The 281,436-nt window shown below is 51.2% G+C and overlaps 1 protein-coding gene across 2 annotated transcripts; it reads right to left on the minus strand.

Moving 5' to 3' along the window:
• Positions 1–40,531: 40,531 nt before the first annotated feature.
• Positions 40,532–241,140, minus strand: GRM4 (glutamate metabotropic receptor 4). Of its 2 annotated transcripts, none has more exons than XM_075910067.1 (10): positions 240,182–241,140; positions 184,339–184,555; positions 117,324–117,459; positions 111,376–111,530; positions 105,979–106,119; positions 87,158–87,358; positions 83,025–83,161; positions 70,172–71,107; positions 50,369–50,615; positions 40,532–41,422 (listed from the first exon to the last, which is right to left on the minus strand). In XM_075910067.1, exons 1-10 carry the CDS (start codon positions 240,707–240,709, stop codon positions 41,373–41,375), a joined length of 2,748 nt encoding a protein of 915 aa, XP_075766182.1. In that variant the 5' UTR covers positions 240,710–241,140; the 3' UTR covers positions 40,532–41,372. The 2 variants fall into 2 exon arrangements, with proteins under 2 accessions (XP_075766182.1, XP_075766181.1); XM_075910066.1 differs by lacking the exon at positions 40,532–41,422 and adding an exon at positions 47,313–47,781.
• Positions 241,141–281,436: the final 40,296 nt, after the last annotated feature.

Here is a 281,436-nt window from a genome sequence, read left to right on the forward strand (position 1 = left end):
TCTGTGCTCTGGGCACCAGCAGATTCCAGTCCAAGGAGAGGGGTGTCAAACTGTTTCTCGGCTTGGACAGGGGAGGGACATGACTCTCTACCACTGGATAAAGTACCAGGTGTGGTAGCTACTCCCTTGCACCCCTTTTCATTGGAGGCTACAAGGAAGGGGCCCAATCACATACAGTGACCTTGCACTGCTCTTGCACCAGAGCAAATTTCCCAGGGGGGCTTTTACGACCCCTGCTTGCTGAAGGGTGCCCAAAATGGGAGCCTGGCTTAGGTATCTGCCTTTCAACTCTGCTCTTCCTTGCAGAAGTTACTCCACTGAAAACCCAGAGCTTTATGTTAGCTTAAGAGCAAGATTGCATACGTGGTGGGTTTTCTTCTGCCGCAATCAACACAAAGTCTCCTTCCCTGGGGTGAAATAGCTCTTTAAAGACACCTGCAGTCCAATGTAACCTAACCCGCTTGCCACCCCATCTAATTACAGAGAGCAGTAAAACAACACGCATCTGACAAAGTGGGTCTTTGCCCACGAAAGCTTATGCTCCGACACTTCAATTAGTCTATAAGGTGCCACAGGACTCCTTGCCGCTTTTGCAGATTCAGACTAACACGGCTACCCCTCGGATACTTGACAACATTTATAAAGTGTCTGAAATATAACAAAGAGAAGAATCTTTGCCAGACAGGAGACAGCTTTCCCACCACCTCATAAGGCAGAGAGGACTAAGGAAATACTAAGAAAAGACCAATTTTCCCCAAACAGCGACAGCTGGGAAACTATCTCCGCAAACACTGAGTGATGAAGGCAGCGACTACAAGCTTAGTCTATGCAAGCGTTTCCCAACCATTTCCAGTCAATGACACTGTTTTAAGTCAAAACACTTTGCAACTCCCTCACATTTGCTATAAAAACTAACAACAAATCAATGCTGAGCCTAGACAAGTGATGTGCGAATGTGTATTTCCAGAGCTTGACAGAATACTGCACTTCGAGGGGTCAGAATGTGGGGAATGAGATTTTCTTTTCCTTTAGATGTCAATAAAATTTTCAAGGCCTCTTAACCCTCCCCCGGTTGTAAAATGCTGCCTTGAACAGACACAGGAACGAGTCCTTTGAAGAAGCAGGCTCTAAAATCCTAGGCTATGTCTACATTGCCAGCTTTTGCCAGCAGAGTATGCTAATGAAGCGCTCATTAGCAACTTCTCATGCTTCATTTGTGTAATATCTGCCCAAGGCTTTTTGCACAAAAACTAGCAGTGCAGATGGATCCGTTTTGTGCAAAAAAAATCCTTTTGAGCAATATCTGTATACCTCCTTTTTTCAGGCATAAGGATCTTGAGCAAAAGGGGTTTTTTGCGCAAAACGCATCTGTCTACACTGCTAGTTTTTGCGCAAAAACCTCTTGTGCAAAAAGCCTCGGGCAGAGATTATGCAAATGAATCACAAGAAGTTGCTAATGGGCGCTTCATTAGCATACTATATCGGCCAAAGCCGGCAGTGTAGACAAAGCCCTAGGGAAAGCGTCTTGGTTTGGTTTGTATCTGGGGATTATGATTTAGGCACACATCCAGGATCACGGTTGCTTCCTTAGTTCACACCACTTCAATTGAGGAACTGGCTTTAGGGGGTGCAACTTTTGTAACTACCCCATTTATGACCATCAGTACAATAGGAATGTATGACCATCACTCCTAAGAGATGAGTCTGAGGCTGTGTCTAGACTGAAGGCTTCTTTCAGAAGCAGCTTTGCCAGAAGAGATCTTCCGAAAAAACGTCTTCTGAAAGAGAGCATCCACACTATGAAAGTGCATCTAAGAAGTGATCTGCTTTTTCAGCAGATAGCGTCCATTCAGCGTGGACACTATCTCGCATGTAAGCCGTGATTACTATGGATGGAATCGCCACCAGGACACCTATACTTTTTCCTCTTCTTGCAAAAGAACTCCCTCTTCCCCATCTACACACAGCGTTTTCCAAAAGAGCTCTTTCGCAAAGGATTCTTCCTTGTAGAAAGGGGATTACCAATGCTGGAAAAACCCCTCTATTCTGTCAATTTACTTTCGAAAGAACACAATTGCAGTGTGGACATTCAGGTTTTGTCAGAAAAATGGCTGTTTTTCTGACAAAACTCTGGAGTGTAGATATATCATGAGTGCTTATGCTAAAGTGAGTACTTCGTTACCTGAGAGCTATAGTACACTCTTATCCTCTTGTATGGACCAGTCTCTGGTGAGATGGAGAATGACCATCCCCTACCTCTTCTTGTGGGAATGTAATTGGCTGAAAGGTCATACATATCTATTAAAACACCATAAAGGGCCAGATTCAGTGGTATGAGACACCTAGGATTCCCTTTCAAAAGGAGATTTTTCAGAGTCAGAGATCAAAGACCCAACTGCCATGAACAGTCCAGCCCATCTGAGGCTTTGAAAACTGCCCCACACCCCTCCTTCCACCCCTGACTGAAAGATCACAACCCCTTCTGGGAGATGGAGTAAAAAAACCTGCTCACCATGAAGCTGTTTTCTTCATCTGCTCTACAAGCACCCAGGGGACCTTGGGAACCAGAAACAAAAAGTTTACCTGGAAGAGGAAGAGACATTCCAATGAAATTAAATAAGCCATGAAGTGTACCTGTAATCTGCACAGCTGCTTACCTGGAAATAGGACCCTGTCATATTTTTTACTGATTGCATCAGTGTTATTTAAAATAGCACTTGGATGAGGGGGAAGTGATCAGGAAGAGTCAGCATGGATTCACCAAGGACAAGTCCTGCCTGACCAATCTGATTAGCTTTTATGATGTGTCAATACAGCCAATTACCACGGGGAAGTCGGTGGATGTGATATACCTTGACTTTAGCAAAGCTTTTGATACGGTCTCCCACAATATTCGTGCCAGAAAGTTAAGGAAGATCATAAGAACGGCCAGACTGTGTCAGACCAAACATCCATCTAGCCCAGTACCCTGTCTGCCGACAGTGCCCAATGCCAGGTGTCCCAGAGGGAATGAATCGAACAGGCAACGATCAAGCGATTTCTCTCCTGCCAGCCATCTCCACCCTCTGACAAACAGAGGCTAGGGACACCATTCCTTACCCCATTTATGGACTTAACCTCCATGAATTTATTTAGTTCTCTTTTAAATCTTGTTATAGTCCTAGCCTTCACAAACTCCTCAGGCAAGGAGTTCCACAGATTGACTATGCGCTGTGTGAAGAAGAACTTCCTTTTATTTGGTTTAAACCTGCTGCCCATTAGTTTCATTTAATGGCCCCTAGTTCTCTTATTATGGGAACAAGTAAATAACTTTTCCTTATTCACTTTCTCCACATCACTCATGAGTTTATATTCCTCTATCATATCCCCTCTTAGTCTCTTTTCCAAGCTGAAAAGTCCCAGTCTCTTTAATCTCTTCTCATATAGGACCCGTTCTAAACCCCTAATCATTTTAGTTGCCCTTCTCTGAACCTTCTCTAATGCCAGTATATCTTTCTTGAAGTATGGATTGGATAAATGGACTGTAAGGTGGATAGAAAGCTGGTTAGTCATCAACCCCTCAATGTCAGGTTGGCAATCAGTTCAAGCAGAGTGCCCCATGGATCGGTTCTAGGGCTGGTTTAGTTCAACATCTTTATTGACATGGATGAGGGGATGGATTTACACCCTCAGCAAGTTCACAGCTGACACTAATCTAGAGGGAGAGCTAGATATGCTGGAGGGCAGGGATAGAGTCTAGAATGACCTAGACAAATTGGAGGATTGGGCCAAAGGAAACCTGATGAGGTTCAAAAAGGACAAGTGCAGAGTCCTGCACTTGGGATGGAAGAATTCCAAGCATTGTTACAGGCTGGGGACCAAATGGCTAAGTAGCAGTTCTGCAGAAAAGGACCTGGGGGTTACAGTGGATGAGAAGCTGGATATGAATTAGTGTGCCCTGACAGGAGGAGCATTGCCAGCAGATCCAGAGACATGATCATTCCCCTTTATTCTGGGCTGTGTCTAGACTGGCAAGTTTTTCCACAAAATCATCTGCTTTTGCAGAAAAACTTGCCAGCTGTCTACACTGGCCGCTTGAATTTCCGCAAGAACACTGACGATCTCATGTAAGATCGTCAGTGTTCTTGCAGAAATTCTATGCTGCTCCCGTTCGGGCAAAAGCCCTCTTGCGCAAGTCATTTGCGCAAGACGGCGTGTGTAGACAGCACAGTACTGTTTTGCACAAAAAAGCCCCAATGGCTAAAATGGCGATCAGGGCTTTTTTGCACAAAAGCGCGTCTAGATTGGCCACGGACGCTTTTCCACAAAAAGTGCTTTTGCAAAAAAGCGTCTGTGCCAATCTAGACGTGCTTTTCCGAAAATGCTTTTAACGGAAAACTGCCAGTGTAGACATAGCCCTGGAGTATTGCATCTAGTTCTGGGCCCCCCACTACAGAAAAGATGTGGACACATTGGAGAGAGTCCAGCGGAGGGCAACCAAAGTGATTAGGGGGCTGGAGCACATGACCTACGAGGAGTGGCTGAGGGATTTGGGCTTATTTAGTCTGCAGAAGAGAAGAGTGAGGGGGGATTTGGTAGCAGCCTTCAACTTCCGGAAGGGAGGTTCCAAAGAGGATGGAGAGGGGCTGTTCTCAGTAGTGACGGATGGCAGAATGAGGAGCAATGGTCTCAAGTTGCAGTGGGGGAGGTCTAGGTTGGACATTAGGAAAAACTATTTCCCTAGGAGGGTGGGGAAGCACTGGGATGGGTTCACTGGGGAGGTGGTGGAATCTCCATCCCTAGAGGTGTTTAGTTCCCAGCTTGAGAAAGCCCTGACTGGGATAATTTAGTTGGGGTTACTCCATGACTTTCTGAGGTCTCTTCCAACCCTCAGATTCAAGTTGTCTTTTTCTTAAAAAAATCTATTTCTTGGGCAGAAAATTCTATTTTCTTCCCAAATCTTTCTCTTTTCAAATATATTGAAAGTTTGCCATAAAAAAGGAGACTAAGCTTTTTAGGGCAGGGATGACCTTTGTTCTGGGTTTGTGCAGCATCTAGTATAATGAGTGTATGAGCCATGAACAGGGCGTTTAGGAAGAGTTCTTGATCAAACAGACCAACGCCCTAAAAGATATACAGTAAAACCTGTGTTATCTGGCACACTCGGGGATTAGGGCATTCCAGTTATCTAAAAATTCCGGTTATCTGAGGGTCCCCATCAACCTAGAAAAAACCAATGGGCAATAATAGCAAAACTCAAGTTTTTAATCGTGGTAGTTTTGTAGTGTGAGGCAGTTGGTCTCATTTGTATTTTGAGTTAAAGAGGATTAGTACTTATTAAATAAAAAATTGTCAAGCCAATCATGGTAAACCCAACCAGGCCTGTGCATCTGAAGATGTGACAGTATTGTGGCTGGGGGGAATGTCAGTTAAAGTTTTCTGGTTAGAGTGCCGATAACAAAGGTTTCACTATTGTAGATTTGGTAGCACCTAAACAGTAAGAGCTAGGACCACCAAATTCAGTACACAGCTTCCTCTTAACCAAACCCTTATGTAGCTTTAATTTAGGGTGAGTCAGGTAAATGGGTTATGCCTGGAATGGAACTGCTTCTCATAAAACCAAACAGAAGAGAGACACAATCACCAAATTTAATATAGCCCTCAAAATGGATATAACTGAGTGAATGTTGAAAGAATAAACCAAGATGAGCCAGAAGATAGGATGAACCTGGGATAGGACTGCTTCTCAATAAACCTTACAGAAAAGGGATGAAATGGAGAAATTTGCAGGAATGCCCTGTTTTGGCACAACTAAATCAATGCTTAAGGTTTGAAAACTAGAAGATAATGTTATTTGAAACCAAATTGATTATAGCTTTTTGGAGTTTATAGGAATCAAGAAAATACACTTGCTGGAATTCCTACTTAAAATTTGCTTAATATTTTTAAATTTACATTTTTTAGTAATCTGAAATCAAAACTTAAAAACAACATTTTTACAAACACAATCATTTAAATAAAGCTTGTACATTTTCCATTTATTTTCCAGCCCCCCTCCCTTTAATTGAGTTAATTTCCCCCTCGATTAACTCTGCTAGTATTAAATAACCTGGAAAATTGTCCACGAAGGGAGGGATGAAATGCAGAAGATCCTTATTTCTTTCAGGCTTTTTTTTGCTTACCATTTTGCAATCAACTCTATTTCCAAGTGCTTATTGCAAGTTTGTATTTGCAGTTGCTCATTCTTCATAGCATGCACGTGCACATGAGAGAACACATGCGAATGAGCAGGTGTTTTAAAGGAGTGAACAATGCATGCATATTTACTCAAAATACACCCACTCACCATACTGTGCGCAGACCAATGAAGTGCATTAATCCTGCCACTGCCCTAAGAAAAATTGATACACAGGGAAAGACTTGTCACAGCACAGCTGTCCTTTCCTGAGCGTTGCTACTATCCGGTAGCTTCTTTCATTTCCTAAGATTGAGTCAAGATATTCCTTCTGCCGGGGGGGGGGGGGGGGAACCACCACATACCTCTTACTGCTCTTGTTGCTATAAATTCTTTCCTACGGCTTTTGTTGTGGTTGCACATTTATTTCTGCAAAAAACCCACACATTCACTTTGCGAGCTGCTAAGTCAAGTTCTCACAAGATCGGCCATGAGGCTGGCAGGAGGGAAGGAGCAGGTGCAAGATTAGTTGAAATGTACACGTCTGTTAGAAGAATGGAGAGAAATGCAGGGAGAAAAGTTAGAGAGACGCCTGCAAGTTCTAGAAAAGGGCAGCACGGTCCAGTGGTTAGGACGTTGCAATGGCCATTAGGAGACAGCTTGTATTCCCAACTCTCAGTGGTTAGACTCTGCTCTGGGATGTGGGGGAGCCAGGGTCATGGTCCCACTTGGTTGGATTTAATTCTAAGGAGGATAAACATCTCTAACGTCCCCTGTTTGGTCCTAGGCAGGTTGGGAGAGCAGGCTGCTTATTATGCTCCCAGCAGCATGGTACTAGTTAGACACACACTTAAAACAGGCTGTCCCACACTGGCTCCAGACACCACTGGGCGCAAGCTAGCAGCAGCGACCAACAGCCAAAGCCCCCTTCGCCCCCCAACCACGCTCTCTCAGATGCGGTCTCCTAGGACCGGCTCTACCCAACGAAATCAACCTCAGAGTCACAGGCACTAGCATTCTCTTCAATAGCTGGGGAAGGTCCATGAATAACAGAAGAGTTGCCTAATTAGAGCCAGGCCAGAGGGGGGAAGCTAAACATGCCGACAGCTAGAGCAACAGAGCAGAGAGGTGGGGGTCAGAAAGCCCCAATGCCACATTTGTCTTCCATGAATTATCACGGTGCCTCCTTTGGTGCTTTTTGCATATGCAAATGAGGCCATCCTCCAGCAATTACATGGCAATCAGAGGCAAATTACACTCTTGCTGTTTACTTTCAGTGTCCTTAATTAATCCGGTTATTAGACGATTAATGAAGCTTGTTTGGTGAAACACTCATAGCATTTCCCGAACGCGAGCTGCACAATGCAGCAATTGACGTGTGTGTGACCGGCTGCATGTCACAGACACGGTGACAATGCAGCAAGCCACCGGACGGGCCTGGATTGGACACACTAGCCAGCCCAGAGCAGCTGCACTGATTTCAATGGAGCGAGTCCAGATTCATGCCAGTGTAACAGATCATTGTTTGCCTCTGTTTCATCGCCTCAGATCAGTGGCTCGAGAGGTCCGGGCCATCTGCAGCAAAAGGAGAGGACGTGGGCTCTGACGCATGGAAGACAGATGGTCCCACTCTGGATTATTCACCCAGTGTAATGCACAAGCCACAAGACTCTCCTCTCCACATAGGGCACACCATTAAAACAAGCTGGACATGCCATTTGGGAGCGCCGTAGAAACTGTCCCACCAAGGGCTATCATGGTCTAAGCATTGCCCCCACCTGGGGAGTGAAGAAAGATCATACCAATCTACTTGAGTTCTTGGAAGAGGTCAAACAAACATTTGAACAAGGTGGGGTCCAGTGGATATAGTGTACTTAGATTTCCAGAAAGCCTTTGACAAGATCCCACATCAAAGGCTCTTAAGTAGAGTAAGTTATCATGGGATAAGAGGGAAGGTCCTTTCATGGATTGATAACTGGTTAAGAAAGGAAACAAAGGATAGGAATAAATGGTCAGTTTTCAGAGTGGAGTAGGTAACTAGTGGGGTCTCCCAAGGGTCTGTCCAGGGACCAATCCTATTTGACTTATAAATGACCTAGAGAAAGGAGTAAACAGTGAGGTGGAAAAATGTGCAGATGATACCAAACTGCTCAAGATAGTTAAGAACAAAGACTGAGAAGAGCTTCAAAAAGATCTCCCCAAACTAAGGGTATGTGTCTGCACTACCACCCTAGTTCGAACTAGGGTGGTTAGTGTAGGCAACCGGAGTTGCAAATGAAGCCCGGGATTTGAATTTCCCGGGCTTCATTTGCATATTGCCGGGCGCCGCCATTCTTAAATGTCCTCTAGTGCGGACTCCGTGCCCCGCGGCTACACGCGGCACGGACTAGGTAGTTCGGATTAGGCTACTGTTACTCCTCCTACTCCTAATCCGAACTACCTAGTCCGTGCCGCATGTAGCCACGGGGCACGGAGTCCGAACTAGCGGACATTTAAAAATGGCGGCGCCCGGCAATATGCAAATGAAGCCTGGGAAATTCAAATCCCGGGCTTCATTTGCCTACATTACCAACCTAGTTCGAATTAGGGTGGTAGTGTAGACATACCCTAAGTGACTGGGCAACCAAAAGGCAAATGAAATTTAAAGTTGATAAATATAAAGTAATGCACATTGGGAAAAATAATCCAAACTCTACGTACAATATGATGGGGACTAATTTAGCTACAACTACTCAAGAGAGATCTTCTGAAAACGTCCACTCAGTGTGCAGCGGCAGTCAAAAAAGCAAATAGAATGTTAGGAATCATTAAAAAGAGGATAGAGAATAAGACAGAGAATCTCTTATTGCCTCTAAATAAAACCATGGTATGCCCACATCTTGAATACTGCGTACAGATGTGGTCGCCTCATCTCAAAGAGGATATATTGGAATTGGAAAAGGTTCAGAAAAGGGAAACAAAAAATTAGGGGGTTGGAATGGGTCCCATATGAAGAGGGATTAAAAAGACTTGGACTTTTCAGCTTAGAAAAGAAGAGACTAAGGGGGAATAGGATAGAGTCTATAAAATCATGACTGGCCTGGAAAACGCGAATAAGGAAAAGTTATTTACGTATTCTCACAATATAAGAATTAGGGGTCACCAAATGAAATCAATAGGCAGCAGGTTTAACACAAACAATGGGAAGTTTTTCTTTACTCAGTGTACAGTCAACCCGTGGAACTCCTTGCCAGGGGATGTTATGAAGACTAGGACACTAACAGGGTTCAAAAAAAAAAAAAAAAAAAAAAAAAAAAAAAAAGAGCTAGATAGATTCATGGAGGTTAGGTCCATTAATGGCTAGTAGCCAGGATGGGTAGGAAAGGTGTCCCCAGCCTCTGTCTGGAAATGGATGACAGGAGAAGGATCAGGTGATGACTACCTGTTGTGTTCCCTCCCTCTGGGGCATCTGGTATTGGCCACTCAGGATACTGGGCTAGATGGACCTTTGGTCTGACCCAGTCTGGCTCTTCTTATTTAAGAGCCATTGTAGCATTGCTTCCCCAGCTGAGTTTCATCCAAGTAGACCAATGTGAGAAACTAGGGTTAATACAAATGTTGAGCAGGTCTGACCCCAAGGATCAGAGACCACAGGGAGCCTCAGCCCCAGCCCCTCTCTGCTGAGATAATGATAACAATACTGACCTGTTATCTCAATAGTAGAGACTCTAGGGCTATGTCTACACTGCCCCTGTTTTGCGCAAAAAATATGCAAATGAGGCAAAGCGTGGAATATCGCCGTGCCTTATTTGCATAATTAATGAGGCTCCAATTTTGCGCAAAACCCCCCCCCCTTGCGCAAGACCCATTCTTCCGCATTTTTTTCCAGGAAGAACGGCTCTTGCGCAAGAGGGGGGGTTTTGCACAAAAACAGAGCCTCATTCATGATGCGAATGAGGCACAGCAATATTCCACGCTTCACCTCATTTGCATATTTTTTGCACAAAATGGGGGCAGTGTAGACATAGCCTAGGTGCTTCCATACTCACAGTACGTGAGCACTTCCACAGAGGAAGGGAATTACCACTCCACTGCCCACTGTACAGGAGAGGAGCTCAGGTACAGAGAGACTCATGCCGGAACTGAAGAGCGCTGAAGACCAATGTTCCCTTCAGCGGGCATGGAATTTTCACATCCATGTGCAGAATAATTTTCACGTGCACTGAGGCATGTGCAAATATGCACCACCAGACCAGTGCCTCAGCCCCTGACACCGTTCCAGCTGCAGCACAGCTGGCACTTCAAACCACAGCCTTCCCGAAAAGCAAAAGTTTTAATGCACACACACAACAGTTCCTGTTCTCCCATCACACACTGCTGTGAGGGGTCACCCTGGCTTGTGTTTGGTTAAGCCGCCGATAATTAAATGGCATGTTCATCTAATGATCAAGTCACCTCACCAGGCATGAAGGAATGAGGAGAAATAATTAAGGAGCTGATTTGCATACTCCACTATTTCCAGCATGGGGGGGTGGCGTTCCCATAGCAACTAGTACCAAAAAAGTGCTCCTGTGTGGTTTTTAGTGCTTTTCCTTTCTTTTGTTCCCATGAAGATAAGGAAGGCTTTGTAATCAAGGAAGACTGGCTGGCACCCAGCAGAAGAGGTGGGAGGTTTGCATGCAGGGGATTTGGGGTCTGATACAGAGCCAGGGTGAGGCTCTCGTAAGCAGATAATCCACTGCAGCACAGGCATACAGCTTGTGTCGTCCTAGCACCTCCTGATTCTGAAGGGCAGAGACCGCTCAGCCCCAAGGAACATGCATTTTGTAGGGTGACACCAGATTACTGGGACCCCCACCCAAAAGACTGGCTTTATTCATCACAGCAAGCCCTACAAAGGCATTTTAATAAACCCCAATCTGAATGCAAGCTCTTGCAGGAGAGATGGGTCCAAACTTGTGTACATCAGCGACCTTAGTAGGCTCCAGTTGAGATCTGGGCCTCATTCTGCAGCGCTAGGCGCTGTACAAACAGAAGGGGGTCCCTGCATTGCAATAGTGCCAGGCGCTGTACAAACAGAAGGGGGTCCCTGCATTGCAATAGTGCTAGGCGCTGTATAAACAGACGGGGGTCCCTGCATTGCAATAGCGCTAGGCGCTGTACAAACAGACGGGGGTCCCTGCATTGCAATAGCGCTAGGCGCTGTACAAACAGACGGGGGTCCCTGCATTGCAATAGCGCTAGGCGCTGTACAAACAGACGGGGGTCCCTGCATTGCAATAGCGCTAGGCGCTGTACAAAGAGAAGAGGATCCCTGCATTGCAATAAGCCGCATGACAGCAGCTCAGCTAGTTTTAATCTAGCTATGCTGGCTAAAGGTAACAGGAGAGATGCGGCAGCATGGATCAGCACGGGTTAACACTGCGACTGCATACCGAGCCTGCTCACAGCCTGGGTAAGTGCTCGCTCAATGGGTCTCTGAAGGCAGTATCAAAATACTCACCTGCTGAAAAAACTTTCAAGCTGAATGCAGCAGCAAGGAAAAAGGGCACCAGGTATACGGAGGTCAAAGATTTAGTCTAGAGTTACCTAGTAGGTCAGTAGCAGGGATGGAATTAGAACCCAGATCTCCTAGTGTCTAGGGCAGTTCCCCTCTCTCTGGACCGTATTGTTTTTCCCCATGCTGTCTGGCTGGCCCAGCTCCCCCCCATACAAGGTATGAATCTGGACACAGTTCTGAATTGCACCGCTCAGAATGCCTCCTTTCATGAATTACAATGAGTGTTTTCCCTTTATCCCTGTAACATTTCCACGGGCACCAGAAGAATTTGTAACAAGCAATTCAGCCGGGTTTTGCATCTTTCTGGCTGTGAATTACCAGTGAGCCAATTACAATTTCCTCAGCTGTATTTGTTACTCCACATTAGTCAGCAGCTGATTGCCAGGCTGTAAATTGTAGGTGAGCAGCTCACTGAAATGGGATTGTTCAGCTCTCACGCACCGTTCCCCACGGGGAGTTGGCGTCCCTCGCGCCGTCACGGAGCAGCGCACGGCAGCAGCTTGGCATCGCACTACAGAAAGGTTCGGGCGGGGTGTGAACGAGTCCATGGCTCCAGAACTAGACAGAGCTGCTTCTCAAACACCCGGTCACGGAGGCTGCAGATGCTACAAGTTCTACAGCTGCTCCGAGACCTACCCGGGTCATTCCCCCCCAAGTATGTACCTTCGGCCTACATGGGGGTGGAGGATACAGCCCTTAAGGCTAAGCTCTGGAGGTGCCAAGCTGATTTTGACTTTCTCCCAAGCCACTTCAAACACACCCTGTATCAAACAAAGGTTATTCTGCACGAACACTGTGCCTCAAGTGTCCAAAGCTTTGCCTCACATCTGGGGAATAAACCTTGTCAAGGGGAGCAATTTTCAGAAGCCTTCAACCTACCTTTCTCTCCCCCCAGGACTCACAAGGAAGGGAAAACAAGTGTGTGCGTCAGCATAGTCACACCAACACAGCAGGTTGTGTGCCAGGGTCTGGAATTAATACGCTAAGACCTAGCATCACAGGGAGGTGATTACTGAGCTGTGTTGGGTAGCTGCAAAGATCTAACTAAGCCCTTAGGGACTCAGCCCCAGACAAGCAATAGCCTCAGGTACAACGTAGGGAGGGTCTGGAGCTGGATCCAGCAAGGAGAACCGCTTCATTGGTTCTATGCAAGTCCCGAAGGTGCCAGAGATAGTAATCTCCCATCACTTCCAGTGAATGCATAGAAACTGGAAATGGAACACAGAAATCATCCACCCTTTTGCCCCAGAACCTAATGAAGCCACAGAGATGGGGCCTCAACCAACTCTTACATGCAGCCACCTTCAGGCACTCGGGGCTTGAAACAATGAAGCCAGGCTGAGTTTTGGAAATAGCTAGTCTTTGTAATAGGCCAGAGAGCCACTCCGTATTCTTAACACCCAGAGCCACTGCCCCAGGACAGATGGACACGTCTTCACCCACCACGGAGTGGGAATTTGACAGAACAGTCCCTTCCAGTGCATAGGCAGCGTTGTTGCGGTGCAGTCTTCACCCTCCAACTCCGAAGCTACAGTGCGGGGGGTCAAGTAAGGATCTTGGAGATAGCATCCAGGCAAATGACATCCATGTTAGGGGGCTACTGCTGGCAAAGCTAAATTCCTCTGGAGGCAAGAGCCACATCTGCAGACAAGCGCCAAGTTGTGGCGGAGTAGCCAAACCGACCCTTGGGAGGTTTCTCCTCCATCACAGATCCTCACCCCATCATCCTCTTGGAAAGACTCCTTGAGTAGCGGAGCCAGGAGAAATGCCCCTTTGGCCACCATGATTCTTCTCCTCCCCTAACATTGTTTTCCTCCCCCCCCTCCATTTTTTTTCCTCTCAATAAAAACATAATTACAGGCTTTTAAAAAAAAAAAGCAAATTATAGTGACATACTTTAATTATCCCCAAGCAATGGAGGACTAAATTACACAGTCAGGAAATCGGAGGTTACCTAAAAATAAAAGCAAGAAGCCTCATTACATGCTAATTGCCGCTTTTGCTGCTGAAGCGAGAGTTTAACACAATCTGCCGTGGACTTGCTCGGCCATACACAAGAACGGTGGGGATTGGGAAAGAGCCTCGCCCATAAGCCACGTGCACTGTTCCAGTGGGCTTAGCCTGCAGGCAATATGGATTCTCCTTTGGAAAGAGGGAACGTGGTGTCCAGCCTACACTGCAAGACCAGTTGATAGACCAGATGTCCCGCTCCCAAACACGGTTACCTTTTGCAACGGAGATGGGACTGAACTTAAATATTTGTATTGTGGGCATCCTGGTGAAACGGATCAGGCCCCCTGGATCAGCCCCACTTCAACCTGGTCTTGCAGGGTTAGGCCCTGTAGCCTCCATGCAAAGCCACCTCCAGCTGCAGATACCGACCCTGAAAACAATTCTGGGGAAGACTCCATTTAAGGGATTTACTCCAACACTCAGATGTTCATTCCCCCACCCCTGAGTACATACTTAGGGTTATATCAAGCTCACATCCTTCCTCATTATTAAGGAAAAATCTACACAGCCTCTTGCCCCCATCCTCCATTATAACATAACCTGGGTTCAACTTTTTTCTGGCTTATAATGAACTAAGAACAGATGTATTTGAAGTGGCCAAAGAGGCAGCCACAAGAACAAAGCAGGTTACTAAGAAAATACAAAGCACAGACTAAGCTAGATTCACTAAAGCAGGTTACAAATCATTATCTAAACCAAGGTATTTCAGGCAAAATCCTTTGCAGGTCACATGTCTCTCCAGGGCCCCGGAAAGCCATTTGTCAGAAGCGGACCCACACACTCACAGGGAGACTAAACCCTTTTACAGTCCGTTGTCTCTTGCTGATGGGCCATCAGCACTGGGAGTGAGCCAAAGCAGCAATTATGGGATACAGATACACAGGTCAATATACATAACTTCCTCTTCAAAAATGCATGCAGATGGGATCATCATATTCAGTAATACATCATCAGATGAGCCATCTCATCTCGGTTAGGACATTCAGGTCATAAGCATAGGACATATTCCCGCACACCTGGGTCCCTGCAAGGATTCAAGAAGGGCCTTTTTGTTAGATTTCCTTCCTTCAGCACTTTGGGAACCTCAGCTAGTGCAGAACACTACGGCCATCTTCTCAGCAACTCAAGGAGTTGCACATCTCATACCTGCCTTCTGCTTCCTACAGGAGGGCGTCAGACTCAAGGCCTCGGTCAGTCTTCATCTTCACGGGGCTCCCAGGGTGTCCCAAAAAGCCTAAAGCTCTGGGATGAAGGCCCGGCTGGGTCAAAAACTCCCCCCTTCAGACACAGCAGCACCATCCTTCACAAGGAGGAAGCACATCTGTGTGGGAGTTCTCATGGGCTGGTCTGAGATGGTGGAATGAGTGGAATTAAGGATTATCCCCAACTTTCCACACTAAAAACAAGGTACATTTTAACATGCTTTCTCTCAGCTACAGACAAAATGAAAACTCACCAAAGCCAGGCAGAACAAGGTCCCTAACATTCCTGGGAAGTGCTCACACAGCAAGACTCTTCTGAGGGTTTCTTGAAGTTGGCCAGGATTGATTTCCAGAGCTTTCATTTTCCTTGCGCCTTGCAACAAAGGCATTTCAAAGCATCAGATGTTCATGAAATGGGGGAGAGGGTGAATTGCTATTTCCTAGCCAGTCCTACTCACAGGGGCCTGTCTGTCAGGTTCTGCACCACTTCTGGGAGCAAACAGTTCAACACCCACAAAGTAAGCAACAGCCAGCCCAGAGCATGATGGGAATGGGACTAAGGACAGAAAACTGAGGACCAGCTGGAGCGAAGGTGAGTCACCAAGTGTCTGAGGCAGTAGGAGAAATGGACCAGGGGAGTGTTACAATATTATAGTAACCAATATTATGGCTTGTCCCAGGAGGGTGGGTCTTGAGTCCTTGGGCTCTGGTGGGGGGGGGGGGATAACTTGGCCACTGCACCACCGGAGGATCCCCCAGCCTCCTTACATTTTGGGCCACCCTTTCCCTTCCTTTGTCCCCAGGGTGCCAGGTCTGTGCATCACCAAGCTTGAGTTGGTGTCCCTGGCTGGGTGGGGGCAGGGTCTCAAACCCTTGACCTCTGGCTCCAGAAGCTGGCTCCAGGATAAATGAAGGTTCCTTGTGCTAGGTGCTGTACAAATACCTAAGAAAAGACCATCCCTGCCCTTTACAGCTTGTAAGAGAGCAGGAGTTTACCCAAGGAGCTGAAGGGAATTTTGGCACCGAAATCTGGGCTTCAGATGCTCCTAGGCACCCTGTAAAGTCTCAGTCTAGCCCCATGTTATGAGTAAGTCCTGGAATACAGCTACAACCACAGTCTGGGCCGCACTACAGGCTGACTGCCCTTGGCCCCACCACACCTTGCCCTAGGTGATGGCTGTTGGCCCTGCTGCCTACAGGTATGTGTCCATCTGTGCCTGTCCTTTCCTCCCATCACCCAGACAGCCACTTCATCTGGGAGCAACAGTTCAGCACCCACACGGTTAGCAACAGCCAGCCCAGAGCATGATGGGAATGGATACTCCCTCCAACCTCCCCCGAGATGCTAGCTCACTAGAACCTGCAGCCTTCCCGCTGCCCTAGGAGCAGGCCAAACAGCTTGTGACTAACCTGACTCCAGTCCAGACACTCTGGTTATGGATGTATAGCACCACCAGCACCTGGCTCCGGCTGGACAGCCAGGGCAGGGCAGGTAGATAAAGAGCGTCAATCCCTCATCATGAGGCAGCTTGTTGGGTTTCCGCACCACTTGAGCTTTGCAGAGGGGAATACCTAGGTTCTCCCCTTTCACTGCCCTCCATCCCCACAGGCACAGGGAAGATATTGCCTTCGATGGAAGAGCAGTCGGAGGATTTCCCACACAACTCCCATTCATTCTCAGTCACAGCAGCATGACTAAACCTCTTTGTCTGCTCCGACTACCTCAACCCGGACCCCTTGTCCCTGGGCCAAAGCAGAGTCAGAAGCAATGTTCCCCAGGAAGCAGGCTTGCCCTAGACCAAATGGCAGCCCAGACAAAAAGCATCTTGGGGCTGCTTCCCCCACATCATTAAAATTTTGGATACCTTGTTTTTTGTTGCATTCGTACCCATTTTGCAATGTTGATGCACAATTTGCCTGTAGGGTTTATTACAATATTGTAGCTGGGCTCTCACTTTGTTTTTTGGTATCTCACTGACTGATGGGTGTCACCCTGCCCCTTACCTATCCGTGAGGACCTGGCTGATAGTTCTAGAAGTTCGAGGAAAAGGGAGGTCTCGAAGGCACCACAAGATTCTACAACACTCCGGAACATTCTAGGTGGTTGCCGACAAATTGACTCCCTGTAAAAAAACATGGAACTTCCAAAACTCTTTTCCCTAAAGAAGTCTCGGATGGGAGGACTGGACCAGCAGCTCTCTGGATCTATGGACAGTCTTGCTAGGACGCAACCTGCACCAGCCACACCTGTCCTGCCTTTCATTCCATCTTCCAACATCTGCCAACTAATGGAATAATGATTTTGCCGTCGCTGTCTCCAACTGTTCCACCACTGCCCCTTGCCAGCGGCTTGTGTCAGCCCTTGTCAGAGAGGAGCAGGAGCTAATTTTGCACTCGTCTGTAGTATTAAAGTGGAGGGGGGAAAGAGGAGGAGGGAGGTAAAGAATTCACAGAGAAATGATTTTGGTTTTTCCATTTCCTATAGCGCTGGCCTAATTGTGTCGCTAAGTCTGTAATTTGCCTCTCACGGAGCAGAGTTAATGATAGGCCCCGCAATGCTGCCTCTCTGCACAAGGTTTGATAGATGAGTGTGCACATAGGCTCTCACACACTACCGTGCCCAGCTCTCTAGCCCTTGGAGAGCTGGACCAGTAACAGCAGAACAGTAAAGGTTATGGCTCTTTTCTCAGTCTGGGTGGAACCCTAGGACAACGGCCTCTTCCTAGACCCTAAAACAAGAAGAACAGAGATTGTGGTGGGTGGGGAAGGCCAGCACTCCCTGGCATAGAGCAGCAGTGGGAGAAGGACGAAGGGTAAGAGAGCTCTGTGTACCTGTGGGTAGGGTATGTGGCAGAGACCTGGCCCTCAGAGTGAGCCAGAAGGGCAGGAAAGGTGAGATATGGGCAGTGGGACTAGGACAGGTAGAGCTAGATTAAGGAGTGAGGAGAGGGTAGGTGAGTGGGGAGGGAGAGACCATAGAGAGACTTGAGATGTGGGGTCAGAAGGAGAAACACACAGAGGGGAGAAAACAGGTAGGATAAGAGAAGGCAGCGAATTGATGAGAGAGCAGAGAGACATTGGACTTTCCAGCCTTAGAGTTGGTTTATTTTACTTAGCTCCCTAGCAGAGGAGGGAGGGGCTGACTGGAGGTGCCCTCGGAGGAGACAGTACCCCATTGTAAGCCCTTGAACTGGGGAGTTTAAGAGCTGAGTGCACCCCTGCTCCCCTAGAATAGTCCTGCTCACACACAGTAAAGCTAATGGCTACCACCATGGGAAACTAGGCAGTGCAGGTTGACAGGGTACTGTGGGGCAGAGGCGAGGTTTCTGATACTAGTTCAGCCCCACACTGGTTTTGCTCAATTTGGGATTTAGGTAAACGCAAAATACTTCACAGGAAAGGTCAGGTTCTGTCCAAGTATCCCCCACCCCAGTGCCACGTCTTACCCCTTCCTCAAAAGAAATCATTCCCTCCTCCTGCCAATGGTTACATCAACTCCCACCCAGCCCTAGAATTCCCTGGCAGCTTTAAGATCATCTCCTTTTGGAGAATCTCGAGCAACATCTTTGTTACAGAATCCCTGGATCTCCCCCACCCCATCCCACTCTTCTGCTGGGAGACACCAATGAAAGCTTGTGTAACCATCCCTGGGCAGATCTGAACCGGAGCGTAGTATAGGAGCTTCTACCCTCTGAGCTAAAAGCCAGCTGGCTCCCAGACCCTGCTGTAGAGATCTCGTGATCTTAGCTGTTGCTGTAGTCTAGGTCCCACTGCAAGAGACAGTGAACCACACTAGGGATGCATCTAGATGGGCAAGTTTTTCTGCAAAAGCAGCCACTTTTGCGGAAAAACTTGCCAGCTGTCTACACTGGCCGCTTGATTTTGTGCAAAGCACTGATGTTCTACTGTCCGAAATCACTGCTACTTGCGCAAATGCTTTGACGTTCCTGTTTGGGCAAAAGCCCTTTTCCAGAAATGCTTTTGCGCAAAAGGGCCAGTGTAGACAGCTGAAAACTGTTTTGCGCAAAAAAGCCCTGATGGCGAAAATGGTGCTTTTGCGGAAAAGCGTCCATGCCAATCTAGATGCTCTTTTCCACAAATGCTTTTAACGGAAACACTTTTCTGTTAAAAGCATTTGTGGAAAATCATGCCAGTCTAGACGTAGCCTAGGTGTGTGGGTTAAACCTGCAGCTTCCTAACACACAGTCAGCCCAATCACAAAACAACCCCCAGCTGTACATCCACTGCCCTCGAGCATCCTTCTAACTTAGGGTCACAACAAAACTCTGCCTCCTATCTCGTGTTTCCCCCTCCCTAAGCTTTCGTGTTTCAAAGACAAATAACGAAACCCAGATGTTTAAGGGACTGGGTTCCCCCCCTCCCTTCAAAGGGTCAGTGAATTAAAACTAAAATAAATGCAAGCAAATGTTGGGCAGTTGCTTGTCAGGGGAAGAAAAAAAAAAAAAGATTTCTCACAACAGTGGGAAATGGTTTAAAAATAAAGTATTCAACCCAGCAATTCCCAGGAGGGGTTTCTTCAGTTCAAAGAAACATTGCATCTCTGATTCTGTTTAACCACCGCTAGCACAACTTAGCTCAAAAGCATTTGGCAGAACAATCTAGCCCTTCATCAACGATAGCCGGGCTCAGAAGTAGCTATACAGAGCTACTCTCTACAGAGCCTGTTAGATCTGTCTCATTCTGCCTCCATCTCGATGCTTGTCAACTTCCCTTTTTCTCAAACCAAAGTAGTGTCTACATTTTGCCAGCATTTTGTCCTGCAAAGCCAAACAAAGCAACAAGTCTTTCTCGGTGGCAAGTGCAGCCTTTCTTGCAATATAGGCTGTTCCAGGTGAAATGCATCTTGACAGCGCAAATATTGAAGGGGAGGATAGGAAGCAGAGCTCTCTCTCTCTCTCTATATATATATATATTTTACAACTTGTTTTAGTTCATTTCAAACTAAAACCTTCATTTTCCAGTTTCTTCACACCATACAAAATGCTTTTCTGAAAGAGCAACAGCCTATTTTAGCTGATGCATTGTTTGGTTCATTTAAGGGTTTGGATAGGGTCTTCATGCCTTTTTAAAATAAATCAAGTCCATCTATTCTTTCTGAACAAAATTCGGAAGAATTCACCAATAGTTTTGTTTTCAGCACATTCACTAGGCAACTGACAAATTGTCTTCAGCTGCAAATGCTACATCCATTTAACAGCACATGGCAACAAAGCAGAAATTTAAAGCCTTATCTAAACATCATAAAAAACAGGCCTGATTTAACTAAATCTGTTTAGAAGCCAATTTAATGATATCTGTACATACCCCTCTGTGGATACACATCTGTTTAGTGTGCCTTCATATCAGTTTTAGCTTAAGTCTGCAAGGAAAAAAAAAAAATCAATCAATATAAAGGATTCTTAAGTCAAAATAAGTTATCACTCACAAGAAGCTGCTGATTTGGTTAAATTAGAGTCACTTTTGGGTTTAGTCAAGGCTTAACACATGGAGATTTGAATCCAATATCCATTTGGAATTACATAGGCAAGCAACTTAGCATTTGGCTAAGAGAAGAGCATCACCTCTGGATAGGACTTCCCACAACACCTAGATTCTCCTTGTTCTCACCTTGCCTTTCCAAATATTCATTTCTCCCACATCTCTGCAGCCTGAGAGAAGTGGATGGGGTGTTTGCAGGAGGCAGTGTGCCGAGATAGGCAACGCAAGCAAACTCAACTCTTGAATAACCCTTTAGTAGCAGCTGGCAATGGTTGAATTACTGCAGCTGTCCTAATGCAAACCTCTGAAGCTTAGCAGGGCTGAAACTACCACTCCCAAGGGCTACAACTACCAATGTCTCTTTCCAAGAAGTTGTGGCGCCAATGATTACATAGGTGGCATATTTCCTTGTGGATCAATAATTTCCAGCCGGATGCTAGGGAGAACTGCCTGTGAAGCAAGTTGGCAGGGTTCTAGTAACACTTAGGCCAGGTCTATACTTAAAGGGGAAGGCTGAATCAAGATTCGCAACTTGACGCCCTCTGAGTTTGATTTAAGGGGTGTTTAGACCCACTAAATCAAATTCCGAAAGATCAATTGCTGCAGTGTCAATCTTCCCCGGAATTAACACATACCAGGGGATCTTGAAGGAGACTAAGGCTATTTTTTGCAACATGCATAAGGGCACTCACTTCAGATTCCAGTTGGGGATAACCCTTTTCTTCCCATCCCCCACAATTCACTTTGACACCAGCTTTGCTCGCTGCCCTATACTGCAGTGACACCAGGGATGGATGCAATACGGTGCCAGGAGATGAGTTTAATACAGAGATGCTTTAGATGGAAACACATTTCAGAGGCGTAGCCAGTCTAACTGCACAAAGAACAAGGAATTTGAGCATAAGCTTCACCTGACAAAGTGGGGTTTTGTCCATGAATGCTGACGCCCAAGTAAATCTGTTAGTCTTTAAGGTGCCACAGGACTCCTTGTGTTGTATGTTTCTATTGGTGGTGCACAGCCGAACATATCTTGGTGCACAAAACATTATTCTGCACATGGATGGAAGAGATTCAATGGAACATTGGCCCCAACTAGCAGTCATGAACGTGGATTCTCTGTCAAGGGCTTTCCAGCATGGGCATGACAACCCCTACCATTAAGGCTGGAAAGAGTGGCTGCTGTTGTACCATGTGGGGTCATAGAGGTCCCCTTGCGACTGTCACCCAGTGTGTTGATCATACCACTAAGCCCACCTGCCTGCCCTCTGGGGTACCCTGCCACCCTGTCTTCCAGGGCCAGATATTCTGGTCTCCCCCAGGAAAGGCACAGAGTTGGAGTAACAGTCCCTCTGCCCCAGTAGAGTAACACAGATGCTGACCACAGCTCAACTCTGGGAGGGCTCAGCAACAGGGACTTGACAGTGCCTAGGAACACAGCCCCCAAAAGGGACCAAACCTCAAAATAAATATTCTTAGTCGATGAGAAAGCTCATGAAGATGTTCGCCCCATATAGCAATGAGAGAGAATGCAAACCTGCAACACCCCCCTCCACAGTAGCAATCATTTACAATGGGCTTGATAATAAAAAGTGTTTTTACTAAGTATAAAAAGTTGGAGTGACAGGATTGCAAGTTATGAGCCAAAAAGCAAACAAATGCTAGTTACATGTAATGCAATAGGAGAAGTTGTTACAAAACATATTCCTCACTGTAGTTCTTATCTCAGAGGCAATCTTTCACAAGCCAGAGTTGCTCTTTTCTCTGGCCTGGGTCTAACAGCTTTGTCCGTATCCTCTTTGGATGGGAAGGCTGTTTGAAAGGCCATCTGAAGACATTCCTTAAACAGGATTTCCCCAGGGTGGAAACCCTTTGTTTTCACTCCCCATCCTCATAGAAAAGATACCAGAATCAAGATGCATCCCAGTACCAATTGGTATGGTCACATGTCTTTCTAAGACCAACCACAGTTTGGGCTGATAAGAAAAACCAAACCATTCAGATTGTTGTCTTGAGCACCGAGCCATTAAGCCAGGTAAGGACCACTAATGATTTTCACTAGAAACATCAGATTAGTAATCAGGTTTACACTTAATATTTCTAACTCCACATAGAAGAATGATACCTGCACACAAGTAGAATATAGGCAGTCAGGGGATTGCAGGGTCTTGAATGACAGGTTACACGACCAGTTTTGCATAAAGCATATTCAAGTTATGCATATTCATATTAAAAACATATTTCCATAAAAACACAAGGGTGCAATAGCCCAGCTGTAATTCAGATGGGCTCAGGCGCTCCTATCACTACTGTAGATGGAAAATTGCAGTAAAAATTGAACCGTGGTAACCACTCAGAACAGTATGAGAAGCAGGATACAGTTTGAGCACCACCTGATCATCCAAAGATGAATGTGGAGAGATTGAGTCATTTTTCCACCCCCACCAGGAAGCTCTTTTGACAAGTGTGATCTTATCAAGATTTCAGGGGTTGTTTTTTTTTAAACTCCTATCTTCCGTTCTGGCTCTATCCTTTCCTCACTAGCAGAGGAACATTTGCTTTTCTGGTACTGATGGATTGCCTTCCCTCTAGCCAGCCTGTCCTTGCATGCAGAGCTAGCAGAACAGAGCTCGCTTTTCTCCTCTACTCAGCCACCCGCTTCTTCACTGCAGCCTGCAAAGCCTCTGCAATGCCTGCCTTGGACAATAATGGGGAAGAGAGGGTTGGTCATCAATACGACGACCTCCACCTCTTCCCAAGCCCTCCTCCCGCCTTGGGAGAAGGGGAGGTAACTAGAGCGCACAGGTGTGTAGGAGCACAGGGAGACAGGAATGGGTGCAGCTAGAGACACTATGCACAAGGCTGGCCTTACCATAAGGCAAACTGAGTGGCTGCCTCAAGTGCCAGACTGTAGGGGGAGAAGCATGCCACTAGGACCCAGAGGTTACATCCGCACTTGTAGCTGCTTGTGCCAGAAATATGCAAATAAGGCTAAGCATGGAACATCACCAAGCCTCATTTGCATACCTAATGAGCCATCATTTTTGCAGAAAAGGCTCTTGCGCCAGAAGGAGCTGTCTACACTGCCCCTTCTTGCACAAGAAAACCCCTCTTGTGCCATGCAGTTACACCAATTATTTTCAGGAATAACGGCATTACGCAAGAGGGGTTTTCTTGCGCAAGAAGGGGCAGTGTAGACAGCTCCTTCTGGCGCAAGAGCCTCTTCTGCAAAAATGACGGCTCATTAGGTATGCAAATGAGGCTCGGCGATAGTCCATGCGTAGCCTCATTTGCATATTTCTGGCACAGGATGCTGCAAGTGTTGACATAGCCTCGGTGTAGAAAATTGTGTCTGCTGCTGGTGCATATGTATTCTCTCTGCTCTAGTGGCACAGAGATGGAGGAGTGCTGTGCTGGAGGAAGGAGGGCACAAGAGACATAACAGGCAGGCAAAAAGGTGGCATAGGGGACGTCATTTGAGCTCCCTGCCTCAGGTGCCAAAATGTTGCGGGCCGGTCCTGCTTGTGCGTATAGGCTGAGGGGTGAGGAGTTTGGTTGCTGTGCACAGACAGCAAAGGGTGGTGGCCAGGGAGGAGCAGTTGAGGGGACCTGAGAGACAATGAACCCCACCACCTAAACCCATTAGGGCTCTAGTTCTCAACCAGGGGCATGTGTGGAGGGAAGTGGAGCATGCCGAGGTCTTTGAGGGTGCAACAACTCACCTGGATACTTGCCTAGTTGTACATCAGGCTACAGCAAAAGCCCAGGCAAAGCCACTACAAACTAACATTTCAGACAGTGACTTGTTTATGCCGCGCTCGATACCACACACTGCAGCGTGAGCACAAGGTTTTATGTTTCAGTCAAACATTTATGGTAAAAACGGCCAAGTCGGCAACTTTCCAGTAGCAGGGTGGCCGTGAGGCTTTGGTATTCTCAGGTCTGATTTTGTAAGCAAGTTGTTCCAGTGCGGTGTAACTTGGGGTACACCAGGGGTGCAGAAGGCTGGGAAGGCTGAGCACCACTGGGGGAAAGGTTGCCAACATGAGTGCACAGCAAGGCAGAAGCCAGACCAGCACAGAAACAGTTTTTGGAAGACGGGGCGGGGGGGGGGGGGGAGGGAGAAGAGCTGAAACGCATCACCCTTACCTCTGCCTGCGCCCCTCACTGCCTCTTACAGCTGGCAACCAGGACTCTGCATGTGGGGCTAGTGGGCAGGATCCTGAGCCTGGCGGCTGGGCATGGCCAGCAGCCTAGCAGGACCCAGGGCCAGCCATAGAGACCTATCGCATTGGGAAGGCAGCCGAGTGAGACCCGGGGCCATAAGTGGAGCCCAGAGGAAGAGCAGGTCTGGCAGCCGGGACCCTAGGGGAGGGGTCGATGGCCAGGAACCCGGGCAGCAGGGGCATATGGCTGGGAAGCCCAACCCCAAGGCCCCTCTGCTTCCCACACCTTTGCAGACAGGCCCCATTCAGCCAGCCAGCATCCCAGGGCCTTCACGCTGCCCCCTCCACAAGCAGCTTCACCCACAGCAGCCCTGCCAGCAGCACGTTTCCCGCCCAGGGACTGGGAGAAGCAGGCATGCAGTGCTCAGACTTCCCACCCCTCCACGCCCAGGCAGTGCCAGCCCCTGGCTGGTCAGTCACCCGGGACCAGGTTTCTTCTTACCCCCTCTTTGGAGCTGCTAGGAGGTTAGGGGGACCCAGGCCCACCCACAACTCTGGGTCCCAGCCCAGGGACCTTGTTAGTAGCAGCTGCCCACTGAGCATCCTTGCTGTCCACTGCTACCTTGCTCCCTGGGCCACTCACACAGGAAGCTGCTCCCACCAGCCCCTCCCTCTCCCAGGGCATTGAGGTCAAGTTTCCACCACACCCTGACCAGGGTTCTGCTATTTGTCATACCTGCTATTTGTCAGGTTTCAGCCAGGTCTGAAGTCCAGCTCTTACTCCAAGCGATCTAAGGAGACACTAAGGAGACACTGTCTTCGCAGTCAATCCTTAGGTCTGACTGGGTGGCGCTCCAGTAACAAACTACCAAGTTCTGGCTCAGCAGCTTCTTTTATACAGCTTGCTGGGCCCTGATTGGCTGCAGCAGAAGCATCCACTCTAGTTTGCCTGGAGGACCTATCTTCTGCTCTTCTCCCTGGGGCAGGAGGCGGCAAGGCCACCAGCCTCCAGCAGGGGGCTTCAAGCCTAGTCCACCCCGTCACAGGTATCAATGGCAAAGCCAGGTCTAATAAACATGCGGTAGCGCCAAACCTGACACCGGCTTCAGAAGAGACAACCCCTCAGCCCAACTGCTAGGGCGGCCAAGACTACCGTGCAGGGAGCTGGCAGCTAGCAATAAGTCTGCACCCTCATTCTGCCCTCACCCCCCTCCTTCAGCTGTCCGCAGGAGCAAGGACTACAGTTAATAGCTCATCCAGGAAGTGTTTCAGCCCTGCATCCGCCTCCCAACTAGGAACACGGCAGAGGCCCACCGAACTCATTGCACATACAGGCCACGCAATCTTCAAAGATCCACGCCATCCTGAGCACAGCCCGTCACACCGGCCAGCCCCAGAGAATAGCCGCGGCCAGCCAGTGTGGCCTCTACCACCCCGGGGAGCTTCTGCCAGGCACACAGCCCAGCCCCTGCTGCTATGGGTGGCCCTGGGGAGTTGGCAGTGGCTGGTCACTGTATCCCAGGGAGCTGCCGCCAGCTGGGCACTGCAGCCCCTGGGAGCTGGGCACCGTGGCCCCTACTGAGCCCCCATCCTCTTCCTCACCCCCTGCCCTGGTGCCTCCAACCCCAGCCCCTGCCTTGAGATCCCCTGCACCCCCCAATCTGCAGCCTTGACTCTTGCACACACACCCTCCCCTACCCTCAGGGCCCGAGAAATGCCGGGTAGATCCTCTAGTGCATCTATATAGGGGCTTGGGGGTTTCTTGGTTTTGGTTTGGGGGGGGAGGGTGTTTGCAGGCTCAATACTGAGTTGTGTGGAACCGGCTCTATTCTGTACTGATCCTAAACAGAATAGAAACACAAATAAGATGCTTTGACTGTTCTTCCTTTTTTCCTTGATGTTTGTTTTTGCTTTTTTGATTGCTTTTCTTTTAGACTTGCTAGCTACTCAGTGTGCTGTGAAAAGTGATATTAACAACCATACAACTATCACTTTTCACAGCAGACTCACTCAGCCTGGGAACTAATTAAGCCCTGGATGGGGAGGGGGGTACAGAGGCACTGGAGCACTGCAGGAGGAGGGTGAGCCTGGGGCCAGAACTTGCCAACACACAGCCAGGGAACGGAGCCCAGGGGACGGGGCCCCGGGATGGAGCCCGATGCCCCATGGCTGCAGCCTGCCACCCAGCACCCCAGGCCTGAGCCCAACCCCACCGGCCCCCGGGGAAGATGGGAACTCACAGGCTGCCTGCTTCACCAGCCTGTGTGTCTCCAGAGGGGCAGGGCCCACACACGGTAGGTGGTTCCCGGCACGGAGGCCATTGCAGGAGGCTGTGGTCCCAGGAGAATCCTGGCGGCCACATTTGAGAATCCCTGGTCTAAGTGCTCACTCTTGCAGGCTGCAGCCTCCGTTCCTATGGCTGCCCCATGGCACGTGACTCCTGAGAGCATTTCAAGGGAGGCAGGATTTGGTCCTGGGCTTAATAAGCAGTGAATTGGAGAGGTCAGAGGTGCCAAGAGCCGCAGCCCTCTGCGTCTGAGCCTATGAGCAGCCTCTGGGAGCAAAACAGGGGCCTGGTGATGGGGCACACCGGGGATGTGTCATGGCTGCCGGTGTCAGGGAGTCACATGTCCAGGGGGTGGGTCGGGTCACACAGAAAGTACAATAGCTGCTCTAATGGTAGTGATGGATCTGCACCCCAAAAAGCACCCACAACCTGAGCTGGATTCACCCCCTCCCCATAGTGTAGACATGCACCAGGTCTGGATCCGCCCCTTCCCACCATGCAGCCGTGCACCCGGGCCCGATCTGGATTTGCCACTCCACGCTACTCAGACACACACTTGGCTCCGATCCAGCGCTCTCCACAGTGCAGCCACGTGCTTGATCTGGATTCCCCACTGCCCCTCCTCCGAGTGCAGACACGCACCAGATCCGGGTCCATCCCTCCCCAAACCGCAAACACCCTCGCCAGAGCCAAATGTGCCCAGACATGTTTGGGTACCTCATGTCCACCTGGAGTGAGCAGGGGCAGCGCTAGTGTCTCAGGCCAGGCTGGAATCCCTGTGGTGCAGATATTCCCAGACACCAGCACTTTTACACCCATCCTCTTTCCCCAGTCTCCCCCCGCTCCCACCACAGACACCTTTCGATGCCCCAGGGTAGCTCTCACCACCAGGAAGCTTGCCATTGGGACCATGTGGATGGCGTGCTCCAAGCTCCAGCGCTGGCAGGTGAGTGGTCCTAAAGTCACCCTAGGTAGCCGGGAGCCCCAAATGAAGGGAAGGACGCTGAAGTGTTTGCTGCAGAAACGTGGTCCCAGGGACTGTACTCAGTTTCTCCCAGCAGGAGGCGCTGTGTGGGAGGCGGTGGCTCTTTGCACTGGTGATTAAAGAACAGCGCAGGGCCCAGGCTGGAGGAGTTGCACGGCTCCGCCTACGGATGCTTTGCAAATCGAAAACTGTTGTCTTGCACCTTTGTGTACACACCGCAGTCAGCCAGGAGGCAGGCAGCCCTCCCGGGGCGAGAACATAATTAAAATGCTAATAAACCTGACGCACAGAAAGGATGCTCGCGCTGCGTGTACCTTTTTGAAATGGTAACAAAGAGGGTTGACTGTAAACAGGGTCTAAAGGCCTCTTTAGAAACAGGCCCTTTGAGAGTACGTGCCGCAGAGGAGGGGATGCGGTCACGTATCTAGCATGCCTTTCTGGCAACACCGGCCAGGCAGAATTCTAATAAGCCAAGGACAATGGTGAAGAAATAACAGTGTGAGAGGGCCAAGGTCTTGCAACAAGCCAGCGGCTGAGCTTTTGTTACATGAGTTTGTGATCAAGTGCAGTGCTCCGGCCTCTGCCACCGACTGCCTCTATGGCCTTGGGCACATCACTGCCGTTATTCCTGAAAATAATCAGCGTAGCGGCATTGTGCAAGAGGGGTTTTCTTGCTCAAGAAGGGGCAGTGTAGACGCGCCTTCTGGCAAAGAGCCTCTTCTGCAAAAATGGCGGCTCAGATATGCAAATGAGGCTCAGCGATATTCCACGCTTAGCCTCATTTGCATATTTCTGGCGCAAGAACCCGCCAGTGTAGACATAGCCTTTCTGTGCCTCACTGTCTCCTTTTGCCTCTGATGGAGTAACAGTTAATTTGACTTAGTTCAAATTGCCATTTCATTGCTGCGTGTAGCCACGGGCAGTTACTTCGGACTAGTGGAATTTCAAAATGGCGACCAAACGGGAAGATACAATAAAGCCCAGGATTTTAAATCCCGGGCTTCATTTGCAACTTTGAATGCCTACATTAGCCTCCCTAATTCGAACTAGGGGGCTAGTGTAGACATACCCTTAGAGACTAACAGATTTATTATTTATTTATAGCTCTCATGGGTTAAAAACCCACTTCATCAGATGGATTGGAGTGGAGTTTACAGTGGCACGTTTGTGTGTATATGGATAAGAACAACAAAAGAAAGAGGGTATTTGTGTAAATGAGGCTAATCAAGTCAGGGTGGAAGTGACTCATTCAAGGCAGTCGATATGGAAAGGTGGCTATCAAGAGAGGGGAACTTGTCTTTGTAACATGTTAACCAGTTAAGATCCTTAGTCAATCCTAAATTGATTGCATTGAATTTGCAAATGCGCTCCAGCTCAGCTGTCTCCCTTTGTAATCGGGTTTTGAAGGTTTTTGGTAGAAGGGCGGCTACTTTTAATTCCATTACCAAATGTCCAGGGAGTTAAAATGTTCCCCTACAGATGTGCGTGTGTGTTACCTTTCCTGATGTCTTATTTGTGTCCTTTTATCCTGTGGCGCAGAGACTGTCCGAGTTGGTCAATATCCACAGCAGAGGGGCATGGCTAGCACATGATGGCATCTCACATTAGAAGATGTGATGAGCCCCCGATGTTGTGACTCATGTAGTTAGGGCCCGGGATGGTGTCACTTGCGACAATATGTGGCACAGTTGGCATAGTGTTGGTTGTCAAGGTGCCACAGGACTCCTCATTGTTTCTGCAGATACCGACTAACCCTCTGCGACTATTCTCCAAGGATCCGACCATGCTGTAAAGAAAACCCTGTGGAATATTGCCAAATATTCAAATATTACCACTGGGAGTCAGGTGCATGATGCTGAAGCAGCAGGGGTAAAATACTGCAGCATAGGTCTTTAGGCTCAGGCTGGAGCGTGGGCTCTGAAACCAAGCAGGGGGTCTCCAAGCCAGGGCTCCACTCCTGAGCCCAAACAGCTACGTTGCTAGTTTTAGCCCCACACAAGACCCCGGCTCAGGCCGACTTATCCATTAGGCACAGTGCCTAGGGCCCACGATACTTTTAGGGGACCATGAAAATGTTTTAATTTCTTTTAAAATCAGAAGAAAGATTTAGGGTCGAAGAAAATGTTTGAATTTTTTTCTCACATCAGAAAAAAAATGAAACTTTTAGGGCCCCCAAAAAGATATTAAATTTTGCCTAAAACAGAAAAATTGTTTTTTAAGTATTTAAAGTTATATCAAAAATAATTTTTAATATTGATATTATTATGTTGGGAGAGGCCCACGAAAGTCATGCTACCAGCTGCTTGAGTTTCATGAGCTACAGATCCTACCACCAGGTTTGAACTGAACACCGATAAGAACAGAGCTGTAGTTGGTCTGGCTGATCGGGCCGTATTGTTAAAATAGGTGAGATGATTATAAGAATGGGTTTAGTCTTTATCCAATGCTTATGAACTGCCACCTGCATCGAGCTCGCTTATAGCAGCCATAGCTCGCAGGTAATATGGGAGCAGCTGTAGTGTGAATCACCCCCCAGTAGGGAGACCTTAACTAGTGTGACATGCTGATCCCCAACAGAAGGGGATACATCCTGCCCAAGGGGCATGGTCCACTGACAGCAGAGGGATTCTTGTTAAACATTAAAAAGGACAAAATACCTCCGTGGTGCCCTTCAGCCCCTAGTGAAGAGGAGCCATGCAAATAGATTCCTTCCATCAGCTGAGTTTGTAGTTCAGGGATAACCACCACCCCCAACAAGAAGGAACTGGGTCTCTGTACTGCTTGGACTTTGTATAGGGGGGCAGGTTTACCAGGCATAAGCAAGAGACCCATTGCTTAACCTGGGTTAGCCCTAAAGGACACACAGAACTTTCTATAATGAGCAAATTCTGTTACGCTCAAGCTTAAAAACGGATTTCATGTGTGGATATGGTTGCCTCCTGTAACCTTGTAACTGACTCTACTTTCCTTTTCCTACTTAATACATCTTTAGCCAGTTTATTCAATTGGCTACAGCTGTTGTCTTTGGTGTGCGAGCGAAGATGCAACTGACATGGGGTAAGTGGCCAGTTCTTTGAGACTGGGAGTAACCCCAATAGTTCTATGATTCTTGGTGTAAGGGATCATCTGTCACAAAGACAGGTTCACCTGGGTGGCAAGTGAGATCGGAGTTCCTATGGGGCCGGACTGTGACTCCATGTGAAGGTGCCTGAGGAGTTTACATTTAACACTTGGTTGGTGAAATCTAAATATAGAACTCACAGTCAGTTTGGGGGTTGTGCCCAGCTCCCTAACAGCCTGCCTTGAGGATCGTCCTCACCCTCTTGAGTCGCTGCAGGCAGCTTTGCAAGCTCACAGTGATTTTTCCTACACCTGAGCAATGTCTACACTGCAGGCTTCTTGCACAAGAACTGTTTTGCACAGGAGTTCTTGTGCAAAAGTTCTTTCACAAGAGCGCATCCACACTGCCATGTGCTTTTGCACAAGAGATGTGCTTTTGCGCAAGAGCATCCATGGCAGTGTGGATGCTCTCTTGCACAAGAGAGCTCTGATGGCCATTTTAGCCACAGGGGTTTCTTGCACAAGAAATTCATGTTGCCTGTCTACACTGCCTTCTTGTGGGAGAGCTCTTGTGCAAGAGGGCTTATTCCTCTTGGGGAGAGGAATAACTCTTCCAGAAGAAGCCCTGTTTTCCGACACTGCACTGTAAATTTACTTGCACAAGAACACAAGTGGAGACATTTTTAGCATTCACCTAGCTTAAACAATTACAACAGTAAACTATTGTCCTTTCACTAAGTTTCCCTAGAGTTGTCGTTTGATTGGGCCCAATCCTTTTTCTTTCCCTTTCTCTTGCTGAACAGTTTCCTTTTTCTAGCTCATGCTACTGCTTTACTTAGAATGTTCTTTCATTTAAAAGACAATACACAACAACGATGTTTGCAATACAGATAAAACAAACTTAGACCACAAAACACACTTATGTCATGACAGTGGAACCATGGTTTTTTCTTCAGCTGGCACCAGCGCTTTCTGAGATTCTGAAAGATAAAAGAACATTTTCCTACCCCCGTGGGGGTGGCACATTATATCTCTTGTAGTCCTTTTTGCTTTTACAAGTATTTTGCTGACTTCTTTATTAGCCTGCATTACTTATGCTTTTATTTTGAAAACCAGCTTCTGAGGGATTGGGTATATTACTTCCCTGCTCAATGATTAAGTTAAAGGCGGTATGCCTTAATTTTCCTCTTATACCACAGAGCAGGTTTTTAGTCCGTCTGTTGTGAAGCGTCACATTTATTTACAAGTAGTAACTGTATATACAGCTATAGTGATTTTCCTTAGCACAAAGGTGTTTACCAGTTACCATTCCAGCAAGCCTAAAAGGCTTTCTCTTTCTCAGAGAGTATCTTGTGCAGCATTAGCACAACATTTATTTCCATGTTAGCTGTAACATTAGTATTAGATTTCTTTCAAGTAGGGACTTATGAACATTTGCTATATATTCCATATCTTTTATTTGGCCAGTTTACTACAGGACACTGTGTGTTATATCCTCTTTAAAATTTTTGAATAACAGGCCCTTTTTATCATTTTAGTATTATTTATAGAAGATTCAAACTGCTCATTAACAGCCAGGCATTCACACACACTTGCCTTCCGATTCAAAGTTAGGAGCAGCCCAAAGACTTAGCCTTGAAAGAGAGACAGTGAAATTTCAGAGTTCTGCTTTTAAAGCACACAGCAAGAACACACACCTATTGTGGCTTCTCTTTGAAGTGTATGAGGTGTTTTATGTAAAATAACAATGTTTCTTAGAACTACCGCAAGGGTTAAATGCCCCAAGACAAGCATTTGTGTCTGGCACAACCAGTCTTATCAATTTGCAATTTTAGGTGAGAGGGCATTATCCAAGACAAAATAAAACTAATTCATGTGAAACCTACCAAAAAGATTTACAAATTTGCAATGCATTCTCTGTCATGCATTTGGCTAATTAAGTTTAATAGAATCCCTTAATTCCCATTTAGCAATTTTTCCCAAAGAAACAAGGTTTTTTCTTCTTTTTTTATAGCAGGGTTTCTTTAACACAGTAGGACAATTGCTTAATTTCTCCAGCACTCCACAGAATCAACTCCTCATACCCTCAATCACTTGATTTCATCCTCAAATGAAAACTATCCTCATTCCCAGTAATTTAACTTTCCAACTCCTGTATTACGGTTTTCCTTATTCTTCTACTCTGCCTACACAGGGCCCAAGTCTGTTATCTCCCCCTCTCTTTTGCATGCTTATTTCCTTTCTATTGTTTATATACCTGAGCCTGCTTTTCTGCTAAATGGCTCCTTTTCAGGGACACAGGTTTTGTCCATTATTAATTTAGTAAGAAGGGTGGGCTTTTTAACTAGCCCCCACACCTTCTGATTCCTTTCACTGGGTAAATCCAAATATTTATTTCTATAGTCAGCTAATAATTATTAAACTTCTTAGTACAGGTTTTTCATAGTCAGACAACAGTAGTATTTATTTTGATTGAAAGTAAGGGTTTTTAAACCAATAAATATTTCATCAATAAGGTCTGCATGGTATTGTCAGACCATGGGCTGTGTTTAAACTCTTGCAATATTTGTTTTAAAAATATAGTATACCTTTTCTTTTTCTTTTCTTTTCATGAGGGGTTTTTCCTGAATCTTTGCACCAATGTGCCCAATTTATTTTTACTAGCAATTTTTAGTATTATATGTTATATGCTTTTAAGACCCTTAAAGGATCTTGAAGGAAAGGAAGAATGGGGCACTAATTTTAGTTCCCTTTTGGCTTGCCCCTCATATGATTTGGTTGCAATGCAGTGAACCCTATTTTATCTTAAACTTGCCAGGGCCACCTTTGTCTATTTCTGCCCCCACTCTTTAGGCATTGTAAAAGTGCTTGCAGTTTGTTGTTTAACAACAGGGAATATTGCTTTATTTTTTCCAGGTTTTTAACAACTTTTCCAATTTCTCATTTTCCTGATTTTACTCGTATGAGCAAACCATATATCTGGACAGCCTTGCTTTTTCTGTTGTTCTAATTTTTATTATTAGTCTTACCTCATTTTTCAGCTATAAGGAGGTATTTTTCTGCTCCTTTAATTTGAGGATCTCTAGCATCACTGTTACTGCTTTGTCTATTTTATTGCCTTCCTGATTATTTCACCATTTGACCACCTCTTCCTTTGCTCCAGCTGTGGCATACTGTGTTTTTAAAATTGCTGCCTGCTGGAGTTTGTGAACTTGTACTCAAAATATTCCTTTTTGGGTCGGTTTTCACCTTCCCCTTGGGCATCAGGGTTCAATCACCCTGACTGCTGACCATATAGTCTTAATCTCCACTTGTGTCAGCCTTATGGGGAAATGCGTTTTCCCCTTCTGTATGCAGCTTGCTGACAGAGGATGTGCGTCTCCCTCTTGGATCTCTTGTTCTCAAGTCCCAAGGATCAGTTGTCAGCCCTTTTGGGGAATGTGCGTCTCCCCCTTCTGTATACAGCTTGTACCACGTTCTTAATTCACACACATAAAACACACTTGCCAGTCTTATTGGGGACGTGCGTCTCCCCCTTCTTGGAACTCCCGTGGTCTCAGTCTCCACAGCTGCTGGACTTATTGGGGATGTGCGTCTCCCCCTTTACCACTGTGGCCTTACACAGTTGCCGGCCTTATTTGGGACTTGTATTATTCAAGGTTATATACATCATGTGCCTGATGGGGGGCTTCCATCAGGACTTGCAATGTCACGTACAATGAGGAATTGGGACCACCAGTTTGCACTGCCTGCCGCCTTGCGTACCCAGCCGATCCTGGGCTTAATGTACAGCTCAATTGCTCCCTGGTGCCTTGTCCAGTGCCTCTGTAACACACTCCTTAGCTTAAACAGTACACAACCGTCTTGTACTGGTTCCCCCTTTCCTATGGGTACCCTTTAAGTCTGACCCTTATGCTTGATTCACACATCCAGGTTTCTCTCTGTCTTAAATTTGGAACAGAACCAGGATGTGTCTGAGAGGAAAAGAGACTTCCATCCCTAGCCTAATGAGGTGGTAAAGAAAACATACTCACCCTTCTTGGAGGTCAGTCTCTGGCCCCGTTCAACTCACAAGCCTGGATCCCGGACAAGCCCGCAACTGAAGGAATAAAATCTGGACATCATATGTGAAGCAAGCAGAAGTTTATTACGCACAGTGCTGGGTGGAGTGTCACGTCACTTGCTTGAGCTCAGTGAACACTGCCAAACACAAGGTTACAGCTAATTATATAGGGTGCTCAATGGGCAGATCAAAGTGATGGGGGAGGGGAGGAGTAAGATCCTGGACCCCTGGATAGGTGCTAATAAGAAGAATAGTATAAAATTATATTGTGTTTCCATTTAAACAAAGCAGACATCATTGTTTCCAATAAAACAAATATTTAAACAAAGCAGACATCAGCTTCAAGAAGGAATCTCTGCAGGATGTGGTCCATCTAGGGATTAAAGCAGAGACATTAGGAGTACTTAACAGTTTCCTAGCACCATTGAATGTGTCATGTCCTGTCTTCCACCCTGAGCTAGGGGTGTGTGGGGGGGGAAGGGGAGGTGTCCATTAAGTACTCTGTGTGTGTGCTAGTCCCAGACTCCAATTTAGAATAGATGTTCTTAACAAAAGATCAGCCTGCCTCAGACATTTTCATCCTACACTAGACCATCCCTGAAAGGTGTTTGTTTAACCTGCTCTTAAATATCCCCAGAGATGGAGATTCCACAACCCCCCGCCTAAGTTTTTCCTAATGTCCAACCTAAACCACCCTTGCTGCAATTTAAACCAATTGCTTCTTGTCCAATCCTCAGAGTTTAAGGAGAATAATTTCTCTCCCTTCCTTGTAACAACTTTTAGGTACTTTAAAGCTATTATTAGCTCCCTTCTTTTCCAAACTAAACAAACCCAATTCTTTCAGTCTTTGCTCACAGGTCACGGTTTCTAGACCTTTAATATTCTTTTTTTTTTGCTCTTCCCTGGACCTTCTCTACATCTTTTCTGAAATGGGATGCCCAGAACTGGACACAATACTCCAACTGAGGCCTAATCAGCATGGAGGAGAGCTGAAGAATGACTTCTCATGTCTTCCTCACAACACCCCTGCTAATGCATCTGTCACAGGGTGGGCGTGCTTGGCCCCCCCTCAAAGGCAGGGTGTTAGTCCTCTAAAGCCTCTTAAAGAGTGCTCAGGGCCAATCACTACACCCCATCCCCAATGAGGTGGTCTTGCCTAGTGGCCATATTCAGTAAACCATCCCCTTCCCTCAGGATAGTGAGGTCCAGTGGCCAGAGTCCCAAAGTCAATACCCACACCCCTTTACACAGGGCACCATGGCCTAGCAGCTCAAGTCACTAACCACAGTTGTAGCATCCCCCATGGGGGTTAGTGAGTGGGGTAGGGAGACCCAGGCCCACCGTCTCCACCAGGTCCCAGCCCAGGGAGCCCACCACTAGCTCATAGAATCATAGAATCCCAGGGCTGGCAGAGACCTCAGGCGTCATCAAGTCCAGCCCCCTGCCCAAAGCAGGACCAATCCCAACTACATCATCACAGCCAGGATTTTGTCAAGCGGGGACTTACAAAGCTCTAGCAGGGAATCCACCCAAAACACACCAAGCTCTCAGGGATCAAACTCTCCACCCTAGGCTATGTCCTCACCTTCCAGACTCACTTTCTTCCAGACAGGGGTCTTCTCCAGCCACTCCCCACTGACTGACCTCCGTGGTACAGTCCATCCCCAGCAATCCCTCTGGAGCTCTGGTGACACTTTCTTCCTCAGCAGCAGTCAGCCCATACTAAGCTGCTCCACCAGCCTTTCTATCTGGCCTCCTGCTGGAACATGCCCAGCAGGGCTATAGGGGCAGGGCTCTCTCGGCCAGTAGCCCTGATTAATCCTGGTAGGTCCGGTGTGGGGTTGGTATACCCTGTCACAGCATCACAGAATGTTTTTCCTTTTTGGGGGGAACAGTGTCACACTGTTGACTCATATTTAGCTTGTGATCCACTCTGACCCCTAGATCCCTTTCTGCAGTACTCCTTCCTAGACAGTCACTTCCTATTCTGTATGGCTGCATGTAGACTGGCAAGTTTTTCTGCAAAAGCAGCTGCTTTTGCGGAAAACCTTGCCAGCTGTCTACACTGGCCACTTAAATTTGCGCAAGATCACTGACGATCTAATGTAAGATTGTCAGTGTTCTTGCGCAAATAGTATGATGCTTCCACTCGGGAAAAAGCCCTCTTGCGCAAATGCTTTTCTGCAAGAGGGTCAGTGTAGACAGGTAAAAACTGTTTTGCGCAAAAAAGCCCCAATGGCGAATATGGCTATCAGGGCTTTCTTGCGCAAAACCGTGTCTAAATTGGCACGGATGCTTTTCCGCAAAAAATGCTTTTGCGCAAAAGCATCCGTGCCAATCTAGACGCTCTTTTCCGCAAATGCTTTTAACGGAAAAACTTTTCCATTAAAAGAATTTGCGGAAAATCATGCCAGTCTAGACGCAGCCTTAGTGTGAAACGGATTGTTCCTTCCTAAGAGGAGTTCTTTGCATTTGTCCTTATTAAAATGCATCCTATTTACCTCAGACCATTTCTCCAGTTTGTCCAGATCATTTTGAATTTTGACCCTTTCCTCCAAAGCAGTTGCAACCCTTCCTAGCTTGGTATCATCTGCAAACTTAATAAGCGTATTCTCTATGTCAATATCTAACTCGTTGATTAAGATATTGAACAGAACCGGTCCTAAATCAGACTCCTGTGGAACCCCACTTGTTATGCCCTTACAGCATGACTGTAAACCATTAATAACTACTCTCTGAGAGCGCTTATTCAGCCAGTTATACACCCACCTTACAGTAGTCCCATCTAGGTTGTATTTCCCTAGTTTATTGATAAGAAGGTTATGTGAGACTGTATCAAAGGCTTTGGTAAAGTCTAAGTATACCACATCTACTGCTTCCCCCTTATCCACAAGGCTTGTTATCCTATCACAGAGAGCTTTCAGGTTGGTTTGACATGATTTGTTCTTTACAACTCCATACTGGCTGTTACTTATCAGCTTATTATCTTCCAGATGTTTGCATAATGGAAGAGCTCCATCAAATTTTCTGACACAGAAGTTAAGCTGACTGATCTGTAATTTCCTGGGTTGTCCTTATTTCCCTTTTTATGGATTGGCACTAGATTTGTCCTTTTCCAGTCTTCTGGAATCTCTTCCAACTTCCATGACTTTTCAAAGATGATCGATAATGACTCAGATACCTCCTCTATCACCCCCTTGAGTATTCATCTCCATGGACACATTATTTTTAGCACACTGGCTTCTCCGAGCTACTGTGAGTATGGCTGCAGAAGCTGGTGATCACACCTCAGCTCAAAGAATAGCTGTGCCCTCGTAAGCATTAGTCCTTTTGAAATTTATGCATCTAAATCACTTGGATACATTGGAAAATCTCTCCTCTGAGCTTGAATTTCACACCCTCACTTGCTGGAGAACGCACTCTATCCTAGGCACCCTGCTCCATTTCCAACGAGTTCTTCCGATTTCCTGTTTTAATGGCTAAACACCAGTAAAATACCCCAGCATAAAAACAAACACAAATCAGTGTTTATCACCAGAACTGGCTTTTTGTAGCTCAGGGCTTGCCTCTACAAAGCAGTAATGCAGACTACAGGGATGTGGTTTCTAGAACTTGCAAACGTGTTGTGCATTAATTGGTTTCTTTGTTTTCCGACTGGTGGTGGACACTAAAAGCTTCCCTAGGGCATTTTAACATAGTGCTGTGTGAAACTACGACGTGACAACACAAAGGGACACTACAAAGAAATCACTCATTACAGCACTGCTACAATGAACAATGTATATAATATACAAGGAGAAAGTCCTGAAACCATTCCCTCCCAGATTTTGGTCATCTACCTAAATCTCCAAATTGTCAGCACCCCCGCTCCCCTAGTGAAATGATCAAACCTTGATGAACAGAGATAGAAATGTAGCCGTGTTAGTCTGTGGTAGCTGACGCAAAATGCAGGCCAAGAAACACTGGAGATATTCCACAGAGATTTCAACAACCTACACCCCACCATCAACCTCAGCCTGGACCATTCTACACGAGAGATCCACTTCCTGGACACCACAGTACAAATCAACAATGGAAAATTAGACACCACTCTCTACAGAAAACCCACCGACTCATACAGTTATCTACATGCTTCCAGCTCCCATCCAGAACACACCACACGATCCATCGTCTATAGCCAAGCCCTTCGATACAACCGCATCTGCTCTAATCCCACTGACAGAGACCAGAAGCTTCAGGATCTCTACCAAGCATTTATAAACCTCAACTACCCACCCGGAGAAATAAAAAAGCAAATTGAAAGAGCCAGACGAATACCTAGAAACCATCTACTTCAAGACAGACCCAAGAAAACCAACAATAGAACACAACTTGTCATCACCTACAACCCCCAACTTAAACCTGTCCAACACATTATCAATAAACTACAGCCTATACTGGAACAGGATACCATACTCCAAGAGGCTCTGGGAGACAGACCCATAATCTCCTATAGACAACCACCTAACCTCAAGATGATTCTTACCAACAACCACAGGACATACCACACTAATACCAACCCTGGTACCTTCCCTTGCAACAAACCCCGTTGCCAGCTTTGTCCACATATTCATTCTGCTGATACCATTATTGGACCTAACCAAGTAAGTTATAAGATCAAGAACACATATTCCTGCACATCCAGAAATATAATTTATGCTATCATGTGCCGAAAGTGTCCGTCTGCTATGTACATTGGACAAACATCTCAGACACTTCGCCAAAGGATTAATGCCCACAAAACAGATATCAGACAAGATCACAAAGAAAAAACAGTTTCTTGCCATTTTAACCAGAAAGGACACTCTCTCAATGACTTAACCACCTGCATTCTGCTACAAAGACCTTTTACATCTGCACTTGAAAGGGAATCTTCTGAACTGTCATTCATGTTAAAATTCGACACTCTCCGGGAAGGAATGAACAAACGCTCAAACTATCTTACCCATTACCAAGATAGCTTCCCCAATTATCACCTCTAATACCATTAGCTCACAGACATCCCACTCTCCCCACCTCTAATATCATCAATTCACAGACACTTACCTTCCTTCCTACCCCCCCCCGCATCCCCCTCCTGTTCTGAAATGTGATTTGTCCTTTTCATATGTGTTCACTTTTTTTTAATTGTATCCTTTGGTATATTGGTTGTGACTATTTTCTTCCACTATTTGATCCAAGGAAGTAGGTCTGGCCCACAGAAGCTCATCATCTAATAAACCATCTTGTTAGTCTTTAAAGTGCTACATTGTCCTGCATTTTGATGAACAGAAGCTCTAGAAATAACCCTCCCTTAAAAATGTGCTCTTTATTTGCAGCCTGAATGTATCTCATTTCAGCTCCCAGTCTCTGGATCCTGTTTCGCTATTGTCTGGAAGATTAAAGAGCCCTTTGATATCCGAGCCCTCTTCCCCACACAGGTATTTATTCACCGTGATCAAGCCACCTCTTCACCTTCTTTTCAAGAAGCCAAAGAGCCTTCCTTAAGCTAGCCACTGACATTCACCAATGAAAGACAAATGTTGAGTGCAAAACCATGGTCTTTTATTAGAAAGATCGTCGTAAAAAAATGATCATGCTCTACACATTTCATCCAATAATTCATAAACATCCAGGCACTGAACTTTGTTGGGTTTTTTTTTTTGTTCTTTTTTGTTTGTTTGTTTTGTTTTTGATTGGTCAGTACATAAAGCAGACAATTCAATCCATATGGTCATCACATACATTAATTGTACCACCTAGAGAAATCAGCACTTTGAACACAGTCTAGGTTTTATGTTAGTTTTTGTTGTGTTTATTTTTTTTTTTAAAAAAACTATTTTTTTTCTTTTCTTTTTTTTTTTGCAACACATAGAATTTGGTAGGAGAGAGAGAGAAAGTGGAAGAGAGGCAGAGGAAGACAAGAACAAAAGAAAAATGGGAAATGAACAAAATAAAGAGAGAGAGAGAGGGAAAGCGAAAGATTCTTCACAACCACAAACGATCTCACAAATTGTGGGAAAGGAAAAAGATATCTGCCATTTATTTTTGTTGTCCAAGATACAGAAAAAAATCCTCCAAAAGATTTATTAAAGTCTGTCACCTCTGCCCCACTGTACGTGCACCCTGCTCGGTTGTTCCTCTTCCTCCTCTGTGTTTTGATGTTGGTTGGTTGGTTGGTTTTTTGCTGACGTTAGTGGCCGTCTTCAGAAGCAGCATCCTCCACCAGCCTAGCCACTAGAATTAGGGACCTCTGATGCCCCCTTCTAATCGGATCCAACTTCCCCACCCCCCATCCTTCCGGTGATGAGCAATTCTACTCAAGCCTCCAGCTTCTCCTCCTCCTTCTCCTCAGCATCCCTGCCCGGGGTGGTTTGGATCAGCTGGAGTTAAATTGCATGGTTGCTGTAGCTGACATAAGTCTGTTTGGTAGCCAGAGCTGCAAAGAGAGAGAAACCACATATGTATCATTAACGAAGCCTTCCCGTACCATGACCTTGAACCATCCTTCACACCACTAGAGCTTGGGTAAGAATATGAGGTAAGGATTGGACTCTGCAGTGGTGCTAAAACAGGTTTTATAGTGGGGGGGGCTGAAGGTGGAAACCACGTAATTGGGTGTAATTGCTACTTGAAGGCATAATATCCTAGGGTTGGAAGAGACCTCAGGAGGTCATCGAGGCCAACTGCCTGCTAAAAGCAGCACCAACCCCAACTAAATCACCCCAGGCAGCGACTTAAACACCTCTAGGGATGGAGATTTCACTCCCTCCCTAGGGAACCCATCCCAGTGCTTCCCCACCCTCCTAGGGAAATAGTTTTTCCTAATATCCAACCGAGGCATCCCCCACTTCAGCTTGAGACCATTGCTCCTTGTTCTGCATCTGTCACTACTGTGAACAGCCTCTCTCCATCCTCTTTGGAACCTCCCTTCAGGGAGCTGAAGGCTGCTCTCAAATCCCCCCTCACTCTTCACTTCTGCAGACTGTGACGTGGCGTCGGGGTTCCCCGACGCCTGCACCCCCATAGTGGCATGAACAGACTCCATCAGCCAGTAGAATGGGGGAAGTTTATTGCTTCTCCAGGATACAGCACAGCACAGATGTAATCTGGGTACAGGGCAGGCCTATGATGCCTCACCCCCCCTTGAGATGGGGGAGACTGGGCCCTTAAATCACCGCCCTCTTGCTCAGGCTGCTTCCTCCATGATTCCAGACAGAAATTGCCCAACTTGCAGCCCTGCCCCCCAGCCATTCCGCCTTCCTTCCTTTGTTCCTCTCCCTGAGAGGTAACCGGTCGAACAGGTTACCTTCCTGACCCATCAGCTACTCGGCTGGGCCGTGGTGGTCACCCACAGCCCAAGCCTAGCAACCAGCAAGGTACCAACACTACATCACACAGACTAAGCAAACCCAGATCCTTCAGTCTCTCCTCACAGGTCATGTGCTCCAGCCCCCTCATCATTTTCGTTGCCCTCCACTGGACTCTCCCCAGCGCATCCACAACCTTCCTGTAATGGGGCCCCAGAACTGGGCACAATACTCCAGATGTGGCCTCACCAGAGCCGAATAAATGGGAATAAGCACCCCGGCTTCCAGCACCCATAAGTTTCTGAGCGCCTCACCTATGAGAGAAACCCTGCTGCACCCGGCATCAGTTCTGCAGCTCCATGAGCCACGGCCTAGAAATGCACTCCCCCCGCTGGACCTGAGACTCTCAGAGGTTCAGCACCTCCTCAAAGCTGACCCCGGCTCTACAAGGCCCAAAATGCTGCAGGAGACCTTCTCCCTCCACCTGCTCCAACAGAATGCAGAGGGCGGAGTCTAGGGATGCCAAAGATAGGGCGAGAACAGAGCACCCAGAACAGGTGCCCGTGTTTGTGGAGGGAGTGAAGGGAAGAGTGGAGGGAGGTTTCATGGTAAACAGGATGAGTGGGGAGCCCTGGACACATTCTAGCTGCCAGCGATAAAGAGAGACGTCCTGACAGTCCAGGGATCTCAAGCCGCAGAGCTCCCAGCAAGCAGCAGCCGGTATTTGACCCTCATCGCACTGTACTGAGAGCAGCGAACAGCATGCTGGAGCCCCACAGAACCACGCCTGCAGCGTGGAGGCCTCCCCTGAACTAGCCCTGGCTACGGAGAGTCAGGTCGTCCCTGGCGGTTCGGGTCTGGCTCGACTGGGGTGGCTGCAGGTGTGGCAATGAGGCTACATCTGTGCTAGCCCCTGTGGCAGGCACATTGCACCCAGGCAACACAGGGCTGGCACCCCGCACTACCCCCTCACCGCAAGCTGTAAGGGACCCCCGGGGCCAGGCGAGCAGGCAGACTCGATGGGCCCCTGGGCGAGGGAGGGGCCCCAGAACTGCTCTTGTGGAGGTGGGGAGGTTTTGGGTGCAAGGGGCGGGGCCGGGTCAGCGCTGCCAGACCATGATGTCACCCTGCTGTTAAACTGGAATAAGTGAAAGCTGCACCAACTAAGCTCCATCGTTCAAACCTGAGGTTTTGGTTCAGAACCAGCTCCAGTGTCCAAGGGAATGAACCTAAAGCCGAATTTCCAAACCTGGGAGGAGTCGATGATTGCAATTCTGGGCCAGGGACAATGAACAATTTCATTGACTTGGACAGAGGGAGGTCAGTTGACCCCAGCCCTCTTGCTCAAAGCCCTTCCTCTAAATGCTAGGGGTATAGGAGGGATTGGAAACACCTCCTTTTATGGAACAAACTGGAGGCTAGTTACTTGTCCCGTGTGGGGAGAGAGTGAAGTGACCTGCTCTGTTTTCAAGAGGGACTCTAATGAGAAGAAGGTCTGTGGAAAAGTTCTCGGATCCAGTGAGATTATTTTCATGTGACTATGCCCTGATACCAGCCCGCAATTGCAGCATTAAGGGGAAATATCTCCACCTGGAGGAAGACAGCGCTGACCTTTCCTTTGAAGAAGATCAGCCTTAGTGAACCAGCCTTCCCCCACCTCCCTCCTGGTCATCAGCCTCCTCCTACCTGCCCCCATCATCCCTCTGATCAACTACTAAGCTATCTCAGAGGTGGGGCTGTGCAGTAACTGATACAGCCAGGAATATGCGCTTGGAAGTGGAGGAGTGCAGAGGACTGAGGGTAGCCGGCTGGTGCTGGAATTAGTCAAATGGAAAGGGGGGGAGGCGCAGAGGGAAAGCAGGGGGTTTATCTCACCACACACAGCTCAAAGGCAGTTCTCTGTGCCCCTGACGCAGGACAAGTAACCTAAATCCAGGGACAGATCTCCACTTGTCACCATCTAGGATCATCGCAATTTCAGTCTCTATCTAGCAGGTGAGTGGGTGCCTGCACATGGTCTGCTTTCCTCCGTGGCTCATCTCCAGGGACTCAGCCCAGGCCTCTAGATTAAATAACCCCAATTAGCTGGCTGGTGCCTCCGCTAAAGGGGCAGGTCTATTAGGATGGAGGACTTGGCACATTAATAAACCTCTTACATGGTCTGGCTGCTAGTGGGGGGCAAAGACACACATGGCCAGGGCGTTAATCTCCACATGCAGACACACGCTGGGCGGCCCAGCAACGTAAACCACCAATGGCCAATGTGTCGCCCACTGGCCATGGGCAGCCCTCGGCTATACTGTGTCCTTCAGTTGCCCTCTCCAGCTAACTCTGGGGGCAGTTCAAAGCGCGAGCTGCTGCTGCTGGTCCCCACTCGCCTGCCAAGAACACAAGTAAACATTAGAGCATGCACATGGACAACAGATTATAAATGCATTTATGTAAATGTCTATGCAAATATGGTGCAGCCCTCCAGCTCCACCAGGCCTCAGTGAATGGGTGCAACCATTCTAAACCAAAGAGGGGGAGAAGACAGACATGCCCTGGGAAAATTTTTAAGCGCTCCAGCCCGTAAAACATGGGGCTCCCCGCACCTCCATGGGGCTGACGTAAAGCCTCCCGGCAGGCGTGAAACCAGGAGAGGATGGTCACAAATTATGAGCTCCATCTTAAACCGCCCCCCCCCCCCCCACTCCCACCACCACCTCCTGCCTTTGTGTAGGTGCAGGTTAGGTCATTCTGATGCAAGATTAGACAGAGCAGAGAGAGAACGCGATTCCCAGGCTACTAACGACAGACAAGCAGATCTGATCGGAAGTGGGTCTGCCCCACGAAAGCTCATCACCGAATAAACTATCTTGTTAGTCTTTACAGTGCTACATGACTGCTTTTGTGTTTTACCTAGAGACCAGAGAGAGACAGGCAGACACTTAGATACCGGAGAGAGACCCCTAGGTACTACAGCCAGCCCAAAGCACCTCCTTTGCCGGCACAGAGAGGCTCTTAGTCACCCCAATTGCACAAACACAGCAGCGTATGCGCCCACACACTGCAAATGCAAGCGACTGTGTTTTTAAAAGCCCACCTTAAATCTTCCTTAGTGATTTCCCAGGGCCTCCCCCCAGCCCACGCATGGTTCGCTCTCCAAGACTGCACTGATATCACTGCCCTGAGCTGGCAGCTGTACTGTGTCTGTGATGTGTACTCGGCCCTCAGCCCCGCAGGGCGCCACCCTCCAGCCCCTCAAGCCCCCTCAGGCGTTGGGTCGCCCTTTCCCTCCAGCAGCCCGAGCCAACTGTGGAAGGCAGAGACTTATTTATTTATTTTCTCTCTCCCTCTCCGACCGGTCGGTGCTGGTGCCTCCTTGACAAATGAACCTTATTGAAGATTTCAGACGCTGTTCTCCTCAGATAACAATTAGATGGGCCATAAGAAATTAGAGCTGACAGCACTATTTGTTAGCTGCAATGTTTTCATAGCCAATCTGCTCGCAATCAAGCCCTGTAAATTATTTATTCTGTTGTTTATTTAAAGATACGTGACCTGCCAGTGACAGAATGAAAAACAGCTCTCCCTTCCTGTGGTTGACAATCCCACAGTTGCTCCCGTCCCTCAAATTAATAATGCAGTTGGTTTCCCGAGACCGGCCCCGCTGTGCGGTATGCTGCCAGGGTCCTACACCGGCTCAGCACCCATATTCCAAATGCAAGACGCATTGGAGCCGGAGAGGCTGCCAACGGCAGCCATGCCTCGCACGGCTGTGTGCTTCCCTCAGACAGCTGATGGATACAGCTGTCAGGCACACCCCGCTGCCTCACAGCATAGGGAGGGAGGATGTTCTGTTGCTTCCTGCAATGGATTGGGACTCAGGAGAAATGGGATTTGTTCCTGGCTCCTGTGTAAATCCTGACACTTCATCACTTTGTGCCTCAGTCCCCCACCTGTAAAATGGGGGTAATAATTCTGTCTGGGCTATTTAGATTGTCTCCTACTAAGGGCCCATGGCAGGTACAAGAGGCTCTGATTTTAGTTGGTTTTCATATTGCAGCCCTGGTCTACACTAGGGAGTTATTTCAAAATAATCCCCCTTATTTCGAAATAACAACTGGACCGTCTACACGACCAAGCCTGTTATTCTGAAATAACAGGCTGGTTATTTCAAAATCTGTGCTCCTGCTTTCCTCGGGGAAGAACACTCATTTCAAAATAGCGGTAATGTGAACGCTCCGCTGCTGCTATTTCGAAAGAACTGCTCCTCAGAGTCATTCAAAATAAATACGCCCCAGTGCTTCCTGGGGATCTAAGTCGAGGTAGTGCATCCACAATAATGGAGCCCTCGGACTATTTTTGAGGCTTCCATGGAGTGGGGACACGCTATATCGATTTTCTTATTTCATGAGTTATTATTTCAAATGTAGTTATTTCAAAATAATTTCCTAGTGTAGACATGCCCTTAAGGTGGAAAAGCTGAGAAGGAGCAGTGCCTAGGAGTGAGCAGGCACAAGGTGTCCAGACTTCCAGGTGTTATTCCTGTTTCTGCTACAAGTGTCCAGACTTCCAAGTGTTATTCCTGTCTTCTGACACAAGATACAGCCTGAGGGAGTCACAACCTCCGGGCGCCTCTGTTAAGCAGGCACCTAATCATGTAAGACAGAGGAGCATGGGGAGGGTTAATTAAGAAGTGAGTCTGAGTGTGTGGGAAGATTCTGGATCCTCTGCTGTGAAAACTGATCTGTGCCCCCAATGGTATTTCACACTTTGAAATTCTGCAGCTTTCACAGTTTTCGACCATTTCTCACTCACAAAAGTTCCTGGTTTTGCAAATTCAACCCGAAAAAGCACGGATCTGGCTTGGCTGCATTCCCCAATCCTCCAGAGCCAGGCTGTGAAACCTTTCCCTCCCACTGGAGAGCAGTTCTTCATGCAAGCCGTTCCACTGAAGACAACGCAATCCCCTTAGTTCCAATGCAGCCCAGGGTGAATAGCCCACCCAGCAGGGAGCAACGTCAGCATTCAACAAAATCACAGCCTCCTGGAGCAACTCCGTCCTAAGTGCCTTACATTAAAATGTGTATAATGGTTATAACTGCCCCTTTGGTGGGCAGTCATTGCCGGCTTTCCCCAACCAGTCTCAGAAGCGATTTACCATGCCTCTTACAAAGCAAGAACATTAGTTAGTTTCTCGCTTATTTCAGAAGTTGTCAGCCACCTGACAACAATTTTTATGGGATAAGGACACAAGAGGGGTCCGCCGGAGGGCTGGAAAGTGCTAAGAGCAGAGTGGATCGGAAAAAAATCAGGAGTGGGGGAAGTCTTTCTTAGCAGGATTGTAATGGTGCAAATGCAGGGTGTTGGGGGGCTCCTTGCATGCCCGCTTGCTGCTGGGGGGCTTTGCCAACAAGTTTCAGGCCAGGTGACCGGCACTTGTAGCCACCTGCTGTATCTCCTGCCAGGAAGAGTAGGAAAGCCCCAGGAATGCTCCAGGATGCTGCAGAAAGAGAACATCTATTATTTACAGTAAGGGAGATGTAAGCTACTCTGTGAACTGAGCTGACTTGAGGGTTACTGTCCAGTCGTGAACTGAGCTGCTCATGACTAGATGGATTTTGACAGTCCTTCTTGAGTTGCCAGCTCTTTTGGCTTCTGTTGGCTGGGATATTGTGAAGCTACAAGGGTTAATGCGGGTTCTTTGCTTTAGAAGTTAGAGAGCTAATTATGAAGGCAAAGGTGGTAAGTTCTATCCCCAGGCTGTACTGTGTGTGGCTCAGCAGACAATAGCAGGATGTGAGTATATGAGACCATAGGTAACTCCAAGGAAATGACACTGGCAATAGTTCCCTTTCCACCAACTTTCCTGCTATTTTTTTTAATACAGCTATGTATGGAATCAATTTTGTTGTTATCTGCACCAAGGCATGTGTGGAGGTGCACCACCAGTAGAAACATGCTGCTGCCTATAGGCGCTCTGCAAATCAGCTGGCACCTGAATCTCCGTGGGGTGGCTGCCCAAGTGCACAGCTTACAGAGAACACTGCTCTCCCCTGAGCTGTCCAGTAGTAACCAACCCACCTGAGTATTGTGTGCAAACAGAAGCAAAGAGAAGTGAAGTGGTTTGTGCAGGTTCACAGAGGGAACTGATGCCAACACTGGGATGACAAGGCTGGCCTCCTTAGCATCCAGGCCTGTGCTCAGACGTCACCTCTGTCTTGTGAGCAGGGTTATGAGCAGCTAGCTCCTGGGGCATGCCCCACACAACAGTAAGAAAGAGAGCCTCCCATGCACCATTCACACCTGTGCAGAGTGTAAAACCTACTTTGCCTTGGTGTTTTCCACACTCTGCACTTGTGCAAATGGTGTCTTGAGCTGCAGCTCCGGGAAGAACCAGATCAGGGAGTCTTCCCGCAGGGAGCCCTGACTTTCAGTAGCATCAAGCACCCACAACCTACCCCCGCGAAGACCAAGAGAGCTGCGACTACTGAGCAGTGCTGCCAATCCGCCCCAGCACTGGGATTAGCCTCAGTTTGTTATTCTTCCCAGCGCTCTGAGGATCCCATCCCAGGGGATAACAGAGGGAGGGTTGCTATGGAAACAAAGTCATACCCATTTTTGGAGCGTGCCTACTTTGCATGTGCATCTTGGGCCTGGCAGCACGGGCTGCATGCACGTTGCACAGGCAGGGCACCTCTCTGGGCACGTACGTGGAAACTTAATTATTTATTGCTTATAGTCAGCCTAGGGCGCCAAGTTAAATGGGGCGCCAAATGGTGGCACAATATCATTGAGGGGTTTGGAGGTGGGGGCGCCGATTGCATGGTTCGCCTAAGGCGCCAGTGGCTGGCAGCTAGTCTAGGGCCATGCCTGCTTATAGTGTGGCCTGCCCCAAGCATGGATTGGGACTCCACTGTGCTCAGCACTGTACAAATGCAGAGCAAAAAGACAGTCCCTGCCCCACAGAGTGACACTCTGTGACATGAGACAACAGGTGAATACACACCGATAGGGCTACATAAGGAAACAATGAAAAGGCACCGATCAGTAGCCTAGCAGTGCTGCACAATCATACCAAATACAACATGACAACTGGCCAGGCTTTAAAACTACCCTATATTACAGCTAGATCAGAATAAAATTCCTGGCTTCTGAAATTTGAGGTGTGTAAAACCCAGATCACCTTTGCAGCCTGGACCCACTCACCATTAGTAATCAAAATAATAAAAATTACTAGATTATTAACATATTTATACTACAGCAGCCACAAGAGGCCCTGGTTAGGATAGACTTCTCATGCATTGTCCATCTTAAATGGCTCCCCCACGATCTCATGATCTTTAACACATTTATCTTCACAACACTGCTGTGAACTAAAGGGATGCTATTTAGGCAGGGAAATGAGCCACAGAAACACTAAGGGTGTGTCTAAACTACACGGCTCCATCGACGGAGCCATGTAGATTAGGCTGATCGGCAAAGGGAAATGAAGCCGCGATTTAAATAATCGCGGCTTCATTTAAATTTAAATGGCTGCCGCGCTGAGCCGACAAACAGCTGATCAGCTGTTTGTCGGCTCAGCGCGCTAGTCTGGACGCTCCCGCGCCGACCTGAAAGCCCTTTATCGACCTCCCCGTTATGCCTCGAAGGATGAGGTTTACCGGGGAGGTCGATAAAGGGCTTTCATGTCGGCTGGGGAGCGTCCAGACTGCCCCGATCTGCCGACAAACAGCTGATTGGCAGAGCGGGGCAGCCATTTAAATTTAAATGAAGCCGTGATTATTTAAATCGCAGCTTCATTTTCCTTTGCCGAACAAACAAATCTACATGGCTCCGTCGACGGAGCCATGTAGTCTAGACGTACCCTAAATGACAAGTCCAGGGGTGGCTGGAGACACATAAGCATTGTGCTGACCCCTCTGGCCAGGGCTGAATGTCGCCCATTACAAAGGAACAAGCTCATCCTTTTCACAGAGTCAAACAGATCAACCATCATCACCCAATGGCAGCCCATGCACCACTGAGGAACCTGGGGCTGGCTTCTTGGACAGCGGGACGGCCGGGCCAGGCAGGTGGACGGGCGTTACCTTGTGTTTCAAGATTTTCACACAGTTCCGATTTGGCTTCTCCGTTGGGTCGGAAACTTCCCTTCTGAGTGAATTTGTTGGACATGGTGGCGGCCGTCACCACCGCCTTGAGGCTGCGTTTGCGCTTGGGGACGTTCTGCTCCGGGTGGAAGAGGATGATGTACACCTTGGGCATGTAGAGCATGCCCAGCGAGACCGAGGCGCTGAGGCTCACCGAGATGGTCAGCGTCGTGGTCTGGATGTACATCTGGAAGACACAAGAGAGCCAACTCAGACCTGCAAAGCCCTTCTCAGATGCATTCCTCCCCCGTCCTCTCCACAAACTGCCTCCACGTAGAGAAACATCCAACTAGGGACCAAGACAACCAAGAGGAAAGAAGGAATGTGGATGAAAAGATGATGGGGCAATAAACAGAGGTCAGAATGAGCAGATGTAGACCTGGAATAAGGCCAAAGGCAGAGACTAAGGAGGGATAGAGATGTGAATGAACAAATGAACAGCGGGTGGATACAAGCATTAAAAATGGTTGTTTGGATGGATGGAAGGGAGGAAGTGGGGTGTAGAGACAGATGGGGCACACAAGGACAAGACAAAGATGGGTTTCCACTCTCTCAAGTAAGGATCTTGCATCTTGCTGGATCTGTTTTCAGTGCATTTCCATAACTACCTCTTAGATGGTAGAGATCTGTCTTCAGGCTGGGGCCTGGCTCCGGTATCAAACGCCCCAGTGGAAACCTTGAGTAACTTAAGTAACTTTCACACAAATGTATAAAATACAGGAAATATCCATGTAAGTTCCCCCCTCCCCCACCTACTTATATGATCACCCCGTTGCAGGACTGCATGTGAGCTTGCATAAAAGTGGCAACCCAGACATGAAAGGCTCTGTTACCCAACTGGTGGCCTCTTCCGGCCTTAAACTCTGTGACTCTCCCTGGCCACATCTCAGAGGCAGCATGGAGGAAAAGGACATGCCACTTTGCACGTTACTGCTGAAGGCATGGCCGGGTAGCTCCTGCAGGCTCTAGGCACCCAGATTCGGGGGGGGGGTTATTCCCATCTCCGCCCTTGACAGGCCGTGTGATTGCAGGCATGCCACTTCCACTCACTGGGCCTCCTTTCCCCCCCCCATCCGAAAAATGAGCTTAGGATCCTGGAACTTGCCCACTCCTCGTTGTCGCTTTGTGGTTGTCGGAGGCATTTGAGTGGCGTGATGCACCACCCGGCAGAAACCACCGCCAGCCCTCCCAGTACTGTGCCAGAAGGAGACGTCACAAGCCAACTTGTCAAAACATCAGGGTCAAACACAAAGTTTTGAAAGCCCTAGAATTGCTCCGGGGAGACGCAGCGTCCTCCCGTGCATCCTCTCATGCACACCCCGCCTCTCGGAACAACTTCCGGACCCACGTATGCCCGGCCCCTTGGCTACGGACAAGGGGTCAGAGCCACTGTGAGGGGCGCTATGGAAACCTAACAGCAGATACACGTTCCCACTCCTCCAGCACCCGCCCGCTCCCTTCTCCCTGTGCGCACAGATGTGCCCTGGATTCCTTCAACAGGTAATTCTCATTCACCGGCTGGCTCCCGGAGCCGTTGGGATGTTAGTCACATAGTACACACCAACGTAGCCTTCCTGCAGTCAAAACTAATTTCACGCTCACTGTCCAGGACTAACGGTGACAGATGTTTTGCAAAATGAAAGCCCATTAATCTGACTAGAATAATCCATTTTTCTATGGAAAGGGCTTGGCAGGCGCCTCGTGAGCGGGGGAGGTGTCAACCGGGGAAGTGTCCACGTCTGGCCCTATCGTAGCAAGGGGGCAGGACCGGGCAGCCCCCTGGTACCCCAGTTACATGTCCTTCCTCCTCGCTCAGGGCTCTGTCTGCCTAGCCCAGCCCCCTCTTAGCACCATCTTCCGCTTTCATCTTCCTGCCCCCGACTACAAGGTCTGGATTTCAGGCCGGCTCTAGATTTGTTCCCAGTTACTAACAAGGGCTCATACGAGGCTCAAGGCGGCTTCTGAACTCCATCCTCTGGATCAGCTGCAGCACAGCGCAACGCTCTACACAGCCTCAAGAACAACTCTAACGTCATAATCAAAGAGGCTGACAGAGGGGGCGCTGTAGTCATCATGGACAGGACAGACTATGAACAGGAGACTGACAGACAACTCACCAAAACCAGATCCTACAGGCTTCTCTCCTCTGATCCCCCTAAAGAATACCAAAAAAACCTTAAAACAACTGACTGCTCATGAAACTCCCTGATACTACCCAGGACCAAATGAACTCAAAGACCCCCCCTAATCTCCAACCCAAGATACACAAACACGGAAATCCTGGATGACCCATCATCTCAAGCACTTGCACACTTACAACAGGATTAACTGGCTATATTGACTCTCTCCTCAGCCCCTATGCTACCAGCCTTCCTAGCTATCTTCAAGACACCACCGACTTCCTGAGGAAACTACTGAGCATCAGTAATCTTCCTGAAACACCATCCTGGCCACCATGGACGTAGAAGCTCTTTACACCAACATTTCACTCAAAGATGGATTACAGGCTGTCAGGACCGCCATCCCCACTGACGGCACTGCACACCTGGTTACAGAGCTCTGTGACTTTGTCCTCACCTGCAACTACTTCTGATTTGGAGACCGTTTGTGTCTTCAAGTCAGTGGCCCAGCCATGGGCACCCGCATGGCCCCACAATATGCCAACATCTTTATGGCTGACCTTGAACAACGTTTCCACAGCTCTCGCCCCCTAGTACTCTTACTCTGCTTATGCTACACTGATGACATCTTCATCATATGGACCCATGGGAAGGAAACCCTGGAAGAATTCCACAGGGTTTTCAACCACTTCCACCCCGCCATCAACCTCAGCCTGGACCAGTCCCACACGAGAAATTCACTTCCTTGACACTACAGTACAATTACATGATGGACATATTTCCACCACCCTATACCGGAAACCTACTGATCACTACACCTACCTTCATGTCTCCAGCTTCCATCCCAGACACATTTCTTAATCTGTTGTTTACAGCCAAGCCCTAAGATACAACCGGATTTGCTCCAATCTCACAGACAGAGACAAACACCTGCAGGATCTATATAGAGCATTCTTAAAACTGAAATACCCACCTGGAGAAGTGAAAAAACAGATCGACAGAGCCAGACGAGTACCCAGATGTCAGCTTCTTCAAGATAGACCCAGCAAACAAAATACCAAGACACCATCTGTCATCACTCAAAGCCCCCAACTTAAACCCCTCCAACGCATTTTCAACAATCTACAACCTATCCTGGAAAATGACCCCTCACTCTCCTGAACCTTGAGGGACAGACCAATCCTCGCCTACAGACAACCCCTTAACCTCAAACAAATTCTTTCCAATAATCCCACAACACACCTCCATCATATTCATCCAGGAACCCATCCCTGCAATCAACCCCGGTACCAACTCCATCCACACATCTGTACCAGAGATATTATCACAGGACCTAACCACATAAACCACCACATCAGAGGCTCATATAACTGCACATCCACTAATGTGATCTATGCCATCAAGTGCCAGCAATGCCCCTCTGCCATGGATATTGGCCAAACTGGACAGTCTCTACGAGAAAGAATCAATGGACACAAATCAGATCTCCGAAAAGGCCACACAGAGAAATCCGTTGGGGGACATTTTAACCTGCCCGGGCCCTCGTTAATGTTACAGACTAACATGGCTACCTTTCTGATGTTTTATAATAATTTGTTACGTGGATTTTAGCCCTGGCAATAGGCGCGGGTTGACAGCACTTAGTGATTGCAGTCCTGACTGGTGGCCCATGGACTAGCCTGGAGACCCAGCTTCCATTCTCTGCCTTGCCACAGATTTCCTGTGAGACTTCAGGAGGCAACTCATCAAGGTACCTAAGTCAGTTCATGGGAATTAGGTGCCGAAATTCCTTTGTGAATCCCACCCTTCACCTGTCCGGGACTTTGTAGGACTCTCAGAGTCAGGACTCCTGGGTTCTATTCTCATTTCTGCCTTTTGCAGGCTGTGTGATTGTGGACAAGTCATTTCTCTGGGTTCTCTGGGCCTCAGTTTCTCCATCTGTAAAACAGGGATAATAACACTTCCCTATCTCACACAGTGGAGAGGAGAAACACATGAAAAACTGGGAGGTGCACAGATACAATAGTAATGGGGCTGCATAAGCACCCGGGAGAGAGAGATTAGCAGTGGCGTGAGCTCACCTGCACTGATTCTTAACACCGTGCTTCAAACTGAGCTGGAGAGAGCCCCATGCCCGAGCCAGAAGGGAGTTTGTTGTCCATAGTTCATTGACTCCTCAGCTTCTTTTTTAGATAGTCCATGCTGGTGGGATTTGCCCATGGCCCTAGCTGCTGGAGGGCACGCAACCATGCAACTGAGCGGGCAAATAATTCCAAAATTGCGAGGCAGTTTAGAGTGCTGTCTGGCAGGCTGGTGTTGGAAAAACCATCCGGTTAGGAAAAATTCTGCTTCTCGCTCGTATTTGCCCTGCCTCTCTTCCCCTCTTTTTGCTTCTATGGACAACTTTGCATCTCCATTCATCTGGTCTCAAGGCCGGTTAGCAGACTGGCTAGGCCAAGACCAACTCTCGCCCTGGTTTGAAGAAAACCACTGGGGCTGCCACCCGTGTGGGCAGCTGCCCTTTTCCAGTAAGTGTGGCTGTTTCACCAGCCCACACTGAGACACCTTGGGTGTGATTTTTGGAGGTGCCGAGACTCCCACTGCCAACCAGATCCAAACATTCTCCCCTAGCTGCGCTTTTTCTAACGTTCCTCCTTTAGGCCCACTCAGCCCACATCCTAGATCCTCCGGGATCATTGATATGCCTCGTAGAATCTCCCCTAAGATCCTGGTATCCTTACTGCCCAATGCCCACTCTCACTACTGGACCCACTCCCTGTGGACAACAGCAGTCGGACAAAAGTCCTGCCACTCTAGCAATGTAGCCTGAAGGAATCTTACCTGCTGCTGAGCAGTGTTACCCCACTACAGGAGGCAGCAGAAGGGACGCTCCCCCACTGCAGGTACCTGGCACAGTTTGCTGAGACGACAGACATGCAGCTCAGCAGCTTTCACTTAGCATCAATGCTCCTGTTAGCTCCCTTGTTCATGACCCTATCAGCAGAGCTTCATTTTTTGCTGTCAAGTCCTAAGACACCCCCGCAGGGCTCCTGAAGCCAGCGTGCAGTAAACCTGCCACTCCACATTCCCAGCAACAGTGTTGCTGCAAATGGACAGCGGCTGCTGCCACTGGGTTTTGTCTCCCTTCATTTCCTCCCCAGGCTCAGACCCGGCACCAGCTTCGCGGCGGAGGCAGCAATTACCATGTTTCCTGCCTAGGCCTATACTCCCCTCCCCCCGAATTGCAAACTCTTGGCGGGTCAGGGCAGATGGATGGCACTGGAGGTTAGAATCAGTCAGGCAGCCTCAGGGCAAGCTTGCCATGAACAATTCTTTTGGTGCATCTCAGCTTTGGTCTGCTCTGCAGCACCGTCCTGGGCTCCCACACGGCTCTGCTAACGCAGCTCAAGGTATGTCCAGACTGCAGAGTGTTTTCGGAAAAACGTCACTTACGCCCACGTGCCAATCGTGTTCTTTCGGAAAACAATCGAAAGAACAGAGGGGTTTTTCCGACATTGGTAAACCTCTTTCTACGAGGAAGAAGCCTTTTTGCGAAAGAGCTCTTTCGGGAAAAGGCGTGTGTGGATGGGGAAGAGGGTGTTCTTTCAAAAGAAGAGGAAAGAGCAAAAAGCACAGATGTCCTGGTGGCTACTCTGTTCATAGTAATCACAGATTAAATGCGAGAGAGCGTCCATTCAGTGTGGACGCTCTCTTTCGAAAAAGCAGATCGCTTTTTCATTGCACTTTTGCTGTGCAGACACTCTCTTTCGGAAGAAGTTTTTACAGAAGATCTCTTCTGGAAAAGCTTCTTCTGAAAGAAGCCTGCAGTCTAGACATAGCCTCAGTCCTGCCCTGCCCTGGCTCCCTGTGAACCTGGCCCTCCCGGAACACCTGGGCTGTGTCTAGACTGGCCAGTTTTTCCGGAAAATCAGCCGCTTTTCCGGAAAAACTTGCCAGCTGTCTACACAGGCCGCTTGAATTTCCACAAAAGCACTGACTTCCTACTGTAAGAAATCAGAGCTTTTTGCGGAAATACTATGCTGCTCCCTTTCAGGCAAAAGTCCCTTTTGCGCAAAATGGCGATCGGGGCTTTTTTGCACGAAAGCGCGTCTAGATTGGCCACGGATGCTTTTCCACAAAAAGTGCTTTTGCGGAAAAGCGTCTGTGCCAATCTAGACGCTCTTTTCCGAAAATGCTTTTAACGAAAAACTTTTCCGTTAAAAGCATTTGCGGAAAATCATGCCAGTCTAGACGTAGCCCCCAGTTTGCCAAGGCACCGCACCTTTGACACCCCCACCTGGGCAGAGCCTGTCCCCAGATCTTTGACCAGAGTGCTGCTTTTTGAAGACTTCTCTGCTGGGGATTAGACTGAGACCCAGCAGATCCATTTTGCTTGTGACTCACAAACACACTTCATGGACCAAACGTTCTGCTCTGAGTTACACAGGTGCTCATCCCGAAGTCATGGAGTTGCTCTGGAGGTATCTAAGTTTAAGTGAGATAAGAACCTGGCTTCAAATCACCAAGCACCCTGACAGGCAGGCAAGTGGGAACCAATCTTCCCTCTAATCTTTTCCATCCACGCACAGAATAAATTTTGTGATGTGTATCAAGGCGTGTGTGAATGTGCAGCAGCAGGGGAAACACAAACCTAGCTGTGGGCGCTCTGCTAATCATCTGGGCAGCGCTGGAATCCCTCCTGAGCGGCCGCACAAGCACACAACTTGCAGGGAACAGCGGTTGCAACCCCCTATCACCCTGAAAGCTGTCCCACCTTTCTCACTCAGCAGTACACACCGGATCCAAACTCCAGTGAGCATAGGCACCGACTTCCCTGCTTGCCAGGGGCGCTTGACTTCCTGCCTCTGCTCCAGACCCACCCTCACTCCATCCCTTCCCCCAAATCTTCACCCTGATCCTTCCTGCCCCTGCTCCATCCCCACCCTGCCTCTTCCCCACCTCCTCCCTGAAGTGCACCCTGCCCCCACTCCTTCCCCGAGCTTGAATGAGGCAAACCAGCTGTTCCCGGCACTCCAGAGGCACTGGGAGGAAGGGGGAGCAGTTGGTCAGAAGGCTGCTGGAAGCAGAGGGAGGAGGTTGGTGTTGGTGGGAGCCACTAATTTTTCCGGGGGGGGGGGGGTGTGTGCTCCAACTCCAAAGCACCCACAGTGTCAGCACCAGGGAGGCAAGTGGAAAGGCTCCAATTAATTTCAACAGGCTGGGAGTCAGGTTCAGGGCAGTGCAATAAAGGAGAGGCCTACTAAGGCAGCCAAGTATGCTGGCTATGAAGAAAGCAAGGAGAGCACATGTACTGTACATCCCCAGATACAAGACCTAAGCCCTGCACTCAAAGCGACAAGGAGTGTGACTGATTTCCAGCCGCTCCGAGAGACCTCCCCAGTGACTGATGAATGCCCACGAGCTCCAGTGGTGCATATAATCCAACCCCCTCTGAATCGCCCTCTCCGACACACACACCACACGGCGCGAAAAAAGGAGGGGTCAATACAAATTGCTGCGTGTCGTGCACAAAAGGGGACCCATGTCGAGAGGACTGGCGCATTATCTCTCCGCGCCAGGCCCATGTTGGCCTGTTAGCAGCAATTAATACAACAGGCAGGGAAAACAAAGAGTTATTTGGATTCACGAATCACAGGGGGCCCCAAGAAAAACAACGGCTTCGCAATTTCGCTGCTGGCCAGTTGGACCACAAAGGTGGCCTTAAAGTGGTGCTGGGCAGCCTGCAGTCTGACTGCCCCAGTGGCCCACAGGGGCTATAGGTGTGGCCCGCACCACATTTGTTCACTGTTGCCCAGACACTGGGCTGCCAGATCCTGCTGGTTTCGGGCTGTGTAGGGTTTTTCCTCCTACCGGTATTACTAAAGGGACATGCACATAAAGCCAGGGCACTGGAAGTGAGGTGCGTCCTGATAACACACAGCACTGATTGTGAGAGCCATGTGCTGCCCCTGTGTCTAATCACAGCACCGCTACGGTTCAATCGGCACCCCCCACCAATTCTAGCTACGCCAGCGCGGAGAGCAAAACTTCCCTCTCTGGGCAGGCTGTCCTGGTTACGACAATCGTGCAGCCCACTGAGATGAAGGAGCCCCTCCCATGGTCCACTCACTAGCCTAGGTTGCCCCTCACTGCCTTACAGGGACGCTGTCAAGAGACAAGTCGCGTTCCACATACCCCGCCGCTATGGGGTCAGCTTGATCTCTAGCTGATCGAAACTGATTTAGTTCCATTGCAGTCCAGGGCACTGATCCCCGGCTGGTATAAATCGATGTCTGTTAGTGACCTGTAGGACACATTCTGCCATGTCACAGAGCAAAGTTGGCCCACTGGGACCAGATTCATGTTTGGTGGCACTTCCCGTTGAGCTCAAAGATTGAATTGGCCCGGCACTGCTGATAACTCCCTAGCCTACCCAACTGGAAGGCTTTTCACGCTCTCACCAAAGAATCCTTTCTGTTCTTGGAATGCGACATCCCGCTCAAGTTCGGGCAGCTACGCTGCTCAGCCACATTTGCACTCAGACTCCTTAGGCCAAATCCTCAACTCGCATAAATCAGAGTAGCTCCGCTGACCTTTTTTGCTGTTGACTTGGAGCGGCCAAGACCAGGCACGCCGTTCTAGGGCCTGCAATTATGGGGTTGTCAGTATTATTTTGTCTCCCGCTCGCCACATCTCCTAAAATTGTGTTTGCTTTTGTGAGCGCCACCGTGCCTTCAGCAGAGGTTGTCATTGCGCTGGCCGCAACGATGCCCTGGTCGTTTTCCCGAGTGGTTCCAGTGAACTTCAGGCGCTCAGCGAAGTGCGGGACTGGTTCAAACGATTCCCTCTAGCACACGTCACCTTGCATTTGTCTCCTCTGAATTTCATCAACTAGCCTGCTGCCCACTCACCGTGCTTTAAAAGATCCCTCTAAAGAGCCCCCCCAGTCTTCTCTAGCCTTGGTCAACATGGGTCTCATCTTCCTGGTCACCTCCTTTTCCAGATCAATGATAAATATATTCAGCATGGAACCTGGAGGCCCCTTGCTGGTAATCTTCTGCTGCACTGGAAATTGACCACTGATTGCTATCCTTTGTTCTGTGTTTCTATCCAGGACACTGCTTTGCTTTCCACTCTGTGACGTCGCTTCCTTAATAGTCTCTGGGGAGGAACTTAGACGCTTTCTCTCTCCCGGTTCTCCCTTGTCCACTGTTTTGCGGGCGCACATGACAAACCCATCTCTGGTACAGGCCTCCTAGACCACAACCAACCCTTTTGAGTGGCACATTGAGTGAACAGAGATCTGGCGCCAGCATCTTGTGCTCGGAGTGGCTCAGCCCACAGAGATGAGCTGCTACTGTTGCTGGAATGAGCCAGCTGAAGCTGACCTGGGCTCTTTTCAAGGTCACAAACTCCATGCTCGCCCCCTTTGTTCAATTGGGAGCATGATCCTGGCCGGCGAGGAGGGGGGGCGGTCTAGAGAAGCCAGGTGTCTAGTGGTCAGAGCCTGGGTTCTGTTCTCAACTCTGTCATCGATTCTGCAGCCCTGCTCTGTGCCTCAGTTTCTTCCTCTGTACAATGGGCCTGCCTCCCAAGGGAAGCACGACCCTGGATCAAAGGCTGCAAAGCGCTTTGAAAAATGTCTTGCGACTCCTTTCTCCCACACCCCAGAGCACTGTGCGGCGTGCGAGCGAGCCATGCGTGAACAGCGGGAAGAGCATGGAGCCAATCAGAGCAAGCACCGTAAAGGTATGACAAATGCCACTAAAGCAGCGGAAAAGCCTCCCGGAATGCTGCTTGGCTCCTACACACCAGTTGCACTTTCCATCCAAGAATCTCACACCCTTCTGCAAAGGGAGGTAAGACGGAGAAACAAGCGAGCCGTAGGTAAATGCCCCCCAGACCGCAGAGGGAGAGCAGGGAATGGCTCCCCAGCTACAGCGACCCCCCAGATCTCCGTGTGGTTTGGAGCTGTCTTCCCTAGCTTGGTCACGTGGCCTGAGAGCCTTTGCTATTCCCGCCTACATCATCCCCAATGTGTCCAGTGGCTGCTAGCATCACCCAAGGAGGTGGGGGAGCAAAGGAGCTTTGTGCGGGCTCTCTGTTCCCTTCCCAGACCATAATGCAGTTTAGAGCAGCCTCGGGGATGCTCTGTATTACACCAGCCTCCACTTCCAAGGGTCATTAATGCAGCCAATGGGTCACAAAGGGACCCAGCCGTGCCCCTTCTTTCCAGCTACTGCCTCCGCGCCAGGGCCTGGGAAGGAGGGAGCCACACCAGCTATGCAGGAATGGCCCCAAAGGGCCGCAGGTGGCCCTGCCCTTGGGAACGTTCCATCTGCCACACCCTGTGGTTTTGCCTAGTGTAATCCCTGCCCTATTCTCTTCTCCCTCCCTCCCCTGAGCTCTCTTTGCTCCGGTGAAGCCCCTGGCTGCTATCCCCTCCCGTTCTGCTCTGCTTCCTTGCCAGCCCCCAGTCCCCTCTCCCTACTGTACTCCCCTTCCCAACGCCCTCTGCCTTACCCAAACCATCCTTTTCCAGGGGGCTTGTAGCTGGGAGCCTCTTAAGCCGTTACACCCAAAACATTAGAAACAAACAGTAACCAAAAGTCGTGGCCTCTCTCAACCGCGAGCACCAGTCTCCTACCCGCTCAGTGACTTGGGTGAGTCTTTCCACTGGCTCCAATGGAGACTAGATCCAAACCTAAGCGGCTGCATAAGCCCCTTGCTCTCCTCTTGCTCAGGGAGTGTTAGATTTCAAAGCCTTGCGTCTGCCCACTCGAAGGATACAAGCCAGGGGCCTTGCCTGAATTACGTCCTGCCTCAGACCCAAAAGCAGGGGTTACACTGAAATAGGGCTTTTAGGGAAACCATCCAATCTGGAATTTAAAACTTCCAGCGATGGCGATCTCCCACAAACTTTGGCAAGTTGTTCCAGTGATTAATTACCCTCCTGGCTAAAAAATTCCACCTTATCTCTAGTCTGAATCAATCTGGCTTCAGCTTCGGCCATTGGCTCAGCTTCGAGCACTCCTATTGCCTGGCCAACTGCACGGTGTCCCTCTCTGTCGATCCTAAATTCACTTTAAAACAGCAGAGTAATCCAATAGCCTCAGATTCAGTGTAAACGGCGCAACAGGTGGGAGATCAAACAGGAACACAGGCAGGGCAGGAGATTCAGCAAGGGGCGCTCAGAAGCGGAACGCAAATAGTTAATTTTCCAATGGCTGCTTTTAAATTGATCCCTCTCCATCAAACCCTTTGTATCACTTCCCCTCTCTACCCATCCCCTAGACATTCAATCCTGTGGTGCTGGCGATATGGACAAGCCACTTCAGAGTCCCTTTCATGATTCATTGTCACCGAGAGCCCTTGCTAAACAAACAAGCGGCCACATTTTATCCTCCTCTCGCAGTCTGTGAAAGCAAATGTGATAACCAGAGAAATTTACAATGGCTCCACTATTCGGCTTCTGCCTTATCAGAACAGGAAATTGTCTCGTTCTTCAGATCCTTTGTTATTGCTATTTCTGTAATCCGCCGGGATCTGCAGGAAGAAGAGGTTCCTTTGAGAAAGGGCTTCGGGGACTTGTTCGAACAACATGCTGCCTCCATCCAAAGTTGTAGACACGGGGTGAGGAAGGGGGGAAAGGTAAAAAAAATATTGAGATCTCATCTGACTCTTTCAGGAAAAAACAATCAGCCAGCCTTGCCTCACAGAAACCTAGAGGGGCCTGGGACAAATGCTTTAAGGAAGCCTCTGGGGTTTAATCTCAGCCACTAGCAGAAAAACATGCACAGACACACACACACACACATACACCCATTAAGCCATTTTAAAGGGTCATCCTTAGATCAGGGGGTGCTAGATTATTTATGTTGTGGTAGCACCTACAGGCCCCCTCGAAGATCAGGGCTCCACTGCGCAAGGTACTGCACGTATACACCATGCAAGAGACAGTCCCTATCCCAATGAGTTTACAATTAGAATAGATGAAGGATTAGCATCCCCAGGGCTACATGGATATTAAGAGACATGACCAAGGTCACAATCTGTGGCAGAGCTGAGACGTGAATCCCCATCTCCCAAGGCTGGAAATGTAATCCCAACGCCAGACTTTGTCAGCTTCCTCCTCTGCTGATAGTAGACTCTAGTTCCGTCATCTGTACCTGAAATAGAGGGCCTAGGTTTGAAATGGCATTCTCCATAAGCCTCAGTTTACCATGCAGAATAGCAGAGGCCTGGATCCCAGATGAATGGACGTAAGACTCAGGTGACATACTGAAGCTGCTGTTATGTAGGAGCACTGACTGCAGCTGGTGAACCCAAAGAGTCAGGCAGCCATGCAACCCAGAGCAGAGAGCTGCGAGGCTCCAGGATCACGTGCTCTTAGACAGAAGCAACGCTAAGAAGGAAAGAAATTCGTCAAACACGAGCACCCATGGAGGAGAACTCGCCGGCCATCACTCAGGGCTGCAGAACTCCACGACTCCGAGGGGGGCCAAAAAAACTTCATTAACATTTTGTGCCCTTGCTCTCGTGGGATCCAGTCAGGTCCAGGAGCAGGCACAAGATGCGTCTATGTGAGTCTTCCACTCCCAGCTGCACAGCAAAGAGATGTAGGGCCCCCGTCTCCTACCTGGGGGTATGTCTGGAGAAAGCTGAGGGTATGTCTACACTAGCTCGTTAATTCAAGCTAGGTAGGCAAATCAGGCAACTGGAGTTGCAAATGAAGCCCGTGATTTAAATATCCCGGCCTTTATTTGCATGTTCCCGTCCGGCCGCCGTTTCTAAATCCTCCTTAGTTCAAACGAACTGCCCGCGCCTACACATGGCAGTTTAAATTTAATCCGAACTAAGTCCTTAGTTCGGATTAACTGTTACTCCTCATTCCAGGAGTCCAGAGGAGTAACAGTTAATCCAAACTAAGGATTAATTCGGATTAACTTTAAACTGCCGCGTGTAGCCGCGGGCAGTTGGTTCGAACTAAGGGGGATTTAAAAATGGCGGCCGGACGGGAACATGCAAATAAAGGTCAGGATATTTAAATCCCGGGCTTTATTTGCAACTCCGGTTGCCTGATTTGCCTACCTAGCTCGAATTAACGAGCTAGTGGAGACATATCCTGAGTGACGGGGGTGGGCCCAGAACAGGACACAATACTCCAGGTGTGGCTTCACCAGAGCCGAATAAAGGGAATAATCACTTCTCTAGATCTGCTGAGAAGTATTTCCACAGGCAATACTAAGTTCATATTTCCACAGGAGCTTAGGTAGGAAAGGGCTCCTAAGGCCCTTAGTTTCCATTCCTAAATCCCAACTGGAAAATTGGCATCTCTTTGACAGTCTCTCTCCCCTCCGTTTTAATTTCACATCTGACCCCCAGCAGGGACCAACACTCACTTTGCTTCCTCAGACGACGCACTTTGAATTTTGGAGGTTTCCCTGAGCATTTCAAAGCCACCGAGGGGCTTGTCGCCCACTTTTCACCAGAGCAGCTTGGCTTGGTAGCACATCTCATCTCTGGCTACTATAGAAAGGATGTGGACGCATTGGAGAGGGTCCAGCGGATGGTGACCAAAATGATGAGGGGGCTGGAGCACATGACCTACAGGTAGCATCTGAGGGATTGGGGCTTATTTAGTCTGCAGAAGAGAAGAGTGAGGGGGGATTTGATAGCAGCCTTCAACTCCCTGAAGGGAGGTTCCAAAGAGGATGGAGAGAGGCTGTTCTCAGTAGTGACAGAACAAGGAGCAATGGTCTCAAGTTGCAGTGGGGGAGGTCCAGGTTGGATATTAGGAAAAACTATTTCCCTAGGAGGGTGGGGAAGCACTGGGATGGGTTCCCTAGGGAGGGGGTGGAATCTCCATCCCTAGAGGTGTTTAAGTCCCGGCTTGACAAAGCCCTGGCTGGGTTGATTTAGTTGGGGTTGGTCCTGCTTTGGGCAGGGGGCGGGACAGGATGACTCCTGAGGTCTCTTCCCAGCTCTATGATTCTCTGATTTAGCCCCCTGCTCCCGCTCCTTCTGGTAGCTGGCGTACAGCTGCTGTAGAACATCCATACCTAACCACGTGAGTGCGTCCCCGAGCCGGCTGTCTCCGGCAGGGGAGCGCATGCACAAAGCAAACTGTTCTCTGACAGGCCAGCAGATGCAAAGCAAGCGGGTACATTTGGATGAGAAGGGCGGCGGAGTTGCCTCCAAAGGGAGATGGCAACAGCACCGCGCTAGCCTCTAATCAGCTTGTTAGCAGCCTGAGAACTAAGGAGCCCTGCACGTTACAAGCCCCTAACGGGAGGCAAGCCTCATTGTCGAATTGCTACTTGACAGCCAGCTTTTGGCAGCCCTAAATTATCCCGTGACAAGCTGCACCGACGAGGTGAGCAACCTTGCGCATAATCTACAATCATTATCATTTCCATCTTTATTACCCACAGTGTGCCAAGCACATTAAGGCAGCTTTAAGGGAGCTTTTGTTTTGCAATAATTTCTTAAGAAACCTGCTTTCTTGTTAGTATCTCCCCTGCCAGCTCATCAAAATGGAAATGCTGCTAAAGGCTCCATTTATTTTCTTTAATTCTCCTTCCCACTTTTCACCAGAGCAGCTTGCCTTGGTAGCACATCTCACCTCTGGCTACCTGAGATGAGGTACGTTGAAATAGCAGGCCGGGGTTTGGGGTCATCGGCACGTTCTAGTTCCCTGGTAGGTGCCATCTCTCTTAATAAAAACAAAAGGAAGTGTTTCTTCCCTCAGCGCACAGTCAACTTGTGGAACTCCTTGCCAGAGGATGTGGTGAAGACGAGGACTTTAACAGGGTTCAAAGAAAGGGCTAGATAGATTCATGGAGGTTAGGTCCATCAATGGCTATTAGCCAGGATGGGTAGGAATGGTGTTCCTAGCCTCTGTTTTTCTGGAAAGGGGTGAGAGGAGAGGGATCACGTGAGGATTACCTGTTGTGTTCCCTCCCTCTGGGATACCTGGCATTGCCTGCTGTCGACAGATAAGATACTGGGCTTGATGGACCTTTGGTCTGACCTTGTGTGGCTGTTCTTATGTTCTCTCCAGGTGAGACATTTAACCACCAAAGAAAAGGATCTCCGTTTAAGAGCTCACAACGGGTTTCAGAAAGACAAGCCCAGGATCCAGAGCCCTCACGATGGAAGGGGTTCTCATGGCCAAGCCGTCAAGAAGCTGCTGCGGAGTTCGGAATGCCACTGCCTCTCCCTACATGAGAGCTACTCCCCCACGACGACTGGGGCGGAGGCAGACTGGAGGGCCTGTTCATGCACTTACCCTGAGGGCAGACACTGGGTCCAGAAAGATTCCTCTGCTGGTCCTTTCTGGGGCAGCAGACACCAGGAACCCCCAGAAAGAGCCTGCAGAAATCTTGGCAGTGGGGGGAGGAAGACCTAGCATGTCACAGAATGTGCAATATCTTCAGAAGAGCACATGGAGGCGGGAGAGCAGAGGACAGAGAGGGGACCAAGAGGATCCAGAGTAAGATCCAGGGAGGGTGGTCCTTATGTGATGGGAAGAGCAGGGCTGAATCTATCACCAGCCACACTCCTGCCTGCCAACTCCCACTCTTCACGCTGTGAAGTGCCTGGAGATCCTGTCAGGTATAAGAGGCACCAAGAAAAGACCAAGCCACCACAGACTGAAACCTTAGACAGACAGGTCCTATATTATACACACACACCCCATCAACAGGTAGATAGATACTTAGATAGCTAGCCCTGCATGTAGATAGCTACTATCAATAGCTACTGTCATTACAGCGAGACCCCTGGAACAGCCAGACAGATGCCATTGACAGACACCATACATTGATGCAGCAGACAGACAAGCACCTGGCTAGACAGATAGCTAATTACCATATCAGTGTTTCATTTCTGATCCGATCTCTCGCCCACCCGGCTCGCACTGTGACACTCCTAGAGGATAATAGGCACCCAGAGTCATACACATCGCTACGGAAAAGGTGACACTCCACTGCAGAGCAGAATTCTAGGTTTCCAAAGGGTATTGTGAAAACTGACCCGTGCCTCCTTTTTTAAGATGCCTCCCTACTGATGAGACCCAGCAGTGCTCGGGGGTGTTAGTAGCCACTGGTTACTGCAGGACCTCACAGGGCTGAGGTTAAAAAGGAGCAACCAGGCTTAGCTAGTCTCCGCAAGCTGAATGGAGCAGAATATCTGCGGCAGCACGCAGTTTTGCAACAAACGGCATTCTCCATCAGCCACGCGCCCTCCCCGCCCCGGTCTGTCTCTATCACAGCGAGGGATCTGGCCCCAACTTGTCCACCCCTGGATCCTGGTAGGATCAGAGTCCAGGCAGAAGGGGTGGGACTGGAGGCTAGCCTCTCCCAGCCAGTCTTCCAGCACCACTGGGGACACAGGGGTGCTCTGGCGAGGATTGAAAGAGCCCGGGGCTCCAGCCACTACTGCTGCCAAGGGGATGGTAGTGGCGGCCAGGAGTAGTGTTCCCTGTAAGCTGGATGCTTGCACAGCTGCTCCGGAGAGATTCAAATGCTCCCTGCTCATCAGCAGCGCACACCCAGCGCTAGGCTTTTGTGTGCACGGGTGCCTCGGTGCACATAACAAAATTTATTCCGCACATGGATGGGAAAAAATCTGCGCATGGATAGAAAAGACATTGGCCAGGCACCTCCATCGGCAGCCCCGGTCTACACTGATGGCGTACTTGCCTTTGACATCATGTTAGTCAGCAGGACTTCCTGGGGACATGCTCTGACACCAGCTAATTTACTGCTGAAGACAAGGCCCAGGATAGCACGCGCCTGGAGCAAGAGGAGTAGGTTTCCCGCTCGCCCTGTTCCCGGCCAGAAGCCGCGCTCGCTCTCGGACTACGCGCGGCACGGACTAGGTAGTTCAGACTAGGCTTCCTAGTGAAACGAGGAGTAACGGTAGTTCGGACTAGGAAGCCTGGTCTGAACTACCTAGTCCGTGCCGCGTGTAGCCGCGCGGCACGGAGTCCGCACTAGTGGACATTTAAAAATGGCGGCGCCCGGCTTTATGCAAATGAAGCCCGGGAAATTCAAATCCCGGGCTTCATTTGCAACTCCGGTTGCCTACATTACCACCCTAGTTCGAACTAGGGTGGTAGTGTAGACATATCCTGTGGGGTTTGTCACGGGAGCATGTGTTGCCAAAACACACATGTGCTTAAATAAAGTCACAGCAGCCCCGTCAGCGAGGGGGAAGCGGCAGAGTTCTGTGAGCGCGGGGAAGCTCCGAGGGGCTGTTTTTCTCTTCCGCTTGGGCTCACTCCCCAGCTCTCACTGGCGGGCGACTTGGAGAGCGTCACTGTCACACAACTTGCCGTGAGTTCACTGCCAGGCAAAGGCGCCCGACTGCCACCCCTGGAGACCTCAGTGTTCACGGAGCACGCAGCACCAGCGGCATGGCAAGGCTCCCCAGCCTTGGCATTGACCCGTGTGTGGATGGGGAAGCTGAGGCCCAGGGCGGGGGAAAGAGGATGAAGGGCAGCGGAAGGCAGAGAGCAAAAGCAGGGCGGTTAAGGGAAAGGCAGGGAACTGAGGAGCGGGGAGAGCCAGGCTCTGCTCCCAATGCTGCCGCTGGCTCCCGCTGTGACCTCGGGCAAGGCACGCAGTGGGTAGCTCCGCTTCCAGCCGGAGACGTTAATCCCAGCGTGGGGAGATCCGCCGGCGCGAGCTCGGATCCCGCCGGCCTGCTACAAACAGAGGCGCAGCCAAGGCGGGGCGAGCGGCGGGGGGGCTAGCCGCCCAAGTGGCGTCCCCTCCGAGAGGCTGGCGCATCTTTGGGGCGGCCCGTCCCTCCTGCCCCAAGGCTACCCTTGTGTTCCTAACACGGCAGCGCAATCGCCTCGAGCCGGAACCAATGCCTCCAGCTCCAAGTGCAGCTGCACCCTAAATGCCCCGCTGCCTCGCCACCAGGACAGTGGTCCTTCCTTGGCCTGTCTTCTCCATTTGCAGCAGGGCCGACAGCTCCCATGGGCCCCGGGCAAGCATGGGGGGGAAGGAGCGGGGCCGGGCCCGCCAGCACTTCGCGCCTCCCAGAGTGCGGCACTGGTCCCTTCCCCCAGCCGACAGAGCCATGCAGAGTGGTGCTCCAGTGGCAATTTAAAGGGCCCAGGGCTCCCAGATGCCACTGGCACTGCAGCAGCAGCAGCAGCCAAAAGCCTTGGACTCACTGGGCCTGGGGCGACTGCTCCTTTGCCCCCTCCCTGTCGGTGGGCCTGTCCATTTATGGTCAGCTCTCACTAGAAGACAGCCCCTGGCCGGGGGGGATGTGCAGCACCCGGCCCAGCGGGGCTAGGCAGCAGCAGGAGGGCAAACCATCACCGACCCTGCCAGAATGCAGAAGAGGAGCTGAGCTCTCGTTGAACAGTGAGGGGCGGCCAGGCTCTGTGGATGGCCAGGCACCACGGTGGGTATTGTACATGGGCCCTTGGCCTTCAGGAGCTGGGCTGGGACTGGGGTGGCTTTGCCCTTGCATGGGAGGGTTACGAGATCCTTTGGGCACGGGAGGTGGCGCGTCATCCAGCCGGAGAGGGGACCTACAATGCACATTTACCAGTAGGTTACATAAGCAGACAAGCACCAAACCATAGGAGGGCTGCTTGTCTCACCACAGGAAACACACGGGCTTTGGTCAGCGTTAGGGCAGCTGGGTACGTTATGGGCACTGCCCATGAAGCACAGCGATGAGCCACCCGGGAGATCTCCCGCCCTCGCCCACGTGGCGCATCCAGGAACAGGGCCAACAGCAGCCCGACGCCAGCTTGGCTGAGATGCTCAGGGTTGTGATGCCCATCGGTCTCGGCAGGACCGCGGGAGCGGGAATCTGTAGATGCCAGAGAGGACACGCATGGCTCTCTCGCTCGGCCAGGCTCTGCCTCCGCCAGACTCCCCAGAGTCCAGTGTGGGACGCCTTTTGCAAGCACCCCTCTGCAAGGCCCACACCCCTCTGCAAGGCCCACACCCCTCTGTAAGGCCCACACCCCTCTGCAAGGCCCACACCCCTCTGTAAGGCCCACACCCCTCTGCAAGGCCCACACCCCTCTGCAAGGCCCACACCCCTCTGCAAGGCCCACACCCCTCTGCAAGGCCCACACCCCTTTGTAAGGCCCACACCCCTTTGTAAGGCCCACACCCCTCTGCAAGGCCCACACCCCTCTGTAAGGCCCACACCCCTCTGCAAGGCCCACACCCCTCTGCAAGGCCTTTCAACATGATCAGGAGGGAGGCAGGTAGCAGGGAGAGAGAAAGACTTGGGGAAGAGAAATTAACAGAGAAATATACCCAGGGAGAAAGAAAAGGGGGGGAAGTGAAAGAAGAGGGCAAGCAAGATGGCGTGAAAGACAGAAAGTGCCAGGAGGAAAGGGAGACAGAGCAAGAAGACACCGCAAAGTCTCAGGCAGGCCCCCCGTGGGTGGGAGAACTCCCTTGCCGACAGGGATTCCTAAAGGTTCGCAGGAACCGTGACACCTCGCTTTGGACTTGCCACTCCCCCACCAGGTGTTATTATGCCGTTACCTTCCAGCAAAGCGGAGGAGATGGGGCATGAGGCTGACCCCCGAGCTTCCCCCCCTCCCTGCCCTACCCCGCCCCTTCCTGCTTACCTTTTCCGCCGACTGTGACGTCCCAAAAAATATGGGGATGAAGGCTAACCAGACGATGCAGGTCGTGTACATGGTGAACCCGATGGGTTTGGCTTCGTTAAAGGTCTCCGGAACCCCCCGGGTCTTAATCGCATACACAGTGCACGTCACCATGAGGAGCATGCTGTACCCGAGCAAACAGATGAGGGACAGGTCGGAAATGTCACACTTGAGGATCCCCCGGGCAAAGAGGGGGTCCGTAGTCCGCTGGTCCTCATAGTCAATGATGGAGTGAGACGGGTCCACGATGAACCAGATGCAGACGCCCATCAGCTGCAGGGAGATGAGGCTGAAGGTGATGACCAGCTGGGAGGCGGGGCTGATGAAGCGGGGGGCGCTGACCGACTTCTTGCCCTGCTCGAAGATGCGGTAGATGCGGTTGGTCTTGGTGAGCAGGGCGGCGTAGCTGATGCTCATGCCCAGCCCCAGGAAGATGCGCCGCAGCGAGCAGGTGCCCATGTCGGGCTCGGCGATCATCAGGAAGGTGGTGGCGTAGCAGAGGAAGATGCCCGTCAGCAGCACGTAGCTGAGCTCCCGCCCCGAGGCCTTGACGATGGGCGTGTCGTTGTAGCGCACGAAGGTCACCACCACGAAGAGGGTGGCGATGATGCCCACGATGGCGATGAAGACGGGCACCACGGCCCAGGGCGAGCTCCACTCCAGCTTGACGATGGGGATGGGCACGCAGCCCGTGTGGTTCTCGTTGGGGCGCTCGTTGAAGCGGCACATCTTGCAGTGGAACTCGTCCAGCTGGTACTGGTAGCCGTCGCAGCGCTCGCAGTGCCAGCAGCATGGGATGCCCTTCACCAGCTTCTTCCTCTCACCCGGCTTGCAGGGCTGGCTGCAGATGGAGCTGGGCAGCTGCTGGCCGTCCCCGGGCCAGAGCATGCGCTCTGTCTGCGGGGAGAGAGAGGAGAGGCCTGGCTGACCAACACAACACTCAGGCGGGGCCTGGGATTCAGGGCACGAGGGGCTGGTAGCACTGGCTGGACTGGGGGAGCTTGCCTCATGCGGCCCCCACGACCCACCTCATCCCTGAGCTGCCGCCCTCTGCTGTTCTCTCCCATAGCTCTACAGGCGGGGTGGGGGGCCTTTGCTGGGTCGGGGGCTGCTGACTCACGGAAAAATCAGTCGTGGACCTCACAAGGGAGAAGCCCGACTGTGGCCCCCGACTGAGAAGGAGCAAGACTCTCCTCACATTCTCCTCCCACATCAGAGCCTAAGGGGGCCCAGCCTAGTAGATTTTGGGTGCTCCAGTCTCACAGCAGGGCAGCAAGGGGGCTGGAGTGCCAGTGTGGGGGGGGGGAGCCTGAGCCTCAGGGCCAGATCCAGGCAAGCCAAGGGCCACATCCGTCCCCCGGGCCTGAGGCTCCCCACCCTGGCTCTACAGTATCCCCCGCTATTCTGGCCCTAAATTCCTTCTCCCCCCCAACTCTTCCAACCCCTCATTTCCCAGCTACTCCATCCTCATCCCCACCCTCACACCCCCCTTCCCCACACACACTACAGCTCTGCCAACACACCTGGTTCCTGCCCTGCCTCCCTTCCTGCTCTCACCCTGCTCTTCCCTCGCCTCTTTTTCCACACAGGCTTCTTTTATGAGGGGGACAAGTATGTGCTGGGGCTTGAAGCTGAGGTTCCCCCAAACTCAAGTCAGTGGTAGCCTAAGGGCTTGTCTGCTTGGGGAGCTGAAACCAGATTAATTCTATTTGATGTGTGCACACACAGGACACTGCATTGTAGCGCCCCGACTCCGCACTGATCACGAACTCTGGGGTTCTTTACAAAAGGAACTAACCTGACTGCAAATGGTGTGATCCGCTCTGCCCTTTGCATGCCCACAATGCCATCGCAAATGACTTTGGCAGTGTCCCACCGGCTACCCCACCCTGCTCTGGTCTAATTGGCCGGATGGTCCCTCCTCGATATATGTGATGGGGTTATGTCATATTTTGCCCATTGGATCCTAGACTCCAACAACAGCTGTGACACGGTCCCAGAAGCCTTACAGCACACCTTGAGTGGCCGTGCGGAGCTATGCAAGACCTTGTAGCTTATCACCTACTGGGGAAAAGCATAAATGTCGGAAGCTCTCGTACCAGCCTCTGTAATAAAGTCCTTTTCTTGTGGACACTGTTGGACAGAGGACGGCAAGGTCTATAACCGGACACTGAGCAGTGCTAGATGAAGCGCACACAGCTCAGGAAAACACATGTTGAAACAAGAGATGACAAGAAAAAGTCCAGCAGGGGACATGTAACAGGTCCAGTTTCTGAAGGGGGGATTTGATAGCAGCCTTCGACTTCCTGAAGGGAGGTTCCAGAGAGGATGGAGAGAGGCTGTTCTCAGTAGTGACGGATGGCAGAACAAGGAGCAATGGTCTCAGGTTGCAGTGGGGGAGGTCTAGGTTGGACATTAGGAAAAACTATTTCACTAAGAGGGTGGGGAAGCTCTGGGATGGGTTCCCTAGGGAGGGGGTGGAATCTCCATCCCTAGAGGTGTTTAAGTGTCCGCTTGACAAAGCCCTGGCTGGGTTGCTTTAGTTGGGGTTGGTCCTGCCTGGGGCAGGGAGCTGGACTCAATGACTCCTGAGGTCTCTTCCAGCTCTGGGGTTCTATGATTCTAGAACGGGGTGGCCAATCTGCAACTCACGAGTCACATGTGGCTCTTCACCCCTGAAAGTGCGGCTCGCGAAGCCTCCCCCAAAGCTCGTGAAACCGCCCCATGCTCCCCTACAAACAGCCCCCAGCTCCCTGTGCTCACCGGGTGCAGGGGAGCCGTCCGGCACGGCAAAATGCACCGGCAAGATAGCGTCAGCCGGCAGGAGCCTGATGTGGCCAAAATGCCTAACCAGCGGTTTTTAAAGAAGCAGCATCCCTTTTTTTCCCCCCCAACAACTCTGGCTGGTGTGGAGCTCTTCCTTATTTTTTTTTCTCAATAATTCTGGTGCAGCTCTTTGCATTTTTTCTGCTGCTGTTTCGGATCTCTTCGTTTAATGGGTTGGCCACCCCTGTTCTAGGACTCTAGGACTCTCATGATTAGGGTGACCACCCAACCCAGATGCACAACAGTACTTCCTGCCCACTGCACTGAAGGCGATCTCCCTGGAAAGCCAGGGTCTCTTTGGAACTTAGTACCCTGACGCCAGCCAGGCAGAAGTCTAGCTCCATTTCTGTCCGGCATCAATCAACTCCAGGCAGCACAGCTGAGACCGGGACAGAGGAGAATCATCCTAGGGAGGGAACCTCAGCATGTACGTTTGTTGTATTATTTTTTGAATAACTAAATATTTTTAAATGAATGTATGATGCTGATGCCGTCCTCCTGTGCTACCTTCGGTTCCAGGTGGCCCAAGAACCCTGCCACTGTGGGCAGAGACGCGCTAGAAGCCTTTTGAGTCTGAGGTCCCCGCTTCCCTCTGTCAGGCCATGCTTTCTGTTCAGGTGCCACAATGGCAGCTGTGGCTGGCTGGGCTATCTGCTAAAGCCCCTAAGACTGACCATTTTTAGAGAGCACAGGCCCAGCCCAAATTTCCTTTCCTCTTTCCTCAGTTGTGCTGCCCAGCAAATGCCTGTCCCCACCCAAACTGTGGTTGCCATCTTACAATGGTAGCCGGCAGCATGGCGCCACCTGCCACAAATTCACACAATGGAAATGTGCCCTTTGTGTGAGACAAGCCAGTGGGTCACAGCAACAGAAGCTTGACCAGTGCCCTCTCTTTACGTGAGGTAGACACGGACACTGCACGCCGGTAAAAGCTCCGGCAAGTACAGCTTGCCGCTGAGGTAGAAATGCCCTGTAACTCGCATTCGTACAGTGAAACAGCTTTGCTGTGGGGATAGAAAAGCTCTTAATGGCTTTTCACAGACTTACATTCAGAAAGACTGGGAACAGTAAATGCTTCAGGCAATCACTGCAAACGCCTGTCTATTTTTCCTCTGCACTTTCCCCCAGTCTGCAGGGGCAGTGAAGCAAAATCGAAGGCTGAAAAAATGCTCATGTTTTTGTCTAGACATTCTGAGGTCCAACGGCACAGCTATTCCTGCCAGAAAACTCCCATCTCTGGTCACTCCTGCAGCGCTGCTGGGGGACCATCTTGGGGTACATCTAGACTACAGGCTTCTGTCGCCTAAGAGTGTCTAGACTACATCCAGTTCTTGCTTTGTCGACATGACAGTGTAGACGCAAAGGAAGCGTAGATGCAATAACACATTCTGTCGACAGAACTCTGTCGACAAAAGGCGTTATTCCTCGTAGAATGAGATTTACAGCCATCAACAAAACTGCTGAGTTCTGTCGACATTATGTCGACAGAACTCAGCGGTAGTGTAGACGCAGGTAGAGTTTTGTCGACAAAAGTCCACTTTTATCGACAAAACCCTGTAGTCTAGACACAGCCTTGGGGAATAACTCCTCAGCATCTCTCATTGGTTAGTCCTCCGTCTTCTTCATTAAGGCCATTCTCTGCCTCATAGGCCTGGTCTACACTACAAAGTTAGTGGACATAAGTGACTCTAGGGATGCTAAATTTTGATTAATCAGCGAATCGAGTAGTCAATGGAATTTCCATAAGCTAATAGATTAATCGATAAGGGGGAGGTGTGATACTCGCTATCCTGGCTGCGCCTCTGCCTTTTAAATGTAGTAAGAGCTGCTTGCGGTTCTTACTGCATTTCAAAGGCAGAAGAGCAGCGGGAAACAGAGGCAAGAAGGGATTCAAGCTGTCCCTGCTCGCCCCGGTTCTCATTGCTGCACTTCTGCCTTTGAAATGCCTTTGCCCCGTGTTTCCCGCTGCGCCTCTGTGGGGCTCTTGCTACATGTCTGAGACAGAAGTGAAGCCGTCGGAACCTGGAGTGAGCTTCAGTCCCCGCTTGCGCTGTTTCCCCGCTGTGCCTCTTCCTCCCCTGCCCCCCCGCAGAGCCGGTGCTGGGGAGAACCGGCTTTTAAGCCAGCTCCCCCCAGCATCAGCTCCTGCTCCCCCGCCGCCATTTGCTGCTCTCTCTCTGGCAGAGGCAGCAAGAGGGGAGGGGAAGTGACTAGTCGAGTTACTATTCAACTATCCAATTAGCATTTGCTTATTGGGTAGTCGACTAGTCGCTTCCATCCCTAGGTGACTCGTGGTAGTGCTCAGGGGGTGCACCGCCCCTCTATGCCTCTACCAACATTTTAATTGCTAAATGAGGTGCTCCCTCATGCTACCTTCCTGTTTTCTGGGTGACCCTCCCTGTACCTCCTCCCCTGCAGGCACCAGGCACCTATGTTGACATACGCGTCTACACTACCAGCTCCCTTTGGCCACCCAAAGTCACCAGTAATGCTGAGTTCTGTGCTCCACCTCTGTGAGAGGTGCAGAGCTTAATTCAATGTCGATGGGTCGACAGAGAGGTTGTGTGGTCACAGTGCTAGTCACATGCTTCACTGTGTCATCCAGAGTCCGCGGATAAACATCTCTGAGGCAAAACCAACCTGGGAACATAATTCCAGCTACAATCCCAGTAGATTCTCCCCCACACCTCACCCCGGCCTCCAAGAAACAAGACAAAGCTGAACAGATTAAGAACTCAATGCATACACCATTTAACAGCTCTGAGGTTCACCTAAACCCGGGAAGAATCTGAGGAAATTAAAGTGAAAAATAGATACCACCCCCTCAAATAAACTGCAACCCACTGTCACAGCCTCTCATAAGAACATAAGAACGGCCAGACTGGGTCAGACCAATGGTCCATCTCACCCAGTATCCTGTCTGCCGACAGTGACCAATGCCAAATACCCCAAAGGGGTATCATCAAATGATCCTTCTCCTGTTATCCATTTCCAGCCTCTGACAAACAGAGGCTGAGGACACCATTCCTACCCATCCTGGCTAGTAAGTACTGATGGTCCCAACCTCCATGAATTTATCTTGTTCTTCTTTGAACTCTGTTAAGTCCAGATCTTCACACTATCCTCTGGCAAGGAGATCCACAGGTTGACTGTGCACTGAGCAAAGAAAAACTTCCTTTTGTTTGTTTTAAACCTACTGCCTGTTAACTTCATTTGGCGACGCCTAGTTCTTACATTGCGGGGACAAGTAAATAACTTTTCCTTATTCACTTTTTCCACACCAGTCCTGATTTTATAGACCTCTGTCCTATCCCCCCCTCGCAAGAATATGAACAATAGCCACTTGTGATTCATTTACTACTCCCTGCACCTGCCCATGGCCAAATCCCAAGGACAGGGGCCATCATTGGCTGAGTGCCTGGCCAACCTCTGGGGAGGGGAATCTCCTGATGAAAAGTTCACAGACATACCTGGGGATGGAGAGGGAAAAAGACAAGGACCTCTCTAGGGAGATCACTGTCTTGGCCAAGGAGAGCATGGCAGTTGCCCGGTACAGCACCGTCATAGCCAAAGGCAGCATGGGAAGAGATGAAGAGAGGCCACTCCTGGCAGGGGCGGCCCATGAGCCTAGGCGCGCTAGGCAGCTGCCTAGGGTGCCGCTGGACCGGGCGCCCGATGATGATGTCACAGGGCGCCAGGGTGCCTTGTGATGACATCACGGCCATTGATGGCCGTTCAGGCAAGGGCGCTGATTGTACCACCCCTACTAGGGCGCCAGCTTCTGCAGCCGGCCTCGGGCTGCTCCTGACTCCTGGACATCTGGACATAATACAAAGCTAACACGCTCAGCTGGTGCATGTGCTGCCAGTACTGTTCACTGCAGTGCTGCGAACCGGCACCCAGCCACGTTACACTGCCCCTGAGCAATATGGGCCATTGACAGCAACAGCGACTTATCCCACTGTGCCACCACGTTGTACTTCCACAGCCCATTCCCTTCACACCCTAGCCCAGGGCATTGAGAACAGTGGGAACCAGGACCCCAGCTCCTTTGAGCCCTCTCTTGGCCCGAGTACTGCCAAGCCTCGCATGCTGCTCCAGAAGGCCCACAAACCAGAAGAGGCAGAGCCAAGGGCGTACATGCATCTGTGACTTTCACCCCTTGCTCCTCCCCACCCATTGTGCTCTGTTCTGTGCTGCTGCGCTGTACTACTCCGTTTCACATCCGGTTTAACGGAACAGTCCCTTGTGGCTAGAGAATAGATTGCTTTTTAATATGGCATTTAATAATTAAAAGCCGTTGTTTTATTATCGCTTCGGTGCAAGGTTCATTTCTCGGTGTTACATAATAGATTGTTTAATAATAAAACCCGTGAAAACATTTTTCATGAGGCCCTGACTGTTCTTTTTCCACAGAAGGGCCGTAAGTGCGCACGAATTCAGAAAGTTTTATAACACTTGGCGGGCCAAGCCACAAGATACCCCAGGGACTGCAGCACCATTGCTCTCCCGCAGCTCAAACACAACTGCTCAGAAAACTTCCAGCTCTTTCCCCACACCTCACCCCCCTGGTTAACAGCTGAATGTTCAGCTGCACAGTCTCCGCTTGAGGCTCAGAATAAAAGCAACAGGCATCTGACAGTATTGCCCCAGCTCCTTGTATTTTGTACTAGATGCCAACTGTCTGCCCCTCAGCCTCTCCCACCCGTTGCTAAGGCTCCACGTCCTATCCTCACCAGTGCTGGGCGGAATGCAATGGATTGCTGTAACCTTGGAACGCTTTGCTTGTTCTGCTGCTTCCAAACCAGTCCACCAACAGCTCAGCCTCCCTTTCCGACAGCCAAATACACACTCCTGCTTGCTACTACGCTGGAGTTGCACAGTTCCTTCCTCCTGTCCAAGCAGCCTGCAGATGGCTTCATTAGCCAGGGCAGCAGAGAGGAAACTGGAAGAAACATCTGTGCCTGTAATGTCTATCCTGTTCCTGGGGCCAACCAGCCCTTTCACCATTAGGGCAAATTAAAATGAGCTCCAACTATCTTCGCATTGCGATCCCTTGCAGAACATCCTGCATTTATGTCCGCAAATCCGCTCTGGTGGGCATCCGGCCTGTGAAGCACCATAGAGACATATCCCTTTGTGGTTTTGATTCTGAACCCTGAGTGGAGGACAGCAAGCAATAGGGCATCTAGGTCTTATCACTACTGTTTGGGAAGCCCATGCGTGCAAAGCCATCAATCAACTCCCGAGCCTTAGCAAGCTTCAAAACCAAGTGCTGCAATACCTTTTCCCCGGCATCGCACGCCTGCAGGACAATAAACCTCACAACCTCCCCATGCCACACTGGTTCACTATGGACTGGCTGCATTTGGGGATGCCAGTGGGGACCCACTTCACTTCAGGTAGGGGGCACCGCATGATGGTATGCAGCCACAGCTGTAGGTAGTTCAGCACCTATCTCCCAACCTTTTCCATCCTACAATTCCCTCCCACTATCTTGTTGGCACAAAACAAACGTTTACTACTGATCGGCACTGGCTTCCCAAGCCCAAAAGCACTGCTGCAAGCTGTCAAGCTGCTCTACGAATCAGCCCTGGACAGTCGCTCGGTGTCCTCCCTTCTTTTTCATCCTCATCCCGGTTCCACCATCACTGAAACCCCTCCTGCTGCTGGAGGCGCTGTTACTGGGACATCAACTGGTTCAGTGGGCGGGGTCCCAAACCAAATGCATGGGGTTTTTCAGCATTCCAAGTGGCCACTGCGTATTCACAGCAGCCAGGACAGAGACATGCAGCATGCTTGGGTCCATGCTGTGCAGCAGAATTCAAAACTGGTTCTAGATTTCCTGGCCCCATCCCCGGAAGCGGGTGAAGACAGATGAATCATGGGTTTTTTTTAGAAATGTGAGCTCACCTAGTTTCCCACCATGCACAGCAAGAAAAATCCCAGAATGCACACTGCTCAGCAGGGAAGCAAAGCACCGTGGGATACCCTCCAAGAAAGCCATACCCGGAGTCTGCAGCAAACTGCTGCCGTGAGTATACAAGGACATGCCTTGACAGAAGGCACACCATCCCTCGTGTATGCCTCTGGTGCAGCATGCGTGTGGCGTGTGGATGGATGCTCATTAAGAAGCTGTGGAATAAATCCCCAAAGTATATGAACCCTAAGATAGGTGAGATTCCAAGCCCCAGAATGGCAATGGTTGTATATTCAACTCCCAGCATGCAGCTCTCTATGCACCATCACAGAAATCTGTGCAAGCGGGTAGAGCTCTGAGACCCATATTCTTTCAGCAATCACAGGGCTAATAGTCTCACATGGGCATAAACACAGGCTCTAGGCAAGCAATAATAGCCACAAGACAGGCGGGGCCTCTTCTAATCTGAGCATTCAGCTTTAGAAGGTCAGAACCCAATACTTCCTACACTTCACGTAGGCTACGTCTACACTGCCGGCTTCTTGCAGAAGAACCGTTTTACACAAGAGTTCTTGTGCAAATGGTCTTTCACAAGAGTGCATTCACACTGCCTTGTGCTTTTGCGCAAGAGATGTGCTTTTGCGCAAGAGCGTCCATGCCAGTGTAGATGCTCTCTTGCGCAAGAAAGCTCTGATGGCCATTTTAGCCATAGGGCTTTCTTGCGCAAGAAACCCCTGTTGCCTGACCTCACTGCCTTCTTGTGGAAGAGCTTTTGCACAAGAGGGCTTATTCCTCATGGAGAGAGGAATAACTCATGCACAAAAAGCCCTGTCTTCTGACACTTTGCTGTAAATTTACTTGCGCAAGAACGCGCGTGCAGTGTAGATGCTCTGCAAGTTTTTGCGCAAGAACAAGTGTTCTTGCGCAAAAAGCCTGCGGTGTAGACATAGCCGTATAGTTTAGTAGAACTGACTACCCCACAGGTATATGTTGACTTCTGTATTTGGAGGGGCAGGTCTAGATCAATGGAGCCACATGTGTATGGGGGGGGGGGTAGGCAAATTCCATGCCTGCTTGAGGCTTGCAGTTTAGGGTCAACTTCCGCTTCCTCAACTACACCCATGGACAATCCACGTTACTCACTTCGGTTACGCATACTCTTCAAGCAGTGTGTGTGATGCCTTGATCAAGCAGACATACCCGCACTAGCTCTGATGGAGTCAACATGCTAAAAATAAACTTAAAAAACAACAAATGGTCTGGTAGCGCTTTATAGACTCACAAAACATGTAGATGGGATCATTGATTGTAGCTGGTGCAGAACAAGCAGCGATAGGTTCTAGCCTTCCTTAGTACAATCCCATCTGAAACTGTAAGGATGTTCTCGGCGCAGCTAGCCCTCCTGCTGTGGCTACAGGCTGTTTTTAGCATGCAGATCAATCAGAGCTAGCACAGGTATGTCTCCTTGCCTTGGGAATCACACACCTGAACAAAGAACACGCAATACCCTAAGACACTTCTTGGGGAACAGATAAGAGGAGCACTGTGATTCAGGAGGCAAGATAACACAAGAGCAAAATAGCCTCTCGACAGACCCGGTCAGGAATTATTTGACAAAGCACCAATTCAGCAAAGCTGAAACTGTGGGGAAGCATCAATTTCAACTAATGTCCTGTTTTGAAAAATGTTAAAGGGCAAAAGTAGATTTGAAATTGTTCAAATGTCTGTTCATACATTCTTGAAAACAAAAAAAAGTTCCATTTTTCCATTTAAAATGATTTGTCCTTTGAAATTATAAGTGAAAGGAAACAAATCAAAATCAAAATCCAATCAAAATGTTTGCATTGACCCAATCCATTTTTTCCTGTATTTGTAGCTGATGAAAATGTTCAGGTTTGTGACTTTTTGTCCAAATATGCAAACGAGATTTTTTTTTTAAATTTCAAACATTTTCCCACCCATAGCATTACCAGAGATACTAGCATTTGAAAAATAGAGGAAAAAAGATTAAGACTGTTTCCTGAAAACCTATTCCTGCCTGCAATGATAGGCTGATGGATTGTATGAATATATCGCCATCCACCCACAATGTCAAAGTACACAAATAACTCTACAGACTGTACTGGGACAATTTCAACACACATTGAATTGCGGCCACCTTTAGGATGAAAGGCAGCAACGACAATAGGCAGAGAATCATTGGTTCCATTAACCCCCATTCAAAGACCCAACACAGACCAAGCTGTGAGAATTTTAAACCCCAATGCCCAGGACAAAACTAGGAAAACACTAAGTTGTGTGGCCCGCTTTAGAAAACTGTGACAACCTTTTCTTTGAAAATTTCTAGCACCTCCCCGCTTTAAAAGACGTAGAGAGATAGCTGATGCATAATAACATAAGAACTAGGGATTACCAAATGAAATTAATAGGTAGCAGGTTTAAAACAAACAAAAGGAAGTTTTTCTTTGCTCAGTGCACAGTCAACCTGTGGAACTCCTTGCCAGAGGATAGTGTGAAGATCTGGACTTTAACAGAGTTCAAAGAAGAACAAGATAAATTCATGGAGGTTGGGTCCATCAATACTTATTAGCCAGGATGGGTAGGAATGGTGTCCCTAGCCTCTGTTGGTCAGAGGCTGGAAATGGATGACAGGAGAGGGATCGCTTGATGACTGTTCTGTTCACTCCCTTTGGGGCACCTGGCATTGGCCACTGTGGGAAGGCAGGATAGTGGGCTAGATAGACTGTTGGTCTGACCCAGTCTGGCTGTTGTGACGGGGTGGTGCAACCCCGCACTAACCACGCCCCCCAGGGGACCAGGGGGATGCAGAGCAGTGGCAGTGGAGGCGGCGGAGACACGCGGCCCGGCTGATGGCTTGGCCGGTGCTTCCCCGGACGCATCAGGGGAGGCTTTCCCCGCGCCAGGGGAGACGGCGGCAGCGGCGGAGGCACACCGCTCTGCCAGCATCAGGGCTGGTGCCCCCGCTGATGCCCCAGGGGAAATCCCGACACCGGGTGACGTTGACCCGCGGGAGGATGCTGGAGGAGGGCAGGGGCAGCGGGGAAGGGGGAGGAGCCGCCCGTGAGACGCTGGCGCAGGTGTCCTGGAAGGGAGGGGTGGCACCCTCCACAAGATAAAGCAGGCAGAGACATTGGGAACAAGGAGGCCAGGGAGAGCGCTGGATGAAGGGACTTAGGGCCTCAAAGAAGCAGTGCGAGAAGCACCCTGGTGAGCGGGGGGGAGGAAGCAGCCCAGGGCGGGGGCAGAGAGCGGCTCGCGGGCTGATGAGTTTCAGCACGTAGCCCCATCAGCCAGGTGAGGGGAGAGAGATTATTCTCCCCTGCCTTAGGGCCCTGGGCTGGGGTCTGGAGAGAGGGAGGGCCCGGACCCCCCCTCACCTCCCTGCTCAGGGGATTGTCGGGACGACCAGGAAGAGTGGTGGAATCTCTCGGTTCGGCCGGACGGGAGGAAAGCCGGAGCAGAAAAAGGGGCTGGGGAACATGACCAGGGAGGTCCGGATCCGAGCCCCGTGACACCGTTCTTATGTTCTTTAGAGGTGTGCCTTTTGCAATCCATGTGAAAATCAGCCTGAATTTGGCAGACCTTTGAAACATAGATAGGAATGGAAAAAGTAATATGGGACCATGCAATTAAACACTATATCATGACGCACACACATGGGGAGGGGATGTGTGTGTTCAGTTAAGGTAGCACAAGCAACTTCAACTCCAGCATTTCCTACATTTGGAGGGCTTATTTTGCAAATGTAATAATGCTCTTTTTATGTAGGGTTTGCTTGTTTGTTGGAGGGTGGACTATATCTTAACAGTGTCTCAAGTACAGGCTGGGAAGGGTTCAGCCTGACTATATTCGAATTAGCTGTTGGAGCTAGTTTCAGAATCCTCAGTCCCTTTAAACAAGCTACTAGGTCTCCTCTCTTCTGAGTGCAAAACAATACTTCTAAAGAAAGCTCTAGGGAGGCAGGAATGAAGCTGTTGGCCCTGTCTCCTTGCTGGGATCATCTCCACTGACTGCACAGCCAAATGCAAGATCAGTCCAAGGTCTTACTTTTAAGTGCAGGTGATCGGTCCATTGCCCAATGACTTTGTACTCCGGGGTGGAGTTTTTGATCTGATATTGGTAGATGTCATAACGGCCAGGTGAATCTCCATTCTCGTTAAATGTCACCGGAGTCCCAGCAATGCCTGCAAGACAGAAAGGTTTTAACATCAGAGAGCTAAGCAACATCCACTCTACTGATGTGCCGTGTGTCTGATCCATCCAGTGCAGTGTCCAATTCACCTCCTGCTAAAGCCAATGGGATCTGTGCTGTTAAGTTCAGTGGGGTTTTTAGGCTATTTTCTTCTTCCCGGATCTCTTCCCAGTGTCATACGGTCTGGTGACATTGGACAAATACAATTAAAAAATAAACCAGCCTTGCAATTTACCAACCTGTAGAGACAGAAGATAAACAGATACTTACTGAGCTATTTGCTTACCATTTATTCACGACTCAGACAAAATACATTTGCCTTCTAAACAAAGATTACACCTGTCCCAATTTTTGTTAATATTAACATTTGGCTAGAAATGCCTGGTTTGATCATTATGTGTACACAGAAGTTTCACTCAATTTACTAAAATCCCCAAAACAACACATTCTGGGGAGTATAAAGGGGTACATTCTGCAATATGCTAATGTAGTGTTTCTCAGCCTTTTTTAAAATAAAGTACCCCTTTTTAAAAAAAAATTATAAGTACCCCCAGTACCTACAGTTTTCAGACACACAAAATTTTTTTCTACCATTGCAACACATTTGTTTAAACAACTTAATCGTATGAAACGCTGTAAAACTTAAAACAAAAATTCAAGTTTCTCCAAATTTCAGTTGTTTTGACACGCCTCCCAGACTTCTCTTGAGTACCTTGTAGCATTGATTGAGAAACATTGCGCTCATGTAACCACCACTAGGGCAGACTTGAACCTGCAATCTCTAGAGCTTAGGGTAGGAGCTTCTACAGCTTGAGCTATAAAGATAACTGGTTCTCAGCTAGGCACACACATTCCTATCTCTCACTGTAAGTGGTCTAAGTGCCAGTATATGGGACATGGGAGTTACACTAATATCCTTTAAACAGAGACTGGATGATTAGACACACATTCTGTAGTAATGGCAACACAAGCTCACTGTTGTACCGCTGATCATAGTGTGACGGAGATCCCGATCCCTGCACAACGTCTGTGCATAAGCCCACCCCTCTTCAGTGGAGCATGGCGCTTCGCTATTAGAAAGCGCTCGAGTCTCATTGCTCGTGGGACAGACGCACGCGCGCAGGTGCTTTGCCCCATCAGGCTGGCCTGTTGAATTGCAGCCTTTGGCCAGCGCATGCTTCCAGATCGGAATTCACCGGTGGTAGGAGCAATTCCCACTCCCTTTGCACAAGTGCAAACAGTTCTAAAAGGTGCCAGGCAGGGAGTCAAGCTGAGACCGTATTAGAGAGCAGGGAGGGGCATACTGAGAGAGAGAAGCGAGAAATGAGGCTACAAAGCCGGCTTCACCGCATCACTCGGGGCTGTGAAAAATGTTATGCCCTGTGCAATCTAATTAAGCCAACCTACGTTCTAATGTGAAGAATTCTTCCCTCCCCCACCTACTGCTTCTCAGGGAGGTGGATTTACTACAGCAATGGAAAAACCCCTTTCCGTGGCGGCAGCTCGTGCCTGCAACACTGTGCTGCAGCTGTCCCACTGTAGCATTTTGGGTGTAGACACAGCCAGAGAGGAGGACTAGAGTAGATGCCAAAAGAACCTGTGTCATTTATGTGATCAATTGCATTTCCTGTGTAGTGTACCCGTGCACCGTGCACCGGGCTCTCTGCTGCTCTCCCTTCTCCCCTCTACCACCATCTGCGGACATCTGGGAGTCTCTCTCCTACAGCCCTGAATAATACATCCATGTTCAGTGTCAGGGCATCCTGATGCTACGTCAGTTATTCAGCTGCCCTGGTGGAAGGCAGAATAAGGGACCCCCTGAAGGTAAGGTGGGGGGGGGGGGTTCTGGCATGGCCTAGGGGGCTGGGCATTCACCAGGGGGGGAAAGGAAGGTGGGCTCAAGTCCAAGTCCCACCTACCCACCCACCCAGGGGCAGAGGAAAATAGCAACACAGCATCCCATAGGCATAGGCCAGCTGGGCAAATGTGGACTGCATGAAATGGAGGGGCTGCAAGCAGACAGATGCCGTGCATCATTTCTCTGCACAGCTCTGCTGATGCACTCAGCCATGACCCTCATCCTCCGTTCCTCTTCCAGCCAGAGGCTCCCCCTTGCAAGCACCCAGCCCTGAGCTGCCAGCCTCCCCCCACTCCCATGCTAGACCTCACAAGCTATTTTTGCAAGAGACACCTCCAGTGCCGACAAGCTGACACTTCCCTCCCCTTGCCCCGAATGCCCCACGCGCTCCGATTCCTGCAGGCTGGGGCTCGGCTCAACCTTCGGCTGCCAAGCAGGCACCGAGCTTGTGATGCAGGCCGACAAGGAGCAGAGATTCCTCATTAGGCGTGTGTAACTTGAGGCAGCCTTTGAATCCAGGCCCTTGGGCCTGCATTAACCCATTGCATGCCTGAGCCTCCCAGATCAAGCAGCAGGGTCTGATTCAGACTCAGACTGAGCCAGGAGCTCTCTGCTGGTGTCAGTGGCCGGAAGAGTGAGGCAGAGGAGCCAGTGAGGAAGACGATGGCTTGCCCTTAGTGGCTGTCATGTTCCCCGCCTATTCCCCCTGGCATGCAGGTCAGGATGGACACTCTCCTCTTACAAATGGCAGCTCAGACGCCCTCCCCTCCTTTCCCCACCTCCACACAGCTCATTACGCTTGAAGAACAGACTGAGTGATTGGCTTTGACATCTCCTGCCAGTCATGGGCAGTGGGGATTGCCCTCGCTCAGCTCTCGGGGATGTAGCCCGGGAGGGAGAGTGGGTGGGAGCCGGGATGCAACACAAACACTGCAAAACAGTCGCGGGCAAGGCACAACCTCGGATTCACACCGGCTGCTCGCTGCACAGAAACATTTCCCGCAGCGCATGGCTGCTGGAAGGGGGAGTTCCGCCTCCTGCGGCTTTGCCACATTTAAAACAAAATTTACTTTCAAGTAAAATCAAGTGAGCTGTGCAAATAAATACGAGCCCAAGACGAGCCCAGAAGAATCAAGCAAGAGGGAAAGAAGGAAAAATAAATAAGGAAGACAGATTGCAGAGGAGATTGCGGAGGAGAGATAAATAGAAGTAATAAGAAGCAAGGGACAGAAAATGTTTATTAAAGAGACAGAGTACAGGGAAGCAATGAGTTTCCAGAAAAGTTATGAGGGAAGACAAAACTACAGCAGAATGGCTCAGACAAGCAGCTTATTTCGACAAAGGAATAGAAGCCAAAGCAGAATGGAAGTGGGTCATGCTCCAGGTTCGAGTCCATGATGCCCTTATGAGCACAAGTTGCATTGGTTTCCTGCAAGTTCTTCTATCACCTTAGTGTTTTTAAAAAAATTCCTGGCCTTAATTTTCAGTACTCAGCTCTTTGGAAAATCTGCCTCTTAGCCACTCCCCCCATTACCACAGGGAGAAGAATAAAACCACAGGGATCTACAGGCCGTACTCCCTAGAAGTCCAAGAAACACGTTCCAAAAAACATGGACTTATAGCGAAACAACTTAAAGTGGGGAATTTTTTTTCCTATGGCTGACTTCCATTTGCGCAAATTGGGGTATGTGTGTGTTGCACGACTTAAGAGCAGGGAATGGGAGGACTTATAATGCATCAGTTCCCACAAACATCAATGACTTTAGTGCGAAACAGATGTATGTCAAGGCGACTTCTAGTGGGAATGCCCTGTATTTAGATTGCAGTCTCTCCAGAGCAGGGCCTGTCTCTCACTAAGTATATGTACAGCGCCTAGCATACTGAGGGCCCTGGCTCGGCTCCAAGTTGCTACCATAATGCACCTAATAAATAGAAAGTCCTGGCTGAGAGCTGAAGAGCTGCTCTCATTCCCAGCTCTGGAGACCTGGAGTAGCTCCCGGGACTTCAGCAGAGTTATTCTGCAGTCACCAAGTGCATAAATAGCCCCTGCTCCTCTCTTGCTACCCCTCTCTCTCTCCTATTGAAGGCCAGATGGCGTGACCCCTCACCCCCCCCCGCGGACAGACAGACCTGAGAAGTTGACGTTGCGGATGTACTTGAGCAGCTCCACGCCGTCCACCGGGTCCATCCTGGGGCAAAGGCCGACCTTGCCGGGACACAAGCTCTTGTGCATGTTGTGCAAGGCGTGGCCCATGGCGTACACGGCGTCGATGACGAACTGCACCTTCCCCTCCTGCTCGTATGAGGAGTCCTGGCCGATCCGCTCGCGATCTGCAAACACACGACATGGGGACGTGGCAGCACCAGCTCGCGCCCTTCCCCCCCCCCAGCCAACCCTGCTGCAGCCAGATCTCCGGACACGCTTCCCACGGTTCCTCCCACCAGGCACGGCAGAGCTGGGAGCTGCCAATAGCCGCCCCCTTTTCCTAGCATGATTACTGCAAAGCCAAGCAGAACTCAAGTTTCCCCAGACCATCTCTTGTCCCTATGGCACCAAGTAGCCTGGGAGCTCACCAAAGCCATGTAGTGCATCAGAGGAACTTAGAACATCCCATGGTCTTCTACCTTACACCATTCCCAATACAGCCAAGCCAGCAGACACTGGCAATGTCAACTTTAAGAGTGGCTCCCATTAGGTTCAATCAAAGGCACAGGTGCTCAGCTGTTCTGAAAACCAGGCCTGATATTAAATAGGCAGGCAGGACAGCTCTGTGGCTTAAAGCCGTGGGCTGGGGATTCACTGGATCCACTCCCAGCTCTGCATCTGACCTGCAGTGTGACCCTAGACCTTGTGGTTTTTTTAACTGCTTGTGACTCCCATGACAGCAACAGGGAGCTGTAGGGTCCCCACAACTCTGAGAATCTGCCCCTTGAAGCTGTCTCTGCGCCCCAATTCTACAACTGCAAAACAGCAATTCCTTTGCCTGCCTAGTGTATTTCAATTTTAAGGTGAGTGCAGCAGGGCCTGCCTCATCATATTAGGCATATGGACAGCACCGAACACCGCTGTTACAATCCTGGATAAGTCCTATCTCAGTTCCTAGATCGAAACATTACTCCCATTCAAATACAGGCAGTCCCCGGGTTACATGGATCCGACTTACATCGGATCCCTACTTACAAACAGGGTGAGGCAACCCCACACTAGCTGCTTCCCCCCAGCAGACTAGGGAGACGCGAAGCTAGCGCCCCCCCCTCCCCCCAGCAGACCAGGGAGACGCAGAGCGGCTTTTCTCAGCAGACACCTCAGCTTGAGAATAAAGGACTGAGGGAAGTGAGGTGTAGGAGAATAAAACTGAGCTCTGGAGAAATGTTTGGCTAGAGTTTCCCCTACAATACGTACCAGTTCCGACTTACATACAAATTCAACTTAAGAACAAACCTACAGTCCCTATCTTGTACGTAACCCGGGGACTACCTGTACTCCCAAACATTGAGGCATATGTAATCCAGCTCTGAATTTTATACTCTGAGCACACCCCTAACACTCACGTATATTTCTCTGGAAGTAGCTGTGGGCTGCTAGACATCTTTTGTGCAAAAATTCCCCTGAGATGCATAGCAGCATCATTTAATCACTTATAGTTGTTTAGCACTTCCATTTTAACACTAATCTCTCCTCCAAACCCCATAAAACTCTTCAGCTAGTTAGAACTCATCTTTCCCAGCCAGGAAGTTTATGGTACATAAAATTTACAGAGTAAACAGCACCAGAATGAAAATACGTTCCGAGTAAGCTCCAAACTCTTCATGCAACTTGAATGAGGCTGCAGGAGACAGGTCTGAAGTGGAAGCAGCCTATAGCCAATGTCCAAAGCTTGATGGAGTAGTGTAGTGTAGACTACCTAGGGCTGGAAGGGAAAGGTGTATCTCACTGCACTGCCTCAGGAAGATACCTCCTCCAGCTCTGCCCAACTTCCCAGCACCGTGATCGATATTTCCAGGAAGTCCCACCTGCAGGAGGTGGGACATCCAGAAGTGGTAGAATAACCTAGTAGAGTTCATTGAAATTCCTTCCTAGTCACTGTGACGATAACTATTATACAGGATTCCAGAAATGCTTCACCTGGAGGCAGGTAACATGTTGACCAGAGCTTATTTGATATAAACAGACATGGCTAGAAAATGTCAAGATTTCAATGGAAAAAATCAAAACCAGAAAATACCAAAATATATCAATTCTAAAATGCCATCACAATACCTAATGGGAGTTGTAGTTCAGGTGCCTCTATAAGCCAGGCTCTCTGACTGGACTACATTTCCCATGATGCACCACAGACTCCCCTATCTCCCCCCCCATGAAGGGAGGTGATGCATCATGGCAGTTGCATGCCCCACTGCAGCCTGGGAGATGAAGTCCAATTGGAGAATGTGGCTCAAATGGGAGAAGGGGATTATGAGGCAACTGAACTACAATTTCCAAGAGTCATCATTTCAGAATCAAATTATTTTCATGTTCAGTGGTTCTGTTTTTAGACAAAAATTGACATTTTCCACAGAAAGCAGAAGCTTTTCATATAAAAACCATTTAGTCAAAACCCCAGTTTTCGGTCTAAAAACAGCTGAGAGAGAACATTTTTGACCAGCTGTGAGCAGAAGACTTCATTCTTGGTTACCCACGCTGTGTCACAGCATTCACAATGGGAAGATGCTCTCTGGATGCTTCTCTTGGATGAGCTCAGGACTGTGCCTCGTCCCTAAATTCAGCCCCTCTTCTGAGCTTTACCTCTACTACACCCGGGGCCTGGCTTAGGGCTTGTTTTATTTCCACGGCACTGGAGCTGTCTACAGTTGGCACTGGGCCACACGGCACATATTCTCTGAGTTCACATACCCCCAGTCACAGCTTGAGCTACATCTTATGCAAATATTATTCATCCTCCAGCATGCTAGGTTCATCAATCTCGCCATCAGCTGCAACAGTATCAGCCTCTCGGGAGCTATCCTCAGTGTCAAGAGACTGTCTGCGCAACATCCATCACAAGCCATGCATCCTCCACCCTGCGCTCGCTGCCCCTCTCCCCGCCCCTCTTTAACGCTCCTCCCGTCCTGCTCCCTCACCCGCTCGCTGCTCCCCCCAGGTGCTGACCCACAGATGGATCCCGCACTTCTCCAGCCAGCCCTAGACTGCGGAATCATTCAAGTGTGCGGCAATTACCAGCGACAGCTGCCTGCCTTTCCCTGTCATAACCGCTCTTAATGGGTCTTGAAACATGTTAATCATTTAGCGAAAGACACCGATTAATGTAACACGCTGTTAATTAGAGCTAAGGAAGATTCCCCCGTGGTGTGGCGCTGCGTCAGAGAGCGGCCGACTGGAGCTTTCCCTCTACTCCTGCCTCGCACCAAGCTTCTCCTGCGGCCCGATAACACCAGTCACAGGGGGCTAATGTCATGGGAGCGCAGCAAAGCAGACAGGGGCTTTAACACAGGGGGAAGGGGCATGGAGCGGGCTCTGTGAAGTGAGGGGATGTGGGGAGCCATTAGAGGGGGCACTCAGCTACCAGGAGTGGTAGGGTTGGTACTGAGGAGTCTGGGGGGACACCGTGTGGATTTTCGGAGTGAACGGGGGTGAATTTTGGAGCGCCAAGCAGTGGGCTGAACGTGTCAGCAATTCCTTCCAGGGTGGCTGATTCCAAGCCGGGACTTCGGGAGACCCGGTGTGATCGTTCCAGTCAGCACAGGGTGTGAGGGAGGGAGCCGGAGAGAGCCACAGGTTCGGTCTGAGTCCAGCCGCCTGCGCAAAGAATTCCCTTTATGTTCACTGCGTCTCTTCTCTCCCTCCAGGAAACAGGTGACTCAGGGCAGTCCGAGCACAAGGGTGAAAGACCCCCAGGCCACTCAGTACCCAACTCAGGGAGGCACACACCACAGTAGCTTGCAATGGTAGATCGGGATTCGCAGCCAAACGTTCAGAGGCATCCGGTGCCTTGAGAGCTGCCCCCAAGATGGGTTTCCATCACCCCACTGCCATGGGCAGGGGCTTAAAGCTATGGTGTAGGCAGTGAGTTATATGGCCCATGGGGCTTGAGGTCCGGGGCGGGAGCCTGGGTGGTTAGCAGGGGACCTGGTACCGGCAGCAGTGAGCAACCTGGTCCCAGTCTGCTCTGCTCCACTCCTTTCCCAAAGCCCCCACCCTGCCTCTTCCTGCCCTGGCTCTGCCCCCTCCTCATCCCAATTCCCCTTCTCCCTAGCCCTTGCCTCATCCTGCCTCTTTCCAGCTTCCGCCCCTCCCCGGAGTGACATTGGTGGGGCAGGCTGGGGCTGAGTCACTCACTGCTGCCAGCACCAAGCCCCTGCTAACTCTATAGGCCCCCCTGCACCCTGTGTCCCCCTGAAATGGGGGGCCCCCAAAGCGCCATCTAGGGCTGGTTGCCCCTGTCTGGCCTATGACACTGTTCTGGGCACCACCAAAAATGATACAAATCTGACACCCATGGTCACGGGGGACGGAGGGTCCCTGCCCCTTCCGTTTCTGAGCAGCACTGGCTGCAGGTTCCCGACTCTCCACGGCACCCACAAATGGGCGGCTGAGGGAGAAGCTGCAAAGCAGTATGGGGAATCCCTCCTACCCGGCCTACTGCATCTCCCACTCCACCACACCCTGTCCTGCGAGGAAGGCGGCCCAAAGACCCCAAAAGGGGCCACGTGGGAGTGACTCTAGTTGCAGCTAAGAAAAAGGGGCAACGCCAGGCTCCATCTCCCCAGAAGGGAGTCCCCATGGGACAACGGCTAAAGCCTCTAGGTTGGGTTACAGCAACCCCATGCCTAGAAAGTCATGGCTCTTGCCCCCCCATGCTGGAGTGGGGAGGGATCTATGGCTACAGGGCAGGCCTGTCTCTCTCTTCAAGCTGGGCTGGTGGATGATTCGGAATCAAGATTCCCCTGCATTCACACGGCTCGCACGGAGCCCCTGGGGAGGACGCATGTAAGATTGGCAGTTCTTGGCTCTTCTGAACCTGGAACGAAAAGGAAATTCAGGGCAGGCCCCTCGGGGCGAGGACTGAAGAGAAACCCTAAGCGGCATGGGGTTCAAAGCCAGTCCATCCAGTTGGCTGTGCGAGCTGCCCCCTCTCCGCGGCTTGGCACACATCAAAGGCCTGGGAGGAAGGGAACACGAAGCACGTAAACAGCACACAAGCTCTCGGCGGCGGATTGGGAGCCGTCCCCCAAAAGGCAGTGATCTCTGGAGTGGCCGTGAAGGAAAGGAACAGTGAGAAACGTGAGCTTAAGAATGCCAGGCGTCCCTCTGCAGGGTTGGAAGCCGGCGCAGCATGGGATTAAAAGGCCCCTGTCCCGTACGGAGATCGGCTGGCCCTCACTCTCACCATTCGCCTCTAGCCTTCTGTCTGCTCTCCCTGCCTCTTGGCACGTTGGAGGTGTGTGCAGACTGCACAGCATGTCAGAGGGCCATGCCAGGCCTGAGCTGCGGCCAGGGAGATAAGGGGATGGCTGGGTTTGTTCATCTCAGGAGGGCGAGACAAAGGCAGCGCAGGGAGAGATAAGGGAGTGCTGCAGGGAGATTCTGTAATACAACTGGGAGCAGCGCTGACGCGTGTACCCTTCGGGCAGGGTCACAGCCTCCACTCCCCACACAGAGCGTGTTTATGCTGGGTGCCCCCCTAACCATGTGGGGTGGAGACTCAGGAGAGGGCAGAGACAGCAGCAGATGGAGACTCAATCTCAGGCTTGTGCAATAGCCCTAAGGCCAATTCATCAGCTGGATTTGAACCTGGAACACTCATCACCAAGAGACTGGCCTGGTCACTTGAGCTAGAGGAGCAGCTTTGGAAGCTGGTAACAGTGGTAGGCTGGTAACAGTAGTGACCAGCTCCCATGTGCAAGCATGCGCCTCTTGCTTGGATCCACAATCTCCTCTGTGCTGTTGAGCCAATGCCACCCTTGTGACAAAGCCCAAACCAACTCTGCTTTAACAGTCTGCTCCCAGGTTCTGCCCAGCTCTGGCAGACAGAACAAAGGGCCCCGTCCTCAACCGCCTTTCCAGCAAGTCTGAGCCCAGAACCGCCCCTCTTTGGGTGTGTCTGTACTGCATTCCTCTTTTGAGAGGCGAATGCAAATACAGCCAAACAAAATTGCAAATGAAGTGCGGATTTGAATTTCCCGCGCTTCATTTGCATAATGGCATCTGGCCGCTTTTTCGAAATACCCTGTTTTGAAAAAAAAAACTCGCTGTGTAGACGGGACTCTTTCGAAAACGAACCCTTCTTTCAAAATATCCCTTACTCCTTACAAAATGAGGTTTATTTTGAAAGAAAGGTTTGTTTTTGAAATAACCCCATCGACACAGCGGGTATTTCGAAAAAGCGGTTGGGCACCATTATGCAAATGAAGCGTGGGAAATTCAAATCCGCGCTTCATTTGCAATTTCGCTCGGCTGCATTTGCATTCCTCTCTCGAAAGAGGACTGCAGTGTAGACACACCCTTTGTACCTAACCTGCTCCCCAATCCACACCAGGACATCTCTCGGCAGGACACTGTGACTGCACTGGAAGCCCCTAGCCCAGCTGCCCCCGGCCGTGGCAGCTGGCCAGATGGGACATTCCTTAGACAATGTTCAAACTTTTTTTCTCAGGACCCAGTTGAAGAAAAGCGCTGATGTAGTGACCCAAGGTCATCACTTGGGAAGAAGGCTTTGGGGTGAAGCAGAAGCTCCAGGTTTGGGAAGGCTCGGGGCTGCGGTAGGGGGTTGGGAGATGGGCTTACCTCCGGTGGCTCCGGGTCAGCAGCTCAGCGGGGGTGCTAAGGTGACCTGGACACAGCCAGCAGCAGGCCCGGCTCTTAGGCAGAGGCACACAAGCCGTTCTGCGAGCTGCTCTCCCGCACAGGCATCTCCCACAGCTCGTTCCTGCCAATGGGAGTGCGGAGCCAGTGTTCAGGGCAGGGGCAGCATGTGGAGCCCTGCTGCTGGCCACTTCTGGGGTGCAGTGTGGGGCGTGGTGCCCAGCCAGCACCCCCGCTGGTCACCTGGTCACTGGGCAGCGAGTAGGGTTGTCAGGTGTCCGGTAGTCTACTGGACAGTCGGGTATATGCGCTCTTTGTCCAGTAAAAAACATCAGAGAATACCGGACATGTGCAATGTGCGGTATTCTCTGATTTTTCCAGCTGTGCGCCGGATGGAAGCCTGGCGTGGGCGGGGGGAGCAGCTGGAAGGCGGGGCCACGATTGGCGCCCCAGAACGGGGGGACTTCTTATCCCGCGTTCCTTTTCTTTTGTTTTTCCTCGACGAAAAAATACCGGTATTTTTTGGGAAACCATCTGGCAACCCTAGCAGCCAGACGACCCACTGCCTCTCACTCCACAACCTGTCCCTTGAAAACCACTGCGCTATAGGACGCTGCCACTCACGCATGGCAGTTGGGAGAAGCGCCAGCAGGATGGGTGAGGGCTAAGGTCTCAGTGCATCCTGTTTAGATCCTGCCAATGGGTGGTTCCAGAGCTCGCCTCCCTTGATTCAACCCTTCCTCCCTCATCTCTCCCTCTCTGTGCCCCTTCCTCTCCCATCACTGCTTCTGAGACATCTCTGTTCTCCAAGCTCTCTGCTCCCCTGGAGCCAGGTTTCGGTTCTGCTTGTCTCTGTACACAAACAGCCGCCATGACACACGCAGGGTCTGCAATTCTCCATTGAGACGAAAGGGCCGGAAGCCAGGAAGAGCAGAAGGGAGGGAGAGCAGGGTGTGAGCATCCCTGTCGGTCACATGCTCATCCCTTCCGCCACCCAGAATGGCAGCTGCCTGCCCGGGGAACGCGGTGATGCAAGCCGGAGTCCCCCCCCTTTCCTCGCCTCTCTCCACATTCACCTCAGAATGAGAGCACGGACACGTTCCGCCGCCAGGCCGACGAGGCGCTGAAACAAAGGGGCAGCGAGCTGACCCACACGAGACGATTGCATAACGGAGGTAGAGTTACAGCCTATCCTTCACAGTTACCAGAATGCTCCTGGAATACACGGAGATTACTCATGTGAAACCCATCAAGTTCTCCTTTCTTCCATGTCATTGACAGCGGCTATTAATCTCCTCCCTCAGCATAGGGGCCTCTTTCAGCAAGCAGACAGGCCACTCTATCTTGTCAAGATAATTATCCATTAAAAAAAGGTGTAATAGACTTTACTCCGGAGCTAAGCTCCACAGGTTGCTCCCCTGGCACCTGGCGACAGGGGGCTGCTGGCTTCCAACTGGTATTTGTTATGCTGCCACATGACACTAAACATGGCATATGTGCATGGTCCCATCACCAGGCGGGGTGGAACACGCATTATGTACACTGCCCACCACACCATCACACGGCACCGCACACGTCGTATGTGCATTGTCCCACATGCTCTCCCACGACCAGGAGCACATGCTGGGTGCATTGTCCTTCTATGTTAGCATGTGTGGCAGTGTGTTCTAATAGTACCATGGGACACGGCGAATGAGATAAGCGCACTGTCTCTCCAGCAAGACCCAGCGTGTTGTCTGAGCCTGTGGCATGCGTGTGGGCTGCCTATTCCCCAGTTTTCAGCCACTTATAAGATCTTGGGGTGAAGGCCCTTGGCTTAGGATTCAGCACAGCAGGGTTCAAACCCCCAGCTGGCAGACTTTGGGCAAAGTTACTCAATCTCTTTCTCCATCTGTATAATGGGGATAAGGATGCAGACTCAGCTTTTTGGATAAACTCTTGTGCGCAAGCAGTGTGCGAGCACTGTGTCTAGGACAACAATATCCTGATCTTAACAGGGGTCTTGTACATTCGTGAAAGGCTCTGTGTCCCATTACATATCACCATGCTGTTCACTCTCCCAGCACTAACTGAACGGTTTTTGGCAGCCTCCACACAGAGCACAAGGACTGATTTCCCTTCTCATCACTGGCAGGGCTACCATTGAGTTGCATTAGCCCGGTTGCTGTCCAGCTTCTTCCATTGCACTTTGTGCTGTAGATAAGCAGAAGTCTCCAGAAATGTTCCCTCTTCATTTTTTCCCCATCCGTGCACAGAATAAATTTTGTTATGTGCACTGAGGCATGTGCAAATGTGCACCAACAGCACAAACAAAACCTAGTTGTGGGTGCTCAGCTGGGTGGCGTTGGAATCTTTCCTGAGCAGCTGCACTAGCGCACAGCCTACAGGGAACACTAGTCTCCAGGTCTGCCAGTCCAGCACCTTTCACCAGAACGAACAAGTTTCCACCAAAGTGGAAATGAGGTTGTGCGGGGAGAGGAAACTGCAGATCAGCGCGCAGAGCCTTGCAATGGCATGTTCCAGACAAGAGTACAATAAATCTCTCTGAAGCTCTCAGTAGATTAGGACGGCGAAGCCAATGTGACCCTGCTGATTATAATAGCAGGGTCGTGCATCGTTCCACCAGTCTGATAATTAATTTTCGAGTATGCGACGAGTCTAGCTGGGCACCCCTCTGAGAGCGGACACAGCTATCTTCTCAAGCAAAGCATGAGAAAGGATTAGCAGCCATTCTGATCACACCCCTCGCTTTCAGCTGGAGTTCGTCAAAATCACTCCCTTTCCTTCTGTTGAGCGCTGAAGTGACGGTGCTGCAGACCACCAGCAGCTTCTGCTGGCGTGTGTTGCCACGGAGAATAAGGAATGGTCACCGGCAAGGGGGAGGCATCCACACACTCCAGTCTCTGCTTCTCCTTCACAGGTAGGAAAGTGGCCAGCGCTCTGGTGGTGGAGAGCTGACCTCTTCTCCAGTCCTGGCCTCTCCCAGCGGGAGGCATCTTTCCCCTGGCGGACAGTTTCCTTGTGCAGGACTTCACCGTCTGAGTCATGCAGTGCAAAGTAGCCTTAGTGGAGCTGAGATCCTGCCCTAGCTTTCAGCGCTGGTACCAGAAGCAGCATTGGGACTCAGTTTCCCCTTCCTTTCACGGCATCCTAGCAATTCCGCAAGGTCTCAGGGGACCAGCAGCGGGACAATTCCCCAGAGGGAGCCCTGCGGGAGACAGCTTGGGCCTGAATTTCCAGGGTTGCCCACCCAACACCAGCAACGTCAGCATCTCGGCAGCCCAGATACCAGGTCCATCAGGTCCCGCACCTCAGCCAATAGAGGCATGAGCAGCCACTTAGGAAAGCAACGGGCCCAACGTGACCACTCCAAGGCTAACGCGCAGGGTCCCAGCTAGAGCTCTCTCCACTTCCACCAAGCCAGCCTCCCACGACAGCCGCTTCTATCCATTTAAGCAACGGGCACACAGAACAAATCCCCACGTGTCCTCGCCAGACTGAGACGTGCCGGGGAGGAAGAAAAACGACCACACCGTCGGCGGGCGTCCAGGGAGGAACGAAAACATAAAGTCCCAAGAACACCAAGAAACTCATCCCCCCCAAAAATCCTTCCTCCATCCACATTCATATTCAGCATCCACCGGGAGCCAGGTCTGAGCTGCGTGGAGGATCCCCAGCCCAATTTCAAGGCAGCATTAATACTCCACCTTGCAAACGTGTGGTCATTAATTAGCTCGCTAATTAAAAAATATAGCCAGTGGCCTTTGGGAAAACGCTTCCAGCCAGGAGCTGTCTGCTTGGTTTGGGGGTCTGAAAACATGCCCCCATCCCCTCCCACCCATCCCCACTACTGCCCCCCCTGCTCCCCAGCGAGCCCCGCACCAAGCCCATGGCCAGTTCCGCTGCAGGGCTCATTTCGACACCCCCAGCCCTCTCTGTACGGATGAGACTGTGAATTACTCAAAAGGCGGCAGCAGACAAGGAGCCTCTTTGCACAGGCCACATGGGGTTATGTCTAGACTGCAGCCCTCTGTCAGCAGAGGGATGCAGATTAGCCAGGTCGACATTGCAAATGAGGCAGGGATTTAAATATCCTGTGTCTAATTTGCATAAAAATGGCTGCCGCGTTTTGCCGACAACACTTTGTCGGCAAAAAGTGGCAGTCTAGAGGGGATCTGTCGAGAAAGAAAGCCTTTTTCGACAGATCCCTTATGCCTCCTGCAAGGAGATTTACAGGATCTGTCGAAAAAGGCTTTCTTTCTCGACAGATCCCCCTCTAGACTGCCGCTTTTTGCTGACAAAATGCTGAGTCGGCAAAACACGGTGGCCATTTTATGCAAATTAGGCGTGGGATACTTAAATCCCTGCCTCATTTGCAATGCCGACCTGCCTAATCTGCATCCCTCTGCCGACAGAGGGATGCAGTCTAGACATACCCATGGAGAGCAGCGCCAGGAGCTACAGCTGGGTCAAAGACAGAGAGTCTCTCGATTCTGCTTCTAGGGCTTCCCGGCAGCCAAAGGGGAACATGAGACTGTGGGAGATGGGTCCCGGCTAGAGACGAGCGAGGAATCTGGTCCATGAAGGGTCCCAACTAGGTGGGAAAAGTAAGATGGGGGAAAGGTCCCAGCTAGACAAGGGATGAGTACGGCTAGGTCCCAGCTAGATCGGAGCCAGACTGGAGAGGAGCCCCAGTTTGTGAACAGCTGAATCATTAGCCGTTCCATGTGCACATAGGCTCTGTGCCATGGGTCACGGAGGGACAAGCGGAGGGCTACACGATGGATGCGGGACCATTTGGGGAGTGGTGGCACAGCTGGAATGAGAGTGGTTAGAAACGGGAGCAGAACGCAGGACTCGGTGATTATGTGAAGCAATAAGAGCGCTCATCTCCTGTAGCTATTAGAGGAGATAAATTCACCAACACATCGCAGCAATAACCACACACACACGCAGTTGGAAGACCTCCTAATTGTGTCCCAGGGCACAATGAGCCAGACAAGAAGAAGCAGGAGTGACAACTGGGGGAACCAACTTGCGGAGGATTCACACCCGTCAAAGCACAGCAGCTCCTGTTACTACGGAGACCGCAGCCTTTGTTTGCAGGTTGTAAACTGTAATTGAAACGAATTTTCAAGGTTGAGATAATCAGAGGCCCCTAAAAACATAAAGCCGAGAAAATAAAAATGGGGGGAAAAGAAAGGGAAAGAAAAGAGGGGAAAAAATGTTTTCCAAAAATCTGCTCCAATGGACAAAGAAAAGTATAAACAGCAGAGGGAACGCTGTACCCCTGGGGGTTATCAGTGTATTTTTAACACAGCAACATTTTCTCGTCATGGATCAAATTAGGAAACCTCTCTCCAACTGCTCTCGCTGTGTCATAGCTGAACATAGACTTCTAGACCACACAATAGCAAAAGTCCCATTTCTCATTGCATATACCCAGCTTAAAAGTTCCCAAGGATGCCAGTCAACTCACATGGGGTCAAATTCTCTATGGGGCAGTTTTTCCAAGGCTGCGGCTCTCACAACCTTGGCCAGCTTTTCCACACAGCTCTGTGGTGACACTGATGGGCAGGTGTTCTACAGAGTTCAATATGCAACGTACAATGCGTGAAGCTGATAGACCAGGTGCCAGGTTATATCAAAGTCCTTTGGCCGCAAGGGAACACTTTCAAGTTCATCACTGGGAACCAGTCTGATTCATCCATGTGCCCACTTTGCTAGAATAGATATTACACGTGTGACCATGCTGAGTGCTTAGACTTTTGCTAATAAGTTGCTGCACACACGAATTCACTTATTTCTGAAACCCATGCTCTATGGTTCTACGTAAGTGTCCATTTGGTTCAAATCCGTCAATCCACCCAGGGAATAAACACCACCAAGTGCAAAAGACTGGTTTGCTCATGAGAAAGGGTTTTCTCCATCTCATCTTGAAGGCCTACTGAATCCAAACGGGTCATTGTAAGCCAAGGACTTTGTTGATTGCTCCCAGCATACCCATAAAGGTGCCGGGAAACAAGCCACAGAGCTTGTCCCATCAGCTTGGATTCCAAGGAGAAAGGGATACAAGCTCCTGACCAGAAGGAATGAGGGTATTTTTATGCCATTTGGAGAGCAAATACTGCTAAATGTAAGAGACCCCCAGGTTTAACTTGGGTTAGCCCTAAGGGACTAAGGCATACTTCAGCAGCTGGATCACCATCTGAAACCTAAGACTGCAACCCATTTTAGCCTCGTAAATAACTCTGCTTATCTATTAAATCTTTAGTTAGATGTATTATAGGGTTGGCTACAAATGTTGCCTTTGGTGACAGATCTAAGGTGCAAATTGGCCTGGGGTAAGTAGCCTATTGGGTCTGGAAGAAACCTGAATATTGTCACACTCCCTTGTCTGCATCCCTTCCTTTCCTCTTTTCTTTTCAAGCATCTGAAGAAGTGAGGCATATCTCACGAATGCGTCTGTTCTAATAAATTTGTTAGGGTACGTCTACACTAGCCCCCTAGATCAATCCTCATTCCACAAGGAATACCACCTAATTCGATTTAGGGCTTTATTCCGGAATCCTGTTTCACTGCCGTGTGTAGACATGGGCAGTTACTTCGGGCTAGTCAATTTCTAAAATGGCGCCTGGCCGGGAACATGCAAATCAAGCGTGGGATATTTAAATCCCTGGCTTGATCTGCAATTCCAGTCGCCCTCATTAGCCTCCCTAGATCTATCTAGGGGTCTAGTGTAGACGTACCCTTAGTATTTAAAGTGCCCTTAGTATTTAAAGTGCCACTGATCGTTGGTGTAAGTGACTGTATATCAGAGCCAAGTTTGCCTGGTGGGCACGAGACATTGGCGTACTGTCTGCGACCCCATGGTAAGGCTGTTCTAGTGTCTTGGGAGTTTACACTGGTTGCTCGGTGGGTGAAATTGAAGTATGAAACTCACAGCCACTTTGGGGGTTGCGTCCTACTTCCTAAGACTCTGCCCTGAAGCTGGTATTCTTCTCGTGAGACCCTTCAGCCAGCACGTGGAAATCTGGACACTGATTTTGGTGCCGAAATGGAGGAGCTGAGTTCTCTTGAAAATCTGGCCCTAAGCGTAAAGAACTTTGGGGGATTTTGATTCCTTGGAGCCATACGAGTCTCATTGTATTGGTTCTGATTGGAAGGGGGTTCTTTTTGCATAAATCTGTGGGGGGAGTCATTTCTGGCCAGGGCGATTGTTCAGCATCACCCCACTCAAGTCAGTGGAACTACCTGATTTCCACTAGTCAAGAGCCTAGCGTTAGAGCGGTAGGAGTTTGGTGCAAGAGCCATTGAAAAAGCCATTTGGAGAGAGTTTCACCGGGAAACTGAGGCTTTGCTCAGACCTCAGGGAGTGAACCCCGCACAGAACAACTCCAAGGGAAATATTTGCACAGCCCTGGGAAGTGCGACCAACCAGCTCTGGGCATCAGATTATTTATTGCTAGGCATAAGTGCAATTTCTCCTCTCTATCTGGCAAACAATCATAGCAGAGACAATTTATTTGCAGAGAGATTCAGATAATTTAAAGATGATCTCTAGGATATCTGCCCTGGCTCGGGATTTCAGCTATCTCTGCAGCTACCGTGCCCTTAAAATACCACCTGTAATGCTACATTATTATTAAGATGGAGAGATCAGCCGCTTGTGGCAGCTAACCAAGCAGCTGCAGGGGTGCTTCCGCTGTGGGGGCTCCTGGAGACAAAAGCACTGATGTGTTCCTTAAGGTCGTGCCCAGGGTTTGCCTTTCATGAAGGCAGATGCTCTGCAAATATCAGTGTGTGCACACAACACAAGCCCGGCTCAGGGGAGGAGACAACAGGAAGGAGCAGCAGCGAGATGGAGGAAGGAGAGGAGGGTGAGAGAAAAGATGCAAGATACAGTGGAAGAGACAACACCTTCCCCATCATTTGCCTGGTCATCAACTCAGACTATAAACTCTGCAGGACAAGGTTTGTCTTTTTAGCTTCTCCACCTGCAGTTTAACATTCCCAGCCACATGCACACAGACCGACTTCCCACTGCCTTCACCAAACTCTTCCTTTTTGCAACCAGACTCCTCTGCTCCCAGGTCCCCTGCAGGCTACAACACAGCTAGGAAAAGGATCTCGCTCCCTGCATGGGAAGTGCTGCCGGGAGAAGGTCCCAAAACCTCAGCCAGTGGCATGAGTGGGGGATTGTCTTACAGGGTTCAATGTGCATGCCAGCTGCAGGGGCTTGGTTTCCCAATGCCTGGCACCCCGTGTGGTCACTTCTATCCCTGCAAAGCACTGTCTGGCTGGTGCCCATGGCTGTGACTGGCAACACATGGCACAAGGCAAGTAGTCAAATGCAGCAGCTGCACTAATGGCTCTGATGCAGCCCAGCCAAGTGCCTTCCACAGGAAATAAAAAGGACACGCGTTTCCATCTGCAACCCTTGTCATGGACGGGCCGTTTCCCCAAGCTTGACGTGAGGCTGCACGTCTAATTTAACTCCACAAACATGCCATCATTCACAGGGCCTGGGGAAAGAGGCATCACGCCCCTGCCAGGCCCCAGAAGGGGAGGCCAAGGGAAATTTACACTGGGGGGGGGGACTGGGCATTTGGGGAGCAAGGGTGCAGAGCTTTGAGGATTCTTTACCTTGCACAAGTCCACAAGGGGTGCTCCCCACCCTCTGTTCCCACTGAGGACAAACGGAGGGGCGAGGGGCTAAGCTCTCCTCTGTGTGGCCACTTTCAGGGCTCTCTCCCCCTTTTCTGTCCCTTCATTGGATTTCACTCTTTGGAAACAAACGTGGAGAAATCGATTTACAGACTCAGGGCCCCAAACCCCTTTGCTGGCTCTTAGCTCTTTGGCAGACCCAGCCCCACTGGTAGGAAAGGTTAACTGCTGGCTTTCATGCGCCCCTCCAGGAGGCAAGCAGCGCACATCGCAGGACTTGCCCTCATGATATCACACCTCTGGCTGGCTTGTGTGCGGACACCTCACACACAGGGCACCGTCTGGGTGAAGTCACACCAGCGCTGCAGCAGCCAGGGGAGGCTAGTAGTGCACACTGCGATGCTAGCACCCAGGAATTGTGAGACCCAGCCCCCTGTTCTCACTACTAGACAATACTACCTTCCAAAGCCTGGAACAGACCCTATGACACGTGGGTTCCTGCAACCTGCTCCCACCGCTTCCTTCCCAGGGCAAGACCAGACACTAGGGCTATGTCTACACTGCTGCTTTTTTTTGGCAGAAGATATGCAAATCGCGCTCTCATTTGCATATCTTCTGCAGATCCTTTTTGCTGAAGAGGTTTTGCCGCTAATAAGCCCCATGTAGACAGGGCCATTTCTCGGGGGGAAAAAAAACCCCTTTTTCGCAAGATTCCTTATTCCTCCAAAAATGAGGTTGACAGGATCTTGCAAAAAAAGGGGGTTTTCCCAACAAATGACCCCGTTTACCCAGGGCTTTTTAGTGGCAAAAGTTCTTCCGCAAAAAGAATCGGCAGAAGATATGCAAATGAGAGCGCAATTTGCATATCTTCCACCGGAAACCTCCCCTCCCCCGGCAGTGTAGACATAGCCTAGGTGTCCTGATGCACAGCCTGTGTCTGTTACATGGTAACTCACGCCGGGTTCGGGTGTTGTCCTGCTGGAGTTAGAACTAGCCCCAGCTCAGTGGCTGAAGGAGAGCACGTCTGGTGTTTGAGAGGATCCCGGCAAGCTGCCTTGATGCCCTCAGAATGGGCAGATCCAGAGAGCTGAAGGTAGGTTTCTTATCTGAAGAAATTCAGCTCAGTAGCGGGTCCAGAGAGCGGACCCCATGAGGCAGGTGGGACTCGCCCCGTTACACCTCATCTCATTTCACAGTTGGCATCTTTTACATGTCCCTGCTGCCTTCCCTCCTGTGGGGGACAGTCCCTTGGCAGAAGGGGCGGGGCTGAGGGCGGGGCTTGAAATATGTCTCCCCCAACCCTACTTTCATCCACCGCCCATGGTATAGTACATGCCTCTTATTTGCATACACTGAACCGTGGTGGGCCTGGGATCCCGAGAACTAGCACCAAGCGCCACATGGGCTCTGTGTGGAGGAAGCAGAGGGAAAGGGGGGTGATGTATGTAGCAGGGCATGGCGGGGGGATGAGGGGGGAGAAAGAAGGCCTGCGTGTTTCAGGGGGGCGAGGGGCTGTGCAAACAAGCGCGGATGCCAACATCTGAGTGAGCGCCTATAAAAGCACGCCTGGGTGTGGCGCGCAGAGTGTGATGTACACTGGTTACAGCAGAGCTGTGTGTACCGCTAGGAGGTTACACCTAGTCTGTGTCCACAGAGAAGACCGTGAGCTCCATGCGTCAGTGCGTGTAAACATGAGACGACGCTCACAATGGTTCCCAATGCATCACCAGATGGAAACAGCCCACGTCTGTCTGATCTGGGTTGCTCTCCTGGGCCGTTTTCGATGCACGGCCTAGTTGAAAGACAGAACTAACTCCCACTGTGGCACTGTCAGTGGAAAACCACTGAATAGGCGCAGAGGGGGCTAGAGAGATTCCCGCTGTGAGCTCCCATTTCAGAAGAGACTCAAAGGCAGCTCCAAGCCAATAAGGAGCCGAACCAAGCAGATCTGAGGGACTGCAAGCGGAAACCAAAGGGAACATTCTTAAAGCCACGCTGAGCAATCTGAATGTCGGGAATGTTTTCTACAATGACCTAGCGGGATGGAGATATGTTTCCAGGGCCTGGCCTCCCTGCGCAGGCCAACTCGCTAACTCCTGGGGATGCATTTTTTAACAAACCCTCCTACATAGGTTCTCAAAGGAATAAAAAAAGAGGACGCCGCTGACTCAGCAAGGAGCCATGCAGATGAATCCGGCTGATGGCGTAACAGAAACTTAGGAGCAAACAAGAGGAAGGGTTAGTGCCAAGGGAAATTAATGCGTACAGTAGGGCTGTTAGGCAGGAAGGAGAGAGCCAAAAGGCCTCCAGGGAGCAGAGGGGCTCCGGGAAAGGAACTCTAGGGACGCGATTAGTTAAGTGCTCTGTTTGCTATTTTAATGCTCATAGGAGGAGGGATTCCATGGCTTCCCCATGCAGCACAGAACATAGCCCCATCCTTCCCTGTCACACCCCCTGCTATTCCTGTCCTGATCCCCCGCTGCTCTGCCAATGCACCGCAGTCCTGACCAGCGCTGTCCCTGCTGTTCCAGCCTCACACCTTCCCCACACATTGGCAGACGGCTCCAACTCGTACGAGACGTGCCTGCTTCTCCTGTCCCTGGCAGTCCTACAGTGCTCCCGGTAAGCGGAGCGCTTGAGCGGCCGCCCAGGAGAGGTTCAAACGATGCCCAGCTGATTAGCAGAGCGCCCACAAGCAGCAGCGTGCGTTCCTGCTGGCGGTGCGCATCCACACAGGCCTCCGTGCTCAGAACAAAATGTATTCTGCACATGGATGGACAAATTAGAGGGAACATTGGTCCTGCCTGTGCACCATAATCCTGAGCACAGTGCCCCTGGCGAGTCACATCCTCGGATCCTGTCTAGCTCTGCTAGGGCACCCTAATCCTGATCTACACCACCCCTGCTATTCCAACCCTGGGCTCCCCACTCAGCTCTGTCAATGCACCTCAATCCGCACCTACAGCACCCCCAGCTAGTGCTACACTAGATTCCCTCCTTCCCCACCTACCCCTCTCTCAAATCACCTTTCCAGCACTTTGCTTCTGATCCTCTGTAGGGCAGAGTTTGTCAGCGATGGGAGGCTAAGCCCAATCTCATGGGTAAGGGTGGGCTTCATGATACACACAGATACGTACCGAGCTGTATGGGTCATATGATGGCAATCTAGGCCCTGTTGCATGAGCCCCATTGGACCCCAGATGTCTGGTGCTGAGAGCTCTGCCCATGCATCGTCTCCCCTTACCCAGCTGAGTGAGCCGTGAACACCAAGGACAACCCCCACTGGGCCTCTTCCTGCTGCTCCCGATATCCCAGCAGGCTGCTCCCACCTGTTTTCACAGAGAGTCTCATGACGTCCCTCCCAGCGCACCAGCACCGCCCACTGTAATGCAGCGAGCTCCCCTTGCTCCATGCTCACAAACAGCCCCTTCTCCCACTCCTTCCGGCCCCGAACCCCTTCCGCCTGCCGCCCATCTCTTACTTGTGCACTTCTTGATGTTGCTGCCCTTCTTCAGCGCATGCCGGCTCAGCTTGCAGTGGAAGTTGTCCTCCCAGAACTCAGCAAACCAGATGTTCCGCCGGTTATTGTCCAACGTCCGGCTGGAGAAGTAGCGGTCAAAGCCTGCCAAGGAAACGGGAGGTGGACGCGTGAAATCCCAGAGCTGTCGGGAATTGGGTCTGAACGGGCTGGAGAGGAAACTGAGTGAAGGACCATTCCAGGGAACCACAAGGAGCCAGTGGGCAACAGAGCAGCTGGGAAGAGGCATCGCGTCACTCCCTGCAGTAGAGCTGAAAGCCTGCAGAAATGCCTCCTGTCTCAGCGTTCTGCAAGCCTTGACCCCAGAGTTGCATGCACTGGGGCGATACTTAGACCATTAGGCCAACTTGTAGCTTAGACTGAAGGTGGGAAGGGACCTGAAACCAGCTGGACCCTCGGAAAGGGGAGGATTCTGGGTGGGCTGATGTAATACGGGCTTCACTGGGACCACTATGTTTTACATCAGCCAAGGATCTGCCCCTCGTGTGTAACCCCGGGGAGAAGCAGCCCTGGACCTGATATTTCACAGAATCACAGACGTCTAGGTCTGGAAGAGACTTCAGGAGGTCATGTACCCCATCCAGCCTGAGCTAACGCTGGACCGGGTCAACCCAGAGCATTCCTGACAGGTGTTCGTCCAACCTGTTCTTAAAACCCTCCCATAATGGGGATTCTACCACTTCCCTACATCATCTGCCCTGGCACTAAAGGATCCTTTGAGTCAGAAAGTTTTCCCAAAGAGCTAAATTCAATCTCCCTTTCTGCAAACGTAGCTCTCTTGTTTTACCCTGGGTGGACATGGAGAACAGTTGTTCACCTTCTTCTTTATAAAAACCTTGTCCATACAGCCTTGCTCATTCGCTGTGTTATTCTTTATAGCTCCCAGACCCTTTTCTGCAGAACTGCTACCAAGCCATTTTATCCCCCCATAGATATTTAGGGATTTGATTTTTTCCCTTTCTGACTCATAGAACCCTAGCACACTAGAACTGGAAGAGATCTTGAGAGGTCCTCAAGTCCAGTCCCCTGCCTTCGCAGCAGGACCAAGCATCGTCTAAATCATCCCCAATAGAGATCTATCCAAACTGCTCTTAAATATCTCCAGGGATGGAGACTCCACAACCTCCTTAGGCAATTTATTCCAGTGTTTAACCACCCTGACCGTTAGGAAGTTTTTCCTACTGTCCAACCTCCCTTGTTGCAATTTAAGCCCATTTCTTCTTGTCCTATTCTCAGAGGTTAAGGAGAACAATTTTTCTCCCTCCTCCGTATAACAACCTTTTAGGAACTTGAGAGCGATCATCAGGTCCCCTCTCAGTCGTCTCTTTTCCAAATTAAACAAACCCATTTTTTTTCAGTCTTCCCTCATAGCTCATGTTCTCTAGACCTTTCATCATTTTTGTTGCTCTTCTCTTTTGCCAAGAGCCCTCAGCTGGGGCAGATGTTGTATGGAGCAAGGCATTGACTATGCTCTTTGGCCCGGATGGTGGATTCTGCATGTGTTCAAGTCTTCCAGCCCTGCTACGCAGCATGGTGCATGCCTAGACCTCCCAAAGGGAGAGCTGCAACCATGTTACCGTTTTACAGCAGGGGGAAATCAGGCACCGTAAGGAAAAGCAATTCACCCCAGGTCACCCTGCGAGACAAGAGCAGCAATAGAACCTGGCCTTGCAATTCCCAGCTCTCCACCTGACCTGCCACCCCATGCAGCCTCCCGTTTGTCATGGCAGAGGACGTCTACCTCGCCGCTGTGTGGGCAGACAGACACATACTCGTGCTGCCTATGTTAGCCAGCTGGAAATAGCGACGAGGCCGCGGCATCCCAGCCCAGTGATATAAGTCAGGTCCTGGTTCTTTGCTTCCCTTTTGTGTTGTGCCTGCCCTTGAAGCACCAGGTTGGGGGGCAGGCACTGTCTTATCACCGCAGTGCACGTGACACCTCCCTCCCGTGAGACAGGAGTGGCTCCTCGGGCCCCACGGCGAGGGGCAGAGCCCTGTGGGGACATCTGCCCCATGCGCTGATTCAAAGAAGCAACAAAACCCACTCACGTCTGGGCATGCAGGGTCACTGAGCCCCGCCCCCGTGCGCCTGGCTCTTTCCCCCCACTGCTCCGCAGCCCGTGCTGCAAAGGGCAGAGGGAATCAGCGTTCTTGGGGAGCAGCCGTCAGAACCTTTCATCGGATCCATGCACGTGGCGGTTTGGCCGGAAGCCGGGTTAGCGATGGACAGCAGGGAGCATGATGTGCCCTGCCAAGATCTGTCTCCCTGCGCTGAGCAGGGAACAAACAAGGGAAAGGCAATTGGGATCTTAAACGTACCAGGGAGCTACCGCCCACCCATGGGAGGGGTAAAGGGGTACAAAGCAGGACGCAGTGACCACAAGCGTTCCTATAACATCGATCCCCTCGGTTAGGGGTACTCAAGCCATCAGACCAGGGTTTGCTGAAGCTCAGGGCAGTGCTAGGAGCCAGGGCTTTGGTTTAGCTCACCTTAAAAGTGGAGCCAGACTCAGGGCATGTGACCAGTTCCCGGCAGGGACTGGGAGAAACAGGCTCTTGAGAGCTTTGGTTCTAGCGCTGACGAGCCAAAGAACCGATTTGCTTTGAAAGTCACTCTGAGTACGTCTACACGAGCCCCCTAGATCGATCTAGGGAGGCTAATGAGGGCGACCGAAATTGCAAATCAAGCCCGGGATTTAAATACCCTGCGCTTGATTTGCATGTTCCCGGCCGGTCGCCATTTTAGAAATTGACTAGCCCGAAGTAACACGCGGCAGTGAAACGGGATTCCGATTTAAAGCCCCTAAATCGAATTAGCTGGTAAACCTCATTGCAGGAGGAATGTAGATATTTAAATCCCAGGCTTGATTTGCAATTTCGGTCACCCTCATTAGCCTCCCTCGATCAATCTAAGGGGCTAGTGTAGACATACCCTCTGTGAGCGGGCCACGCCAGTCTCTCTTCATGCCCACGCCAGGGCCACTCTAGCGTTTGCTCCTGGAAGGGGAGATCCTAGCCACTCCATTCTGAATGCGCCTCTCTCTTTGCCTTGCCCCACAGGTAGGAGCAGGGGGAGTGGCTCCCGGCGGTTCCTGCAGCGCTGGCAAGTGTGCGCTACGTCTTGTGCAGCACGTGCTCTTGTGCGCATAATGAATGGAGCACGGCTCAGCCCGGGAGGCCGGAGCAGGGCACGGCAGGCTCCAAACAGCCAGGCACGGCTCACATCGCGTCTCACTGAGGGATCAGCTGGGTAGGAAATCCCCCTTCATTTTATACTCTAAGCATCTCAAAATGGCTGCCCCCTTCCATCCCAGAGGTGGCTGCATTTCAGTGGTGGGCAGTCACTCCTGTCAGATTTATGTTGTCCTTCCACAGCACCTGCTATCCAGGTATCTCACAGCGCTTTCCAAACACTCCTTCACTAGTCTTCCTACCCGCCGGAGAAGACAGGCATCAACATCTCTCTCATACAATAGGGATGGGCAGAGGAAGGGGAACACACAGTCAGTCAGTGGGAAAGCCACCAGTAGAACCCAGGTGTCCCAACTGTGCTCTAACCACTGGACAACACTGCCTTTTAAAAGGCCAGATCCACAGTGTTGCTGGCAATGGGGCCATGCTGATCCATGTCTGATCCTGAGCAGGGCAGAGTCAGAGCTGGAGCCATCTCCCACCCCCATCACTAGGGAGCTAACAAGAGGGGTTGGCCCTATAAGGCTGAGCAGGCTGGCCATGGAAGAGGGGGGTGCTGTAAGCTTCCCAAGTGCTAAGGCTTTCCTGGATGGGGAGCCTGGCACTAAGGTAACGGGCCTGCTAATTGTGCTGCTCTCCCCCTGTGCGGAGATGCCCTCTGCTAACGCACAGCAGCCACCTACCCACGGCAAAGGAACGATGATGCTTTATTGAATAATTCACTGCAATTGCCCTGATAATACCTCCATTTGCCAGCCTTTCATCCACTTCACCTGGGATCCATCACTCACCCCAGTGCTTCAGAATAATTACCGGGCTCTCAGGGAGGCTTTCTCTAAGCCGGGGACGTGTGAGAGGCAGGTGAAGGCTCTCTGCATTCTGGAGAAGCACCGAAATCCAGTTCCAGCTCTTCTTCCTCCCCAATGGACTGGCACTGAAATCCAGTTCCAGCTCTTCCTCCTCCCCAAGGGACTATGCCTGGCACCTCCTGCCAGCCGGGCAGCAAAATCCAGTTCCCACTCTTCCTCCTCCCCGAGGGACTATGCTGTACCTAGCCCCCTTGCCAGCCAGGCACCGAAATCCAGTTCCAGCTCTTCTTCCTCCCCAATGGACTGGCACTGAAATCCAGTTCCAGCTCTTCCTCCTCCCCAAGGGACTATGCCTGGCACCTCCTGCCAGCCGGGCAGCAAAATCCAGTTCCCGCTCTTCCTCCTCCCCGAGGGACTATGCTGTACCTAGCCCCCTTGCCAGCCAGGCACCGAAATCCAGTTCCAGCTCTTCTTCCTCCCCAATGGACTGGCACTGAAATCCAGTTCCAGCTCTTCCTCCTCCCCAAGGGACTATGCCTGGCACCTCCTGCCAGCCGGGCAGCAAAATCCAGTTCCCGCTCTTCCTCCTCCCCAAGGGACTATGCTGTACCTAGCCCCCTTGCCAGCCAGGCACCGAAATCCAGTTCCAGCTCTTCCTCCTCCTCGAGGGATTATGCCCAGCACCCCTGCCAGCTGGGCACTGAAATCCAGTTCCAGCTCTTCCTCCTCCCCAATGGACTGGCACCGAAATCCAGTTCCAGCTCTTCCTCCTCCCCGAGGGACTATGCTTAGTATCCCTGCCAGACGGGCACCAAAATCCAGTTCCATCTCTTCCTCCTCCCCGAGGGACTATGCCTAGTATCCCTGCCAGCTGGGCACCGAAATCCAGTTCTGACTGTACCTAGATTGCCACCTGGACAGGAACTTGCATTGTTTTCCTCGCTGGTCAAAGGTCACTGCATGATCAAGGGGGCTCTCTGTCTTCCGGGCACTCCCGCAGAGGCACCATGGTGTGTGTGCGTGTGCAATGGATTCAGGGTTTGCCTCTGCTTGGTGCCATTGCAAAGGGGAAAGAGGAGAGATGCCAGGATGTAACCAGGTGAGTGGCATGCCAGAGAGGCAGGAGGGAGGAGCAGCAGGGCTGAGGGAATGGGGAGGAACAGCACAGAAGAGGAGACAGGGAAGGTACCTGATGACCCCTTTGTCAGGGAAGCGGGAGGGTTCAAAATGGGAGTGGAGAGTGACAATACTCACCCAAGCTCCACCCCCTCTCTTAGCTCCACCCCCGTTCCAGCCTGAAGCCGCCGCCGGGGGAGCTGCAGCCTCAGGCCCCACGTACCTTTGACAGACACGCGCTTGGGCAGGATGGTGACAGATCCCTCGGCCACCTCCTCTAGGTGCAGCACAGGGGAGATTTTGGAGCCCCAGCTGTCTGAGCCCATCCAGATGAAGTGCCCGGTCTGGTTGGCCTTCTTCGCTGCCTCCAGCACCCTCCTGCACAGAGAAAAGCCAAACAGCAGGGTCTGAGCTCGGAGTCTTTGCATGGGAGACAGGAAGCAGGCGCAGGATGGGGTGCCCAAATCAATACAAGGCGTGTTGGCTAACCCGATAATCCTTCCCATGCCTCTGCTCTGAACTCTCTCCAATTTAGCCACATCGATCTTGACCTGTGGGTGCCAGCCCTGGTCCCAGCATTCCAGCGGCGGCCACGCCAGAAGCAAAATAACCTTGGCACGCCTATCCGAGAGGCATCCCACAATCACATTTGCGGTTTTGGCCCCAGCTTTGTACTGGGAGCTCACATTCAGCTGAATAGCTCCCGCAACCCCCGAATCTTTTCAGCATCGCTGCTGCCCAAGCTAGAGTCCCCCACCCTGTGGGTCCAGCCTGCATTCTTCATTCCTAGATCTATACATCTGTAGTTAGCTACATTAAAAAACACATTGGTTGCTTGCCCCAAAGGACCCGGATCGCTCGGAGTCAATGACCTGTCCTCTTTATGAGGAAGCAAAGGAGATCCTGTCAATACTGCTGTTGATTAAAAAGCGATTAAAGGAACACAGGTATGGGGCAGAATAAACATCCCATTGTTAATTAGCAGGTTGGGACGTTGCGCATCACCGACTTTTGGAAAGGCCCAGGAATTGAGGTCATGTCTACATGTACAGTGCCAGAGATCGATTTTCTGGTGCTCGATTTAGCAGGTCTAGTCAAGCCCTGCTAAATTGAATGCTGAGGGCACCCCATCCTCCCCCCCAGCACTGCTCCTCTTCAGTCGTGAGGAGTAAAGGAAGCGGATGGGAACAAACTGTGACGTTGGTGCCAAGCTCGGCTATGTTATTTACATAGCTGGGGTTGCATACCTTAAGCTGACTTTCCGAGTCTCCTCTAGACCTGGCCTGAGAAAGCAACAAAGGATGGGGGATTGTGAGTCAGAAATTAGGACTCCCAGCAGAGCTAGTCTCTCCGCAGCCTCATCAATCCAGCTGGCCTGCAGTGGGCTGCCTGATTAGCCATGTAATCTGAGTGACTCATACGCCAGTGACAGCAGTTCACCAGCTTGTCAGTACTCACGTCGCCTACCACTGTGCCTGCTCCTGCCTCCCGCCCAGCCTTGCCTTTGTCCTGCCTCTGCCTCGAATCCCTCATTGTCTGCTACCTTGCTTGCTCCCATCCTACCCTTCAGTCTGACACTTGGCTCTGGCTGACTACGGCCTCCGCTTTGATCCCCTGGCTCTGGTACCCAGTTTCTACCTCCAGGTTTTCCCAGTGGCTTTGGATTGACCCCAGCCTCAAAGCCAGACTGTCTACCGGTCCTAGAAATCATGGTAACTAACGTGGAGTGTGTCTAGCTTCATCCCCTAGAAAAATTATCGAACAAATACATTTTAAAACATTTAAGGTGGGAGTAATGTTCCCTCTAATTTTTTTCCATTCATGTGCAGAATAAATATTGTTACATGCTCCAAGGCACATGTGGATGTGCACCACAACAGAAACGCATCCTGCTGGCTGTGGGTACTGTGCTTATCAGTTGTGGGGGGGTATTTGAATCTATTCTGAGTGGCCGTCCGAGCACACAACTTACAGGGAATACTGGGCGGGAGCTGTGATCAATATGTTATTAGGCAACTTCTGCTCTCACTCTGCAACCCTCCATGGGACCAGAGTTTCACCTTGTGGGCCAGATCCTGAGCTGCTGTAAATCAAACTAGTCCCATTGGCTTCACCAGAGCTGTGACTGGTCTCGACAAACGTGTGCACTGGTTTGAATCAGCCATTGTTAAACCGGTGCAACCCTCTGGGAGGACGGTCTAATTTTGTTTTAGGAAGAGCTGATTTTAGTTGAGCTACGTTTCCTACCACACCTTCAGTGACACGGGGGAACGGTGTCGGTAGACCGAGCCTTGAGTTACATCATAACAAACCTGTTTAAACCAAAATTAGAGCGTCCCACAGCCTTTGACACTGGTTTAACTAGTCCGGTTAACAAATCGAACCTCTAGTCAAACCATGCTACGCTGCATGAAGGCCGCCCGAATTGACACCTGCAAAGGGTCTGATTTTCTGCATTTCTCACCAGCCCGACTGGTGTACCAATAGAATAACAAGAAAAGTGAATGGAGGGCATAGAGCAGATGTAACACAGAGGGGCTGTGGTACAGGGCTTAATATAGCTGCGCCTCCTCCACCCTCTTCCTCGCTCTGTCTCCATCTCCTTTGCTGCCATGCCTTCAGTCTACCCCCTTCCTGTCTTGCCACCCGATTCCCTCTTCCTACCTATCTCCGGCTGCTGGGCTCTCATGCTGCAAAGGGAAAAGGTGTGAGACTTCACGCCCTGTCCTACGGAGACCCGGCCCTGCACTGCATGGGCACAGAGGGTGCAGGAGATGGGGAGGCAAAGAAAGATGTGCCGCCCAGAGAGAACAGTCCCCACCCTGCCATGTTGGAAAGGACGGTGCCAGTCACAGGGCTGGGGTGAATGACACCCCTGGTATCTAAGCAGGGAAACGCTGTAGGCAAGAGAGTTATTAAATATTGCAGAGCGTCAGGCAATCAGTGGAAGAATCCCTGAATAATTTACCCTGCCCTGTCGTTCCACTGGCGGCTGCCCTGTGATTCTAACCAAGCCTGCAGCACAGGGTGGGGAGGAAGGCAGGCTAAGGCAGGAGGGATGGGGGCATGTGTGAAAGCCGAAAGGGAGGGTGGAGGGAGCAAGTGAGGCACAAGGGGAACGCCAGGAGGAGGCAGGGAAGGAGAAGAGAAGAAGCTGTGTGGGAAAGAGGGGTGCATGCCAGAGAGGCACATCCCTGACCCACAGAGCATGGAACTGGGGGTGATGCTTGTGTCTCATGAAGACAGCGGGCAGGAGGCCACAGCCATGGGGAGAAGCGAGCCGATAAGTGGGGGGGCTTAGAGGCATGCTGCAGCCAGGAAGGGTGAACTGGAGCAGCAGCATGAACCGCACCCCGGCCCCAGCTGAGCGACAGAGTGCGCAGCTGGCCCAGCCCCCGCCACCGCCATTCAGCTGCACTTCCCTTGCCTCCTCCTGCGAGAGCTGTGCGCGTCTGGCTCTCCAGCCCCATTTGCATACTGGCTGACAGGTAATTCAATTCCCCCCTTAATTACTGCACATTAGGCAAAAAATCAGGTTACGCAGCAGCAGGCTGGAAAGGCTCCAGCGCGGAGGAGGAGGTTCCGTGCGTGCAGGGAGGCAGCTCGGGTCAGCCTCGCGAGCTGCCGGAGCGAGACGTATGTTCTTGCCAGGGCAGCCCCTGAACTGGGCACTCGAATGCCTCCGGCACCCGAATGCCCAGCACCTGAATGCCTCCCGGGCAGCCAACCACTGCCACGCTGCCAGCGACAGAACGCTCTGCCCTCGACACTCAGCACCCTCGCTCTCTCCCCAGCCTGGCACTCACTGGCATGCTTCCGCTGAAATCAGCAGCCCGGCGCGGGGAGGGGGGGACTCCTTGGAAACGGGCCGCCCCACGATTTCATTGCATGATGCTCAAGCGCGCTGGAAGGCGTGTGGGGCAGAGCCAATCCTCCGTGTGTTTGTACAGCCCCGGGAGCTCTGGCCTGGTCTCGCTGATTTCAGCTTCCACGCCTCTAAAAGGCAACTTCTTTGTTCTCTCCAACTCCCTGGAGGGCTGGATCCCCAGCAGTGCTGAAGGCCTGTGCCTTCCAGCGCTCGGCACCGCTCAGCATCCGGCCAGCTCTGCCTGTCTAAGCTCTTCTAACAGGCCCACAGATCTCCATGCTTCTATCCTGTCCCGTCCTGTCCTCCTGGCTTGTCTCATCACACTCTTCTCGCTCCGCCCCAGCGCTGCTCCGCTAACTCGGGGAACCTGCCCCAAAACTCACCGATGTAAGTGAGACGGACTTCCCTGGGGTGGATAGAGCTGTAGGTGCACTGTTGGGAAGAGAATTTACCCCCCCACACACACACCAGTTGTTTCTCATTAAACATAAAGGCAGATTTATGACTCACACCTCCTATGTCAGCGATTTAATTACTCGCTACCCCAGTCCAGATGGCAGTATTATATTTTCTTTAAAAAGCCACACTCCACAGAGCCGCAGGGATGCTGAACATCTGTGACGCAGGCCCGGCCAATCAGCACTCCTTGCTGCATGGCCATTTCCCTAGCACCCAGAGCTGGCTGCCCCCCGGTCCGGTGACAAGCGGGGAGGCTCAACAGCAAACGGCACAATCACAGCCCAGGCAGGGAATTCAGATCAAGTAGGTTTGAGAGGGAATCAGAGGCAGCTGAAGCACGCTTCTCCGACTGCGGATTTGCTTCTGTTGCCCTTTCCGTGCATGTGTGTAATAAATTTTGTGCTGTGCGCCGAGGCATGTGGTGATGTGCACCACCAGTTTCTACACATGCGATCCACTGCTGCCAGCTGTGGTTGCTAATTAGCTGGGCAGCATTTGAATCTCTCCTGAGCAGCCGCGCAAGTTGCACAGCTTAGAGAAAACATTGTATAGGACCTGCTCTGAGTGGGTGTAAATTGATGTTAGGCCAATGAATGGAGTTCTACCACATAGCACCAGCTCATCTGGTCCTTAAAAACTACTTGGTGTCTTTTCCTGAGTTTAGCCCCTATCTCAACGAGGCTCCAACCCCAAATGGGGCCTTGTGCGCTACCACAATCCTAATGAAAATGATTCATTTAGGCTCCCTTTGAATGACCCTGGTACCCATGAGCTCTGGTGAAAGACCAGCACCCTTTTGTGCTAGGCAGGTGCACTATGACAGGGTTAAACACTCATGCCTGGGCCAACTCAGCTGGTGTACATGGGGCAGCCACGTTCATGTCAATGGAGCTCTTCTGATTTACACCAGTGGGGCAGCTGGCCCATAAAGAACAGGCAAACTGGTGCTGCATATATCTCTGCTAAACAGTAGGCCAGGAGCTGGTCACCGATCCCATTCACCCAGCTGTAAATCTGAAGCCACACCACTGAGGTCAGACTAATTCCTCCGGTGTCACAGAGCTGAGTCTGACCAGCCGTAGGGATCAGGCTGCTGCTACAGAGAATTGCATTTTCCAGGGATGTTTGTGTGTGTTGATGAGTGTTAATAGGATGTAATTCCCCAGTGTGCACACACCCCTTGCACGAGTAAATGTTTACAAACCCCTGTTGCATGGTGCTTGCCATTTACACGGCAAAGGAAATCCCTGATTCCTCAGCACAGAAGCGAGCGAGCGCAAATGTCAGGTTTTCAGACATTTCTATTAAGGGAGGGGGAGGGAAAAAACTTTGATCATTTCCATATCTGATGTAAACGGCTTTAAAAATCCCAGTTTACTCATATTTACATAATGTTTGCTGATTAATAAATTAGACACTTACAAAAATCAGGTGTAAATCACTGCGAATCATTAGGCTCCATAAACAACGTAAACCACAGGATGTCACCTTGATTCATCTGTCGCAGCTCCCCACTGTACTGCGGGAACAGAGTCTGTTTTTAAGGGACTCAGGCTAGGCACCCAGAAATGGAGCCCCCCAAAACTAGCAGCCCCTTGTGGACACATGGGTGTAAATGACTTGCCCAAGGTCACACAGAGTCAGTGGCAAAGTCAGGAATAGACCCCTGACTCCCAGACTGCTGCTCTAACCATTAGCCTTCACTCTTCTCATTATAATTATATACAGTATGCAGCAAATCACAACACAGGGGAGGCACCATGCTGAGGATGAGATTAATTCCTGCCAGGCTGAAGGAGTGGGAAGGATCTTCCAATTTGCCCCTCACCCCATTCTCCCCTCACCTGATATCGTCCTCGTTGGCAAAGATGATGACGGCCCGAGCGTGGGAGGTCTCCAGGAGACGGCGAATGATCTTATCAAACTCGCCCGTCTTGGGCTCCCGAGGGATCTTGACTGACTGGGCCACGCACACTCCCCCTGCAGGCAGACAAGACATGGTGTGTTTTGAGAGGCCCTCAACGCCCCCGGCCGGACTCCATTTCCAGACAGTGCTCCGTCTTGCGGGGTGGACACCCAATTGAGTCCCACGTTTGACACGTCTCTGAGGGGGCAAACCTCGGCGCCCCCTGCTGACGGCACTGCAGCCTCTGGGATTTGCATGGCGTTTGGGGCCTGTGGGGAATGCCGGTTATTTATAGCCTAAAGAAACCCGCCAAAGACCAATGTGAGGCCTTTTCACATGGGGAGGGGCAGCCAATGCCAATATGCTCTGCATAAATGCACGTAGAGGCTCCAGGCAGGATCGGGCCCCCCATAGCGCCGGGAGTCGCACAAACACATAGCGAGAGACTGGCCCAACCAGTAGAAACACAGGCCTATACGAGACCTAGCTAAATTATGATTGCAAGTTGTGTGTGTCAGCATAAGGAACCGGCTCCCAGCATGAGACCAAAGAGGATAAAATCTTGAGAAAGAAGATTTGTTTGGGTGAACTTTGTAGCAAGCCATGGAATAGCAGTGATATTGTCTCTAAGGCTGGGGTGGGGGAAGTAACGGAGGCAAAGACAACAGGGTGAACTGGGAACGTGCTCCCTAAACCTCCCTCCTCTAGCTTTGGCTAATGGCCAGTCACCAGTGGCAACATCACTTGTTTGTTATCGTGAATACAAAGCAAGGGCCAAGCTTTGTCTTGCCTCTCTGGAGCCACAGAGGCCTTCTTGGTTCTGCGCCTGTTGTAATTATGATGGCCAATGCTTACAGGAATATTGTTGCTAGGTGTTATACCTGTGAGGGGCCACCTAGGATAGGGAGAGGGGCCACATAAGCAGCCCTCCTTCATCTCAGGGAGCCACAAGATTGTTGTAACCAAGACAAGTCTCCCAGGATAGGGTAGTTTTGCTCACTGCACATCTGTAACCACCACCAGGTGGATTTGAACCAGGGACCTCAGTGTAGGAGCCGCTACAGCTCGAGCTAACAGCCAGCTGGCTCTCAGCTTATGCCGTAGAGCTCCCTTGTTCTTCTCTCTCACTGTAAGTGGTCCAAGAGCCACTACATGGGACAGCGAACCACACTAGGGCTATGTCTACACTGGCGGGTTGTTGCACCAGAAGTATGCAAATGAGGCTAAGCGTGGAATATACCCGAGCCTCATTTGCATACCTAATGAGCCGCCATTTTTGCAGAAAAGGCTCTTGCGCTAGAAGGCACTGTCTACATTGCCCCTTCTTGAGCAAGAAAAGCCCTCTTGTGCAATGCCGTTATTCCTGAAAATAATCAGCGTAGCAGCATTGTGCAAGAGGGTTTTTCTTGTGCAAGAAGGGGCAGTGTAGACAGCTCCTTCTGGCGCAACAGCCTCTTCCGCAAAAATGGCAACTCATTAGGTATGCAAATGAAGCTTGGCGATATTCCACGCTTAGCCTCATTTGCATACTTTTGGCGCAACAACCCGCCAGTGTAGACATAGTCTAGGTGTGGAGTTCGCAAGCGGTGCTGATTGAACGGCAGCAGTGCTGCGATTGGCTGCAGAGGGAGCGCGCAGCTCTCCCGGTCAGTGTGTGCAATGAGCCCCCACCTCATGTGACGTGCCCTTGCTTTGCATGTGTGCCACTTTAGCCTTAACGGGAGAAAACTCTGACACTGATGATAAGCAGCAGAATCTGGGGACCGTGTGCGCAGGCAATGGTGAACAAAACAACTTGTGGGCACACGTAGAACCCCAATGGGCTGCACGCAGGTTGATATTTTGGCTGTGACCAGTAACAAGTGGCCTCCGAGCCTAATATAGGAATGTGTGTGTGGAAGCTGAATGTCAGTAAAGCTTCATAAATTCCTTAGGAGAATTATTTGCCTCCAAAAGCTCACTGACTAAGCAAACTAGGCAGATGACAATGGGTGAAGGGCCATCAGGCCATCTCCGTGCTATGGACAGGGAACTGAAGATGGGGAGAGAGGACGTGACTTGCCCCACATCACCCAGTGAATCATCAGCAGCAGCACCAAGAGACCTGAGCTCAGCTCTTCTCCTACCCTGTGTCTGTCTGGTCTATAGACTGTGAGCTCACTGAGGCAGGGGGACACGCTGTGTGTGTGTGTCGGGGTTGTGCACGCAGCACCTACCTCAACAGGGCCATGACCTCACATGGCCTTCTCCGTGTTACTGGAACAAACAACCTGTCACAGAGTGTGGGAGTCACCGGGCCCGGCCCTCCATCTGTAGCCAAACGTGACTGTCAGCCAGCGGGCACAACAGGTTTGCAGGGATGCAGCGTAGCACACACTTGTTACCACAGGAACCAGAAGCAGGCAGACCAATCCATCCTGGGGAGAGGGTGGCCCAGAGCCAGCGCCATGGGCCCCCTCCCTGCATCCTAAGCCCCCTGAGATTCCCTCACACACTCAGCAACTGGTCCCAGCCGTGTAGGCAGGCCCAACCCTGCCTTGGTCCAGCTTCGGAGGCAAAAGTGTCACCTGATTGCATCTCCCACCGAGGCTCAGGTTACAAGAGAGTTTGAGCCGTTGTGTAGGTGCTGAGCTGAGCAGCCTCCCCCCAGGCAGAGTCTCACCCAAACCTCCCATCCCCAGCTGGGCACCAGGGAAACTGAGGCAGTACGCACGCACAGAGTTACAACAGAGCAGTGCAGGACAGTAGAAACCCCATGCAATACGACAAGCGAACAGAGCGGCTCCCATCGCCACTATGTCGCGCAGCCATCGTGAGCATGTGCCCTTGCTCAGCCAGAAGCACCAGTGGCTGCCACAGGGCTGTCTTTCTCCCTCTGCCCCCACCCAGGGCTGACACCGGTTGTCTGCAGTGGGCAGTGGGGTGGGCCCCAAGTGCTCTGAATAGATTTGCTCACTAGGTTCTTCCCCCCCGGGTACATGCCCGGGGAAGAGACAAAAATCTTCCCCGTATTTCCACTGCCTCAGATTGTTTTTTCACGCCTCGCTTTGATGTGTATCGTCATCCCTTTGTCGTGTCGCTGCCGCCGATCAGGCGTCTCGAGAGCTAATCTCTCCCATCCACCTACTCCTTTCATTGTCTGTCATTTCAAGGCGCTGCTCCCCTCCGTCTCCTTTCTTCAGCAGTTTCCCACTCGCCGGTGTCTCCACCAAGCCTTCCTCTGCCCTCACCCTCTCCACAACCTCAGAGTTCAAAGCAGCATCCCTCTGCCCCCACCCTTGCGTTCATCATTTCGGATTCTCTTTGTTGTTGCAGGTCCAGTCCCTGCCCTGCTTCTTGCAACGGAGTATATAAACTGGCTCAACACCCTCTGGATTTCAGACCTATCGCCCAAAGTGTGGCCCTTTCCGTTTTGAGCTCCCTGTCCTCCCAGAAATAGGTGATCACCAGTTTAGTCCCTACTCTGGTTAGCGATGGACCACAGATGTTCTGTTCTAGTTACCTAACGGCTCTGGAATAATCCGGCGCTGGGCCCATTTGAAATATATCATAATTGTTTCCATTATGTGTGTTTGTATTGTGGTCGCACCTCGTCTCCCCCTTCGTCCCCCCCCGTCATCCAGTAAGACCCCATTGTGGTAGGTGCTGTACAAACACAGAACAGACACCTTCTGGGGGAGGGGAGGGATAGTTCAGTGCTTTGAGTATTGGCCTGATAAACCAAGGGTTGAGAGCAAATTTGGAGCAAATCTGTCAGAGCTGGGACTTGGTCCTACCAGGAGGGCAGGGGACTGGACCTCCAAGGTCCCTTCCAGGTCTATGAGATATTTATAATAATAATAATAATAATAATAATAATATAGAGAGATACCTAACAGGGGCAAATGAATTTCTGATGTCACCACCTGGAATTCCAGGAGAAATGGGCTTCGTTTCTAACCAGCAATTATGCCAGGGAGGCTAAATAGGGCTTTCCACCCTCATGCTCCAGGCCGCTGTTGGGTCAGGAGGAAATGAGAGTTAAGGGGAATTTCGGAATAGCGAATTATTTCAAAATTTGGCACTGTGTAGGGCAAATTGTGTAGCTTATTTTGAGCTAAGGGTGCTGTGTAGACGCACCCTGGGTGAAATCCACCCCGGCACCAGGCTCAAGTCCTTGCAGTTTAAATGGTACAAGACCTCAGGCAGGAGCCTCCATGGAGGGAAGCATTTCACACCTTGGAAGAGTTTCATCCCTTCCCTTGAAGCATCTGGCTTTGTTCGCTGTAGCAGACAGGTGATGGGGCCAGATGATTTTCTGGCTTCTTTGGGGATAGCAGCTCCTCCGCTCCTCACTGAGCTAGGGTGACCTCTTGATCACAGAGAGGGGAGCTCTCCGCAACCTCCTCGCCAAGCCAATCTGCTGGGCATCTGAAGTAGCAGCTAATTAAAACTTTAAGAAAGAGAGAATGAATGAGAAGAAAATGGGATGAATAACCACGTTCCTGCCCACAGGGCTTGAACCCTGAATGCCTGCCAGCCCTGGCCCCGCCAAAAGCTAACAGCACCTTGCTGCAATTTTTTTGGCAGGCTTCAGTAAAAAAAATAGAAAAGAGAAAGAAAATTAAACATTCCGGGACCTCTTGGACATAATTGATGGTCTCAATTTGCATAGTAAATGACACGGCTGATGCTTCGCCTGCCGCTGAAGGATCCCCTGCTTAAGCAAAGGTCAGAGTAATTAGCACACAACTGCCAAGGCAGAGAGATTTCCCAGAACTCCTGTCATCCAGAGAGAACAACCTCCTCCTGCAGATGAGAATCTGGCGGCCCCGTGCAGCGGGGGAATGACAACAAAAGGCACTGGGCTGCAAGAGATTTCTTCAACCAGAGCGATCTTCCAGCTGGTGGAGGGGAGCTCCCCAAGCCAGATCCTTAGCTGGTGGAAGTCAGCGCAGCTCCACTAATGAGCACCTGCTGAGCAGCCTGCCCCTTGGCTCAAACCAGCAGCCTGAAGCATGGGTGCTTAGGAGCACCAAAGAGGAACTATGGCTGTTAGTCTAGTATCAGTGGGAACAGTAAACTCCAGCTCTTATCTAGCATTTTCCCACAGTAGTTCTTTACAAAGGAGGCCAGGATCATTATGGGGAAACCAAGGCATGGAGCAGCAAAGTGACTTGCCCAAGGTCACCTAGCAGGGCAGTAGCAGAGTTAGAAATAGAACACAGGTCTTCAGAGCCCAAGTCCAGATGAGCCTCCTATGACACTATGCGCTCCTGTAGCACCTTTCATCTGAGGGGGCTAGTTGAGTGAATTCACTCTTGTGCAACTGGCCTGTGCACCAAATTGTACCCACTAAAGGGATTAAGTGGCCTTTATGCAGTGCTGATGCCTTCTGTTAGTCCTCTGCGGAGAGGACAAATTCCACATTAACCATCACAACTCCTTTTCACCCACCACTCCCACAAGGTAGGGAAGGCTTATATTCTCCATTTTACTGATTGGGAAACTGAGTCACCGGGTGAGGCTGTGAACAGCTCATGGTCCTAAACCCAGAGCAAAGGCAGAAATAAGTCCAAGCCTTGAATTGGATAGCTTTCTTTGATGGGATAACAAGCCTTGTGGATAAGGGGGAACCCCCCCCCCCCCCAGACATGTTACTGGCTATGGAAGCCTCAAGCTCTCTAGCAAGAGGTCATAGTGAATTATTGGACTCTGCACTTTTCAATATTTTGACTTTTCATCCTCTATCCATTTTTTTTAAATGCCAAAATATTTTTTGGGACGCAAAAGCTGTTTTCTGACCAGCTCTGCCAGGGGTCACGCTGACTGGGGCTGGCAGGGTGGGCAACAGGAATCCACCATCTGCTTTGGTCATCCCTGTGCCCCTCAGCTTCATTCTCCGCCAGAAAAGAGGCACGGAGCTGAAGGCCGGGAGAGGACTTGGGCTGCGAGAGTCAGCCTTGTGGGTGCAGCAGAAGAGAACAAATCCCACCTTCATTACACCCCTTCTGTGATAGGTTACACTCACCACGGTGGCGCCTCCTGCTGGTCAGTCTGGGCATTAGCGCGCTTTAGCACTGTAGCGCCCCCTTCTGATGGCATCCCGCCCATTGTCACCTGCTCTTTCCATTTCCACCCCTCAGGCACTTCATCCATCCCAGACCACAGTGGTCCCTTTCCCTGTGTCTTGCCCTGCAGCAGCACCCATGATCTGAGGGCCTCCCCAGGAACCCAGTGGCCCCTAAGCCCATCACTTGGCTCAGAGACCTACCGCCATTCCTCATCTAGCCCCTTCCCTCAGGGGCACACTGGAGTCTGAACAACAGGGGTGGACCTGCTGCGTATTCCTACCTGGCTGCCCTATGCAGCTCTAGTCCCTCCTCGGGCCCCTGTATCAAGCCTTCAGCCTCGGAGCGGGTCAGGCCAGAGCTCCTCTGCCCACCCTCAGCTCAGGTCTAAGGTACCTTCTTCTGTATCAGCAGACAAGTCCTTCTCTCTCCAAAGCTGGAGAGACTGAGCTCCCTCTGCATTGCAGCCCTTTTTATACAGCCCAACTGGGCCCTGATTGGCTGCCTTCAGCCTCCTCCTGATTGGCTCTGAGCCCCAGCCCGCTCCCAGGGCTGTTTTCAATCCTTTTTACTGCAACCCTGTCCCACCTTCCATCACTTTCTGCAAGTGCAGGGTGCTGCCCGGTATAAAACAGCGGGAATCCCGCAGATACTGGGCTAGCTGTTGCTCCATCACCTCATGAAGGGCCTATGGTTTGAGAGACTCCCTGGCAGAAAGCCAATCACTGCACAGCAGCAAGGCAAGTGACTACTAGCCCCGGTGGCCGTCCAACAATTTGTAGGGTTCACATTCAGAGACACCCGTCCCCTTGCCATTTGGAGGTTTGAACAGGGTCCCGAGATACTGTCCAGCTCTTGGTAATTATCCCCCACTGCAATTCAGGGAAGCAAGACTCAACTGCTTGTATTTTCATGCAGCCTCAGCCCAGAGATGTCAGAGCAGGAAGCTGGTTGAGACCCAACACCTGGTGTCTGCCCCCAGGCTCTGGAACTTCTCAGCACCCCTTCTAAGAACACACAGCATCAGGCAAGTCAGGTCCCATCCTCTTGCGTTAGGTTTGAGTCACACCAGCAGGCAGGGGAGCTTCAAACGACACCATCTCTATGCTTCTCTCCTGCCCGCTGCTGACACAAAGCTGGGGAGCAACCAAGGTAGGAACGCTTCAGTGCACGCAGAGCTTCATTGGCTTTCCTCTCCTAACGGGAACTCCTGTTTGCTACTGGATCACAGGCCAGCAGACCCTACGGAGAGCGGTGAGTCATCCACACCAAACGCCACCTGGGATCCTACAGCAGCTCCTCTACAGCGCTACCGATGCACAAGCAGAACGCCGAGAGGAGGAACTAAACCTGGGACCTCAGTGCATAAGCGTCTCCAGCCTGAGCTAAAAGCCAGCTGCCTCTCAGTCAAGGCTATAGAAGGAACTCATTCTCTCACTGTAAGTGGTCTCGGTGCTACCCTCGCTGTAAGTGGTCTCGGTGCTACCCCATGGGACAGTGCGCCACGCCCAGGAGGGGTGTGAGTTGCATAGCACGAAGCAGCTCAAGGCATATGAGTGTGCATTGTGGCTGGGTGGCTGGCCCTTCAGCGATAGCCCCAGAAGAAGGCAGTCCGGGAGTTGTTTTTTCCTCTGGAGAAGAAGCCAAAGAAAGCAGGCAGGGTGTGTACCTTCCTCAGAGGCCCAGAGAGCTGACTCTTGGTGTTTGCTACGCGTGGCAAGCTCCTGTCCAACACAACCACGCTCATGGAGACACACCCGCCCACATATACACATCTGCATATGCCCCCCCCAAAATAGGGTCATATGCTCCACATGCTGTCCTCCCAAATATTCCATGTCTACACACACACACACACACACACACACACACTCTCTCTCTCTCTCTCTCTCTTTAACATAAGGAGAGGACACAAACACACACACTCTTCAACATAAGGAGAGGAACATTTGGCAAGGCACTCAAACCCAACCCCCCACCCCCTGCTGGAGTCTGATCTCTTTTACTTGGGTTGTAAACTCTTTGGAACAAGGGCTGTCTCTTTGGTCTGTTTGTATAGCCTCTAGCATAACGGGCATAGTCTGCAGGACTGGGGCCAGTCGCCACGGTTGCAGTACACATAGTAAATGATCACAGTTTATATCAGTATTCCGCTGCTATAATTCCATAGATTTCCAAGGAGTTATTCTGGATTTATACTGATCAGCCCAAAACAAAACAAAAAAAAGAGAAAAAAACCCGTCGGTTTTCACACGATGTTGACTCTGCTCAATCATCAAATTGGACCCCCTCCTCAGCCCAAAATCCAACCGCGCTTGCATCCTGCTGCTGATACCAAAGGCACAAACAGGCAAATTCTACCTGTGTCAGGTGGGTGGCAGAAAGAGGCGGGATATTTTATCTTCATTCACAGATAACTGGATTTGCAAGCTTAACTCCCACAACTGCCTTTGGGGGTTTACACCTTGGAATATAAAACATCTGGGCTGGGGGGTGTAGGAAAGGGAACATTTTTGCAGGGCCAAATCTACAAGGATATTGCCAGCAGACATGCAGGTCCCCAGATGGTGAAAGCTTTCTCTGCAGCCACCCCTTCTAGCCCATCAGGTATTTTAGACACCTGTGGAAGGCAGGGGAGATGCACCGAACTGGACCAGAATCATAGCACGAAAGATTTGGTATTTGTAGCACCGAGAAGCACCGGCAGAGATCAAGGCCACAGATTCCAAAGGGAAAGACAGTTCCTGCCCCAAAGTGCTCAGTCTGGTCGGACAAAAGTCTGTTAGCTTCATTTTACAAATGAGACAACTGAGGTCCAGAGAGATTAAGTGACTTGTCCAAGGTCCCACACGGTGTTTGGGGCAGAGCCAGGAGCTGAAGCCAGATGTCTTGACTCTTAGGGTAGAGCCTCAATGGAGAGGGGGTGTCCTCTCCAGATCAACATGCACACCCGGTCGCTTTAACTGCGTGAGTGTGATATAAAAAGTGGTGTGCCAGGGAGCCGACAGCCACCCTAGGCCCTGGGGAGAGGGGGGTGGGGGCTCACAGAAGGGGAGGGGCCTTGGGCAGAAGGGGTGGGGCTGAGCACAGCCAGTCCTCAGTGCTGCCCGGAGCACACTGTGCCACCCCCCGACACTTAGAGCCGCTCTGAGCTTGCCGCACAGTACTCCAGCCACAATTTAAAGGGCCCAGGGTTCCAGCTGCTGATGCTGTCGCCATAGCAACAGCTGGGAGCCCCAGGCCCTTTAGAATTCCCAGGCCCCGGAGCAGTTCCCTCCCCTTTACTCTGCCCGTACCCCCATCAGCAGTGGCGTGGCTGCAGTGGCCATATACATACCATGGATCTCAGGCAGGATTGTATTTGGGCAGCTAGCCCAAGCCATCACCTTGTCCTCCCACGGGGATGTGCCTATATCTATCACAGCTAGCATAAGCACATCTGCCTGAGCCAGAAATCACACCTCCTACTGCAGTAACCCCACGTCCGGTGTCTAACCCACAAGCCTCTCCCTCCTGTGTCTCCAGCCCAGTTTATACCCTTTGAATATTGCCAAGGCCCGGCTATTTTTGTGGGAGGGAACTGTGCCAAGTTTAGGTTTGTTTCCCATATGGGGAGGCAGATGGATGGAGGAGAGGAAGTTGGATAAACAGACTCCAGGACAGGCAGGCAGACTAGCAAAAGCAGACAGCCAGCACACAGCAGTGTCAACAGATACTGGCTGGTCCACACCACGATGATTAGCCGGGACTAGCTAGCCACTGGGCCTGGGAGCTAAGCCCCCTAGGATGGGCAGTGTGGGGCTCACCCCCACGTCGCCATCTCTTCAAGGAGTGGCTGCAGCTTAATTACTGTTTCCATGGCAATCCATGGAGAAAATCCAACCCAGCAGCAGTTTGCAAACATAAGAGCCTTTCGTAAAGTCCCGGCGCACATGTGCACTCACGGTGGATGTGCACACTCGTGGATTGACACATGTACACATAGGGAGTCACACGTTCATTCACAGGCTCGGAAGTACCTGTTCCCACAGTCATCTGTTTAGTGACACAAAGGCTGATGTGCACACACAATGCCCCCTGCACACAAGATCCTGCACTCAGGGTGCGGAGCCAAGCCCATGTCTCTGAAATGCAGGATGCCCCTTGAGGGAGACCCATGCCATTCCCCCATTGCACAGGGTGTCCAGATGCATGTTAGGTCTCCCACCTTTACTGGGGTGTTTTGGGCCCTACCACTCCGGGCACATGGAATGGGGAGACAGGGTGGAGAGCTGCATTCTTGAGTGACCACAACCTGACCCACCCCCAACAACCAGGGATTCACCCCACCCCTAATCCCACAAGGGACCCCCATACGAGGGTGGGTCATGGGGAAATGCTCTCCCCTTCTATCTGATCACCGGATGCAACATCTGGACTCTTGCAGGACAAGGCTCTCGGACAGGCAGCCTGTGCTAACCCCACACAAGCAGCATCAGCTGCATCCCACAAACCCTGTGGGCTGGAGCCTGGCAAGAAACCAACCTCTCCCCCTTTCTTCACAGCATGGGAGACCTAAGGGATTTCTAATCTTCACTGGCGTGTTACTCCATTGACTTCTAACCCCTTGCCGCCCTCCCCAGCTGTCACACACACACTTAACTGGCTCCAGCTTGGATTCCACCACCAGTGCCGCCCAGACCACATCGTTTACAGCGGCGCTTGGCAGAGATCCAAGGAACAGGATGGGATTTTCCCCTCATTACACCCCTCCCTCGGTGGAGCCCAGCCAGGGACTCCGAGACTCAGCCTCAGATGGCTCAGTCTCCAGCATGCCCCACTCCCAAGTGGAAAACGGTGCGACCAAGCCCTGCTGCTACCCAATTAGGAAAGGCAAATAAGTAATCAAACGGGAGGGTTTAAAGAGTTATGAGAGTAGGCAGCCGGCGTTTTGCTCTTGATTCTGCAGCGCAAGGCCCCAAAGGCAGGCAAGGCTAGTGTCCAAAAATCACAACTGTGGCCTCAGATCTTTCCTGGCTCCCAGCACCTAGTGGCTGTGTCTAGACTGGCCAGTTTTTCCGGAAAATCAGTCGCTTTTCTGGAAAAACTTGCCAGCTGTCTACATTGGCAGCTTGAATGTCCGCAAAAGCACTGACTTCCGACTGTAAGAAATCAGTGCTTCTTGCGGAAATACTATGCTGCTCCCGTTCAGGAAAAAGTCCCTTTTGAGCAAAACTTTTGCGCAAAAGGGCCAGTGTAGACAGCTCAGATTTGTTTTCTGCAAAAAAGCCTCGATGGTGAAAATGGCGATCGGGGCTTTTTTGCGGAAAAGCACGTCTAGATTGGCCATGGATGCTTATCTGCAAAAAGTGCTTTTGCGGAAAAGCGTCCGTGCCAATCTAGACGCTCTGTTCCGAAAATGCTTTTAACAGAAAACTTTTCTGTTAAAAGCATTTCCGGAAAATCATGCCAGTCTAGACGTAGCCCACATGTGTTAGTTTCTCCCACCCACTGCCACTCATCACCAGAATGCCATGAGGACAACAGGAGTGAGCATCAGCCCTGAGGTGGAGGTGCTTGGTCGGAGGAGGGCGCTCCTTTGGAAAAGAGGGGCTAGCGTCTGTACGGCCCACGTTCCATCAGAGAAAGGTGACACGGGGAAGAGCAATGGCTCCAAAAGGGTATATCGGGGGGGGGGGGCAGTTCTCCCCTCCGAGTGGAGCCTGCGGAGGGGGTGTAGTGGGAACAGAGTGGCAGTGACTGGCACAGCAGGGCAGGTGGGGAGGAAATGAAAGGTTTACCGAAGCCTTGGGAGCAGAGGGAGAGCCATCAGAGAGATGCAGAGCGGGGAGGTGGGTGCGGCTGAGTGGGCGAATGGAGCAGAGTGACTAACACGGCTGAAAACAACACTGCTAAATAATCAGGGAAGCAGCAGTGACCAAAGGGCATCAGGCAAATGACGCCAGAGGCCTTGGAGAGAAGGCAGGGCAATTAAAGCCGGGGCAGGGGGGCGGATTTTGGAGCTGGCTGCTGATCTGGCGAAGGACAGGTGTGTATCTGGAAGCCCTGTGCAGGGTTAGGAACTGGGAACAGTGGGGGTGGCAGAAAGCCTCACAGAATCAGTGATCCATCCCATGCCTTCCTTACTCAGAGTGGAAGTGCGCCAGGGGCGGGGCCGTCCTGCTGGGTCTGTCTTCACTGCACAGTTAGTCGGGGTCATCAAGAGGCACCAGGCTCCAATCAGCCAGGTCAGCCTACCCCAGCTATGAGTCCTCACCACAAAGCCCTACCCATGTGACTCTGTCCTCAGGGGTACAGTGCTTCTCCTGGTCGATTGTCTGACCTACAGGGGAACTCTGAGATAGTCCACCAGCTCTATCTGCTTCGGGGTGATCTCCCTGCAACCTCACTGCAAAGTGGGCAGGTGCCAATGTCAGTTAAAGAACAGCCCAGGCTGGGTAAAGACCCTGCGCTAACTCTGCATTGAAGATGGAGATGTTGAAGAGCAGGTTAGATAAATATCTATGAGGGGTGATCTCGATGGTGCTTGGTCCTGCCGTGAGGGCAGGGGACTGGACTTGATGACCTCTCGAGGTCCCTTCCAGTTCAATGGTTCTATGTATCCTTCTGTCTTTGTACAGCCCTAGCACAGCGAAGCCCTGGTCCATGACAGGAGCTGCTCAGTGTTACCGCAGCGCAACTAAATGTAAAATATAACAATGCCTACCCAGTGCAGGCTAGACATAGGGGGATCCTGCAGCGTGACACAGGCAGCTCTGGCTGGGAGCAAGAGAGAACCACAGAGTCTGTGTCCAGCAGCCTCAGTGAAGAATTCCCGTTATATTCACGACAACCAGGACTAGATCTGGACCATGAAGGATCCCAACAGAGGTCGGTGATGCTCAGCCCGGTTCAGCTCTGCCCAAGCCCGGCAGCTTCAGTGAGCCATTGGGAGAAGGGAGCAGAGGGACCTTTCCTGAGGAAACCCAATGTGGAGAGCCAGCCTGTGCGGCAGGGTCACATGAAAGAAGACGACATCCATGGAGGAAGCCATGATTTTGGAGTAGAAGGCCACGGGTGAGGAGTCTGAAGGACATCATGCACCGCTGGCGGAGCGGAGCAGCGGCCTCGCAGTTGTCAGGGTTTGTGTGGACACTGTGGCACAAGAGAACTGGAAGGAGGACCTTCCGAAGGCTTCGGGATTTATCAAGGGAGCAAAGGCCCAAACAAGGTTATTGCCAAGTCAGGCATGCAAAGGAGATAACAGACCTAAGAGCAGCGGTGCGAGGCCACAGTAGCTATGGGGATGAAGTGTTTCTTCATATATATTTTTTTAGGGGGGGAGCTTGCAGAGGCAGTAGACCCACTAATAAATAATACAGGAGAGTAAACCAGTGATGATTCGGAAATGCCTGAGCTGCTGAGGAGCAGCAGCAGCTCAGTCTAACACAACCACAAGAAATCTGGACAACGAGGAGGTAGGGAAGACCTTGTCAGTGGAGCGGGCGATAGGAAGCAAAAGAGGGGGAAATGGAATAGATGCACATCCGCTGCTCTGTGTGATGCACCCGGCAAAGCCTCAGGAAAATCAGCTACTGTGCCCTACGCAGCATCGTCGAGGGAGGTGGCAGAGGAGCAGATGGGCAAGCGAGACCAACCTGAGTCTGGCGATCACTGGCTAATCTAACGCCAAAGGGAGCCAGATGCAGTCAGAGACGTAATGGATAAGGATAAAGAGGAGGAATCCAATGAAAAGTATAGAGCTTTCCAAACTCAGTCTGAACAACAGAATTAGGGCCCGAGCCGCCAAATATTTAAACATGTGAGTAACTTTGCTCAACAGAGCAGCTCCACTGAATTCCTAGGGTTTGCTGGGTTGGCTCAGACAGTCTGGTATCCAGTCCCTACTAGTGGCTAACATCAGTTGTTACAGGAAGCTGTAAGAAAACCTAGGACAGGGGACAGCTATTGAATTACCTACTCCCAGGGGGGAAATTTCTTCCTATCCCCGATTAATTATAGGTTTGCTTGTTTGCTGAAACAGTTGGGTTTATAGCTCTTCTGGAGCTCTTCATTTATTTAACATTTGCTGTTGTGTCCACATCCTGAGTCGTTAGGCATGTAGAATCATAGAATCCCAGAGCTGGAAGAGGCCTCAGGAGTCATTTAGTCCAGCCCCCTGCCCCAGGCAGGACCAATCCCAACTAAATCAACCCAGCCAGGGCTTTGCAAGCCGGGACTTAAACACCTCTAGGGATGGAGATTCCACCTCCTCCCTAGGGAACCCATCCCAGTGCTTCCCCACCCTCCTAGGGAAACAGTTTTTCCTAATATCCAACCTAGACCTCCCCCACTGTAACTTGAGACCATTGCTCCTTGTTCTGCCATCTGTCACCACTGAGAACAGCCTCTCTCCATCCTCTTTGGAATCCTCCTTCAGGAAGTTGAAGGCTGCTAGCAAATCCCCCCCTCACTCTTCTTTTCTGTAGACTAAATAAGCCCAAATCCCTCAGCCTCTCCTCATAAGTCATGTGCTCCAGCCCCCTAGTCATTGCTCCATTCTTTTAAAAAGAATGTGTTACGTTCTTGTCCCACATGATGCAAGGAGTCCTACAGGCCTACTTTACAATCTGAGAACTGACTGCCCATGTTCCCCTTAAAATGGGGTTCCCTTCAGTTTCACTGACACCAGAATCACCAACCCTAAGCACGCCCAAATTATGAGACTGGCTTAAAAATTGTGAGCTCTTACAACAATAAAGGCAAGCTTCTATTTGTCTGGTGTTCTAGGTTTCGAGACACCGTTTAACATTTTTTTTTTCTCTGCAACTCCGAGAGATAGAAACTTTTTGTTTATGAAAGCTGAGATTCTCTCTCATAATTGCATGTGCCCGGGAGCGGGTTGCTTAAGGGGAAAAAGCAGATGCTGCAAAGCTTGCAAGAACTGCCAATGCTGTCGTGGTTCATCACCAAAAAGACTGAAAACAAGTTCCCGATTTAACATCTCTACCACTGGTTACTTAGTATGTCTGCATCACGTCTCCTCTAAGCTCAACTGTCCCTGTCTTATCAGCTTGCCTCCATATGGCACAATCCACACGAGGCTAGTTATGCACATGTTTATGTGGCTGCAACAGCTACACCTTAGTGGGTAAAAGACATAATGTTTCCAGAGTTTTAATAATGTTTAATTATAGAACGTCACATAATTTTACTTAGAAAATTAATTCGAAATTGACTGGGGCATACAAGTATCATCTACAGGCTGCAAGTGAGCAGAAGGAGTGTAAACATTTTAATGCTACACAGCATGGTGGCGAGCTGCTACCCCGTGGGGCAAATGCTAGAGGCAGGCGCTATGCCTGATTGTATTTAACTTCTTCATTAATGACCTGGGAAAAGAGGCAAGCAGCCGGTTAATGAAGTTTGCAGACGAGATGAGACAGAGAAGGGTTGTCAGGCCCGGAGAGGACAGATGAACATAGGGACCTCAGGAGCTAGCCGAATTGGCAGGACACAACCCGAAATAAAAAGCAAGCGTCTCCACCTTGGAGAAAGGCGAACACGGAGAGAAATGATCCACGGATTCATAGATTTTTATAGCCGGGAGGGACCATTAGATCATCTTCTCCATAATACCTGCCAGAGAGTTTCATCCAGTTACTCATGCCACTATTTCAGATTGGAAGGAGAGGCTCAGACAGTTGTAAAGCCCACAACGGCCTCGGGGTGAGAGCAATCAGCACACTGGATGAGAATTTGCAATGCTGTCTAGCTGGGAAACACCCCCGGGGTGAAAGATCCCTCCCCGGCTTTGGGGTGCCCGTGCAGCCCCGGATCCTGGGGAGATGCCCTGGAGCTCAGTAAGTGAAGGAATGCGCTGGAAGCTGTTGGGAAAATAGGATGGGGCTGGACAACCTATTGGGGAGAGACTTGATCCTCCGACCGCAGCACTGCCATTCATTCTGCCCTCCTGGCACCGGGCAGAACAGGAGAGGGCACTGCGCCCACCCAGCCCTTCCACCAGCACACCCCCTACAGGGGTGTAGGCTGGCCCTCTATTGTCCCAGGCACCCCTTTCCGTTAGGAGCAATGAAAAAGGCTGCAACAAGGGCCAGATCCTGCCCCATGCAAACCTATAGCTACAGGGGGCCAGATCCTGCCCCAAGCAAACCTATAGCTACAGGGGGCCGGATCCTGCCCCATGCAAACCTATAGCTACAGGGGGCTGGATCCTGCCCCATGAAAACCTATAGCCACAGGGGGCCAGATCCTGCCCCATGCAAACCTATAGCCACAGGGGGCCAGATCCTGCCCCATGCAAACCTATAGCCACAGGGGGCCAGATCCTGCCCCATGCAAACCTATAGCTACTGGGGGCCAGATCCTGTCCCATGCAAACCTACAGCCACAGGGGGCCAGATCCTGCCCCATGCAAACCTATAGCTACAGGGGGCCAGATCCTGCCCCATGAAAACCTATAGCTACAGGGGGCCGGATCCTGCCCCATGCAAACCTATAGCTACAGGGGGTCGGATCCTGCCCCATGAAAACCTATAGCCACAGGGGGCCAGATCCTGCCCCATGCAAACCTATAGCTACAGGGGGCCAGATCCTGCCCCATGCAAACCTATAGCTAAAGGGGGCCGGATCCTGCCCCATGAAAACCTATAGCCACAGGGGGCCAGATCCTGTCCCATGCAAACCTATAGCCACAGGGGGCCAGATCCTGTCCCATGCAAACCTACAGCTACTGGGGGCCAGATCCTGTCCCATGCAAACCTATACCTACAGGGGGGCACATTCTGCCAATGCATACCTATAGCCACAGGGGGCCAGATTCTGGTCCTTGCAAAAGCTCTTTCACACAGCTTCTGTGGTGCAAAGGGGCCAGAATGAACATCTAGGGGGAAAATCCTCCAGTCCAGGAATGGGGCAGAGTCACATATTTATCCCTACCCCACAGTCCCTGAAGTCAGAATGTACCAGGACTTGGCTACGGGGGGAGAAAACAGGGACAGAAGGAGCATCAGTACATTCTCTGGTTCAATCCACAGGCAGCCAGAACTCAGAGGCATCCATAAGGCTGCTCTAATTCATCCTGGGCATTGGCTGAGGCTGAACAAGGGTTGTGTCCCCCAGCAGCTGCACCGCACGAGAGAGAGGTGCCCAGGATGCTACCTTCCCAAAATGCTGGCAGCGCTCAGCTGATCTGCGTCTCCGCTGCCTGTACCCCTGCCTGCTGCGCGATGGCAAATATAAGTGAGAACAAAGAAGGGGGCTCATCTCTTTTGCTCCCGACAGTCACCTCCAAGAAGCTCTGCAGTCCTCCTGCTCCAGCCAACCCAGTCCTAACGCTGCGTGAAAAACCACAGCAAGACAAACGCACCTCCAAGCGGCCAACTCCCAGGGGTCAGAGGTGGGCAGATTGGTGGCAGCCAGCATGCAGGAGCGGTACATTACACCAGGAAATGTGACTGGGCGGGGGGTCATTTGGTCATAAATTGTGAAATGCCAGTGGGGGGAGGTGGAGCACAGGAGGGCGACAGGCAAGGCAGGTTGTGCTCAGAGGCTGTTTGCAAAGCACTGCTGTTGGCATCCGCTAGTTTATTAAAGTCTTCACCGAGTCTATCACCTGCAGCAGAGCTCCCTCAGAACAGAAAAGCAAAGAGCAGTGTAGACCAGAGAGCCTCGCAGTGGCAGTCCTCTGCCTACTGTTTAGATGGAACCACTGTAGGTGTAGGGAAGCACAGAAATCAGCACATTCTCTCCCCTGATCCCCACGCACTTCCAGACTCCAGAAAACATGCTTGAAGACCCCATCCCCATACTATGTTTACTTGCCATTATATCATTCAGCCACCAGATGTCCCTGTGTGCTTCAGAGAGTTCCAAGCAGAGCGTGGCCCCTGGTAAACACAAAACAAAGCTGGTACTCAAGCTACGTGCATGCCTGTTTCTGACACTGCAATTACAGCTGTTTCCTTTAACAAAAAACTTCTTCTGTAAGGAGGGCTATGTGATTCCTCACATCACAAAAGCCCCCAGGAAACTTCCTAGTGTGGGATGGTGCTGATTAGTCATTACTAGCTCTCTTCAGCATGTTATCTCCCAGTGGGATTTGGCCATCCCCTGTGGGCTTTCAAGCAAAGATGATTATTCAGAAGCATATGAGATATACCTGCTGTTTGAATGTTGTTAGCAAAATTCCTGCAGGAACTGCTATGGGTATTGCAGCTCCTCCCCCTCATTCCTTCCCTGCCTTTTTCCTCTTGCATACCCCCACCCAGCCACACACCATGAGCACAGGCTGGAACAGAGCCCTATGTCAACGTCACAACCCCTCAGGTAGGCAGGCGTGGAACCCGAGACAGAGAGAGATGAAAGGACCCATCCATAATAAGACCACAGCACTGGTGGGGTCAAACCCAGGTTTCCCAGCACGGAGTTCTGTACCTGAAGCATTTGCCCCCTCGGCACCGTTAGCAATGCACCTGGGAGAGCCCTCGCTAGCACAAAGCCAGCTCCCCACGACCGCGTACCAGCTCCGGAATCTTGTCAGGTGTGGGCAGGACAGGACCTGACCCCCTCCAGCTCGGACACTTGGCCTCCGTGACACCACAACGATGGGCCTGATTCGCAGTCATGCTACAGCCCCTTGACACTGCTGTGCTGCGAGTGGCAACGGTCCCCGTGTAACGTCTCTGCCCTGGGGGCTCCCTCGCTGAAATAAGATTCTAATGGGGGGGCCTGTGCTCTCAGCCCCACCAGCAAAGAGGCACAGCCGGAGCGCAGCATGTGATGTTTTTTCAGTGCTGTCCATCTGGGATCAAGAGCCGCCAGAAGTGGAGCAGCCCTGAGGCTGCTCTAGCTAATCCCGGCAGATGGACAGGCCCCTGCATCAGCCTAGAATATAAGCAGGATTCATGTGGCTTCAATCCGTTCCCCTCTGCCCTTTCCCCACGCGCAGGAGCAACTGAGACCATGTCTACATTTACAGTGTGTTGAAGGGCCACTTTCTGGCTCAGGGGTGTGAAAACACTCCCCCACACACCCCAAGTGCAGCAAGCCACAGTGCTGTAAAGTGCCAGCGTGAACAAAGCCAGTATCAAACACTCGGCCCTGTTAGCTGCCCCCTCGCAGCGGTGGTGTGTAGAGGGTTGGGAGAGCTCCTGTGCCGTGGCCACACTTTCAGTTATAATAAATAATAATAATAATAATAATATAGGGAGATTATAGAGGAATTATTTAAGGTCAATATCAATGTGGACACAAGAACAAATGGATATAAACTGGCTACCAGGAAGTTTAGACTCGAAATTAGACGAAGGTTTCTAACCATTGGAGGAGTGAGGTTCTGGAACGGCCTTCCAAGGGAAGTAGTGGGGGCAAAAGACCTATCCGGCTTCAAGATTAAACTAGATGGGTTTATGAAGGGGATGGTTTGATGAGATAACATGATCTTGGCAACTAATTGACCTTTCACTATCGGTGTAATTTAGGCCAATGGAGGGATGATAGGAGTTACTATAGAGAACTTTTTGCTGGGGGTCTGGCTGGTGAGTCTTGCCCACATGCTCAGGGTTTAGCTGATCGCCATATTTGGGGGTCAGGAAGGAATTTTCCTCCAGGGTAGATTGGCAGAGTCCCTGGAGGTTTTTCGCCTTCCTCTGTAGCATGGGGTACAGATCACAGCTAGAGGACTCTCTGCATCGTGGGGTCTTTAAACCATCATTTGAGGACTTCAATATCTGAGATATAGGAGAGAGGATTATTCTAGCAGTGGGTGGGTGAGATTGTGGCCTGCGTTGTGCCAGGGGTCAGACTAGATGATCATAATGGTCCCTTCTGACCTTAAAGTCTAGGAGTTATACCCTCTCATAGAGCTGAAAGGGACCTTGAGAGGTCACCAAGTCCAGTCCCCTGCCCTCACAGCAGGACCAAGCACCATCCCTGACAGATTTGCCCCAGATCCCTAAATGGCCCCCTCAGGAATTGAGCTCACAACCCTGGGTTTAGCAGGCCAATGCTCAAACCACTGGCCCCTGTGCTTTAAGCTAGTAAGTGTGGACAAAGCCAGGGCCGTGGGCCCTGCATTGTTAAGAAAACAGCCCGCTTTCTCCACGGGGCAGGCGGCGAAAAGGGCGCTGTGCAGGCCCACCGCTGTTTGAGGCAGGGGGCGGGCCATAAAATAGCCCGCCATTTGCCACGCAGAGGATCTGGCCTGCATGCAGGGCTGGCCTTACCACGAGGCGAACGGAGGCGGCCACCTCATGTGCCAGACTGTGGGGGCGCCACTAGGACCCAGAGTATAGAAAATTGTGTCTGCTGCTGGTGCATATGGGGGCGTCATTTGAGCTCCCTGCCTCAGGTGCCAAAATGTTGTGGGCCGGCCCTGTCTGCACGGGAACTTGAGCAAAGCAGCCAGTGCCCTGAAGCTGAACCGCTGCCAGGCATCAGGAAGAGAAGGAGGCTGCAGCACCTCGCAGTGCTATCTAAATATAGCGACTGCTGGAGCTGCTCCCGATGCTCAAGCCAAATGAACACCGAGGCGGGCGTGGGGAAGTGACTCCTGCTGGCAGGCATCTGCTTGCTCCCTCCCAGAGAGGGGAGGCTCCTTCGGTTACAGAGATGCTGCTGCTATGGAAAGGACTGAAACTCCTTCCCTCTCCTGCATCCAGGGGGCCAGGCACCATCCTCTCCCTCTGCCCAGCTTCCTTACTGGGCAAAAAGCTAGCTGGAATGGGTGTGCTCCTGCCCTCTGCAGGGGGTAACCCCATCTGCTCCACTGCATCTTCTAGGCCAGGGGTGGGCAATCCTTTTAGATAGGGGGGCGCACTTTATTTTGGAGGGGGCAGGGTCTGGGATGGAGGTTGGGTGCAGAAGGGAGCTTGGGGCAGAGGGTCTGTGGGGTCGGGAAGGCAGTTTGGGTGAAAGAGGAGATTATGACCTGAGGCAGGGGATCAGGGTGCAGCAGAGGATTCTGGCCTGGCGAGGGTATAAAAGGGGGTGCAGGGTCTGGCAGGGAGTTGTGACTTAGGGCTGTGGGTTTGGGTGGTGACCTGGGACAGGGAGTTGGGAGCAGGAGGGGGTGGGGTGCCAGGTGTAGGCTCTGGCTGGGAGGCGCTTACCTGGACAGCTCCCAGCCAGCAGCCCAGCGGGACCCTCCGGCAGGCTCCCTGCCTGCTGCAGCCCCCAGCTCAAAGCAGCCGGATGCCGGGGCCATGTGCCTCTCTGCACTGCATGCCTCAGGAGGGAGACTTCACGTGCTGCCTCCAGCCCAACACAATCCTCGCTGCTCCCATTGGCCAGTTTGCGGCCAATGGGAGTAGTGAGGATTGTTCTCAATGTGGGGGCAGCACATGTGATCTTCTCCCACCCTCTAGCGGCACATGACACCTAGAGGCACAGGGCCCCAGCAGCGGGCTGCTTGAGCAGCCTAGGGTTGCAGTAGGCAGGGAGTCTGCCTGAGGAACCTGGCGGGCTGTGGACTGGATCCACAGCCATATCTTGCCTGCCCCGTCCTAGGCCCTACTGACACCCAGCAAAGATTCTCATTTGGCATCCTCACCAAGAGGGTGTGAACTCAGTTCTAAGGCTAAAAAGGGCCCCCCAAAAATCTAGTCCGAACTCCTCCATATTGCAGGCCATGCACAGCCCCCACTAAACACAAGTGGAATCAGACCGAAGCGCTGCAGCCCTTACGAGCTAAACTCTTCCATGCCACAGGCAGAGACCAGGAGCGAGTGAGGTGCCAGAGACTGACTAAATGAGATGTGTCCAGGGAATTCTAGCAATTCAGCCTTCCCCAGACTGCAGGGGAAGGCAACCCCCCACCTTACCCCAGTCATTGCTCATCTTACCAGTTCTGTCCCCTGCTGTTACCATTTTTTTAAGGATAGTCCCGATATTTGGGGCTTTCTTCTTAGATAGGTCCCTATGGCCTCATCTCCATCTCGATTTCTCACACTTGCTGTCTGGTCTCCCTGCCGGGGAACAGCGAACTTGCCCAGTCCCTGAGAGGAGAAGTTTGTGTTATATGACCCACATGTCAAGGCAGGGGGCAAACACACCTAGGCATGCGAGAATGGTGCTGGGCCTGGAGGCCTATAGAGCAAGATTGTGGATGGACTCAGGGCCTGACATCCGCTCTGGAGAACATGTCAGGGCTGATCTCCACTCTGGCATGCCAAGTGCAGAAGGTGAGGTCCTGCCAGAGACCTTAAAAAAATGCCTTGTCTCTACAGGCTCTGCTTACAAAAACTCCCCAGAGTTACAAATTCACTGACTTTGGGAGGTAGCTGTCACCATCAAGTGATTTATCCCTAAAACCAGGGGTAAACATCTGAAATCTCCCCCGGGGTACCCCAAACTCCTTACCCATGAGAAAGCTTGAAAAACAAGAGAAGAGAAAAACAAGCTGCAGTCTCGGGTAGCCGACCTCTTAGTCTGAGGCATGCAGACACAGACAGACAGACCTTCGGTTACCTTCCAGGACACAAGAATCAAATCATCGTCTTAAAAAAGTGATTTGTTTTATAAAAAACAAGAGCTATACCTCAGGGGTGGCCAACCTGCAGCTCTTTACCCCTGAAAGTGTGGCTCACAAAGCCTCCCCCGCGGCTCGCAAAGCCGCTCCATGCACCCCTATAAACAGCCCCCAGCCCCTAGTACCCTGCACTCACTAGGTGCAGGGGAGCCGTCTATTGCGGCAAAATGGCATTGGCAAGATGGTGTTGGCCAGCGGGAGCTTGATGTGGCTAAAAAGCCTGTGATTTTTAAAGGGGCGGCATCCTTTTTTTTTTTTTGCTCAACAATTCTGGTGCGTCTCTTTGCATTTTTTCTGCCGCTGTTTCGGTTCTCATCGTTTAATGGGTTGGCCACCCCTGCTATACTTGATAAAGCAACTTGATTGCTAGGTGTTGCAGAGTAGCTAAGGAAAACAAATTAAAACCCAGAGAAAAATCTCTGGGAACAATTCTTAGATGGTGAATGGGGGAGAGGAGGCATAGATTCACACAGAGCATTTCAAACCAAACCACAAAATAAAGAAAAATAGCCTGATCACGACTAGATTCACTTTTTCCCTTTATTTGCTCCCAATCCCTTCTTGGTTCAGTCCACTTCCAAGCCCTGAATTCCTTGGAGGCATGGTCATCCTGCCTGGGTTTAAATCGTTCTGTGTCTCTCGACTCCTGGTTTAACTCTCCCCCCCAGAGAAAGCAGGCACAATATCTTATACAATTCAGATTTCAGCCCTGTGTGCCCATTGGTTCTTCTGGCTCCCTGCCAACACCCTTGCCAGCTACCTGAGTTTAACCCCTTAGTCACCAGGTGCTGGCCAGCATGCCTCCTATCCATTACACACCTGGTTTAGAGGAAGGGAGCAGATACTCCAGGGCCTCGCAGCCTGTCTTACACTGACCAGGATAGAAGGGTAGGACATGCTTGCTTATGTTTGTTTGCAGCCAGAGGCCAGCCACCTCACTGACCTTTGCCTGCGAGAGGCATCACCCATTAGCCTTGCTGTACGGGGGGCTAGACCTTGGGGCTCATACCTCCCAGAGTGTCTGCCACAGCCCTTTTAAGCTGGGAGGTGACGTTGCAGTCCCAAGCTTGCTCCTAGTCGCCTGCCCTACAAGAAACCACACTAAGACATCCTAGACCAGGTGCTTGGTCCTGCCATGAGGGCCGGGAACTGGACTTGACGACCTCTCGAGATCCCTTCCCGTTCTCGTGCGCTACGATTCCATGATCCTGCCTTGTAAGCTGCGCGGTCGGATAGGAAAGAGCCAGGCACATGGAGGGAACCAAGAGAAGGCTGCCCCCAGGAGTCAGGGCTTCCTGCTTCGCAGCAGCCAGAACAGGAAAGGTCTTTTCCTAGGGGACTCTTATTGGTTTTGAGCCTTTGTTTCTTCTGACACTTAACAAACCTGCTCTATGCCAAGAGACAGGGACCTACACATGAGTGTGGGGGAGCCCTGGGTGGCACATCTGCCCTCTGGTTTACACTCAGCTTAGGGTCCCCAAAGCCCCCTTCAGCCTCCCAGCTGCAGTGAAATACACAACCCACAGCCCATCTAACCAAGCACAGGCAGGGACTGCATGGGGAGAGCTTTGCCAATTGCAGCATATGGCAATCAGCTGGCATGTGCCACACCCCCAGCGCCCTACAACCAAACACCACGGGGCATCCAGGTCAATGTAATGCAGCCGGTGCAAAAACGAGCAACTCGCTAGTGGGTCTGGCATTGTGATCTGAAAGGGTTAAGTCCTGCTAGCTTCCCAGAGTCAGGAAATGTTCCAGAACAGCTAGAAGTTATTGACGAGCTTGCTGGTGGAACACAGTATTAAAGAAATCTCTGAGTTTCCACCTTAGCTGCAGAGGAGGGATTTTCGTGAAGTCACGCTTAACCCACTGGATATGCTGAAAAAACCAGGGCTGGGTAGCCCTGCAGCGCCTGCTCAGGGGGAAAGAGGGAGCAGAGTGGACATGCTGAGAAGGGCGGGGCTCAGAGGGGCTGACTCCAAATACTTCCCCCTCTCCCCCAGCAGATGCTGCTCCAACACAGAAAGAAGCCCAATTCATGGGATTCCTATGAGGAAGTGGGGTGGGATTCAGTCCCGGCTTTGGCTCAGTTTGCTGAACAGTCAGGGGCCTTTTGCAGAATGCGTTCCCAGCTCTTCCATCGGGGCTTGTGATGAGGTGGGGTAGGCCCCAACATCCCGGCTGGAGGCCTTTCTGCACCATGGACAGCCACAGGAGCAGAAGAGAGGTCCTCCAAGCAGATTAGAGTGGCAGCCTCTGCTGCAGCCAATCAGGGTGCAGCAGGCCAGTATAAAAGAAGCTGCTGGGCCAGGGCCTGTCAGTTCCTTTCTGGAGCTCGACCCAGGCAGACCTCAGGGCTGACTGGGAGAAGAGCAGCACCGCGGACAGCTCCGAACGGGAGCTGGGCTTCAGACCTGGCCAGAACCAGGCCCCGCGGCTGAAGACTAGCCTGTGAGCCAATGGCAACGCTTTGCAGAGCCCAGGGCAGAGAGGACTTGACCGCAAGGCCCAAGACAAAGGGCTGGACTGAGCAGCTTCCCGGGGGAGTGGCCCAGGGAACGTGACAGCAACTGACCTCTTTGAGCCTCAGCAGTTAACTGGTTTACAAGGTCCCTGGGCTGAGCCCCACAGGAGTGGGTGGGCCTGGGTCCCCCCTATAGCCACAAGAGGGGGTGAGAAGAAGTGGTCCCAGGCCACATACTGGACACTTCCTCTCCCGCAGACAGCTGGGCAGAGAGACTACAAGACTCCCTTCAGCTGCCGAGGGGCGCTCACAAGACGGAGCCACTTACACGACTTGATCTAAATCTTCTCAGTCTGCAAAGCTGGGGGATGGAAATCACATTGGGGGGGCACTTGACAGGGCACCCCAGTCATTCCTGCTGGATCTGTCCCAGGAGTTGCATTTCTACATGTCGGCTTCTGTCTGGAGCCAGGAAGCACCAAGGGGTGTGGCAAAGGTGAAAAACAAGAGGAAAGCTAATGTTGGGCGATGTGGCCGGCCAAAAGGCTCTCATTAACAACCGGGTTTCTTCATTCCAGTCTGGAGTCTGACCCACTCTTGTTCCATTTAGAAACGAGCCCACACCAAACCCCCAGAGCTAAGTCCCCGGCTTCCTAATGTTGGGGTGTGTTTGAAATCTGACCTGCCTGACCCAAATAGGGAGCCTTTCTTTATCCTGGCTCAAGCCAACACCCTCCCTCCACATCACACTCCCCCAGCATCACATTTTGAAACCTGCAGAAGCAGGCTCTGGATTTTGTGCCCAAACTTCTATTTCCTAAGGTACCGACACCCTCTCGTCTCTCCAGTACCCCCTCACCCCAGAAATATGGAGCAAGTTTTGGAGGGTGCAAATCAGCTGTCAAGTTCTGAAAATAGAACCTCTCTGGATCAAGCAGCACCCCGACCCCAAGTTCTGAACACCAGCCCCCCTTCAGACCGGTCCAACTCCACAGCCCAGCTTCACAGCTCTAGGCCATCTCTCATTTTATCCCGGCTCGTTTGTGCCCATCTCTGAGCTGCCCCCAATACTCACAAAAGCTCACAATGCGGGAGCGCCGAAGCTTCCGGCTTCTATTGTTTCAGAGTGAGTCATCCCTCTCCAGAATAGAAGCAGCTGATCTTCTGAAGATACCAGGAAAGTTTCACGGAATAAAAAGGATTCTCAAAGGAAAGCAGCTTTTTTGGGGGTGGATAAGTGGTAGAAGCCGCAAAGAATTTTTTTCCCTCTCTCTTCCAAGGACCACTCGACCAGCAGCTGGGGGAAGGCTCTCGCTTGCAGAAACTTCTCTTTGTCTCAGACATCCATTTGCAGAAGTACCCAGTCACCCGTTTCAGAATAACTCACTTTCCGCTCCTGCTGTTGGCTACCCCGGTGGAGATGTGTATGTAGACAAGGTGAGCAACTTGAGCGTCTAGGTGGGTCCTCATCTGGCCCCAACTTCAGCATATTTGAGCATTTCATATTCACCATATAGTCCTGTGAGGCGGGGCAGGGCTATTACTGCATTGTGGAGATGGGGAACCCCGGCGGAGAGAATAAGTGACTCATCCAAGGTCACAAAGGAAGCCAGTGGCAGAGTCTAAATCCCAGCCTAGATTTTTACCCCAAGCCCATCCATCGTTAAGAGCTAGCAAAGTAAAATGGATCTGAACCAGATGCTGAAAACTGAGTCTCTGAGGTGCAGCACAACTATTCGTTCTTTAAGTTTTTCCAGTTACAGACGAACACAGCTACCCCTCTGGAGCTTTTAAAAATATCCAAGTGAGGCTTTTGTGTCTTGGATCTGCTTGTCATCAGAATGGCACAGAACTTGGCGGCTTCACTTCATTGGGGGCTGGATAAACGTTTCCTCCTGATCTGAGCCAGGTGACTTCTCTCTCCCTCCCTCCCCTCCTCCATCTTCCTCTCCCCCTCAGTCCCTCACAGTCTCCAAATGCAGCTCTGAGGCTACGTCTAGATTGCAGACTTCTTTCAGAAGAAGCTTTTCTGAAGAGATCTACCAGAAAAACTTCTTCCGAAAGAGAGCGTCTACACAGCAAAAGCGCAATGAAAAAGCAATGTGCTTTCTCGAAAGATGCATCCACATTGATTGGACGCTCTCTCGCATTTCAGTTGTGATTACTGTGGATGGAATGGCCACCAGGGCACCTGTGCTTTTTCCTGAAGGCCTCTTCTTTTGAAAAAACTCCCTCTTCTGCATCCACACACGCCTTTTTCTGAAAAAGCTTTTTTGGAAAAAGGCATCTTCCTTGTAGAATGAGGTTTCCCACGGTCAGAAAAACCCCTCTGTTCTTTCGATTTTCTTGTGGAAGAATGCAATTGCCGTGTGGATATAAGTATTGTTTTTCCAGAAAAACAGCCGTTTTTCCAGAAAACCTCTGCAGTGTAGACATATCCTGAGCTACATTAAACAGGAATTAATTCAGGGAAGCGGTATGTTAAGCAGGTGATCAGATCACGTGATTCTGCCAATAGATGCTATAAAGCGGGGGATGCATCATAATCTCCAACTTCAGACCCGGTTGGCCAAGAGACCCCTAACCCACCCTTCGAGAAAGTTCTTCTAACCCGAACACCGGCTGTGGAATGAGAGCTCTGCGGGCTGGGTTCTGAGGGTCGAACAGCTCGAGTTTCACGCCGCTAACAGCACAGGGGGAAGCCTGCTGAAAAGCCAAAGTCTGCAGCTGGTCAATCGGAATACACCCTGGATAACCGGGCTATGTATGCTGCGTTTCCACTGGCCGGCGAGTAGTGGGGTGCGCAGGAAGGGGAGCCGCCAGGGCAGAGATTAAGGCAGTAGCCCCGGGCTGGAAGTCACGTCACTGTGATACAGGCCCCGGTGGAAAAAGCTAGCGCTCTCCTCAAACATTACCGCCTCGTAAGATTTCAGTGCGTGAAGAATGGCTACATTTTCTCAATGGAAATTACACACTCCCCAGCTGCCCGTGGTAATCGATGTGCCAAGCCACCACACTTGCGAGGGAAAGGAACCAAAAGAAATGAATAAATCAGGCAGCCTCCCCATGCGGGAGAGAGCGAGAAGGACACCTGCTTTGGGGGAGGGACGGGTCTCTAGGAAGAGAAGCCGGTCCAGGGAGCTGGCATCCAGGCATGCCCAACTCCACCCGTGTCCCAGAATCCACTGCGGGACCTGCCCTGGGCCTGCCTCTCTGCACCACATAAAGCCACCTGCAGCGAAGCTCCATGCGCAGGTGGGATGGAGGAGGCTGGAAGGACGTGTGGCACAGACAGAGCCGAGGGGGGAGAAGGCAAGACACGACAAGCCAGGAGAGGGGGTCATACAGGCTATGAAGGCGACAGGTGCAGGCAGTCGGGCGTGCTGTGGCAGGCAGGGAGCACAGCATGGTGGGAATAGCCCAGGGGGACAGTCATGCTGAAGAGATACCAAGGGGCCAGACGGATGGTGCCGGTGGGGTCAGTGGCAAGGAAGGGTGGGTAGCGGGGCAGCCTGCCAAAAGCAGAACCAAAAAAGGGGCTGAACATTTCATCTTTGCAAGCCCGTGTACCTTGCGCCACGGAGGCTTTTCACGCCTGCATTATTCATGGCCTCTCCGCGCCGCACCAGGAAGGGGAATTTGCTGAGTGATGTTCCTAATAACTTAACACAAAACCCATTTAGTCAAAACACTTCTGTAAAGAGAGAGGAATTAAAGGAGGAGGAGGGGCCCCATTTCACCCCTCCCCTCTTTTCTTTCTCTTCGGCTTATGAAAAAACCAAAGGGCAAGTGGGATAGAAAGCCTCCTTTTTTTTTGCCAAGACTCGCCTCAGCCGTTTCTCTCCCTCCGCTGCTTCAGAGAGTCGGAGGGGGCTGGATGAGGGAGTCCATGAGTGGCAGGGGAGGGGAAAGCTGCTAGTGTGACAGCCCTGCTGGTCCTTCGGCTGCACCAGCACGTGCCAACCTACAGAGCACTCTATCCTAGGGTATGTCCACACTACAAAGTTTTGTCGGAAAAACCGTCATTTTACCGACAAAACTTGAGGAACGTCCACACTGAAATCGCGTACTTCCACAAGCAAATCGAAAGAACAGAGGGGGTTTTCCGGCATTGGTAGTCCTCACTCTACGAGGAAGAAGCCTTTTTGCGAAAGTCAGTTGGGTAGAAAATAGGTGCGCGTGGCAAAGGCTGGACAACTGGCACCAGTGGGGCTGGCGTGCAAAACGGGCTCCAGAGGTGCAGGCAGTTGTGAGAAATCGGCACAGCTGGCACTGAGGCAGCCGTCGCAATCTGTCTGATAAAAGCAGCAGCCACTCCGGCTGAAGTCAAAGACAACTGTGCCTATTAACATCAGGGTCCTGATTAGTGCCCCTCCCCTCTCCTGGGGTGTTTGTAAATGAGGTGCAGCGTTAGTGGCTCCCCTTTGTTAGCCGTCACTCCTCTCACTCGTCACCTCTTGACCGGTAAGCAGCCATCGCTTGCGACAGGGAGAGCGAGCTACCCTCGTGAGCCACGTACACCCCCGACTCCCACTTTCAGACCAATGTACACCACCATGTGTGGGATATCGCCACTGAACTGGAGCTGAAAAAGGCGCAGCCAGAGAAGCCAAAAGTGCCCCCACAGGAGCAACACCTGCCCCCTCCAAGATGCTTTTCATCCAAATATCCATCCAATCCAAAACCACGTTCGATTAGATTGCCAGCTGTGTGGAGCCCAAGTCAGTAGCCACCTGCATGGAACTAGAACCCTAGACTCCTAGGGCTGGCAGAAACCTCAGGAGGTCATCGAGTCCAACCCCCTGCCCAAGGCAGGGTCAATCGCAACTAGGAGGGAGGAACAGAGGTTGCAGGAGAGAAGAGTTTGACACAAGTACCAAGAAGTCAGTCTGTGTGCACATGGCTAGAATGTGTCTGTAAATAGCTTAATAATAAAAAGAGAATTTATTTTTACAAGCATGGAGTCTTCTCCGGTGATTACCCAGCACATGGTACCAGGACCATGGTCCATGACCGTGACTCCGAATTGCAACTCTTAAACAAATTATGTAAATATCAGGCCTGTCCCAGGCTTCGAGCCTGGGAAAAGTGAACGGCATAGCAAGGCAGAGGAGAACAAAACGCTTTCTAAAAATGCTGAGCTCAGAAACAATCCAGCTCAAATACAGTGATCCTTCATTTCACGGCTATTATGCTCCGTGCAAATCCAGGCGCGGGTACCCTGGGATTTGGCTAACTCCTGCTAAGAACTGCAGCCATGCAATTTACCGGGGCACGGTGCCGACAGGCCTTAGGAAACTCCAGCTATACAGAACGCTGCTGCTGCGACTCCTCCGCAGCAGCGAGACCTGTCCTTCGCTCCTGCCACGGGCTCCCGTAGACCTTATGGTCAAAGAGCTTAATGCACAACTGGATGAGGCTCAGATACTAGGGTGACGAGCACAGCGTAAGAGCCCAGAGAGCATAGAATTTCTGCTCGGAGGGCGTGCAAGTCCTGACATCAGTGGGAGTTGCACACTCGGAAGGGCTTAGCAAAAACTCACCTGGATGCCTGAGTACCAACGCTGGCACGCCAAGGATCCCTCGTGTGGGCAGGAGCTGGGGGAGATGAATGCGGGAAGCCTGGCACTTGTGCATCAGCGTGTGAATCCAGCAGAAGCCAGGAGAATGGACCCTGACAGTCGTGCAATAGTGTGCAGCGGTGTGCACGTTCTAGCCACCAGGGGACGGATCCAGGCACAAGCATGTGAGTTCTCCCTTTGCCCGAGCATACCCAAGTGCAACACTTCCCTGTCCTTGGGAGCTGCGAAGCCTGACATGAGTGTGCCCAAGCGACACCTCTCCCTGGGCGTGGGGGCCGGCATTACGCGTCTCGCAGCTCAGCGTGCAGAGGTGTCGAAATCTCCGAGGCATCCCCCTGCTCCTGTAATCTCCCCCCGCCATCAAGATGGGGCTCTCCGCTGTGCCACTAATGACTTTGTGCGCCGGGGTTCTCCTCCTGAGAGTGGGGTTAATGTGTGTTGTCAAACACAGGGCAGGATTTAATCTCCAGCCTTCTGGGCTCTGTGGGAGCCCCGGCTGCGTGGAGAAGTTCACCACCAAAGTGCCCTCTTGATTGCAGGTAGATAATAAGCTTGGGCTGTCTGGAACAGACGCCATCAATCAGGGACTGGCTTGTCCGGGCTCCCGCTGAGAGGAGAATGGCAGAAGGCTGGGCAATCAAACAGCCTGAGGGGGCCATCACGCCAGGGGGCACGGGAGGGAGGGGACAGATGTTCATTCAGATCGGTATTGGGGGGCTAGCAGGACACAGACACTGGAGCCTGCACTAACTCCCCCTGCGGGAGAGGATCCATTTATTCCTGTCCCCAGAGCTGTGCCTCGCAGGGGGGAATTTAAATGTTCCAGCTGGCTGAGCACAGCCAGGCTAGGGCCGCGCTTTGCAAAAGGCTTCCCGATCCTCAGCGCTGCTACCATGCAGCACGTTTGTGGCTGCGGGTGGGCGTGGGTGGGCAGGTGCACACACAAGCAATTGGGAGAGGGAGGGGGCACAGTTGTTGCTTGGCTGGCGACCCCGTCGTACTTCTGGGGTGCACCATAATACACAGCAAGCCTACTGCACAGCGTAGGGCAGGGAGCCAGCCTGGATTTTGAGCCTAGACCCCCGGTGTACGATGGTTATGCTCTTGTTATTCTGTGAGCTGTACCTCGGACGACATTACAGCCACTGCCTCCTGCAGAGGCAGGAGGGCGTTGTACACCGGCTGCCATGCAGACGGTCTTAGAACAGCATGAGCGCCCTTGTGAAGACTTTGCTTTTGTTCCTTCTTGATTAGCTCCCCCCCACCACCACTCCCGAAGGAAACTCAGGCCGTCAGCGTGTTTCATTTGCTCATCAGCCCTTGTTCCAGGGAAACACGCCCTGGAATTAAAAGCAGATTTATTTCAATCCGGGCTGCGCCGCTCGTGCCGGCAATCCCCTCCAAGCTGCCGGCAGCCCACACGGGGGCATCTCAACCTGGCAGATGGAGTTTGGGAATAAATAGGAACAGAAGCAATGCCGATCACCCGAGCGGATGTCTCTCTACCATGCACAGGGCGACCAGCTGTGGACCAAATTCAGCAACCCACTGTGAGCCGCCGCAGTGCCTGCAAGCCGGCGACAGCGTCATTCCTCTGCTCTCCGTGTGACACGGCTCCACCAAGGCCCGATCACAGCGGGTGCAAACGTGTTCCAGCTCCCAACCACAGTGGCTGGCTGGTTAGCACCTGCTCTGCAGGCCCGTGCTGGCTGACAGTGGCCAGGACATTTATTCCTGCTAACGCTGCTGACGTAACTCCCAACCCTGGAAAGAAGGGGTGGCCTCCCCAGCTTGCTTGCTGGTGCCCCTGCTGGCGGAGGTAGGGAGGCAGTCGGGGGGGCTCTATCTCCAGCCCTTCTTGGTCAGGGAAGGTAACCGTGCAGGGCTGGAGTGCACACAGATGGGAACAAATTGGGAGGGAGAGAGGGGAGTTCTCCAGAGACGGCTCCCCAAAAATGCATGGGAGGAAAGCCAGGGGAGGCTCAGAGGCTGCTCTCAGCCAGGACGCCGTGCTGATGGGGGATGGGTGTGTTATTTGCAGCCCTGTTGTGCCACTCGGCCTGACAGGGCCCAGCCAGAGCTGCCAATGGGAACATCCGGCTGCTTCTTGGCACCGTCACCTCACGCGAATCAGGCTGCGTAAATCGGCTAATATCCTTGATGGAATGGCCTTTCCCTGCCCTGTCTCGGGTTCCCGCTCACTCCTCCCCAGCACCATCTCCTTTGGCTTCCTGAATGGATCCATTCCAGTCAGACTTTGAGGCCCGGAGTCTTTTGACTGGCAAATCGAGGCTCCTGCTTCTTGCCTCAGGACTGGTGACTCATGTCCCCTCAAAGCCTCCAGGAGCCAACGCACTAGAGAAGACAAACCCTGCTGCCTTTCGGCCAGCCAGGCTCCAGCTGGGGCCTGAGAGAAGGAGCTGCGGGATGCCCCCTCGCCCAGCCCCGAGCTGCCCTGGGGGGCACTTTTGGAATGGCAGCCACACACGAGCGTAGGGCCCAGGAAGGGAGGCAGCCAAGGCATTACTCACTCTGGGATTCCCGCTGCAGGTCAAACGCCGACAGGAACCACGGTGAGACGAGGGCTTGGCACCTGCAGCCCAGGCCAGTGGCACAGATCCTAGCCTATACTGGCACCTCCTCTGCCCCAAATCCACCCAGGCGGGGTCGACCCCCGCAGCAGCCGTAGGACGCTGAAGCGGAGGGACAGGAAAGCCGGGGGCAGGCTCGCATGACCACCAGAAGCCCAGGCGTTCTTACTGGACAAGGCTTGGGACTGCGCCACGGAGACACCGCCTCACTAGGGCTTGTCTCCTGCCCCCCGCCCGGAGCATCTCTGGCTGCAGAGAGAACCCAGCCCCAAACTCAGCGAATCACTAGCCCTCTTCTGGGAGCGACGTTCCTTCCCTCCCCGCGTTCCTCCTGTAGAGAGCTCAGCAATGCTCTTTGCTAACCACTTACGTTCTCCCACGTTATTCCGGAGCGGCTGAGTGCCAGCCTGACGGAGGGACGCAGTCCCCCGGAACACAGCGGGGTTACTCACCCCGCTGAGTCAGACAGGAATGGGGCTCGAAGAGTCCAGCCCTCCCTCCTCACTCTTGATTGAGTTGTGAAGACGACAGCCAGACTGTGAGTGGACCCTGGGCCCACACAGCCTCCTACTCCTTGCACGGCTCGTGCAAGAGCTGATCACGAGTGTGGCCCCCGTGCGCAGGGACTGCTCCATCCAGGGAACAAATCACCACAAAAGGGGGCAGGAAGTGGCAGGAGCCACGGAGGCTCTCGCCAGACCCCGCTTCATCACCGGCCCGTGGTGTGCGGCTCTCGTGGGGTTCTCACTGCCCCCTGCAGGGTTGTGTACACACTACACAATCCAGCCCCAGGGAAGGGTTTCATGGCGGGGCTTCTCCTTCTGGAAGAGAGCAGGACACAGGCGCAGATGGCTGGGAACAGAGGACATGAAGAGCGGCCCCAAAGGGCAGCAAACATGCTTGCTCTGTCCTCTTAATTAAGGGCTGCACTAATCCCTCCTTTCTCCTCACCTCTCCAAGGCCCAAGGACTGACACTGCTGCCACACGCTAGGATACGTCCACACCTCCCAATGCCGGCAGCGGCCAGCCAACGCACGCCTCTGCAAAGCCGGACGGACAAGCCCCTGAGGCGAGAGAGTGCAAACCCGAGCCGACGGTGTGACAGGCAGGCTGCATTGCCCGCCAGCCAGCTCAGACAGGCCGCATCCCTGCTACAGAGTGACATCAGCTTATACACATCAGCCTACAGCCATGGCAGTGATCAGCTTGTGGGTGCACCCTTGACTCCTGGCCGCGGCAGGGTGTGTCCCCTTGCCAGGAGCGACTGGCTTGTCAGCGCGGGGCTTCAGGGGATGGTTCCTGAAAGTTAGCAAGAGTTGCCGCAAGCAGCACAGCATCTGTAGTGGCACTGCGTCAACCTAATGACATCCACCGCGACTCTACGCTGCTCGGGGAGGCAGAATTACTAAATCCGCCTGGAGAGGCATTTACATCAGCGGGAGCCAAATTTAAGTGAAGACGCTTCCACAGCTAGGTAGACACAAGGCAGCTGATATTGACCTAGCCCTATTGTGTCGACAGGCCCGAGGCTAGCCGATGCAAGCCGTTGCTGTGGCAACCGAGTTTTCACTCATACTCGAGTTGCTCCACTCGATCCAGCCAAGCTAAAGCAAAGGCTGTTGTGAGGGGCCAGTTGTCCCACACGGTTAAAACACTGCAGGGAGAGGGCTGGGGCTGGGAGCCTATCACGAGTGGGCTTGAGGCAGCCAATCAGGGCTCGGCTGGGCCCTATAAGAAGGGTTACCGGACAGGAGGAGCTCACTCTCACGCCATCTCTGGACGGAGAGGGACCTAAGGGCCTGCCAGCAGGGGAACCTTGGACAGAGCAATGCTGGGGAAGACAGGGCAAGAGAGCCAGGGGAGGAGAGGCTTGATAAACCCCAGACTGAGGCCCAGTGACAGGAGCCTAAGGTGGTACCAGAGGAGCAGCCAGAAGGAGGACGAGGCAGAAGGCCTGCCATTGGTAAAGTGGCCCAACCACACTGCAGTTTGCCCCTGAGGGAAAGGACTAGATGACTGAGGCAAGTGGTGGCCTAGGGGCAACAGGGAGGACCCCACAGCATGGGTGTTGCCACAGAGCAGTACCAAGGGGAAAGAGCATCACAGCCTGTGAGGGATGCAGGGCCCGACACGATGTGGTGGAGAATAAAGGAAGAGACGGGTAGCAGCAGGTGTGGCACAGGCCAGAAGAGAGTGTTCTGGAGCTGGGAGAGCTAAATCTAGGACTGACCAGCAGGAGGCGCCACAGAAGAGAGTCCCAACCTGTTACAGCTGGTGTACACTGAACACAGACGGCGGCATCCCTCCACTGTCCCCCGGTAGCGTGAAAAAACAACACCCGAGAGACATGACCGTGTCAGCCTAGCTACCGCCTCTCGAGGAAGGGGTCCTCCCACTGCTGTAGCGAGCATCCACCCTCATGCACTGTAGCATCTGAAGTACAGACACACCTGAGAGTAACCACCCTGGACATGCTGGTCTGGTTAGCGATGGCATTGGCAGAGAGCGACTGGATGAGCAGCTGATGAGACGAGTCACTCTATTGCCTGTAATCCCACTGCAGGCCTGGCTCGGCCACAGTCAATTAGCTTAATTAGCCTGTCAAGGCTGTTCCCCACTCTGGCGCTCCAAGTGCAGAGGCCCACAAGAGACCTTGCCTCTACAGCACTGGTTACAATAAACTTCCCCACAGAATCATAATACACAGATTTTGGGGAAATCGCTGTCACCATCAAGTGCTTTTTCCTAAAAACCAGGGTGAACACTTGAAACCATCCCCAGGGGTACCCCAAGCTCTTCTGCCCCAAAAGAGTTCGAAAAAAGACAAGAGAAAACCAAGCTGCAGTCTGTGGTAGCTGACCCCTCAGTCAGAGGCCTGCAGATACACACAGACAGACCTTCCAGGACACAAGAATCAAATCATCGCCTTAAAAAATCATGTTTAATACCAAACAAAAGATAAACTTGAGAAAGCACTCTTGGTTGCTAGATGGTACAGAGCAACTAAGGAAAACAAATTAAAAACAGAGAAAATCTCTAGGAACAATACTTAGATGGCAGTTGGGGAGTGGAGGCATAGAATCACACAGAGCTGTTCAAACCAAACCACAAAATAAAGAAAAATTACCCTGTACACAGCTGGATTCACTTTTCCCTTTTTACTTACTTCTGATTTTCCCTTTGTTCACTCCATTCCCATGCCTTAGATTCCTTGAAGACATGGCAGTCCTGCCTGGGTTTAAATCATTTGGTGTCTCTCAACTCCTGGTTTCTCTCTCCCACACAAAGGAAGCAGGCAAGGAAGCTATATCCAATTCAGATTTCAACCCTCTATCTCGATTGGTTCTCCCGGCCAAAACCTTTGCTAGCTACCCTTGCTTAACCCCTTAGTCACTGGGTGCTGGTCAGCACTCCTATCCATTACATAGCCCAAGTCTGCAACAGCACGTAACTCTAGCTCGAGACTTTTGAGGGTGGACAGGGGGGCAAAGACAAATTATACCAGCAGCTACTGCAGGGAGGACTGACCGAACCTACTTTAACCGCTCTGGGAACACAACGGCTGCCGGACTCCGCAGCCAGGGACCATCCTTAGAAATGCACCGGCCATAGAACAGAAAAAAGCATCATAGGACCAGAGCTGCAAGCACAACATACCTCTGACCAAGTGGTTTTTACCCACGGAAGCTTATGCCCAAATAAATCGGTAAGTCTATAAGGTGCCACTGGACTCCCCGCTGTTTAAGCACAACACAGGCGGGTCTTTATAGGTTTGTCTATAAATGGTTTGGAGGGAACCATCTCTAGCTGCAAGTCAGTCTCCGTGGCCCACTGAAAGCTGAGACACCCAGCAAGGGGGCTGATGTGGTGTTGGTTCATGCGATGATCATCCAGGCATCCCTCCACGAGGACTGGGACAAGCCTGCGATAGCATAGGCCTCCAAGCAGACCCGGGATGGGAATGACTTTCAGCCACTGCTTCCTTATTATGGCTATTGCTCATGCGTATTGCACTAGCATCTCAGCGTGCTGGACAAACACAGGACAAAGAAAAGAGCCGGCAAGCCACATATACAAGAAGATGGAGACGGACCAAGAGAAATACAAGGAACTACCTCAGGAACTGCATTGGAATTTAACTTAGAGGCTCAACAGCTCTTATGATCTGTTACAGCGCTGGGCTGGTCAGCCCCACCCCATTCTAATATTTAGCGTCAGCGTTTGGAATTGTCCGTGCTGCTCACCCGATTTCAACTCCCTTGTCATCTTGGCATTCAGGTGAGCGGGACTCCTGGATAATCAGGATGGGAGGGAGGCTGGAAATGGCAGAGCAACCCTGGTTTTGAGTGTTTCGGCTGGGGCAGGGGGAAGGTCGGGCTTTTGTCAGGAGCTGGGCCTGTGCGGAAAAACCCAAGTAAGGATTTTGGGGGTTGACCCCACTGACCCCACTGCCAGTTCTCAAGTCAGTGTCCGTGGCCCATTCAAAGCTGCTCAAGGTGCAAATCTCAGAGATCATGGTCTTGTGACCAAGCAGAGCTTGTGCATCCCACTCACTCTCCGCCTTGAAACAAGTGGAGACCTGAGCTCTTGTTTGGCTTCCCCGATAAACCCGTTTTGGCAATCAGCACGGCACACGTTGGGGTTGCTTGCAGGGCTTTTCCAGGAGGCTGCCCACTTGCACAGACGATCCAGGCAACAGGATCTGCAAACGTCTGCAAGCCTGGACATTGAAGGGTGGGTCTGGCTGCCCTGCGGATCTCCATCTCCCTGCCACCAAGGCATGAAGGTGGGTTCTCACCATGTGTTCTCAGCGAGGACAAGGGAGTGGTAGTGTTAACACGTGCCAGTCAGTAAATGCTGTTCCTCCAGCCTCTGCTTTACTGTGACCTGATAACATATGAGGAAACTTGTCTTCACTAGGATATTAGCTCCTCTCCGCTAACTCCTGACTTCCGAGTGGGGACAGAGTCAGGCCTTAAAAGTCTCTCCCAATCTAGCTCTCCAGGGCATGTCTACATTAGACACTAAACCCGGATTCTGGCTCAGATTCCAGCCCAAGCCCTGCTTCCATCCACACACAACTCAGTCGGACTTGGGTCAGCCGGAACTCAGGATGCGGGTCCTTGGACAGTGAGGAGCAACCTAGGTGAGTGAGCAGGCAGCACAATGAACCTCCTTCACCTCAATGGGGCTGCGAGATTGTCCTAACAGAGATGCTCTCCCAGGAGAGGGCCGTGTTGCTCACTGCGCTGGCGTCCCTAGGATTTGCGGGGGCGCCGACTGAACCGTAACAGCGCTGTGATTGGCTGCAGAGGGAGCGCACGCCTCTCCCAGTCAGTGTGGTGTGCAATCAGCACCCGCCTCACTTCACGTGCCCTGGTGTGTCACTTGAGTAACACCGGCAGGAGAAAAGTACATGACTGGAAAACAGCAGAACCTGGCGCTCCTGTGTGTGGGCAACTGTAAGCAAAGTGTCACATGGACCACACATAGAACCCTGATGGGCCGCAGGGGGCCCACCGCTGTCCTAGGACCATCTCTAACTGGGAGTCAGCCTCCATGGTCCATTTAGGGGGTGAGTCAGAGGCCAAGCCCCGTCACTTTGCAGCACGGATGTAGGTGAAGCAGCAGCCACAAGTTGATCTGCCTAGTGCAGTATGGACACGGTAGCGCTGTTGAGAGACCCCAGTCCAGCAACTGTAAACCCAGCCATACACTGCAGTGTGGATGCTGAAATGCGGGCTTGGAAAGAATAAATTACCAAGTGCCACAGACCACGGTTTACAATGCAGAGTAGACGTACCCAGAGCCTTTCCCTTAGTGCCTTTCTGCAAGGAAAAATTCAGCCACAGATTCAGTAAGGCAAGAGGGTGACAGAACTGGGGGACGAAGGCTAAATATTGGGAGCGCTACGGCCGTGCTGAGCTAGCCGCGCCCCTCTCCTCGCTGGTTACAGACAGATTGCTGGCATCTCATGCCTGCCTCTCTCTGGAACCTGTTCAATTGCTGCTCTTTCTGTGTTTTGAAATCTCATCAGATGTTATGAATCTGGGCAATTTCGCCGGCTTTTCAACTGCCTGCCTCGCTCGGCTAAATCAGTAATTAATGAATTTGCAAAAAAAAATCAAAGGGAGGCGGGTGAAATGTAAAACCCCTCCGTGGAAAGCTGGGAACTGGAAGGAGGCACACGGCTCAAAGGCTAAATGGAGGTTACTGTGCCAATCCGGGGAGATGGGACTCCCGTGCAAAATTCAGATTTCGCACATAGATAATGCCATAGATTTGGATTGGGAGGAAGAATGGTCATATGGCTAAGCTTCACCAGGAGTCCTGCATTCAGGTCCTGGATGTGTCAGACACACCCTGCTCCAAACAACTTCATCAGAACCATACATCCCTTTCCTGCTACGTCCCACTCATCCTGCTCCTCTCCAGTGCTGCCAACCCCACATATTCAAAAAGGGGAACAGCCAGCAATGTTCCTGTAGGAATCGGGGTGGGGGGAGTTTCAGCCCCCCCACCCTCCCTAAAGAGCACCATGGGGGTGGGAGGTTGGGGGTCGGAGCTGCGCCCCTAGCCAGCCCCTTTCACCGGCTTGGTGATTCTGTCTCTTTCCTGCATGGTTTTATGAGAAGCATTCCCATTCCGGGCACATCCCATTGTCCTGGCACAGCCAAACCCTGGCCTGGTTTTAAAGTTATGATCAGAGGATGCTATGTACTAAATGTGTTGGTCTTCGCTCTTACCATTTAGCAGGAGTTCTTGAACAGACAGACTCTCTCAAATATATAGTAGATGAAAGGGGCTGTCCCCCACACCCGAGAACCGGACCAGAAGGTTGCAGCGGCCCAGAAAATGAGGTCCCTGCTCTGACTCCACAGGGGCAACCTGCCAATGGTCCCCTTCAACTCTTGTGGAAAAAATGAAGCAGGGCAGGAACACTGCCCTTTCCCTCTTTCCATTTAGCTGATCTCCTCCTCGCATCACGCTCACGGCGGCAGTGGGCAGAGTAAAGGCTATAGGCCCTGCTGGCGCAGCTGTATCTACCAGCACAGACACTGCTTAGACGAGGGGAACATGGACACGCCAGCTTCCTGCAATATCGCCTAAGCATCTCTCTGCTGGCCCATCCAGGGCCTCCCCAGTCTACGCTGCTGTTTTTAACAGCGTCATGTCCTGCTGCTTCCCCCAACCAGACATCTGCTTCTGCAGATAGCTACTCTGGTGTGGACAAAGCCTGCTCTTCATTGAGGCATGTCGCTGCACATACCCCATGCTGATATTATTTCTAATCTTTTCCATCCATGTGCGGACTTTTTCCCGTCTGTGTGCAGAATAAATTTTATGTGCACCAAGCCGTGCGGATGTGCACCACCAGTAGCAACAAAAACCTAGCTGTGGGCACTCTGCTAATCAGCTGGTTAATCACTTTACTAATCACTGGAATCTCTCCGGAGTGGCAGTACAAGTGCCCCGCTTACAGGGAACACTGCTCCGAACATCACTTGTAGACAAGGCCCTAAACCTAAACCTCACCCAAGAAGAAAAGCAAAGCCGAACTGTTCCTCTAGAAAGTCACTTGCTGCCTCCATAGCCTTCCCTCAATGTATGTATCCAGTTCCTCATGTCTTGTCTATTCAGACAGGCCGGGACTGTGTGCTACCCTGTGCTTGCACAACGGGGCTGTTCACGATTATTCCCTAGGTTGCACCAGAACCACTTAACCTCTCTGAGGCTCTGTTCCCTGCCTGTTAAATTGGGATATTCCTGCTTTCTTCCACTCTGCCTTTGTCTGCCTTTTTTCGATTACTCTGGGGCAGGAATTCTCTCTCAGGGGATGTTTTGTGTGATCCTTGGCCCAGCGGGTCCTCATCTGGGTCAAAGCCTCTGGGTGCTACCATAACGCAGTACAGGCAGTCCCCGGGTTACATGGATCCGACTTACATCGGATCCCTACTTACAAACGGGGTAAGGCAACCCCGCACTAGCTGCTTCCCCCCCAGCAGACCACGGAGACGCGAAGCTAGCACCCCCCCCCCCCCCCAGCAGACCAGGGAGACGCGGAGCGGCTTTTCTCAGCAGACACCTCAGCTTGAGAATAAAGGACTGAGGGAAGTGAGGGGTGGGAGAATAAAACTGAGCTCTGGAGAAATGTTTGGCTAGAGTTTCCCCTACAGTATGTACCAGTTCCGACTTAAATACAAATTCAACTTAAGAACAAACCTACAGTCCCTATCTTGTACATAACCCGGGGACTGCCTGTACTATAAAATAGAAGAAATACATCTGAATTTCCCAAGGCTGCTGAGAAGGTTCGAATACTGACAAGATGGGTCACAGGTGGGGAAGAGGGGGGTGCATCACATCTTCCCACCTGCTGCTTTTCCACTGCACCTGGAGCTTATTCCTAAGGGACTGTCAAGGGCATTTGTTCTCCGTATTCGCAACAAAAAGTCAATTAGTGCCAGCTGGGGTGGGGGGTTTCTGTGATGGGGGCACCAATCTATTAGCACCCAGGCTGAGACCTCCTACTAGACACCCAAACACCATCCAAGGCAAAGGTTCTATTTCTTTTTTCCTGCATCTGTTCATGGACACTTGGGCTATTGTGGCCACTCTTGTATGATGCATTTCTTTGGGGCTATTTATGCAAGTTGTACATTTTCTAGCTAAAGAGGTGTTTAAAAATCCAACTGAAATTGTGAGATATTGAGAAGATTTTAAAAAAACAAACAGATCATCTCCGCGCCCCGCCCCCACTTTTGAATCTGGGTCAGAACCGCTGGCTCTAATGTGCCTGAAAAACCTACAGGGCAGCTTAGATTTGGGTTGCTAGTTCTTCAGAGCCCAGACGATCACACTGATTTTACAACACCTAACAAAAGGGGCTCTGTTCTTGATGGGCCACTAGATACGACCATCTGATCAGCTGTAGGATTTTAGTGCACCTGGATTTGAACCCAAACCCTCCTCTGGATTTCTCCCAGCTAAGGCCAATGCACCAGCCTCAGGCAAGCTCTAGAATTACATCCTTGACCCTCTTTTTTTTCTAATTCTAACACATGAAATAATTGTTTTAAGGGCCGATACTAAACAGCTGAGTTAACGGGAAGCCTCTGTGCTGTTTAAAGCACTGGATTTGCGCACTGGAGGCAATTTGCAGATCTCAGCCAGCGATCCTGATAGCTCCCCTTCCCGGAGACATGGTGGGACCCAGGAACGAAAATAGCGAAGGAGCACAGAGCTGTACTGCAACCATTGTGCCAGCCCCGTCACCAAGCCCCGTCCCTCAGAGGATCTCAGGGCGCTTTGTGCACATTAATACATGATACCTCATAGAGAGGTCTAGGCTGGATATTAGGAAAAACTATTTCCCTAGAAGGGTGGTGAAGCACTGGGATGGGTTCCCTAGGGAAGGGGTGGAATCTCCATCCCTAGAGGTGTTTAAGTCTTGGCTTGACAAAGCCCTGGCTGGGTTGATTTAGTTGGGACTGGTCCTGCCTTGGGCAGGGAGCTGGATTTGATGACCTCCCGAGGTGGACCTCTCTTGATGACCTCTCTTCCAGCTCTATGACTCTAACTCTTCAGAAGGAAGGTCTATTGTCCCCGTGCTAGAGTTAGTGGGAATGTTTCTGACACAAGGAAGATGTCACTGAAACCAAAAGGTGTTGGCTACAATGCAGACTTTAGCACAATTAAGTTTGGGGTCTGGAACTGGGGAGAGAGTCTCTGTTTAACACCCTGTTAGCTGGGTCGTTGGGGCCCTGCCCTGGGATGTGGAAACCCGTGGGTCAAGTCCCTGCTCTGACTGAATCAAAGTGCTCTAGGAAGGAAAACCCTGTTTGGAATTGGGCTGAGCACGGCCTTGAAGCTGTCTCCTACGTCCTAGCTCTGTGCCTAATTGCCCCTCTTCCCACCACCTGAGTATGCTAAGGCTCCGTCTACACTGCATGATTATTTCGGAATACGCTATTCTGGAAGAAATGCTCCGAAATAGATAATTTCAAAATAGCGCATCTACACTACAGGGAAGCCTGGAAATCAGTCCGAGGCAGGCTCCCTGACGTGGATGTGCTACCTCGATTTAGAGCCCCAGGAAGCACTGGGGAGTAATTACTTTGAATGGCCCTAGGGGAGGAGCTATTTTGAAAAAGCAGCGGTGAAGCATCCACACGACTGCCATTCCGAAATAGCTATTTGGAAGAGGCATTATTCCTCATGGAACGCGGTTTACAAACACTGAAATAAGCCCCCCGTTATTTTGAAATTGTGACAGATCATAGAACCATAGAGCTGGAAGAGACCTCAGAAGGTCATCAAGTCCAGCCCCCTGCTGTAGCCAGGACCAATCCCAACTAAATAAACTCAGCCCGGGCTTTGTCAAGCCGAGACTTAAAGACAGATGTTTGAAATAACAGATGTTATTCCAAAATAACACTGCTGTGTAGACGTACTGTAACAGCGCAATCAAACACAGACCTCCTCAATGCAATTCGTTTCCCCCAAAGCATCCAAAAGGCTTGATTTTCATTCCTGGGTGGAACGGAAAAAGATCCCAGACCCTTGGGAGTTGCTGCAGAACAGAAGAGTCATCCTCAGGTCAGCACCACCCAGTCCTACAGATAGGGAAACCGAGGCACAGAGGGATAAGCGAGTTGCCCAACAACCCACAGCGCGCCATTGGTACAGTCCTGACCAATCCCTTCTCTGACTGGACTGCTACTCTCCAACCCCAGTGCTTCCCATGTGTCTCTGTGGCAGGCTGCAAAGTCAGCATTTTCCTAACACTGCCCTGGTTTTATAACTGCTCTGTATGCTTAATTTTCCTGCACAGGCTGCCCTACATCTTAGGGTTTATTTCTGTCGGCATTTAAAAGAGTATTTAAAAGCTGATTACATGCTGGTTCAAAGCAAGTGTCCCGCAGGAGAGAGCGGCATTAGGGAGAATTTAGCAAGACAAGGGACATCATGAACTAACCTAGGGAACCTTTGATCAAGTTTCGCTTACGCTGGAACTTGCCAATGGCTCAAGTTAGTGACACGTGTCCACCTACTCCACCCAGAGCAAGTGACATTCTCTCAAGGAGGGTCTGGAGAAGGAAGTTCAGTCTGGACTAGAAGTGCACTAGCACAACTGCCTGGAATTGCATTAACAGGGAAGAGGCAGGGAGGGCAGATCCAGATTCAGCACTGGCTGAGCTGGGCAGAGGAAGCTTACATCGCAGCAGCCTTGAAGAGCTAGCTTCACCAAAAAATAGGGGGAAAAAATGAAGTAGAAAGGAAAGATACTAGCCCAGGAGAAAAGCTGGCCGGATAGTTACGCCAGCATGGGGCTCAGAGGTGGGGCTTAATTCTTCTCGCTCAGAATCTCTTCTCTTGGCATGGCTCTGTGCCTCAGTTTCCCCTTCTGTAAAATGGGGCTAAAACCTTCTCTTATTTCTCTCCGACCTTTGAGTTTAAGTTCTTCGGGAGAGGCTCATCTCAGTGTGCCTGTGCAGCACCAACTACCACGGGGCCCATCCGTGTTACTGTAATAAAAACCATTTGTATTATTAGCCACCAGCCTGGATGTAACGAGGTATTTACTTATTGCTCAATTGCCATCGTTAAGGATGCTGGGAAACCTCGGCTCTGCCAGCCTGAGTAAAGCCGTGTATTTCACACCAATCCACACCTCAAGGTCGGTTGTGTACGCCCACTCCCTTTCTCCCCCCACCGCTGCATCTCCACAGGAGACCAACAAGCTCCTAAGAGTAAAGCAAGGTCATTTCTAATAGAAATGAATGAATTAATAAGGCACAAGCAAGTGCTGGAGAGAGGCAGGAGCTTCTGCAATACCTGTTAATGGGAAATAACCGGCTCTTAAAGAGCCATACACTACGGGGTGGGAGCCTGCCGCAATCTGAACACAATAACAGCAAATGATCTGTCTGCATACTGTACCTGCACTTACACACCGTCCCAGGGGAATGCATCACTGCACCATGTCTACACCCACGGCCACGATGTGCTGCATTGACTAGTGATGTAGAGAGCCCGCATGACACCACCTCGCCGACCTGAGCTAGCTGGTGCCTCAGTTTCCCCTCCACCAGGTTGCGTCTCCCAACCTTCCAGCCGGGGTTGGTTGCTGCTGTGACGCGGCCCTCTAAGTCATTCAGATCCACCCTTGCTGGGGCCACAAGCCCAAGAGGAACCCAAAAGCAGTCTTGCACCCCCGCCTCAAGCTGTGCATAGCCCCTCCTTCCTGAGGGTCTGTCAGCCTCAAACCCCAGACACTCTTCGGCCCCTCAAACCCCAGACACTCTTCGAACACACTCTGAGTTTCTCCCTGCGCTCTGTCTGGTCTCTCACCTTTCCAGCGTCTGTCTTATCCTGTCTCTATCCCTCCCCTCCTGCCCCAGGCCTGCTTTAGCCACATGACCCACCTGTTCAGGTGACTTTGCTCAGTTCTCCACCTGGGGAGAGCAGCTCTGTATGTCGTAATTGGGGCTGGGGCGAGAAGGGGCCAGAGGCCCTGTGAGAGGAGCCCAACTCCAAGCAGCCTGGTTTTCAGAAAGTGCTGGGGGAGGGGAAGGCCTTTTGGTCTCCATCTTGGGACACCGCAAAAAGCACTGGTCCCTTTTGCAAACCTCAGTTTGACATGCACGTGGCCACACACACCCAGCACGAGCACAAGAGGGTCCGTGTCCAAGACTGGACCCAGTAACAAATTGGGTCTCCTGCTACACACAGCTCATACAGCCTGTGGCGACTTGGAGAGAGCACCTCTAGCATAAATACCTCTAGCATTTCTAGGGCATGGATGGCCTTATGCCATCCTCGTGCATGGACACCATGGCTGTGGGACGTGCAGTGACACATCTCAGAGCACACACTCGACAGTGATCAAGGGCACACATGTGTGCTCACTAGCCAAGGCCAGTATGGGAGCTGCAGCCAGAGCTGGGCTTCAAGATACCAGGGGGAGGAAGGGAAGGCAAACTGGGCTCTCCCTATTGCCTCTCCTGCTCTGGTCCTACTGCTGGAGAGGACACTGGGGTGACAGGCTGCCTCTCTCCCTAGTCCTACTGATGGAGGCAGAGATGGGGCCAGCTTGCAAGCCAGCAGAGTCCCAGCCCACCTTGGTGCATGCTGCTGTCCTTCAATGTGTGACTTCCCTAAGCATCACCAAAGCACGGGGTGAAACGAGCTGCCTCCAGGCAGAGGCCCGGCCTAGCTTCCCCGCCCACTAGGCTATCAGGCCCCCAGCTGGCACCTGTCTGAGAAAGCGGCTGGAACAAAGGACTCTCACGGCCGCTCTGCTCCGCCAGCCGTGCTCGGCTAGCATAATCTTCCTCTCTCAGCCGCACGCCCTTTGCCGCTGGAGCACACTGGCTCCACTGCACCCCCGCCTCGCCTTTATCTGCTGGCGCACGCTGGCCTGGCTTCGGCGAGACACGACGAAGCATCACGCCCCCTTGGCGGCCACAAGGAACGGGGCTGATGGCTTGGCACATCCTGCCAGCCACTCTCGTGGACGGCCCCTTGGCCGCCACAGAGCCTGGACAAGAGACACGGGCCTGCTGGCTGGCTCCAGGAAGGGCGGGCGCTGCCAAAGGAACGTCTGCCCGGACAGAAGTTAATTTTGCAAAGCGGGCCTCTGAGCTCCAGTGCAGAGCCAGGAGATCCTAGTGGGGTCACAGCTAGCTGGGTATGCCTGCAGGCACTACAGTCACAATGCCCCGCTGATGCATACTCATGCCCAGCAGGAAAGCGACAGGTGGGGGGAAGGGAAGAGGGAACCAAGAGGACAGTTCTTCCCTGAGATGGCTCACTGGAAGGTTACAGCCCCTCCAGAACAGACGCAGAAGGACTGAGGACAGCTGCCTCCGAACACATGGGGGAATTAAAGACAGATTTCTCTGCTGAGACAGATCAAGGGATTGCAGCCCTTTGCCGGCATCTTTCATCCACACATCTCCAAGCCCATGCTCACCCTCACTCGGGGTACATCTACACTGCACACTTATTTCAAAATAAGCTATTCTGGAAGAAATAGTCCAAAATAGCTGATTTTGAAATAGCCCGTCTACACTACAGGGAAGCCTTAAAATGAGTCCAAGGCAGGCCCCCCTAATGTAGCCATGCTACCTCAATTTAGAATCTCAGGAAGCACTAGGGAGCTGGGGAAAAGCTATTTCGAAATAGCAACAGTGGAGCGTCCACACAACGGTTATTTTGAAATAGCTATTTGGGAAGAGGCGTTATTCCTCGTGGAAGGAGGTTTACAGAAGTCGCAATAAGCCCTCCATTATTCTGAACTAACAGAATTGCTGTGTAGACGCTCGCATAGTTATTTCGGAATAACAGCTGTTATTCCAAAATAACACGGCTGTGTAGACACTCCCTCGGTGAGCTCCAGCCTTGCAAGTTTGGAAAGTGTTCCCCATTTCACGGGAGGGAGGGAGTGAACCCAGAAACACATGGGGCCAGGTTTTCAGGTGCTTGGCCCCCACCACTCAACCCTGATTGCCAGAAGAGCTCAGTTCCTTTCTAGGAGCTTAAATAAGAGCCCGATTTCCACATGTGCTCAGCATCAGTAGCTTTCAACACAGCAAAGAAGGGGTTAACGGCACCCAGGAGTCCTGATGTCCAGTTGTCACACTGGGCCATGCTTCCTGCTGTGGGCGGTGGGGAGCGGGTTGGGTTTGCAGGGGCACTGTTCAGATGCGCAGCTGAGCATCCGGGCCTTCAGCCAACGCAGCGCAAGAACATTCTCCCCGAATCAATGTGATTTCTGAAAGGCCACCGAACATCCTGCAAGGACCTCATTCTGGCTTCCTCACGGGGGCCTGGGAGTCGCCGGAGTAGCACCCATCCCCACGAAGGGTCCATCCACAGGCCTGTCCATGCTGAGCTAGTCCCCGGGGAGCATGTAAGAAAGACTGGGTCATCTCCAGCCAGCGCAGATCCACTGGACACAGCGGTGAGACCTGTGGGCTAATGCTAGAGCCAGATTCCAAGACTCACACACAGGGAAAGGTCTCACCAAAGCCACATCGGCACGTAGGTCTCACGTAGGCAACCTTGGCAGTCACACCAATGATGACGTCACACCATTGAGGGCTATGGAGGCGGGGGCACCCATCAAGCATTCCGCCTAGGGCATCAGTTGCCGGCAGCTCGCCTCGAGCCGCTCCTGGGTCCATCACCCCCAGGCCTCAGCTTAGCCTCTTCTCTCCGTGCTTCCCAGACTGCAACTGCCCTCCCTCCCAGGCTCTGTCCCCCAGCCAGGTGCTGGTCTCCGCCTTTCTCCCTTTGTCTCTCTCCCTGGGAGGCTGAGCCTGGGTGTCTGAGTTAATACACATTTGGGAGAGTCCGTGAGAATCTCCCATCACAGCGCAGGGGGACACTGGGTTACAGAGCAGACAGCCCCCCACTATGCCACAGACAGCAACGGGAGGTGCAGCTGCTCAGAGCTCCTTGGTTGCAAAGGGCCTGATTCCCAGTCCATGGGAGTGTTTCCCTGGACATCAGTGGGTTTGGCTCGGGACCAAAATAAATAAGGACTTTTCACCCCAGTGAATCTACCACATTAAGAGGCCGAGGCTGTCTCTCAGAAGCTCTCATGTGGGCATATTAAGGGAATTTTCCATTTGCTTGTTATATACCAGCCTTCACCATGCACAAGTCCAGGTAAAGTCGCCTTTTCGCACCGAGCCATTAACAAGAACGAGCCAGTGCCCCATTCCAGCGAGAGCTGTGCTAATTTATGAGCAAGGCAGCAGCACGACAAAGACCAGGGGACAAACACAGGAGAGCTGGAGATGCTACACTGTGCTCAGATCTCTCTCTAAGCCTTTCTCCCATCGGGGCGCTCTGCAGTGGTAGTGCTGGGCGAGCTAGAGATGGAGGGAGCCACAAACCCCAGGCTACACTGGCAATGAGAAAGGGGACATCGTACAAACCCCAGGCAATGTTCTTCCAAGCCCTGGAAATGGGACATTCCTACAGAGAGATTATTGAAATCCCCAGCTGACCTGGTCAGCTCTCAACCTGGTTCCAGTCCGGCTAATGGCAGGATGGCCCCTCTTGGACAGGTTGCCTAGCCTCCAAGGGACAGATTTATGAGTCCAATCCCAGTGCCCCCTATGCTCACCTGGGGGCTTGATCCAAAGCCCAAGGAAGTCAGCAGGAGCCCCCAGGTCATCTGTGGATCAGGCCCTAGCAACTGAGCATGCTCACCTCCTGGAGTATTATGCCAGAAATTACAGCGCTGTCCAAGGTGCTGAATTCAGCTGGCAAGCTGCAGCATCTGCAGCCAATGAGAGGCTTCCAGCAAGGGAGCCAGCTGCTCCCCCAACCTACACTGTGCAGTACTGCTAACAGCACCCCTCTTTCATCACAGGGCTGTAGGCCATGTACGCCAATTCCTACTTTCATTGCTGGTGAGCCAGAAAATGTTGTGCTGACAAAGGCTAGCACCACGTGCATGTCTTTAGAAAGCTACCGGGGCAAGGTGATCTCTCCTCTTCTCCATTCATCCCAGCTGTCATATCTGCCCGATCTATAATTGCAGTTATTTTTATTAGCATTGTGCCAGGGTTACAGGAGACAGTTTGCCAAGGTCAAGTGCGTGGGGTTTTATTTTTTAATCTCAACAAGACTTATCTGCCGAAGCAACCCTCCATACATCTGCGATTAAATAGAGGGAAATTTCACAGCTGTGCGCTGCAAAACAAAAGTACCCTTAAAAGTCAACTTGATAATGAATTCCTGAGTGACCATCAATGCAACAAACTTATCTGAGCCCTCTGAAAGCCAATGGAGTGCAATTAAAACAAAAAGTTGTTTGGGGCTTCTTCATTTTCTTTTGTTGCGACCAGCCTCATGGATTTGTACTGCCATTGAACACCTGAGCAGCCCTGCTTAAGCACGGTAAGAACAATGTTGTGACAAATTGCCGGATGCAAGGAGAATAGGTTGGTTTTAATACTAGTAAAGGCAGCGGGGTGGTCTAACAGACAAGGTATTGGACTGGAGCCAGGAGAACTGGGTTTTTGACTTTCAGCAAAAACACTCACTAGTGCATGCCTCAGTTTCCCCCATCTGTGAAACGATCATTCACTTTCCATTAAGCATTCATACTGGTGAATTCACTTTCCATCACACATATTGCACAAGCATTTTTAGGGAGCAAATATAAGAGGACCGTGAATATGTGGAAACTGAGTTCATTTGAAAATCCAAATGAGTATGCATAGGAAATACATTTCCAGTATTTGCTCACTTTGGAATTTATACTCTCTGACAAGAGACACTGAAAAAAGAGTGGCATTGGATGGTCCTAAATCTATTCTCTTTCAATGATCCTCATATTTAATTTGCTTAAAAATATCATCTTTGGACTCTAACCACCAGTGCCATAAATTCAGCCTGTGATCTGAACATCACTGTGTTCTTTTTGTCTTAGGTGCCACCATTGACTATCTACAGATGCGTTTCCAATCCTTGTAACATCCAGGTGCAAGTTACAGAATGATGAGCGGTGGATTGAAGAGGAGTCTTCATGTGGAAAAAGGAGAAGCTTGGACTGATCGTTGCCATGATAAAAAGGCAGCATGGTCTAGTGGGTGGGGAATTCAATTAGCATTGCTGCAACCAGCATTCTCATCCTGACAAGCTGAGTGCCCTTGCATAAGTCACTTCCATTCTTCTTCATGACTGTTTCACCTCCCACCCTTGTCTACTTACACTGCAAGCCCTTTAGGGCAAGTCTGCTCTCTTACTAGCTGTATGTACAGCTCCGAGCACAATGACGACCTGACCTTGGCTGAGCTACAATAATACCAACAGTAGGGAGGAATCATTGGTATCTAGTCACCTTTTCCGATGATGACAATTTAAGTGCTAGCATCTTTACATCCGCCGGAGCAACCACATGTTGAAAAGGGAACAAATTATCCTGCAACATTTGCATGCATTGTCACAATGGTGGTTTGTAGAAGTAGCTCATTGGCCAGCTTCCAGTTTGCACGCACAACTGTGGCAAGTGCACACACAAGTCTGACCTGCAACTGCTCTTTTAACTTGTTTATACTCTGAGATTCTAGAACAGTAAACGCCTCCACTTAATATTACCCAGACCTTTGCATTCTTGCTAGCAGAGTCACTTTTTTTTTTTAAGGTGACACGCCGACGCACCAAGCACAAGTAATGAACCCAGCTACACTGGAAATAGACAGACATGAATATCACATAGTAATGAACAAATGCATCATAAATATATATTGGCCTCTCGAAGAAAAATATAGAAAACCCAGTGAAGGATAAAACCAGATGGAGGGAGAAAAATGACAATGTGAAATTGATCCAGACGGATGACTAAGGAATCTCGCGGTTGGCTAGAAATATTACTCTCTTCGCCAAATAGAGAGCTGCACATTATGACGCATTGCATAACATGTGTTGCACACTGGTTAAATTACACAAATATAAACCTAATATTTCATCGCAATGTGTTTGGTGACAGGGCGAGGAGATGCCGGAGTGTCTAGATGCCTGCATATCCGAGCGTAGTGCAAGGAGGACTGCTCTTCCCCAGCCCTGAGCATTTGAAAGGGTGCCAATTATCTTGGGATCAGAGATGGACTTAGATACCACTAGAACAGGCCGTCCAATGTCTAGCTCTGCCAACAGGTGGCATGCAGAATAGGCCACTTCGATGCCACTACTGGATACCTGGGCCATGATAACCCTGCCTGCACTTTGCCTCCTCCTGTCCTTGCTCTCCCCCTTCTGCTACCTGGTGACTCCCTCTCTTCTACTCCACCTGCCACCCCCTCATCTTCTCTCCTCCTCCTCTCACCCCCCCCCCCCGGAACACACTGCCCATCTGCCACGCCCCTGCAGGCAGTAGGGGCTTCATGGCAAGGGGGGAGGAGGGATGCAGGGGGCAGTGGGTGGTGACAGTTGAGCTAGGGAGGGGGATGGAGGAAAGGAGGGATATGGGGAGCAGCAGTGGGGGGGACCTGCAGGGCAGGGCATAGGGGGGAGCAGAGGCAGAGTTGGGGCAGGACCCCAGGCAGAAGAGGCACGACAATGAACTAGCCCAGTAGATGCTTCACCCACTGCCCATGGCTCTGCTACTTGCTCCGCCACTAATTTCCTCAGCAGCCTTGAGTGGATTCCTTCACCACCACCCCCTCCCCCCCGTGCCTCACTTCATCAGCCTGTAAAATAGGAATAACAGTTGCCTTTGGAAAGCACTCAAGATGCACTAGGATCAAGCGGCAGCTCGTAAAAACCGTGCCCAAGCCATAGCTGTACAACCATTGTATGGATCCGACAGACATATGGACAACACAAATTACCCAATGCCTCCATGACAAGATGGGGCTCTTTAAATGCTCATCTGTAGACACATATTCCAAAGCTGCTTTCTCAATATAGGAAATAATTATGGGGGATAAACCATACAACTGGCTGGTAGCTACTGGTAAATATTGACTTTTTAAATGGCCAGTTCTGTGTCAAAGTTCATCTTGCCTTGTACCACTGCTGCATCTGGTCCAGTGCCCTGGTCTCCGAAAGTGACCTGCACCAGAAGTGGGTGCAGAAAAATCCTCCACTGATGAGACAATCAGTTTCTTCTCAGCTCTTTAGTAGCTAAAGGTTAGTTTACGCCCTAAGAAGGAATGTACATGCAACAGCATGACTAGGAGACTTTGGTAAATTCTCTAACGGAAGGTCAAGTAGATAACTCACTGGAAAGAAAACAGCTTGTCTGCTTACTGGTAACCAGTTCCACATTATAATGAACATTTCCACATCATAAACATACAAATGTACTCCAAAGCCTCAAGACGGGCATCAAGAATTGAAGCACAGCTGTGTTATGGAGAAGACACACATGCAGAGAAAGTTTAAAGGTGCACCAGGAAATTTGGGATCTTTATGTTCAATAGTTTGCTTCTAAAGATGCCAGGGAAAGTCAGCATCGCCTGGGCAGCACATAGCTTTGATTTTTCCAAGGAACGCAGGCTGGCTCTTGGCTGAGGCACAAAATAATGATACTAACTGAGTTCAGGATACCTGTGTGTCTTGACAAACTGTTAATAAATAGATACGGGCCAGAGTCTCATTCACACCTCTTGGGCAGTGGAAAGGGGCTTTGAAATAGGGCTAAATTACAGCCCCCTTTCAATTATCAAAGTGGTGCAAAGGAGCCTTACAACTATACACGTGGGCCAACTTTTTCTGTATACTGTCTTCATCCACTGACTCTGATTGGACACCACTGTAACGCCACTGGCTTCCCTCCCTATTTACACCAATGTCAGAGAAAGAAGAATCAGGCCGAGTCTATTTTCCTTGTAGAAGCTTAGCGTGTAGGCTGCACATTGGGCTAGGGAAGGGGTGGGGAATTTTCAGCCTGTGGGACAGAGCTGGCTCCCTGCTTCATTTGATCCAGCCTATGACAAGTATCCATGATGCAGGCCGGACTCGTAGGGCAGAAGCCTTGTGCCTGTTCCCACTACCAGCAGGGTCAGATTGAGAAAGGGTCTGTCAGGGCTTTAAGGGAGGCCCCACAAAAATCACTCTGGGCCTCCGAAAATCCTGATCTTTTTGTGAGGCCACGTTAGCCTGGGGCCCTGGGCTGGAAGCACTAAAGCCCCTGCATGTTATCTGGCCCTGCCTGATCGGGGGACAAGAGAGGCAGCTCCATACACTGTCTCTTCCCTGCTGAGCTGGAGCCACATCGGGCTCCATCCTTGCACTGCCGCCGCCCTCCCCCACAGCTCCTATTGGCTGAGAATCTCAGCCAATAGGAGCTGCAGGGTGCAGTGCTTGCAGGTGAATGCAGGGTAGCATGGCCCACAATGAGCCACCTGCTTCCCTCCTCATCAAAGGGGAGCAGCCCCAGGTAAGCACCCACCATTCCAACCCCCATCCCAGCCTAGGGTGGAGCCTTCCCAGCCTAGGTGGCCCCACAAAATCTAATGGCCTTGGGCCGCCAGAAGAGTCAGCCCTGATCCTGATCACAGGTGAGTGGAGTGAAGGTTTTTTGGCTTGCATGTGGCCCCTGGCTGATTTTTCTGTGGGTCAGTGGACCCTGACAGAAAAAAGGCTCCCTACCCCAGTGACTGCATAGCAAGGGGGAAAGATCGGGCTGAGGGTGGAGTAAAAGGTGCCTCTATGAGACAAAATCTTGAATCATTGGGAGTGTCCCTATAAAATTGGGACATCTGCTCCCCCTCCACTGGGCTCTCGAAAATCTGCCCCCACTGAACTCAATGGGAGTTTCTCAGTCATTGGGTCTATGTCTAGACTGCATCCGCTGTCGACAGAGAGATGTAGATTAGGCACATCAAATTGCTAATGAAGCAGGGATTTAAATATCTAAACGTGGCCACCGCTTTTTTTCGAAATGGAGTTTTTTCGAAAAAAATGGCAGTCTAGACACGGATCTGTCGAAAATAAACCCTTTTTTTGACAGATCCTGTAGTCCTCAAAAAATGAGCTTTACAGGATCTGTCGAAAAAGGGTTTATTTTCGACAGATCCGCATCTAGACTGCAGGGTGTTGGTTTGTTGTTGTTTTTTTAAACGCCATTTCAAAAAAAAGTGGTGGCCATGTTTATGCTAATGACGCGCAGAATATTTAAATCCCTTCTTCATTAGCAATTTTGATGTGCCTAATCTACATCTCTCTGTCGACAGAGAGTCTAGACATACCCTGGATTCCAGAGATGGGCCCATACTGAATCCTCCTGAAAATCCCAGTCCTATATCGGCGGGGTGGGGAGGGGACGGTTGTGCAGATATGCTCAGCTCCTATTTATGCCTCTAAATAAGGGCCAGATTCTTCCCTGGCCAGGCAGGTTTTCAAGAGCTTCACACGCACCCAATATATGGAGCTCTTCTTCAGACATTCCTTGCTGACCCAAGCATTGGGGCCCCTTGAGGCATGCATATCTCATACACGGCCACGGTACTCCACCAGGAGCTATGGGCCAGGCTGTGGCCACTTCAGTGGGCCTGCTCCCCATGGTGAGTGACACACAACCTGGCCCGTCGTAGGGTTTCTGTTGCTCTGTAAATAAGCATGTGCCAGTAGTTACAGCATGGGAGCAGGGTTACTCTAATAATACAGTGACTAATTACACTGCAGTTATGCTGTAATTACAGTGTAATTATTCTCCAATAACCAAATTAACACTAATTCACATCACATTAAGGTTAACTGTATATATGAATTACGGTGCTCAGTATTTGGCTAATACATGTGTGCCTAGACTCCGAGTGCAGTAATTTACAGCATAATTGTTAAGTCATACAGTGAACTGCCCGGTTACCTGGAATTATTGCAAATTCATTTGCATTAAACTACAGCCACTCTGGCTCGGGAGGATGACTCTAAGTCATTGTCATCCTTGTACTGAGCTGTCAAATGGGGAGTCAGGCTTCCTGGGTTCCAATCCCGATTGGCTCTCTTCACAATCTGGAGCCTTTCCGTCACTCGGTTCCCCAATGGGGAAATGAGACCAATAGAAAGAGCATTGCAGCTGGGCTGTTCAGAGAAGAGACTTCCACTTCTGTGGCTCCCATCACCTCATCTCTCAACACAGCCGCCAGCAAGTCTCCCCCCTCAGCATCTGGCTGGATTCCCTCTTGGGGGGTGTCTACACAGCAGGGCTAAAGGCAAATTCAGCCACGTCAATTGGTAGCGGAAGTCGAAATCGCTTAACTTGGCTTTTGGTGCTGTCCACACAGCAGGAAGTGGGAAGAACTCTCGTGAAATGAGGGTTCTCACGAGTCAGAGTAAGAAGTCCTCCAGCTCACTGTTATTTCCAACTAAAGGCATGTCGTATAGACGTACCCGTGGAGTGTGTGGGTGGAACATCCCTGACTTGAGTGGAGTGACATCCGCTTATGCCACCACGGCACCATGTGAAGTTTCTAAGCCCCTCGAGTATGCCAACTGACCCAGTCAGGGTCTGCCTTGGATCCAAAACCCATCTGACCTGCCTTGCCAAGCTGCCGAACACCTGCAACCAGTGTTCCCTGTAAGCTAAGCGCTTGGGTAGCCACTCAGGAGAGGTTCAAATGCCACCCAGCTGAATAGCAGCGCCTCTCACAGCATGTGTTTCTATTGGTGGTGCACATCTGCACATACCTTGGTGCACATAACAAAATGTAACCTGCACATGGAAGGTAGAACACAAACTACATTTTAACACAGCCAATCACATCTAGGAGCAAGGAATGCAGGCCACACTTATGGGGGCAAAGGTGCACCCCAGAAAGCAGCGATTCTGGAGTAAAAATGAGGAAGCAACTCAACCTGAGCTCCCAGGAAATGTAGTGGCCAAAAGGGCTAATGCGATCTTCGGATGTACGAACGGAGCAATGTCAAGCAGGGGCGAGGAGTTGATTTTTGCTCCGGGGATGGCCCCTACAAGGCCAATGCTGGAATGCTGCAGACAGTTCTGCTGGGCATGGTTTTAATGGGCAATTGAAAAACTGCCGAGAGAGGGTGCAGAATAAAACCACAAGAACAACTGGAGGGCTAGAAACAAACACACACCTCCCGAGTGAGACTGAAGAGCTGCATTAGTTCAGTGTGTCAAATTGGAGATAGAGCGATGACTCAGTTCCCGGGTATAAGTACATGGCGGGGGGAGGGGGAGAAAACACCAGGTACTAGAGGGCTCTTCAACCTAGCAAGACACCATGGCTGGCGGAGAATGCCAGACAAATTCAGATTAGAAACACAGCACACATTTGTAACTCTGACACTGATTAATCATTGGCACTAATTACTAAGGGAGGCGGTGGATCTGCCAGCTCTTGAAGGCTTCAGAACAAGGTTGGATGGCTTGTCTGGGAGGCATGTGTTAGTCAAACACCTCATCCTGGCTCGGTACAGGAGTCACCGGGTGAAATTCTCTGCTCTGCATTATGCTGGAGAGCGGGCTAGACAATCAAGCGACGCCTCCTCTCTGGCCTTCAAAGCTATCTGCAGCAAATGCCACTCACCCGGGGTAAATCTACACTGCCATTAAAAACCCTCGGCTGGCCTGTGCCGGCTGACAGGCTCGTAGGGCTTGGGCTAAGGAGCTGGCTAATTGCAGTGTAGATATTCGGGCCTGTACTGGACACTCAGCCTCTAGGTGGGAGGGACAGGTCCTGAAACTTATGTTGTAATGTTTGAACGGCAATTAAACAGCCCCAATCAGCTGAGCCCCAATCAGCTGGCACGAGCCTGCCATGCACCTCTGATTGCCAAAGCAGAGAGCCTCCTGATTCTGTAGAGGAGGCAGATCTCTGAGAAAGGGCTAGCCCAGGGAATATGCCTGAGCCACTGTCTGGCCAAGTTATCCTGTTGGGGTAGCATGCAGGTACCATTGGCCTTTCAAACCATGTCTTTGCACCAGGCACATCAATCAGGAGCGGAAGCCGCTGTCCATGGCCACTAGCAGAGGCCGGATGCTAGACTTGACAGATCAGTGCTCTGACGCAGAACTGCAAATCTAATATTCTTCCCGCCTCCTCTGCCGCTGCCCCCACCACCAGCCTAACCGAGTGTCTAGCCCAAGGGTTAGCATTCACACAGCACTACAGGAGCAGAATACACACACACACACACACACACACACACACACACACACACACACACACACACACACACACACACACACACACACACACACACACACACACACACACACACACACACACACACACACACACACACACCCCTGCACAAACCAGGCTGAAAAGAGCTCTTCTTTTGGATGGCAAATCTGTGCAAGAGCAAATGCAAAGTGACAACTTGTCCCTTCATTCCTCTCCTTATCAGGTGAATCATTATCGTCAGAGTTCCGGTGGGGCTGCTGCTTAGCACAGACAAACCCCAGTCGGGTTAGCAGCTAAGCTGTTAATGGAGAGCAATAAAAACACATTTCTATGTTGCCACCACACTGCTTGCCTCCCTCCCCAGTTTCCATGCACACAGCCTACAATCAGACAGGCACAGACACACACACACACACCACAAGCACAATCCCATGTACATCTGTGGAGTCACAGGTACAGCTAGTCCCATCTTCCCAGTGGTGTGTGGCACATATTTGTGAACACACATATGCACACTCAGTGTCTACAGAGATGCATCCCTCCATGCACACACTCTACATACACACACATCCTATGCACACCCACACACAGGCTCATACATCCCCAGGTACGTGCATACATCCCCAGGTACGTGCATACATGTGCAAACAATTTTAAGGTACCATCGGACTCCTGGTTGGTTTGCTGAAACAGACTAACACAGCTATGTCTTTGACACCTGTAGACAATCAACACATACACATAGTGCTAGGGTGGACACAGTTGCACACAGTAATACTCGTAGACCCATTTACACAAGCACAGATGCAGCTGTATGCACACCAAGTACACCCCTGTGATCACAAGGACAAATGCATCCAGGCACAGCCACACCTGCTCTGAAGCACACACGCACTCACATCAGACTGCACACCTCCAAACGCATTCTGCTTTTCAAGTTAAAATCCTGAAGAGCAGAGATTGCGGGTCGAATCCCTAGACGGACTCTTCCGCATAGGAAAAGCACAGCCGGCTCTCAGAGCCTCCACCTCAGAGAGGCATTGGACGCAGTTCCTATTTATAGGGCTTTGATTAGAAGCTCATCACCTAGAAGTTTTTATTCTCTTCATCTATTTATAAGGCCGTAACACAGTTTGACTTGCGCTAGATGGCCTGGTGTCCCACCGATCTTGCCAGAACTTAATGTGCCATTCAGATACAGTTAAATTAGTAATAGGCAGCAGTCTGTGCACAGCAGGAATTTAACTGCCTCCAAAAACACTCTTTAGTTCTCGTCTCGGCGTGGATTATTATGCAGCAGATAGGCGAAGCACGCAGAACAGGGACAGGGCAAACTGATCTCTCTCCCTGCCCCCGCCAGTCCTACACCATTCCCTATAGCATACTCCTGCTAGGAAAGGCTACAGTCGCACTTTGAGCAGACAGCATTCACACCCCGCCACCCCCCAGCGCCACCTGCTGGGAGACGCTGGAACTCCCCATGCTTGGGTGGCTCTTTACGCCATTTCCTCTGGCGCCTCCTGGTGGGAGAGCCTGGGTGTGGCGTAGCTGTGAGCTTGCAGACAGCCAGTGGTACAGAAGTGCCCTGTGTCTACGAGGCATGCCAGTGAGTCTGGATGTGAGCAGGTGTGTGTCGGTCTGTTCAAGAACTCACTCCTCCTAATCGGTAAGAGCTAAGATCACCAAATTCAGTAGGCAGACTCGTCTTATCTGCAGTTAACGCAAGGTAAGGGCTTGGTTGTGCGGGGGGGGGGGGGGAGAGAGTTGAAGCTTCCCCCCTCCCCCCCCCGATTTGTATGGGGATGCATAAAACCATACAGAAAAAAGACAGGAAGGTAAAAGCGGCTGGCTAGGGGTGCCCCCTACCCATCTGGGACTGCCCCAGCCCCAAGCCTCCTCCCTCCCCCCGGTGCCCTTTAGAGAGGCTCCCCCCCTCTAATTTGTACGCTGTGCCCGCTGGAACTGCAGCAGCCATGGAGAGGCCCTTCTCACCTGGCCCCAAGCTGCTGTGGTCAGAGAGGACTGGGGTTGTCCTCTCTCCCAGGGCTGCCTGCATCCTGACCCCCTCCTCCCCAGCCCCACCCCAGAGCAATGATTCAAAGGAAGAAAAACAAAAATTGAGTGAGGACCCAAGGTGCCAGGTCAGCTCTTAACAGCAACTCCTACTGGCAGAGGCCGGGAGGGCTGAAGTAACCCTCTGTTCTCCCCTTCCCACCCGCTCTCACAGCTCCTGAAGATTTCCCTCTGCCGCCTCCTTCTGGGAAAGGCTAAACCCCATGGCGTCCAACACGCTTGCCACTAGCATGTGGCTATTTGGCTGGTTGAGTGTGGCTACTGCTTCAGAACTGCTTGGACGCCACGGGGCTAAGACCTAATTCCCACCCCCAGCAAGGGCTCCCCTCCCAGTCCTTTAGAGACTCCTGTGGGGAGAGGCTAGCACTAAAGTAGCTCAAAGTTCCCCTCCTTATCCAGGAGTCTCACTTTTTTTTCCACAGCAGCCTCTCCTGGGGGAGGCCGAATCGGCGGCAGCTGCATGCTCCGGCTCTCTCCCCCCTGCTCCCACGGGTGATAATCCTTTCTAAACATCCCGCGGCACCCGTCAGCCGAATGCTTTCCGATTCCTGACAAATCCTTACGAGGAGTTCTGCTGAGCACAGAATTTCAAGCTGTCCAAAGTCTGTAGACAAGCTAAAGTACCTGCCTGCAGGGATAATTCCACTGCACTGGGTGCACCGAGGAATGGGGCCACCTTTATTTTCTGTTAGAAGCTGGCAGCGTTTATAAAAATTCTGATCTGGGAAGGCAGGGAGTGTTTGCATAGGCCAGTGCACAGCAAAGCCCCAAGTTACTCCAAGTCTGTGCACGTGGCAAATAGATTTCCTCACCATGCACACAAAACATTAGCCAGCAGACATTACGGTCTAGAAACCGCTGTGGATTGTCTCCCATAGCAAGACCAGAAGAGAATATTGTGGACTTCCAATCTGACCTCGGGCTTCGCAAAGGCCATAGAGCTGCCCCCAGAAGAATTTCAACAGCAGATCTTACCAAAAAACATCTGGTTGTGATTCTAAAGTCACCAGGGATGTAGCGTCCACCATGAAACTTGGTAAATTGTTCCAGTCGCTAATTAGTCTCATGGTTACAGTCGGATCGCTGGTGCTTAGTCACCAGCACAGATGCCCCAGCTGTTCTCAAGCTGGCGATCCCATGCACACTACACAACAGTTCACCTCACGACATGGGGATAAAATATTGCTGACTGTCCCCACCTTAGTTGGGTTGTATGGGGCATAAATCAGAGCACAATATGCCCTACAGATTTAAAAAGTGACTCCCGTTGTTAGTAGCCTTTGCACAGGGGGAGCACCTAAGAGCCTGCCTCATGGGCCAAGATCCCCGCTGTGCTAGGTGCTATATCATCACAGTCAACCTGTGGAACTCCTTGCCAGAGGATGTTGTGAAGATTAGGATTTTAACAGGGTTCAAAAAAGAGCAGGATCAATTCATGGAGGTTGGGTCCATCAATACGTCTTAGCCAGGATGGGTAGGAATGGTGGGTGTCCCTAGCATCTGTTTGACAGAGTCTCGGAATTAGGTGACGGGAGGGATCGCTTTATGATAATTGATTCTGTTCCCTCTCTCTCGGGCATCTGGCATTGGCCACTGACGGCAGACAGGCTACTGGGCTAGATGGACCTTGGGTCTGACCCAGTACGGCCGTTCTTATGTAGAAAGAAATTATGGCCATATGCTCCATAGAGCTTGTGTCATTGGGGGGAGGGGGGTAGCATGGTCCATTCTTTGGGCCCAGCAAGAGATCTAGGGTATGTCTAGACTGCATCCCTCTGTCGGCAGAGGGATGCAGATTAGGCAGGTCGACATTGCAAATGAGGCAGGGATTTAAATATCCTGTGCCTAATTTGCATAAAAATGGCCACCCCTTTTTGCTGACTTAGCACTTTGTTGGCAAAAAGCAGCAGTCTAGAGGGGGATCTGTCGAGAAAGAAAGCCTTTTTCGACAGATCCTGTAATCCCCCTCTAGACTGCCGCTTTTTGCTGAAAAAGTGCTGAGTCGGCAAAACGCGGTGGCCATTTTTATGCAAATTAGGCACGGGATATCTAAATCCCTGCCTCATTTGCAATGTCGACCGGCCTAATCTGCATCCCTCTGCGGACAGAAGGCTGCAGTCTAGACATACCCCTAGAGCTGTACCTTACTCTGCTTCTGACACACATTGAGTCGTTGCTCCATGCCTCAGTTTCCCCATGTGTAAAACAGCAATAAAAGACAGTCACAGGAAGCAACTGCTGATTATTAAACCCCATTTTTAAAACTTTTTTTGTTATAAAGGGGTTCAAAGGCGCTTCCTCTGGATATTTAAGCTGGGTAGAAAGGGCTGTTTTACAGTGAAATCTGTCACATGAAATCTCTGGGTCAATCACCCATTATTTGGCTGGGAGCAGGAAACGGCGGGTGGAATTCTCTGACATGTGCTGCATCTGAATTCAGAGAAGGCTGCCTGTACTACTTCATGCCAGGCCTCTTCTGGGTCCTGGCTGGGATCACTCGGTACCCGAGGAGGATAAACTACGAGGGGCTGCAGTGCTCCAGCAGGCAATTTCTCCCTGCACCCCTAACGTTCCCCCCACCCCGTCTCACTGGCCTTCATGAGGAACAGGCACACACACAGAGACTCTTCATCAGGGCTTTGAAATTTATGTCCTGCCTGGTTCATCGTGGGCCCAGAATCATTTCTTTTTAAATCCCCCAGCTGTAGCCACTCGTTGCTAGTCTGCAAAGGGATGATTTATATTTCAGAGAATGAATCAATGCAGTCTGTGGCCGAAGACATCTTTAATCTCGCAGAAGGATTAGGCCGCAGAGGGGGACGGCAGCAGCAGCCCACGGCCGTTCCGATCAGATTTCAATTTGGAGACGGGCGCCTCTTTCTCCCCTCCCCAGCCTGCTCCCCCTCGCCTTCCTCCTTTCTTTTCTTTCGCTGCGGCTGCTGATGGTGGAAACATCACATTTCATTTAGCAGGCGGGTGCTGCTGTAACTGGCTATTAGTTCTGAGCTAGTGACAGGGGCTGGCTTTGGGCTGCCCTCCATTGGAAGGAGAGTTAAGCGTTAACGGGGGAGATGCAATGCAATATTGGGAAGTATTCCACCCACACTGTGGGTCCATTTGTATCAGGGGTGCAGGCTGCCATATGGCTTGCTTGCAACACCCCCTGTGGGAATACCCTCCCGCCCCAGCATAAAGGCCACTCAGGGTACATCTACACAACAGCGCTATTTCGAAATAACATGTGCGTCTGCACTGCAAGCCTTTATATGGAAATAGTGGCGAGTTGGAGGACTTCTTCCTCCGTCTCCTGTAACCCTGCTTTCAAGGGGAGTAAGGGAAGCTAAAGGCAGAGCGTTCGGCCTTCGACTTCTTGCTTGGTAGCCAGCACCAAAAGCCGAGTTAAGCTACTTCGACTTCAGCTCCGCAATTGCCGTAGCTGAAGCTGTGCAGCTTAATTCGACTTTAGCCCTGCTGTGCAGACGGGCCCTTAGAAACCACCCTGGAGCAGGAGCAGGGGCGGCCCGTCCATATAGGCGAACTAGGCGGTCGCTTAGAGTGCCAAGTTAAATGGGGCGCCAAATGGTGGCGCAATATCATTGAGGGGCTTGGAGGTGGGGGCGCCGATTGCATGGTTCGCCTAAGGCGCCAGTGGCTGGCAGCTAGTCTAGGGCCACCCTGAGCAGGAGGGGTGTGAGGACAAGTGATTCCTACTCACTGCAATAGCATTCCTAGTCACTGCTCTGCTTTGTGCCAGGGAGGGACATTGCCACCCCCACTGGTCTCCGCAGGTGCCCACGGATGAGCTGGGCTTATCTACCTGCCTGGAGAAGAGACGCTCACAGTGGAAATGAACAAACAGGGACTGAATTGACCCATCACCCTGCAAGGCTGCAGAGCCTCCGAGCCAGGTTCTCTGTAGTGTAGGTTTTACCCTGCACAGTGGAAACAAGGACCAGGATTGACTAAATCCTTCTCTCTTCCTAGGAGTGTGGTTCCCCTCTGAGCCAGGGCAGGGTGCTGGCCTTAGGGTCTAAATAATCTAATGTCACTCCATCCTAGCAAAGGGTGACCCCTCCTTTCCTTGCATGGGGAGAGGAAGTAGGGGAGAGGGCTCTCCCTTCATGCCAACCACACTGTTTCTTCCTCCTTGGACTTCTAGGCTGTGTCTAGACTGCATCCCTTTTCCGTAAAAGGGATGCAAATTAGACACATCGCAATTGCAAATGAAGCGGGGATTTAAATCCCCCCCGCTTCATTTGCATAAAGATGGCTGCCGCTTTTCTCTGGCTCGGAGCTTTGCCAGAAAAAAGCACCAGTCTAATCGAGGATCTTTTGGAAAATAAAGGCTTTTCCGAAAGATCCCTTATTCCTCTTAAAAAAAGCACCAGTCTAGACGGGGATCTTTCGGAAAATAAAGCCTTTTCCGAAAGATCCCTTATTCCTCTTAAAAAAAAGGAATAAGGGATCTTTTGGAAAAGGCTTTATTTTCCAAAAGATCCCCATCTAGACTGGCACTTTTTTTCCAGCAAAGCTCCGAGCTGGAAAAAAGCGGCAGCCATGTTTATGCAAATGAAGCGGAGGGGATTTAAATCCCCGCTTCATTTGCAATTGCGATGTGTCTAATTTGCATCCCTTTTACGGAAAAGGGATGCAGTCTAGACACAGCCCTAGGGTCTTCTTCATCCCACCGGGACTGCCCAGGTGCAGCCCAGACATCGAATCCCCACCACCAGGGATGCCCCACAAACTGCCGCTCCTCCTCAGACCGTTGTGACCACAAGCTGTGCCACTCCAAGTGCTGAGGTGAGATTTGTCACAGGAGCCTACCTGCAGAGTGTTACCCATGGCCACGGTGGGAGCCTCAGGAGTCATAGAACCCTAGCACACTAGAACTGGAAGGGACCTTGACAGGTTACCGGTTTGAGTTACTGATCTGTGACAAAGTCCAAAGAAAACACACTTGCATTTTCTTGCAAACTTAATTATGAACATTCAAATGGAATCTATAAGCTCATCCAATGTTGAAAGTGCAGCACGTTGTGCTTGGCCGATAGCCATGCCATCAAACATTATTGCACTATTCTCTGGAAGGTGGTCAGTAAGGCAGTCTCTACCTTTGGATTGATGCTCAAGCACATCTGTGTTTTTTTGAGGGGGAAAAAGTTGCCAGAACATCAGCAGCACTAGCAAGAGGGTAGGAAAAGATTTCCCAGAGACTGAACTAGAGGCATATAACAGTTTTTATTAAACTGAATTTCTTGTGAATCTTAGATGATTGACAAAGTCATCAAGTCCAGTCCCCTGCCCTCACAGCAGGACCAAGCACCATCTAGATCATCCCTGACAGATGTTTACTTAACCTGCTCTTAAATATCTCCAGGGATGGCAATTCCACAATCCCCCTAGGCAATTTATTCCAGTGCTTAACCACCCTGACAGTTAGGAAGCTTCTCATAATGTCCAACCTAAACCTCTCTTGCTGCGATTTAAGCCCCTTGCTTCCTGTCCTATCATCAGAGGCCAAGGAGAACATTTTTTCTCCCTCCTCATCGTAAAACCCGTTTAGATGCCTGAAAACCGCTATCATGTCATAGAACCATAGAGCTGGAAGAGACCTCAGAAGGCCATCAAGTCCAGCCCCCTGCTCTAGGCAGGACCAATCCCAACTAAATCAACCCGGCCAGGGCTTTGTCAAGCTGAGACTTAAACACCTCTAGGGATGGAGACTCCACTACTTCCCTAAGGAACCCATCCCAGTGCTTCACCACCCTTCTAGGGAAATAGTTTTTCCTAATATCCAACCTGGACCTCTCCCACCACAACTTGAGACCATTGCTCCTTGTTCTGCCATCTGTCACTGCTGAGAACAGCCTCTCTCCATCCTCTCTGGAACTCCCCTTCAGGAAGTTGAAGGCTGCTATCAAATCTCCCCTCACTCTTCACTTCTGCAGACTGAACAGACCCAACTCCCTCTGCCTCACCTCATAAGTCATATGCTCCAGCCCCCTAATCATCATGTCTCCTCTCAGTCTTCTCTTTTCTAAATTAAACAAGCCCAGTTTTCCAGTCTTCCTTGAGAGGTCATGCATTTTTGACCTATAACCATTTTTGCTGCGCTGCAATGAGACTATGTGAGGATTTGGCACAGGGAAAGAGGAAGAGGTAGAAACAAAGAGGCCAAATCCCCAAACACTTGTTGAGGTGAAACTCCAAGTGGACCAAAATCAGAACAAGCAAAGGCATCAGGACCCGCCCCCTTCTACATACATTTCCTCACCCCATTGCAGACCTCATCTCAGCTAGAGGTTCTAGTCCCTTTCCATGCTGGTTGCTCCCTTCAGCCTTCACACACGCTGTGCCAAGCACTAGTATCTGTCCATCACATCTGGGGCATGCACCATGCCTTAGGGCCCCCCAGGGTGGATCAAGACTGAGGCTGAATTGTATCAGCTTAACCGCGTTACTGCCCTTGTGGTCAGAGTTCCCCCACATGTCCCCCAAAGGCGGCTTTTGAATAGGGGAACCGCCTCACCTCCACTGTCACCAGTGAGCCCTGGGAATCTGCAACGCTCCCGGAGCCATCACCATCTCCCGCATGCCGACGGGGGCTTCCCAGTTCAGCCCTGCTGGCAACACAGCACGAAGCAGGGTGCTGGCTCATGTAGCACGTCCCAATGGAGGACAAGTGCGAATAACACCCAAGATGCTTCATCAGACCGGCCCTTTCCTCTCTAGTCATCACCACTTTCGATGCTAGCTAGTCAGAGAGGGGCCCTTCCTCGCCTGCTCGATGCAAGGAGCAGTGGGGCCGGATCGGCGAGGGAGAGATACTAGAGGTGGGCCATAGAACCTGTGGCCTTCAGCTTCCAAGTGGAAGACTCTGCCATCTAAGCTTAAGACCTCACTAATTCAGCTATACCCATGCAGCTCCAGGAACCATGACCCATAATGCACCTCGCCCAAAGAGAGCCAGCGGGTCTTTCGCTCCCAGACACCATGTCACCCCCGCAGTCCCCTATCTCAGCAGGGAAGTGCACTCACCGTCCTCTCTGCACTTCTGGATGAAGGCCTCCACCCCGCTCTCGCCGTAGCTTCCTTCAGAGGCTAAGGTGGAGACGTAATTCCACTTGAGCTCCTTGACAATGTCCACCATGGCTTGGGCCTGGTAGGTGTCAGAGGGCACGACGCGAGAGAAGAAGTCGTACCGGCTGTTGTCACTCAGGTCGGGGGCAGTGGAAGCGTAGCTTATCTGGGGTATCTGCAGGAACAAAGGAAGAGAGGTCACCCAAAGAAAGAGCATCTGAAGAGCAAACTGCAGTTGCCTTACACAGACTGGAATAAGGCCTTTTGCTGTAGCCATACTGGAAGGCCTGTAGCCACACTGGAAGGCCAAATGTTTACGACCTTCATCTGCAACTAGATTGAAAGCGCAGCAGCCATTAGCTAAATCACAGGAAGTCACATCCTCACAATCCCTATAAATTACATTAAACTAGTGTAATAGCAGACTGTTAAGGAGACCCTGTCCTAAGGATGCCCAATATCACCAGCTAGAGAAAGATCTCTTTAAAAATAAACGTTCGTTTGATAGCATTTTGTCTGGCAAGAAACTACTTAACAATAGCTGAGGTCGTGAAATCTTCATTTCTTTATTGTTCTATCATTATGGTTTCCACTTTTCTCTTGTTTGCCTGTGTGATCTCGGTCTGGTTTTGAATTGTTTCTGTCTGCTATGTAATTAATTTTGCTAGGTGTAAAGCACATGAGGTGGCAGGGTGTGATTGGTTAGATAACTCTCTCACAGTGCGTAGGGCTGGTTAGTAAAATGTTAGTAATATAATTGGTATGGGGAGGGCTAAGTAGGAATCAAGTTTCGCCATATGAACCAGGGTCTAAAAGGAAGTTGGATAGGGGGATGGACTGAGCCAAAGAGCAGAGTTCTCTTCAGCCTAGGCTCCATGGCTGGGCAAGCAGGCTGGATTGCTGGAGTGCCAACTTCAACAGGTTGCTGGGCTGCTCCACTTCTTTTTTCCCCCCAGCACAGGGGCAGGCAAGATACAGCACACAGGCCAGAACTGGCGTGCCCAGCCCCTTCAGCCAGCCTACGGGCCACCCCGCCAGGACCCTCAGGCACAGAACAGCCAGTCACTTTAGAGCAGGCCCATGCCACTTTAAGTGGCTGGCCGCTCCCTTTGGCTCTCTGCTCTGGATGCTGGGTGGAGAGGAGGCTTTGCACGCTGTCCTGGCCCCCCAGCAAAATCTCTCAGCTTGGAAACCGGCCAATAGAAGCTGAGAGATTTTGCTGGGGACGGGGCGGAGCACAAAGCATTTCACCCCTGCCCCCGCATCCCTCCTTCCCCAGCACCCAGAGCAGACAGCCACAGAGAGCAGTCAGCCATTTTGAGCAACCTGAGACTGAGGCAAGAAGGGAGCATGCTTCGGAGTCCTGCAGGGCTGCTGGCCAGGAGCCACCTAGGGAAGCCTGCCTCTGGCACCCCAGCCCCTCCCTCTCTCTGACTCCCTGTCCCAGGTCACCACCCAAATTCTCAGCTCCCTGGTGGGGCCTCATCTGGAGCACAATTTCCAATTCTGGGTGTTGTGTTTTAGGAAAGCTGTGGACCAACCGAGAGCTTAAAAAAACCAGGCATGTTTCACCTTGAGAAAAGGTGACTGAAGCAGGACAGGAACCTGACAATAGTCTTCAAATACATGAAAGGCTGTTCTATAGAGCCTGTCGATGACAGGGTGATCAATTGTTCTTCATGCCTCCTGAGGGTAGGGCAAGAAGTGATGGGTTTAATCTACAGCAACCCAGATTTAGGTTAGCTCTCAGGAAAAACTTTATGATCAGAAAGTTCTGGAATAGGCTCCCAGGGAGGTTGTGGAACACCACCACTGGACGTTTTTGAGAACACATGAGACCATCGCTTGTCAGGGATGGTTTAGGTTTGACTTGGTCCTCCCTCCGCAAAAGGGGCCGGACTTGATGATTTCTCTAGGCCCTTTCCAGCTTGTCATTTCCATGCTTCTGTGCTCTGTAAACACGGCAGCCAAAGGCCAACAACGTGAGCAGAAAACAGAGTGAGGGAAGATGAAAAGATGAAAGGATATTGGTTCCAATTGCCTTGTCTTTTTGACATGCCAGGGCTTCGGTCCTTGCCAAAGACCTGAGATCTGGCAAACTCCTTGCACTGGGGAGTCTGGGAGAGAAAACAAAAGAATTGGGGACTTTTTCTTCCTCCAGTCCCTGGATAAGAGAGTCAGACTGACCTCACAACCAAACAAAGAGCTAGGGGTGGGGCGGAACAGTTGTATTTTCAACCCACAAAAGTTTTTGTCTTTGCAACAGAGCCGAGCGAGTGAGAGAGACTCACCAGGCTCCCCAAAAAGAAAATAAACCAACTCCCTTCTGAAAAACGCAAGAGGAAAAAGAAGCAAACACACGCAATCTAGATCAATTCTAAACCCTCCTCTCAGGCACCGCTGCTAAAAGGGGAACTCAAGGGTTTGTGTGAGCTGGGTTCGAAGCTGCCTAAATGGCCGGCAAAACGCTTCTGTGATGCTTTAATTTCGCCCTCTTTTTATCTCCCGATGTTTGTTCCCTTGGCAGCTTTTCCACCCACCATCTGCCAGCCTCTCCTCCTCCCACGTGCTGAGCCTAATTATGTCGATCTTCAAAGGGGGCAGCCCTGGACTCCCAGAAGGTGGGGGAGGAAATCACAGAGACACTGAGCTATCAACAAGTCTCTTTGATTGCCCGTGGAGTACCAGGGGAGCGCTGTGCCTGGCTGGCTGATACAGGGAGGTTAACACCTCCTACAACCCTCCCTGCACAACTTTCCGTGTACAGTATGCCCTGACATCCGCCTGTTGGGCCACTTTGATCTCCCCTGTGCACTCCCTGTCGTCCAACGAGGCTTGGTAGCCAGAGCGCAAACCCAGAGAGCAGAGGCTCAGTGCTAGCACAGTCTATCATCCCACCACCGCTCCACGGTGGCAGGAAAAGCCCACTGAGGTGACATCAGCCCCTCTCAAAGGAAAGGAGGAGCCACAAAGGGACAAGTGGGGGAACTGGTAACTTGGGACAACTCCAGGGTGAGAAGAATGGGAAGAGATCCATCCAGTAGGCCGCTGGGACAGATCTCCATCACAAGAGCAGCAGCTTCACCTCAGGAGAGGGGAGGAACCATGAAGATTAACTAAATATGGAGGGACAACCAAGGAAAGGGCCAAGGGATAGGAGTGGAGGCCGACTATTTGAATTCTGGAGCAGGCGGACTGAGACCACCAGGACAAAAGGCTCGCCCCTCAGTTCAGGGAGGCACCACAGAGCCCAGAAATCAACTGATTACTTGGGACGACCAATAAGGGTGAAGATGAGAGACAGCGAATAAGGCAGCCCACACAGAGAATCCCAGACTGCCCAGGACTCCACCTGCCAAACATGGTATCAACCCTCCACCACCTGAGGGAGTGTCGCCAAGATCTCGTTGTGGCGCAGTCCAGACAAGGCCCGGACTTCACCCTTTGCAAGGTGCGGGTTCTGAGATTCTCCCCAAACAAAGCCATAAATATGCCTTTTAAATTAATCAGAGCTGCTTTGCATTGAATGGAGCCTCCGAATGATTTACGATCTTGAGCCGCTTAGCACTTAGATAGCACTTTACATCTTCAAAATGCTCTGCAGATGTTAATTAATCTTAGAGATGGAAAAAGCCTATTAAATCATCAAGTCCATGCTCCCCTCACCACACCGCGGTTCCCTTATGGAAGCTGCATCCAATATCAAACTGGCAGGGCACGTTCCCAGCTATAGGGTTGATGGCTTCAGGCGTATGTTGCCACCCCAGCTCGTTTCTTAACACGCTTTGCAAACAAAGCGTTCAAGAATCACTCGCTCCGCCACTTAAATGCAGCCACCTCTGGTGTGGAACTTAACACCAGTCTAACAGCACACAACACTCTCCCGCAGCCCTCGTGGGCAGGAAGTGAAAAACAGTGGAGCCCACATAAAACTTCAGGGTTTTTTTTTTTTTTTTTTTTTTTTATGACCAGGAGAAATGTAGTTAGTGAAGTTGGAGTGCTGCCAGGATCCAAGGGAAATCACCCCTATTGTAGCCCAAAAGCCAAATTGTTGGGGAGTCTTCAGTGTCTACAAAGGATCAGAGAGCAGGTTTTGCATCTCCTAAGATGGTCTGGCAGTACAGTGCCTTTAACACTATTCCAGAGGTATAGTGTGTTACCCACTCCCATCTTTCCCTTCTGGAAACCAGGAATCAAATCTGACTGGGGTTACCAACTCCGTCAGTTCAGAAGCTACAACCTCATCCTTTGTCCTACTTTCTCCCCCACCCTAATAGTTCAAACCCAGGGAACCCTAACCCTGGAGAAGTGGGTTGTGCCCATGAAAGCTCATGGTCCCATCTACATCTTTTGTTAGTCGCTAGACTATTGGTTGTTTTTTAAGTTTTTCCAGTTACAGACTCACTCTGCTTCCCCTCTGAAGCCTGGAACAGCCCAACACTCCTGCTAGAAGTCACATCTATGTTGCAACCAGCACAGGCTGCTTGGAGATATGCTGAACGCAGGCAAACTGGCAACGGCAGTGTTCTGATTATTGGTGCACCAGAAGCGGTTTGCTCTTGCTTAACGAGAGATGGAACCCAGCACTCTTTGGGGGGTATCACCCGCAAGCCAACCTTGCCCGTGTTAGAAAACCAGGAATTGATAGATGCCTTCCAGCTGGGGCAATTGCTCGGGGGCAGCCTGGCTGAGTTATAGGGAAGGCACCTGAAAACCCTGGCCCTGAGAAGCATCCTGGTTTCCAGAAGGGAAAGATGGGAGTGGGTAACACACCATACCTCTGGAATGGTGTTAAAGGGCACTGTACTGCCAGACCATCTTAGGAGATGCAAAACCTGCTCTCTGATCCTTTCCTTGATGCTCAAGGGCAGCGTGAACCTGCAGAGAAGGAGGCCCCTTTCCTTCCCCGAAACAAACGCGCACAAGCCTAATATTTTCATGTATTGATGCTGGCCTTGATAGATGAATAGAAATTACTTGTCGGCTGCATCACCAGCAAATGAAAACAAAGACCCAAGGCACCCATGGAGCCATTGGAGGGAAGCTACCACCTGTTAGAACAGCCGAGCAGAGACAGCAGGGAACAGCTTCCCACTGAAATCTGCTTGGAGTGCACCCCCAGGACGGGGTTAAGCCCAGTGGATAACCTCCTTCCAGACACACTCCACCTGCGAAGGAACACCCTAGCATCCTGCATTCTTGCCTTTGCCTGGAAGGGGGCAGCACACAACAAAAGCTCCCCAGCAAAAAACCCCAGGTGGAAAACCCCTATTTCTACCAAAGCCCACAGCCAATGCACCACTGGTCCACAGCATTCCCGGCAGACACCGCCCCCTCTTTTCTCCTCTTCCTCCTTCTCTCTCTCGCTCTGGCTTGCTCTTTTCCCCCTCGCTGCTTCCCTGCGGCATCTCTCCGCTTCTCTTATTTATTTATTTGCTTTTCTCTGTCCCTCTAGTCTCTCTCTCTCTATTAAATGTAATGCCAGTGTTGTAAACCCACGACTCCACCAGAATGTTAAAAGGCCCTTGTAAAGTGGAGACTTCTCTTTTAACTACCTGCAAAATAAATAAATACAGCAGAAAGGAGAGGGACAGAATCTTTATCAGGGCACAAATAGGATTATTCTGTGTGACAATCTGCTTTGTGCTCCATTCCAAGAGGCTGTGATCTGCTTATTGGATATCTGCGACCAAGAGAGCGTGTGTGTCTGTGTGAGACGCATCATTAAAATTCTGCTCAGCGAATGAAGTGCTCATCTCCTAACTGTTTTTCGGTTGCGGGTGGGGGGAAGGGAAGGGGATTTGGCTCCATTTCTTCTTCCTTCCTTTCTCGTGGAGCCTGAGATGGTGGGAGTTGGGTAGTCAAAAAAAGACACAGACAGAAAAGAGGCATCGGGTGCTTTGCAAGAAGATGGGGAAAGGGGGAGAGAGACAGCGAAGGATCAGGCCTGTGTGTCCAGGCGAGCATGTGTGAACACGTGTGAGTCTGCATGGGTGCAGGGTGAATGAGGAACGAGGACTGTGAAGATGACTTAGGGCATGTGGGCTAGCAGCAGTGTGGTTGTGAGAACACATGCCCGTGTGAGTGCCAAAGACTGTGCAGAGTGTGTCCAAGTGCGTGGGCTGGTCAGATGCAGACTGGGGTTGGTAACTTTCAAGTCCCTGCTGCCAGATCACCCCCCTAGCGCAGGGAAATCATGGAAAGGCACTGCAATCTCCAGTCCCCCGGCCAGCTCTCTTCTACGCAGCAATTTACCAGACCCGCAGCTGCTTGATGGAGTCCAGCTCCTACCTTCTGAAATGCATCATAAGCTTCCCAGCTCCACTGAGACCCATCCTGAGCCTTGGCTTTGTAAAAGGGCCTCGTTTTAACATTCCCTGACACTAAAGAGACACGCAGTTGGGTAGCCGGGCAGGAATCAACGGAGCTCCATGCTAGTATCCAAGTCTGCACAAACAGGTGGTGTGGGAGGGGTCATGTAAGGTCAAACCCCAATTTTTTAAAAGAAAAATGCACAAAATTATACAGCTGGAAAAATAGTTTGGGGCCAAAATGAACTTTTTTTAGGGCGTTTAATAAAACGGAAGGAAAAGTCAAGACCAAAAGTCATTCTGAAGCTGAAAAATCCAAATGTTTCCATTTGGATAATGTCAAAAATGGAGCATTTCAGCTCCTTAGAAATGTTGCAGGTTTCTCCGGAAATAAACAATTCCACAAAAACAGCACCAGCAGGCAAAATGCTTCTGGGGTGCCAAATGTCCCCCTCTTTTTTGGCCAAAAATGTTTCAGAGGAAAAGTTTCATCCCGCCCCACCAAGACCCAACATCGTGTCTGTCAGTATCTCCAGCCTCTGAAGTATCTACCTGTCCTCATCACTATCAGATCAGAGTGTCTGCCACTATCTCTGTGAGATCTATTACCTACCACTGGAGCAAGCGACTAGGGGACTTCTGCTCTAGGTCACACAAGGAGTCTGTGGGGAAGTAAGGAAGCGAACCCAAGCATCTTAGGCCAGTGCTAACCACCCAACCACCCTTCCCCTCATCCATAGACTTCAGTATGCTATGGGCCCTTCATGGCTGTGGGCTGCTCAGACTCACGTATGTTCCCAGTAGGCCCATCCTATCTCATGCACCCCAAGTCAAAGGATCTGGGTAAGTTTCTGAGCATGGAATCTGGGCTCCCAACTTTCCCCCCACCCTCCAGCATCTGCTTCTCAGCATCAGCTTCCTCTTCTCTCCATCAACTAGAAGCCTCGCTCCGGATCCCAGAAGCTGGAGTCTCCAACATCATGCACAAGACCCGGCACCCAAAGAGATGCACCTCTGTGCTTTTGTCTCTTCTGATCAAAACCCAGCAAGACAGAGACAAAAGTATCCCCCTTCTGAGGAGGGAGGCTGCAGAAGCAGGGGTGAGGAAAGAAAGAAAAGGCCCTGAATGAGCTTGTGCTGTTGCTTCCAGTTTATAGCCTCAGGCCATCTGGGAAGCTAGAAATGCCCTGTTTCACAATGGAATAGTGATAGAGATGCAGCCGTGTTATTGCAAAACAGCACCATTCACACCAGTCCATTCCAGGATTGCCTCATCCAGCCCAGGACTTAGGGAGCTCCTGTGTAGAGACACAGGACAGCCAAAGCTAGGAGGTAGAGCATCTGAGTCTCTCTGTGTCCAGCAGCCCCATTAAACAATCCCCTTTATATTCATTAGCACCCAGACTTGTCTCTTCTCAATGGCAAGTCATGTCATAGATGCATATACAGCCATGGCATTCATACCCCTGCAGTTCCCATGCGAGATACGGCTGCCTGCACCCCAAACGAACCACAGCTATTTACAGACACACCACGGTATCGCTGGGGATTGAATCTTGCATCATGACACGCGAAGTCCCTACCACTGAAGCACAAAAGGAGTCAGAGAAGTGATTTCCCTAGTTGTGAGTAGATAGAAGATTCTCATTGTCAGAGGGGCCAGGCAAGATGATGACACAAGCAGAACCAGTATTATAGCCTCTGACAGGCCAAATGCACATAGGTTGGTACATACACAAGGTAGAAACACTCAATCTACACGCAGTTCCCATATGGAGTATGGATGGGCAGAGGAAAGATTAGTGTGTATATGCCAAGATCATAGACTCATAGAACACTAGAACTGGAAGGAACCTCGAGAGGTCATCAAGTACCATAGATCATCCCTGACAGGCGTCTGTCTAACCTGCTCTTAAATATTTCCAGAGATGGAGATTCCACAACCCCCCTAGGCAATTTTTTCCAGTGTTTCATCATTCTTCCTAATGTTCAATCTAACCCTCCCCAGTTGCATTTAGGTCAAAAGGTCAAAGATAACCTTTTACCTCAACACAGCTGGATTTAAACCCGACTTTGAGCACAAATTGGCTGCCACCTGGCTCCGAGGTGTCTCTTGCTCACATCTCAAACCAAACAGGACTTGCTCCATGCAGCTGGTGTTCTCTGTGGGAGTGGCCCATGTCTGCAATAGCAGAGGGTGCTGTTGGTCCAGATGAAGGTGCATTGGCAGAGTTGGGGGGGGTGCTCAAAACTGGAACAGCAGAGGCCCTCGGGGCTAGAATTGATGTGTACAGAAGGACTGCACGGGAGTGTGCAGAGATAGGCAAAGCGGTGAGTCAAGTCCCTCCTTTGCAGAATTTCATCTGAGGATTTTGTTCTAGCCAGTTATACAACCTGGCCTACGGTTTGCCCGCTACAAACTCTAAGCTCTAGTTCAAATAACAGAACAAACAAACCGAGGGACTTTTCCTGTGTAGCCTGCTTTGGAAGGGGGACTGAAAGGGGAATAAAATGCCAGTTCCCAAATGACTGTTTCATAACAATCCTCCTGCCTGGAGTTTTTTCTTTCCCCTTCTTTTTGATCTCTTGTTCTACAATAGCCTAACTCCCAACATCCGCTATTTTCTCAGATGAAAGACAAAAGTGCTTTTAGATACATGAAAGCAACCGCAGGCAGGGAATTTAAGGTTTTTAAAAGAAAAAGAATGAAGAGGGAAAGACAATTCTACTGCAAATACAGGCAGCACCTCAGAGACACCCCCCCCCAAAAAAAAAAACCCTGAAATACACCCGCCTCTTACAACACGACCAAATGCTGATCCCTCGGAACTCTCCCGGCATCAGGCTCCAAGAACGGCAATCCTGTCAACTCCTTTTTGGAGAGGGCTGGCAGCCTGTCCTCTGCCTGTTTCTCAGCAGCCACAGGATTCCCTATTCCTCAGGAAGCCAGAGGGAAGATGGGGGGCTTAACCCCCCACTCAGTTCCCAGGCTGCAATAAAGGAGATCATACAGCTGTCAGCATCCTCCCCCCCCACCCGCACCTTATCGTCATTAAATATCTTGATGGGAGAGTTCCATGAGGAAAATCCCAGATCCTCTCTCCCCCCGTTGCCCACACCTGACTGTCTATGGACAAATGTGTTGGTTTAAATAGCCACTGATGCTCCCAATGCCATCTACTAACTATCCAGCTGGGGTGCGAGGAATTCCACTAAAGACAACAGAGCGAATGTTCCATAATTCTAAGGCCCCTTTTGGCTGGCAGCAGGGGGCCTCCAAGACATAAGAGACTGAAGGTTGCCCCAATTCCAGCTCCTAGCATAGACAGCGTGTCAGGGTAGGAGGAGGAAGGGTGGGGGTTAGTCTGGGACAGAGAGCATCATTCTTGACTAGACACGTGGAGCCATGCAAAGCAGAGCACCCTAAGACAGTATGCTGGCCATCCCCAAAAGACAGAGCACAAAAACCCCCTTTTCCCCTCCCATCTTCCCCTTTCCCAAGCACATGAGTGGAGTAGCTGAGAACCAGGCCTCATAGCGTAAGAAGTATCAGCCCCCATATGTGGTCAGTATGCGCTGAAATACATTGATTTACTCTGGGGACAATGGAACAGAGAATCAAACCCTTCTTAGTTTAATCAAAACAGACCAAAGATCATTACAGAAAACCCTTCGCCTTGGGAATGGCATCAGATTCACCTGCAGAGTGAGGTAGCATGTGGGACGCCCCGGGGGCTGCGAGTCATCTTCGGGCGGGAAGTGGCAGGTAAAATTTCCTATCAACGGCTCATTAAAAGCTGCCTCTCCCACCTGACATACAAACTGCAAAGGTGCCTTGATTTCTTATGTATTTCATTACTGCCAGTTTATGAGCTAATAGAACGTTCTTTATTTAATAACAGTGGAAGGCACCAATTTAACTGAATCAATTTCAGATTGCAGAAAATTAGACAAAGACAGCAATTTTGTGTTATTCTCACCAGCTGAGGTTCGTGGGAATGGAATTCTTGAACTTAAACTAGCAATTTGAGCCCCGCACAATTAGCCAGAGTGGTAATAGCTTCAAAGAGAGTCCCAAGGGGGAATTTCAGGACCAGCTGTCACAGAAGCGAGGGGAAAATCCCCCTGGAGCCATGGAAATCCTGAGGGTTGTCATCCCGACTACGAACAGTGGTCAAGTGACCTGTCTTATTTCCATGATTCCTTTGAAGGATTTTTTTGGAAGCCTTATTGCATCTTATCAAGACATCACAACTCCTAAATAATGTAGCCAGAACATCCCAAGAAAGTATAGTTTCCTTAACTTGGGCTTGAATAAAGGTATTAACTGGTTAATGCACTACAAAGACAATTTTCCCCGCCTTTGATATTCACATTTCCACATCAAAAGCTATGACTGGGCCACATCCTGCCCGACGTAATTAGTTTCATTAACACTGGCCCCACAAATGACAGGTAACTGCTTTTGCTGTTACATATGCCCTATAATTCCACTCCAACACTGTAATTCTGTAATTTCCACTCCAACTCATCTGATGAAATAGGTTTTACCCTCAAAAGCTCACAATCTAATATATTTGTTGATCTCTAAAGTGCCACAGAACTGCTCATTGGTTCCTTAAGAGCAGCTCGCAAAACAGTGTAATAATTTGTGTAGACAACACCTCCACCAGCTCATGGTGTTATATCTTTATCATAGTGTTAAACTGTTGCATATGCAAATCACAAAATTTCCAGTACGTTCTTGGAATATACTGGGAGCAACCTTTTTTTTTTCCAGGAGATGGAATAAGGACCCAAAGCTTTAGATGTGATTCTGACCAACAGGGATCAATTGGGAGCATATCTGGAGGTGGCAGGCAACTCTAGTGAAACTGATTATCCAATGATAGATTGCACAAGTCTAAGGAAAGGAAGACGTGAGAGCAGCCAAACAAGGGCTACGGATTTCACAAATGCAGAGAACTGGTAAGGAACGTCCGAAGGGTAGAAAGGCAGATCAGGAAAGCAGGCGTTTTCTCAAGGAAACAACATGAAAGGCCTAACGGCAAACTATCCCCATGTGAAGGAAAGACACAAACAGTAGCAAGGGGCCAATGTGGCTCCCTCGGGAGCATTTAATTACCTGAAACTCAAATGGAAATCCTGCAAAAAAATGGAAATATGGACAAATTGCTGAGGGGCGGGTACCAACAAACAGCCTAAGCGTGCAGGAACAGGAGCAATGCATGCGGACAGTGAGAGGTCATGTGACCCTCCCCCCAAATTCTTGGGTGGGAGAAGGAAGAGACCAGAGCTTCTGGGAGGCCCGGAGAACAAGCAGCGGGGGCCTGGCACTTACCACGAGCAGTGAAAGTGGAGCAATGCGACTCTTCTCCCCCAGCAACGGGCTGATCACTCGGGGGGGGGGGGGGGGAGATAACTCCCCCGCCACCACTCACTGGCAGATGGAAGAGGTAGGGAAGAGGCAGGGAAGAAGTGGGAAGAGATGGGGAGGGGGCAGGACCTGGAGCTGATGGGGTGTGATCCCAGCCCTCCACCAGGCTAGGGGTGGCATGGAGAGAAGCACGTGGAGGTCACATGGCTGGTGGGCCCCCCCAAGTCCTTCCTCACCTGTCACCCCTGTGTAAGAACAAAATCAGAAAGGCAAAGGCACAAACTGAGCTATACTTAGCAAGGAACCTAAAAGCCTATCAGAAGTGATTTAAATGCATTAGGAGCAAAAGAGGGACAAAGTAAAGTGAAGGACCTCAGAGCAGCAAATGAGAGATAATAACTGATGACGTGAAGAAAGCTGATTTTTTGAAATGTCTATTTTTGCTTCAGCCTTCACTAAAAAGGTTAACAGTGGCCAGATACTCAACACAAGTAATAGTAACAAGGGGGAAGAAAGACAAGCTGAAATAGGGAAGAACAGGTTAAATTTATTATTTAAATAACAAGGAGTCCAGGAGCACCTTAACTTAAAGACTAACAATTTTATTATGGCATACGCTTGTGTGAGTGGCAACTCACTTCCTCAGCTACTTCATCAGTGAGTTGCAACTCGCAAAGTTTCCGCCATAATAAAACTTTTAGTCTTTAAAGTGCCGCCAGACTCCTTATTGTTTTTGCTGACACGGACAGACGAGGCTACCTCTGAAACCTGTCAATATTGAAATTAGTTAGATATATTCCCAGAGGCTGATTAAACTCATCCTAGATTCTTAAGAAACTAGCTGAGCCCATCTTGGATTGGTTAGAAATTATCTCTGAGAATGCCTAGAAGGTGGGTGAGGTCCCAAAAGATGGGAGAAGGAAAAAACAGAGCCAGTCTGTAAAAAAGGGAACAAAATGGCCAAGAGACTTATGGACCATCAGCCTAACTTCTATGCTGGATAGATACTGGAACAAATTATTCAAAATATCAATTTGTAAGCACCCAGATTATAATAGGGCTAAAAGGAATAGATTTGTCAAGAACAAATTATGCCAAACCAGCTGATTTCCTTCTTTGACTGAGTTACTGGCCTAGAGGGGTGGAGAGATGTAGTAGGTGAAATATCTTTATTTTAAGAAGGCTTTTGACACAGTGCCACATACAATTTTCATAAACAAACTAGGGAAATGTGGTCTAGAGTAATTTACGATGAGGTGGGTACACAACCAATTGGAAGATCAAACTCGAAAAGAGCAGTTTTCAATGGTTTGATGTCCAGCTGGCAGTGTGTAAGTAGTGAGATCCCACAGGGTTCAGTCCTGGGTCCAGTACTAGTCAATATTTTCATTAATGACTTGGATAATGGAGTGGAAAGTATGCTTATAGAATCTGCAGATGACTCCAAGCTGGGAGGGTTGCTAGCACTCTGAGGACAGGAGCAGAATTAAAAACCAACGGGTCAGAATTGAACAAGATGAAATTCAATAAAACACACATACACCGTGCTTCACTTTGGAAGGAAAAATCAAATGCACAATTACAAAACGGAGAATAACTGGCTCTGTGGCAGTCCTGCTGAAAAGGATGTAGGGCAACAGTGGATCACAAATGAACAATGTGATGGAGCTGTAAAGAAAAGCTAATATAATTCTGGGATGCTGTGGTGGGGCAGAAAAAGGGTTAAGGCAGCCTTGGAGAAGCCATGCTGAACCCAGGTAATCAGGAAAGGGCTTATTGAAAGAACCAATCAAAGAAAGGCTTGTTGGAGTAGCCAATCAGGGTCAGCGAAGGTCATATATAAAGGTCTGCTCAGCAGACCAGAAGGCATTCTCATCATAGAGGGCAAGAGAGGAGGACTGGCTGCCTTAGGATGTGTCTAGACTACAGGGTTTTGTCGACAAAAGTCCACGTTTGTCAAAAAAAACTATACCTGCGTCTACACTGCCGCTGAGTTCTGTTGACATAACATCGACAGAACGCAGCAGTTTTGTTGACAGCTGTAAACCTCATTCTATGAGGAATAACGCCCTTTGTCAACAGAGTTCTGTCAACAGAAGGCATTATTGCATCTACACTGTCCTTTCGTCTACACGGTCATGTCAACAAAGCAGCTTGCTTTGTCGACAGAACTGGATGTAGTCTAGACGCTCTTTATCGACAGAAGCTTTGTCGACAGTATCTGTAGTCTAGATGTACCCTGAGGGAAAGAATCATGGAGAGAGCTGCGCTGTCAAGGGAGGAAGAAGGCACTCCAGCCTGACAGGTTGCCAGACTTAGGCCCCTGATACAGAGGGCCAGGAAGGGGCAGGGGCTATGGGGCAGTGGCCCAGGGAAACAGAAGGAGAGGACTGAAGGAGACATAGCATAGGGTTGCCATCTAGAGGATCCCTGGGCCTGGACCCAGAGTGGTGGGTGGGCCTAGGTAGCATCCAGGGAAGTGAGGGGCAGCAAAGTCTGCAGTGACCTCAGGCAGCTACCTCCAGCCCTTAGAAGATGGGCTGTCAAGTGGGAGTCACCCCCTTTCCCAGGGCCCAGCCGTTAAAATGAGACTGGTGCAGGTTAAAATAAGGCCCCTTCTCTATCCCCTCTCCCCTGCCTTCCTCCGAGGTGACTCTTCTCTTCTGTTCAATTAACCCTCTGCTCCTCCTTCGTTACCAGACGTCATACAATTATCCTCACCCCTCAGACGCATAGGGGGAGGCGGGAGGAGGATATGTACCAGATATGGTTTTAGGAGCAGCTAATTCCTAAACATAATTATTAATTTCATGCTTATCTTATACTAACCTCTGGTTCACAGAGAAGATGGAATTGATTTAATTAGAATTTCCATCATCAAGCCACTTGGATCGGAGCTTTTAATTAGGGTAGCCTAATAAACCACAGGGGCTGTTGGAACAAGGGTTTCTAATTGGCGCCTGCTGGCCTTTTTAATCAGCGATGGGAGGTAAGACATTCTCCTAGTACAGCCTGCTACCCCCACCACCCCACAGGATAGGTAGTAAATCTGGCCTCATGAAGCACTATGAGCCCGACTCTTTTGGGCCGCCTTTGGAGAATCCCCATGTGGATGTCTCACCGTAGACACATTGCAATGGCTGTTCCAGTGACCAGCAGAACCCTCCGAATAACAGTACCTGTGTTGCAGCCAGATGGGATCTGACCGCCGGCTGCACACCCATAGGAGCCATCTGCCGAAGGATATCACCACCCACGCATCCGAGCGCGTTCAGATGGGGCCACCTTAGGTCCCGTGACCTGGGCAATGCTGTGGAGGAGCAAAGGAGTCCAGCCCGGTCGATGTTTTCAGGCGTGCCCAATGATCTTGGGGGACAGAGCTTGGACCACATTTAGGAGGCCATTTTGCATAGGCGCCGTGTCTCCCGTTGCCTTCTCACAGAGATGTGGGTGCCCAGATCAGCCCCCCTCGCTGTCTGCAGTGGAGCTTCCAAAATCAAAAGGCACCCAAAAAACCAGTGAACATTTGTGCCCCAGATGCCTGTCCCCTTGCCAGGCGGGTCTGAGAAAGGCATGACAGAAGGGACCTCCTTGCTCAGTGCCTGGGGAACAGCTGGTGGGGGGCAAGTTAGTCCTGATGCCATGTGGTACAAGCCTCATTTGCTCTCTCCGCCAGCCTCGCTGCTAAAGCCACTGTCCTGTAGCCACTGGGGACAGGCCCATGACCTCCAGCACTGGGCATCTCCACCCTGCAGGTCCTGGAGCACTGGCTGAGCCTCAAGATTGGAGTGAGCTGCACCCCGCTATGTGCCTCGCCTAAGGGGAATCTCCCAGCAGCCAGCCCTTAGGGCACTACTACGGGTGACCAGGGAGAGTGGCCCTGCAGCGCCAGGCAAAATCTGTCCATTGAATTGCACCTCCAAGCCCTCACTCCCCAGAGCCACCCCGCAACATGCCAGGAAGGGTACGATTCCCAACAGCACCCTTCTAAACCTGCCCAATGGATGAGCTAGTCCATTGGGCTGAAGGATCTCGTGGCAGCAGGGCTAGGGAACACTCGGATGAAACACCCCCATCTCCTTGTTGGACCTGGGTATCCCTGCCAGAGCTTCTGCCAGGCCACAGTTACAACCGTCCTGCAGCCATCCCAGGCCTGGCTGGACCTACGGAACCCGGGCACATCGCTCTAGTCCAGGGGCCGGGAACCTCAGATCCAGGGGCTGGATGTGGCCCCCGGTTTGGCTGGATCTGGCCCCCAAGACTCAGCCCACCCTGGCATTAAGGAGCCCACGATGGTGCTCCACCCCCTCTGCCACCCCACCAGGGGCCTGGAATGCACAAAATCTACCAGCCTGGGCATCCCTTGGCTCTGGTGTATGAGGGAAATGTGGGGAGAGTCTTTCTGCTTCCCGGCCCGGGGCCACCTCAATGAGAACTGTTTGTTTGTTTCTCACTTGTGCACGGCCCCGACTGATTTTTCTATGGATCAGCAGCCCCCCCACCCAAAAAAGGTTCCCCGCCCTTGCTGGAGTCAGAAAGCAGCCTGTCACAAAGTCTCCCTTGCATTGCTTCTGACACTTCACCTGCCCGAGCAGGATCATCCCCAAAGCAGGGAGCGGAGCTGTCAATCTGCTTTCAGAAGGGGTGTTCCCTGTAAACTAGGGACTTGTGCAGCCGCTCAGGGGAGATGCCGATGTCCCCGGCTGATTAGCAGAGCGCCCACAGCTAAGTTTGGTTTCTCGCGGTGGTGCGCATTCACCCATGCTTTGGCGCACATACACATTTATTCTGCACATGGCTGGAGAAGATTAGAGGGAACACTGCCCAAGCCGTGGAGTCTAGCCTGAGAAGGGAGGAGAGCAGTTCTATGCCCTTGGCCTTTGGAGAAAGGCAGGATCTCTGCCGCGCCGGAAGAGCTCAGAGACACCAGTGTAAATCCAGAGTGACTCCATTGACTTTGGTAGAGTCACTCCACTGTGGATGCGGTTGGGGGGTCAGAAGCTGGCCTCCTAAATCTGGACAGGCCCTTGAGCCACCCCCGAAGGAGAAAAGCCCAACATATACGCTGAAGCCCGCAGACTAACAGCAGCGGAGTCGATCCCGATTGACTCCAGTGTAACCAACATTCGAGCCTGGCCCTGAATTAAGGTGAAACTGTATCTGCTGCCAGGGAGTCCAGATGTTCTCAGGGATGGGCTTTGAAATGAATATGGGCCTGCTCCTGCCACCCCTTCCTCGACCAAGCAGCCTTTACTCCCCCAGATTAGTCCTGTGGCCCTCAATGAGGCTGCTCTTGCGAGCGAGGGATGCGGACAAGAGTCAGTCCTTGCAGGATCAGGCCTTAATTCCACTTAATTCACTTGAGCATTACGCCTGGTGCAAATGCCACCGCAATCAATGAAGTTACAGAGGGGATGGCGCTGGCCCTATGGGATTTCTTAGGCGCAAAAGGAAAAAGGAGGGGGCAGAGAGGACGGGAGATAAAGCAAGGAGGCGGGTGTCGAACAGACCGCTCAGACTCTGCCGCGGACTCGGCAGGGCTCACAAAAGGATCAGGGAGTTTTGAGGCAAGCTCAGAGGAATTACTGAAGATAAGAGAAGCAGAGAGAGAGAAAGAGGAAACAAGATTCTCAAATCAGCACTTGTCCTATTTCATAAGCGAATTGTAGATCAATAAATTACACTCACTTTGCGAGGTTTAACATGCTGACTCCGTAACCTTGTCAAGCGTGATACATCAGCCTGGCAAAGGGGGGTGCCAGCTTCCAAGCCAAGGAAGGGAGCCGAGCCAGAGAAGAAACACTTGGGCAGGGCATAAGGCAAGGTAAGACGGCCGCTAATTCCATCCTTCCCATTCTCCAGGGCAAGTGTCAGGCAGCTTAATCTCTCTCCTACCCAACAGCTCTTTCCAGATCCGGTTTCATTTTTATCTTCCCCCATGAGCAAAGGGAATTGGCTAACCACTAGGCCTGGCTCCCCTGTGCATCACATCAGCCACGCTGCACAACGGGAGCTACCTGGGGCCTGACCTGCAAGGAAGCCAAGCGTTCTGCAACACCACAGACTTACACACCTCCGAAAGCATCAGGCCCCTGCTGGTAGTTTTGAAGGCAAGGAGTATGGCGAGTGGTTAGGGCAGACCAAGAGCGGAGGTCAGTTCCCAGTTCTGCCATAGACAGGCTGTGGGACCTTTGGCAAGTCACTTAGCCTCCCAGTGCCTCAGTTCCCCATCTGCACAATGGGGACAATAGCTGTGCCCCACCTCACAGAGGGCTTGCGAGGATAAATAAGTTAAGACAGCGAGATGCCCGGGCACTGTGGTAAGGACGGAGTCACAAATATCACAGATAATTAACTCACCCAGCTCTACTGAGGAGTGAAAAGCAGCCACTTCTGACGTGGCCCATGCCACCTGTGTAATGCATACACAGTATGGGGAGAAAGCACTGAAGAGCCCTATATCCTACTGTAATCAGTTGTGCCTTTGGATTAATTCATTAACAAATTCAGGGGGTTTTAACCAGTTAGTGGCTCAGTTCAACCCTGGAGCGCCTTGCGCGAGGGTGGGTGAGTAGATGAACAAGCAACAACAAAAATAATCTTTTCCACACCGTTGATCGATCCAGTTCTTTTAAATATGCCCCAGAGACTGCAGCTTGTGTTAGCTTCCTCCCTCCCAGGGAAAATTCCAGGGCCGAACACTCAGCCCATGGCAATCGGCGTGTTTCCAGTGCTGATTTGCACCAGCTGGGGTCCTGGCCTGGAGAGGCTGCACCGCATCATTGAATTATATAGGCCCTATTAATGAAATAAAACAAACAACTGTAGCAGTTGTGAGATGATCTCCCGAGCCACCCGCGCACCTGCCGCAGGGTATGTGGCCATCTGCTTGCCCTGGCTTCAGCTCATGGCATCGACTGTAGAAACAGCCCATCAGTGGGTGTCTGATGCAGACATCAAATCTGTGCTAATAACACAAACTTTCCTTTACAGCCAGAAGTGCTCAGGCGGGCAGGAACATGCGACTTTCCCACCGGCGGGAGCACCTGTAGACTAGCAGCAAGACTTGAAGTTTCCATCCAGTGTCCATGGAACTTTTGCGTCTTCCTCCAAAGGATCAGCTGCTAGCCCCTATTGAAGGCAGCCTTTGTGCAACAAGAGGCTGACCCGTGGCTCATCATTGCTCTGTTCAGCCTTCCAGAAAGCGCAGGAGAAGCTGGATTATGTTCAAGGCCAGGACTACCTCTCATCTTGGTGCAAAAGGCGACTGACTGGTGGGAACAAGGTAGATCCCCGAGCTCCGAGAGAAGTACAGATCAAGAAGCGCGCGTGCGCGTGAGCGCACGCACACACACACCCACACCCCTCTCTCTCAAGTCTCCAGTCTCTCTGTACATATGCTGATCGCTTTGCCTTCCAATAAGGCCTGTCAGTTTCCCCATCAGCCGCCATGCACCAGTGCTTAGCCTGTGTTTTAGTGCATGGAGACATGCTTTCGGTGTAGTGCAATCAATAATTAAGAGCTAAGGTAATTGGATATTGCAGCCAAGCTATTATTTTGTCGATAATGCTGTACACATGCCGGAAAAGGCTCCGACTTCTCCTCTGCTTTCTGTTCATCTCCACCCCCTTTCAAAACACTTCCTTTTTTTTTTCTGGCTCAAATTCTAGCACCTTAATACTGTGGCTATGGGAACTATATAAATATGGAAGATGGAGACGAGGCAGCTGCCCTCTGCCCACTCCTTCCCCACCCTTGAAAGAGCAGCGAGCCAAAGGAGCTCTGGGGAACAGCTGCTGTTGTCCATTCCAGGTGGCCAAAGAAATCCAGTTCCCTTTCTTCCTCCTTTCCACAAGGCTGCAGGCCCCAAATCCAGAGGCAGAACTGTAGAGGTGAAGAATTCCTGAGTGGGCTCCTTAGAAGGAAGACATGGACTGGATGTCTCCCTCTGGAACAGACTCTGGTTATGGCACATAGCAGCAAAAAGCCAGAAAATGGGGTTTTGTTCTTTTCTGTGCACACATCGGGAGGAGAAAGGTGTGTGATTGAACCTGAACCAGGCTGGGAGCCCAGCTTGAGAGGAGAAGCCAGGCTTGCTGGAGCTGTAGTAAGAGGAGGGCTTAAAACAAGCCCACGTATCACAGGCCCGGTATGAGGCCTGAGGCCCAGGTAACAATGCTCAAGACTTTGCGAATATGAAGCAGAGTGAAGCTGTGAGCAAGAGGCAGGCCCTCCAGCATGAACAGGGCTGATATTACAGAAACACGCCGACCTAAGAGGTACGGTTGTAAGCACATTCCAGATAGAGTTGCTAGATGGTTTCAACAAAAATACCAGACACACTTGACATGACCTCACCATCTACATTACATCTGATTTAGAAAATACCGGACATTTCTATTTTCTCAATTTGTTTCCCGAACAGAAAGCTCAAATACTGGACTGTCCGGTTCAAAACCGGACACCTGGCAACCCTAATTCCAGAGCGGTCCTAACAAAACATCCTGTTAGGGGACATCTCGGTACCAGCACACTCCCCACAGACAATAGTGACCCAGGATCAGGACAGGGCTTAACATGAGGAGGGAGGAGGGAGAAGCAGTAACAGGAAACTTGGAAATGGCGGAGATGCTCAATGACTTCTTTGTTTCGGTCTTCACCGAGAAGTCTGGAGGTGTGCCTAACGTAGTGAATACAAGCAGAGAGAGGGTAAGTTTAGAAGATAGGAAACACAAAGAACAAGTTAAAAATCACTTAGGAAAGTTAGATGTCAGCAAGTCACCAGGTCCTGATGAAATGCATCCCAGGATACTCAAGGAGCTGATAGAGGAGGTATCTGAGCCTTTAGCTATGATCTTTGAAAAATCATGGAAGACAGGAGAGATTCCAGAAGACTGGAAAAGGGCAAATATTGTGCCCATCTATAAAAAGGGGAATAAGAACAACCCAGGAAACTATAGACCGGTCAGTTTAACGTCTGTCCCAGGGAAGATAATGGAGCAGGTAATTAAGGAAATCATATGCAAACACTTGGAAGGTAATAAAGTGATAGGGAATAGCCAGCATGGGTTTGTGAAGAACAAGTCATGCCAAACTAACCTGATAGCTTTCTTTGATAGGATAACGAGCCTTGTGGATAAGGGAGAAGCGGTGGATGTCATATACCTAGACTTTAGTAAGGCATTTGATACGGTCTCACATGATATTCTTATTGATAAACTAGGCAAATATAACTTAGATAGGGCCACGATAAGGTGGGTGCACAATTGGCTGGATAACCGTAGTCAGCCGTGCAGGCGGGGGCGCCGATCACGCCTTCCGCCTGGGGCGCCAGCTGCTACAGCCGGCCTCGGGCCGCTCCTAGGTGTTATCTAAGTAACATCAGAAGGTGGCAACTTGATAGATCAGGAGTGACACGTAATTCGTAGCTATGTATAAAAACACACCCTAAGGGGGTTGTCTTTGTCCAGCCTAGTGGGGGAATGGAGAATGTACTGTTGACTGAGCTGAGTCCATTGTCACGGGCACATTCTTAGCCTACTGGCAGACATCAGATCCAGGGAGAGCTACCCAGCCCGGGACCTGATAATTGTGTGATCTTTGGGGGCTCTCGGAGTCTGCAGTGTCGGCTACTGGCACAGAGCCAGCGCAACATACAGGAGGAGCACACATGCCGCCGACCGGTTCTCATAATTGAAAAAAAGCAAGATAGCTGTCAGGACACCACACCAGTGACTTCTGCCCACAGTACCCAAGGAGCAGAGCAACTAAAGCCGCTGTGTAGCAAGAGCTGAGCATTGCTGCTCCAATGTAAAGTGAAGAGAGTTAATCTCGGAGGATGCCGTGAAGCTAAGAGGTGCAAGCCGGGCGGTGCTGTGAGGAGTATAAGAATCACCCGGGTATTTAAAGCCCACACTTGCCAATCAAGCACAAAGGGAGGTGACATAACATGGGATCCTGAGCATAGGACTGGCAGCCGGGTACTCTCAAGAGCTCATTCCAGCTCCACCAACAAATCCTGCCGCCCCGTTTGTAGGATTGGTTCATGCCGTTGAGTTTGCCAGCTCTGCGGGGGAGGTGCCATCATTTTGTGCATAGAATCACAGACTCATAGGCCTAGAAGGCTCCCATTTTCGGAGAGTCCACAAACTCTCCAGGCAACTTATTCCAGTGTTTAACCATCCAGACAGTTAGGAAGTTTTCCCCAATGTCCAACCTCAACCTCCCTTGCTGCAGTGTAAGCCCATTGCTTCTTGTCCTATTCTCAGAGGCCAAAGAGAGCAATTTCTCCCTCCTCCTTGTGACCTCCCTTTTAGATACTTGAAAACGGCTATCATGTCCCCTCTCAGTCTTCTCTTTTCCAAACTAAACAAACCCAATTCTTTCAGCCTTCCCTCATAGCTCATGTGGGACCTTTAATCATTCTTGTTGCACCTTCTCCAATTTCTCCACATCTTTCCTGAAAGGTGGCACCCAAGACAGGACACAATACTTCAGTTGAGGCCTAAGCAGCATGGAGTAGAGTGGAAGAATGACTTCTCATGTCTTGCTTATGGCACTCCTAGTACATCCCAGACTAATATTGGAGGGGAGAGGGTTGCAACAGCTTCACATGGTTCACTCATAGTGGATCACGAGCTAAATATGGCATGGTCTGGGTCCCCTACACAAAAACCAATTTGGCTTGCCTCAGAGGCCTGTAATTTCCTCACAGCCTCCTTCTTCAGCCCACCTTCAACAGCGCAAAAGCCATAGAACAAACACACGACTAATATCCAAAACCCCACACCCCCCTCCCGTGATTTTCCCACTGAGGAGCCAAGGGAGAGGGAGAGAGACATGACACATATTAGTCACGGTGCTGAATGCACGACTGGAGAGGGCTCAGATACGAGGAGGGGATGAAGGTGGGATAAGAACGTGAACAGAACACAATGAAGAGAATGATTCATGGAACCTAGCAGGGACAGGAGATGTTCCCAGCATCTCTGCTGCGTATTTGTATTGCCATAGATCCTCGGAGCCGGCGGGCACAACGGGGTGGCAGAAGGGCAGACCCTCTTCCCAGCTGACAAGACAGAGGGGAAACTGGACCAAATGTGAGTGGCACGGTGACCCTGCACACCTGCCTGCCCACCTCAACCTTTGCCATCCTTCCAGCACCAATGGGCACAGGGCACCCCCAGCCCCTGAAGAGCAGCAGACCAGGAACCTCCAGGAGAATGGGAGGACTGAGCTTTTAAGTGCTTGCAGGAGAAGTGGAGACGTAGCTCCCAGAACTGTTTGGCACGTGCTGGGGGTTTGCTGTTCAGCCTCTGGGTAAGAGGTCCAGGCCGGGTGCAGGGCAAGGGGACCACGGAACTGTGGGGGGGAGGGATAACGGGGGCAAGGGGATACTCCAGTAGCCCGAAATAGCATTGCAGTGTAGACATAGCCGAGGAAAAGCTGGATTAGCAAGCCAGCTAGGTAAAAGGAACAGCTCTGAACAAAAGAACGACTTTCCCATGCCTCAGACCAATCCATATTTCATGAATGCGCTAAAAAGAATCTCCCTTCCTTTTTTCTTTTTCTCCCCCCTCCCCTTCCCCTCTCCTATTTATTTCAAGTTTTCATATCCCCAACTCATAACTCCGATCATCACAAAAGCTCATGATCCCATCTCCATGTTTGGTTAGTCTATAAAGTGCTACCAGACCATTTGTTGTTTTTTTTCTGTAACGGACTAACTCGGATACTCCCTGAAGCTCCATTAGAAGGGACGTCAGTCCGATTACCCTGCCCGGCCAGACCGCCATGCATCATGTTATGGCCGGTTCTAACACACACAGCTATTGGAGCTAAGCGAAGGGCTATTACACCTCAGGATTCAGGAGGTACCAGCCAGAGGAGGCAGCTAGTTCTGAGCACCCCGATAATAATCAGCAGGCCCCCTTCTGGAGCAAGGGAAGGTCTTCTGATGACACATGAGCAACAAGTAAGGTATCCAACTAGATACACTGATGGCTGGGCAAATAGAGCTGGATAAATTCTCACAGCCGCCTGGCAGCGGCCGAAAGGAGTAGCCCCCAAGGAAAGGACTGTGACTTCTTGCAGATGCTCTGATGGCTCCTACATAGATTAGAGCAGCCTCGGGGCTGCTTTAAACTACACCAGCCAGGGCCCCTCCCAAGCCCCATATCCAGGCCTCTTCGGGAGAGAGCACAGAAGCTGGTTACTTTCTCTCTCAACCAGCTGGAGAGATCTGGCTGCTTTCCAGCCTCATGGCACTGGCCAAGTGGCACAATGGGACGGGTTCCCCGCGCCACACCAGAACCAGAACCTCCGATTGCAGCGTAGCCAGGCAGCTCTGTTCCACAGCGACAGGATACCTGCTCACCAAGCAGCAATGGAGACGGTAAGCACACGGCCTCCGCGCTGGAATAGTGTATGGAGCTGGCTGCCTTCTGCTTTGTTTCCCTGCTAATCAGGCCCTTCTTCTCCTTTGTTTGATTATACACCCCAGGATCTCCAGGTGGGCTGGAGCATGGAAGGCTCCCCACAAAGAATGGGGACTTCTCAGAGCCGTGCAGGCTGATTTTGCTTGCCACCAACTGGCTGGGAGGAAGAAGGGGAAACAAAAGTAAGACGAAAGATGCAGCGTTTGGGCAGGCTGCATGCGGAGGCCGACTTGCTGGAGCAGCCTGGGGGGAGAAATGCAGCTGCCATTTGTTTTAATAATCCCAGTGAAGAGCAGGGAAATTAACAAGCACAAAGCGAGCTGGAGATTAATCAAAATTTTCCCTGTCCGATTTCCACCTTCCCATCTTAATGAAGGTTATTTATCCACTAAGTGAAAACACGTGGAATTGAATTACATTATTTCTCCTCCCTCCCTTCTTCTCAGTGAGGCTAAACATCTGGCTGGATTCCCTCTCCATGCAGAATCTGAGGGGAGCAGGATGGGGATGGGAGGATTATTAAAATGCTGCCTCGGAGCACATTCAGTGGAGGGGCGGGCGGTTTGCTCCCGCGGCTTGCGCTCGCCGCACGAGGCCTGCCGAAAACAGAACTGCCGGCCACTAATTAAAGTGGAAGCCTGATGGTTCCTTTGCTGGCTTCTCCAGGCCCCTGCAGCGGAGCCAGATTACAAGGCTGGAGGGGAAGAGGGTGCAGGGAGGTGAGGGGCTGCACGCACGTACCTAATCGAGAGGCAGGCAATCGGCTAGAAGGACTGTGCACAGGACTTTACACCCTTTTATCACGGAGTATTGGGGGCAGTTCTGTGGCCTGCATTAGAGAGATCAGGGGTCTCAAACTTCATTGCCCCAGGACCTCCTTCTGAGCCCATTCAAGTCCCACTTCCCCTGGCAGGGGCGCCAAACCCAAAGGCTTCAGCCTCGGACTGGGGGGGACCTGTAATCGGAGCCCCACCACTCATCAGGGTTGAAGCCTTCAGGTTTTGGCGTCAGCCCCAGCAGGGGAGGCTGCCGCACCAGGTACCAGCAAGTCTTACGCCAACTCTGGGCCCACAGTCTGAGAACTGCTGGATGATCCCAATGGTCCCTTTGGGCCTTGGAATCTATGCAAAAGGGTGCACTCCTCCCAGTACCCCAGAATCCTCCACGGGATTCCCAGCACCACTTTCACCATTAGACTCCACACACAGAGACCCTCCTGGCAAGCTGGTAGCACAGGAACAGGGATCATGCCTGACCCCTGCACCTTGGCACTTGGACTCACCACCTTTGTGCACACATGCAGGGCAAGACACCAGCTAACTGGAAGCTGTGCCAGTCCGAGCCCCTCTCTGCTGGAGAGTCCGCAGGAACTGGAGTAGGGATACTGGCTTGGAGAGCTTCCAGCTCCACCCTCCCAGGTTGTTTTGTTTCTCCTGGTGGTGCACATTTGCACATGCCTTGGGGCACATAAAATGTATTCCACACACGGGTTGAAAGAATCCAGCTGTGGATGGAAAAGTTCCAAGGGAACACTGGTGTGGGGCGCAGGCACTGGCGAGCTCCTAGATATGTCCATCCCAGCCTTGGCCAGCAGGAGTCACTATAAAGGCAGAGAACGCTGTTCACAGCTCATCCCTGTGCTTCATGAATAGCCCACAACTGGACACATACAGGAGAGCTGCTGGCCAGCACAGAGAACCAAGATGCTTCTCCCTGCAACCCCAACCCTCCCATCCTTCCCCCTCCACATGGGATGAACCAGCGTGCATCTACATCCAGCCCAAAGGTTGGCCTCTTGACATGACGATCATCACTTATTTGAGATAATTAGAGCAGCACCAGTGGCAGTCAGGGCCCCATCGTGCTAGGCGCTGCACAGGCACATAGTGAGTCTGCACTCCAAACAGACACGGCAGGCAAAGATTAGGAAGGGAAACTGAGGCACGGAGTGGGGGAGTGGCTTGCCCAAAAATCACCCAGCAGTCAAGTTCCAAATTGAACGCCAGCCTCCTGGGGCTGTCGCCAGCATCCTTGCCCCTGGGCCATGCTGCAACTCAGGCTATCCTCCTCCCCTGGAACAAAATCTTCCAGCAGAAGTACATGAGTACCCCGCTCCTGCCCCGTCCCCCAGGAGAGCAGCCAGCAGTAAATCCTCCATTAGCTGAATTATTTAGTCCATATATTGTTAGCATGCTAAAGATAGCAACTCCCTCTAGGCTTCAATTAAAACATCAAGAGCATCTATTTGTCCAACATGTTTTCCTCAGATGCATGTTCTACCCCTGCAAGAGGGTTCTGGACACCAAGGGATCTGTGCCCATTTCCAGCCCCGCTCCCAGCCTGCCTGTGTGTCTCTGTGCCTCGGGGCAAGGGCAGCGAGACTGCCAGCTCTTTCAGGACCATGGACAGCACCTCCTCAACATGAGAGGGGGGTTTGCAACCAACCCCCCCGCTGTTCTAGTTCAGGTCTGGGTGACGTTCACAGTAGTGGACACGGGTGGAAAAGGGGAATCGGGCTTTGCCTTCCTACTTTTTGCAGTCAGCAGCAAATTACAGCTTGAGCGATGAAAAAATGACAAGAGGAAAGCTACAAACCGACACTAGACCATCGCTCGGCCTTGATCCACGTCATGCAGCAAAGGATAAACACACTCCTGAGTAAGAATCCGTGAAGGTTACCCATGGGCACAGGTACACAAGGGCAAGCACTGGTCCCAAGCCCCTTGCACACCTGTTCTGACACTCTCAAAAGCACAAGGGGGAGAGGACCGTGTTACATACATTACAGTAGCCCCAATTGAGATGAGGGCCCCGTTGTGCCAGATGCTGTCCATATCCACTGTAAGACACATGCCCGTCTCCAGACAGCTTAGCCTTGCAATACACAAGAGAGAATCGTCATCCCCCTGTTTCGCTATCTGCAGAAGAACTGAAGTTTAGATACTAACGGCCGGGAGACAAAGCTGTCGAAATCCCACTAGGTGCCTAACTCCCATTGACATCAATAGGCACTCGGGGCCGCACCTGAAAATCCATGTAACCAGTCATGGCCATGCTGCAAATCTTTTATTGCTGCAGAGTTACCCCTAGTAAACCTGGCAGGGTCCCAAAGCAAATCAGTAGAACAGCTGGGACCAGAACCATTTTAGAAGGCATCTAGGGCCTGTGATGGGTTGGATTGGATCCCAGAGGTCCCCTTGGGGCTGTCACCAGTGTGCTGACCATATCACTGAGCCTGCCTACTGGGGCACCCCTCCACCTTGTCCCGCTGGGCTAGAAACTCTGGTCTCCCCCAACAAAAACACAGAGTTGGGGTAACAGCCCCCCCAGCAGAGAAACACAGACACTGAAGCAGCTCAGCTCTGGGAGTTATAGGGACTTGATCGCATCTATGAGCCCTCAAAAGGGACCAACACCCCAAATAAGTCTATCTTACTTGTGACGGCGAGTTGAGGTTCCCCTGATCATGCAGCCCCGTCGCAGCAAGAGCAGAATCCCCCAGCCAGTAGACTAGAGAGGGTTTATTGCTTTTCCAGGATACAGCACAGCCTAGACATGACATGGCTACAGGAGTCTGGCCCAGGATGTCTCAGACCCCTTGAGATGGGGTGCCTCAGCCCTTAGACTCCCAGCCCCCCTCCTTAGTCTGTCTCCTTCATGGATTCCAGCCAGAAACTGACCCTTCCCCTAACACTCACTTCCTTTGTTCCATCCCTTTTATTAACCGGTAGAACCGGTTTGGTCACTGTCATGGGGGCCCACAAGGCACCCCCGCTGGGAAGTGCTTACAGACAGAGGCCAGTAGGGGTCATCCACAGCCCACGCACAGTAACCAGCAAGGTACTGACACTACAACACATTACTCCTTTTAAAAATTTTATGGAGAGAGCTTATAAGGTTAGCTGTCTTTAGCAATGAAAGAGAGAGCTGCACCGCTGTGGCTCCCTCTCCCTGCAGGTAGCAATGATTTACACCAGTTTGCTAATAAACAAAAATGTTTTTAACAAGTATAAAAAATAGGATTTAGATTATTGCAAGTGAAAACAGAGCAAACTTGGTTTTACTTAGCCAAAATAAACACCACGTGCAATTAAGTCTAATACTCTAAGGCTACGTTTACACTGCAGGCTTTTTGCACAAGAACGGTCCTTCTTGCACAAAAACATGCAGAACATCTACACTGCATGTGCGTTCTTGCACAAGTAAACTTACAGTAAAGCGTCAGAAAAGAGGGCTTCTTGCACAAGAGTTATTCCTCTCCCCATGAGCTCTCCCCCCCCCAAGAGCTCTTACACAAGAAGGCAGTGTAGACAGGCAACAGGGGTTTCTTATGAAAGAAACCCCTATGGCTAAAATGGCCATCAGAGCTTTTCTGCGCAAGAGAGAGTCCACACTGCCATAGACACACTTGCGCAAAAGCACTAGGCAGTGTGGACGCGCTCTTGCGCAAGACCTTTTGCACAAGAACTCTTGTGCAAAACAGTTCTTCTGCAAGAAGCCTGCAGTGTAGACGTAGCCTAAGAGAAATTGTTACAGACCATAATTCTCACCCTGATCCTTAGTTCAGGTAAAATCCTTCAATACAGAGCTGATTTTTCCTTTGGCCTGGGCGTAACAGATTCTTGTGTCCTTAGAGTTCTTTGCTTTCAAGTGTCTCCATGTGTAGCCTCTTAGGGTGGGCAGGGCGGTTTTAAAAGCCAGCTGAAGATGATCATTGTTTGTGTCTCATTCCTTAAATAGAATTTCTGCAGGGTGGGAACCCTTTATTTAACCCTCATCCATCTCCCAACCAAATTCCAGATGCAGTCCTGCACCAGATGGCATGGTCACATGTTTTTGTAAGACCAACCCTAGTTTGAGATGCCAACAAAAACAAAGCCTTTTACAGATTGTTGCCTTGAGCACTGGGTCATTAAGGCCCCTAAGCACCACTAATGGCTCTCACTAGACATGCTAGATTAATAAGCAGGTTTACACTTCATCTTTCTAACTCGGCATGCAAAAATGATACATGAACACAAATAGAATCATAAGCCAGCTGGCTTAGTCCTGGTCCCCTGACCTATGCTCAGGCCTGTAAGTAACAGTCCAGCAGCCCTTTTCAAACCCCGGGGCCTGCGGGCAGAGCAGGCAGCAATGCAAACACAGTCCACCAGTCAATAAGACCCCAGGCCCTGGTGCAGGGCAGGGCAGCAAACAAACGCAGTTCCCCAGGCACGAGCGGGGAGGGTGAGACTGCCACCCGGTACATGCAGGGGCAGGGGAGACATGGCCCCTCCCTACTCCACCGCGTCCTGGCCCAGGGCCCTAGCAATGGCAGCCCTGGCTGCTACTGGAGTCAGCAGGGATCCAGCCCACAACACGCTGACACACACTAGAACATTATGAGATCAGCCTGATGGTCATCAGCTTCCCTGGGCCACTTCCTAAACTTCCCCATCTACCTGGCCCCACACCAGCTGCTGGCCCTCGGGGTCATGGTAGTCTGAACCTTTGGGCAAGGTGTAGAAGGTCTCCTCTTTGGAGCAAGAGCCTCGCGGTCTGGGTCAGTCCTGGGTCAGCCCCCTGCCCTGAAGGAGCCAGGCAACACCAGGTAAATCTTCTAGTAGTTCCATAAAAATATCACACTGCCCTCCCTCTCTTTGGCCGAGCGTAGGTCATCACACCAATCAAAGGCCCCCGAGGGTTCCCAGTGGAGGCCTCACCCCTGCTGGGATGCAGAGGCCCGGCATGCAGATGGCAGCGCTCTCTGGAAGGCAGGCTCGGTGGCCCTGCTCGCTGTCCAGCCCCTTTCACCCACAGCGCCCTGTTTGCAAACAGCAGCACTTCCACCACTTCTGCCCCACATCCCTACCCCATTTGCACGTGCCACAGGCAGCAGCGCGACTCCTGACACAAGGGATACAGCCTCGCTGCGACTGTTTCCGAGGGCCTGCGCCCCCCTCGGCTGCTAGTGAGAAGCGGTGCTGCAGGGGGCATTAGAGCAGGATGGTTTGTCTTGCCTGCTAATATTGCCTTAGCCAGGGACTTGGCCTTGGCCACTGTCAGCAGACAGGACACGACTCAATGGATCTTTGGTCTGACCCAGTCTGGCCGTTCTTATGGTCCTAGATTGTTCCCATGTGTGGCAGAGGGGCCTCCATGCAAAGCGAGCCCTCGCCAAGGATGTCTTTGTTTGACAGCCTCGCCGTGGCGACTGGGCTCGCGCTGTGAGGGGGGGCATTTGAGGGGTGTGGCGCGAGAGGATGCAGGGGAAGGAGGTTGTGGGCTACGGGAGATGAGCATGGAAGAGAGTGTGCATGAGCTGGAGGGGGAACACGCCCTGGGGAAACGACAGCGAGCAACGGAGGAGAGGGGAGATGTCCGCTCTCCTCCGACGCCGCTTTCTCACCCACCAAACCACCGGGGCCGGTCAACCCAGCACGCAGAAGAGGCTCCACATCTGTATGCGGTTGTGCTGATGTACAGCTTTAATCAGTCCGTGGCAGCTAATAAAGGGCCCTTTGTTTATTCACATAGACACAAAATGCCAACACGCACTCTGAACAGCCACTAAAACCCTCCCATCAAACATTTAAAGAGCTGGTGGGGGCGTTTGCTCCCGCAAGCGGAGCCCGCGACAGAGCAGGGCCATTTCAGTAAGAGGCAAGACCGACTTGCCAGCGAGGCAGTTCTCAACGAGCAGAGTGCTAGGAGAGCACTGGGGTCATGCTTTATGAATGATGAACCATTAATGGGAAAGTCTCCCGCATCTGGGTTGGTATTGTGCCTAGATCAGCAGGATCAGATGTGCCGCTGAGGCTATGGTAAGCCAGACCGTCCATGGCAGAGCCACGGGCCTTCTGGGCTAGCAGGCCTGGAATGAGAAGAGATTGAAAGGAGCAGAGAGGTTTGTATTTCATGTACCAGGCGCATTAGCCAAGCGTGAGGGGAAGAGTCAGGGTGACAAGCCGAGGAGAGGGCTCAGAGCTGAAACACCGGTGGGAAGGAGATGCACCAAGACAGCCATGAGAGCAGTGTTGGACCGAGCCATACCTGCACCCCGGGCAGTGGGCGCCTGATTGACATGGTAAGGGGCGCTGTGCCCCCGGATGAGAGGCACATGCGCGGCCGTACCCCCAGGCACGCAGCGAATGGCAGCCCCGCCCCCAGGCGCCAACCTATGGGCAGGCGCCTGATTGAAGTGGTAAGGGGCACCATGCACCCGGGCGTGTGGCGTATGCACAGCCCCACTCCCGGGCGCACAGCGCACCTTACCACTTCAATCAGGCGCCCCCCATAGGTTGGCGCCCCGGGCAGCTGCCCAGCTATCCCCCCCCTTAATCCAGCCCTGCATGAGAGAACCGTCTGTACCCAGATCCCAGCAACAGAACCTCACAGTGGTCTAGACGTGGTGTAGTAATTCCAGCCTCCTTACCCCCTCCCTAGGGTCTCTTGAAGAGGCCTGGCCATAGGAAATGAGGTGTGTTTCAGGTTTCCTCATACCTCAGCAATCCCCTGTTATCCTAATCTCCGCTAGGGGAAAGTAGCTTGGCTCACAGCTGATCCAGGAGCAAAAATGGCTCAGATGAGGATCTGGAATAAACGTCTGTAGGATCTCAGTCCAAAATAAACCCCCTCCCGGCAAGGTCGAATTTGTAAGCGATGCGTCCACCCTACCAAGCCCATTATTCCGGAATGATGAAATTCAAACTCTGTCATCCTGCTTTTCATGCGGAATAACTTTATTCCCAAACTTTTCTGTTACTATAAATCTTCACAATTGTGCAAAATTATGATTTATCAATTTCTTTTCACAGTTGTGGGGAATTGTGGGAGGAGTAACCCCCATATGGGGATCAGTTAATATTTATTTTACAATAGTAGATATTGAAATTAAAAATGTTAAACCTTAAAGTTTTGGAACTTTACTGTCAATATCACATACCAAAATATACCAAGTTTATTTTTTGCTCAAACTCTTTAATTCGCAAACAGCATTTTTCTTATTTTTCCAAGATCATTGCATCATAGAAGATTAGGGTTGGAAGAAACCTCAGGAAGTCATTTCTAATCCAACTCCCTGCTCAAAGCAAGGCCAGCCCCAACTAAATCATGCCAGCCAGGTCTTTTTCACATACATTTTTATTATTATTGATGGAAATATTTTTGTGGGATTGTGTTTGCACTGTGAAATTAACCATTTCCGACATTATTTACCAGTACAGCTTTAATCTTTCCAAGTCAATTATAAGCATTGACTTTAACATTCTGATTGTGAGAGTCATCCCAGCAGTTTTCAGTAATATGCGGAATTCCAACTCTACTCCTGCTTTGCATGAGGAGTAACGCTAATTCCCGAACTTGTAAGTCTGAAATAACGTTAGCGTGGATGCTCCTGTGCTGCTAATTTGAACTAATTGGGCTCCCCAGAGTACTTCCTGGAGCTCGGAGTCCAAGGTAGCACAGCAACATTAACAGAGCCTGCCTCGAACTACATTCGATTCTTCCCCGTCATGAGAACACAGAAGCTCGAATTTGTAAAATCAGGTGCCCAGAAGTTGAATTTAGTAAATTCAAAATAATCTCCTAGTGTAGACATGGCCTAAGACAATTCTTTGATGCTAGATTAGCTTCTGGGTTTCATAGCTGCACCAACAGCAAATCCCACACACAAACAAAACTACCATTTGCACCGTGACCATTTGTCCTGGTTCCTAGTGGTCATGGGAAGGGGGCAAATTCCCCATGAGCCTCAAGAACACTGGCTCCAGCAATCTAGAGGACTCCCTCCCCTCTGGCGGAGGGTTCCCAAAGAACAAAATAATATTGGCAGGTGGGGGAAGGGAATCTCATTTTCTTTAAATTAGTTTGTTCTACTTCTTAATTGATTTTGTGTCTGTGTCGCTTTTCGGGCTGCCCGACGACCATCTCAGACAGGCACTTAAGCCATTTAAAATAATCAAAGTACTTATAAGCCACTTAACATATCCTAACACTTCACACTTCCTTCCAAATCCCCCATCCACCTGCGAAACTTCAACAGGCAGCCGTAACCAGGAAACACGCTGAAAGGGGAGGGTGGAATTGATTCACAGGCCTCATCCTTTAACAGGTCATATCGATTAGAGAAGAGGGTTATTTTCGTTGTTCATGGCCCTGTTTCTACTTGGCTTCCTTTGTTCTTCAGTCTGCGGCTTTATTATTCTTATTCAGTCTTGCAGAAGAGTCTAGGCCAGGGGTGGGCAAAAGGGCCTCCATGGGCTGGATCCGGCCCACCAAGCAGGTGGATCTGCCCCGCGGAGGCCCTACTGCTCCCCTGCCCCCAATTAGGACCTGGGGGTGGGGGAGCACCTGAAGCCTTCTCTGCTCTGCCCCCGCCCCACGGGCTCCTCACAGGTCGGCAGGAGGCTTTCCGTGCTACCCTGCCCCCAGGCCCTGATTGTCCTGGGGGTGGGGGAGCGTGCCAAGCCTCTTCCAGGGCATGGGTGCTTAGTGGGAAGGGGGGCAAAGGGGCTCCCCCACCCCCAGACCAGTCAGGGCCTGGGGGTGGGAGAGTCCCATCTCTTCCCATTTAGGCCCCGCCCTTCCTGTTTAGGCCCCACCCCTTTTGGGGTGGCCCAGGGCTACTTCAAACATTTTTGAAGTGGTCCCCGGGCAAAAGATATTCCCCACCCGTGGTCTAGGCATTCTAGTCATGCACCAGGCCTCACTGTGCTAGGTGCTGCACAAACACAGAACAAAAAGGCGGCTCTGGCTACAAAGAGCTTCCAATTTGAAGCAAGGGGGTACAAGGTACCAGTGAGACTGTAGTGGGCAGCGTGCTCGCTGGGGGTCTCTACATGCTCGCCACCTCATCAAAGTCAAGTTTTCTGTAGGCGTCGTGACAGAGTTGTAATGTTTCCACAGCGTCCCCCCCCCCAGCGTTCCCACTACGATTTTCCAACCACAAGCGGAGTGAATTTTGGCTTGTGCACCAGTATTGAGGTCACGTGCACCGGTTTGGTCGTGTGCCACCGTGGCACCCAATTGATTAACACACACACACGTTCCCAGCCCCTGGCGCAGAACATCCCACCCCACCCCACGCAGCATGTCCTGTTCCTGGCCGCCAGAACAGGCTCCGGCCCCCCCTGCCATGGGGCAGCCCCAGCCACTGAAGCAGGCCTCCCCCCCACACGCCACGTGACCATGGCAGGTCCCAGCCCCCACCCCAGCAGCTCCCTCCCCACAGCATCTCAGCAGAGCAGCCGCCTGCATGCGAGTGCTTCTGTACGACTCTCCCGAGGAGGTGGGCGGGGGAAGAATGTATTGTGCATGGCCGCACAGGCATGCACCTTAGCGGGAACTCTGATCCCATCCAAGCCCCACTGGATACATCTTACTCTCACTAATGACCAGCTGCTGTTCCACCAAGTCCCACCTGACCCTACCACCCTTTTTCACTATGGGCTGCCCCCATAAAGTCCCTTGGCACTGCTGCAGGTGCAAAACATAGGTCAGAACTTGGCCACGTCTACCCGGACACGGTTTTCTCCAGTGAAGGAGTGGGGGGGAGGCACCATCCTCTCCCTCAGGATGCATTGCAGGCATGGAGAAGGACTGCAACAGGGCATGGCCAGAGAGGACTGCGCGCCAGCATTCCCCAGCCCACACGGAGCCCCATAAGAGCTATTACCTCCTCGTGTGCTTTAGAGCAGCCTTGAGGCTGCCCTACTGGACACTGGGCCAGGACAGAACCTGTGCACGGACAGCCGCTGAGCTCAGCGTGGTTCAGCCCGGGTGAAGGCTGCTGAATTCGCTAGCAGTGGGCAAGAGCTCTCCCCTTGTGAGTGCAGGATCCTTCCCCGCCGTCCGTCTTCCAGGCCGACTCTAAAAGGGCCTCCCTTAGGAGCCGATTCCACCGCCTAATAGATCAGGCTGCTGCTCAGCATCATTAGCAGCCCAAACATGTCCTAAAAGCTCTCAGCATCTCCTGCATTTCCTGCCGCTTGGGTCCGAGAAGCCCTGACTCTCAGGAAAGTTGAGTTGACGGCAGGTGCATTTGGAGGGGGAAGCAGGTCTCCCTTTTCAATTGCTTTGGTGCAAGCTAGTGAGGCAGTGCCGGGCTCTGATGGAGGAGAGAGCCCAGATGTCCTCCACTGGCAGAAGGAGCAGGAGAGGGACGGGGTGAGAACAAAATGTATCCAGAGCAATGGAGGTCGCCCTTCCTTACTGGGCCCAGCACAAAACTGAGCCTTTGCCGACCACGTTGCAAAGTCCCCATTTAGGGACAATTCTGCTTCCAGGCCAGGGGCTGGTGCATTTCTGGGTGCTCCGTCTCAGCTCCGGCCCTCAGACAGGGAGTGGCTCGGATGCAGGGAGTTGTCTGGGGCCCCATCTCTAAGATACGCATGCATGGGTGTCGGGGGGCGTTTTGCCAGTGGAGGATGGCAGGATTCCACCGCAATCGTTCACAGAGTGTTTGCATCCGCTTTCACCAAGGGGCCTGTGTGCTTTGGGAGCGGGAAGAAGGGGGCAACTGCAGCTAGGTAACTGCTGTGAATTGTACGTCATAGAATCCTAGAGCTGGAAGAGACCTCAGGAGTCATCGAGTCCAGTCCCCCGCCCAAGGCAGGACCAGTCCCAACTCAATCAACCCAGCCAGGGCTTTGTCAAGCCAGGACTTAAACACCTCTAGGTATGGAGATTCCACCCCCTCCCTAGGGAACCCATCCCAGTGCTTCACCGCCCTCCTAGGGAAATAGTTTTTCCTAATGTCCAGCCTAGACCTTCCCCACTGTAACTTGAGCCCATTGCTCCTTGTTCTGCCATCTGTCACTACTGAGAACAGCCTCTCTCCATCCTCCTTGCAACCTCCTTTCAGGAAGTTGAAGGCTGCTATCAAATCCCCCCTCACTCTTCTCTTCTGCAGACTAAACAGACCCAAATCCCTCAGCCTCTCCTCATAGGTCATGCGCTCTAACCCCCTAATCATTTTGGTCACCCTCCACTGGACCCTCTCCAATGCATCCACATCCTTTCTATAGCAGTGGGCCCAGAACTGGATGCAATACCCCAGATGCGACGTCACCAGTGCCGAATAAAGGGGAATAATTGCTTCTCTACATCTGCTGGCAACACTCCTACTAATGCAATCTAATATGCCATTAGCCTTCTTGGCTACAAGGGCACACTGTTGACTCATATCCAGCTTCCAGATATCTAAAAGGGTGTCATAAGGAGGAGGGAGAAAACTTGTTCATCTTGGCTTCTGAGGAGAGGACAAGAAGCAATGGGCTTAAACTGCAGCAAGGGAGGTTTAGGTTGGAGATTAGGAAAAAGTTCCTAACTGTCAGGATGGTCAAACACTGAAATAAATTGCCCAGGGAGGCTGTGGAATCTCCATCTCTGGAGATATTTAAGAGTAGGTTAGATAAATATTTATCAGGGATGGTCTAGACAGTATTTGGTCCTGCCACGAGTGCAGGGGACTGGATTCGATGACCTCTCGAGGTCCCTTCCAGTCCTAGTATTCTATGATTCTCATCCACTGCAGTCCCCAGGTCCTTTTCTGCCGAACTGCTACTTAGTCATTCGGTCCCCAGCCTGTAACAATGCTTGGGATTCTTCCGTCCCAAGTGCAGGATTCTACACTTGTCCTTGTTGAACCTCATCAGATTTCTTTTGGCCCAATCCTCCAATTTGTCTAGGTCATTCTAGACTCTATCCCTGCCCTCTAGCGTATCTAGTTCTCCCCCTAGCGCGACCCCCTAGACTGAAGGAGTCACTTTTGCCCTGTCGATACAGTGCCAAGGAGGGAACCTCTCCATGGGCATTGACTGTAATAAGTTTGGAAAGGTTCCTTCTACAGCAAAAACAAAACACAAAATTCGCATGACAGGTTCCGGCAGGGAACGGCAGCAAGATACAGGGCACTAGCCAAACCGAATCCAGTTCCAAAGGTTTTCAGTCCCAGATTTTCAACTGCTGAAAACCTAAAATGTTTCGGGGGAGGGGGTTCAACAAAAAGCACCCCCAAAACATTAGCTGAAGAAACAACCCTCTGCATGCAGGTTAGTGCTCTGCTCTGATGAATAAACTATTTTTCCTTTAAAAAAAAAAATCAAATGACACATGGACAGTATTGGTGTAAACCCGGGGTAGGGGAAGTCAGTGGAGTGAATCCAACCCCAAAAGGGCATGTTTCTATGATATACAGTTTGGGAGCAGATTTGTAACTCTCATTACCCAGCACGTCCCACGGAGCAAAGAGAGGGAAACCCTTTTGAAAGCTGGGAATACACAGGCAGAGAGGCAAAATCCTGATCTTTGAGATTCGACTCCATCCTGACTCATTCAAGCTCCTATTAGCTTTGGCAGGACTTCTGCTTGAGTTAGAAGGAAGTAAATCTTGAACAACAGCTGAGATGGGATCTGTCCCAAAGGAAAGCAGGCTGGAGCAGTGATTGATTTGGGAACAGGGTTCGTCGCCACATGGGACAGCAAAGCACCTGAGGGCAGTCTCTGTTCTTTGGCCCTGGTCATCGGGAAGGAGCAACACTCAGATCCGATTGGAAAGCAGGGGTGGGCCAGGAGTTGTTCTGCTCCATGGAAATACAACATACAGCAGGACAGATGGGCCACAAGGAAAGACGTGCCTGGAGTAACCTCCAGAGAGGGTTTGCTCTGCCATCAAAGGAGCTTGCTACCGTGCCTCTAAATGAAACGAGGAAGGAGATGAAAGACAAGGTCGTGTATTAACATGCCAATGTCACCCCGCTCCTTAGAAGTGATGCACAGGAAAGCAAGTGCTACGGGCTGCAGGGGACAGGTGCTTTCCTTCAAATCAAAGGGTGCATTGGGGGGAGGGGGTGCACCCCCCCAGCCCTGAATCCAGCTGGCAACTCTGCCTGGAATCCGTAGACTTTTCTGTTTGGTTCCCAGGGCAGGACGCTGAGCAGACCACAACTAGGCTCATGAGAGAGCATCGCACAGCCCGCCACACGTCAGGAGCAGGCCTGTTCCTTTCTCCTTGGTGCCAGCCCCCATTAAATGCCAACCAGGTGGGCCGAGCACTGCCCAAAGCCAGCCTTTGATAACGATCCATGGGCACCACGGTGTTGAGTTTGTCAGGCAGGTCTAGGATGAGTGAGGCTGGGCCAAGATCCAAGCCACAAACACGGCCTTCTGAGACAGTTTACCAGAGGGAGCATTCTAGCGCAGCGCAATACTACAGCGAGAGGTTGGAACCATGGGCACTCAGTAGAAGGCAGGATAAGGTACTTCCTGAAGGAAGGGAGACAGCATGGGCTGGGTTCCAGAGTGGCCATGGGGATAGGACATTTGCCTGGAAAGGACAGAGTTGAGGGTTTGAGTCCTGCCCCCACCCATCCTGGGAGCAGCTGAACAGGCTGCCCCAAAACAGGAGCTGGCTCTAGTACTGGGAAGGCAGGATAAGGTATCTCCGGGAAGCACTGACTGCCACTTGCAGGAAAGCTACCATGGTTTTGTCCAAGGTATTGCTAGCAATGATGCTATGGCAGGGTCAGCGTGAGCCCTGGCTAATGACTTGGGTGGCTCATCTGTCACTGCTGGGTTGTGTGCACCAGTGCTGCCATCACACACCTCGCTGCAACGGGCAAGGGTTAGCGATGGGAACTGACACACCCCAAAGCTGGATCCGAACTGCTGGACCGCTCAGGCACCCGGAACGGGGACAGGGATCTTCCAGCCAGAGGCGCTCACTGGTGCTTTCTTGCTATCTGTTAGGTTCATTCTGCAGAGCAGGTGGAAATGATGCCAAAGGGAATTAAACTCTCCTAGCCAGGCACGTTATTTCACCCCAGCTGGCTCACCCACCCCTCGCTGTAACAGAGGCAGCATTAGGGACATTGAAGCGACTGATCTATCCCACCTGGGATCCTGCCTCCAGGGGCAGCCTGTCCCTGCTCCTTGAGAAAGTGGGGAGCCGCTGCCACAATGCACCTGACTGACTCTATCCAGCCCTGTCACATGGGCAAGGGAGGCCTGCCTGACTTCTCCTTGTCGGAGACTGTCAGGGCCACCAGCAAGGCCGTTATTCCCGTGCAAGCCCAGGTCAGGGGAGCAGGACTCCGGGACTCTGTTCTAGTGCTCCCTGTAAGCTGAACTCGTGGGCAACCACCCGAGAGAGATCAAGTGGCCACAGCCTCCAGCATGCATGTCTTTTGACAGGTGGTGCACACCTACACATGCCTTGGTGCACAACACAAAATTTATTCTGCACAGGGAATGGGAAGAAATGGAGGGAACATTGCTCTGTTCCCCTCCAACACAGATTCTCTGTGTGACTTGGTGCAACAGCTCCATGCTCACTGGAGTAGTCCCAGTGAAGTCAGCAATTAAGGGCAGCAGGACCTTTGACGGAAGGTCGGTCCTGGGGTCCCTATCTGCGCAATGGGGATACGGATACTAGCTTGCCCCTGAGGAAGGGGTCGGGAGGTGTGACTCATTTCTATAGCCCCACAGCCCAAGCCAGGAGGAGCTGGTTTGGGGTCAGCCACAGCCACCCGTGGGTCTGTAGCTCAACCCTGAGTGCAAAGATACATTCCTGGTACAGCCTTGTGTGCAGGCACGTCCTGCCTCAGAAGGGGCCTTTATGGAGAAAGCCCAGCGTGGGCCTCGCCGCAATTATCTCCGACTGCTTTGGCTCATCCCCGGAAGCCGCCGCAAGCGTAATTCACAGACAATTTAATTCAGATGAAATATAGCTGCAGCAACAACCCCATTCGTGCGGCGTGTGCCCCGGAGCCACACAAACAAGGCTTCCGCGCCATGCTAAGCCCCACCTGTCACTCACACACACTCCTCCGTTCCGAGGATGCAACCCTCACTTAATGGGTCACCCAGGGATTGCCTTCCTGGCCTCCAGGAAACCGGATGCTGCAGCCAAATTTCCAAGATCAATAAAGATTCCTTAGGTGCCGGGCATACAAAACAAGAGGCTTGATTGCTTAGTGAAAGAATCCTAGCTAAGCCACATCAGCCATGAGCTGTCAGAGATGGGGAGAATTCAGCAAAGGTTTGGGTTTAGCTGCGGGGATGGGGGGGAGCGGCTCTGTTCCTCATCCCACCCTTGCTGACCAAGGATGATACCTGGAGGAAGAGAAGCCTCCAGGAGATGGCAGAGCATCGGAGGAAGAGCTGCCCTCCTACTCACATCCCCTGGGGGCCTCAGATCCAGCAGCGAGCATGCATAATGATAAGCAAATAGTCCCACACAGCACTGCAGGAAAAGAGAACTGAGTAATGGGATCGGCTTCCAGGCACTGGGACTGGGCCTGCCCAGAGCCCCAGTGAAGCCATGTGCATAGGAGCCCACCCCCATGATGTCACCAGCAAGCTCTGGGTCTCTACACATGCAGGAGTTGGTTAATGGAGAAGGTCGTGCTTAAGAATGTGTCTCCTGGCGGCTACATTTTGTAACAATGCAACCCCGCGGTGCATCACAGAACAACTTCCACTCTGCAGCCCTCCCAGTTTGCTGGACCAGTGCCTTTTTCTGCTGGCAGAGCTTTGCTTTTCTCTACAACAGGGCCCAACGCCACCCCATCATTTCACCCTGCCATCCCCTTCCCTAAGCATCCTCTGCTTCTTTCACCCCATCCTTCTACTAGGGATGTGATGGTGTAACTGTGTACCCGGTTAACCAACAAGCCCGGGCACATCAGTAATCTTCACGGTAACATGCAGCCTCCCTCTCCTGCCCACTGCTGCCTCTGATACAGAGGCAGCAGCACAGGGAGGCAGGTGGGATCCGATGTACGTGGGGAGCCGGCTGGCTCCTGGAGAGCCATCTGCCCCACAACCACAGAGTGGGGAGCAGGGGGCTCCATGGGAACCTGGTGCTCTCAGTAAGCCAGCTTAAAAACCAGCTCTCCGCACACCCAGGAACCTGCCCCCGCATGTAAAAGTGTGACTGCTGAATTGTTCAGCGGTTACACGTCTACATAAATACATAAAATTAACAGCCCTACCTTCAAACCCAGCCTCTCTCCTCTCTCTCTCTCTGCCCTCTTCCTTATTGTCTGCCTTATTCCGTCTCTCCAACCCTAGCTTTCATCCCTGCCTTCTCCTCTTCCCACACCCCCATTTCACCAAGCGTAATCCACCCAGCTCCCCTCCCTACCCAGTTTTCCCAGGCCGGGCTAGGAACCAACATGCCAGCACCAATCTGCATGTTCCGATTCCACTGTGTACAAAACCAAGCACTTGTTTTTAATTAAACCACCACAAAGGACTCTCCCTGGAACAAAAGGAGGAAGTTGCCTCCTTAAGATCTTGCTTTTCGCTGTACAATAATTAGGCTTTGTTTATGGCTTTTACGGCTCCATTTGGAAGCTTCGCTTTTCTCTCTCGTTTCTCCTCCCTCACGTTTCCTTTTCCACTTTATCTGTAGCTAATTTCTTCTTACACAAAATTCTTGCCTCTGCACAAACAGCCCCTTTATCGCCGCAGGCTGCCCACGCATCCTGACGGATCATGCAGGGTTTAGCAATGACCCGCAGGGCTCCTCTACCAGCCGCGCGCTTTGCGGGGGGCTCTCCAGCACAAGGGTGCTTGTCCAGCCTTTGTACGGACTCAGTGTTACACATCCCCCCGGTTCCAAGGGAGGGAGGCTGAATAGACGAGCACCAACATTCTAAGACGAGACCACCCGTATTTCATCACCCAACAATGTTTGTTTTCTGCCGAGTCCTGGGTCATAAGATCTGATCCTCATGGGAAGATCCAGACTTGGTTCCACGGACTCCAAGTATAAGGGTTTGCCTGCTCCCTGCATTCTCTGCCCCACAGTTAACCTGTGCACGTGGCTGGGAGGAGGCTGTTTCTCCCCAAACAGCCTGATGTGCACCCACCCACGCTCCACCCCCAGTCCCAAGTGGTGGGCAACCTGCAGCCTATCGGGGTGCTAAGTGAGACCCACGAGACATTTTGTTACCGTTGCCCACGCACAGGGTTGCCACATTCTGATCATTTCTGTCCATGCAGGTTCTCTCCCCCAGCTGGTATTACTAAAGTAACCCGTGCAAAGCCAGGGCACAGGAAGTGCAGGGCGTGCTGATTGCACACGGCATTGACTGTGAGAGCCGGGCGCTCTCTCTGCATCCAATGAAAATGCCGCTATGGTGCAGCCGCCGCCCCCTGCAAATTCTAGGTACACGAGGACAGTTCACAAACCTAGTCTTGGTTGCTCGTCCAGTCCCTCTGCTGCTCCCCTCGCTCTGTCCTGGCCTAGATTGGCCAGCCTGCTGCAGAGACTCCAGGCAGCTTCCAGGTGTGCAGCTGGGAGGGAAGGTGAAGAGCCAAGCACCAGACCCATTAAGTCCCTGTGCTCAGGTTGCAGAAGGGATGAGTTTGGAGGCAGTATCAGGGGAAGTCAGTCTGTGTGCACGTGGCTAGAATGCTCGCTGAGCATCTCTGTAAACGGTTCTCTTGACAGAGTCAGTTTCATTTAACAAGCATAGAGCTCTCCCATGATATCTACCATCTCCCACCATGGACTACATGGGGGTCTCCCTGCCCTTCGGGGCTCTCCTGGTTGCCAGCCCTGCCTGAGATGCAGGATGCTTTATATCTGGCTTCCTAAACCTTCAGGCTTCATCTACACTGCAGGGTTTTTGCGCAAGGAGCCTTTTGCGGAAAAGATCTTCCGCAAAAACTTCTTGTGCAAAAGCACATCCACATCTCAGAAGCACATCGCTTTTGCACAAGAGAGCGTCCACACTGCATGGATGCGCTTGCACAAGAAAGCTCTGATGGCGAGTCACAGAATGGCCATCAGAGCACCTGTGCTTTTGCCAATAGGGCAAATAGGGTGCTCTTGCCAATAGGGTTTGTCTTGCACAAAAACCCCTCTGGAGCGTCCACACCTGCCTTTTTGTGCAAGAGCTGTAGTGCAAAAAGGAGTTATTCCTCGTGGGAAGAGGAATAACTCTACCGGCAAAAGCCCTCAGTCCTGTCGATGTACTTGAGCAAAACCACGCTTGAGGTGTGGACGCTCTGCCGGTTTTTGCGCAAAAACCTTGTAGTGTAGATGTAGCCTCAGAGGGTAGCTGAGTTAGTCTGTAACAGGAAAAACTAAAAAAAAAAACAAATAGTCTGGTAGCACTTTAAAAACTAACAAAACATGGAGATGGTATCATGAGCTTTTGTGGGCACAGCCCACTTCTGCAGATGACCGGAGTGTTGGATGTCCAGAACCAAAATAAATGAGGGAAAAAGAGAAGGGGGGGAGAAGGGAGAAAGAGGTAGAGGGCAAAGAGAAAGCCAAGTATGTATGTAACTAGAAAAGCTGGAAAACAACAGATAATCTATTAGCACCTAAAAACTTGTTCCTCTTCATGAGCTGCCAGTTTTAGATAGTCCTAACAACTACAGTGCGACACAAGCATCCACTGCATAGCCCAGTGCTACACAGATGCAAACCCCCTCCCGCCACCACCCAGCATGCATGATGTAGGAGTTTGGGGCAAGCAGAAGGAAAAGACCTCATGCAAGTGGATCCTGGGAGTCTGGGACCCATGACTTTGCCAGGGATGAGATTGCTTTGACACAACCTTGCTCCCAGAACAAGGGTGGCTACTAATCATGGTCACGGCTAGGTCAGATCACAGCCCAAAGCCAGCAGGGAGGCACCTGACAGTGAGGCCTGGTGTGCGCAGCATTGGAAAGTTCCCAGTTCTTTCCAGAGCAGCGAAGATCAGAAAGACACAGTCGCTGACAGCCGGGAGCCTATGCAATGTGGGGTAGCAACAGTAAGACCATTCACCTGCGTTGAGCAACTGCACCAAGGATCACTTTCTACTTAGTTGCTAAAAGGATACTGAGCCCTAAGAATGCCCCGGTATACGTCGCCCAGCTGCTAACCAATTGGGGAAATAGTGTGTACCAACAGGGAGAAAGGACTTTCTCACAATCACCAGAGAGAGAACCAAGGTTACTTAAGCAGCCAATTTACATCTGGTGAAAACCTCAGAGAGTTTTTTCCACCCAGTGCATGATCCATCTGTGGGACTTGTTACCACAAAACTACATGGGGAGTATTGGCCTCGCCTACATGAGAAAAAAATGGCTGTTGTAGTCTGGGATGTGAATTTAAACGGATGTAGCTATGCCAATATAACTACCACGACTCCTCTAGGCACTCTTTGCATGCCTGTCTTTGCAGCTGTGGCTTAGAAAATGCTAGATAGAAAAAAATCCAGTGAGACCAGGGTAACAGTCCGCCCAGAGGTTCACACTGGTGTGTCGACATCAGTAGAACTATGAAAACTTTCCTGTATAGCGCAGAGAGACTCAGAGCCACTTCCTTGCCCTGCCACAGACTCCCCATGTGACCCTGGGTGAGTCACTTAGCACCACTGTTTCCCATGGGAAAGAGCCCTACCCTGCCTCACAGCAATTGTGAGGATAACTATGTAAAACAATAAGCACCTAGGATAGACTGAACCCCAGACAGGTTTGTGTGGCATCCTTCCTGCCATTTTCACTGGGCTCTTTGCATAAAAATAAAAAATTGACAAAGGTTAAGATAATAAAAATTAAAAAACATTTTTCCTCTCTCCCCTTGTCTCTCATTCTTACCTCTTCTCCCCCACTCCTCCCTGAAGTGAATGTGTTCAATCGTTTTTGTCTCAGCAAATGGCTTTTAAGTTTTCTCCCATTCCCTCTAATTTATATTATTTTAATTATTGAATAGCCCGCTCGCTCATCGCCTGGAACATTAACGCGTTTTAAAAAGGGACCCAGGGAAAAAAAATCAAACTCCATCAGCAATCGGTTTTTCTGTCTCAGCTAACAGCCGCCAGCTTTCTCGGGAGAGCACAAAGGCGAAAAGAGAAGGGGGAGAGAAAAATATCTTAGAGAGAAGACAGCGAATTCCAAAGATGTTAGGAAAGGAAATAGACAACACAAACCAGAGCTGGGAACCTGCACCCCGGCGGGAGAATTTGCTCTTGGTCTACCTGTGCAGCTTGTAGATATTCCACTGTGGTTGCTTTGGCATTTGCATAATATTTACATTTATCTATGCGCTGCCTTGTATCTCTGCCAGTTGTGACTAAGGGGGCTCTTGTTCAAACACACTTTCTAGCCCAAGGACATTGTCGTGTATAAATAAGTTCTCGGCAAGAAAAAAAGTAATTAAAGAGTCCTTGGAATTCTACTGGGATTAAATGGAGGTGGAGACAAAAATCAGAACAGAACTTTCTGCATTAGAGACAGCCCCATTCACCCGGAATGATCAGAGTTTCCTGACTATTCATTATTTGTATTACAGAGGAAGCTAAGGAGTCCTGAACCTCATGACCATCCTTTCTAAGTGTGTCTACAGAGCACCCTTAGTTCAAAATAGCTTATTCATAATTTGATGCTGTCTACACAGTGCCAAATTTCGAAATAACTCGCTATTCCGAAATGCCCCTTAACCCTCGTGGAACGAGGTTTACTGGGACGTCGGAATAAGCCACCCTTTATTTCAAAATGTATTTCAAAATAACAGGCTGCTTCAAAAGATGTGGAATAGCTATTTCAGGATACTTCTGGTATCCTGAAATAGCGCTGCAGCGTAGACCTACCCTAAGAGGCCCTAAAATGCTTTACGATCTAAACGGGTCAAGAATGCTAACAAATAATGCTAACAAAGCTTATTTCTTATCTAGCATGTTTCATCCATAGATCTCAAAGTGCATTACAAAGGCGATCAGTAACCTTATCCCAGTTTACAGATGGGGAAACTGAGGCACGGAGCAATGAAGTGATTTGCTCAAAGTCATCCAAAGGGCCAGGGCAAAGCTAGCAATAGAGGCTAAGTCTCCTTGGTCCCAGTGCTGTAGTCACTAGGACGCATCATGAGCCTGATTTTACATAGGGGAAACCGAGGCACAGAAAAGCCACATGTTGCTCAGTGTTGTACAAAGTCTTCCCAGGAGAACCAAGCCTAAAACCCAGAGGTTCCTATGATAATGCCAAACACTATATGTCAGCCAACAGGCCAGACACACAAATGGAGAGGCCAAATACTAGTCCTGGTGGAATTCTCTGCCACTGCACATACACAGAATTCATGTCAGGCACCAAGCGGGTTTTTCCCCCCCTCAGAAAATACATTGAGCAGAAAAGTGCTGCAGTTCCATCTCTAACCCACCAGAGGCCGCTGTAATGCCAAAACAGCTAACAACCAGCTGCCGTACCTTAAGCACCCTGCCATGGCGGTAAATTATGACAGACAGAGTATGGCACCTGAGACTTCTGTGGGTAACACCCAGGAGCTACTGGGATGACAGCCAAAAGCTAAAGGACACATGGGGTGTCTGCCTGATTGAACAGGGCAAGCTTGAGATCAGCCAATGTCTGCATGAGAGGCTCCTCCACTTCTTACCAATCCTCCTTCCCCCAAAAATCCTGTTCCATACTTCTCCCAACCACAGCCAATAACCTTCCAGGTTTCATACCTTTCCCTCAGTTCCTATGGGTATGTCTACACTACAGAGTTTTTTGGGGAAAACGGCCGTTTTTCCGAAAAAACTTCAATTACGTCCACACTGCAATCGAATTATTTCGGAAAAAAATCGGAAGAACAGAGGGGTTTTGCTGACATTGGTAAACCTCTTTCTATGAGGAAGAATGCCTTTTCCGAAAGAGCTCTTTCGGAAGAAGGTGTATGTGGATGGGGAAGAGGGGGTTCTTTCGAAAGAAGAGGAAAGAGGGAAAAGCACAGGTGGCCATTCTGTCTAAAGTAATCACAGCTTACATGCGAGATAGAGTCCATTCAGTGTGGATGCTATCTTTCGGAAAAGCAGATCACTTTTTCGATGCACTTTTGCAGTGTGGACGCTCTCTTTCGAAAGAAGTTTTTTTGGAAGATCTCTTCCGGAAAAGCTTCTTCCGAAAGAAGCCTGCAGTCTAGACATTGCCTATGTTACCACGATTCTTCCAAGCCTTTGCATTGGTTTTGAAGGGGACAAGAAATACATTTCTGTCTTGTAGTTTAAATGAACTACTCAAAGTCCTGTATTAATAATATGCTGGGTAAGAAATGCATTTGTCAAAAAAACATTCCCTGGATCTTTTTCTTTCTTTCTTTCTTTCTTGGTCTGTATTATTACCGACATGCTTGCTGACAGATATTTTGAAATGTATGGCCAAAATAATTGAAACTGGCATGATTGTAGTGTGTTGTTTTGACAAAATATGCAAATGTTAAAAAAATATTGTGCACAGAATTGTTGTGGGGGGTTTTTGGATGCAGAATTCCCCCAGGAGTAAAATACTAAGCCTTGTACTAAGATAACACACATCAGGCATGACAGAAGGCAGTCAAATCAGCTCCTAAATATCCTCTAAGAGATTGAGTTCGGAGGGGTAGGATACTTAGAGGCCTAATGTAAATCATAATTTTCAGCAGCGGGTGCGGATCCATAGGAATGGATTAGCTAATCCATACCTGGCCCTTCGGAGGGACAAAACTAGACTGACGTAGAGCCATTTTCTAATTTAGTTATCAAATCTTGGGCAGGGGCCGCATGCCTTCTGGGGGACTTCCGAGCCACAAGCTTTTAACCCAAAACAGCAACACAGAGGTACCAAGAAGCATCAATCCATCACATGACTATTCAAGCCCTATACACGCGTCCCACGACACCTTCACACGCTACAAATCCCTAGAGCTACGGGATACAATGAATCCCCCAGAGCACAGATGTTGACTTCACAATGGTGTCCTCACCATGACTCTGTAACTGATCGCTGCTTTCATCTCCCAATGATAAACACATCAAGTGACGGCAATCATTCTGTTCCTCGGGAATTAAGGGAAGATACGATCTCAAGCTTTGGATATATAATCCATAGCCCATTATCCAATCATCTGCAATAACTGGTGTCATGATGATATACATTAAAATGCCTCAGTGTGCTATCTGTTTGCTGTTTGAAGGCAGACGAGTTGAGAGCATCAGTCTATAGATGACAACTGCGTGGAGGGAGCCTCCTAAGCTTATGACGCTGTTACAACGTGAAATATGGGAAGGGTGTATCAGCCCACAGAACGGGAGCTCACAGAGCCTGGCAGAATTTGTTGCTAGTGAGCTAGAGAGAAAGGATTGCCTTATGGTTAGGGCTCTGGATTCAGACTTGGGAGAGCTGGGGGTCAAATCCCCTCTGCCACAGACTGTCCGCATGACTTTGGTCAAGGCACTTCATCTCTCTGGGCCTCAGTTCCCCATCTGTAAAATGGGAATGATAATCCCTCTCTCTCTCTCACCCTGGGCTCATCTCCTCCATTTAGAGGGTGAGCTAATTGAGAAAAGGACTAAGTCTATAGTCACAGCCTCTACAGAAAGGTCTATATGGCAACCTGAGGCTCTATATTGCTCCTCAGACCCCAGCTAGCATTGCAAAAAACAGCAGTGTAGCCATGGCAGCAAGGTTTGTTCAGCCCACACTGCAAGGTCTGGGCTACTCTTTTTAGCAGGGCTAATATGAGCAGCGTTAGCCTGGGTATGGCTGCCCATGTTGCAATTACACCCCTGAGTGCAACACACACATCCCCCAAGGGGCCTCGATAATACTAATCCTTATGTAGGTGGCCAAGTCAAACACTTAGAAATTGCCAGCATTTACCCTGCCCTGGCTACCTTCCTTCAGCCCCTTTCTGCACATGCATTAAAATACAGTCTGTGCAGCCAGTCTTGTACATCCACTACAGTGATCTATGCCATCCAGTGCCAGCAATGCCCCTCTGCCATGTACATTGCCCAAACTGGACAGTCTCTACGAGAAAGAATCAATGGACACAAATCAGATCTCTGAAAAGGCCACACAGAGAAACCTGTTGGGGAACATTTTAACCTAATGGATCTCCAAGTCACCGTATTGTTTCAGGCCATTTCCACAAGCCAACTCCACAGGGAGGGCTCAGAACTCAACTTCACTTACAAGTTTGATTCCTTCAACAGAGGTATGAACAAAGACATTGGCCGGATGGCTCGCTACAGTCCACATCCTAATGACATAAAAAACCAAACAATGGGTCCTTAAGAACACTGAGTACCTTCTCGATCAGCTTCATGGACAGGGGTGAATGTAGGCAGACTCGGCAGTCGCCTAGGGCGCCGCGTTAAACAGGATGCCCAATGATGACGCACTGCTGTTGAGGGCTTTGGATGCGGGGGTGCCGATCACGCATTCCATCTAGGGCTCCAGTTGCCGGCAGCTCATCTCGGAGGCGGGGGCACTGATCATGCATTCCGCCTGGGGCGCCAGTTGCCGGCAGCTCGTCTCAGGCCGCCCCTGTTCATGGAGCACAGACACTCTAATTGACTATTCTTTTCCATTTTTTTCCGCTTATAATAAATAGAATCATAGAATACTAGGACAGGAAGGGACCTCGAGAGGCCATCGAGTCCAGTCCCCTGCCCCCATGGCAGGACCAAATACTGTCTAGACCATCCCTGATAGACATTTATCTAACCTACTCTTAAATATCTCCAGAGATGGGGATTCCACAACCTCCCTTCTTTTTCCTTCCCCCTCCCCTATTTATTTAGAAACTGGACCTTTAATAACTCCATTCATCTGAGGAAGTGGGCTGTGCCCATGAAAGCTCATGATCCCATCTACGTGTTTTGTTAGTCTCTAAGGTCGGCTAGACTATTTGTTGTTTTTTAAGTTTTTTAAGTCCCCCCCCACACTCTCTTATTACACCCTACCTTTCTTTACCCTGCAAGCCCAGCCCTCTCCAGAAAGGTATTTTATTAAAAACTCTGCCAACAACCTTTGCAGGATCCATGAATGACTAAGAGCTGAGCGAGGAATAGCTCCCGCTGCCCACAAGAACGCTCTGACAATCCTTGGCCACAAGTTCTTCGGCAAGCAACTCCTAGCTAGATTGCCGTTAGGCAGTTTGTTCACATTAGCAACCCAGTCTCCAGCAGATGAGCTACTGAAAAGGTTACCTGGGTTGGAATTTAGCCACCAGCATTAACAGACCTGCTCTTAGGAAAAGCGCCACCAGGTTTGTTGGCTTTTGTTGTTTTATTTTAGAACTTCATGTGGTCGGCACCTCAATTTTATGTCGCTTCCCTAAGAAGGCACCTTTGGCAGTGCGGGGCTACCCCAGCACAGCCACTAGCTCATTACCAGCCCTGAGAGGAAAAGCATTGCCTGCTAAATCAAGCCTCCTTCTTGGGGGTCAGCCTCGGTTTCTTTTGGAGTCTCATTTTCTCACACACCAGGCTTCAGCCTGTTAGTTCAGGAGAGCTGCCAAGTTCCTCGCCCCAGGCAAGAGGGATGCAACCAAGCAACGGCATAGCCAGGAGAGCAGAATACAAGTCTGAGGAGGAGTTTGCACATCGTCCCCTGAAAGCCACATGACCAGGGCAGTAATACCAGGTTTCAGTGTGAGGCACCAACTTTTTTCACTTCACTCACCATATGTCACAACAAAACCCCGCACCCACACCAGTATTCCCTGTAAGCTGAGCGCTTGGGGAGATTCAGATGCTGCCCAGATGATCAGCAAAGCGCCCACAGCGCTTATGTGTTTATATGGGTGGTGCACATCTGCACATGCCTCGGTGCACATGACAAAATTTATTCTGTACACAGATGGAAAAAATTAGAAGGAACATTGACCCTTCCCCAACCTAGGAAATGCACAGCTGTTACTAGGCTGCATCCTATGGCCGCTAATCCCCACCACCACTCTCAAAAGCACATACCCCTGCAATTTGAGCTAACAGAGAATCTCCATGAGCAACACCCTCCTCGCAGCACCCTGTGGCTCACTGATCACCAAGACAGGCTCTGGCAAGGCAAGAATGACACTCCAGCTTCCCAGGTTAGCGCCCTCAGCACTGGGCTAGGCACCAAACATCCTCTCTGGAAACTCAATCTGCAGCTGCAGAGTTATGGAGCACTTAGAAAAGTAGAGCAGAGGCATCCAACTGGGAATCTGGCTGCCAGGCTTGTGAAATTTGCCACGGGACCTTTAGGCTAGGTCTACACAGCAGTCTTATTCTGAAACCTGTAACTGCGTAGTACAAGGAATAACGCCTATTCCAAAAGAGCTATTTAGGACAAGGCGGCTGGAGTTATTTCAAAATAAGGGGCCTCCAGCCCTTCCCACGGGCTGGCTGCTCTGTCCACACTCATCAGAACTCTGTAGTCCCCCTACCCCTGCAGCCACCAGGGAAATGGCTTATGGCACATGGCAGGCCCTGGCAGCACTGAGCCACATGGCAGCTGCCACTCAGGTTGCCAGGTGTCCGGTATACACCCGGACAGTCTGGTATTTTCAGCTCCTGTCCAGTAAAAAAATTTAGAGACTACCTGACACCTGAGATGTCCAGTATTCTCTGAATTTTTCCCCAGTCAGGAGGCAAAAATGCCAGGCACCTGGCAACCCTACAAACACTCAGCGCCTGGCCTCCCCGGACCCCAACACCTCCCAACCCCGGCCCCCATGCTTACCTGGTTCCCCAAGGTTGCCAGCACAAAATGGCTGCCGGTCAAAATACCTAGGGGAAGCAATGCAGGCCCCTGGGTCTTAGTGCTGAACCGCTCCCCTGTTCCTATCCCTGCACTAACTCTTAAAGGGGACATGCTGGTTTAATGCTGTTTTATTTTTATTTTTTTCTCAACAACTTTAGTCTCCCCCCTCCCTTTTTTTTCCCCTTCAACAGAATTTTATTCCTGGTTTTTGGGGGGGGGGGCCACATTTGGTATTTTTGTTTCAACCATCTGGCAACCCTAGCTGCCAGAGCAGAGTTTTCAGCTGTCACAAGTGACCCTGTTGCTCCCACTAAGACTTGCACGGCGGCAAGGGAGCCGGCAGCCAGCTCCCAGGACCCTTCCCAGGAACAGAAGAGGCATGCGCCTTCCTGGTGTGGTGCACAGATCCTGGAGCTCACTGAGGTCTGGGGAGAGGAGGCAAACCTCCAGGATCTCCGCACCAGGTGCAGGACTGTGGACATCAATGACCAGACGGCTGACAGCCTGGCCACCAAGGGACACGTGCACACCCAGGAGCAGGTGCGCATGAAGGTCAAGGAGCTAAGACAGGCCTATACCAAGGCCAGGGAGCAGCTCCCACTCCAGGGCGGAACTGCAGACCTGTTCATACTACACCCAGCTCCACCACATCCTGGGGATGGGTCAGTCCCTTCCCCCACATTGTGGACTCAGGGCTGGAGATGCCCATCGGCACCCTCTCAGGGAGCACAGCCAGTGAAGAAGAGGAGAAGGAGCTGGATAAGGCCAGCACCAGCTTGTCCGAGGCCGGGGAAAGCTCCTCAGGTGAGTGCCATTACTATCCCTTGACACATACAGGTGGAGGTGATGAGCAGTAAGGGGCTGGGGTGCACTCTTCGCTCTGCCTTGTCGGCCTGTGCATGTGGGGCACCAGGCCGGGGCACACATCCCCAGGAGGCAGCAACAGAGGACCCTTGTGCTCTGGCTCACAGGCTGTCTGGAGAGGCCTGACTTATTGGGAGTAAGTCACCACTAGAAGGAGGCTGGGGACATGGATACACACACACACACACACACACACACTCAGGCGTGCCGCACACGGCACACGGACATGCCCGCACTCTCAGGGGAGCATCTGCTCCTGGGGACAACACAGGAAGCACAGGAGTGTCTGCCGCTCCCACACACCTTCTCCCAACACCCGGCCTCCCTCTCCTCCAGCGGCCAGGGATACAAGTCCTCTCCCTGTGGGACACCGCCTCAGCTGGACCCGGCGTGTGCGCAGCATGGAGGGAAGGCCAGGCTCCCCATGGCCCCCCTCTCGCCCACAGGCTGGCACCTTCCCATGCTGGCTTGTCCCATGCCTCCCCCCAGGGGCCATCTGTGTCCCTGCAGAAAAGGGCCCACTGTCTAGGCCACAGATGGCTTTGCTCAAAGCACATCGCCATCGTCTGGCCCGAGGCCTTTCGCTCTCGGCTCAGAGCCGAGGGCCAGGCTTCGTGCACAGTGTCTCCTGGGATGACTGCCCCTCTTTGTTGTCCACGGCTGGACCAGCTGTGAGTGGGGAGTGGTCCACACCTCCCGTGCCAGCCTCCCGACCCCGTGTGACCTGCCAGCTCAGGAGAGCCCATGAGGACCTCCAGAGGGAGCATACCGCTGCCCTGAAGTGCTCCATGGACCAGCAGGACCAGAGACTGCAGGAGGACCTCCAGCTGCACCACGACACCTGGAGGGAGCTGCTGCAGCGAGGCCAGAGCATCTGTGCGGTTTTCCATATGGTCACGGACCGCCTGGTGGTCCCACACTAGCTCCCGCTCCTTCGGCTTCTCCCCTTAGGCCCCCATGGCAGAGTTGTTGACACGAGTCTCACGACTTGAACTCGAGTCCGACTTAAGTCGCCTAGGTGACTCAACTTGAGACTCGACTCGGGTTCGTTGTTTGTGACTTGAGACTCGACTTGAGATTTGCTCATTTTGTTAAATCGACTCGGTGAAAAAATTGTCCGAAAATGCCGATATTGATGGTTTGTACAAAAGTGACTGGACATTTTTTAAATTAAGTCTCGACTTGGGACTTGAACTGTAGTGACTTGAGACTCGACTTGGACTTGACAATGACGACTTGAAGACAACAGTGCCCCATGGTCACCGAGGGCCCTGCACAAAAGGCAGTGGGCCCACCCAACGCAGGTGCCACTCCCTGCTCCAACCCTGAGCCTCTTCTTTCTCCTCTTCTCCCTCTTTCCCCTCACTCTCCCAGGTTCTTTCCCCAGTTACATTCACCCCGATTAAAAAAACCGGTGTTTCTTGTTCCAAAACAAAAAGTGCAGTTTATTGTTTCTGCAGAGGAGGGCAGGGAGTGGGAGAGGGGAGAAGGGAAGGGAGAGGTGTGGGCGGAACGGCGAAGAGGGGCAACGTCCAGGCCCCTTGTGGGGAGGCCCAGGGGAGGGTGTCACTGGGAGAAACTCTCCCTCAAGGACTTGCCACCCTGGACAATGGAGGACTGACCAGTGCCCTCTGCTGAACCACCGACTCCATTCCCTACATGCCCAGGCTTTCCCGGGGGTCCCTCATCCGGCCCCGGCCCGCGTGGGAGATGGCCCCCCTAGCTATAGGGCAGGGGCTGTATTTTGAATCCATTTCATCCCTCCCCTTTCTCCTCTCTTCTCACGCCCAGCAGCACTGCCTCCTCCCAGACACCCCGCTCTGCTCAGGGTCCGGAGGTGCGCTAAGACGAGTTGCCCCAATAGCGTAGCCCCGGGGCACCAGGGGAGCAAGCGTTCACCGAGGGACACCAAACCCCCAAAGCATGTTCCATGGCGGACGGAAGGCCGGGCGTTGCTCGGCCAGTCGTCCCCGGCCACCGCGAAGGAGATGCTGCAAGCCTGTTGCAGAGCCTCATTCTGGGTGACGAGGGAAGGACCACGGGACTAGGTCCGCAGGAGACAAGGTAACAAGGGGAACCGTGCTCTGCACCACAACCCTGGCTCCAGGTCTCTTCGCAACCTGGTGCGTGTGGTCACTGCCCTCTAGTGGAGGCAATGAGAACAGCTCAACTGTGTGTCACAGGGCCAGTACCACCTTTTGGGATTCATTTTCAACTTGCATTCAGGGAGTCTTGCAAAGGAGAGGCCCCACATCAGGAGGGCTGGAATTAGAGGTACCGGGGGGGCAGCAGCATGCTCTGGCCTGAAGTGGTTTCCAGCATACTCAGGGTCTGGTTCTTTGGCTCTCCAAACAATGTGCGTAATGGGGGTGCAAAGGCCCCTACCCCAGACAGTAGAAGAGGCAAATGTCTGCTGCTTCTACAGCCCACATCTAATAAGCATCTCAATGGCCTTGCTGTATTTTTCCCCCCTGAAGAGCCCAGCACTGCTATTAACCCCGTGGCACAGATGGGAAACTGAGGCACAGAGCCACTAAGTGATTTGCCACATGTAGGGGGCGCTGGCTCCTGATCTCCCAAAGCCCAACCAGTAAAGCAGCCTTTGAGCACCCTTGTTGCCTATTTTGCGGGCAGAGGAGGCTGTGACGCAGACGTGCCCAGGCTCACACCACGCACAAGCGGCTGAGCTGGCAATAGAACGCAGGGGCCCTAAGGTCTCCGCCCTAAGGCTGTTCCTTCTGCCTCTAAAACCGACGGCCTCACATAAACCAGGTAAAGCACCTCCCCACCGTGAAAGAAGTTACTCCCTGCTTGGAGCAGGCATCTTCCTCCTGCTGGTGAGGAACCTTTCCCGCGGGAAATCCCTTCCATCCCCGTCACCCACCCGCATATGGCAGCAGCATGCACGAGCCTCTCTGCCACAAAGACACACCTCCCCTTGCCCTCTGTGGAGCACCACAATCCAAGGCACCTGCAGGAGAGAACTCAGGGACCGGAGGGGAAGCCCCTTTAACTCAAGGCATCGTTGCAGGGTGTGGCTGGCAGAACTCAAATCCCCTGGAGAGAGGGGGTACTTTGAACACCAGCAGACAGCTTGCACTTCCCTCCCGCCCACCCTCTTGGCCTCCCCTGCCTGAGAGGGAGCAGTTAGTACATTCCATTATCGATAAAACGGTTGCTGGTGGGTTATTTAGCTGCTACAGCAAGGAGGCGGCATCAGTCACCCCAGGTGTGCTTTTCCCTCATCCCAAAACAGAGGGAAGGTGTGAGAGGACCCCCCAGGGTAGGGTGAGGGACCGTGAGCCGGGGGCGTTACCTTGAAGAGGCGCAGGATGTTGGCCACCATGATGGAGACGGAGCTGCCGGAGGCACCGATGACCCCCACCACGCGCTCCGGCTTGGTGATGATGGGGGGCCCGCCGTTGATGCACCGCACCTCAGTGCTGTCCTTCTCAATCAAGGCCTGGACGAAGGTCAGCGACTGCTCCAAGGCGTGGGTGTCCCGGGAGCAGGTGTCCAGGATGCGTGCGCCCAGGGTGATGTTTGGGAGCAGGTCAGGGTCGTTGTTGATGCGATCCAGGGCGAAGAGCATAGCCTCCAGCCGGTGAATGCCCTTCTCTTTCTTCAGCTCACCGCAGGCCTTGCCCTCGGCCCCCCGGCCGTGCACCGGGAAGAGGCCTCCCAAAGTGATGTCCCCGTCAATGCGGATGGAGTTCATGTGCGGATGCCCCTGGCCCTTCGGTTTAGCCGAGCCAGCTGGGTTCCACCAGCAGCTGCAAGCACTCAGGAGTAGGCAGACGGAGAGCTGCTCCATGCAAAAAGATCCCCGGCTCTTCCCAGGCATCGCCAATGACTCGCCGAAACCCCGACACAGCCTAGAGAGCCATGCGGCACTGAGCCCCTGTCGCTTCCCTGGCTCCGCAGCCCAGCACTGAGCTCACCAAGGAAGGAGCGTGGGGGTGGGGTGGGTAACTTCTCAGACAGCCAAGGAAGAGGCGACAGCGTGTCCGGCTGCAGCCTTTCCAAGGGGACGCAGCATAGTTTCCTTCCCCACTCTAGGTCACCTTCCCATCAGCAGCTCTGGTCTCCGCCAGCATCCATCTTGCAGCAGATAGCCAAGCCCAGGAGGTTTCTAGGGTGGGCTGGTTTTTTACCAGGTCCTTTGCCCAGCCCTTTGGAGGATCCCGTCTGGCTCTGGGCTTTGCATAACTTTACATTCAGGAGAAGAGGGTGGGAAAAAAACCAAACCAACCCAAACCCTCTGCTCCTGTCTCCACAAGCCTTGAAAAGAGAGAGAAAGAGAAAGACCATTAAACAGAGGCATAAAGAGGGTATCAGCTACCCAGATCTTTCATCTGGAGCTCAACAGGCATAAACGCTAGACCCTAGCTCCCAGCCGGTGCAACCCACAGTGTCTTTTTACATGGGGGAAACTGAGGCATAAAGCCATGAAGCTGAATTATGGTTATACAGATGGGTGTAAGTCTCCTCCCACCCCAGCCACATGCTTTAACTACTAGGAAACACATCCTCCTTGCTGTCAGGGCTGATGCTGCCTGCATTACACCCATGTTAACGGGGGTCCTCCATGCTGTGGGATCATAGGGTCAGCTCCAGGAGATAATAACCAACCTGAACCTCTCCCTCCACCAATTGGGATGGCATTCGTCCTCTGACTGGCCTTCTGGGCCAGCCACCACCTCTCCAGAGCCAGCCCTTTTCCTCCAGTCACGTGTCTCTCCAGCTCAAGGCTACTCAGACCTAGGAGAAGCATTGCATGCTGGGAGTGGTAGTTCTTGCTAACTGGGCCTCCACTTGGTCACAGCTGCCTCATAGGAAATCTGATCCTGCTGCTTATTGAAGGGCTCTGGTGAGGAGCAGGGAAGCAGAAGAAAAGGACCAGGATCGATGTATGGAAGACCCCTGAGCCCTGAGAGAGACATGTCTGTCTGCACAGAAAGCGCCTCCCTCCCTCCCCCAGGAGAAGTTGTTAGTCACAACCGAACACAAACCCTAGGGCACAACCTTCTGTTCCCTCCTTCCTCCAGCAACTCGACAAAGTGTGTGAACGCTGCCCCCTTCCACAGCAGATCTCTCCAAGCTCCTCCATTCTAATCGCAACTGGGTAAACAACAAAGGAGAGAAACCCTCCAAGTATCTATTAGAAAATAAAGTCACCCAAAATTACAAGACCTGAAGCACTGCTTTACTAGAAGACCTATGCAGCGTTCCTCTGGTCCTTCGGGGCAGGGCTTGGAGGTGTGGGGGGCTCAAGACAGGAGGCTAGAGGTGTGGAGGTGCAGGAGTCAGGATTGGGGAGTGAGGAGGAGTTCATGGCAGCGGGTGGGGGCAGCCGCTGGCTGCTCCCTGATGCTGGGGTGTTTGCTGCCCCCCTGTGGTCATTCATGAGTATAACTGTCCCTCCTATCATACTTCTCCCTTTCCATTTGATGAGAAACAATCCCATTCAAGGCACATCTCGCTGTCCTGGCATAACCAAACACTGACCTTGCTTTAAGTTATGATAAAAGGAGGTGCCTACCAAATTTGGTGGTCCTAGCTCTTACCGTTTAGGGGGAGTTACAGGACCGCTTGGGAATAGTGACCATAATATAATAACATTTAACATTCCTGTGGTGGGAAGAACACCTCAGCAGTCCAGCATCCTGGCATTTAATTTCAAAAAGGGGAATTACACAAAAATGAGGAGGTTAGTTAAACAGAAATTAAAAGGCACGGTGACTAGAGCCAAATCCCTGCAAGCTGCATGGAAACTTTTTAAAGACACCATAATAGAGGCCCAACTTAAATGTATACCCCAAATTAAAAAACATAGCAAGAGACCTAAAAAAGAGTTACCGTGGCTTAACCACCATGTAAAAGAAGCAGTGAGGGACAAAAAGGTATCTTTTAAGAAGTGGAAGTCCAATCCTAGTGAGATAAATAGAAAGGAATATAAACACTGTCAAATCAAGTGTAAAAATGTAATAAGAAAAGCAAAAAAAGATTTTGAGGAACAGCTAGCCATAAACTCAAAAAGAAATAACAGAATGTTTATTAAGTACATTAGAAGCAGGAAGCCTGCTAAAAAACCTGTGGGTCCCCTAGATGATCGAGATAGAAAAGGAGGAATCAAGGGCTATAAAGCCATTGCGGAGAAACTAAATGATTTCTTTGCTTCAGTCTTTACTGGGATGGGTTCCCTAGGAAGGTGTTGGAATCTCCATCCTTAGAGGTTTTTAAGTCTTGGCTTGACAAAGCCCTGGCTGGGTTGATTTAGTTGGGATCGGTCCTGCCTTTGGCAGGGGGCTGGACTTGATGACTTCCTGAGGTCTCTTCCAGCCCTAGGGTTCTATGACTCTATAAATGCCTTCTAATTACACAGCCCATCACCGTGACTCCATCACAAATAGGATCCATAATTATGTAGCATCTCTGCACCTAGCTATTAAAAAGGGGGTGGGGCAATCCAATCATAGACTTCAGGGAATACTCTGGAACTGAAGCGCCTGCCTATATCACACTGCCTATCCTCAGCATTCAAAAATCTTTTATCACCCCATGAGATTTTAAAATACAACAGATCTGAGGTTTTCATTGGCCTTTAGTCTTTTGAGTTATTAGACTTCCGGTTTTGAGTTTTTCTCCACAATCCACAGGGCTAGAAACTATTTTATTTTCCATGTAAACTAAGATTAGCATGTAATAACATGATTCAAGGAGCTAACGTGTCCAGGTATTTAAGAAAACACCAAAAATTTGCCAATGTGCAACAATGCTCCACACATTCCCATGTATCTCATGGCACAGCTGGCCAGGTGTGTTCTGAACACCATTCACATTCCTTGAAAGCATTAGGTGTTGGCAGTGTCTTAGAGTCGAGTATTGGCAATGCAAAAAAGAACTGGCCTTAGCTATGATGATAATTCCACTTGCTCTTCTATCTCCTTTGTGAGGTTTTGGAGGCTGCTTCACATTGAAAAGCTGCCAGGACAGAACCTGCCTGCAACTAAGCAAAGCATCTGGCTTGCAAGGAACATCTGGCGAGAACTGGCTGCACCCAAAAGGGCGTGAGCATTTGGGAGGGTTCACTAGGGCTGGAATTTGGAGATGGAGTCACTGCCAAGGAGCTTCCCCAAGGAGTCAAGCAACTCCTGGTGGTGCTGAGCACCTCAGCAATCATTAAAATCAACAGGGGCTGCAGATGCTAAGCACCTTGTATGTTTGAACCCCCAAGGAGCAAGAGATGCCCCATAAGGCTGCCATGAGCTCACCAATTCAGCCTGTCCAAAGCAGTAATGGGACAGCCAGTCTTGAGGACTGACACGGGGTCAGTTCTAGTCTCCGCCACAGATTCTCTCTGTGCCCTAGGGCAAGTCACTTAATCTCTGTACCCCCTTCTGTAAAGTGGGGTAATAACACTGTTTTCTTCCCACCCTGCTCTATTTAACCCCATAGGTTAAATAGATAAATAAACTGTTAACTGTCTCACATTTTGCCCACATACAGCACAATGAGGCTTCTAGGAGCTATTGAGATACAAGCAACAGAGACAGTCCTACCCTACCACAAGCTGCTTTGCCTGTGACTCCAGGGGAATCATCTTTCTGGGGCCTGCAAACCTGCACTTCCCCTGTCTCCAACCAGCCACGTCAATGTGTCTCCGATTCATTTCCATGCTAACTGCATGTAGAGGGAAATTTGTATCTGTACTCTCAAATTTCCTCTGTAAAGTGACACTGCGCTGGCAAACCGGCATGAGAGTGTGAAATTATCCAGGATGCTGCTCTGCCTGAACAGTGTTTTTTTGTCAGTGTATTTTTCAGGAAAGCAGAATTCCCCGAGACTCCCTTCACACATATATGCCCCTTACCCGAGCTTAGATTTCCCCTGGGCTGGACTCATTCCTTCATGCCTGAACCACACACATAAAAATATTGTACCAACTTCTGATCACACGCTCTGTCCCCTGGTCATTAACCATTTCTCACATGCATTGCTCCCACAGGAGCTGGATCTCAGGGCTTTTGCTTCCTGGTAGTTTTCTATAAGATGTAGGAGCTTGTACCATTCTTAGAGAGAGAGCTGGGTAAGCAAGCTGACCCATGCTACTCCCTAGCAGTTGTGCTTTCGGGACAAGATCTTGCAGCCTGACAGTACAGCGGCTCCTATGTGCTGATGGGCGAGGGAGAGCCAGCAAGTTCCCCCCATTGGAGGAGCAGGAAAGAAGGCAGAGCTACAAAAGCTGCCATTGTTTGTGAACAACCATGCCACGGGGAAGTGGGGACATAGGAGCTGTCCTGCAGGGCCTGAGCCAAACAGAGCTTCTTTTGCAGTAGGACTATGGCTGCAGAGCCCAAAGATGGGTGGGGCTCCATTTGGTGGGCGGGGCTCTAGCCTGGGGAGCCCATCCCAACAGCAGGCTGTGGCTACACAACATTTGAATAAGAGAACAATAATTTAACAGTTAAGTGCTCGCTGCTTGGGACACAAAGACCATCCCAGGAGCCACCTGTGGGACCGAAGCTGCCAGAGGGGAGGATCCAGAAGGGCGACAGGCGATGGGAGGGCGTCCAAGTCGCACATGCAGTGAGAAGAAGGAGGCAGCAGAGAAACGTGCAAAATGGGGACGCAGGGGAAAAGCAGCTTCAAGACTGGCTCTCTAGGAAGGATTAGCCTGCCTTTGGGAAACAGGCTGCCCGGGCCTCTTGCACCCAAGCACTTCGCAAGCCCATTATCTGTCTGTACACCCCACCACAGCAAGGCAGCCCCCTCTTAGGCCCGCCAAGCAACGTGGGGTGGGGAGCAACGAACGAGGTTTTATTCCACTGGAACGACAAGGATGAATGTTAGGGAGGCCGACCAGGAAGTTGCCAGCATTGGCTATCGGATCGGCGCCATAGCCCCCAATGCCTGTGCTCTCAATTGCTTGCCAGGGGCTTTTTGATGGCCACAAATGATCTGAAGAGCCATCTGACAACTCCTGTGACAGGGGAGTCCGCCAGTGAAGAGCACCCGAACGGCCTCGTGCCAATGCACCCAGCAGGTAGCACGTAAACCTATTCCTCTGCTAGCACATAGGGAGGTGCCGTCTCTGTGCCAAAGCATTCCCATCCCATGGCTCCTCGCCCTGCGGGCTGGCTGGCAACACCTCACAAGCAAGCTCCAGCTGACTATGCAGGCAAATGACATCCCCCTTGCCTTGAGAGATCTCCCTGGAGCCAGTCCCTCTTCCCCCATCCCCTGCATTTGACAGCCGGGCAGCTACAGATGTCTCTGCTCAGTGCTGCCTCCCCCAGCCCCAGCTGGTACTAGCATGGGGGAGGAGAGAGAGAAGGCTGCAGCATAATTGCACAATTTGTCTTTCCCGAGCCAGACTCAAAGCCCCTGGGTTCTCGAGGCACAACAGCTCACTCTAGGGGCTGACAGATGAGCCCGCTTCAGTGGGAGCCCTTGGGTTTCACCTGGGATGATCTGGAGGCACTCAAAGGATCCCCGTCTGCAAGAAATTCCTCCTATTATAAAGCGATTTCCTGCTTTTTTAAGCACGCCTCCATCCTCAATAGGGCTATGCCTACCCAGCCGTGCTATTCCGGAATAACACAATCCACGTCCACACACAAGCTGTTATTTCGACATAGTGTTGAGCTGGAGGACTGCTTACTCTGACTCCTGCAACCCTCATTGTACGAGGAGGAAGGGAAGTCAGGGGACGAGTACTCTACCTAAATAACGGCAGGGTAGAACTATTCCTCAGCTCGCACATAGGGAAGATGCAGTCTCTCTCAACTTAAGCTACACAATTAGAGTAGCTCAAGTTGCGTAACTTCTTTTGAGTTCAGCCCTGCTGTATAGACATGCCCTAAGAGACTAACTAACCCCACAGGCCTTACCCCTTTCAGTTCATTTTGTTTAAACCCAGCCCTTGTTTAAACTCAACCCAGCTCACCATGTGCGAGCCACATCTGGAGAAGACAATGAGGTCTAGGACTTAAAGCAGGGGACTCGGCACCAGAACTCTGCCACAGTCTCTACACGTGACCGTGGACAGGTTGCTTCACTTTCGTGCCTCAGTTTCCCCACTTGTGTGGTGAAGACCTAGCAGGTTTCCCCAAAGCTGTGGGCCAAAGTAAAGAGCACACAATAGATGTAGCATAAAAACAGCATTAGGAGGCTTTTATAGCTAATGCAAAGGTCTGGGAGTCAAGAGAACGAAGTTCTGTTCCAGTTCTACCCATTGACCTACTGTGTATCCTCGGACACGTCATATAACCTCTGTTTGTGACTCACGATGGGGGAGGGGTATTGCCTTCCTTGTCTCTCTGATATTCATGCATCCATGGACCTCAACCATCAATTGATTTGTCTGCACAGCTCTTCCAGCCTAGTGGCTAGACCTGAGTCCTAGTCCTCACTCAGCTCCTGCGTAACCATTTGCCCGTGCCTCAGTTTCCCCTCCTCTCACATGGGGAGAATGACGCTGACCTCTTTGGCAAAAGCACATTGCGCTCTGCCCCATTTAAGAGCTGGGTAATATCATCATCCCCCTTGGAGAAAGGAGTTAAACGGAAGCTGAAAGACAGCTTTTCCAATCCTCTAGTTTATCCCCCCAGCTCTTCATTTCATGGGGAGCTGTGTAGCTCAGTGCCTTGCTTGGCTTTGAGCAGCTCCCCCTTTGGGCCTCCGTTTCCTCATCTGGAAAATGGGGCCAATGAGTCTCGCTCATCTTTGCAAAGCCTCTGAGACACAGGGAGGAGAGATGCGGGCTATTCTTAGGGCAGCGTATTATTAATGCAAACCGCAGAAAACTCGAGAGAGGCGGAGCAGGAAAATGCATTCCCTGACTGGGACGCTCTTGATTATTTAGCACCAGGAAACAGTTTAATTTAATCTTGTTTTAAACACAGAACTTTGTAGCCGGGCGGAGCCACATCCCCCGCTGGTGTAAAATGGCATTGCTCCACTGAAGTCATCAAAGCACCTCCCATTTACACCAGCAGAGGATCCAGCTGATTTGTGGTTTCCCTGGATGGGAGGGGCCCTGCCTGAGCTAACCCCAATAAATTATGTACGTCTCCGCCTGTCAAAGCTGCTCTGAAGGCCAATTTCCAAAGTGTTTCTGACAGCCGGGGCTTTTAAGCAATCAGAATTTCCCAGAGCCAAGCTGTTTGCTTCAAAAAGTGAAGGAGCATCTGAGCTTTGCAGCATGAAAGCCTCCGATTCCCAGGCTGCCCCCGCTGAGTTTTCAAAGTACATTCCCAGCCAGAAAGGCCTGGATGTTGCATGCTAGGAAGCCGGGCTTAGCGCCTCGTGGTCCTAGGCCTCAGGGGCTTGGCTCAAAGGGCAGCCGGCACTGCATGGAGGAGCCACGATTTGGTACCATGGACCTGCAGAATTCTGGATGCCCCAGACAAAGGGATGGTGAGAGTTTCAACCCTCAGCAAAGTTCTGCAGCACCAACCAGAGGAGTCCCAGGAGTCAGGACTCCTGGGTTCTTCCACTGACTTGCAGTTGAACTCTGGGCAATCCCTGAAGGGCCTGATTTTCAGAAGAAACGGAAGAGAAAATACCAGGTAGTAAAGGGCTCTTGCAGCCAGCCTGAGTCAAGCACAACAAGGGAAAGTGGCTGGAAGATTAAAGCCAAACAAATTCAAATTCGCAATAAGATGCCTAAGCACAGTGACAATGACCGGAACAAACCAACACAGGAAGGGGTGGATGTTCTCGGTAGGGCTTCAAAACCAGGCTGGAGCCGTGCTGCAAAGTTTGCTTACACACAGTCTGTTGGTCTCATTGCTAGGGTAACAGATGGGGAAATGTGGGAGATCAGACTAGACAACCCAAAGTCCCTTTTGGCTGTAATCTGTGAATCCCACAATACCACGTGTGCTCACTCCACTTAAAAACATATCCGGTTATTAGCCTGTCTCTGTTGAGTCTCCCCACCTGGTGACACTTTACGTAGCTGTCTGATCTAGGACATACCCCCCCGAAACTCCCCCGACACTTAGGGGACGTCTAAACTACATGCCTCTGTCGACGGAGGCATGTAGATTAGTTTATTCGAAAAAGGGATTTCATGGTTTCATGAGGCATACCTGTGCCGGTCGACAAAAGCTTCTTTGTCGACCGCGGCACGTCCAGACTGCCCCGATCTGCCGAAAAACAGCTGATCGGCAGAGCGGGGCAGCCATTTAAATTTAAATGAAGCCGTGATTATTTTAATCGCGGCTTCATTTCCCTCTGCCAATCAAAACCCCAGTCAAAACCCCAGCTCTGGAACCCTACTCACGCATCATCACATTGACCAGCCAAAGAGCAACGCTGTCTCGAAGGAGGGTTCGGCCCCTAAATCTTGATCACCCGAGCCAAAGATGAATTTACAACACCGCGATCGACTGTTTCAATTGACAGAGCTACCCCAGCTGGTGCGGAACTTCAGAGCTGCCTTGCCCATGGGACAGGAATTATGTAAGCAGCTATCGTGGCGGTTCTCACGTGGATGAAGGCTGACTTGGTGTTTCTCCCTGTGAAGGATCCACCCTATTGCTGGGTTTGACAGAGTGCCGAGTTCTCTACCAGGCCGTATGGGCTGTCCTGGATGTTACAAGAGAGCTCTGGATGCGCACAGAAGTAACTGGGAAGTTGCCAGCTTGCAGAAAGCGTAGCACAGTTACTAGGTCCTGCAGGAGCAATAATACTACTTCTCGTTGTGCACTGCTGGTGGATTCCTTGGTGCAGTGCTTTCCAGCAGCTCGGGACACTTTGCGGCAATGCACGGGCGGGGATCAGCATTCCCATTATGTTCTGGTAGCAGTTTACAAACCCTCTGTGACAATGCAAATGACTAGGCAAAGCCCAGGAAAATGGGGAGTTGGGCCCAAACCCCAAATCTAGATACTCCCAGCCTTTAGGGAAGCGTAACATACAGAGCTAAACAGTGAGGAGCAGACATTTCTTCTCACTCGTAAGCAAAGGGAAAGAAGCTAGTGCTTTGTTCTGTGTCTGCAAGAAGCCATAGATGGGGACGCTGGAAAACAACACAAAATCCGGGCTCCAGGGAGTACCTCAGCCATCTCAAAGAATTGCTTTTATAGCTATTCGGCCAAGTCCCATCTCCCCGCCCCAAAGAACTGTACCAGCAATGGCTACTTGGCCACTCGGACTGGTCTTGGGCTCTGCGTCTAGGAAACCCAGCCTCGCAGAACTCTGGTCTGCAGGGCCAGATAATATTTTTGAGACAGGGGAAGCAAAATATTTGTTTTCCCCTCATTACCAAAGCCTCGTGGCAAGAGAGCAGTTGGGATTCCGCATCTGGACGGGTAGGTTGCCCTTGCCCTCTTGCAGCGTGGAGCTCGATAAATATTCATGGCTTTCTCTGAATTATAAATATTGCACGGGAGTATAGCTCCTGGCACACTACCAAACAAAGTGTTTGTATGCACATGCCTCAGCTAAGCATGCAACACTGATTGATCGTTTGTATTCTGCGAGCACCTAGAAACCTCAGCCGAGAGCAGAACCTAGACATAGCGAGTGATCAGAGCCCAGATCTCTCGAGTCTTAACCTCTAAGATGTCTTTGCTGGGTGCATTTAAGCACCTTGCCTAAACCCACCTGCGTGCACGCCCAAATTGGGCAATTACAGAGGTCACCACCCCTGCAGATATTCACGCAAGCCCCTCGTTCTCCTGTCCAAAGACACCCACTGTTTGGTGTGCAAAGGCAGCAGTTCATCAGAACTTCATGAGCACTGCTTAGGGACCTGTATTTAGGAAGGGGGAGCCTTCCTTATACATCCTGTGAATACACAGGGACCACGTCTTTCCTCACCAAAATGCAACTGCTTCTGGAGGGGATACGGAGCTTGATCCTGGCATTGACCCAAATGTAAACTTTTGATCGTTAGTTAATAATGCTAAAAGGGTGGGCTTGGTTTTAACACTAGGAACGCACAAGCTAGGACCTGCTTAGGTCCCTGGGTTAAATGCTGAGCTCCTCCCTCACTCCTTATGCAAAGGTGTGCATACACCTGGAGCTGTCATTTCCAGCTTGGGTTGACTTATCAATAGAATCATAAAGCTGGAAGAGACCTCAGGAGGTCATCAAGTCCAGCCCCCTGCCCAAAGTAGAACCAATCCCAACTAAATCAACCCAGCAAGAGCTTTGTCAAGCCAAGACTTAAACACCTCTAGGGATGGAGATTCCACCCCCTTCCTAGGGAACCCATCCCAGTGCTTCCCCACCCGCCTAGGGAAATGTCCTAATGTCCAACCTAGACCTCCCCCACTGCAACTTGAGACCATTGTTCCTTGTTCTGCCATCCATCACTACTGTGAACAGCCTCTCTCCATCCTCTCAGGAACCTCCCTTCAGGAAGTTGAAGGCTGCTATCAAATCCCCCCTCACTCTTCTCTTCTGCAGACTAAATAAACCCAAATCCCTCCGTCTCTCCTCATAGGTCATGTGCTCCAGTCCCCTCATCATTTTGGTCGCCCTCCACTGGACCCTTTCCAATGCGTCCACATCCTTCCTGTAATTGGGGGCCCAGAACTGGACACAATACTCCAGATGTGGCCTCACCAGAGCAGAATAAAGGGGAATAATCACTTCTCTAGATCTGCTGGCAATGCTAGCTTCAATCAAGCTAGGGTGCTAAACCTAGCAGCACAGTTCCATTGGCCGTGCCTTCACGAGGGGCTAGCCACCCCAAATCCAATCCCATCTGAGATCCTCCGCACATTTGCTGTTGGCTAGCTCATCCCACCACCCTGATCAATGGCTCGATGTCAGGATGGCGGTCGGTTTCTAGTGGAGTGCCCCAAGGTTCGGTTCTAGGACCGGTTTTGTTCAATATCTTTATTAATGACCTGGATGAGGGGATGGATTGCACCCTCAGCAAGTTTGCGGATGACACTAAGCTGGGGGGAGAGGTAGATACGCTTAAGGGCAGAGATAGGGTACAGAATGACTTAGACAAATTGGAGGATTGGGCCACAAGAAATCTGATGAGGTTCAACAAGGACAAGTGTAGAGTCCTGCACTTGGGACGGAAGAATCCCAAGCATAGTTACAAGCTGGGGACCAACCGGTTAAGTAGCAGTTCTGCAGAAAAGGACCTGGGGGTTACAGTGGATGAGAAGCTAGATATGAGTCAGCAGGGTGCCCTTGTAGCCAAGAAGGCTAATGGCATATTAGGATGCATTAAGAGGAGCATTGCCAGCAGATCCAGAGATGTCATCATTCCCCTTTATTCGGCTTTGATAAGGCCACATCTGGAGTATTGCATCCAGTTCTGGGCCCCCCACTACAAAAAGGATGTGGACACATTGGAGAGGGTCCAGCGGAGGGCAACCAAAATGATTAGGGGGCTGGAGCATATGACCTACGAGGAGAGGCTGAGGGACTTGGGTCTGTTTAGTCTGCAGAAGCAAAGAGTGAGGGGGGATTTGATAGCAGCCTTCAACTTCCTGAAGGGAGGTTCCAAAGAGGCTGGAGAAAGGCTGTTCTCAGTAGTGACAGACGGCAGAACAAGGAGCAATGGTCTCAAGTTGTGGTGGGAGAGGTCTAGGTTGGATATTAGGGAAAACTATTTCACTAGGAGGCTGGTGAAGCACTGGGATGGGTTGCCTAGGGAAGTAGTGGAGTCTCCATCCCTAGAGGTGTTTAAATCTCAGCTTGACAAAGCCCTGGCCCGGTTGATTTAGTTGGAATTGGTCCTGCCTAGAGCAGGGGGCTGGACTTGATGACCTTCTGAGGTCTCTTCCAGTTCTGATTCTATGATTCTATGCTACTTTAAGTGTACTTGCTCGATCTCAGATACGTCTACCTGCACTAGAAATCTCTCCAGCATAGATGGATCCTGAACGAAGACCCCAGGCTGCACCCCAGCAGCATGAACTTGCACAGGAATCATATCACTCCCGATTTGGCCCACGCACCTCTCAGGCTGATCGAGCGCCGTTTGAAAAGGGGCAGAAGCTGGGACAGAAACTCAGGGTTCGGTCCATAATGAGAAATGAAATGAATAGGCAGCAGGTTTAAAACAAACAGAAGGAAGTTTTTCTTCACTCAGCGCACAGTCAACCTGTGGAACTCCTTGCCAGAGGATGTGGCGAAGGCTAGAATTTTAACAGAGTTCAAAAGAGAGCTAGATAGATTCATGGAGGTTAGATCCATCAATGGCTGGAGATGGGTGACAGGGGACAACCTTTTGTGATCCCTCCCTCTGGAGCATCTGGTATTGGCCACTGTCGGCAGACAGGATACTGGGCTAGATGGATCTTTGGTCTGACCCAGTATGGCCATTCTTATGAGCAGCGTTGTGCTGCTTACTCTGCTTGTCCCCTGCTGCCCTAGACGTGTGCGTGGATTTTTACAGCAGGGCAGAGCTTGAGGCGAGGTCCCCCGAGCCCTACAGACAATTTTTATTTCCAGCGTGTTGAACTGCATCTCTGGGCAGCAAGGCGAAGTGACAGTAATTGATGCTGATGAAGTAAAATGGACCTGACCTGTAACAAGACAGACAACACACACAGCCACTAGCCCAAGGCCATAGGCAAAGCCCAAGGGAGCTGCTCACTGGTTTCCAGATGGCCGGTGAGGCTTGTGTCTACAGGACCAAATATTCTCCATGTCCCCACACCCATCCGGGCCCCAGCCATTCACGTTCATTAAACAAGGAGCAGGCAGCTATACACATACTAAATGGGACATGACAACGTAGGGAGGAGTCCTAAGGAAAGGGACCGAGGGGGCATTGTGCACCACAAGCTAAATATGAGTCAACAGTATGATGCAGTTGCAGAAAAAGCCAACATCATTGTAGGATGCAGCAGGAGGAGTGTGGTGAGCGAGGCACAAGGAGCCATTCTTCCACTCTGCTCTGCACTGATTAGGCCTCCCCTGGAGCGTAGTGTCCAGTTCTGGGCCCCATAGTTCAGGAAAGACGCGGAGAAACTGGAGAATGTCCAGAGAGCAGCAACACACATGAGTAAAGGTCTAGAGAACTTGAGCTATGAGGGAGGACTGAAGGAATTGGGCTTGTTTCGTTTGGAAAGAAGACCGAGAGGGGACATGAGAGCAGTTTTCAAGTATCTGTCAAAGGAGGAGGGAGACAAATTGTTCTCCTTGGCCTCTGAGGGTCGGACAAGAAGCAATGGGCTTAAACTGCAGCAAGGGAGGTTTAGGTTGGACATTGGGAAAAAGTTCCTAACTGTCAGGGTGGTCAGACACTGGAATAAATTGCCCAGGGAGGTTGTGGAATCTCCATCTCTGGAGCTATTTAAGAGCAGCTTGGATTGACAGCTATCAGAGATGATCTGATGGTGCTTGGGCCTGCCGGAAGGGCAGGGGACTGGATTTGATGAGCTCTCGAGGTCCCTTCCGGTCCTGTGAGTCTCTGATTCTATGATCTCATCCTCTCCGACAGGGAGTGTTCCGAGGCTTCCTTCCCCCCAGGTGGGCAGATACTTCAGCCCGTGGCTGAGGAGGAAGTTTACTCAGGCCCAACTGGCCAGGGTCATCGGCCCCAACACCCCTTTGTTTTGCCAAGGGACAGAAGGACAAATGCGGAGAAAAGGCAAGTGGGAATTGTACCACGGCCCCTAAACTGCGGGATAGGGGGCAGAACAGGGGTAGGGACTCAGGAGTGGGACTGACCCTGCCACAACACACACCCCTGTCCTCTTCCTCCAACACACACACACACACACCCCCCTTTCCTCGCGCTACACACACACACACACACACACCTCTCCTCTCGCTACACACACACACACACACACACACACACACACCTCTCCTCTCACTACACACACACACACACACACACCTCTCCTCTCGGTACACACACACACACACACACACCTCTCCTCTCGGTACACACACACACACACACACACACACACACCTCTCCTCTCGCTACACACACACACACACACACACACACACACACACCTCTCCTCTCACTACACACACACACACACACACACACCTCTCCTCTCGGTACACACACACACACACACACACACACCTCTCCTCACTACACACACACACACACACACACACCTCTCCTCTCGCTACACACACACACACACACACACACACACACCTCTCCTCTTGCTACACACACATACACACACACACACACACACACACACACACACACACACACACACACACACACATCTCCCTTCTTGCTCCAAAAAGCTGATACAACCTTGAATCCAAAAAAGGCAAATGTTCAAAGTGGCTGTTTGGCCCCTCTCCCTGCCCTCCCCCCAGCTCTACAACAACCTGTGAACATCTCAGCCCTAGCTGGTTTGCTCTGTTCAGGCTCTGCAAAGCACCCTGATGACATGGCTGTTGCCAGCAGCCACTTTCCCCCTCCATTCCCACAGATTCCTGCTGTCCGGGAAGCACAACAAGGAGGAAAGCTGCACTGGAGGGGAGGAATGAGGAGAGAGGACTTGAAGCAGAAACATACCCAGCGGGTGAATAATTCAGCTGCTAACAGCTTTACTGGTGCATCCTCCGGGCCTGGGGACTCTTCCCCTGGAGCTAGGTTACCCGTTTACGTAACTGCATCTTACATCCAGAGAGCAACTTGCATCCAAACCACTTGAATAAGAATCCCCCGCCCACACACGCACACTGAAATGCACCCACCTCTGGGGGCGGATGGGGAGTTGCACAGCATGGAGCATGCTGACGGGGCAGCAAGAGAGCAGGTACTTCAGGTATGGCTACAGAGGCAAACCTCCGCTCTTAGAAAAAGTGCCACTGGAAGCAGACGCATGGCAGAGATGCAAAGGCCCCAATGCCCCTGCAGACAGCACCTTGCTTCCGAAAGCCGGCCCAGTCATCTCCACACCCAGAGCGGCAATGCCATGGAGCCAGAGGCCAGATCCTCAGCTGGGGCAAGCTAGCATAGCTCTGCTGTGCTCTCTGGGTATCTCACCCCTGGCGAAAGGCACCCGGCTGTCCCCTGCATGCAGCAAGGCCTACACCTCTGGACATGGAGGGGAACCTGAGTTGCAGGCGTAAGGTGGGGAAATTCTGGTTCCAAGCCATTGGGGATGCTTCAGCAGCAGCTCTGGCACCAACTCCATTCAGAAGAAAGCACAGGATCCTGCAGCTGCCGTTCGAGAGTACTTCTGCTCATTCCTCTAGGAGAGCCACTCCGACAGCTGTGCACGACAATCCATGAGCCACTACGCAGCACTGAGCGGCTAAAGCAAACTATAGGCTCCCCTTCCCATTTATCTCCCCAAATCCAGCACATCCAGCGCCTCCAGCGTCTGGACAGCGCCTAGCACAGCAGCACCCTGGTCTCTTTGAGGCCTCGGAGAATAACGGCCACGCAAGTGCTGCATCCTCAGCTCTAGACTACATCCCCATCCCTGGTTTGCAGTCACACCTGGTGCATTTCTCCTTCCCTGTTTCCAATGAGCTCAGCTGCAGTTGAGCTATTTGGACGGAGAGCACGCCTGGATTTATGCGCGGAAGCAAGAGGAAAGCAAAACCCAACTCCAGCCTCTCCGTGCCAGACGAGCGCTTTATCAGCACATAACGAGCCCTTCTGGATGGTTCGTTCTCTTTCCGACGAGAGATTCCCCCCCACTGCACACATACATGCTCCCGGCTCCGAACGCTGGATCTGAGATCTGGCAAAGGGCACAATATCTAATCAGATGATGTGCACATTTCTGGGGTCCTTGGCAGTAAATCCCCAGCTCAGCCCGCGTCAAACCCACTTAACGAGTGTCAGGAATTTCACAAGTGGATATTAATGCAGCTGGCCTGTTCTGGTTTGCCTGCTCCATCTCTCGTGCTTGCACACAACTGCCAAGTCCACTTACCCGGCTCCACGCGCCTGCTCCTGGGCTGGCTTTCTGTAACTCGATTATCAATGGAAGCATTCCGAGAGCAGCTCAGCGTAATGTTATTGAGCTGTTAATTAGCATTTGTTAGTGTCCTCGGCTTGCCTAGGGAACAGAGGAAAGGTATTGGGTAGGAATGGCACCTTAGGCTGAGTCGGCACCTTAGGCTTAATTCCAATGCTGGGAGGAGGGGTTATGAAGAGTCTGGGGGGGGGGGGGCAGTGTTCCCTGCAAGGTTTTTCCATCCATGTGCAGAATAAATTTTGTTATGTGCACTGGGGCATGTGCAGATGTGCACCACTCGTCAAAACGCATGCTGCCGGCGCTCTGCTCATCAGCTGGGCGGCATTTGAATTTCTCCTGGGTGGGCGCCCAAGCGCTCAGCTCACAGAGAACACCGGTGGGGCGGTCATTAGTTTGTGAGAGCCAGGGGCCCTGCTAGGAGGAAGACACCCCGTCCTGCACTCTCCTGGCTCTAAAAGGGGCCCTCCTCGTGGCTGGGCCTGCTCCGGAGCTCTCAAGGGCCTGATGCACCTTCAGCTGCATGGCTGATGGCTCTGGCGCACTCTGTCCGCTTGCTGGCCCCCAGCACGTCAGTCGAACACCCAGCTAGCAATTGCATTATTGATACCACAGAAGGCCGGGCCGGGGCCAGAGAGACTCAGCTGCCTTCTGCCAATATCTCCATTGCCACCTCTTTGTGTTACCCTAGTCAGGAGCCCCACGGAGGCACAACACAAAGGCAAAAGGCCGTTCCTGTGCCAAAGGGTTTGCAGTAGCCGGGACAATAGACAGCCCCAGATACTCCAATGAGAGAGTGCCAGGGAAGGGAGGTCTTACCCGTCACCAGGACAAGCAGGGAGGCGTCTACCCTTGCAGAGACCTGGCCCAGCAGAGTGTACGGGGGAGTCTGAGGAAGGGTTTGAGGGACAGGTTGCTCCTCCCAGGCGCGGGGAAACACGAAGGGGCCGGTGAGACAGTCTAACCAGCGGGCCATGGAGCTGGCACAAGGGGCCGCTGGAGACAGGTGGTGTCCTGAGAGTTAATGAGAGGAGAGGGAGAGCGGGACGCAGGCCGTGAAAGGCCCTTGGAAGGGAAGCCAAGCAGCCATAGATGAAGGGGAGCCAGTGCGGGGGGGACACAAAGAGAGGGCAATGGGCCAGGCTCAGAAACCCATCTCTGCAGTCAGAACTGTCCCATCCATAGGACGTACCAGGGCAACTGCCCTGTGACCCACACTTTGGGGGGTCCGCACTTCAGGGGAGATAGTGTGGGGCATGGCACCACCAGCAGCAAGAGACCTGACTCCAGCCTGCCCCACTCTGCCGCCCTCCAGTATCGCTCAGGGGAGGGGGCAGAAAGTAAATAAAGGTGGGGCCAGAGCTTGGTGGAAGGGAGGCAGGGTGGGGGCAGGAAGAGGTGGGTTACCAGGGGCAGAGGGGTAGGGGAGTCCCCGGAACAGCCTGTCTGCAGCAGCAGTCTGCCTGGGTCTGAGCAGGGCAAGATCTTGCCTCTGTCAAGACCCGAGAGGAGGACTGTGAAGTAATTAAGGCACCAGATGACGAGAGCCCCGGACGAGGGTGGAGAGGAAAAGCCGAAACAATCTCCACGGTTTCGTTGTAGTGTGGCGGAGAGGCCCTAGGGAGTGTGAGTCACAGAGGACACCCAAGTTCGATGGTGATACCTCCTTTCTCAGTCGCTGTGGGTAACGGGGAGGATTTGAGCAGCGCGGTTGGAGATGAAGAGCTCTGTTCCAAGCTCTGTGTTAGCCAGGCTGAGCTGGAGCAGATGACTAGCTGTCAGAGGGAGACAGACTAAGCTTGTAGTTTAGCCAGAAAGAGACAGGAGCAGAGAGATCTGCGAGTCATCCACCTAGAGACAGTAGTTGAATTTATGGTTGCAAATAAGTACCAGAGGTAAGGGGCAGAGGAAGAAGGGAGGTTCCAAAGAGGATGGAGAAAGGCTGTTCTCAGCAGTGGCAGATGGCAGAACAAGGAGCAATGGTCTCAAGTTGCAGTGGGGGAGGTTCAGGTTAGATATTAGAAAAAACGATTTCCCTAGGAGGGTGGGGAAGCACTGGGATGAGTTACCTACGGAGGGGGTGGAATCTCCATCCCTAGAGGTTTTTAAGTCCCGGCTTGACAAAGCCCTGGCTGGGTTGATTGAGTTGGGGTTGGTCCTGCCTAGGGCAGGGGGCTGGCCGTGATGACTCCTGAGATCTCTTCCAGTCCTGGGATTCAAAGAGAAGGAGACCAAAGACAGAGCCTGGTGAATGTCCCCAAAAAGCTGCTGAAAAGATGAGTGGGATCCTCTGAAGGAGTGAGTAGAGAGTAGGGAAGGACAAAGTCACAGAAGTCAGGGGAGGACAAGGTTTCCACAAGAGGAGCATTTGAATCCAAGGATAATGAGGGGTGACAGGGACAGGAGAATGGATGGAATATGAGTCTCAGTTTTAATTAGGAAAGGGGCCTTCAATACCCTGGCAAGAGCAATTTTGGAGAGCTGGGGCAGAAGCAGGACTGGAGAAGGTCTAGGATGGAACTGGAGGAGAAGAACGCCAGAGCATGACTGCAGCCAGCATCTTCTATGCACTTAGAGACAAAAGGGAGATAGGAGATGGGGCAAGAGGCGAAAACCCAGAGGGGACCAGGAGGGATGGAGAGCGGGGTGGGAAAGATGCACAGCTTTGCATGTAAAACTCAGCTGCACAAACAGCCCTGAAAAAAAGGGAACAAAGCCCGGGGCTGGGGGGTTGGCCCAAGCCAATTCACTGTGTGGTTTGCAATGTCGTGCCTAGCATCTTTCATAAAAATGTTAAATTGGGGGAGGGGGGAGAGGCTAGTTGGCCAGGTGGGGAAACTGAGGCACAAGAAATGGCCACACCGCAAGTGAGCAGCACACCAGCACCCCACCTGGCTGATAGTAGGTGTCTCCCTCTCGCTCCTCCCCATTCGCACCTCAACGTGAGAGTCAGTGAGATCCCTTTGTCGCGTCTGTTCTTTGAGAGCTCGGCGTGTGCCAGGAACCGCACTGCAGCCCTTGGGCTCAGCAGTGGGCGACTGGCGCTTGGCTGGGAGACAGCATTTCTCCCACAGAGGCGGGCAGAAGCCCTGGGTTGTGGAGTTTTAAACATTCCCCTTTTAATGCTCTGCAAAATGCCCCCCCAAGTGCTGTTTTGGTGCCTCCGGCGCAGACTCTGGTGGCACTTTCGCAGATGGTACCTTAAATGACTCGCTGGAAAAGTGCCTGGGAAGCGTTTTAAAGGTGTTAAGTGAAGAGCCAAGGTCTGTGAATCTGTCTGTGGAGGGAGAGGGCAGCACCCCCTATTACCATCAGCGCCGTCGCCCCGGGTGCTGCTGAGGGAGCTAACTTCCCTGCAGGCAGCCTTGTGCTGCAGACGGAATTTTACCTGGAACTTGGGTCTTTGTCACAAGACAGGCGCAGCAGGATCGAGTGAGCGGGGCACACGACCGGCTTCCTCTAGATCGCTGCTTTGCCACTGACTCCCTGTATGAACATAGACAACTCCTGGCCCTTCCCCACCTCAGTTTCCCCAACTGAAGAGAAAAATAGTGACCCACTTCATAACAATGGGCCAGCCCACCCTGGTTCTGAGCACACCCCAGCTGAGGGACTGAGCCTACTTCTGCAGAGTGCTTTGCACCGAGCACCGGAAAAGGGCTACGGGTCCGATCCTTGTGTGGCATTAATAGACACAGCTGCCTCGGCTCCAGTGGGGCTCTGGAAAACTTCTACCAGCCGACGACCTGGCCCTCACCAGCCACACGTCTGCCTAGCCCTGGCATGCTGCCTGCCTCTTGTCCTTTATATCACTCCTTGGCTCTCTTGGGCATCATCCTGTGTCTTCAGACCCATTGTTGTATGCCATCATTTCTCACTGCGCCTGATTGCAATGGCCCTGAACACAGGACGCTTTCCATCAGCTGCTGCCTGGCATTCAGTGCTGGCGGTTTACAGCTGTCCCTCTGGAGGCGCTGTACTTCCTGGCCTGATCTGCAGGCCCCTTACGTGACTGACTACCCTGTGTGTGTCCCACTGTCCCCCTCGCCCTTCTCTAGAGCTGCCTGTTACCTACAATCAATGGTTTCTGTAGTGGCAGTGTTGTCTGACAGCTGGAGGACTAGATACTGGGACTCCTGGGTGTACGTCTCCACTGGAAGCAGGGTGTGGCCACAGCCCACAGACACAACCAGACTGGCTTGAGTAAAAACAGTATGAAGCCATAGCAACACGGGCTGGACAACTCACCCAGGGCCCTGGCTATGCACTCTAGGCTGGCCCATGCTGCCTCAACTGCTATTGTTGCTGGAGCTGCCTAGATCAAAGCTAGCTCATGCATGTGCCGCAATCACACCTCTGAATACAGCATAGACATTCTCAGTGTGTGTGTCCCCCTACGCACACACCTGTTACATACAAACTGTATAAATCCATGGCCACCAAGCAGGTCACAGCTGTCACTTTGCCACATGCTGCGGCCACTAGGAACTTGCCAATAGCAAAGGTGGAACTCAAACCATCCTGCTCCAAAAGCACAATCTCTGGTCATTGTGATGGAGAATCTCCATTAGCTGCTAGCCATACAGGGCCTATGTCACACAGTTCCACCCAAGACAGGACAATAGCACACATGTACATTAAACAGCCCGCTCATGAGCATGCTAGGCAATCTCTGCAAAACGGGACATCCATGCCACCTAACACACCAGCATCCATGCAACTCAGCTAGCTCTTGTGACGTACTTACACATCCCCGGCTGAACGCTGCTGTCTCGGTACAGGGGATTACTACATTGTCCCTATTGGATTCTAGGCTGCTCCCACGTTACTCCTACATCACTGACAAATGGTGCAATTAGAGCCCACATGGTGTTACACAACCAAGCTAATCTGGCCCTCCACTGCTCAACGCCCACTAAAGTCACTTGATGATGGGGCCACTCAGCATCTCTGGCCAACAGGGCTAGATCCCCAGGGACCTCAGGGCAGAGTTTTCAAGGATTCAGCATCCATAAGTAGAACTAGATTCGCCCAAGGCCTCTCCTCCCATTTAGGCACCTAAAGCAAGCTCAGATTTCTAAGACAGCTCGACCCCCCAGCAGCTGCTGTTGGGACACTGGCAGCTGGATTTTCACAAGAGCGCAGCACCTGGCATGAAAAATCAGACAGATCCTTTTGGTGCTTGGCTCTTTCCAAAACCTAGCTCCACCTGGGTACGTGTGCCCCATAGGGCAGTGAGACACAGCCTGGGGGAACAGCTCTGCCCTGCCGGCTGCAACGTGATTGCTTCCCTCGTGGGTAAGCGGGTGGGACACAGGGGGGACAATTGTTAACAGATCTGCTTATTCCATTTGCTCAGCCAATAAGTCGGACGCTGGTGGTGGGGATTGCAGCAGATCTTGGGCAGCGAGGCTCCAACGCAAGGCAGCGACCGATGCTTTGCACTTACGCAGTAGCTGTGGCTTGTCCCAGCTAAAGGTGAGATGACAAGTAGAGGCGTCCTCCACTCCAGATATGGCCCACACACTTCAGTGCCAGGGGAAATGGTCAGAGCACAGAGTTCTGGCTCTTAAAGTGACGGAGCTAGGCCTGGCACGTTGAGGTCAAGTTCTGCCTACAGTTTAAATCAAATACACTGCTTACAAAGCAACTTCAAGGGCACTTGCATCCAAGCTCTCTGAGCTCAAAGGCACTTTGATGTCAACAAGGTTGCAAAAGAGCAATCTGAGCGGATTTTGGCTTATTGTATCCTACAGACAGACAGACAGACAGACGGGCACATTCCCACTCCCATGATGCTGCTTAAAATTATTCCACTTTCTGCAACAAAGTCTAAATTCATTTCAAAACCTCCCCTCACCACCACACACACACCGACCTAGTGATAAGGGATCTCTATGGAAGTGGAATAGCCTTGCTAAAAATCCCTCTCTCTCTCTGCAGGATTTGCAGACAAACAGCAGGGGTTACTTTCTTTTTCCTCCTGAGCCAACCCAGCCCCAAAGAGGGAAGCAGGTTCCACTCCTGCTTAAGCCTCCATGCCAAAATTGTTGTCAGAGTCTTCATGGCTGCGCCAAGTTCTGCCCGGAGTTGAGCTGTCTAGACAGGCACACAGAATGGCTGTAAAGGGACCTCACTCTGGATAGCAAAAATGAGTCTACTCAAGACTGCAGGCTGGGGAGCTTGCTGCTTTATTTAACTGTATCACAACCAAGTGAGGAGGGGGCACTGAGTCAGGAAGCAAGGGGAAGGTGGAACATAGCTCCATCCTAAACACCCTTGGGACCCAGTTAACCCTATCATGGCCACTGGACTCCAGAATCTGTCGCCAATGATAATTCTACGAGAGTAATAGAGGCACCACCTCTAGCCTCATCCTCCCCCTTCCCAGCCTAAACCCCAGATTTCAGGATGAATTTTAAGGGCTGGCAGTTAGGGGGGGAAACATCGTTTTAGCCACCAACTCAGCAAATGTGGCACAAAGGTCAGACACTGAAGCCTGGGGTGCCACGTCCACCGAGATTTCCACCCAACTATGCCTGACGGGACCAATCCTGCGCCCAACAAAGGTTTTGCCATGCACTATGCAAACAGGCTATACTGCTCGGCCCCACGTGCCACCAATAACATTGCCTGTTCAACTCCAATTCCAGAGGCTTTATTGCTGGCCATGAAGTACCAAGCAGAAGACACCGGGTACGGGTAGGCAGCTCTCCACTGGAGATGGCAGCTCCAGCAGCAAAAGGCCATCCACGTTGGGCTTGTAAAGAGAGCCAACTTGGCCTGGCAATCATTGGAGGTACGTCTACGCTACAGAGACCACATTGGCACAGGTGTGTTGGCATAGGCAGCAGATATCACACTCCCACCACTTCCGACTCCACGGAGCAGAAACCACATTGCAGCTGCTGTGCTTCCAAAGAGCTGCGGCACTTCCGACCACAGAGGCCGTGAGAATTACAGGGCCAGATCCTGGTCCCATTTCGGTCAGTGGAAGTTCAACAGGGAGCTTGGAAAATCTTAGGCCAGTTCCACGGCTGATGCAAATGGACGGGGCTCTGTTGACTTCACTAGAGGCGTGCTGATTTACGGCAGCTGAGGATCTGGCCTTTGATAATAACACTGGCACTGAAGCCACATGGTTGGCCTCAAGTGAAACAGGCACAAGCAGAGACAGAAGTTGTTAGGGAACCGCATTATACAACAGTCAAGCTAAATTCTTCCAAAATACCATAAACTAACTGACCCTCCTATTGCTCTCAAGTATTGTGTCTTCCTCTAAGGCTGCGTTTCTCAAACTGTGGGTCCCGACCCCCTGGGGGGGTCACGAGCAACTTAGAGGGGGGTTGTGGTATCACAAAGTTTGAGAACCCCTGCTCTAAGGGAAGGCTGGGGGGCTGGTCCAGCATGCAGAGATCACAGGATTTCACAACACCCTAGCACAGTGAGGGGCAACTGAGGCTAGTAAGTGGATCACATGAGTGGCCCTCCTCCATTTCAGTAGGCCGCAAGATTGTGCTAACCAAGACGCTACCTTGGGACAGGCAGTTTTGCAGATTTCTATACAGTTACATTCCCAGAACTGGGTTTGTCCAAGTTTCCCTAACTGTTGTGATTTAGGTCAGTGTTTCTCAACCTTTTTTTATAAAGTACCCCTTTTTCCAAAAAAAAATTATAAATACCCCCAGTACCTACATTTTCAGACACCAACATTTTTTTTCTACTACTGCAACACATTTGTTTAAACAACGTAATTGTAGTTGGGCGGGTGATCAAATTTTTGGGTGTAAAAAGTACAAACATAATAAAGAGCTGTAAAACTTAAAACAAAAATTCAGCTTTCTCCAAAGTGTGTTGATGTACCCCCCAGACTTCTCGGTACTCGTACCACTGGTTGAGAAACACTAATTTAGGTCACCATAATAGCCTTGCAATAGAAGTTGATTTCACTGGAGTTGTATCATAACACCATCTCATCACATGGTCTTTCCCCCTCTGTGATTAGGGCTGTAGAAACATTAATTCAGCTTTGCCAGCTGAGGAAAGGTCAGAAGGAAAGTACCGTCCCACCCAAATTACAGGTGGGGAAACTGAGGCAAGGACCAGTTGAAATGATTTGCCCAACTTCCGCCAATGAAATCGCCTGCTAAGCTGGAAGCAGAGCCCAGGTGTCCTGCCTCCTCCTCATCCCCGGCTCTAATCATGAACCCACTCCCTGTCAGAGCTGGGGAGCAGAACCCAGAAATCCTGCCTGCCTGGCAGGGGCATTTATTCAGAAAAAGGTGCGGTGAGAGGCAGCAAAATCAGTGTCAGCATATAAATAAATCACATGGGAATATGTTCCCTCTTGCAACAGTGGGGGGGATGCAAGAAAGTGGAGCCTAAAGCCTTGTCAGAAGTCTGGGGAAAGTGACAAACTGAAGGGCTGCTCCCCTTAACTTCTAGCAAAATCCAGCTCTGGCCCCTGAATTAACCATATTCCCTCCTCTCTACTGGAAAGAGGCTCTGCCGAGGAAGTGATAAAAATCCAATAATCCTAAACAGCATGGACTTTCCAGTGGGAAAACGCAACGAGAAGAGCTCCTCCCTCGGTACCGCTGCTGCGGCTGTTGTGCGTTTAAACCAGCCTCTTTCTTTTTAAATCCAGGCCCTTTTCCCCACCTGCTGATCCTTTGGAGAGGGAGGACAGTCTTAGCACAGCATAATATTCCAATTAGCTTGCACTAGTTTTTTCCCCACTTGAGAGGCTATTATGGGAGACTTTGCTAGGGCTGTAGATTTTGCTGCCAAGCCCATGTTAAATACAGCAGACCGGGGGGGGGGGGGGGGGGGAGAAGTCCTTTAACTCATTTCTCGACAAGTGGAAATGTAAAGAATCCCAGTTCAGTCGCCCCGTATTGGTTGGGCCAAGCAAGAAAAGTAGCCCAGGGCTAGGAGCGAGTTCTAAGTGGAGAAACACGGACCCAGTGTTTAAACTAAACCAAAAAAAATCATTCCAATACGGCCCCAATTCAATGATGTCTGGATTGACTAGCATAGCCAATACCATGAGCGCTTACGTCATCATGACCCAATTAAGAGAGCCAATTTCTACCTCCTTTGGATCTGGTCCAGCAAGTGGCAACATCTTCTGCATGCTTTTTTTTTTTAAAGAAAAACTCAGAGCTACTCAGTACGCTCTCGGAAGCATCCCATTCATAATAAATACTGATGCAAGATTCCGAAGGGATGTAGCAGACTTCATTTAGGTTATTATTAAACTATTCCCCCCCTCTCATATAGAGCCCGATCCAAAGCGCATTGAAGTCCACAGAAATGCCCAATGAGCATTAGATCAGACCATCTGACTATAGTTCTCCCGCTCCTCGTCTTTGTAGAACAGAGCCAATTTGAATCCCTCGCTTTCCAGGGTTGCATCGCACCCAAAAGGAAAAGCCAGGAAGAGGGGGAGAGCGAATCAGCCAGAGATCAGAGGATTTCAGCCCCAGTGTGACAGGCGGAAAAGCAAAGCAGGGCTTGTGAGCTGAACCAGCACCGATTGTGCTAAGAAACAACCCCAACTCGAGCCTCGGAGTCGGAAGGAGTCAGTCTGCAAGTCTGCGTGTACAAACACGATGGCGCCTTTCCATTAATTTTTGATCGCTTCCCACTAACAGAGGGGTCGAATGACTAGAAGGGCCCAACTTTCATCTCCTAAGAACCCATCAGCCGCATGCACGTGCATCACTGCCACCCCACAGCCGAGTCCCAGGATCTCACGCTGTCGAACAGCTAACAACCACACACCCACCCGCCTGTGCGCCCCTTCTCCAACCAGCCATCCCTGGAAGTGCTCGGGTCTGGCAGACAGGCGAGGCGATGTCCCCAGAGATGTTTCTTGCTGGGTAATGCATGCGCATGCAAAGCTGCTACATTTCAGAGAGGTGGCCCTTTATTGCGGCAAGAGGGCCAGGAGGGAAAGAGACAGAGTGAGCCAAGTGGCCCCGGCAAAATGAAGGAACCAGGACAAAATTAGTAGAAAAATCCACAAGGCGGGGCATGATATGGTGGTTTGGAAGCAGGTGAAGCTCTCTCCTGAATAGCCGAAGGATGGAGAGAGCAGGGAATCAAGCAGACAAGCAACGCAAAAGTTAAGCAGCACATTTCCCCCTGGCATGTTGTGTCAATATTTCTGGGCCTCGGCTGATGGAGGAACTGTCAGGCAATAGCCCCAAGCGCTTGCCAGTCCGATATTGAGGCTTCATTTGTGCCTGCACTGAGCCCTGGTACTTTGGGGCTTGGCCGTTCATAGCCCCAGCATCTCTGGGCTGGCTACATCCGTGATGAAAGTAAAAAGATGCTTCTGCCCCGGCATCCCTTTCATTACAAATTAAGCACTGAGCCTTGGACAGCTGTCAGGAGAGGGAAGGAATTGGGATCGCAAGGAACATCACCAGACTAGGGGAGAATGTTGAACATCACCAGACTAGGGGAGGTTTTGTTTTGAGGGTAAACTTCTATGGAACGTCTCTCCCGGTTTTTTTCATCCCTAAATCCAGCCGTTTCCAAGCCTACCCCCGCCCAATCTTTAATGCATTTCTCCTGCCAGCTGCCTGCGAGGTAGGGAAGCGGATTATCCCTATTGTACAGCTGGGGAACCGAGGCACAGAGAAACTTGCCCAAGGGCACTTGGAGCAGGAAACTGCAGCTGGGTCTACCAAGTCCAGGCTCGCACGCTCCCCACAGGACCACCCTTCCTCCCTTCGAGCATGCTCTGAAACAGGCAGGTTGCCCCCACTGATGGGAAATAGCCAACCCGCAGGGGAGGTTTATTATACCTGACGGGGGGCTCGGGGACTGTCAGGAGCAGCTAGTGTTGGTCACTATGGGGGACAGGACCTTCGAGTGGAGGCACTTGTGGCTTGACAATTTCTGTGTTCCTGTGATTCGCCCTCACTCCCTTCAGAGAACCTCCCAGGCCCGGGCTAAGCTCGCTGGCGAAATGAGGTGAACCAAGAAGTGGGAGGAACTCCTGGTGGAAGGAAAGGAGCCGCGGCCAAGGCTGGAAGCAGGTTGTTTCGAAACTGCAGCTCAGAGAAGGAGGGATCTCTCCTCGCCCTGCCCCCTCTGCACTGCAAGGCCGGGGCGAGCCTTCTCCTCCCTAACACCTGCACCCCCAGAGCAGAGGAACTCGAGCAAGGAAGGAGACCTGGACTCGGCTCTCCCTGGTAGCTGAAGGAAACAAGATGCTGTCCGGGAAAAGGAGAAGCAAGACGGGCTCTTGATTTAACTGCTCCTGTTCCCCCTGAGCTCCTGCAGGCATTCAGCCGCGCTGCTGGTCTCCCTTCACCCACAGGCGGTGCCAAGGGGCAACCAGCCAGTGGCGCGACCTCCTGCCTGCATTGTTCCCTCTTCAAACCCAGGGCCAAAGGCCAGCCCGCAACAACCATGACTCAGCCCTGAGCCTCCTGAACACAAGACGGGCCGTGGCTTGCCGAGACAAAAGCACCCCCCTAGGAATGAGTTGAGCGCACCAAACTGAGTACCCGTCAAACCCATTAGACTAGACAAGCCGGGGTGGGGGCCTCCAGCCGGGCTCCCCTCGGCTTTTCTTGTGAAGACAAATCCCAATTCAGCCTCACTCGTGGTGTCCAACCAATTCTGAAGCAGTAGCCACTAGATAGCGACCTAGCCCCATTGTTCTGAACATGTAAAGAGTTTTGTGAGCCAGCTAGCCACAGGCCACTGGCCAAATAGCCACGTGTGGCTAGCGTGTTGGACACCGGGGGACTAGCCCCCACAACAGCCCATGGGGTGACTGGGCCCAGGATAGAGATCGCTTTCCTCTGTCTGAAGCGGTTCCTCTGCAGAACACCAGCTTATTTACAAGGAAAGGCTCTCGGGAAACTCACCTCCCAGGGCTCAGCTCTGCCTATAGTGGGGAGAACACACCCAAGCCCGCTCCATTCACAACACTCCCACACGCCTAGCAGGGGTAGCTGCGGTTTCCTCCTGGACGGCAGCGTGTGCCTTTGCCCTTCTGCGGGGGTGGCTCGTTCTTTCCTCGCCACCTCTTGGCTTCCCAGGAGAGGAAGCCAGGAGGGCAAGAGACCAGGCAGGGAAGACGCAGCCTGACCACTAACTACATATGCCTGTATCTATCTGACTGATCTCCTGGTCCGCCCTGTGAGTCACTGCGAAGGCCAGAGCAGCCGACTGTAGCTTCTCCAGGCTGAGTCCCTGTTCTCCCCCGTAGAGAGCACTGGGAAACACCTCCCCTCCCAACAGATGTGCCAGGGTGTCGCCTCCAGAGGGACATGAGGCAGGGGGAGAAGCAAACAAGCTCAAGATTTGTAGCCTGCAGGGCAGCGTGTGAGCGGGGGCGGGGGAGGGGGGGAGCTGTTAGCAAAAGCCAGGAACGTATTCGCGATTCTTTCAGAGCCCCTCTCTGGGGCAGGTAGGGGGCTAATTGCCAGGCCGGTTTAACAAAGCCGCATGCCCAGCAGGTAGGGGGAGCTCACTGCACTATTGGGGTGCAAACTACTGAGCGAGGGAGGAGAGGGAGAGCAAGAGCCAAGCAGACTGGGAAAGCACCGAGCGCCCGGGTCCGCTTCCATCGCCTCCTCCCTGTTCCGTACCACCAGCTTTCCCTGCCTGCCCGGGCAAGCGCCGGGGCTTGATTCGATCCTGCTCGGTGCAAGTCGTTCCGCTGGGGCTGGCGCAGTCCGCTCTCTCTCCGGAAAACGTTCCGCGGGTCGCAGAGGCCGGGGGGCGGGGGGCAAGGGGCAGAGGTAGGGAAGATCGATGCTGACTTACGGTCTTAGGCGGCTGCAGCTCGATCACTCTGCCCCGGCGGGAGCGGGGGGCTGTTCTCTGTAAGACCGGAGACTCCCTCCGCCCCCGCTTCCCGGGTCCCACCTGCAGTCCCAGGACTGCGCGGCGAGCCATTAGCGGGACCCCTGCCTCCAGCGCCGAGCCAAAGCCGCCGGTGCTTTCAGGAGCATGTCCTCAAGCAAGCAAAGCCCCCAGTTCCGGGGTGACCAGTCCCCCCGCTCCCGCTTGCCATCAGGGTGGGACAGCTGAAAGGGACCTAGACTCCTCTCCTCCCCACATACACACATTGTTCATTACAGGCCTGCGGGGCAGGCGGGTCCCCAAGCATCGCTCCTTTGGAAAGCAACCCGCTCCGGGCTCAGCCGGAGGATCCCTGCGCGGATCTGCCTGCGAGCCCCGCGCCACCCGCCCCGCCCGGCGGGGGAAGGAGAAATCGAGTCACTCACCCCGCAGCCGGCCCCCGGGCAAAGTTGGGCCCGATCCGCTGCTCCCGGCGCCACCCGCTCCCCCGCGCCGGGAGCTGTCCGCGGTGCTGAAGCCTCCGGCCGCCTCCCCGCCCTCCGCTCGCCTTGCGCCCAGGCGCTCGATCGATGGCAGTTCCCTCTCGCCGCCCAGGGCAGCTTGGGCTCCCTGCGCCTTGTGTTACCTGGGCACGGCCGAGCGGGCAACCCCCCCGTGGTAATCTGCGAGCCCTTCCCTGGGCGGTAGCGGAGATCCGGCTCCCTCCACGCCACGGCTTGCTAGCGAGGAACAACGCAGGCTCTGACCTGCCTTGGTGGGGGTGCCAATCCCCCCCCACACACACACTCCCCCACACCAGGTTCAGGGCCAAGCCGGGCTCAGCCGGAGGAGCTGTCCACTCGCATGGTGCTGCAGGAGATTCCGGGGGAGACCGCGGTTATCCAGACCAGATCCTGCTGAAACGCTGTAGTCCAGGGGCAAGGAGGCTCAACCCGGTTCCGCCAGCGCGCATCATCCAAACGATTTCTCAATTTAAAAGAACCCCTTTAATTTGACGCATAAGGCGGCGGAGCGGCCGCCGGGGAGGGAAGAGGGGAAGGGAGCTACCGTCTGGCGTCGGGGGAAGAGAGAATCCGCGCTGTCAGGCAGGGGTTGATTTAAAACCTCCAAGGTCCTCCGGAAAGAACGAGAGAGATCAGCTGCGAGGGGACGGTCCACGCATCCCCCACCCCCCCTCCTGCCTCAGCACTGCAACAAAAAAGCGAGCGATCCAGGAGAGGAGCCAGAGGAAGGGAGCTGCAGTCACGCTAAACTAAATTCAGTCGGATAACATCTGCCGAGCAGCAGGCTCCGCAGCCAGAGCGAGCGAGCGAGCCTTGGAAGTTTTGCATTGGGAGCTGCTATCAAGCCCAAGGCTCTGGTTTGGGCCAGCCTTTTAAAGCACTAGTGCATCCTAGCGGTGTTGGGGGGGGATGATCGTGCACTGAACAGCAATCCGACCCCCCCCACACACACCTCAATACCCACACACCCTGACACATCTCACCCCCTAGCTGCAAACCTACCTACACGAGAGGGAAGGAGGGGATTCCATCAGAAACCCTCATTTTCCCTCCCCCACCCTTCCCCCGAACCCCCTTTTTAAGTGGGACTGTACAAAATGCACCACCGGCCCCCTCCAAGCCTGTTCTGGAACTTGAATTAGTTGCCATCCTAGGGTTAGTTGTTCAGAACCAAACGCACAATTCTTTCAGCTCTAACCAGGAGGTGATTGACAGACAATCTCGTCGCTCATCATTTCTAATGCATCTTTTCACTGCTTGAACGCCAGAAAAGTCTAGTTAAAAACCAAGACATGTTGCTGTCCCTAAGGAGGTTTAGTATCTCGAATTATTCGTTTGATAGACAGCTCTAAACCGGTCATGTAAGCAGCATCAATTGCCTTTGTACAACTAACTTTCCACGAGTCGTTTTAGGATAAGAATGACAAAGGTTACAGCGCTCCAACTTCTGTTCCTGGCTCTGTCTGTGTTCGAAATGCATTGTTGAGAAAGTCCCTGCCCCCTTCCCCCTCTCCCAGCTCCCTGCCTCAGTTTCCCCACCTGTAAAATAGGGATACTGCTCAGGAGAATTGCTAAGCTTTAGAAATCTCTCTTGCCCAGAGAGCACAGGGAGATCCTCAGATAAAAGGCAACAGCTGTGGCTGGACACTCATTGGGACAAGGGCTGTGGCTTAGTATGTGTATGTACAGCGATGACCACAATGGGGCTCTGATTTGGGCTAGGTCTTCCAGGCACTCCTGTAGTACAAATAAATAATATTTTGATTCCTGCACATGGTCAGCATAACACGTGGCTTGTATAATGTCTTGTTTTGCTAATAAACCAACTCATTGGCAGACTCTAGTGGCTCTGAAGAAGTCATTGCGGTCTATCAATTCATTAATCCAGAGGAAAAAAGAGCCCCCGAGTAATAACCATTGACACAGCAACTGCGTTAATCCATCACAGTAATGACAGGTAGCTAATCGGTCACTGGAGCTCTTCTGAAATGTGCTTTTCATTCTAGTCTGGGGTGCTTAGTGACCACGGAAAGCTGTAAGTGGAGCACCAGAAAAAAACTCAGCCCTGCCTCTTCAAGCCACCTAAAGCAAGAGGAGTTGCAAGTCTGAATGGCTGCTCTGAGTCACCCTTCAAAAAGTGAAAATAAATACAACCCAACTCTTACGATAAAGATTTTTGCCTACAAAAGGTAGGCAAGACTTTCTGGAATGTACTTCTCAGGCCTGTCTGAAATTAAGGTGTATCTAGGTAGACAGGAGGAATGTTGAGCACATACCGCAGTATCTTATGCCCCACTGCAGGGTCAAGTAAGATCTTTAATAAATAATCTCTCACCCCCAACCACCCAGCCCTTATATAATCACTCTTTATCTGTAGCTCTCAAAAATGTTTTGTTTTACAAAGGAGGTCTCTAGTGTTCTCCCCATTTTACAGGTGGGAAAACTAAGGCACAAAGTGTCAACATGGATTAACCCAATGTCACCCCACAGTAGATTCCAAGTCTCCAGCATCCCAATCTAGCACTCCATCCCCTAGATATTGTTACAGAGCTGGATTTTTTAAGAGTTCAGAGTCCACAAGTTGAATGCTCAGAGACTGAACTTCTCAAAGAGCTCAGAGCCCTTGAAGATGCATGCAGCAGCTCCCAGTGACGTGCTGACAGCCAAATTACAGCAGATCCTAGCACCCGAATCCAGGTGGTCTTCTGAAAAATCTCTCCCCTTGCTCCTATTTCCCATGGAGCCAATGGGAACATTCTCATTGACTTGGATGACAGCAGGATCATGTTCCTAGCTTCTGCCTCGTGGCTCAGTTTGTTACAATGATCTCATGTACAGAAAGCTACAGTAGTTGGAATTTCTCTCGGTGGTCTGTTTTGGAAGAGGCTTGAAATCAAATCAAACTCCACCAGCCTCTCTAAACATTCAACCTGTCAGCATCCAGTGGGCCCTAGTTTCCCATCACTTAAGCTGGTGCCAATCTGGAGTAACTCTACTAAAAGCAATTGAGTTACAAAGCTGTAACCAGTCTGCAAATAAGAGGAGATGCAGAGGTCTTGGACCAACTCCGATTCATTTACACCACTGCAAATCCAGAGTAATTCTACTCAAGGCAGGGAAGTTGCTCCAAATCTACACTGGCATGAATCTAGTCCTTCAGGGGGGCGGGTAGAATTAAACCTCCCACAGTAGAAAGGACGGTGGGCCATCCCATCATTCGGAGATGGGGAAAGGAAAAAGAACCTAAAGAATAAAACATCTCCAGGCAAGTTATATAGCATATTAATTGCTGCTCCCAGCAATGCTCCTGCAGTCACAGTGCTCAAACGTACCTGATCCCAGAGTGCACAAGGAAAGAGACCACAAGCCGCCACCTATAGTTTGTTCCTGTGAACAATGGCCAAGCTTCTACTTCTACAGATCCCATTGATTTCTAACCCAGTGAGGAGCAACCTAGGCTAATGAGTGGGCTGCATGAATGGCCCCTTTTCATCTCAGTGGGCTGCAAGATTATTGTAACCAAGTTGGCCTCGCGGGATAGGGTAGTTTTGTGAACTGCGCTTGCATAGCTAGAATTTGCGAGGGGGCGGGAACCGTAGCAGCACGGTGATTGGCTGCAGAGGGAGCACCCAGCTCTCCCAGTCAGTGCTGTGTGCAATCAGCACCCACCTCACTCACGTGCCCTGGCTTTATGTTGCATCACATTAGTAATAATGGTGGAAAAAACCCTATGTGGGCAAGAAAAAGCAGAATCTGGCAACTCTGAGTGTGGACCCTGGTAAATCAAACATCTTGTGGACCACACAGAACCCCAATGGGCCCCAGGCAGCCCTCGGGCTGCAGGTTGTCCACCACTGTTGCAATCTAAGCTTGCAGCCTGAGGTCTGGTGCAATGCAGCCATGGGCTAGCCTCTTTAAAGGGAGAAGAGTGCGTGGCACCATGGTCCTGCTTCAAAGCCTGCACAGTACAGGCAGCCCCCTGCCCGCTTCTCCAGGCTCTCTCACCTCCATGCTGCCCCCTTCCACTAGCAGCAGCTTAAGGAGGTAAGTACCTTTGGGGATTCTCTGACGGAAACACCTACAGTCGGCTGCTTAAAACAACTGGCATCCAAGTGCCAGGCATTTGCTGGGGACCAACGACTGTGGGGAGGGGAGGATCCCAGAGACACACGCAAGCCCTTCCACACCCTGCACAAGGTCTGTCACTGGGACAGGAATGTCAGCGCAGCATCCCCGGACAAGGAGAGCCTGAGACGCAGGCCAATCAGGCCAAGGGAATGGCTTCATCCACCTTAGAACAATACAGAACAGGCGCCCCCAGCAGCGGCTCTATTGAGAAGGGGATGTCACCCCATGGGAAGCTTAGTCATGATCACAAGACGCACAGAGAAGCATCCCTCTCCTCCCCCAGTCCTTACAAATCCAGAATACAGGAGGAGGGAGGCTCAGAGCCAAGCCTCAACCAGAGCTGGGTGGGATGGCAGCTTTATGGCTGGATTGTGACATCAGGAAGCCCTGGGTTATAGGGTGGTTACTAACAAACAGCTAGGAGGTTAAGGAAATGACAGTGTATTTGTAGAATAAGCTGTACTCCCCACCCTCAGAAATCTCCATAGGAAGCGCTGGGACTGACCTAGTCCCTCCCATTTTCTCTTTTCCTTTGGAAATTTGGCTGGAATATCTGGAATAACTCCACTTACTTCTCATTCCCTCTCTAGGGCAGGAATTGGGAATAAAGCCCCACAGATTCCCACATGCCTGGAACCAAGGTTGCGACAGTCCAAAGTAATTCTTCCATCTCCATGTGGTCAGAGGACAACGCCCCTAGCAAAAGTTGCCACCAGAGTTTGCAACTGATTTATTAATAGGCTTTTAGAGCCCCCGCTGCCTGAGTTGAGGGTCCTGGACCCCCACTGCATGAGGTGGCAACTTTCTGCATTGGAATATTTTTAAGTGACAGAATCCTAGGAGATTAGGATAAGAAGAGACCTTAATGACCCCATCTGCTTTCATAGAATCCTAGGATTGGAAGAGACCTCAGGAGTCATTGAGTCCAACCTCCTGCCCAAAGCAGGACCAACCCCAACTAAATCAACCCAGCCAGGGCTTTGTCAAACCAGGACTTAAAAACCTCTAGGGATGGAGATTCCACCCCCTCCCTAGGGGACCCATCCCAGGGTTTCACCACCCTCCTAGGGAAGTAGTTTTTGCTAATATCCAACCTAGCCCTCCCCCACTGCAACTTGAGACCATTGCTCCTCGGTCTGTCATCTGCCACCACTGAGAACAGCCTGGCTCCATGGCATGACTGTCCCTTCCCATCACTTTAAATAAAGTGACTACTAGAAAGCACCGCAGATTTTAAAGTAGCTTGACAGCCCTGGAGGGACAGAGTTCTGTGCAGAATGGGTCTGGTCCAGACAGCCCTATTTCCCTTCATGCCAATGATCAGATACCCTCTCCTGGAGGGGCCCTATCTCTGTGCATTTATTAACATGAGCTTTTCTATAATGCTCATCCTCAGACTAGGAGATCAGCCGACAAGCGAGCATGGCTTTGACCTCGCATCACCCCTATCAAGCTGGGAGGGAGGAGCTATTCTAAAGGTCAGCGAGTTATTCGCTGTTCCCATTCAGTCACTGGTATCTGGGCTGGAAACTGCCAACTGGGTCCGGGGATGGTTTTCACAACACCAATCAGGGACTGGACTGAAGCCCACCAAACTCAGCTCGCATCCAGCCAGCATGCAGCCAGCGATGGCAAAAGCATCAGTCTTCCTTGGCAGCAGGTACGTCTACAGCCATGGCCAACAGGTGAGAAAAGTCTCCCTCTCCTATTGAAAACCCTTTGGTTCTAGGCCCTGTGTAATAAGGAGAGTTGAATAGAGGGAAACAAATGACAGATCTTTGCTTTGAAAGGGGACAATGTCGATTATTTACACACATGCCAAACCATATGATATGGGCGAAATGCGGGAATCCCTGTGTAAACTCTACAGGAGCATATTAATCCCTTCTGGCCTTAATCCATGAATCTACTCCACGGGTGACACATTCTCCTCCCGCTGTTCCCGTATGGTGAAGAGTTCCTAGCTGACTGTTTGCTCCAACACTGCTTGGGGACTCCGCGAGGACAATCCCAATGCCCTGAGTAACCTGGGAACGTGCCCAGATACTAGAGTGGTGGATTGATTGGTCCAGCCTGTCCCTGAGCCCACAGCTGGAATCAATGGAGGAAATGCAGAGTGTGGAGTCAGAAGACCTGGATTCTATTGGCCAGGCCTTCAGTGATTGGCCCAGCTCCCATTCAAGTCTTTCCAGAGGGAGCTGGGGAAGGCTTTTCGTTTCTCTGTGCCTCACTCAGTCTACGAAAACAGCACTTACACGCCTGACTCATGGGCTTTACAGATACAAGGTGTGCGGGAAGAGAGAAGTAATTTCATCTTTTCTCTGGCTTTCCTTGTTTTGGCCTGCTAATGTCATAGTGAAACAGCTGGAAGGAACAACGGTTTTCACCATCAGTAGCATCATGCAATCAACCAACCCAATGTCTTGAGAGAGAAGTGGAAAACCTTCCTCTGAAGCATCACACAACTACAGGGGGGCAAATCCTCTGTTCCCACATTTAGGGTGTGTCTAGACTACATGCCTCCGTCGACGGAGGCATGTAGATTAGCCAGATCGGCAGAGGGAAATGAAGCCGCGATTAAAATAATCACGGCTTCATTTAAATTTAAATGGCTGCCCCGCTCTGCCGATCAGCTGTTTGTCTGCAGATCGGGGCAGTCTGGACGCGACGCACCGACAAAGAAGCCTTTCTTGATCGGCACAGGTAAGCCTCGTGAAACCAGGTTTACCTGTGCCGATCAAGAAAGGCTTCTTTGTCGGCGCGTCGCGTCCAGACTGCCCCGATCTGCCGACAAACAGCTGATCGGCAGAGCGGGGCAGCCATTTAAATTTAAATGAAGCCGTGATTATTTTAATCGCGGCTTCATTTCCCTCTGCCGATCTGGCTAATCTACATGCCTCCGTCGACGAAGGCATGTAGTTTAGACGTACCCTTAATTCTTCAGGAAGCCATGACAGAGAAGGAGCCAGTCCCAAGGCAGGGGATCGTGGTGGGAGCTTTGTAGGTTCTCCTCTCCTTTCCCACTGGGCATCTCTCTCTCATCCCCCCTCCCTCTCCAAAACTCCCAAGAGGCCAATTTGATTTATTCAGCACCCAGGGCATGCAGAACGGGCCATGAATGCTGGCTCCTCGCCTTATAGAGTCATAGAACCATAGAGCTGGAAGAGACCTCAGGAGTCATCAAGTCCAGCCCCCCGCCCAAGGCAGGACCGATCCCACCTAAATCAACCCAGCCAGGGCTTTGTCAAGCTGAGACTTAAACACCTCCAGGGATGGAGACTCCACTACTTCCCTAGGTAACCCATCCCAGTGCTTCCCCACCCTCCTAGGGAAATAGTTTTTCCTAATATCCAACCTGGACCTTCCCCACTGCAACTTAAGACCATTGCTTCTTGTTCTGCCATCTGTCATGACTGAGAACAGCCTCTCTCCATCCTCTTTGGAACCTCCCTTCAGGAAGTTGAAGGCTGCTGCTATCAAATCCCCCCTCACTCTTCGCTTCTGCAGACTAAAGAGACCCAACTCCCTCAGCCTCTCCTCATAGGTCATATGTTCCAGCCCCCTAATCATTCTGGTTGCCCTCCGCTGCACCCTCTCCAAAGCGACCACATCCTTTTTGTTAGTTGGGGGTCCAGAACTGGACACAATACTCCAGATGTGGCCTCACCAAAGCCGAATAAAGGGGAATAATCACATCTCTGAATCTGCTAACAATGCTCCTCTTAATGCAACCTAATATGCCATTAGCCTTCTTGGCTACAAGGACACACTCTTGACTCATATCCAGCTTCTCATCCACTGTAACCCCCAGGTCCTTTTCTGCAGAACTACTACTTAGTTCTTGAGCCTCCCATGGCCTGAATCAAAGAGGTGCCGATCCATCATATCTCCAGCTGAAGTCAGCTCTTCAGATTATCTTCCAAAAAATGCCACAGGGGCCTCAAACCCAGGGCCCAGAAACAGAGTTGCTCAGACTTACCGTATGCATCCAAAGCATCTTCTAGGGTACTATCACTTATTTTCTCCAAGATTCGTGAACAGCACATCTCCCTTCACATGGGCCGTGGCTTCTCCTCTTTGTGTGCACATAGTTGGCCCGGAGTCAACCATCCCTCACATGGATGTCACTAGCAAAAAGGTCAACCTGCAATTAACATTTAAAAACCCGGCTCATCCCAGCACATGGTAGGCCACCGAATGGCACAGTAGCATCTCCCCAGCAGAAGCAGAGAGGCCTGAAATGTGACAGTCAGGGAAGTAAGCATGTTTGACTCAGCGCACGGCGGGTGGCGGAGAAGAGACCAGATTCTACGGCAATAAAATGAAAGGTGCCTGTGTTTCATTAGGATCAAGTGAAGCACAGTTTGAGCGGGGATGTTTTTAAGATAATATTTTTCCTCCGCCGCAGACGGTGCTCTTCATCTGAGCTGGGTGGTGCACGCTAAGCATTTATCGTATAATGCAAAAATGATTGCTGAATGGAGCTGCAGAGATCGGATTCTTCAGACAGCTGATCATATAAAAAAAGGATAAAATACTCCACATGAATTCAGTGCTGTCAGCAAATGGCTTGCTGTATGCAGCATGAAATACAATATTCATCATCCGTGCAGATCGATACAGCTTCAGCATAGTCAAATGACAGGAATTCAGACAGATCACCAAACGCTCACCCATCCTGGGAGGCAGGACTGGACAACCACATGGTGGAGTTTGGAATGCAGGGGACAGCGTATATCAGATGGGAACAGCTTCATGCACCTGGCTGGTTTTCACCAGGTTGGGAGCTGGTCCCTCAGGGTCATGGGTGGTCACAGTGAGTGTCATTCATGGGGCACATGGCAAGCACCAGGCCTATGCAACACAAATCGGAATCATAGGCGAATGGAGCCTGTGGAGGGAGAGCGTACCTGGAGGGCCGCCTTGAGGACCAATTAAGCAATTAAGATTTGGGCAGGGGCACAGTGGTGACAGCGCATCTCCCGAGTCCTACCATAAGGTGCCTATGCTGGAGAGACAGAAGTGTGCTGGCCTTCTGAAAAGGATGGGAAATGCCATCAGCCAAGCAGCCTTACTCTACCAGTAATCCAGGTAGCTACAAATGGGGTTAATCCAGAGGTACCACTCCCAGCCTGCAGCAGTGACCCTCAGCACCAATCTTCACTGATCTCTGCACAGATGCGCCCCTGCAACCAACAAAACCCCACTGCCGAAGTCCGTGTGTGGCTTAATCCTTCATTGCAATTGGCACAAGAATCCACCCGCAGTGAGTGGGGTGCAGGGTAGGGCCTGTCTAAACAGCAGCGCCTTCACTGAAAAGCCTTGGATCAGCAAAACACAGGGGAGCATTGACACCCATTTCCACACGCCCCGTTTAAAAAAAGAAGTGAAGAATGGGTTTGTATAAATATTATCCAGCCTCCAAGTGTCTGGCTCCTTTCCAGCCAGGAAGGTCATTTCGTCCACTGGCTCATCTCATTTCAGCATAAGCAGGCAGGAAGGCCGCCCGCAATTTTCTTTAATAAAAGGAAAATTTTAAACCACAGCTGATGGACTGGTCTCGCCTCCTCTGTTCTGCAGAAACAGTTCAATAACCTATGCCAAAGCTGCCGCCTCATACTCCTCTTTGTGGGTCAGTCAAAAGAAATCTGAAACACACACACACACACACACACACACACACACACACACACACTCCTTTTTCTAGGGGATACTTTTTAATTACAGTTGATTGGCTTCGGTAAATGGCTAATTCCTTTCTAGTAAAAAGAACGGGGGAGGGGGATAGGACAGGAGACCAATTTAATTAAAAGTGAAATATTAATAGAACTAAAACTAGGCATAATAGCCACACAATTAAACCCAATGGGTCCTGGTAAGCATATGTATGTAAAGTTTCATAGGGGCTGGGGGTTGTTGTTTTTTTAAGAGTATCCCCCTCCCGCCCCCGATCAGCAAATAGAACAAATCTTCTCGCTTGAGTTGCTGCAAGATCAGACAGAGGAACGAGAGGTTTGTTGTTCAGTTCAAGGCTCCTGTTTTGCGCCAGTGACTCACCGCAAGTCAAAGGGCCAATTTCTCAAAGGGAGAAAAAGAACTCAAGACAAAAAGAAAAAAAATGCCATTTTTGTTCAGCTCTGTTCATTACAGAAAAGCATGCTAGATCCTCTGCTGGAGCAAATCAGGGTAGCTGCAGCAAAACAAAGAGATGGGCCCATATAAAAAAAAAATTAAAAAAAAAAGAAGAGAAGTCTTTGCTAAAATTCCTCAGCTCAGTTTCACATCACAGCTCTGTCAGCTTCAATCCAGTTGTGCTGGTTGATGTCTAAGAGCCAGATATTCAGCCAGAGTAAATCTGCATCATTCCATCTGAGCCCATGCTGGTGTAAACCGGTCTTAGTCCAATGGAATTGACAGAGCTACACCGATATTATCCAGCCGAATGTCCAGCCCTTTGAAATCGAAGGAGTCACTTGCAAAATCCAGCATTTCAATGGTTTGCAGCGAACGCCTACATTTAAGTTACCAAGTGCGGGTGGAGGAAGGGCAGGAAGTGAGAACAGACTTGCCAAAACATTATACATAAAAAAGATAAACAGGCAAAAATAAAGTCTGTCTCCGATTTCTTTGTGCAAGGAAAAAACCCTCCTACACACAAACAGCACATGAATGTGGGTAATAGATATGGATATTTCAGTGCATAAGACGGCTTTCTTATTGGATCAACATTCACACATCTACCCCATGTGTCCCTAGAACAGAAAGACTCACATGATGCTGCCTGTCAGACCATTTTTAGATAGAGATTTAAAAGCCTCCCTGTGTGCCTCGTGACTAAAGTAGACCTCTATGAGGAGTGTTGCATTTTAAGCATCCAGGCTTGCGTGGGGGAATCTGGAATGAAAGAGGGAGAAGTCTGTTCTTTGTCTGATACCTCTTCCGCTAGAGTGAGCGATACAGAAGAAAGTGGTAGCCACACTCTGCCAGCTTTCCTCTTCTCCCCCACAGCCCCTTTGCCTGCTAGCTCACATTTCTTTGCATTTGCTGGGATGCTACGGAGACTCTGCCCAGTACAGAGCAGGGAATTCTTTTGTGGACTGAGGCGCCGTCTAGTGCTCACAAGCAGCCTGCTTGGCAGGATGGATTATTTAAGTTTGGGCAGCAGCAGAGCCAGTCCGAAAGCCAGTCCACAGCTGCTGGGC

This window comes from Pelodiscus sinensis, chromosome 27 (assembly GCF_049634645.1).
Source record: "Pelodiscus sinensis isolate JC-2024 chromosome 27, ASM4963464v1, whole genome shotgun sequence".
Lineage (NCBI taxonomy): Eukaryota > Metazoa > Chordata > Testudines > Trionychidae > Pelodiscus > Pelodiscus sinensis.

Bases quoted from the DNA above. Each gene is read 5' to 3' on its own strand.
- GRM4 (XM_075910066.1), bottom strand. From the start codon at position 240,709: ATGCCTGGGAAGAGCCGGGGATCTTTTTGCATGGAGCAGCTCTCCGTC. The intron at 106,120-111,375 runs GTACGTGGGGCC...TTTCCTTGGCAG, and splicing joins CAAGCGCGTGTCTGTCAAAG to GCTTTGACCGCTACTTCTCC. The intron at 47,782-50,368 runs GTAACGCCCGTC...CTCTTTCTGCAG, and splicing joins TGAAAATCTTGAAACACAAG to CATCCTGGAGCATTCCTGGG.